The 288,358-nt window shown below is 42.4% G+C and overlaps 10 protein-coding genes and 5 long non-coding RNA genes across 19 annotated transcripts; 7 read left to right on the top strand and 8 right to left on the bottom strand.

Annotated features, from left to right (window-relative positions):
• Positions 1-35,542: 35,542 nt before the first annotated feature.
• ccnd2a (cyclin D2, a) lies at positions 35,543-64,464 on the top strand. 2 transcript variants are annotated; one of them, XM_022189936.2, is made up of 5 exons: positions 35,543-36,002; positions 37,378-37,593; positions 44,195-44,354; positions 54,855-55,003; positions 62,442-64,464. In XM_022189936.2, exons 1-5 carry the CDS (start codon positions 35,808-35,810, stop codon positions 62,613-62,615), a joined length of 894 nt encoding a protein of 297 aa, XP_022045628.1. In that variant the 5' UTR covers positions 35,543-35,807; the 3' UTR covers positions 62,616-64,464. The 2 variants fall into 2 exon arrangements, with proteins under 2 accessions (XP_022045628.1, XP_022045629.1); XM_022189937.2 differs by lacking the exon at positions 35,543-36,002 and adding an exon at positions 36,212-36,936.
• Positions 64,465-68,200: 3,736 nt separating this feature from the next.
• Positions 68,201-97,479, top strand: tigara (TP53 induced glycolysis regulatory phosphatase a). Its single transcript, XM_051952376.1, is given in 6 exon segments — positions 68,201-68,428; positions 69,660-69,697; positions 69,782-69,903; positions 70,092-70,172; positions 70,242-70,352; positions 92,272-97,479. Coding segments are annotated over 6 exon segments (810 nt in total). The 5' UTR covers positions 68,201-68,357; the 3' UTR covers positions 92,659-97,479.
• Positions 97,480-97,650: 171 nt separating this feature from the next.
• On the bottom strand, positions 97,651-98,906 carry LOC110948417 (fibroblast growth factor 23-like). Its single transcript, XM_022189933.2, has 3 exons — positions 98,732-98,906; positions 98,269-98,372; positions 97,651-98,198 (listed from the first exon to the last, which is right to left on the bottom strand). Exons 1-3 carry the CDS (start codon positions 98,793-98,795, stop codon positions 97,797-97,799), a joined length of 570 nt encoding a protein of 189 aa, XP_022045625.2. The 5' UTR covers positions 98,796-98,906; the 3' UTR covers positions 97,651-97,796.
• Positions 98,901-104,059, top strand: LOC127535189 (uncharacterized). 2 transcript variants are annotated; one of them, XR_007943855.1, is made up of 2 exons: positions 98,901-99,321; positions 103,717-104,059. It is a non-coding gene; the product is annotated as an uncharacterized LOC127535189 (long non-coding RNA). The 2 variants fall into 2 exon arrangements; XR_007943856.1 differs by having other exon boundaries at positions 102,809-104,059.
• Positions 104,060-111,974: 7,915 nt separating this feature from the next.
• On the bottom strand, positions 111,975-120,822 carry LOC110948416 (fibroblast growth factor 6). Its single transcript, XM_022189932.2, has 3 exons — positions 119,481-120,822; positions 118,945-119,048; positions 111,975-115,281 (listed from the first exon to the last, which is right to left on the bottom strand). The coding sequence occupies exons 1-3, from the start codon at positions 119,824-119,826 to the stop codon at positions 115,105-115,107; spliced, it is 627 nt and encodes a 208-aa protein (XP_022045624.1). The 5' UTR covers positions 119,827-120,822; the 3' UTR covers positions 111,975-115,104.
• A 3,477-nt stretch (positions 120,823-124,299) lies between these two features.
• slc45a3 (solute carrier family 45 member 3) lies at positions 124,300-156,051 on the bottom strand. Its single transcript, XM_022189930.2, has 6 exons — positions 155,968-156,051; positions 133,688-134,028; positions 130,133-130,323; positions 129,154-129,811; positions 125,796-126,061; positions 124,300-125,711 (listed from the first exon to the last, which is right to left on the bottom strand). Exons 2-6 carry the CDS (start codon positions 133,833-133,835, stop codon positions 125,286-125,288), a joined length of 1,689 nt encoding a protein of 562 aa, XP_022045622.1. The 5' UTR covers positions 133,836-134,028; positions 155,968-156,051; the 3' UTR covers positions 124,300-125,285.
• A 4,298-nt stretch (positions 156,052-160,349) lies between these two features.
• c8h12orf4 (chromosome 8 C12orf4 homolog) lies at positions 160,350-188,255 on the bottom strand. The gene is given in 15 exon segments (XM_051951478.1): positions 160,350-160,895; positions 162,017-162,105; positions 162,365-162,420; positions 166,573-166,574; positions 171,496-171,698; positions 171,917-171,985; positions 172,920-173,048; positions 173,353-173,550; positions 173,634-173,740; positions 177,614-177,738; positions 177,944-178,043; positions 178,481-178,662; positions 180,472-180,617; positions 187,509-187,697; positions 188,119-188,255. Coding segments are annotated over 14 exon segments (1,680 nt in total). The 5' UTR covers positions 187,690-187,697; positions 188,119-188,255; the 3' UTR covers positions 160,350-160,802.
• Positions 173,737-177,923, top strand: LOC110948413 (uncharacterized). Its single transcript, XR_002595534.2, has 2 exons — positions 173,737-175,081; positions 177,646-177,923. It is a non-coding gene; the product is annotated as an uncharacterized LOC110948413 (long non-coding RNA).
• A 938-nt stretch (positions 188,256-189,193) lies between the features above and the next one.
• e2f4 (E2F transcription factor 4) lies at positions 189,194-196,969 on the top strand. Its single transcript, XM_022189927.2, is given in 12 exon segments — positions 189,194-189,626; positions 191,205-191,314; positions 192,191-192,352; positions 193,361-193,404; positions 193,476-193,540; positions 193,620-193,719; positions 193,722-193,807; positions 194,069-194,150; positions 194,254-194,412; positions 194,994-195,041; positions 195,270-195,314; positions 195,413-196,969. Coding segments are annotated over 12 exon segments (1,182 nt in total). The 5' UTR covers positions 189,194-189,461; the 3' UTR covers positions 195,529-196,969.
• A 3,469-nt stretch (positions 196,970-200,438) lies between these two features.
• Positions 200,439-235,980, top strand: elmo3 (engulfment and cell motility 3). Of its 2 annotated transcripts, XM_051952228.1 has the most exons (21): positions 200,439-200,648; positions 209,803-209,907; positions 214,327-214,367; positions 214,456-214,528; positions 218,803-218,853; positions 219,026-219,195; positions 220,391-220,490; positions 220,581-220,732; positions 221,827-221,905; positions 222,679-222,729; positions 222,853-222,975; positions 223,661-223,783; positions 223,867-223,971; positions 224,628-224,736; positions 224,839-224,975; positions 231,267-231,430; positions 232,571-232,683; positions 232,757-232,861; positions 233,093-233,172; positions 233,240-233,320; positions 234,689-235,980. In XM_051952228.1, the coding sequence occupies exons 2-21, from the start codon at positions 209,830-209,832 to the stop codon at positions 234,899-234,901; spliced, it is 2,148 nt and encodes a 715-aa protein (XP_051808188.1). In that variant the 5' UTR covers positions 200,439-200,648; positions 209,803-209,829; the 3' UTR covers positions 234,902-235,980. The 2 variants fall into 2 exon arrangements, with proteins under 2 accessions (XP_051808188.1, XP_051808189.1); XM_051952229.1 differs by lacking the exons at positions 200,439-200,648; positions 209,803-209,907; positions 214,327-214,367; ... (10 more) ...; positions 224,628-224,736; positions 224,839-224,975 and adding an exon at positions 227,543-228,013 and having other exon boundaries at positions 234,689-235,976.
• Positions 229,076-231,311, bottom strand: LOC127535147 (uncharacterized). The gene is made up of 4 exons (XR_007943791.1): positions 231,237-231,311; positions 230,958-231,191; positions 230,566-230,637; positions 229,076-229,953 (listed from the first exon to the last, which is right to left on the bottom strand). It is a non-coding gene; the product is annotated as an uncharacterized LOC127535147 (long non-coding RNA).
• Positions 235,981-236,002: 22 nt separating the features above from the next.
• fbxl9 (F-box and leucine rich repeat protein) lies at positions 236,003-243,938 on the bottom strand. Of its 2 annotated transcripts, none has more exons than XM_051952230.1 (11): positions 243,513-243,938; positions 243,221-243,322; positions 243,003-243,134; positions 242,064-242,243; positions 241,131-241,436; positions 240,785-241,001; positions 238,440-238,591; positions 238,138-238,353; positions 237,804-238,016; positions 237,411-237,628; positions 236,003-237,339 (listed from the first exon to the last, which is right to left on the bottom strand). In XM_051952230.1, exons 1-11 carry the CDS (start codon positions 243,585-243,587, stop codon positions 237,171-237,173), a joined length of 1,980 nt encoding a protein of 659 aa, XP_051808190.1. In that variant the 5' UTR covers positions 243,588-243,938; the 3' UTR covers positions 236,003-237,170. The 2 variants fall into 2 exon arrangements, with proteins under 2 accessions (XP_051808190.1, XP_022064687.1); XM_022208995.2 differs by having other exon boundaries at positions 243,003-243,137; positions 243,513-243,937.
• A 2,863-nt stretch (positions 243,939-246,801) lies between these two features.
• On the bottom strand, positions 246,802-282,376 carry LOC110961396 (cyclic nucleotide-gated cation channel beta-1-like). The gene is made up of 40 exons (XM_051952055.1): positions 282,283-282,376; positions 280,551-280,632; positions 280,443-280,464; positions 280,253-280,298; positions 280,061-280,166; positions 279,665-279,684; positions 279,481-279,589; positions 278,858-278,882; positions 276,598-276,691; positions 276,339-276,445; positions 276,181-276,244; positions 275,560-275,635; positions 275,410-275,434; positions 272,529-272,545; positions 269,972-270,156; positions 269,354-269,503; positions 268,431-268,478; positions 265,518-265,585; positions 265,194-265,430; positions 263,918-264,300; positions 263,568-263,868; positions 262,637-262,802; positions 262,403-262,417; positions 261,539-261,574; positions 261,104-261,208; positions 260,844-260,998; positions 258,380-258,595; positions 257,709-257,917; positions 256,551-256,601; positions 256,354-256,440; positions 256,036-256,100; positions 255,732-255,854; positions 255,318-255,459; positions 255,007-255,166; positions 254,832-254,929; positions 254,563-254,646; positions 254,301-254,419; positions 248,622-248,768; positions 248,202-248,400; positions 246,802-248,120 (listed from the first exon to the last, which is right to left on the bottom strand). Exons 2-40 carry the CDS (start codon positions 280,629-280,631, stop codon positions 247,890-247,892), a joined length of 4,572 nt encoding a protein of 1,523 aa, XP_051808015.1. The 5' UTR covers position 280,632; positions 282,283-282,376; the 3' UTR covers positions 246,802-247,889.
• LOC127535180 (uncharacterized) lies at positions 249,539-252,594 on the top strand. Its single transcript, XR_007943842.1, has 3 exons — positions 249,539-249,679; positions 251,346-251,549; positions 251,994-252,594. It is a non-coding gene; the product is annotated as an uncharacterized LOC127535180 (long non-coding RNA).
• LOC110961398 (uncharacterized) lies at positions 264,067-266,891 on the bottom strand. The gene is made up of 4 exons (XR_007943841.1): positions 266,604-266,891; positions 265,216-265,585; positions 264,843-264,873; positions 264,067-264,300 (listed from the first exon to the last, which is right to left on the bottom strand). It is a non-coding gene; the product is annotated as an uncharacterized LOC110961398 (long non-coding RNA).
• Positions 282,377-288,358: the final 5,982 nt, after the last annotated feature.

The raw sequence follows: 288,358 nt of genomic DNA, 5'->3' as shown, positions 1-288,358 counted from the left end.
GGCCAGCTGTTTACAGTGTTTGCTATCATCTCTCTATCTGAACACAGCGCATGCATCTGTGCACGTGTCCGTCTGATCCCAATCATTCATAAATTCAGCCAGAGAGATTTGCATCCGCCATCCGCCCTGCAGCGTCTCTTATCTGCCTCCCCCGGCCATTAGGATGGAATGAGATGTCACCGAACACGAAAACACGTCCACATGTGGTGACAGCTGTTTGTCTCAGCGTGTCTTACTTCTGCAGCATAATTTAGGTTTGTTTATACTCGTCTTGTTTCATTTTTCATGTTAGTTGTCTCTCAGGACGCTACTAAAGTCTTGTCTTTTGCCTCTCGCTTCAGTTTTTCTGTTTCTTAGCTCAGTTCTTCCTCCTCTTACTACAGGATCTCCAGTTTCTCACTGTTTCTCCCTGTCCTTCGACCAGAACAGGAAAAAAAAGCAGTGAAGTTTCCCCTCAGTCATTTAGCCCAGATTCAGCAGCAGGCAGCAGGCAGTGGAGGCTGTAACTTAACAGAATGTAAATAGAGCAGTGTTTTTCACATTACTTCACCACTTATTTTTAGTAGCTGAACAAGAGCAGGCAGGGTGTGCCTTTTCAAGCCCTGACTGTGAGTCTTATCAGCTGAATACACAGAAAAAAACAGGCAGAAAATATAAATCAAACAAAACAATAATGACTCAATACAGGAAGTGATGTGTTGATTTATGGTTTAGGTTTTAACTGTCGCTGGCACACACTACTGCTGCAGCTTTTTTAAACGTAGGGAAAGAATGTTGTCTGTTTTTCTCTTTCTGCCTGATGTTCTGCTCACAGTTTTCACCTTAGCCTGAATGTGGTGTTTTATAAATTATATGATGTTTGCTGCTGTATTTATGCGTCTTAAACGATCAGCAGCAGACACCAGACTTCCGTCATTTGGATTTTCCCACCTGTGGGACCTTTAAAGGTAGATTACTCTCATTTTTGTGTACACAGTAGAAGATGTTCATCATTATGGAGATCAGATCCAGCGTGAGCCGCAGATCAGTGGTGCTTTGCTTAAAGGCTCCTCGGCAGCATTCTTTGATTGCTGCTCCACATCCAGCTCCTACCTTCCAGGGATCCTACCCAGGAACACCAGGAACACCAGGCTGTGATAGCGGCTTTAAGCAGCCTTCCTCCCTCCACCCTTCACTCACACCAGGAAATGTCTTTTTCCAACTCTTTCTCCAAAGCACTTCATTCCTCTCTGCTCTCCAGCGGCGACGCCAAAGCAGAAGAGATCAGCTGCTGGAGAATGTTCTCACTTCTGCTGCATTGGCCTCTTTCACACTTTTCCTTCTGCAAAAAATCACTTCTACTGAAAGATATCAGCACTGGAGAATCTGTCTGGAAGGTCTCCCACTCAGAAACCTGCTGCTGGCGTTCTCAGGTAGACGGGTTTACTGTTTTGTGTGTGTGTGTGTGTGTGTGTGTGTGTGTGTGTTATTGAAGCCTCCATGTTCAGAGCAGAACATGATGACTCAGTTAAATTTCCACTGAGGTAAGCTGTCACTCTCAGAAGCACTGACTCTTACACACACACACACACACACACACACACACACACACACACACACACACACACACACACACACACACACACACAGAGCTAGAATATGTGCTGAATGTCTTGAATTGAGCCGTCAGTAGCTACACCGGGACCCTCTCCTCCTGTTGATGATGTCGTGCGTCGCCATGGAGACCCTCGGCCTGTCTCCGTCCAAACAGTCCTTCTATGTGAGAGGCTCCAGTGGAGTGGATCAGCTCCAGCTAAGACACCCTTTCACACTTCCTCCCTCCGTTCTTGTCTAAACCCTCCCTCCGGTGCGACCGCAGCCCGTCCTTCCTTCCTTCCTTCCTCCTGAACAGCGTGGGGCAGTCAGGACGGCCGGATGTGTCCCTGATCAGACGGACGGATGGACGGACAGGGACCAGACCGCAGTCAGAAGGATGCTGCTGCTGGTGTGGACCTTGGGCTCTGCTTTGTTTTTTTCTTCCCATCCGGCGCTCTGAGGAGAATGACATCATTCCTGTTTTGCTCGGACAGCAGGAAGATGAAGACGACGGAGGGACGGCGTGAAGGAGGACGGCCAACAGGAGGACGTGTTGATCAGAGAAAGCAGAGCTGCAGTCATGGCTGGAGGCGGGTTTCAGACCTCCATTTACCACACAGGAGCTTTTTGTTTTCAGAAACTTAACATAATTTACCCTCCTTTCTCTCTCTTTCTAATAAAACAATCAAATGTAAAAAGGTGAATCAGGACTGGAGCTGGATTTGCCTAACAACAGATCTTTTATACATCAGTCAGACTGAAGCTCAGGGTTGGCAGGTGCAGCCGCTGCACAAAGAAACCAGACGGATCGCTACGATTCCTACAGACTCACAGCTCCTCTACGTACTTCATCTCCTTCATCACAGAAAGGAAAAGAGAAAGAGGCCGAATGAAGGAAAGAAGTGACAGTAATAGTAATCTCTCTGTGTGTTGGAGGAGCAGTGAGTGGCAGCTGCTGCTGAACGCTGCTCATAGAAGTCAACCTCCATCCATCCAGCCATTCAACTGCCAGCTCTGGTGATCAATCCTGAGCCTTGTGCTGTCGCTGGGCCTCTGCTCACAGCAGCTGGCTGCAGGAAGACAAGCGCTGTTCCACAGTCTGTCCAGAGCTCAGCTGCAGCCAGCTGTCCTCCAGCAGCTATTCAGAGCTGCTGCTGCTGCTGCTGCTGCTGCTGCTGCTGCTGCTGCTGCTGCTGAGGCTCTTTTACTGCCGTTCTTTTTCACTTCTTCCTTCCTTCACTTTTCAACTGTTCTCACATCCGCCCCTTCAGCCTCTCAGCAGGCCTCATATGTCTGTCTGGCCTCGCTTTCCGTCTTTCCTTTTCTTTCTTCCCAAGTCAAATTGTCCATCTGTCTCTGCATTTACTGACTTTCTAGTCCACTATTTCCTTCTTGCTTTCTCTGTCCGGCCTTTCTCCTCCTGTCCTCCATGCTGGGTCCTTAGATTAACTTTCCTTGCCTTTCTTTCTGTTACCTCCATGCATGTCCCTTCTGTCTCTGTTTTGTGGTCCCCATTCCTCTTTTCCTTCTTTGTTAGTTGCCATGTCTCAGTTTCTCCACTCCTTTCTCTGCAGTCCTGTCCCCTTTTTCTGCCACTCGCTCTTATTTCCGCACAATTTCCATCTCATTCTTTGTCACTCCGCTGCAATCTAAACTATGCCCCTTTTTTTTCCAAATGTCACAATACTGTATCTTTTCTTCACTTTTCTTTAGACTAACTTCTTTTTCTGTCTCCTTTCTGCTGTATTTTTTTCACAGGTGTCTGTAAGGCGGGGATTTACATTTTCTCAGGACAGGCAGCCCGTGGAGAGAGGCCTGCTGGCAGATCAAAGGCTGCGGCTGTAAAACGATCTGAAAGAGTCCGGCATTAGCATCCATCAGGGTACCTTGAAAGCTCCCTGATCAGCCGAGAGGGAAGCCGAGGGCCCCCCAAAGTGAAAGCCCAGTCTGGAGAGGGGTGATGGAGGGGTGGAGGGGGCTAGAATGAGGGTGGAAAGGGAGAGAGAAGGAAAGGAAAGGAAAGGAAAGGGAAAGGGACGGAAATTCCCACAAGATTTCTCTATTCGTCCCCGTCTCGTCCTTTTGACGTTCCTCTACCTTTAAACTTCTTCTTTTTAACTTTGAGACTGAGAACATCTCCATCTGTGGACCATCTCCTCAACCAGAGCTTTACCACCCACCCTGGTGACTACAGGGTCACAGGATGGAGAGGGAGTTAGTGGTAGGAGGGAGCTCATTCTGGACCGGCTCGTAGTGTTTCTGAACAACAGAATAGTGTGTGGAGGCTCCGTGTTCTGTGTAACACGTATGATCAGCAGTCTGGAAACGGATCAGTACCCAACATGTGTGATGGGATAAACATTAGACGTGCAATCCTTTCATCATTTTCAGTAATGAACAGTTCGTCTCCACTCATCACATAAATATTAGTTATAAAATCTGCCTCCTCCAGAAACTGATAGGAGGAAGATTTATGAAGACGCAGCATGATCTGAAACTAGTTTACAGAGTAGTCTGTCTGCTGAGAGACAGACAGGTTACAGACAGACAGGTTACAGACAGACAGATCTTGACCGTCCGTCCTCTGAGGATGAGTTCCTGCTCTGTTTAGGGAACAGGAAGTGATCTCACTGGTTAAAAATCCAACCTATGTCTCTCTCCACTCGTGACTGAATGCAGGCTGGTCTTTGTGCAGAGCGCCGCCCTTTCCTCTGCTCTGACTTTCTCTCTATGTCTTTCTGTCCGTCTGTCTGTTTTCTGTTGACGACTTAAACACGTTTACGGTCAGTAAGTTGTATTTAACCCTAAAAACATGAACAGTTAAGGCCACAGTCCTGCTTTAGCTCCACTCAGGCTCCATCTGTAGTGTTTTCAGAAGCCCAGAGGAAGGTGGAGATAGAGACGTCCAGAGTCCAGCACACTGGGCCTCAAAACCACCTTCAAGAAACCTGTGGGTGACGTCACCTCCATATGAATAGATCTGTCCATGGCAGAAACTACATTGGAAGAGGAAAATAAGGGGTAATATGTACCAAGTATTAGTCTGAGACGGTGGACTCCCAGCAGCAGTTCTCTGTTTGTCTCTCATGGGGGGGTTCTGTTTCTGTTCTTCTGCGGTCAAACTAAACAAGCCGCTATCATCTCCCGCCAACTTTACCAACAGACTGTGCATCTGTGGCTGTTTTTGAGCTTCTTCTCTGTTGTTTCCCAACATGTTGCTCCGGTTTTCCTCTTCGTGAACGTATAGTCCACATATGTGCAGAACAAACTCTGTTTTTATGCTTTTCATAGAGGATCATAATGACACCAACAACTGAGCATATGGGCTTTTTCTGCATCTGTTGATAGACCCGGATCTGCTGTGAGCTCCATGATCAAACTCTACAGACAAACAGACACCAACATGCTGGTTTTCTCTTATATCTCTGTCTGGACCAGCCATGTGTGTGACTGTATGCACACATACAGTAACTACGCTGGTGTTTTTTCAGTTCTATGTTAAATCTATTTTTATTACAAAACTTCCATTCCATCCTTGCCAGAGCTCCACATCTCCTCCAGCTGGTCCTGAAACCCTCCCTCGGTCCTCTATGATAGTTAGTGGGGGCAGCTGTCTGCATGGAGCTCCTCATAACCCAAAATAAAGGGACAGAACCAGAAAGATCAGCCTCACATGCTTCATTATACTTCATGCCAAGTAAACCTGTTGGACTGAACTGGCAGGAAGTTTTTTTTTTTTTTTTTAAATTCTAAACCTCTCAAACCACCATTCAAACCATTAAGACCTTCCTAGTATTCTACAGTTTCTCTTTCATCTTCTCTACTTCCTCATTGCTGCTTCTTGCAGTTGCAACACATCGTCACACCTAAAGAATGTCTAAAAAAGCCCCTAAAGAACGCCTGAAGAACACAATAGATGGTTGACTGCCAGATATGTGTGTGTGTGTGTGTGTGTGTGTGTGTGTGTGTGTGTGTGTGTGTGTGTGTATATATATATTTATATATATATATATTTGTTTGTTTGTTTGTTTGGTAGGGACAGTGCACACTAATGAACGTCTATTTAGACATCAGTATTTTTATGGTATATGACTGCGGTCCACATTGCAGGTTACATTTAATCAGGTTGTAATTGTACCTGATATGCTGAAAATGCAAATTCATAATCAGCCGTTTTAAAAAAAACAACAACAACTCATTTAAAAACTTTTTTAAGCTTCACCTCTGACATGGCGCCTCCATTTCAGTCAGCGTTGTTTCAAACTCACAAAGAAACACAGAACAGTTAAAAACAGAACATGCTGGGCTGCTGCCTGTCATTCTGGTCGCGTAATTCCAGCAAACTGGGATAAATCCTCCCAGCAGCATGGACGATGATGGAAGCTGCAGAGATCCAGACCAGAACCAATCAGGCGTTACTCTCAGGACTTTCCCCCAGAGAGCGTGTTTGTCATGTCGGACCATTCCCTCCAGACTTAGCTGACTTATTATTCAGCTTTGTTAGTGTGCTTTGTGATGTCGGTGATGGTTTTGTTAGTTTTATTACCAAAGTTACCCAGTTTAGGAAAAGATGTTAGTTTGAGTTAAATAAAGCCTCTCATGTCTGCAGAAAGCTTCCCTCCAGGATAACCAATCCTGCCCAGTCTAAAAGGAGCGACAGCGACAACAGAGCTGCCTTCCTGAAAGGTTTCTAAGCTTTATAACACATTTTACACACACTTAGTCACACATCAGTCCTTTTAGCTCCCTGAAACCATCAGGTAATATTATAGTTCTGCTGGGAATATTTAGACGTCATGGTGAGGAGTTGTAGTGGGGAGAACTAAGATCCCATACCAGCAGACCTTCACAACACCTGGAGTTACATCTGCACACTACTGGAGTCAAATGTTCTTATTTCAGTGAAGATAGTATTAAATGAATGATAAATCCAGTGTAGACCTTGTTAATGTGGTAAATGACTATTGTAGCTGTAAACAGCTGATTTTTAATGGAATATCTCCATAGGGGTACAGAGGAACATCTCCTGTGTTCTAATGCTACATTGTGTTAGCTAATGGTGCTGAAAGGCTCATTGATGATTAGAAAACCCTTGTAGTTATGTTAGCACATGGATAAAAGTGGGAGTTTTCATGAGAACATGGAATTATCTGAATGACCCCAAACTTTTAAACAGTGGAGTATGTTTGGTCGTCTCAGTGGTCTGTATCATCACGAACAACATCCACTACAAGCCAGTCTGTCGTCAGTTTGTGTTATTAAGATGCCTTCCAGTTATATCCCCATTTAAACAGTTATCCTATGACCAGGAGGTGCTCTATGCTGTACAGACTGTACAATCCTTTGGGGTACATTTGTGTAGAAACAGAGTTTGGTACCAGTGAAAGATTTAATATCGGAATGTATTGATAATATTGTATATTAGTGTATTTATAAGTAGTAGCAGTGATCTAATTTATAATGTTGTATACTGATGTGTTTATATGTAATTGTAGATATCTTGCTGATAGTGAATTTCTGTCTTCAGCAGACAGTTTAGGTTGAGAAAAAGAGCTAAAATGCCGATAATTCAGGTTGTGCATATGTTCTTACCATAGTAACCACTACAGATGGAGGATTCTCTGACTCTCACAGAGGTGATAACTTGTGTTTTAGTCCAGATTTTTATACTGCGTCACTGGCAAACACACAATAATTGCCTCTTTTCTTTCTAATCGCCACACACTGGTCAGCCAAACTACAAACTACAGAATAAAAGGTTCCTTCAGACTGCTGTCCACAAAGTCACTTTTTCACCTCCATCCTTTCAAATCAAACAGACTGATTAGCGACACTTTAGCGTTTTATTACAGTAAGCAGGAGGTGAATAGACCGCTGGTGTCTGCAGGCTCAAAGAAAAGCTAAAACACGGTGAGGTGTGAGATTAGGTGACATGAAGGACAGTAACGGATTAGGAAATAAAGAAGCCGTCTTTGTCCCTTAGGAGGCTGCTGAAAGATGACACTCACACATTTATTAGCTGCGTTTGCATCACCTGGGGATAAACCAGCGCTTCTAACCAGCATGCAAAAACTCCAGGGGTCAAACTGTCAGCAGTTTTCTGAGTACGTATGAGGAGGTTCAGTCCAGAACCGGACCGACCAGACGGAAGCTGATGGAAACACATGGATGTCTGGAGACATCCCTCTGGTTCCAACATACATGTTAGCATCTGCATTAGCATCCTTATTAGCCTCACTGAGAGTGAAATTACTGGTGCGATGTTTTTCACATTTCAAAGTTTTTCTTGTTGAACAAATGATTGAATTCACTTTAATTCTCTCTTCCTGCTGTATTTGCTGTCATTAGATAATAACAGTCATCATGGAATACAGACACCAGAACATCTAACCTTAAATCATGATGGTCTCCTTCATGCAGTTAAAAGTCAACATCTCAGACTCTGAGCGCCTCCAGCCGTTGTCATAACGGGTGTGCTTGGTTTGTAGCGGTGGTTTGCCAAAGGAACATCCACATTAACAGCAGCAGCAGCCAAGGCTTCCCGGCAGAACGCTGAATAATAATCAGATGTCTATAATTCATCTGTCAGGGTTTTAAATACTAAACTTCATAATACTAATCAGCAAAGATGGTTAAATATCTGTCGGATTTGTCCAGAGCTGAGTTTAAATAGCTTTAATTCCATCTAACATCTGGTTTCAGACACATTTTGAGATATTCTACATGAATAAGTAGTATAAGGCTGTAAATATGTTGGAAAAGGTTGGTTTGAACCAAATCATGCTGCGTATCTAAACATAGCCACTTAGCATAAACTTAGCTTCTACCCAGCGGCTAACGATGTTCTGTTCAACCTGAACACATGGTGGTAAAACAAATAGAAGCTAAACTGCAGTACTCCCACAGGATAAAAATCCTCCTACAGCGGGTTTCACTCTGGATCCTTTCTGACTGAAAATAGATTTCTTTCGACATGTCGGTTTAGTTGAATAGGAGAGTCTCACTCCCAGCAGCTAACCTTAGCATGCAGCTAACTCCAACATGGGGAATGAAAATGCTTTTGTTTCTATTTGAAAAGGACAAAAACATATCTGCACCTTTAGTTTGTGTCTGAGTAACAGAGAAGATTAGTACCAGTAATGTCTGTAACGAAACGACTACAAATCTTCACAGGGTTGATTTTAAAGACTTTAATGCAGTTTTTGACCATAAAACTAAAATTCTGTCCACTTCCTGTTCATGAATAGTGATGTTATGTAACGCTGTTTTGCTGCCATAACTAGTGGCTTGAAAAGGAAGCGTTGTGTTCAGGAGCTTCTGGGGTGAACCGTGTTTGATGTTTTTGCTCGTACATGCCTGTGTGACGTCCAGCTGAGCTCTCTGGGACGTTCTGGTGTCGGTGTTGACCACACAGCGTGCCCTCATCGCTGCACATTCAGCCCAGGAATGTCTCACAATCGGCCTTATCAGGGTTTTGTCTGTTTTGTCTGAGGGGCGTCTGAAGAGGGCTTGGCGTTACGACTGACAGGCTTTTTTTCTGCACATCCCCCTCTCATCCTGCATCACTCCCTGCCTCCATCCTGAGCGTTTTTCCCTTTTTTCCTTATTTGTCCACATATTTCTGACCTGCATCTTATTTTTCTTCCAGTTTTCCTGCAGCGCCTGTCAGCATTCAGGTTTGGGTTGACCGTGGTTCTGTTTGATGCTCGGTGCTGCAGGGTCTGGTTCCTTGTTACCTCGTTCCCAGGCCGACCTCCTGCAGCACCCCTGACCCGTAAAAACCAACTGATTTATCCCCGATTGTTAGGAGGCCTCTGGAGCTGCGTCTCAATTGGCTCCATATGAAACAGTGCCGAGAGGTCATCTATAACAATCATTTTCAGTGGCTCATTATTCCCCGGCCAAACAACCCAAAGACCCAATTTCCTACCACACTGTTCATACAAGTGACAGATGGCCCAAACCTGGAAAAGCGTTGCTCTAATGGGTAGCTGTTCTGCTGCTCTGCAGTCCACGGAGTCGTTCCTTCTCTCTCTAACAACTTCTTCCACCTTCTCTATCCTGTTCATTTTTTCCAAGGTGAAGAATGTGAAGGAGGAGAACGCCGTGTGTTTAACAGCTCTAGGCCATATTCCACCCAGTTCAGCTTTCCTTCTCTTCGTACCACAAAGCCGATCCAGAGCACAAATATTTGCTGTTAGTTTGTCTCCCTAAAGGCTCCGTCTACCTGAACATGGGCAGCATTTAAAGTCCCAGGGACAGACAGAGACCAGGACAAGGTCTCCTTTCATGCGGCAGACCTGCCACTCTCTGGTATTCGGGGTCATCCAGTCACTTGAGCAGGTCTAGCCCCTCCAGCCGCCTCTGAGGGCTTTTCTTGCCGGGGAAGTGGCTGTGTGATAAATGTGCGGCTTGGAACAACAGCTGAGACGAAGACTTGGCTCGGCCTTCCGCTGCCTGTTTCAGACACAAGTGTGGTTTCCTCATATCTTGGCTCTTTGTCATGAATGACCTCTTTCATTTTCTCCCCACCTCCAATAATAACCTAACTCCTCTACTCAGCATTTAGAAGAGAAACTTCTCTTTTTTTCTCTCTATTTGTTTCCACTCCTGTGTTTCTGGCAGAGTTAACGCTGGGTCATTTAGTGCTGGATTCACTGGACTGTGTAGCCGGTGGGTGGCCACACTGATGTTTTAAAAGATGCTTTAAACATTTGTCGTCTTGCCAGTGAGGTTTTTCATTCACTAAAAACATTCTTACTCCCACGTGTTGTACGTGTGGGCTGGGATCCAGAACATCTCAGAACTGTATCATGACGCTGCTACTGAACTGTCGCCTCCTGCATCAGATCGCTGTGCAGATTCCACTTCTATTTTTGTGGAATAAATCACCCTCCAAAGTCCAGGGCACTCACTTGAAGCCCTTCAGATTTACCTTCTGTAGTTCATTCATGGTGTGCCACCGATTCATCTTATAAAAATAGGGGCCTAACCCCCATCTCCCTCAGCCATCTTTCATCCTGGGTTTGTGGCCCTCCCATATGTGCCTCTAATCTCTCCCTTGTGTCTCTGAAATGTCAGTGCGGAGGAGAACATGTACTTGCTCGCTATGGATTTCCCATGGAATGCGCCATTTTGGGCTGAGCCTGCGTACGTTGACTGTTTTGATAGGCGGTGATTATGGAGTATTTATTTTCCTACTGGGTGTGGGAACCCAACCTGTCGGTGCACTACCATTGTGAGGTGGGTTTCTTCAGAAGTCGTGACTCATACGTGTTGATGCACACAAACACGTTGTGAAAATTAGATTAGATAGGATTAGATCATATCTGTAATTAACACGGAGGTGTTTTGTTGACGGTGGAACATGAAAAGAACGAAGCTGAGCGTGAGGAAGCAGAACACCTGCAGCTGAACAGCAGACAGACCAACGTCGACACAAAGCACAAAATGTGTGTTTGTCTTCAGATGCAACCTTTTTGTGCAGGTTATTTGCATGCACCATATGCGTGCCTGTGTGCTGGTGCATGTGTGCTGGTGCATGTGTGCTGGTGCATGTGTGCTGGTGCATGTGTGCTGGTGCATGTGTGGCAGTCCGGTGTCTTTCCTCTTTGTTTGTGTTTGAGAGCTGCAGAGGTTAAGGCCTGACTCTGCCTCATGGTGGAGGTCTGGAACTCAGTGGAGGGTCAAAGACAACCAGAGAGAGTGAATGATGGAGGGAGGGAAGAAGGGAGGCCCTGCAGGACAATCCCCCTGATGCTGGGTCATTCACAGACACAGGAAATGCTTGACCTCACACCCTGAGAAATGTCCACAGCGGCCCACTTGTGTTAAAGGTGTAATTGGGCATAATTAGAAGCTGGCAGAGGAGAGAGAAATGTAGACGCATGCCTTCCCTCCTCATGCTGCCTCCGTCTGCAGCCTGCGACACGCCGGAGTCGAGTTTTCTGCAGATTTACAGCAAACACGTCTCTAAACAAGCAGGGAAACACTTCACAACAAAGAGGATCCTTTCAGCGCCGCTGCTCATTTTCAGACTGTTTCCTCTGTGTTCTGTCAGGATCTGAACATAAAATAAAGTCCAGACCGTCAGAGCAGGTAGCAGCTTTCTGACCCCAGTTCCTCCTTTGTCCTTCATCCTGCAGTGTCTCCACAGGATTCTCAGCCTCCTCAGTCTTATTTCTTCTTGTTTTAATCACGTTTCCTGTTGATGCTCAGTGGAACATGGATGTAAAACACAGACATGAACTCCAGCTGCTTCCTCTCACAGCCGTGGCAGGAATGCACTTTCGTTTGGGTCCTTCATTCATAAGAAATAAACCATGGGCCCTCATGCTGGGTTTCAGAGAGAGTAAGGGCTGTCAGCCGCTGGTGTGATGGTGGGGGTGGGTTGGAGGGGGGATATGGCTCAGGAGGGGATGTAATGCATGGAGCATGGAGAGGACCTTTGTGCAGAAACATCAGATTTGTTCTGAGGAAAGAAGACGAGCAGCTAGAAATGGAAGAGAAGCTGAAGCTAGAAGCTGGGAGGAGGACTGGATGGAGGGAAGGATGGAGGGAGTGGGTGTAGGAGAGCAGGGTTAGAGAAGTCAGTGATCAGTCAGGAGGTCTGGAACTCTGACCTCCGACCCCCCAGCCGAGCGGATGCCACCATGGTGAGAATGTGAGAGGTGAGGTATGTGGAGCCGTCCCCCCCTGATGAATGGGATGTCAGCATTGACACAAATTGGCCTATAATAATGACACAAGGCCAATAAGCTCACAGACAGAGAGGAGATTACAGAGAGGAAGAGGAGAGGCACAGAGGAGGAGAAGAGATGAAGAAAGTCCTTCAGGAGGTCTGTGTCGGTTCTCATTCATCCAGGTCATGGTATCCAAAGTTGTTTAAATCAGTCCAGTGGATTGATTTAAACAACTTTGGTCCTTCAGGAGCTTCACCTTCTCCAGCAGGACGGCAGAGAGATTTCTGACCGACGGTATCTGTGCTGTTTTCTCTCCTTGTCCTAACCCTAACCCTAACCCTTCTGACTCTCATCTAGGCTGATAGAGTCTCTCTGTCTCAGGTTCTTCTGTTTTCTTCTCCAACACTAATCCACCAACCTGAAGTGTTTACATCCCTCAGTATATGTCCTGCTAAAAATAGACTCCAGGCTGAATGAGAAGAAAACTGTGGCACCCCTTTTTATAGCTTCGGCATGACACGGCATGTTGATGCGTGCCTCTTTTTTCTTTTTAACCCCCCCGCCATTCTCCTTCCTGCTAAACAAGGCATCCCTCTGTCTGTGAGGAAACACATGTGTTAGATTAGGCATGTTGGAGGCGAGGGTCACACTCCTGTCAGTAATTGAAATGTGATTATGTATGAGCTAACATGATTACAGGGTGAGGGGCTGAAAGGTGAACGCCAGCCTGCTCCCTGATTCCACAGTAGACATTCCTGAGCTAATGGAACATGAAGGAAGCCGATGGGAAGTGACCACAGGTTGCGTTGGACTTTATTCCTCACAGTTGTTCAAAGTAGAAAACCTGCGATGAGTCGAGTTCCCTCTGTTCCTTTGGTTCCCTGGAACAGATTTCTGACCAACAATGATCTGGAACTGAGTCACTGAAGCAGTTTAGACTGAAACTGGTTGTTTATCTGTGGTTTGAACCTGTGTGTGGTTCACCTGGTGAGTCATGCAGTAATTATCATACGAGAGCTTCAATCAGGGATTACCACTTCCTTTAGTTCTAGATCCACGATAACATCTACAGGAGAAGTACCTCCTCATGTCTGTTTCTCCGTCTGAAAATGAAAAAAACATTCTGATGTGACACCACGATGGTTCTGGTTTGGTTTGGTCTAAACACAAAAACAACGTGAAGTAGGAGAGAATCGAGGTTTGGGTTTGAAGGAAAACTGCTGAGAAAAAGCTGGGAGAGGACCAGGATTTACAGGAATCTTCTCTGGCTGGGTTTACAGTAAATATCAAGAAATTAGAAGCAAATCTCACAGTTTATTGTTTTTGAAGACGATGGAAATGAGGCTCGTTTATTAGCTGCTTTGGAGCGATTAAACTGCTGCATAGTGTTGTCAGAAGGTGGCGCTAGAGGCTACATTACACAAATAAACAGAGTAGAAGAAGAAGGAAAGCAGACGGTCTTTTTTTTATACCTCCAGCTAAAAAAAACGAATGAAAAGAAACCATAAAACCTGCTGATGTAGTGGAGAAAAATGATGGCACTGCTTTAAATCAGGTGGAGTTCTTCTTTAATGCTGACCGCGTTTCATGGCAGCAAAAGAACATTCAAAGTTATTCCTAAAACGTGTTCCCATCCACAGTAAACCACGTCAAGCAGCATCTAAAGGCGTTTTACAAAACTGGGAAGATATTTATCTCATTTTGCTGTTTAAATTTGTAGTGCAGTAGTTCTTCAAATGTCACGTAAAATACAAGATAGAAATAAAATATATGATAGAAATAAAATAGAAGATAGAAATAAAATATATGATAGAAATAAAATATATGATAGAAATAAAATACAAGATAGAAATAAAATATATGATAGAAATAAAATATATGATAGAAATAAAATACAAGATAGAAATAAAATATATGATAGAAATAAGAAATTTGATAGAAATAAAATACAAGATAGAATAAAATATATGATAGAAACAAAATACAAGATAGAATAAAATATATGATAGAAATAAAATAGAAGATAGAAATAAAATATATGATAGAAATGAAATACAAGATAGAAATAAAATATATGATAGAAATAAAATAAAAGATAAAAATAAAATATATGATAGAAATGAAATACAAGATAGAAATAAAATATATGATAGAAATAAAATAAAAGATAAAAATAAAATATATGATAGAAATAAGAAATTTGATAGAAATCAAATACACAATAGAAAAAAATGAACGATACAAATAAAATATATGATAGAAATAAGAAATTTGACAGAAATAAAATACAAGATAGAATAAAATATATGATAGAAATAAAATACAAGAAAGAAATAAAATACATGATAGAAATAAAATAGAAGATAGAAATATAATATATGATAGAAATAAAATACATGATAGAAATAAAAGACACAATAACAATAAAATATTTGATAGAAATAAAATACAAGATAAAAATATTACATGATAGAAATAAAATACATGATAGAAACAAAATATATGATAGAAATAAAATATATGATAGAAATAAAATATGATAGAAATAAAATACATGATAGAAACAAAATATATGATAGAAATAAAATATATGATAGAAATAAAATATGATAGAAATAAAATACATGATAGAAATAAAATATGATAGAAATAAATTACATGATAGAAATAAATTACATGATAGAAATAAAATATGATAGAAACAAAATACATGATAGAAACTCAACTACTGACTGACTGAAGCCACAAGTGAGGAACTGTGTCATTTAATCAATAAACATCCAGAAAATATCTCACATTATTTACAAGTTCACAGGATTTCTGTCAAATTTAAAGAAGCCTCAGCATCAAAATAAATGATTTATACGTGGAAGAATCTCTAAAATGGATCTATTCATCTTTATAGTGGCAGATTGTGGCTCTGATTACTGATTATAATGATGTGAGTCAGAATTTGTTTTCAATCAGTGTGTTTTTATGTTATTTAAGCCAGAAGTCTCAAACCAATATCTGGAGCCCATCTACATTTACCAATTAAAATGACAAAAACTCCAACACAGAACTGTGTGGAAATGCTTTTGTTTCTGTTTTACATCCACCGCCAGTCAGAAGTCTGGACACACCTTCTCATTCAGTGCTCTTTGTTTATCTGTATTATTTCATGCACAGTAGATTAATACTGAAGGTTCACACATTTTTGTTGACAGCATAGTTCCATATTTATTCTGTTATCGTTCTGATGTCTTCAGTATTAATCTACAGTCTATAAAATAATAAAATAAAAACCACTGAATGAGAATGTTTAAATAAAAGAAGCTTGTCAGTATTAATCCCTCAGTGTTGATTGGCTCCTCTTTGTGATGTGCAGCCAATCAGAACGTGCTGGGGGCGGGACATGGCTAAAGACTGGATCAGAGCCAAAGTAGCATATTTTTATTTTTATTTTACTTTTGAATCAGTTAAATATAATAATGACACTGATGATTTAAAAAGTTGTGAATATCAGATCTGATCATCTTTAGTGAACATCCTTCAGTCTGTAACAGTCGTTAACCATGAACACATGATGGATTTTACACAATGAAAGCTGAACAGCGAGTCAGAGTGAAACTACAATGATAGATATTTTCCTACTAGACCTTCCATTGATAGTCACCCCTCTCCTCACTGTCTGCAGGGCAACAGTTTTGTCCTCTTTGTTGCCATGGAGACGTTATTTTGATGGTGAGTCACCATGTTCGGTATCTACCTGCACGCGTGTGTTCAATGACTTCATACTCGGAGTAAAGGAAAGTTGTTCTGGAGATACAGAAAATACATCATAAAAGGTAGAAATCAGCAAAAAACACGAGAAATGTTCAAGTTTCATCAATACGAGAACCTTTACAGGATGGGTGAAATACACCTTGGTTCAACAGTTTCAGACAATTCCATGTTCTCCATGAAAACTCCCACTTTGATCCATGTGCTAACATAACTACAAGGGTTTTCTAATCATCAATGAGCCTTTCAGCACCATTAGCTAACACAATGTAGCATTAGAACACAGGAGTGATGGTTGCTGGAAATGTTCCTCTGTACCCCTATGGAGATATTCCATTAAAAATCAGCTGTTTACAGTTAGAACAGTCATTTAGCACATTAACTATGTCTACACTGGATTTATCATTTATTTACTGTTATCTTCTTTTGAAAAAATGCTTTATTTTCAACAATAAGGACATTTCTGACTGACCCCAGATTCTTAAACCGTAGTTTATATGAAATGTGTTTTTGTAGGAAAACATAAAGAAATAGTTTACAAGACAAAAAAAATCATATTAGGATTTTAATAAAGCACATTAAATCAACAGGCACTGATTCAAAGGGCTTCTAACAGACAAAAATGTTTAATATTTTTGATGCTGTGACTTTTTTTCTATCGTCTCTTTAAAAAGCCCTTTTTGTTTCATAGTGCTGTTATTGCACAGCCTCGAATAAAACTTTTGAATATTATTGTGAAGGCCCAAACATTTATTCAACAAATTATATACATGTAGAGAATATACAAGAATAAAAATGTACAAAACATCTTCTACCATCTTCAGTAATGTAAACTGAAGCAGTCAGTGGACCTGTGAGATCCTGGTGAAGGTCAGCGTGAAGATCAGGAGATGATTAGAGTCTGACTAGAGGACAGTCTGACTAGAGGACAGTCTGACTAGAGGACAGTCTGACTAGAGGACAGTCTGACTAGAGGACAGTCTGACTAGAGGACAGTCTGACTAGAGGACAGTCTGACTAGAAGACAGTCTGACTAGAAGACAGTCTAACTAGAGGACAGTCTAACTAGAGGACAGTCTGACTAGAGGACAGTCTGACTAGAGGACAGTCTGACTAGAAGACAGTCTAACTAGAGGACAGTCTGACTAGAGGACAGTCTAACTAGAGGACAGTCTGACTAGAAGACAGTCTAACTAGAGGACAGTCTGACTAGAAGACAGTCTAACTAGAGGACAGTCTGACTAGAGGACAGTCTAACTAGAGGACAGTCTGACTAGAAGACAGTCTGACTAGAGGACAGTCTGACTAGAGGACAGTCTAACTAGAGGACAGTCTGACTAGAGGACAGTCTGACTAGAGGACAGTCTAACTAGAGGACAGTCTGACTAGAGGACAGTCTGACTAGAGGACAGTCTGACTAGAAGACAGTCTAACTAGAGGACAGTCTGACTAGAGGACAGTCTGACTAGAGGACAGTCTAACTAGAGGACAGTCTGACTAGAAGACAGTCTGACTAGAGGACAGTCTGACTAGAGGACAGTCTAACTAGAGGACAGTCTGACTAGAAGACAGTCTGACTAGAAGACACAGTTCAGTTTTTGGAGGCGAATGATGTCAGTCTGACTTCAGCTGAACAAAAGAAGCTTCGACTCACCAAACCTGTAGAATTAATATTTAAATCTAAACCTGTAGAATGAAGGTTTCCTGAACAAATGCTGTGTTCATTCTCAGACCTGTTCCAGTGGGTGTTCAGGTGTAAAGTCTCAGTGAAGTGGTGATAAAGCTGAACTATTCCCAGGTATTTCTGAGTAAAAGGTTGTTTCTCTGCTCATACAGCCTGATTATACCGGTATAAACCTGCACCTGACTGCCTGAATGCCTCCTGGCTGCTCTACATGTGGCTCAGATGCAGCTCTGCTCATATCCGGCAGTCAGCGGAAGTTCTGCTGCAGGTTTCCCTAAATGGGTCTAAACATTAGTTCCATCTGCAGAAGACAGAGAGCATCTGCAGATGTTCTGATAAGAACAAAGTCATCAGATTAGACTTACAGCAAGCAGGTGTAACCAACAAACCAGGAACCAAACCTGGAACCAAACCTGGAACCAAACCAGGAACCAAACCTGGAACCAAACCAGGAACCAAACCAGGAACCAAACCTGGAACCAAACCTGGAACCAAACCAGGAACCAAACCTGGAACCAAACCAGGAACCAAACCAGGAACCAAACCAGGAACCAAACCTGGAACCAAACCAGGAACCAAACCTGGAACCAAACCAGGAACCAAACCTGGAACCAAACCTGGAACCAAACCATGAACCAAACCAGGAACCAAACCTGGAACCAAACCAGGAACCAAACCAGGAACCAAACCTGGAACCAAACCTGGAACCAAACCAGGAACCAAACCTGGAACCAAACCAGGAACCAAACCTGGAACCAAACCAGGAACCAAACCTGGAACCAAACCAGGAACCAAACCAGGAACCAAACCTGGAACCAAACCAGGAACCAAACCTGGAACCAAACCTGGAACCAAACCAGGAACCAAACCTGGAACCAAACCTGGAACCAAACCAGGAACCAAACCTGGAACCAAACCAGGAACCAAACCTGGAACCAAACCAGGAACCAAACCAGGAACCAAACCTGGAACCAAACCTGGAACCAAACCTGGAACCAAACCAGGAACCAAACCTGGAACCAAACCTGGAACCAAACCAGGAACCAAACCTGGAACCAAACCAGGAACCAAACCTGGAACCAAACCTGGAACCAAACCAGGAACCAAACCAGGAACCAAACCTGGAACCAAACCTGGAACCAAACCAGGAACCAAACCTGGAACCAAACCAGGAACCAAACCTGGAACCAAACCAGGAACCAAACCAGGAACCAAACCTGGAACCAAACCAGGAACCAAACCTGGAACCAAACCAGGAACCAAACCTGGAACCAAACCTGGAACCAAACCTGGAACCAAACCATGAACCAAACCAGGAACCAAACCTGGAACCAAACCAGGAACCAAACCAGGAACCAAACCTGGAACCAAACCTGGAACCAAACCAGGAACCAAACCAGGAACCAAACCTGGAACCAAACCTGGAACCAAACCAGGAACCAAACCTGGAACCAAACCTGGAACCAAACCAGGAACCAAACCTGGAACCAAACCAGGAACCAAACCTGGAACCAAACCTGGAACCAAACCTGGAACCAAACCAGGAACCAAACCTGGAACCAAACCAGGAACCAAACCAGGAACCAAACCTGGAACCAAACCTGGAACCAAACCAGGAACCAAACCTGGAACCAAACCAGGAACCAAACCAGGAACCAAACCAGGAACCAAACCTGGAACCAAACCAGGAACCAAACCAGGAACCAAACCAGGAACCAAACCTGGAACCAAACCTGGAACCAAAGTACTAGGACTAGGACTCCTCCAGCTGTTAGAACTAGGACTAGAACTAGGACCAGGACTAGGACTCGTCCAGCTGTTTGATGACTCTCAGGTTTCTCCAGAAGATGTTGAAGGACAGCGTGTCAGTAGAAGTGGAATCCCCTCCATAATAAACAGTAAAAATCTCCAACAGATCAGACCGTCTGCTTCAATCATCCTGAAATACTTTAAAACATTTTCCTGCATGTCGTACCGATGATTCAGAACTAAATTAAACATGAATCACTTTCATCTTCCATCTACTTTAAGTTTTTCTATCTACTTAATGTTTCGTATCTGCTTTATATTTTTCTATCTACTTCAAATCTATTTTATATTTTCTATCAGGTTTGTGACTCTACACTAACATTCTGAGTTCTACTTTCTGTGTTCAAACTTTTCTACCAGTGGAAATTTCCTCTCTGAATTGTCAGGAAACCAAAGTTAGTTTCAGTTTTGTTTTTACCGTTAAATAAAACATTAAATTCTTTTTGTCAGTTAGTGTTGAGGTTACGATAGATTACAATGATGTAAGGTTATTAAATCATAGATAATTTCAGAATGTTTGGTGTCTGCTGCTCACAGGGACACTTTATTATCTTCAGATCTGAAATTAAACACAAATTAAAACTGCTCCAGATTCATCTGTGATAAAATAATAACAATCATAACTGCTATTATTATTGTGGTTATTGTTGTTCTAACAGTTATTGTATTTGCTGTTGTTTTTCTTATTAATACTGTTTTATAAACACTATCAGAATATTTGATTCCTGTTAAATTCCTCTTTTAATTAATGTTGAGTTTGTAAACAAATCATTTACTTTTTCAGTGAGAGAGGAGGAAAATAAACCGCTGGAATCTGTTATTTCTGAAAATGTTAAATTATTGTTCATTTGTTGTGTTAATTTTTCAATTTTCATACAATTAAAATGAGCTTTTTTCAAAATAATTTCAGTTCAGTTTGTGTCTCCTTTAAAGCAGACGTGCAGTCAATAATGTGAAGACTTAATCAGAATAAGAATAATAATAGTAATAATAATAGTAATCATAATAAACTGTATTTCTGCCGTTACAAGCTGCTTTTTAAAAGATTAAATAGCAACAATAAAACTGTAAACCACACATGAAAACATGTTTTATTAAAGGGACAGCATTTTTACAGTCTTTTAAATGGAGATTCTAATGATTCAGATTAAAACAGTAAAAGCTGCTCTTACTGTTTTTAGAAGCCTGAGATGTGGACCTTTAGCAGCTGATCTTCTGCTCTGACAGGAACATTCAGAGGTTCATAATTCTGGGATGGAGAGGAAATAGAAATAAAAGTGATGAGGCGGTGTGGTGCGGCCGTGTAGGACTTTAGAGCATCTGATGTAAAAACGTTATTTCTGGATGGAATGATTCAGGCTGGAGATGAGTCGTCTGGCTGCGTTTATGGAGAGTTTTAGTTTGACTTCACTAATATTTCTAAGCAGCTTTAATGTGTTAACTGAATTTACTGTAACTAGTTTTTAGTCATTTCATGTTTTTACCTCACAGGGATTCTTTCAGACTGAACATTGTTTCATTTGTTTCCCTTTTAGTTCCTGGATTATCTAAAAATGAAATTTAAAATTAGTTTTAATTAAAAAATAAATTCACAAATAATCATTGGAAATATTCAATGAGTTTTACATTAAAAAATGAACATCAAACTAACTTAGAAACACCACACTTCCTGTTTGTTTGTTTGTTTGTTTGTTTGTTTGTTTTAGCATTCATTCATGTTTGCATTCCCTGTTAGACGTTAGTGTGGTGTAGATTCATCTTTTGATTGTCATCTTAGTGATCAGAAATGATGAACACACGTCATAAAAAAGATGATTCAGATTCTCAGATGTTTGTTTGTTTTCTTTGTCTTTTTTCTCAGATGTTTGTTTTCTTTGTCTTTTTTCTCAGATGTTTGTTTTCTTTGTCTTTTTTTCTCAGATGTTTGTTTTCTTTGTCTTTTTTTCTCAGATGTTTGTTTTCTTTGTCTTTTTTCTCAGATGTTTGTTTTCTTTGTCTTTTTTTCTCAGATATTTGTTTTCTTTGTCTTTTTTTCTCAGATGTTTGTTTTCTTTGTCTTTTTTTCTCAGATGTTTGTTTTCTTTGTCTTTTTTTCTCAGATGTTTGTTTTCTTTGTCTTTTTTCTCAGATGTTTGTTTTCTTTGTCTTTTTTCTCAGATGTTTGTTTTCTTTGTCTTTTTTCTCAGATGTTTGTTTTCTTTGTCTTTTTTTCTCAGATATTTGTTTTCTTTGTCTTTTTTTCTCAGATGTTTGTTTTCTTTGTCTTTTTTTCTCAGATGTTTGTTTTCTTTGTCTTTTTTCTCAGATGTTTGTTTTCTTTGTCTTTTTCTCAGATGTTTGTTTTCTTTGTCTTTTTTCTCAGATGTTTGTTTTCTTTGTCTTTTTTCTCAGATGTTTGTTTTCTTTGTCTTTTTCTCAGATGTTTGTTTTCTTTGTCTTTTTTCTCAGATGTTTGTTTTCTTTGTCTTTTTTTCTCAGATATTTGTTTTCTTTGTCTTTTTTCTCAGATGTTTGTTTTCTTTGTCTTTTTTTCTCAGATGTTTGTTTTCTTTGTCTTTTTTCTCAGATGTTTGTTTCTTTGTCTTTTTTCTCAGATGTTTGTTTTCTTTGTCTTTTTTCTCAGATGTTTGTTTCTTTGTCTTTTTTCTCAGATGTTTGTTTTCTTTGTCTTTTTTCTCAGATGTTTGTTTTCTTTGTCTTTTTTTCTCAGATATTTGTTTCTTTGTCTTTTTTCTCAGATGTTTGTTTTCTTTGTCTTTTTTCTCAGATGTTTGTTTTCTTTGTCTTTTTTCTCAGATGTTTGTTTTCTTTGTCTTTTTTCTCAGATGTTTGTTTTCTTTGTCTTTTTTCTCAGATGTTTGTTTTCTTTGTCTTTTTTTCTCGGATGTTTGTTTTCTTTGTCTTTTTTTCTCAGATGTTTGTTTTCTTTGTCTTTTTTTCTCAGATGTTTGTTTTCTTTGTCTTTTTTTCTCAGATGTTTGTTTTCTTTGTCTTTTTTCTCAGATGTTTGTTTTCTTTGTCTTTTTTCTCAGATGTTTGTTTTCTTTGTCTTTTTTTCTCAGATGTTTGTTTCTTTGTCTTTTTTCTCAGATGTTTGTTTCCTTTGTCTTTTTTTCTCGGATGTTTGTTTCTTTGTCTTTTTTCTCAGATGTTTGTTTCCTTTGTCTTTTTTCTCAGATGTTTGTTTTCCTTTGTCTTTTTTTCTCAGATGTTTGTTTTCTTTGTCTTTTTTTCTCAGATGTTTTTGTTTTTTCTCATTTGTCTTTTTTTTCTCAGATGTTTGTTTTCTTTGTCTTTTTTCTCAGATGTTTGTTTTCTTTGTCTTTTTTTCTCGATGTTTGTTTTCTTTGTCTTTTTTTCTCGGATGTTTGTTTTCTTTGTCTTTTTTCTCGGATGTTTGTTTTCTTTGTCTTTTTTTCTCGGATGTTGTTTTCTTTGTCTTTTTTTCTCAGATGTTTGTTTTCTTTGTCTTTTTTCTCAGATGTTTGTTTTCTTTGTCTTTTTTTCTCAGATGTTTGTTTTCTTTGTCTTTTTTCTCAGATGTTTGTTTTCTTTGTCTTTTTTTCTCAGATGTTTGTTTTCTTTGTCTTTTTTTCTCAGATGTGTGTTTTCTTTGTCTTTTTTTCTCAGATGTGTGTTTGGTTCAATTCAATTCAATTCAATTTTATTTATATAGCGTCAATTACAGTCAAATCGTCTCAAGACGCTTTACAGAACCCATATGCCTGACCCCCAGAGCAGCCCAAAGGCGACAGTGGCAAGAAAACACCCTTTTAAAAGGGAAGAAACCTCGAGCAGAACCCGGCTCTATATAGGGGGACCCATCTGCCTGCTGGCCGGGCGGGTTGAGAGGGACAGAGGAGGGCAAGGGGGAGGGATGGGAGAAGAGGGAGGGATGGGAAAGCAAGGAAAACACAACACACATTTGGATACATGCATGACAGGATATGTGACACAGACAAAGTATAAGCTAACACTGAAAACTGACTCATAGTTTACTCTGATGATGTACGGCTCTGACATTAAACATACTCCATATATAGCTAGCAGTAAAATTCAAACAGTATGTAAGTTAGCATAACAGTATAGTGAAGGCAATGCAGAGTTGACTGGTGGAAAAAGGGGAGCTGGAAGCAGAGGGCTGGAGGAAGGTCAGCAGCAGCATCCCACAGTGGACATGATGGAGACTGGACCAGCTGGTGGAACATCAACCACAGATCTGAAGCATCCAGCTCTGGGACCAGGGACACTCGGAGAAATAGCACAGGGGGAAACAGAGTGAATGTACTGCAATAACGGTATACATATTAAATGTAAAGGTAGACAGAGAAGGGCTCAGTGCGTCAAGAGAAGTCCCCCAGCAGCCTATAGGCCTATAGCAGCATGACTAGAGGCAGAACGAAGGGACGTCCAAGAGGGAGTCAGCTGTACAATGAAGACACAAGCCGAACCCCTGTGGGTCACCCAGTCAGCCGCAACTATAAGATTTGTCAAAAAGGAACGTTTTAAGCCTGGTCTTAAAATAGAGAGGGTGTCTGCCTCCAGAACCCAAACTGGGAGCAGGTTCCACAGGAGAGGAGCTGATAACTGAAGGCTCTGCCTCCCATTCTACTTTTAGAAATTCTAGGAACAACAAGTAAGCCTGCAGCTTGAGAGCGAAGAGTTCTACTAGGATAATAAGGTACTATCAGATCTTTAAGATATGATGGAGATTGGTTATTAAGAGCTTTATATGTCAGAAGAAGGATTTTAAATTCTATTCTGGATTTAACAGGAAGCCAGTGAAGAGAAGCAAGTATAGGGGAAATATGATCTCTTTTGCTAACTCCTGTCAGTACTCTCGCAGCAGCGTTTTGGATCAACTGTAGATGTTTGAGAGAGCTATTTGGACAACCCGATAATAAGGAATTGCAATAGTCAAGCCTGGAAGTAACAAAAGCATGAACTAGTTTTTCTGCATCACTCTGAGACAGAATGTTCCTGATTTTTACAATATTACGCAGGTGAAAAAAGGAAGTCCTACAGACTTGCTTTATGTGTGAGTTAAAGGACATGTCCTGGTCAAAAATAACTCCAAGATTCCTCACAGTAGTACTGGAGGCCAATGTGATGCCATCCAGAGTAACTATTTGCTTTGAAAGCGAGTTTCTAAGATGTTTGGGCCCAAATACAATGACTTCAGTTTTGTCTGAATTTAGCAGTAGGAAGTTAGGAAGTTAGGAAGGTTCACAGCCTTCATCCTGTTTCCTGCCACAAAGAAGGAAAGAAAACAGAAAATACTGAACATTTAAATTAAAATAGTTGATTCATTTGAAACCTGATCAATTAACTCATTATTTGTTGCTTTTTTGTCTTAAGTTCTGGAAAAGTTGTTTGTTCCAGAATGTGATCCGTCATATTTTCCAGTTAAGTTTGTTAAAAGCTGTTAGATGTTCCATAGATGCTTTCAGTTTGCTGAATGTACTTATCATTTCATTATGATAATAAACTAGATTTTAATGCACAAAAGTGTCAAACTTTAGATATTAACCCACAACAGTGTCAAAAACCTGGATATTAATGCATAAAAAAATAAAAATCTGGATAATAGCAGAGAGAACTGTAAAGAAAAAAACAAAACAACATGAGTTTGAACACACAAATGTGTAAAAAACTCTGGACATTAATGTAGAACAATGTTAAAAATCAAGATCTTAATTCACAAAAGTGTTAAAACTGTAGTTGTTAACACACTGAAGTAGAAAACCTCCAGAATGAGACGTTTGTTTCAGTCTTTGTCGGATTTCTTTGTTGTTTTGTGTATTTGTTTTGAACATCTGTCTGCTGCCTCAGAATGGGACTTCTACTTTATTAAATTCTGACTAATACATTCATGTTGATAAGTTCTGTAACTTAAAGTATTTCATAAACGGTGAACTGGTCTGGACGTTCCTGCAGGTTTTAATCATGTTTAATCTCTACTGATGGTGTCAAATGGAGATGAATGCTTTCTGAACAGATCAAATAAGGAGCTAATAGTGATGCTCTTTTGTTAAATTCACAGGTTTTGGAGATGAACATTTTTCTCCTGATACCCAGTGATCCATAAATCTCAGTTTTACACCAAAATGCATTTAAAAAAAGGATTTCTGCTGCATAATTAACATTTGATGAAAGACATTAAAGCAGCCAATGATTCAGATCAGCAGTTTATTCAGAGACTTCATCAGGTCAACAAGCATCCAGTCCATCCCATAAACGCTCTGCAGGATGTCTTCATCACAGAGATGCTCATGTTTGATAGCAGAACATTTTTATTTAGTGAAATGAAGCTGGTCAGATTAAAGGACGTTAATATTTAGTCTCAGCTTCATTCAGTTCTTCTCTCAGAATTAATGCAGATCTGCCTTCTCTGTGCTGTCGTCTTTCCTTCTGTATTTTGAGGACATCTCCAGCCTTCAGCTGCTCCTGGTCTTCCACCCTCCAGTTGTCCAGCAGCATCATAGATGTACTTTATGTATAGATTCTCTGGCTGGAGACTGGAGATTACTGCCAGCGGGCCTCCTTCCTGCTCCCATTTATCTTTCTTTCACCTCCTGCTCGCCGGCCCACCCTCCCTCTGGAAGCTCTCAGCTGTTCCTCTCCCACTGACTGCTGCTCTGTTATGGGTTCATTGGGCTGGTATGCGGCAGGAATCTTTGGATCAAGGTAATTTCACACTGTTCAGCTTTTTCCCAGGCCGTTAAGCTTCCCTTTACCTTTGTGCCACTGAGAGAGCAGATAGGGAGCGACACATGTAGCCGTTAAACTCACTCTGACGCCACCGGAGAAGAGACTTGAAAGATAAATTACAGCCCAACACCTCAGTTTCCCAAAAGGATCAGATTATGGAGGCTGATCCCAGAGAGGAGGAGGAGGACATTCATGGTTGGTGCTGTAATGAAGCCCAGTGGTGGACCTCCTCCTCCTCCTCCTCCTCCTGCTGCTCCTCATCATCATCATCATCACTGATCACTGAGAGACCAGAATCTTTCTGCTGTTTGGGTTCCTGCTCTATTTAACGCGCATCATTTATCTTCTGCGTTCGTCCGGTTCATCATGAAGCTCTTTGTTTTCCGTGTTATTATTAGAGACGGCTGAGATAGTTGAACACCTGATGCAGGTGCAGCTGGAGAGAAGCCTCCTTGCTGCTGCAATCTGGGTTTCATCTCTGTTTGAACCGTCTGTTAGCGTCTGTTAGCATCTGTTAGCATCTGCAGATAGAGAAACAGGCCAACAGTAAGCAGCCTCAGATCCGTTCAGGTGTTTGGTTTATTTTTATACGGGGTTATTTCTGGTAACAGTGGTGAGCTACTTCATGTCTGCTTTCCTTTCTGTTTGTGTGAATCACAGATTAAACCTCTTTTTGGGTTTTTCTGCTCAAACCTCCAGCAGTGGAATCCCATTTCACTGTACATGGCGATAATTACAGTTTTTTTTAAGCTAAACATGATCAGATTAGTGTGTTTTCTAGTTATTCAGCTCTGTTGTTAGGCTGAGGTGTGTCTGACCTCTAGTCCAGCCTGTTTTAGTCTGATCTGATCCCAGCTGAAAGTCTTCAGGATGTTGATCCTCTCCAGGAACCAACAGACACAATTTCTGAGAGTTTTTTCCTGCAGAGAGTCCTTGCATTCTGTATGTATCAAGGACTGGCGGATTAACAACGCCTTTGTTCTGGGTGTTCCTAGAGGAGGAGGAGGAGGAGCAGGGATGCCGTATCAGCAAGCAGCTGTTGAATGAGTGACAAAGTCAAGGGCTGCTGATACGAACATGGGAAAATCCTGGAGGAGCTGGAATGAAGAGACGGCAGCGGCAGCAGCTGAGAGGCAGAAAAAAAAACGTGTGAGAAACAGAAAAGAAAGCAGTTTATCCGCTGGTAGGGGAGGAAATATTGACATTATTTAGCAGCCGCTGCTCCAGAACCAGACTCCTTCTGAGGTTTGATGAACGTATGGAGGGCTGATGGAGGAGTTAAAGGAAGGTCAGGCAGGAGAAGAGAGGAGGAAGGAACGGGGTGCAGAGTGGAAGGAAGGCAAAGGAAAACCAGACGGACTGAGTGTGGTGTTAACTGAAGGTTTGGCTGAAGCTGGCAGACGTTCTGGTTCCAGAGTCAGAGTTAAGGTTAAAGTTAGGTTTTAGGACTCTGTCTGGATGGACTGAGACGTAGCAGGAAGGCTGCTGTTCTGTTGCTAGTGATGCTTTCATGTTGCATTTTCAGCTTGAAGAGTTGAACGCTATCTCTGAAATGTGTTGACGTCTGACAGCAGAAAGCAACAAAGCCTCAGAAGTATTTTCCCACAGATGGCTGCACCTGCAGAGGAGAGCAGAACGAACCAGTAGAGGGTTGGTTTGACTCGCTGTGTGTCGACGTCTGATCAGAGAACTTCCTCAGACCAGACAGGAGGGAACAGAAGACTTTTCTTATTAGTACTGGATTGGATTTGGCTGTGATCTCTGTGATGCCGAGCGGCAGCACAGAGAGAATATGATGTGAAGCAGAGAAACGTTAATGAGTGGAGAAAACGTGGCCCAGCTCAAAGCATTAGAGTTAAAAAAAAACTGGAAGACTTTTGGTTCAGACTCTGTCTGACGTGTCCTCATCATGGTGTTGGGCCCCTAAACAGGAACAAAAACACAGCCGGCCCCACCTGAACACAAACACACCAAGTAACTGATGTTATTCCATCTATGAGTGGGATCGTTACTGGAGAACTCGTCTAACAAACAGATACGACTGGCTGGAAACATTCTAGGGAAAAAACAATCTGTGCATGAACACGTGCACGGTCTCAGAACACGATGGTCCATCCAACCTTCTGATCCATGAAGTGTTTGAGTCTTGCCTGCATGTTTGATGGATGGATGGATGGATGGATGGATGGATGGATGGATGGATGGATGAATGGATGGATGGATGGATGGATGGATGAATGGATGGATGGATGGATGGATGGATGGATGAATGGATGGAGGATGGATGATGGATGGATGGATGAATGGACGATGGATGGATGGATGGATGGATGATGGATGGATGAATGGATGGAGGATGGATGATGGATGGATGAATGGATGGATGGATGGATGGATGATGGATGGATGGATGAATGGATGGAGGATGGATGATGGATGGATGGATGAATGGACGATGGATGGATGGATGGATGGATGATGGATGGATGAATGGATGGAGGATGGATGATGGATGGATGGATGGATGAATGGATGGATGGACGATGGATGGATGGATGGATGGACGGATGGATGGATGGATGGATGGATGGATGGATGATGGACGGATGATGGATGGATGGATGGATGGACGGATGGATGGACGGATGGATGGATGGATGGATGGATGGATGGATGGATGGATGGATTGATGATGAATGGATGGATGGATGGATGGATTGATGGTGAATGGATGGATGGACGGATGGATGGACGGATGGATGGATGGATGGATGGACGGATGGACGGATGGATTGATGATGGATGGACGGATGGATGGATGGATGGATGGATGGATGGATGATGGACGGATGATGGATGGATGGATGGACGGATGGATGGACGGATGGATGGATGGATGGATGGATGGATGGATTGATGATGAATGGATGGATGGATGGATGGATTGATGGTGAATGGATGGATGGACGGATGGATGGACGGATGGATGATGGATGGATGGATGAATGGACGATGGATGGATGGATGGATGGATGATGGATGGATGAATGGATGGAGGATGGATGATGGATGGATGGATGGATGAATGGATGGATGGACGATGGATGGATGGATGGATGGACGGATGGATGGATGGATGGATGGATGGATGATGGACGGATGATGGATGGATGGATGGATGGACGGATGGATGGACGGATGGATGGATGGATGGATGGATGGATGGATGGATTGATGATGAATGGATGGATGGATGGATGGATTGATGGTGAATGGATGGATGGACGGATGGATGGACGGATGGATGGATGGATGGATGGACGGATGGATTGATGATGGATGGACGGATGGATGGATGGATGGATGGATGATGGACGGATGATGGATGGATGGATGGACGGATGGATGGACGGATGGATGGATGGATGGATGGATGGATGGATGGATGGATTGATGATGAATGGATGGATGGATGGATGGATTGATGGTGAATGGATGGATGGACGGATGGATGGACGGATGGATGGATGGATGGATGGACGGATGGATGGACGGATGGATGGATGGATGGACGGATGGACGGATGGATTGATGATGGATGGATGGATGGATGGACGGATGGATAGATAGCTTTCTGTTCTTAGACATTACCATTTTATTACCAGAATAAAAGCAGCTGGATGCTCATTGGTGAATTTCTGACCAATAGGAGCTGCTGCTTTGTTTCCAACCATCTGGAATCATTTATCTCAGAGAGAATACATTTAACTCTGTCTACACTCATCTTTATGTCATGATCCTAACTGAATACACCGAGCAGAAACATGGAGCTGCACAGAAATCTACAGTCACTGATCTGAGCGTTCATTAGAGCACTCTGCTGGTTCTAGTGTTGTAAATGAGGATGCTCTGTTAGCTGAATTAGTAGGAATGAAGAGATAAATGCTACTATTCTGTATTAGAGCTACACCTCCAACCATCAGGTGAATTCTCTTTAAAAGGTGAAGTAGATGTTTCCTTTTCTCTGCATCCTGAAGATGTCAGAGTAAAAGTTATCTTCCAGCTGATGACACTGGAGCTCAGCTCAGAGAATCCAGGAGGAGATGTTTGAGTTTCTGAGGGAGTCTGAGGGGAAAGAGTTCAGGAGAAACATCTCAGAGCTGCATTATTGTATCATGGAGGAGGAGAATCGGAGGAGAATCACAGCAGAATCCCACAGACGATTAAAGGAAAACTCTCAGAAGGATCCAATCAGGGCAGGAGCTACAAATCCCTCCAAGGTGCTTTCATCTCATCAGCTGTTGATCTGTTTTCAGCTTTCTTATGACCTGAATGTTCTCCTGGACGTTGTCCTGGACGTTCTGTCTCTCGGTTCTTTTCTGTGTCAGTCTGGAACAGAAGAAGCTGTTTCTATCAGGGTTGATGAAACATTAAATGAGCTTCTCTGTGCTGCAGCTAAACACTGATTTTAATCATCCAAATATGGTAAACAAAAACGTTTTTTTTCCTGCAGTTTTTCGGTGTGTTGTTCTTCCTACTGGATGCTGGTTTATTGAGAATTAAAAGTTTATAAATGAGTAAAATGATTCAGTGTTTAATGACTCAGATGCTTCATGGATGGATGGAAATGTTCATAAAATGTGTAACGGTCTGATGTCAGGCTGCTGGGCTGGACCGTGGTTTATTCAGAGATAAATGGTTTATAAATAGACAGATACTCTATTAATTAATGAAATGTATAAAATGACTTAGTTTTTAATGACTCTTTGTGTCTCTGATGGGCGCTGGGTTTTCCAGTGAAGTTTTGCATGAAGTCTGGTGTTTTTTTAATCATGGATGAGTGACTTTTCTCTGACTTGTTGTTGTTTTTTTGAACACATCTGCAGCTATTCAAGCACAGAAAACTACAGCAGAAAAATGGGGAAATGATCAACAAATGATCAGAAGGTTCATTTATGATTCATCGCGAGGCTGAAAACACATTTAAAAAAACTGTTCTCTTGTTTGTTTATTCAGATTTTATTCCATGTCTTTTGCTTTTATTTTTAAGTTCAATGTTTAAATCCTGACTGAAGCGTGCTGCTTAGGGTTTGGGGCTGTTTGAGAGGATTTCTCTGCATTCTGATCTTTGGTTTTTTGGTTTTAAATCACCTGAGAGGTTCATTCAGTCGATGAATCAGACGGAGGCTGTCGCTGCTCTTCTGTTGCTTTGCTGTGTTTTTAGTTGTATTTCTGCTGGGTTTCTGTGTTAAAGCAGATTTTTGGAGTTAAAATTCCTGAATTATTCCACTAAATCAGTTTCTCCTCCTCTGATATCTGCCTCACATCTCATCTGGTTTAATTTCACCAGGAACATATTTCAAACGTTCATAGAATCCAAATTAAACAGAAATCAAACACATTTATCAGACAGAAAATTAGGAAAGGCTCTCCTGTGAATTGTAGGAATGAAATGTTTCATTTTATTTCTGTTTTTTTCCTGCAAATAATTAAAGCTCTGAGGTGATTTCAGTGAATCAGTCAGTTTTCAGTGATTTAACAATAATCTATTTTATTTAAAGTGTTAATACGTTGATCAAAAATCTTCCAAAAATCATTCTTAGCATCACCTGTGATAAAAACGAGGAAAATATAAATAAATTAAACACAGATTCATAAAGAATGAATCCATTTGTCCGGCTGAACGGACACAGGTGGAGTTTCATGTAAAGGTTGTTTAAATATTAAATTTCTGAATTATTTCTGCTTCTCTGAATGTTTCAGAGGAAGCGGGTGAACCGGAGGTAGATCAGGACGCTTTGTCAGATTGTGCCAATAATCTTTTTAATCTTATTTAATTTCACTGGACATTTGTGTGAGAAGCAGTGAATCCTGTCTGATTCTGGAGAAGATCTGCTGATTTTTGAGCGTTTCTTTCCTCACAGCTGAACAGATGTCATCACTTTTACCTGGATTATCTACAGTTTTAACATCCAGCCATTAAAAATAGTTTGGTTGATTTTAGTTTCACTTTTTTAACAGGAAAGTCCAGAGAGATTTACAGGATTTCTGCTGTTTTATTCCACAGAAAAGAACATTAAAATTGTAGCATACAAATCTATTATTTGTGAATTAATTTTAGTCATGAAAATGACATGAAATTATTGCTGATGCTTTTAAAATGAACTTCATCCGCTCCTTTTAGACATTTAAACAGATTAAAAAGCAGAGCTGCTGAATTCATCTCAGGGTTTTTTTTTTCTTCAGACCTGAGATCTTCTCATTTCTAAACTCTTTCTGATAAATTCCCCTCCGACTCTTTCTTCTGTCTTGTGGGAAGTTCTTGTCAGATTGTGATGCTGCTGTGAGTAAAGCAGCAGATGCAGGCTGGTTTGCTGTTGGTGTCTGATTTAAACTGGGAAAGGTGCTGATGACTCACTGGTCGCTGTAAAAAGTGACCAGCTTCACTCTGTTTTAGTCCTGGTTTTAAGTCGGAGTTTTTCTAAAACAAAACTGAAAAAATGTGACAGTAAAGGTTTGTAATTTTGATTGTTTCGGATGCTTTTTATTCGGGACTTTTCGAGAATAATCAGTCATTTAAATCAGGCAGAATGAATCCAGTGTTTGCGCTGCTTCCTACAAATGAGTTTCATCTGATGAGCTGCGGACAGCTGGACTGGTTCCGCGTTTTTTGGGTGTTTTTAAATTATTTTTAGTCACAAAGATCAGATTTAAAAACTTGAACCAGAACAAAGTGAAGCGTCCCGACAGATATTTCTTGCAGTGTGCAGCGCAGAATTTACACCAAAATGTTTCAAACTTGATTTTTTTTATCGACTGTTCTCCTCTGAACGTGACTTTGGCTGGATGGAATTAAAACTTAGTGGCCTTTTTAAAACGCAGAGTCTTGTTCAGATGTGATAATTGAATGCTTCCGGGGACGACACGCTTCTGATCCGAGCTGCAGTTGGCGTCACTGTTCCGCTGCAGAAAAAAAGAAAAAGCTGCTGACGGTTGGGTTAAAACAGAAGTGCGTCTTTTTATTTTAATAAAATATTTAAAGAGCTCAGAATCAGCTGGAAGTCATTCAGAGACCTTAGATGCGTTGCTTAGTTATATTATGAACTTTATTTTAACATTTTACTTGCTTTAACCACCTTCAAACCAGTGAATCTGCTGTTTCTAGCTGTCACTACTGGACATATTTTTCACTTTTTACGCGTCAGATTTTAGATCAGATTTAGTTCATGAGGACATTTTGCAGCACGTGTTTCTGACAAGATGCTATAGATCTAACTTCTGGTGTTATTTAAAAATGTAAAGGACTTATTTCCTTGTAATAATGTAGAAATGGCCGTTATTTGCTCCAGACCTGATGAAATGCTAGAAGGGTGACTTTGGAACGCGTAATTACGCATCATGGAGAGCTTGGAGCAGCTGATGCTGCTGGAGGTCTGGAGGAAGTGGAGAACCTGTCTCTGCACTGCAGCTTCATGTTCAAACTGTCTGGGTTCTTTTTTAAAGCTGCTGAAGTGTCTGATCAGAAATAAAACACTGCAGCTTTCTCTTGGTTCCTTTAAAATCCGTTTACTCTCAAAGTACAGATTTGACGTCAATAAAGGATTTACACACGTTTTACTGCATTAATGGGCTGAAAACTGTCACTTTAACATTTAATTTAATCCATTACAGTCTTTATAAATCCATATTATTCGATGGACAGCATCTACTATTAAAGATACAATTATTTCGATGTTTTTCTTACTGTATTCTAAGTTTTATTTTTTTAGTTAATAATCGGTTTGTTCATGTCTCTGGGCTGATCTCATTCTGGATTGTTTCAGGATACAGACACTTGTTGGTTTGTAGTTATTTTTCAAATGTTTTAAACTGAGATGTTTTCCTGTACATGAAGTGTGTCCCTGCAGAGGATTCCTCCAGCTCCAGTCCTCTCAGATGGAGTTTATTCAGGTTTAGGTTTAAGTCTGAGGCTGATAGATGACCGCAGAGAGGGGAAGGTATAGAAGAAGTCTGCCCAGTAACAATCTCACAGCCTCGGCGGAGCGCTGAGGAGCTATTGGCTATGCAAATAGACACACAGGGAGGAGGAAACAACTTAGACTGGAAAAAAAAACTTTAAAGAGACATTTCCCCCACTTTTCTCACAAGCATCTCTATAGGCTCCGAACTGCGGATGGAAATTAACAGCTCTAAAGCTTTACAGTCCCAGTGTTCCCCTGATGCTGATGTCTCGTTTCTTTCAAGGCTGAGGCTTTGAAGTTGACTAAGAATGGGAGGGGATTAACATATTTACCCATGCAGATTCCCTTTGTGACTGTATGTGAGGCTAAATCATTTGGCAGTCATTTTTTTAATTATCTCCTCACAGACTGAAACTCTCCACCTGCTTGTTTTCCATGTAAATGATAACAGAAGTCTAACAAATACAGAAAAAGTCGTGGTTTATGGCAGGAATTAGTGGATATTCTTTGAGCACAGCGTCTCATCTTTGTGTTATCTTCAACAAGAAGAAAAAAAAGTCATTGCTGCTTCACATTTCCTAGAAAGCTATCTCACTAACCGCACGGCGTTTGTGGCTGCTATGAAAAAAGAAAAGACTTGGTAAGACCATGTGTGTCCGTGCGTGTGCACGACGCCGTGGGTGGGTGGGTGGGTCTATCGTAAGCGCGTGCCCGTGCGCGTACATAGACCTCTGTATGTTAACATGCAGTGTTTGGTGGCTGCGTGCCCGCATGCATCATGTCGTGCACACTGAGGTTCACGGAGTCCATCAGAGCTGCTGAAAGAGAAATCAATAGGAAGCAGTGGATTATTTTCTGTCTGATCTGAACTGATATGATGATTAGTGAAGTAATATCCTGGTTATCTTACCAATATGGTGATTATTAAACAGTATGCTGACTATTTTCACACTTGAAGCACTTTAAGTGACTTGTTTGAGGCTTTTTAAAGCTGAAAATGTGCATAAAAATCCTGCTGGAGTGAATAAAATGATGATTATTTCTTTTCCATCGTGTTAAATGACAACTTTCTGTCAGCAAATCACCAACATGAAGACATTTAACCATAAAGGTGCCTCAGCTATAGCCTCACATTTTAATATAGTCCCATAACAATATATAAAGTCTAATTTCAGCTAAAAACATCATTTAATGCCTAAAGTTCGTCCACATGGAGCTCAGGTTCGTCTTGTTCTACTCCTACATTCTGCAGAAGCCTTGCAGACCTGGATCTGTGAGAAGTTTACTGAAAGTTGTTGCTCAGCAGGACAGCAGAAAGGGAGAGGAGTGGTGCGTGTTGCGTCTGGTCTATACAGAGGTAATGAAGTGAATTGCGTCAGTAGCGCATGCAGGGCAGGCTTGAAGTGCGGCTGATCTGGCGGATGAAAGTAGAGGCGCACTGTGGGGAGAGAGGAAAAAGTTCTCAACAAGGAGAGGCAGGACTACTCTTCACGGAGCCCCTGCAGTCTCACTTTTTTATGCCTCCAATACACTTTCCCTGCCATCTCTTTGCTAAATTTTCGCTCTGTGGCGCTTCGGAGGGAGAAAATCCGACTTTTTGACTCGAGCCAAAGCGCCAGCACCATGGAGCTGCTCTGCCTCGAAATGGACACCATCATACGAGCTCGTCCCGATCCGAACCTCCTGTGCGATGACAGAGTCCTGCAGAGCTTGTTGACTATAGAGGAGAGGTTTCTACCACAATATTCCTATTTCAAAGGCGTGCAGAAAGACATCCAGCCGTTTATGAGGAGGATGGTGGCCACTTGGATGTTGGAGGTACCGAAACACCGAATGCTGACAAGTCTCATTATTTCCGTGCTCGACTCGTTTCTTTAAAAACCCTAATGGTTTTGTTTGATTCCTGCTTTTTCGCAGCTGTATTTGCACATTTTTAAGCAGCAGAAGCGTCGCGCGGCTCTTATTTCAGCTGTTTGATGCTCACTTTAAGAAAATGTGTCGTTTTTCTGCGATTTTTCTCCATTTTTTAAAGTCCGGGTCGTGAAGACTTTGCGAAACTACAAGCTGCGACAGTGCGACACCGGAGAATTTCTCTCATCCGCCTCACATGGTGTCTCTTCAGGCAGCCTGTTGATTCTTTAATGTTATTAGGGCCTATTTTAGATAGCCTGAATATTTCCATGCACACGTATGCACTCCCCGATGCAAGGCTGCCCTGCGCTGCTCCTATCGCCATGTTGGTTTTTTACAGGAGCGCTTGCGCTTTTAAGAGGATTTACAGCGCCATAAAGGCAATAACAGCAGCTAAAAGCCATCGGATATGACAGAAGAGAGTCTTGGGTGTCCACTGAATATAGAAATGATCAGAAAAAGCACTGCAAACATTTTTGGTATCTATTTTAAATGTCGGAAGGGGCGAGGGCCTTATCTGTACTTCGGGCTTCCCCCCGCCGCTCCGTCTCGCTCTGGAATTATGTTCAAATTCAGACTCTCTCTTTAATATTTCTGCTCAGCACCCACTGTAAACAATCCCAAAGCTTTCCCCTTTATTTTCGTGTAATTATTGTGAGAATTCCAGCCTCTGGGGATTTTTAATTAATTTTTGAAATATATATATCGGCTCGGCGGTGACGCACGCCACAGCAGCCGCTCGCTACTCGCCTTTAATTTTGACATTTTATTCCCATTAATTCCACATGGATTTGGACAAGAATTGTCGGGTATGATGTGGAAGACCTTCCCGAACATTATGGTGCGAAGAAAACGTCTCTGTGTAATTTATTTGTATTTTTAATTATTTTATGAAAATATGACGAATGAAGAAAAGCGTATTTCCGTGTGTTGCGCTGTCGGGGTGTTTTTTTGGCTCGGCTGATTGTGACTTGAATTCATTTCTTAGTGAATGAACTGCATGAATGTGACTCTATTGACAGTTTGTGTCTAAGACGCATTTCATTCTTTTGTTAGAAATAATTTGGAATTAATGTTTGGTGTCGCAACATGTTGGGCTGGGCTCACATTCCTGGCCGGGAACCAACTCTGAGTGTCACTGGATTTATATGTGCTCTTTATGTGATTAGTCTTTTCTTTCGTTATCTCATAAAAGTTTTCTATACATCTGAAGTGCTGGGAGAATAAATCAGGCTGCTTACTGATTCCAAACGCTTCTGCTTTGTCTGCTCTCTTTATGCAGGTTTGTGAGGAGCAGAAGTGCGAGGAAGAAGTTTTTCCTTTGGCCATGAACTACTTAGACAGATTTCTAGCAGTGGTACCCACCAAAAAGTGTAACCTGCAGCTGCTGGGAGCAGTGTGCATGTTTCTTGCATCCAAATTGAAAGAGACTCGTCCATTAACTGCAGAGAAGCTCTGCATCTACACAGATAACTCCATCAGACCACAGGAGCTGCTGGTAAGAACTGGTTCTACACAATTCACACAACTCACTGCCACCTCTCTGAATTCATCATCATCATCTGGGTTCAGATATCTTTATTTGTTTCTGCATCATGTGTTCTTTAAGATGTCTGCAAGCCATGTTGGTTCATTTCAGTTTCTCTGAGGTTTTAATTCACCTTAAATCTGCTCATTAAAACCTCTCAGCTCAAATTAGAACTTTCTGATCTGATTCCTCCTGAATCCATCCTCCGGTCTCCACTCTGTCATCAGAGGTGGATGAGGAGTGAAGCTCCACAGTGGCTTGTTCCACAGGTTCTCTACTGTACAGACCCTCCAGGCTTACAGTATCCAGCCGGTGGTCTCCATCGCCATCTAGTGGCAGATATTCTCACACAGAGCAACGAGGTCAGCTTGAACCCCAGCCAAACTTCTGACTCGGTTCCTGTCAGCTAGAGAGAGGGAGAGACGCAGAGAAATTCAAGTTTGCCTTTTACAGTTTAGCTTTGGTCCAAAAATAACTGTGGATGCACACATTTCTGATCTGATGTCATCCTGTCCCGGATGGACGGAGCGTGTCCTCTGTAACGTCCAGGTTCTAGGTGAAGGCGATGATGCTCTGAGTCTAAAGATGTGTCCTCTGTCTTTGATGAGGCTCCTCTGGCATCTAGGACCTTCTCCCTCCACCAAGAAACCAGTTAATGAAGAGAGATTCACAACAGGTCTGTGGTTCTGCAGAAATGTTCCTCAGTAAACAGCTGATCCAACAAGCTGTGAAAGAACTGCATCTTCTGACTGGATTCTGATGGTTCCTGACTGCTGGTTTGACCCACTCAGCTGATCGCTGCACTTTGTTCAGGTTCCTGATGAGCTGCTGTAGCTTTTACTGGTTTCTGGTTATTTTCTGGAATCTGTGAGAATATTCTTCATCATAAACGCAGGTTTTGTGGTGCTGTTCAAAGTTTAGTTCTGCGGTGACATCAGACTTCATGCAAAAAAAAACTCTAGGGTTCTCTGGTTCTGGTCCTCCTTCATGTTCATGAAGCTGGTCCGTTCTCTGGTTCTGGTTCTCCTTCATGTTCATGAAGATGGTCCGTTCTCTGGTTCTGGTCCTCCTTCATGTTCTCATGAAGCCGGTCCGTTCTCTGGTTCTGGTCCTCCTTCATGTTCATGAAGATGGTCCGTTCTCTGGTTCTGGTCCTCCTTCATGTTCTCATGAAGCCGGTCCGTTCTCGGGTTCTGGTCCTCCTTCATGTTCATGAAGATGGTCCGTTCTCTGGTTCTGGTCCTCCTTCATGTTCTCATGAAGATGGTCCATTCTCTGGTTCTGGTTCTCCTTCATGTTCATGAAGCCGGTCCGTTCTCGGGTTCTGGTCCTCCTTCATGTTCATGAAGATGGTCCGTTCTCTGGTTCTGGTCCTCCTTCATGTTCTCATGAAGCCGGTCCGTTCTCGGGTTCTGGTCCTCCTTCATGTTCATGAAGCCGGTCCGTTCTCTGGTTCTGGTTCTCCTTCATGTTCTCATGAAGCCGGTCCGTTCTCTGGTTCTGGTCCTCCTTCATGTTCTCATGAAGCCAGTCCATTCTCTGGTTCTGGTTCTCCTTCATGTTCATGAAGATGGTCCGTTCTCTGGTTCTGGTCCTCCTTCATGTTCTCATGAAGCCGGTCCGTTCTCTGGTTCTGGTCCTCCTTCATGTTCATGAAGCCGGTCCGTTCTCTGGTTCTGGTCCTCCTTCATGTTCTCATGAAGCCGGTCCGTTCTCTGGTTCTGGTCCTCCTTCATGTTCTCATGAAGCCGGTCCGTTCTCTGGTTCTGGTCCTCCTTCATGTTCTCATGAAGATGGTCCGTTCTCGGGTTCTGGTCCTCCTTCATGTTCATGAAGATGGTCCGTTCTCTGGTTCTGGTCCTCCTTCATGTTCTCATGAAGCCGGTCCGTTCTCTGGTTCTGGTCCTCCTTCATGTTCATGAAGCCGGTCCGTTCTCTGGTTCTGGTCCTCCTTCATGTTCTCATGAAGCCGGTCCGTTCTCTGGTTCTGGTCCTCCTTCATGTTCATGAAGCCGGTCCGTTCTCTGGTTCTGGTCCTCCTTCATGTTCTCATGAAGCCGGTCCGTTCTCTGGTTCTGGTCCTCCTTCATGTTCTCATGAAGCCGGTCCGTTCTCTTGTTCTGGTCCTCCTTCATGTTCTCATGAAGCCGGTCCGTTCTCTGGTTCTGGTCCTCCTTCATGTTCATGAAGATGGTCCGTTCTCGGGTTCTGGTCCTCCTTCATGTTCTCATGAAGCCGGTCCGTTCTCTGGTTCTGGTCCTCCTTCATGTTCATGAAGATGGTCCGTTCTCGGGTTCTGGTCCTCCTTCATGTTCTCATGAAGCCGGTCCGTTCTCTGGTTCTGGTCCTCCTTCATGTTCATGAAGATGGTCCGTTCTCGGGTTCTGGTCCTCCTTCATGTTCTCATGAAGCCGGTCCGTTCTCTGGTTCTGGTCCTCCTTCATGTTCATGAAGATGGTCCGTTCTCGGGTTCTGGTCCTCCTTCATGTTCATGAAGCCGGTCCGTTCTCTGGTTCTGGTCCTCCTTCATGTTCATGAAGCCGGTCCGTTCTCTGGTTCTGGTTCTCCTTCATGTTCATGAAGCCGGTCCGTTCTCTGGTTCTGGTCCTCCTTCATGTTCTCATGAAGCCGGTCCGTTCTCTGGTTCTGGTCCTCCTTCATGTTCATGAAGATGGTCCGTTCTCGGGTTCTGGTCCTCCTTCATGTTCATGAAGCCGGTCCGTTCTCTGGTTCTGGTCCTCCTTCATGTTCATGAAGCCGGTCCGTTCTCTGGTTCTGGTTCTCCTTCATGTTCATGAAGCCGGTCCGTTCTCTGGTTCTGGTCCTCCTTCATGTTCTCATGAAGCCGGTCCGTTCTCTGGTTCTGGTCCTCCTTCATGTTCATGAAGATGGTCCGTTCTCGGGTTCTGGTCCTCCTTCATGTTCTCATGAAGCCGGTCCGTTCTCTGGTTCTGGTCCTCCTTCATGTTCTCATGAAGCCGGTCCGTTCTCTGGTTCTGGTCCTCCTTCATGTTCATGAAGCCGGTCCGTTCTCTGGTTCTGGTTCTCCTTCATGTTCTCATGAAGATGGTCCGTTCTCTGGTTCTGGTCCTCCTTCATGTTCTCATGAAGCCGGTCCGTTCTCTGGTTCTGGTCCTCCTTCATGTTCATGAAGCCGGTCCGTTCTCTGGTTCTGGTTCTCCTTCATGTTCTCATGAAGATGGTCCGTTCTCTGGTTCTGGTCCTCCTTCATGTTCATGAAGCCGGTCCGTTCTCTGGTTCTGGTTCTCCTTCATGTTCATGAAGCCGGTCCGTTCTCTGGTTCTGGTCCTCCTTCATGTTCTCATGAAGCCGGTCCGTTCTCTGGTTCTGGTCCTCCTTCATGTTCATGAAGCCGGTCCGTTCTCGGGTTCTGGTCCTCCTTCATGTTCTCATGAAGCCGGTCCGTTCTCTGGTTCTGGTCCTCCTTCATGTTCATGAAGCCGGTCCGTTCTCGGGTTCTGGTCCTCCTTCATGTTCTCATGAAGCCGGTCCGTTCTCTGGTTCTGGTCCTCCTTCATGTTCATGAAGATGGTCCGTTCTCTGGTTCTGGTTCTCCTTCATGTTCATGAAGCCGGTCCGTTCTCTGGTTCTGGTCCTCCTTCATGTTCATGAAGCCGGTCCGTTCTCGGGTTCTGGTCCTCCTTCATGTTCTCATGAAGCCGGTCCGTTCTCTGGTTCTGGTCCTCCTTCATGTTCATGAAGATGGTCCGTTCTCTGGTTCTGGTCCTCCTTCATGTTCTCATGAAGCCGGTCCGTTCTCGGGTTCTGGTCCTCCTTCATGTTCTCATGAAGCCGGTCCGTTCTCTGGTTCTGGTCCTCCTTCATGTTCATGAAGATGGTCCGTTCTCTGGTTCTGGTCCTCCTTCATGTTCTCATGAAGCCGGTCCGTTCTCTGGTTCTGGTCCTCCTTCATGTTCATGAAGCCGGTCCGTTCTCTGGTTCTGGTCCTCCTTCATGTTCTCATGAAGCCGGTCCGTTCTCTGGTTCTGGTCCTCCTTCATGTTCATGAAGCCGGTCCGTTCTCGGGTTCTGGTCCTCCTTCATGTTCTCATGAAGCCGGTCCGTTCTCTGGTTCTGGTCCTCCTTCATGTTCATGAAGCCGGTCCGTTCTCTGGTTCTGGTCCTCCTTCATGTTCTCTGAGCCTCCCTGTGTTTCTGTATAAGGCAGTATTTTGGCTGACATGCAGATACAGGAAACAGAGATCAGCTGCTCGGGGCATGTGATCGTTTTTTTCTTTTTTTTTCGTCCTCATCTTTGGTAAGAATTTCTTGTAAAGAGAACCACAATGTTACAATGAAGGTGTGACCAGAGGAAGGCAGCAGCAGAAGGAAGTGGTGCTGCCACTCAGTCAGCAGCCTGTTGCAAGGCTTCTCACACTTCTGCTTCAGTGTTCGCTGCTGGCATTGATGGAAGAGAAAAAGAGGCAGGAGGCAGCCGATCATCAGCAGGCTGACCCAGAAGACACCTTTAACCTCTGAACGTTCTCTAGCTTCCTCCCATTGGAGGAACTTTTATTTTATAAAACTCCGTTATCTCCCAGATATCAGACCTCATTAGGATCTGGAGAAGGTCAAAGTGATCAGACAACTGGGCATGGACCTGTCTGTCTGTCTGTCTGTCTGTCTGTCTGTCTGTCTGTCTGTCTGTCTGTCTGTCCTCCCGTCATGAGGCTCTCAGTGCGGAACCAAACCACAAAACTTTTTCCCAAATTACTCACCAAGTCTTCCGTTAATGACGCCTCCTCTAGGAAGTGAAAGCAACAAAACTCCCTCAGAAGAGAGGAGGCCACACCTAATAGACCACCTAATAGACGGCTTGCAGTGTTTACTAACACAAGGTATGCGCGCGCAGACCCGGTGCAGGAAGTGAAAAGTTCATCCGTGTTTCATATATACAACAATGGCACAGCCGAAAGTTATTGTTAAGAAATCGTACCTTGAAGAGCTGTCACCTGCCGATCGCACCTGTTACTTAAACAAGTTGACACTTAGTGCAGGTACGCAACTACCGGACCCGTACTCATTTCCGCAACAAGAGTGGTTACGGGATATGAGGCGATGGCCTAATATTCAGGCCGGACATCTATTTATATTTAATCTACTCGCCAAGCGTTTACACGAAAGAGAATTTAAAGGCATACAAATTCCTTGATGCTGCTAATTTGGTGCTTTGTGGTCACGTACAAGAACTCACACACCATCCAGCATCAGAAACGTGGTGTGAGTGTACACATTACCTGTCAGTGTTGTTCTTAGCTTTGGTGCTGTTGGGACTGTCACGCCTGTGAGGAAATACCGAAGGCACGAAATCAGGACTGTCTGAATCATCAGATGCACGACCTGTTAAAACAGTATTTATTATAATTATTAAAGTCCTGTAAATCAAAATAACAAGGCTAAGTCAACAAACATATTCATTGTGGTAATGACAAAACACCCTATTATCGCTCACATGCACGATAATGATATAAAGGATTTTACAAATATAAATCAAAACTGAATGACCGTTTACATGAAATGAAATGTGCACTGCAAAGCCGTGCATTCTTTATTTGTGCCTGCGACCAGTTATCCCGGTTGATCGCACGTAGCCACAACTGCCTTCGATTTTGTTGAAATGGATGAGCCCCTCCAGGTATTGAATAAAACTTTAAATGAGGGTTGTCTTTACTTCGATTCTGACAGGGGACAGCACAGCAAGAAGGCATATTCAGCGTAATATGTGTATATAATGTGTATAAATATCCCGAGTTGGCGAGCTAAACCAGCTTTGTTTTGCACCGGGTCTGCGCGTGCAGCTGCCTAATTAAGCATGCATACATCATGTGAAATCCATCTATACCCCACCTAATACCCCACCTCTACCTCGCCCCGCATCGCTCAGACATGCGTGTTGTCACATTTCTCCACAGACATTTCTCCACATGTAGTGACTTTAAGTCAACAGGTGAATCAGTTGTTGGGTAAAAATATAAATAATAAACCCTGTCTAATGTGTGGTGTTGTTCATGTGAAGCAGAACGTGTGATAATACACAGTTTAGCTTCGACTGAGAAATGAAACAGTGTTTTATTGCTGCTGCTCTGCAGACGTCGGCTTCCTCTCCGTTCCTCAGTAGAACCTCTGGTGGGCCTCTTTAGGAAAATCCCCAGATGCCAGACAGACAGACGGGAGGCAGACAGCGCTGTGAGGTCACCTGCTGCTGGAGTTCCTCTGTCGCAGGCCATTCGAGCTCAGAATAACGGAATAATAATCATAGAAAACCTGCATACAACCAGCAGAGAATATAATAATAATGATAATGATAATAATAATAATATATAACCTGCGTACAGCTAGCACAGACGAACATACTACTACTAATAACAACCCATACCCTCCATATGGTGCAGGACCAGTTCTTTATTCATGCACTCAGGCTGGATTCTAACTGGTTTAGTGTTGGAGCTCTTTGTAAAATGCTGCTTTATCTAAAAGTGTGGCTGTGTTTATGTGCTCTGGTTCATTGTTAATCATCTTCTCTCCTGCCTTCTCGCTCGTTCCTCTCCAGGAATGGGAACTGGTGGTGTTGGGGAAGTTGAAGTGGAACTTGGCAGCAGTAACGCCAAACGACTTCATCGAGCACATCGTGAGGAGGCTGCCGCTGCCCGAGGATAAGCTGGCTCTTATACGGAAACATGTCCAGACCTTCATCGCCCTCTGCGCCACAGGTAGGACCCCAGCAGAGCTCCATCCCTGCCAGATGTTTGTTCAGTAAACGGTGATGCTGAACCTAGAGATGACCACTCAGTATCGTCTTTGTTCATCCTCCTCCTTTATTTTTTGTTGTGACGCTGGTTATGGAGGAGCTGCCGAGTCAAACCAAGCGGTGATGGCTGACATCAACACACTTTCTCGTGTTGCAAAATATCTTCATGGGCAATCTTCTCTCTGCGCCTGCTTTAAAGTCCTTCTTCTCTCTGTAATGTGCCGCGGGCCGGTCATGGCTAGCCGTAGCTTTAGCCAGATTCGTTCCCCCGGATGTGAAATGTGAAATATTCCCATTTTAGAAAAAGCACGTGTGAAGGAAGACGTTTCAGCGTCAGACTCTAAAGTCTGACATCCATCATCTGTCTTCTCCCTGGGCTGCTGTGTTGTCATGTTTTGAGGCTTCCAGAGCATCCAGTAACACCTCAAAGCTTCGCTGATTCCCTGTTTGAGCCGTGGACGGGTGGAGGCCGTTCTCTGAAGATCAAACATGCAGCGAGTCCTGGGAGGATCCTTTAAATGATATGAAGCGACCATGAAGGTGGAGAAGATGCAGTAGGGACCAGGGGAGTGTTTTATGTCATCGTGTTTTCATATCTCTTTCCCCCGCTGCCTTCCTTCCCTCTTTCTCTCACCCCTAACTTCTCACGCCTCCCCCGCCCTGCAGCTGGAGATCATGATCACTTTCTCATGTTGGGATTCTCTGTAGGGCAAATTTCTGCTGTTTGCGTCAGAAAAAGTGTTCACCTTAAGGATTTATCTTCAGATTTAATGAGGAAAAATCCATAAATTTCTGTCACTCTTTCTGGGTCACCGCAGCCAGCAGCAGCTTCGCCTTCTTCAGGCCACAAACAGGAATGCTAACTATGCTAGCTATGCTAACTACACCCCCCATGGGAACCAGTGTGCTGACGTCACTCAGAGGGTGTGTTTGGGAAGAGACAGGTATTTACAGCTGATTGTGCAATGGATATGGTGAGAAATGTTTGAAGGAATATGTGTCTTTTCTCCCTTTGTCTCCGTTTTATCACATCTTTTCCTCTCAGCGGATTAAAGTGTGCAGAACGACGGCATTCAGTGATCGGATCTATTCCCAAAGCAACGTTGTGAAAGACTCAGCATGCACTTTGTCCTTAATTGCTTCAATGAGGCGAAGGAAATAAATTTACGATCTCCTGGAGTGATCCTCCTGACGTTGTGTTTTAGGAGACGTTGTGGAGATCGCTCTGGATCAGCAACAGGCCGTTTATCTGCAGATGCTCTCCGCAGATCTGCATCCAAGCAGAGGGCAGAAAAACGGGAGGAGGAGAGTGAGTCAACAGCTTGGTGCATCTGAAGATCTCTGGGAATTTGAAACCCCACTAGTGGAAGATTCCCAGCCGTAAATCTTCGGGGTTATCTGGTGAGAATCCTCGTTGAGACGTCCTCCGAGCAGCACAGTGGAGAAGGTAAAGCGGCAGAAGGAGGAGATCTCTCAGGAGGATTTACATTTGAAGACAGTCGACAGCAGGTCACCTGTGGCCTTCCCATTCAGCCCACCACCCACCACTACTCCCTATACGCTGCAAAGAAAGCATGAAAACCACGGCTCTCTGTTTTCAGGGAACAAGAGCGAGACGAGGACGAGTGGAGAATAAGGCCTCTCATTCCTAATGGCTCCTCTCTTTTGATGAAACAGTTCCGTTCGGGCCACTCGGTGGGATTTTGTCAGGTGGCGCAGGCTGGCTCCGTATTAATTAATAACATTGGCTGGTCCATTCAGGACTATGCAAATGGCTAGGGGGCTCAGCTAGAGGCTGGAGAAAGGAGACAAAAGGCCTGGCCCTTACATTTCATATGCAGAGCCATGTGAGGGTCAGCGCTGCAGGGCCACTTGATAGGAAACATCAGCGTTTCCCTCAGGCAGGCCGCCGGATAATAGCCCAGAAACAAGCTCATTAGGGGAGATTATGAACCTCCATTCCTGCACACAGACACCGAGCACTCCGAGCTTCCTCTTCTATTCTTATTCAATTGAGGTAAAATGGGAGAATGGACGGGGGCATGGGGCAGACAGATGCACCCCAACCTGTCTGCTGTGGTCATTGAGCTCCGTCTTCTGGCCATACTGGCAGGGATTATGGTGTGTTTTTCTCTCTAATGGTATGCATGGAATGGTGACAATGGTCATAGAAGCTGATCAAAAGGAAGCCTGGATCGGGGCCAACAGTGCAGTCCAAGGAGAGAGGCCATTGTCTTGAGGGACACAATGAAGATTTTGCAACAAGTTTTGGATCTAAATAAGGAGGGATTTATGTAGCGGAGCACTCCTTGGTTTATCTCTGATCACTCCTCTCTGGTATGTGGAGCGTCTTTGAACTATGTGAGAAGGAACTTGATGATTAACTGGTTAGTTTCTCTAATGATTCACCAGCTAACAAACTCAAGACGCCACTTTCTCTCCGGGATGTTGGATTAGTTTTATATACGCCTGGGCTTTAGATTTACAGAAAGTATTTACAAATGCAGTGTACAGATCATATAAACCCTGCATTTTAACATTTTGCACATTGGACTAAACATAAACTATCCGGTGCAGTCCAGTGTTTAGTTTGTACTGCAGATCCTAACCCAGCAGAAGCTTGGATGGGATCACATTCACTCCATCCACTCTATTTAACTTTTATTTCAAAACAATTAAAATATGCACAAAGCTGTCCTACCTATCCCCAAGCTGTGTGCCAAAGATTCTGGAGGATCACATGGACTTTTTCTTTTTTTTGCAGCCAGTCTAATATGGTAGTGTGATTCATAAATCCTCGTGTGTTTTGGCTCTCTGTGGTCCGCAGGCAGGAATGCTCCTCAGCTTCCTCTCCAAGCGGCTGCTGCTGGAGAATCCCCTCCAGGCTCAGAGCAGCATTCTAGAGATGATGATTCATGTCAGATGTGGTCAATAAAAAGCTCTTTACTGGTGTTTGTTTACATAAAAGCCCCTTCATGTTCGATGAGTCAGAACCGCCGACAAATTAGCCGCCTCCTCCGACAAATTATCATTTTTCTGCTCGCTCCACCGATGAGAGGAATCGCGTCCGGTCCGGCGGCATCGTCAACACATGAAGGAAAAACTTCCTGATGGCTGGTGCCCAGAAATATGACACACACGGGTGAATCATGGAGAGGCATGTCCTGAGTCCCCCCTTCACCTCACTGGTGTAATCGGCTCCACACTATAAATACTGTGGCCGAGCTGAGTCACCAGGAAGGACATCTTTACAGTCATCCACCAGAAAGGGTTAGAAATCTGAATCTTTTTGTGCTTACATGTTCACCCTGGAGGTCATGGTAACCACAAAGACTAATATTTGTGATTTGAAGTAAACGTTACCATGCGTGGCTTTGACCTGGACGTTTAGACAGGACACCAAGGTCTCTGAGGCTTTGTCCTCCTCAGTGAAGACAACTCTTTTTCTGGTCTGTACCATTTAAATTCTTTTAATCTTTATTTATTCAGGTAGTGGGATTTTCAGAATGATAGACTGTTACCTGTCCAGGTGTCTCCCAGTCAGCTGGGACAGACTCCAGTCCCCATGACCCTAATGAGGACTAAACAGTGTAGAGGATGGATGGATGGATGATGGATGGAGGATGGATGGAGGATGGATGGATGATGGATGGAGGATGGATGGAGGATGGATGAATGATGGATGGAGGATGGATGGAGGATGGATGAATGATGGATGGATGATGGATGGAGGATGGATGGATGATGGATGGATGATGGATGGATGATGGATGGAGGATGGATGGATGATGGATGGAGGATGGATGGATGATGGATGGATGATGGATGGAGGATGGATGGAGGATGGATGGAGGATGGATGAATGATGGATGGAGGATGGATGGAGGATGGATGAATGATGGATGGAGGATGGATGGATGATGGATGGATGATGGATGGATGATGGATGGAGGATGGATGGAGGATGGATGAATGATGGATGGATGATGGATGGAGGATGGATGGATGATGGATGGAGGATGGATGGATGATGGATGAATGATGTCATTTTTCTGTGTGAACAGGACAGAAAGCCTTTAGTTTCACCTTTAGCAGTCTGTATTTCTGTTTATTTCTCTACAGACATCTGGTCCTCCAACAGCTGCTTTCATGAATGCATTCCAGCTTTGGGTTCCGATGCAGAGAAAACTCACCTCTTCCTTGATCTTCTGTAGAAATGTGCTCAGTGTGCTTCTCGACGCTGACGTTAGCCGAGCCTCAAGGCTGCAGCTGTGACGGTGGAGATGATGTTGAGAGAAGGGCTGTCACAGGACGCTGCAATTAGGCAGGAATTCTGTTTTCTGGCCAGTTTAAGCGCATGACTCAGAGTGACAGTGCAGAACAAGTGGTGGTGAATGGATGTGGAGGAGTTGCGTCTTCATCGATTATTCTGTCCATGGTAGAGCTTCAGTAGGAAGCTGCTGTTAGCTTGAGTTGAGGACCTCCTCTGAGGTGGACCATGTGGACCATGTTTGGACTTCCAGGCTGAGCTGCATTAGTGGTGAAACATTCTGTCATTCCAGTCCCCAAATGTTTGTTTTTAGCGTTAATCAGTCAGCGGGCTCCGGGTCCTTTAATAACACGGTCAATAAGCGCTACACATCTGGAACACAACCCTGATCTGGAAGAGCTGGCTTTTTCCTTTCTTAGTTTGGCTGTTGTTCAACTTTCCAGCTTTAATTAATTTACAGTTTTAACCTGCACACTGTGCATTGCAGCCACCCAGAAGGAGCCGCCATGCAGGGCAGCAGACCAGAGGCTGGAGCTTCATGGGGCCACAAGGAGGAGAAAGGGCCATTGAAGGGGTGAGAGGCTGGGCCAGCAGTGAGCTTTCCATCGCAGGCGTCCCCACTCAGCTACATACACTGTTTATCCTCAGCATGAATATCAATGAGGCCTCCTGAAATGCAGCCATTCTTCCCCTGCAGCAGCACCAGGCCGGACTGTCCGGCTGCACGCGCTCGTCCTTGTTCTGCTACAGACCTGTCTTGTCTTGAGAGCTAAAAATCAGATTGCTGCCCACCGCCCTCCACTCAGCGCTACAGACCTGCGTCTGTCCGTGTCTTCGTCTTACAGCTGGCAGCGATCGGAGCATTGTTCCTCCTGTCTCTGAGGTGTCTTGCCCGTCAGAATGCGCTCGCTGCACACTTACAGTAAATCCCTGTACGCCTTTGTCCTCTCCCTCAGCAGAGCTGGGCTCTTACAGCAGTGATGTAATGCTGAGGGGCTTTGTGGCTCTTGCCTCTTGGCTCGAGGCATCCGTTAATAAATCGACCCTTGGCGGAGGCCCAGCAGCGAACACAGGGGTGTATAATAAGTTCATTTATTTGTCAACACTGAGCCCACAAGATGAGAAAGCGCCTGGCTGTGCATGTTAAGAAGGCAGCAAGGGGCTGCCTGTGCAGCTATCAAAGGACCTACCTCTTTGATTCCACAGAAAAAAGAGAGAGAAGGAAGAAAAATTTCCTTCAGAGCCGTCGCACACAGTTTGCTTTACAACTGAATATGGCGATATGTTAATGTGAGCCTGTTTCTACGCCCCCGATGCCCACTCCTCCAGCCCAGAGGTGGCCGGGAACAGAGGGAAGAGGGTGGGTGGGACGGGGGTCACTGGAGGCCGACTCTTTTCTTCTTCCAGAACCTCACCAGGGTCTGGACAGACTGCAGAGGGATGAGCTGCAGAGATGTCCCCCTCCTGTCTCCATGCCTCCACCTTCCCTTCCTTTCTACCACGCCGTCCATCCCTCCCTCTTCATCTTCCTCCTCCTCCACCCCCGTCCCTTCCGTCTCTGTGTCCAGCCGGTCTTTGTCTGGCCGTCAGTCTGAATGCTATCAGCAGAGAGGGACGGATGTTGTGTCTCAATTGGGTGAAATGAGGTGATGACTCTGGACGATAGAGTCACACTCTTCTGCCGTCCCTCTCACTGCCGACCACGCTATGAACATGCTAACAGACAGGAGGACCACCACGCTAATAACATGCTAACAGACAGGAGGACCACCACGCTAATAACATGCCAACAGACAGGACGACCACCACGCTATGAACATGCTAACAGACAGGAGGACCACCACGCTATTAACATGCTAACAGACAGGAGGACCACCACGCTATTAACATGCTAACAGACAGGAGGACCGCCACGCTATTAACATGCTAACAGACAGGAGGACCACCACGCTATGAACATGCTAACAGACAGGAGGACCGCCACGCTATTAACATGCTAACAGACAGGACAACCACCATGCTAATAACATGCTAACAGACAGGACAACCACCACGCTATTAACATGCTAACAGACAGGAGGACCACCACGCTATGAACATGCTAACAGACAGGACGACCACCATGCTAATAACATGCTAACAGACAGGACAACCACCACGCTATTAACATGCTAACAGACAGGAGGACCACCACGCTATGAACATGCTAACAGACAGGAGGACCACCACGCTATTAACATGCTAACAGACAGGACGACCACCACGCTATGAACATGCTAACAGACAGGAGGACCACCACGCTATTAACATGCTAACAGACAGGACGACCACCACGCTAATAACATGCCAACAGACAGGATGACCACCACGCTAATAACATGCCAACAGACAGGATGACCACCACGCTAATAACATGCTAACAGACAGGAGGACCACCACGCTATTAACATGCTAACAGACAGGAGGACCACCACGCTATTAACATGCTAACAGACAGGAGGACCACCACGCTATGAACATGCTAACAGACAGGAGGACCACCACGCTAATAACATGCTAACAGACAGGAGGACCACCACGCTAATAACATGCTAACAGACAGGAGGACCACCACGCTATTAACATGCTAACAGACAGGAGGACCGCCACGCTATTAACATGCTAACAGACAGGAATACCACCACTCTATGAACATGCTAACAGACAGGAGGACCACCACGCTATGAACATGTTAACAGACAGGACGACCACCACGCTAATAACATGCTAACAGACAGGAGGACCACCACGCTAATAACATGCCAACAGACAGGACGACCACCACGCTATTAACATGCTAACAGACAGGAGGACCGCCACGCTATTAACATGCTAACAGACAGGAGGACCACCACGCTAATAACATGCTAACAGACAGGACGACCACCACGCTAATAACATGCTAACAGACAGGACGACCACCACGCTAATAACATGCTAACAGACAGGAGGACCGCCACGCTATTAACATGCTAACAGACAGGAACACCACGACTCTATGAACATGCTAACAGACAGGAGGACCGCCACGCTATTAACATGCTAACAGACAGGAATACCACCACTCTATGAACATGCTAACAGACAGGACGACCACCACGCTAATAACATGCTAACAGACAGGAGGACCACCACGCTAATAACATGCCAACAGACAGGACGACCACCACGCTAATAACATGCCAACAGACAGGATGACCACCACGCTAATAACATGCTAACAGACAGGAGGACCACCACGCTATTAACATGCTAACAGACAGGAGGACCACCACGCTATGAACATGCTAACAGACAGGACGACCACCACGCTAATAACATGCTAACAGACAGGAGGACCACCACGCTATTAACATGCTAACAGACAGGATGACCACCACGCTAATAACATGCTAACAGACAGGAGGACCACCACGCTAATAACATGCTAACAGACAGGACGACCACCACGCTAATAACATGCTAACAGACAGGAGGACCACCACGCTATTAACATGCTAACAGACAGGAGGACCGCCACGCTATTAACATGCTAACAGACAGGAGGACCGCCACGCTATTAACATGCTAACAGACAGGAGGACCACCACGCTAATAACATGCTAACAGACAGGAGGACCACCACGCTATGAACATGCTAACAGACAGGAGGACCGCCACGCTATTAACATGCTAACAGACAGGACAACCACCATGCTAATAACATGCTAACAGACAGGACAACCACCACGCTATTAACATGCTAACAGACAGGAGGACCACCACGCTATGAACATGCTAACAGACAGGACGACCACCACGCTAATAACATGCTAACAGACAGGACGACCACCACGCTAATAACATGCTAACAGACAGGAGGACCGCCACGCTATTAACATGCTAACAGACAGGAATACCACGACTCTATGAACATGCTAACAGACAGGAGGACCGCCACGCTATTAACATGCTAACAGACAGGAATACCACCACTCTATGAACATGCTAACAGACAGGAGGACCACCACGCTATTAACATGCTAACAGACAGGACGACCACCATGCTAATAACATGCTAACAGACAGGAGGACCACCACGCTATTAACATGCTAACAGACAGGAGGACCACCACGCTATTAACATGCTAACAGACAGGACGACCACCACGCTAATAACATGCTAACAGACAGGAGGACCACCACGCTAATAACATGCTAACAGACAGGACGACCACCACGCTAATAACCTGCTAACAGACAGGAGGACCACCACGCTATGAACATGCTAACAGACAGGAGGACCACCACGCTATTAACATGCTAACAGACAGGACGACCACCACGCTATTAACATGCTAACAGACAGGACGACCACCACGCTATTAACATGCTAACAGACAGGAGGACCACCACGCTATTAACATGCTAACAGACAGGAGGACCACCACGCTAATAACATGCTAACAGACAGGACGACCACCACGCTATTAACATGCTAACAGACAGGACGACCACCACGCTATTAACATGCTAACAGACAGGAGGACCACCACGCTATGAACATGCTAACAGACAGGAGGACCACCACGCTATGAACATGCGAACAGACAGGAGGACCACCACGCTAATAACATGCTAACAGACAGGACGACCACCACGCTAATAACATGCTAACAGACAGGAGGACCACCACGCTATGAACATGCTAACAGACAGGAGGACCACCACGCTAATAACATGCTAACAGACAGGACGACCACCACGCTATTAACATGCTAACAGACAGGACGACCACCACGCTATTAACATGCTAACAGACAGGACGACCACCACGCTATTAACATGCTAACAGACAGGAGGACCACCACGCTATGAACATGCTAACAGACAGGAGGACCACCACGCTAATAACATGCTAACAGACAGGACGACCACCACGCTATTAACATGCTAACAGACAGGACGACCACCACGCTATTAACATGCTAACAGACAGGAGGACCACCACGCTAATAACATGCTAACAGACAGGACGACCACCACGCTATTAACATGCTAACAGACAGGACGACCACCACGCTATTAACATGCTAACAGACAGGACGACCACCACGCTATGAACATGCTAACAGACAGGAGGACCACCACGCTATGAACATGCTAACAGACAGGAGGACCACCACGCTAATAACATGCTAACAGACAGGACGACCACCACGCTATTAACATGCTAACAGACAGGACGACCACCACGCTATTAACATGCTAACAGACAGGAGGACCACCACGCTATGAACATGCTAACAGACAGGACGACCACCACGCTATTAACATGCTAACAGACAGGACGACCACCACGCTATTAACATGCTAACAGACAGGACGACCACCACGCTATTAACATGCTAACAGACAGGAGGACCACCAGTACTAACCGCTGCCTGGTGTCGCTACAGACGGAGCATGTGCGCCATTCAGCAGCCATGTGGTTTCCAGAAAGGTAGAGGTTGAGCAAGACATAAAGAGAGAATAGAGAAAAGTAGTGTGTGTGTGTGTGTGTGTGTGTGAGTGTGCGTGTGTGTGGCTCCTGGCCCGTTCACAAGCTGTCTCATTTGCATTATGAATGACAGTGAGGGAGCTAACAAGGTTATTGGTCTTTGAGTTGTCGTCTGTGACCACACGTGGAAAAAGGACCTACAGCAGTGCGCGTTGGCAGAGGCACTGAGCCTCTTTATTCCTCCTTTTCCAAGCGCTATGGGGCTTTTTTCAGCGAGCACACGATTTACTCTGGAGATGGAAGAAAAGGGGCCGGGCCGGGCTGGGGAAGGGGGACCGGGCTGGGGAGGCTCTTTGCTTTTCAGCTCCTTTACTAGCCCAGTGAACCCTCATTATCCCGGCCTCTGGTCAATAGCAGCACCGCGTTCAGATCCAGGGCAGTGGAAGGAGTATTTATTGGCTGATGCTAGATTAGCAGATCAGATTGTCTGTGGGAGGGATGTGTCGGACCCTTTCTGTGGGCGGATGAATTGCAGGCACCAGGTGAATAAAGGTGGTTAATTATTTTCCCACTGAACCCAGGAACGCAGCTCCTTCCTCAACACAAAAATAAGTACTTGGATTTTTAAGCCCAGAAACCACATTTAACTCACTGAGTGTTTCCTCTTTCCACAGACTTCAGATTCGCCATGTACCCTCCCTCCATGATCGCCACAGGAAGTGTGGGGGCGGCGATCTGCGGCCTGCAGCTGGATTCATCCGACCAATCACAGTGGGGCGACAACCTGACCGACCTGCTGGCCAAAATCACAAACACAGAAGTGGTGAGTTTGTTTAACATCTGAAACGCAGCAATACATTCTAGAAATTCAGCTCCAGTGTGGTTTTAGAGTTTAGAGCTGCGTGTGGAAAGTTTCAGGGGATGTTTGTGAGTAATATTTGAATTAGTGATTAATGTCGGTCCCTGCAGACTCCAGCTAGCTGCTTCTATCTGAGCTATAGTCACTCTGATTCAAACTGAACCAGCTTCTTCTCACGCTCCAACCTTTCATCTTATCAGTTTATTTCAGTGAAACGCTCCACAGAGTCATCGTGGTACCAGTAAAACAGCCAGTGTTAGTGAGCAGGTCAACTGGTTTCTGTCCGAGGTTGAGAAACGCCTCGTGTTTGAGAACTACAGAATAAATGTTGAAATGTCACGCTTCTCTGGGATTCAACTTCCCACTAACTCATTTTTTGGAGCAAATATTTGACATCTAGACAAAAATGTAAGAAATGAGGATGAAGCAAAGACTAAAATGTCTTCATTCACCCTCGGGCTCTGTTCATTTCTGCTCACTGGACTTCATTTTCACTCAATTAGAAAGTTTTACACCTCAATGGAAAAAGTTCCACTGGGTCCAGAAGTAAAGAACTCAGAGATGTCTGAGCAGCATCACAGAGTCACCATGCCATAAGTTTTATATATATATATTAAAACAAAAATAAATTCATTACAGGCTTTGTAATTAATTAATCACAATAATCACATTTTTTGTCAAGCAGCAATTTTTGACACAAGTAATTATTTTCAATTCAAATAAATTTTGGTTGACAGTTGAGTCAATGAATAGACATATATGTGTTAATAAGTTAAAATTATTAGAACATATAGAAAAAAATGATTTGGATGATTTAAAGCCTGGATTTAGTGTTTTTTCCACTGTATGATTCCAACAAAAGCATAAGTAGTTAAAGGACCTTCAGAAAGTAGAAAATCCACAGATTCATTCTGTTTTCATTGTTTCTGGGTCTGATAATTGGTGTCAGTTTGATGATTCTGTTTTTAGGAATATAAGTTTTTATTAATAAGCAAATATTTTTCATAAACTAAAAGTTTCTAATTAAGTTATTAAAAGAAAGACATTTTTTGGTTTCAGTTCTTATTGTTATTATTTGTGGTTTAAGTTATTACAAAAATGTTTGTTTCATTTAAATTCATCTGCATTTTTCTTTTTTTTTCCTTTGTCTGCATTTATTCTCATTGTTTAACTCCATGGAAGGGGTGTCAACATTTATGAGATTAATGCATATTTTAGGCTTGCAGCTAAATATTTTTTCATCTGTCTGCTACATTCACATGTTACTGCAAACTCAAAATGACATTATAGCAATTATATTCACATTTTACTACTTTTTTTTGTAAACTAAAGCACTTGGTGCAAGTGGTGCAACTAAAGCAAGTGGTCTATTATGGGATGGCTACACCATTAGCCATTAGCAGGACTGTGGTAGCTAACATTAGCTCTGGTTCTAACAGCAACATGTTTTACATTGAGGTGATCAGAAAACTCTCTGTTGAACAATTTGCAAACAACCAGGCTTTTATCCGAGCTGCCATCAGGAAGATTTTAAAGAAAACTTTCCTCCCAATGAGCTCAATGAGTCTCATTTTCCTTCTCTATTCACCAAACCTCCTGACGGCACTCCTGTGGCTCTTCTTCACTGCAGACCATAGACCGTATGCTGCAGACAGACTTTAGGTTCATTAGCGCCACCTACTGGGCTGGAGTGTTCACCAGTGTTACCAGTGTACCACAAATTAGGGAACTATATGCGCTCATTTTTTTATCACGTTTTTTCTGTAAACAATTCATGGCTGCAGAGTTTACTGTTTTTTTGCAGCATCCTGTCAGAGAAAATGTTTTTTAAGCTGCGATTTGTCCAAATGTTCCAATGGAGCAGAGAGGAGTAGTTCAAGGACCACTGGAAAACTGAAACTTAGATGATTGTTTTTGCTTGTTTTTGCCGTTTCTGGATTTTTTAAGGGTTTAAAATGAAGAGTCTGCAGGTTTTAAAGCCTGTTCCTCTGTTTTGACTGGACTGTAGGTTAGCATGTGGCGGGTTTCTTCCCCTCCGTCCGTCCCGTCGGGCTGGTTAAGGCCTTTCGTACACAGAACCCTGTAAATGGAGCCAGGCTGAGAGCTTTTGCAGGAGGGCTGGTGTGAGGCGGTCCAGTGAATGCTGCAGCAGAGTCCAAACAGCGCAGGAACCCACCGATGCCTGGCTTTCATCAGGCAGAGGGCTCAGTGTAGAACTGTAGAAGGAAAGGAGAGCCAGATAAAGGAAGATGACTTATTTTCTACTCGTGTGAATTCTACCTCCAGACTGTCCAGAGTTTAGGTCCGAAGACACTACAACATGATGAAGAAGGCTGCTGGTTGGTATTTGCAGACCTAGTATAAACACTGGAGTTAATGTGTGCACGGAGCAGATCAGCATGGATGTTAAATTCTGTCCCAAAAGGAGGAGGAGGAAAGCTGTTGAAGTGTGAAAGGACTCTGAGGGGTGTCCTGCCTCTCCATGGCCCAGAATGCATTGCTGCTGGAGGGCAGGGCTCCCTCTGGTGTGAGCGCTGGGAAGTCAGTCAGCAGCCGAGGAAAAACAAATATCTGGCCTCAGCAGCACAGGCCTCAGTGTGTTCAGGCTGCAAGCTCTCAGACTGGAGGAATCAAGTCTCTGTGATCAGATCCTGACATTCCTGGATCCAGACAAGCTGCAGGAAAACAGGACGCAAAGCAGAGGGCATCCCTCCTAACTCAACATATAGGGAGGCCTGAGTGTAAATAACAGGGAGCCAAACTAAACTTGAAACACGCTGTCTCTTCATTTAGAAAGTTTATTAAGAACTTACATCATGCTCCACTAGAGATACCATCTAAAACCACAGTCTGGGGCAGATCTCCAGACTTAGAGGCTTCAGAGCTGCTTCACTCTGTCACTGGTTGAGCTTTTAGACTTTCATATGCACCAAAAAAAGAGAAATGGTTATTGAATGAGTCATTTGAACACCTTAAACAGTTTATCTGTGACTGAACCCTGAAGCTCCTCATCAGATGGAGATCTGAGGCTAAACGTTCTGTTGGGTTCTGGACAGGATGGAGAACCAGCGTCTGGAGGCCAAACAGAAAATATGAAGCAAAGCAAGTTTCTCCAACCTCTGCAGCTGTTGTTGCCAAAAGCATCACAGCCAACGCCACCCCGCTGCCACCCCGCTGCCACCCCGCTGCCACACCGCTGGCACCCCGCTGCCACCCCGCTGCCACCCCGCTGCCACACCGCTGGCACCCCGCTGCCACCCCGCTGCCACCCCGCTGCCACCCCGCTGCCACACCGCTGCCACCCCGCTGCCACACCGCTGGCACCCCGCTGCCACCCCGCTGGCACCCCGCTGCCACCCCGCTGCCACACCGCTACCACCCCGCTGGCACCCCGCTGCCACACCGCTGGCACCCCGCTGCCACCCCGCTGGCACCCCGCTGCCACCCCGTGCCACACCGCTGCCACCCGCTGCCACCCCGCTGCCACCCCGCTGCCACCCCGCTGCCACCCCGCTGCCACCCGCTGCCACCCCGCTGGCACCCCGCTGCCACCCCGCTGCCACACCGCTGCCACCCCGCTGCCACCCCGCTGCCACCCCGCTGGCACCCCGCTGCCACCCCGCTGCCACCCCGCTGCCACCCCGCTGCCACCCCGCTGCCACCCCGCTGCCACCCCGCTGCCACACCGCTGCCACCCGCTGCCACCCCGCTGCCACCCCGCTGCCACCCCGCTGCCACCCCGCTGCCACCCCGCTGCCACCCCGCTGCCACCCCGCTGGCATCTGTGGTGTCCAGAAGCTGTGGTTCTCCAGTGCAACCTGATCTAGTCACCATCCTGGAGGAATCCTCACAGTCACCTGGTGGCCAGCAGGAGCAGAGAGCTGCTCTGAGTCAGAAAATAGAAATATGTTGAGTTTGAAGTAGACAGTTTAGCTGTGGTTTGATCATAAAGCTGCAGACTGAAGAGTAAAACTTCACTTTATTCCTGACTGATTAAAAGGAGGTCAGAGAAGTTTAAGGTTTTAGAGGTTTTATAGACACTTCTTCTCTCATTCATCTCTATAAGGTTCACACACTACCAGACACCGGAAACACATTCTCCCATTCCTCACTGGGTTCCTCTTTTTCTCACTGTGGTCTGTTTTAAACAACAGAGATGCTTTTATAAGACACACTCTCTCTATGAACGCAGGCTCTGGCTTCACCGCTGCTGCTGTTTTAACGTGTCAGCTGGAGAAAGAGAAAGGTCACATTTTCTGTTGTAACTTGTGGACACTGGAGTTATGTGGTGATTGTGATTTCCAGTGTCAGCCCCCAGATATTTAGTTTCAGATTCCCTGAGATCCGTAGAGTTTGCTTCAGCTGTCTGACCACCGATCCTCCAGAGGAGCGAACGCCGTCTGGTGTGGTGCAGTCAGCAGTTAGAACACATTCCACGGCTTCACACATCTCTTCCTTTTGGTTTTGTCTGTCTGCACGACTTCCCCCTGCCTCCAGCGTCACACAGGATGACGTGCATGCATTGATGTGTCTGAATGACAGACTGCTGCAGTGTGATGCATGTCTGAGGTGTGCAGATGGAGGATCTGAGGAGGTCATGTGTTTTCTGGTTTGAGGCTCCACAATAAGAAGCTTCAGTCCCGTTTATTCAGCGCTGTCGGCCCTCCGCTGTCCGAGTACGTTGAGCTGCTATGAAAGCAGCGTTGGTGTTTCCAGTAGTCACACACTGAAGTCATTAAAGGTTCTCAGATGAAGGCCGTGGGGCTTGGCATGGGATCCGAGGAGAAGGTCTTTTAGAAGGAAGCCGTGCATTCTTGCGGTCGGACACAAGCAGTTCCTCTACAAGATCTGTGCTTTACTTAATTTTCTCTCAGGAATTGGGATTTTATGGCCAATGGGGCACATGTTGGTGGGAAGATTTTGTGTATGCACGAGTGTGCACGCCCTTCTGTTAGTGGCCACCCTCTGGAGAAGATGAAGGGACCGACGCTGTTCGGGTTTCCTCCACATCAGACCAGGGCTGAGGAAAATGTTCTCAGAAAGGCAGGAAGCCCGGATCAGTCCGTCCATCAGGGTTTGTGGAGGAGGAAGAACTGGAGAAAATTATTGGTAGTTTCAGTCAGAGTTAAAGAGCTGTCACGGGAGGATTTGCCGAATATACATTCAGATATGGACAGAAAGGCTGATCAGTGGAGTTTAACAGATTTAATAAGCTTCTTCTCCTCCTTAGTTAATGTTGTCCACATGTGCAGCATCCAGACTGATCTCCGTCCTGACAGTTGGTTAAACATGCGTGTCTTCCTCTGACGGCGTGTCTCACCCCGTAGCGTCACGCTGCCTGACCTCCGACACGCTGACCTTCTGAGCTCAGTTCTGGTTCCATGGAGGCTCCAGCTGTGGCCCGTCAGGTTTAAATTAGCTGTAAATTTCCAAATGAATGTTTCACCATCAAGTCCTGATTCACAGACGCCTGCAGCTTTAAGGCTGGGGCGTGTGTGTGTGTGTGTGTGTGTGTGTGTGTGTGTGTGTGTGTGTGTGTGTGTGTGTCTCGGCTGCTGCTGCATTCTCGTATTTCTCCAGCAGAGGGCGCTGTTGGTGTCCTCCTCCTGCAGATCTTTAACCCTCCTGTCGTCCTGCAGTTTTAAAGTTTGAGAAAGTGGTAAAAATTTAATTTCAAAGTGAAAACCTCCACATTTTCAACATTCTTGAGAAATTTTTGAATTTTTTTTGGTGGAAAAATAGAAATGCAAAAACAACGTTTCTTCAAGAACATTCACAGAAAATCAACGAAATTCCAGCAAATTTTTCTGGTTTTTGGTTGATTTTTTCTGAATGCTCTTAAAGACAATATTAGAAGTTTTACTGTTATATGTAATCATTTTAGGATTTTTTAAAAAAGATTTTATTCATTTTTTGAAAATATTTAGATTTTTTTTCCAAATTTTTATTTCTTGCCAAATTTGGGGATTTTTTTCGCTGAATTTTTGGATTTTTTTCACACGAGGGAACAATATTTTTTGGTTCCTGTAAATGAAGACACCGGGAGGGTTAAAGATAGCTCCTCACCTTTAGAACAGTCTGATCTTCCTCTGAGGAGGTGGAGCCCTGCAGCCTCTCACACTGGATCTGGTTAAAGGTGTAATTAACAGCTTTCCCTGCATTTCCAGCTGTTGTCACGGTGACTTCTGTTTGAGTTTCTGTGTGTTTGGGAACGGTGAAAGGTGGGTGGTGGCGGCGTGCACGCTCAGCTACATGTGCACGCCCTTGCGTGTGCACGGCTATAGAGTGGTATTCATTCGGTATTAGTCCTGATGTAACGCTGTAGTCTGGACTCCTTCCTGGCAGCAGATAATTTAAACCGTCCCTTTAAATACATTTTACAGAATTCTGCTGTATAATCTGGTTTCCTCACTGAGAAACAGACTGAGGATAGAACGATTATCAGTCTGACTGACTATCGTGGATGATGTTTTCATTTTTCTGATTTTTGTTTTTGTTTTTTGGCTGATTTTCGATAAATTAATGCTCTGCTTCAGCTCTGATGCAGCTGCTCTCTGTCTGAATCTCTGAGGTCTCTGAAGCAGGAAATGAGCTGCTCTCTCAGTTGCTAATGCTATGCTAACAGCTAGCGACTCAGCTAGAAGACAGATTAACCTGAAATTATCCTGAAACAGAGTCTAGAAAACATGTTAAAGTGATTAATAAAGCTTTAAGATCTGGAGCTTAGTGGGTAATAAAAGTGACAGTTAAAGATGAAGGAAACAGAAGAACAGTAGGAGACAAACTGATGAAACTCAGTGAACAGAGGAGATCGTCCTGATTTAATCACTTCTATTTCTATTTTATAACATTCACTCAGAGTGAATCCTTTTAGTTGAGAAGGCCAGTTATAAATGGCAGGTTTCCTGCTATCACATGCTGCTAAAATATTAGATTTAATGCATATTTGTTCTCAGTAAAACCCCTAGAAGCTGCTAGCCTCGTAGCCTTACTAAACGCTGGGGTGAGAATATTCATGTTACCGATTTAAAGTTTTTTGTTGCCAAAAACCTCTAAATGTTTAACATTAACACAAAAAAGAAATCCTAAAAGTTGCTCTCTTGTTCCATAATTAAATCAAATGCCTTTATCGTCATTGGACAAATGTAGAACAAAATTTTGAGTGCATCTCTTTAATGGGATAAAACGTAGAAATAAAAACATATACTATGCAAAATACATATAATATATGTATGAAAATAAATAGATAACATGCAAATAAATAAAATATTTGCAGCAGAAAGATGAGTCCTCTCCTTGCTTTGGCTCCATCAGCAGATTAAAAAGGGCAATCGATATATAATAACAAATAGTGATATAATATAATAAATATAATAACTTCTCCTTCGTTTGTGCTCTCCAGGACGTCCTGAAGGAGTGTCAGGAGCAGATCGAGCGTGTCCTGGTGAGCAGCCTCCGTGAAGGCCGGCAGCAGCAGCAGCAGCAGCAGCAGACCCAGAGGGGAAGCAGCGGGAAAGGCCTGGACGAGCTGGACCAGTCCTCCACCCCCACAGACGTCCGCGATGTCAACTTGTGAACCAGCAGAGGGCGCAGTGCACAGGATTTACAACAAAACAAAACGACAAAAAAACACGATGAAAAAACCTCAATTTCAATTAAAAGCAGAAAAAAGAACAAAAGAACAAAAAATGTTAAAACACAAGCCCTTTAAACCATAAAAGAACAATGCTTGCTAGTTTTTGTAGATTTTTTTTCTGTTCTTCGAGTCAAAAAGAAAAAACACCTGCACACAAATAGATTTTCTATGATGTTGTAGAGTAAAGCGATGAAGCTCTGTGGTGCCTTGGATGTACAGAAGGGAAGCCAGTCACATTCTGCCTTTGATTGTATAGTCTGATCTCTAAGTTCTATTCAGCCGCAGACGGAGAACGAGGCTGTTCTGGTAGAAGTCGTTCAGAAAAACTGCATACATGGGATCACAGAGAGGCTTAAGTTTCCTTTCTCTGTTTTATACGAGTATTATCAACCTTACCAGAGAGGAACCGGAGCTCCCCCACCAGCAGAAGGTCCAGAAAGCCGTGAGAACGTGATGTTTCCAGGGAAGAGCTGGGTGAAAGAATGATTGGTAGTAATTATTATTATTAATATGTCATTAGACAGATTTAGTGTCTGAGTAGAGATCAATAAGCTCCTTTTGTCAGGCTGCTTGTGTGTCTGTGAGTGTAGACGTGTTGGTTGTGTGTCTGTTGTGTAGACGTGTTGGTTGTGTGTCTGAGTGTAGACGTGTTGGTTGTGTGTCTGAGTGTAGACGTGTTTGGTTGTGTGTCTGTGAGTGTAGACGTGTTGGTTGTGTGTCTGAGTGTAGACGTGTTGGTTGTGTGTCTGTTTGTGTAGACGTGTTGGTTGTGTGTCTGTTTGTGTAGACGTGTTGGTTGTGTGTGCTGTTGTGTAGACGTGTTGGTTGTGTGTCTGTGAGTGTAGACGTGTTGGTTGTGTGTCTGTTTTTGTAGACATGTTGGTTGTGTGTCTGTTTGTGTAGACGTGTTGGTTGTGTGTCTGTTTAGACGTGTTGGTTGTGTGTCTGAGTGTAGACGTGTTGGTTGTGTGTCTGAGTGTAGACGTGTTGGTTGTGTGTCTGAGTGTAGACGTGTTGGTTGTGTGTCTGTGTAGACGTGTTGGTTGTGTGTCTGAGTGTAGACGTGTTGGTTGTGTGTCTGTTTGTGTAGACGTGTTGGTTGTATCTGAGTGTAGACGTGTTGGTTGTGTGTTAGAGACACGGATGTTGTACAGTCAGCTATATTAGTGTGTGCGTTCAGCGACATGGCAGCACTTGATTAAAATCATAGATTTTTTTGTTTAGTTGGTGGATCAAAGCGAGGCTCCAGAAGTCGTTCGTCCATGTCCGTCCATCCGTGTCCGTCCATCCGTGTCCGTCCATCCGTGTCCGTCCATCCGTGTCCGTCCATCCGTGTCCGTCCATCCGTGTCCGTTCGATCATCGTTGGCCAGCGAGACGTGACTCATGATCCCACGGAGAATATTTGGCTTGCAGGAACTTCTCATGTCGAGCCCTTGTCTTTCCAAGAGCATTTTTCCTGACGTCATTGAGTGTTTATTGCTGCCATTCGATATGAATATTTCAGATTGACGGTGTTCCAATGTGGTGTGTCCTTAGTGGTGAACGGCTGCTTTAAGTCCGGTCAGAGGAGGTATTGTCTTCTTTCAGGTGAAATGAGAGGACAGTGTCTTGAAGAAACTCCTCTGAGTTACTGAGCAGGGATGAGGTGGGAAAGACTTAGAGAGGACCAGGAATGATAGACTGATGGTGTTGCAGAAGATGCTGCTGTTAGGAGATGAGGATGATGAACAGAAAAACACCCAAGAAGCCTCACAGTAGAACTTGGATGTCTGCATATTTGGGTGAAATCTCCATGAATATCTCAGAACGGAGGTCTACAGAGATGGCTAAGTGAGCTTAAAATGTTCTGACACGAGGAACTCAGACTGTACGCTGCCAGATCATGTGATACTGAACTTTTTGGGGGGTTAGAAGATGAGAATATACTGTCAATGCATCTGGAGTCCCACATAGGGTTGTCTTCAGCTCCCCTATATGATTTCAATGGCAAAGCACTTGAGAAGACGCTCCCCAGGAGATAAAAATGAAATGCGTCGGGTTGGTGATTGAGTGAATGGATGTTTTGTTTCTTTTCCTCATTAGCCTTTTCTTTGGTTTACTTTGTAGGGCTGGTTTCCCAATCACACACAAACCCTTCGTCAGCAAGAGTCAAATTTAAAAAAGGCTTTCCGCATCTTCCGATGAAAGGACATTCCGATCAAAAGAGAAAACATTCCTTTTCAAGCAAAGTGCAAGTTGATTGGGAGATTTAAAAGAATTAGAAAAAAAGGAGAATCCCTACACCGAGTTCTGATCCATGGGGTCCATTTGATTTTCTTTGAAATATTTGTTTTTACTTGAATTTTTCTTGTATTTATCTGCATCCCAGAGAGCCCACAGGGCAGCAGGGACAGAAGGTGGTCGGAACATCCAGTATTTGCACATGTTGGAGGTTGTTCAGACGGAACCGCCTGAACCGACGGTTGGTCCGTGTCCTACGGTGCTGATTGTGATCGTCTGTCTGAACACACCTGTCCCCTGTCAGCTTTGCTGCTTCAAATCATTGGAAGGGGATGATCAGCCGGCAGACGGCAGCACAAACACACGGATGATTTATTTGTTTTAACGGGACAGCGGTGTCTCTACTTAATGTTTGATTTTATTTTTAGTTTGTGACTTTGCTGAGTGTGTGTTTATCGGTCTGAAGAGAAAATGTGGGGATCGGATGTTTTTCAGTCAAACTGAGCAGTTTAATGACGTATTTGCCAAAACATCCCCGTCTGAATATTTGGTCTGACCCCTTCACTTCTTCTTTTCCTGCCTCTGATGTAAGCTCTTCCCAAACTTAATGGTTGTGATTTTCTTTTCCTGCAATGTATTGTTGCATGTGTTCTGTATTGAGACCACCTGTCAATTTGTGTTGATATATTTTATGGGGTGACCAGACCCGCAAAAGGGTTTTTCTAAGATTTAGAGATACTGTATTCCAAAGTGAAGAGAGGACGAGGAGGAGGAGGTGTGAAGACATCAACAAAAAAGTGTCAATATTTTATTGTTGTCTTTTTGCGCTGCTAAAAGCTATGAATTTGTTTCATTTATACAAAAAAATAACATTACCTAGTTGTGATGTGTCACTTGAGTGTGCTGCTATTTTATAAACATTTGTATTATAATATAATTATTTTACTGCTTAAGAGATAAATTCAGAAAACGAAGTAGATGGTGATAGAAGAACATGAAATGAGTATTCGACTGGAAATGTTCTTTGTACAGTTTGACAGATTGCTTAGATAGCATGTCTCCTTTCCCCTTTATTTTTATCTATTTTGCTCTCCTTCTTCAGTCACATTCTGCATCAGTGGTATTCCTATACCTCAGGATTACTGGACAAATAAATCACACATTCATCAGCTATACCTCTGCAGTTAGGGAGCCTGAAGGAGGAACGCAGCATGAGGAGGATTCCCGCTGCTTTAGAGGAGAAACAACAGGAATTATGCAAGGCTTCCACTTGGACTCTATCGGAGGGGGGCTCATTCTGTTTTCTTTAGTTTTTAGCGCAGATAGCATTCCTGTCCGTGTTGGTGCTACATCTTCTGTGCGACTGAGGGAAAACCAGCATTCCTATGATGGCCAAAGTTTTTTGCTTTATTCAACCACAATCACTCTGAATGTCTAAAATATGGATTCTGTTTGTGAAAAAAAGACGTGTTTTGGTCTGAAATAATCATGTGAGCGCCATTGGAAGCCACAAAACACTGTGTTGGGCTCCACCTGACGTAAATATTCCCGTATCTGGAAGTTTGAATGGTGCAGATTTCCTCCCCTCCACTAGAACTCATCATGTACCTCAAACGTCTGTTGCACAACCTCTGTTCAATAAACTTCTGCTTTAAAGGGTGTGACACCACATCAGCTCACCGTTTCCACGTCTGTGTTCCTTCCAGCTCCGACCGTCTCCCATCAGGAGCTTAGTTTGGGATTCTGAGCAGCAGCAAAGCGAAGCCACTAAACCACTGAAAGCATCAAAACAAGAAAAAAAAAAGGTTATAAAACCGTTTCCTGCAGATGTGTATGAACCAGAAAGATCAGTCAGTCATATTCAGGGAGAAAAACGATGCAAAAATGGACCTTTTTCAACTTTAAGAAGATATTTTTACTCCAGAACTGACATATGAGCCCAGAGTTTACACGTGCAGCCTTTTTAATAAAATGAGACTGAAGAAGGTCAGGAGTTAACTTTAGATCACATGTGGTGAATTCAGGTGGAATGAACACATATCATTTACCCAAGAAAAAACACAAACTAATTATAAGTAATAATTACAGACAGTAAGCCTGTGCATTAAATGGTCTAATATTTAAATCAAATCCAGAGTGAGCCGAGAGGAAACTGTCTCACATTTTGCTGCTTCTATGATTCAGACGTTATTTTCTGTGTGAGACAGAATCAAGATCTTTGCTATTCAGTTTTGTGAATATTTATTATATTTTAATGTGTGCAGCAGAGACATTTTGAGCAGAACATGTAGCTGTGCACACATTTTTCTATTTTACTCTTCTACCTAAACAAGATGTTCTGGTCCTCTGATGGTGTTTTATGTGCATTTCTTATCATAATAATCAGTAAATACAGAATCATATTCATTGTGTAGCCTCTCGTGTACACTATAAGACCTTACTTTTGAGTTTCCCTTTAAATAAATGAATACATTTCAAACATTAATCTGTGCAGAGAAGTTACAAACTTGTGCATTGGAATGCAGGAAATAATAATAATTGTTTATAATAATAATAATAATAATAATTATTATTATTATTATCATTGTTTATAACAATAATAATAATAATAATAATAGACAAAATGTTATTTTTTAGCGTCTACTTAACAGACAGGACCTAAATGAACAGAAGGACCAAACGTGGTAAAAGATTTTACAAATAAATTAGTACAACTCCAGATAAATACATAAAATGTCACATCCTAATAAGGGAAAGAAAAATAGAGGGTAAAACTATAAACACAAGAAAAGTAAAATAACAATAATAAAAAAATAAGGAAATCAAATACTTTGATGAATAAATAATAAATAGTAAAAGACATTAAAATGAGCAATGAACTTAGACATAAAGAAATAATAAGAGAAATTAGATAATTAAATGTTTGAAGCTTAAAAAAACAATAATAAACTAAAATAATAGTAACAGTAAATAAGTAAAACAAATACTTAGATGAGTACATAAATGAAGAGTAAAAGAATAAAATGAACAATGAAATAAAGTTTAAAAAAATAATTAGACAATAAAAATAATAGAAAAGGAAACAGAAAAAAACAATTCAATAATAATAATAATAATAATAATAATAATAATAATAATAATAATAATAATAATAATAGTAATGCAATAATAATCCAGGGGGTGGTGCCATTCTTAATGTGTCCCCATAGACTGTATGATAAAGATTTAGTTATTTACTTATTTATTTTATTCAATCGTTCATTCATTCGTTCATTCATTCAAAGAGCGCTGCGTTCACTGACCACACAGAACGTCGTTTTTTCTGGACTTGTAAACAAGCTTCGACTTTTACGCAGCTTTTTTTTAAAAGAAACCAAGGCGTAAATAAACGGCTTCCTCGTCCTGCTCTCTTCTTTTCTTTTTTTAGAAGTGGCCTTTCGGCTTCGGTTACCGACCACCCATGCGTGTGTTCGCCGGTTTTAACGTGCAGAGCATGAGGGCGCTAACATTTGGGCTAACTTTGGTCCGACAGTAAGTGCACTTCATGGTCATATATTTAATGTTTTATTCAGTTTAGCAGCTGTCTGTTGTCACTCCCGTTTATGAAGAGCTACAGTATATGGACATAACTATTCATTTCGATACATAAAACCTCGCTAAGTCAGATTTGTGCCAACTGACAGCTAAATGTTTGGAAAAAGCTCTTTTTTCTGCTTGTATGTAATGTAGCCTGTATGCTAGTCAACAGGAGCCACAGACATTATGTTCCTGGAGTTTAATTTTAACCTAACCTGACTTACAGGAACACCAGAACACACTGAACACGTTTTAAAGCTTAAAAACTAAAAGCAAACAAGAACAGTTTGGAATAAAACAGCAGCTAATAGCTAAAAAACGTTCAGTTTAAGGTAAGTTCACTGTGTGCAGTGCTATCGAATGGCCACTAGGGGGCGGAGTTAAACCATTAAACATGTTTAGATCACCGACTGTATATTCCGTGATCTAAACATGTTTAATAATTTAGACTGTATGATCTATTATCTAAACATGTTTAATAGACTGTACAGTCCATGATCTAAGCATGTTTAATAGACTGTACAGTCCATGATCTAAGCATGTTTAATAGACTGTACAGTCCATGATCTAAGCATGTTTAATAGACTGTACAGTCCATGATCTAAGCATGTTTAATAGACTGTACAGTCCATGATCTATGTTTGATTTTAAGGTTCATTGTGGCCTCTTTTCCAACTATAGCTCTATTTATTTTAAGTTTATTAATATATAAGGTCAGAAATTTACTCATGTATGTTTTATGGTGACCAAAAAACAAACAAACTTGAGACTGATAAATAAATTAGAACGTCTTCTCTTGCTTCTGTGTCTGTTATGGTCAAAGACAGCAAAAACAAAACAAAATTCATTCAAGTAAGAACTAAGAGAATATAAATTCACAAGTTTAAAAGTAGTGAACATGTTGACCTGCTGGCAGAAATGCTTTTCCACCATTGATTTGGTTTTTAAACACCAGATTGTGTTTTTCTGCCTTTAATTTGCTGTCTGTGTGCAGAACTTTGTATCTTTGGTTTTATATAAATAAAATCGTTAAGTTAAATCAACTATTATCTTCCCTGAGGAGAGCAGTGAACAATAGTATTACATAAACATGAAATCTAATGAATTTAGACTGAATTAGCTTCTTTAAATGTTCATGATCTTATTTAGTGTATTTTGTTGCTGATAAAGCTTTTATTTCCTGCAGTGGGGAAACGCCGTACAACAAAGAAGGACTGCTACAAGGTAAAGTAGGATTCAGAAGAAATAAGAGTTTACTTTTAGTATTACTGCATTTATTCTTTGCATTTTCTGTTTTGTTTCCTCCAGGTCAGGCTATAGACTCAGCTCTGTCTGAAGCCGGGCAGCAGCAGGCCGAAGCTGCAGGACGATACCTGAAGGATGTCAGGTTTAGCCACGTGTTTGTCAGTGATATGCTGCGAGCCGTGCAGGTAAGATGGAAATAATCTGTGAAAATGAAATCAAAGCCAGGCAGGAAATATTTATTTTTTGCACTAAACTGTTCCATCTGTACTCTAGAAGACACACAATCTATTTGTTAGAATACTCATATTGTCTGTTGTCTGTTTCTGACCCTTTTTCTCTCTATGGAGGAATAAGATTCAGTTTTTTCTTCCAGACTGCAGAATCGATCCTGAAACACAACAGCAGCTGTTTGGGTCTTCAGATGGTTCGAGATCCTTTACTGAGAGAAAAGTGAGTTCTAATCTCCCAGTAAACGGTTTAGAGCGAGGACGTTGAATCCATCCAGTGATCGGTTGTTTTCCAGAGCTTTGGGATCGCTGAGGGGAAGAAGGTGAAGGAGCTGAGGGAGATGGCCGAGGCAGCCGGTCAGACGTTTCCTGGCTTCACGCCTCCAAATGGAGAAACTCAGGAGCAGGTAGAGATCTGGTTCTCTGTTTATTTGGTATTCATGAGGCTTTTATGCGTTCCTGTCTGGTTCCATTCATGTTTGTCTCCCTGTCTTCTGTAAAGTTCAGAAAACGTTGTCATTATCCCAGAAACAATGGATTGAGATCAGAAACGAGCTCAACAAGGACTGTTCCACAAATAGATTTGTTCATTTTAGCGTGGATGATTATTTACTCATTTTAATGAATCAATTAGCAATAATGAATGAATTAATGCTAATAATCCTAGAAGACACGTTTGAAGAAGCAGAAACTGAAATATGGTTTTTTTAAGTATGAAACATTTTTGTGTGTGTGTGTTTGTTTCTGTCTTATTGATGAGTAATTAATAGTCGGTAGAAACACAGCACCTGATATTCTTCAGATGTAGTAGCATCGCTTGCTAGTCCCTGTCCCTGTCCGTCCCCTCTCGTCCTGTCCTCCCTTTGTTTCCCCTCACGTCACCACTGAGGTGTAGCACTGCCCTCCCTGGCTCTTAACAGGGATTTGCAATAAAGAAAGTCAGCTTAGCTTTCAGGGAGGGCTGCTGATGGTCACACACATGCACTAAATAATAAGATATTTGGCTGCAAGACTAAAATATGCATTAATCTCATAAAGTGTTGACACCCCTTCTGTGGAGTTTAACAATGAGAATAAATGCAGAAATACAAAAAAAATAAATAAATTGTGAAACATGTTTCCTAAATGCAGAAACTAATTGTGGTTTTATCCATTTATTCTGGATAAAGAACTACCAGATAGTTATACCAGCTGTCTTAGTTTATGGTGTTTATCTTGTTGCATTAAATAAGCAAAAACTCATGATATCACATAGGTTTATGGAGGATTCTGAAGGAGGACGGTTAGAAAGAGAAAAACTAGAAACTAGGAGGACTGGGTGAAGATGAGGATTTCTTTTTAGGGCGTAGGTAGAAATAAAGAGGCACATGAGTGAAACAGATTGTTAGGATTATACCAGAAATACCTACTAAATTAATTTATCAAGTGAAAATAGGAGTCATTTGGGTTATTAGGCCTGGTTTTAACAGACTGTGGGTCTGTTTGTGAGCATCATTTGAACATTTAGAACTCTTAATAGTACTAGAAATCGAAATGCTGAGTTTATTATGAATTCATTGATCCAAGTGTTGAAGATCCAGGATTTGACCAGGTGAAAACACTGAGTTTTGCATCAAGTCAAGTTGTCCTTTTGGATTAAATCTGGCTCCAGTTCTTACATCTTAAAGCGTTTTGACTGTTGTGAGCTCCTAAAAGTTAGATTTTTAACTGATCCTCATGTAGACATCTGGTGTTTCCTGGTAATGAGAGAGGAGCTGTTTTTAATTCAGAGCTGCCATGTACCGACAGGTGATGACTAAAGTTAAAACATTCTGTGGTGATTCTGGTGAGCTGTGGGGCATTTTTCTGCCCTGGTCTGGGGTCAGTTGTCCCCATAGAGCTGCTCTAAAGAGACTCTCCTCTGAAGTTTAATCTAATAATTTACTACAAGACCTGCCTCATTTACTGACTGATTAAGCCTTCATCACCAGAAGGCGTTATCTGTCAATGGAAGAGATGGAACATTACAAAAACTGATCCCAGAGCCTTCCAAGTGGGAATGATCTGATCTCTGTTACCTTAACAATGTTATGTAGCCAATCATCTGCAGGTTTACTTATTTACCAGTTACTAATATGTGTTCTTGTGGATCTATCCATCCATCCATTCTCTATCCACCACTTTATCCTCACTAGGGTCATGGGGGGTGCTGGAGTCTATCCCAGCTGACTCGGGTGAAGGCAGGGGACACCCTGGACAGGTCACCAGTCTGTCACAGGGCCACATATACAGACACACAATCACACTCACATTCACACCTACGGACAATTTAGAGTAACCAGTTAACCTCAGCATGTTTTTGGACTGTGGGAGGAAGCCGGAGTACCCGGAGAAAACCCACGCATGCACAGGGAGAACATGCAAACTCCATGCAGAAAGATCCCAGGCTGGGATTTGAACCGGGGATCTTCTTGCTGCAAGGCCAAAGTGCTAACCACTGTGGATCTATTGATCTTTATTTACTGACCTATATTTAACCTGTATTTACTATTTACTGACCTGTGCATGCTGGCTGCCATCCTCCCTCTAACTAACCAATAACTGGAAGTCACTAGTTTATTAACTACTAACTGAAGTTTACCAGCTACTGATCTGTAGTCAGTAAATCTGTTTTTCTGTCTTTTATTTATTTATTCCTGTTGCCTTAGGGCGGAGTCAGAAGAGGTGATTATCTGAGAGTCTTGGACCTATAAACATAGCTTTTTAAGAATCCTTTATTGATCATAGAGGGGAAGATTCTATTATTATCTGATCTTATTCTAAATAAGATCTTATTCTAAATAAGAAGCCAGAAGAAGGAAAAAGCAGGAAACAGAGCATGAAGGACCCCAACAGGCTGAGTATGGTGAAGCATGGATGCCTACTGTAGTAGATGTAAAACTGTAACTGAATCTCCTGAAGATCTTTTCCAATCCAGTCTATAGCTCAGATCATCATCAAACCATCTGGTCTTCAATATCCTCAGATCTTTCTGTATGTTCACATCTTAAATCTCCCTCAGGATTAATAAAGTATCTATCTCTCTATCTACCTCTCTATCGTTTGTCGTCTGATAGGCCGATGGTCTCCTGGTGTAATGTTCCCTTACTGCCAGTAGGTGGCAGTAAGTTCCTGGTGTCATCAGTCAGTGGAAGGATGTCTGTTACGTTGAGGCCTCCTTCCATCCACAGGTTGTATTTCGTCTGTATCTGCCAGGCTGGGTGTGAATTGAGATCAAAGTACTCTCTACTGTCAAACAACTGCAGAGCGTTCGTCATCGCCGATTAAAAAGTCACCACATAGCTCTGGTTATTTGTGTTATAGGATGTTCTATTTTAGAGACAGCTCCTCAGTCCTGGCTTGGATGTTAACTAGGTCCGGCCTGGTCCGTGAGCAGCACATGACCGTGATGATGCAGAAAAGCAAAAATAGATTTCCCCAATCATGGCCTGCAGCCGGCCTCCACCCGGCTTTGAACAGCCCCAAGTGTCATGGTGACGAGTGCTCTTCATGGCAGAGGCAGTAAATGTGTTTAACTTTTATTTTTCACTGTTCAGACATGACAAGATTTCCATTAAGATGTATAAACAAACACACTAGAAGAAGCAGGGAGCTAACAGGTGTTTTCTCTAGAAACTAACTAGAAGTAGCTTTGAGCTAACAGGTGTTTTCTCTAGAAACTAACTAGAAGTAGCGTTGAGCTAACAGGTGTTTTCTCTATAAACTAGAAGAATCGTTGAACTAACGTATTTTCTCTATAAACTAGACGAAGCGTTGAGCTAACAGGTGTTTTCTCTATAAACTAGAAGAAGCGTTGAGCTAGCACGTCTTTTCTCTATAAACTAGAAGTAGCGTTGAGCTAGCACGTCTTTTCTCTATAAATTAGAAGTAGCGTTGAGCTAACAGGTGTTTTCTCTATAAACTAGAAGTAGCGTTGAGCTAACAGGTGTTTTCTCTATAAACTAGAAGTAGCGTTGAGCTAACACGTCTTTTCTCTGTAAACTAGAAGTAGCGTTGAGCTAACAGGTGTTTTCTCTATAAACTAGAAGTAGCGTTGAGCTAACACGTCTTTTCTCTATAAACTAGAAGAAGCGTTGAGCTAGCACGTCTTTTCTCTATAAACTAGAAGAAGCATTGAGCTAGCACGTCTTTTCTCTATAAACTAGAAGAAGCGTTGAGCTAACACGTCTTTTCTCTAGAAACTAACTAGAAGTAGCGTTGAGCTAACACGTCTTTTCTCTATAAACTAGAAGAAGCGTTGAGCTAGCACGTCTTTTCTCTATAAATTAGAAGTAGCGTTGAGCTAACACGTCTTTTCTCTATAAATTAGAAGTAGCGTTGAGCTAACACGTCTTTTCTCTAGAAACTAACTAGAAGTAGCGTTGAGCTAACACGTCTTTTCTCTATAAATTAGACGTAGCGTTGAGCTAACATGTCTTTTCTCTAGAAACTAACGAGAAGTAGTGTTGAGCCAACACGTCTTTTCTCTATAAACTAGAAGAAGCGTTGAGCTAACACGTCTTTTCTCTATAAACTAGAAGAAGCGTTGAGCTAGCACGTCTTTTCTCTATAAATTAGAAGTAGCGTTGAGCTAACACGTCTTTTCTCTATAAATTAGAAGTAGCGTTGAGCTAACACGTCTTTTCTCTATAAACTAGAAGAAGCATTGAGCTAGCACGTCTTTTCTCTATAAACTAGAAGAAGCGTTGAGCTAACACGTCTTTTCTCTAGAAACTAACTAGAAGTAGCGTTGAGCTAACACGTCTTTTCTCTATAAACTAGAAGAAGCGTTGAGCTAGCACGTCTTTTCTCTATAAATTAGAAGTAGCGTTGAGCTAACACGTCTTTTCTCTATAAATTAGAAGTAGCGTTGAGCTAACACGTCTTTTCTCTAGAAACTAACTAGAAGTAGTGTTGAGCTAACACGTCTTTTCTCTATAAATTAGACGTAGCGTTGAGCTAACATGTCTTTTCTCTAGAAACTAACGAGAAGTAGTGTTGAGCCAACACGTCTTTTCTCTATAAACTAGAAGAAGCGTTGAGCTAACACGTCTTTTCTCTATAAACTAGAAGAAGCGTTGAGCTAGCACGTCTTTTCTCTATAAATTAGAAGTAGCGTTGAGCTAACACGTCTTTTCTCTATAAATTAGAAGTAGCGTTGAGCTAACACGTCTTTTCTCTATAAATTAGAAGTAGCGTTGAGCTAACACGTCTTTTCTCTAGAAACTAACTAGAAGTAGCGTTGAGCTAACACGTCTTTTCTCTATAAATTAGAAGTAGCGTTGAGCTAACATGTCTTTTCTCTAGAAACTAACGAGAAGTAGTGTTGAGCCAACACGTCTTTTCTCTATAAACTAGAAGAAGCGTTGAGCTAACACGTCTTTTCTCTATAAATTAGAAGTCGCGTTGAGCTAACATGTCTTTTCTCTAGAAACTAACTAGAAGTAGTGTTGAGCCAACACGTCTTTTCTCTATAAATTAGAAGTAGCGTTGAGCTAACACGTCTTTTCTCTATAAACTAGAAGAAGCGTTGAGCTAGCACGTCTTTTCTCTATAAATTAGAAGTAGCGTTGAGCTAACACGTCTTTTCTCTAGAAACTAACTAGAAGTAGCGTTGAGCTAACACGTCTTTTCCCTATAAACTAGAAGAAGCGTTGAGCTAGCACGTCTTTTCTCTATAAATTAGAAGTAGCGTTGAGCTAACACGTCTTTTCTCTATAAATTAGAAGTAGCATTGAGCTAACACGTCTTTTCTCTATAAATTAGAAGTAGCGTTGAGCTAACACGTCTTTTCTCTAGAAACTAACTAGAAGTAGCGTTGAGCTAACACGTCTTTTCTCTATAAACTAGAAGTAGCGTTGAGCTAACATGTCTTTTCTCTATAAACTAACTAGAAGTAGCGTTGAGCTAACACGTCTTTTCTCTATAAACTAGAAGAAGCGTTGAGCTAACACGTCTTTTCTCTAGAAACTAACTAGAAGTAGCGTTGAGCTAACACGTCTTTTCTCTATAAATTAGAAGTAGCGTTGAGCTAACACGTCTTTTCTCTATAAACTAGAAGAAGCGTTGAGCTAACACGTCTTTTCTCTATAAATTGGTTTGTGCTGGATACTGACGGGGGTCTGGGGCCTTCCCCAGAAAATTTTGAAAATTATTGATCCTATTTCCTGCATTCTGGTGTAATTTAAGAGTATTTTGCCTGTTAAAATCTTATTATACAGAAACATTAAGGGATAATATAAAAAACATTGAGCTTAAAAAAAAGCTGAAAAGAAAAACAGAGCAAGAGCAGGCAGTATTGAAAATGGTTCTTCATGTAAAATATGAATGAAAGTTCTGTGGCTGGATGAGCACAATACATTTCAGTATTTTCCATAAATATCTGCAGAATTGAAATAACTCCAGCAACCACTTTGTAACATTTGTCTTAGAGGGTTTTAATGCACTCAACAGCTTCAAGTTGACCACATCAGCAACTAAACAATAAAAAGTGCTGAAGCAAAAACAAAACATGACTTCATAACTTAAATGATCCATTCACTGAACAGAATTACAATCAGACACTAAACTCTCTATTAAACGTCAAAACAATCCATGTGACTCTAAAAACTCAACAGCTTTACAAACTCTAAGATTAAACTCTCCACAAGGATCCAAAAGAAGTTGGACTTCTACATGAGAGCTTTAGTTATTCTTCATCTACTTCCTGAAAAGTTTGGTCAGTAAAAAAGACAAAAGCTATGATTTTCAGCTGAACTAAAGACAGACTTTGTGATTTTTCTGCTCGCATGTTGTGTTATTCTAAACTTACTCTTTCAACCCCCTGGAAACCAGTGTTTGTCCTGTTTTTGTTCCTCGGTGACCCTAAACAGCCGATTGTAATGTTTTTGAGCAACACACCATACTCTGACGTTTTTACAGTGAAGGTTCTACTATGGAACCAGTTTGACATGTTCAGGTGTTCTTTGTGTGAAAACTCAGAGATTTCAGGGATTAGAAGGTGGTTTTCTACTTTCTCTGTTAACTTTCTGCTTCAACTTTAAACTAAATTTCCTTCACTAAGCCAGCCCTCTGGACTTCCAGTAAGCTGTGTTCCTATTGGCTGTCCAGGTGGCTGCTTGGTGTAATCAGGAACACCTGAGCAGCTCAGTGTCTTCCTGCTTTATGTCTGCAGTCAAACATTTCCTCTGCTTCTCTTCACTGAACCGGGTTTGGCTCCGTTGCTTTAGTTTGTTCTTTAGGTGTTGGCTTGCAGCTTCCAGCAGTAAAATCCTCTTTAATGTGTTTCTTGGTGTGTTTTAGGGCTTTGTACTGGATAGTTGTCTTGGTAAATGTGGTTCTTTAGCCACACTTAGCACATGGTGCTAATGTGTGCAGTGATTAGTGGATTTGGTGCAGCTGAGTTGTGTCTTTATCTTGGCTGTAGTGAGTCTTTAGAGGTTTTTGGTTGTTTGTGAACCAATGTTGGTTGTCCAGAAGGTAAGAGTTCCTGTCCTGATTCTCTGTTTAAAGAGCTTCTCTGGTAGGCTGCAGGAGACTTTAGCGGTTGGGTTGTGCTAGTTTGGTTTTTGTACGGTTTCATTTGGACGACTATCTTGAGGCCCCTCCATGTGGTTTAGTGAGGTTTTCTGGAACAGTTCTACAAAGCAACCTGCAGCAGAAGAGACTTTGAGAGTTTTTAGGAAGTTCTGGAGAGCAGACTTTAGAGCAGGACAAACATTTGTCAGCAGTTTGAGCAGGAGAAGGTGAGCTTCAGAGTAGAAATGAGAAGGAAACCTTGTTGACCGTGTGGTGAGGTCCTGTACCAAGAGTTTGAGCAGGTTGTGAAGAGTCTGTAGTTCTTTGGTCTGAAAGCACCAGAAGAGTCGACTCATTAAAGGAGAAAACAGGAGATATTGTTGGTTCTTCTGTCGCTCTGCAGTTTCCAGTTTCCTTAGACTGAATATCAAGTTTCTATTTTAAATGATTTACTGTGAGCCCAAGAAGACTTCAATAAACTCCCTCCATCCCCTGAACACAACACATTTTATCACCATGTTAAATCTTTTTTTTTAAATGTTTTTGAGTTTTAATCATAGTTTTTTCTCTTTGCTTGTGTAGTTTTATGTATGAAAGGTTCTAAACAAATAAAGTTGAGTTGATAAACTGATAAACTGACTAACTCATGATTGTGACAACAGAAGTATTTCTGTTGTGATTTTAAGGGTTTGTTTAATTTTTAAGGTTGGGGTAAAAATCTTGACAGAAAAAAGATTAAAGAAATAAACTACAGTAAAAAGCAATTAAATGAAAAAACATTGAATAGAATTAAACTTTAAAAAAGAAAATTAAACATTAAATACAATTAAATTATATTAAACAGAGAATCTTAAATTAGATAATTAAACAGAAGATACAAAACATGTAATTATGAAATTAAACAAAAACTGTAAACATTAAAGATGAAATATTTTACATAAACATTTAAAAAAAATACAAAACATTTAATTAGATTATTAAACCTTTAAAAAGGAAACATTTAATTAAAAAATGAAATGTTTAAATATAAAATTAAATCTTAAAGACAAAACTTTATATAGGAATTGAACAGAAAATACAATGTAGCATTTAAAAATAAAATTAAACACTAATAAAATGTGGTAAAACATTTAAAAAGAAAAACGGTAAAAATGTAAAAATTAAACATTGGGAAAGAAAAGGAAATTTTTCAAACAAGCCGATAAAACATTTGAAAAAACAATTAAACATTAAAAAGACAAAATTAAAAATCAAATCAGACATTAGAAAAGAATAAAAGGTCAGAAAAGAGCAAAACTAAACATTTAAGAAGAATCAAACTAAAGACAAAACATTTGAAAAGACACCAGTTAGACTTGAGAAGATCAAATTAAACAGAAGAGACGATGAAACGATGAAAAAGAGCAAAAACAGATAAAGGTCTTAAAGCGTTTTCTAGTCTGAAATGAAAACATCAAGTTGTTTCTTCAAACATTTCCTCTTTCTGTGTTCTTGGTTTGACTGTGGACAGATTTACTAAGAGCTCATGTCAGAAAACTGCTTTCCAGATAAAGTCTACTAGTAGTTGAAGGCATCGATCAAACTAATGTTACCTTCTGATCTCCACAAACTTTACTGTTCAGTGAAGAGAATCAAAGTTTGTTCAGGATTTCTGAAGAACCCACAGGTGAAGGTCTGAGAAGAACTCAGATGGATGGTCTAAATGTGAAATCAAGACTCATGGTCACAAGTTTTAAGGCTTCTGTTCACCACAAAGTTCAAACTAACACAGAAGTACTGAGAAACTTTTAAAGCTTCAGTCCTCAGACTGTCTGAAGGTTCAAACTAACAGAGAACTACTCGGGAACTTCTTGAATTTAAGTCCTCAGACAGTTGAAAGGTTCAAACTAACAGAAAACTGCTCAGTAACTTAGAAGATATCAGTCCTTGGACTGTCTGAAGGTTCAAACTAACAGAACTACTCAGGAACTTCTTAAATTTCAGTCCTGACTGTCTAAAGGTTCAAACTAACACAGAACCTACTCAGGAACTTAGAAAATTTCATCCCTCAGACTGTGTGAAAGCTCAGGTCCTGAGAACTCGGGAGGTGTGGAGGCATCAGAAAGTCTTGGAACTGAGGGTTCAACCCTCCAGCACAAAGGCTGAAGTCCAACCTCCTGAGAAAAACGGGTCGAGTCAAGCCTCAAGTTAAAAAAAAACAAACTCAAAAACAACAAAAAAATAGATAGGAAAAAAGAAGAATTAGTATCTGAGCAAGTAGCTCAGTGGGATAAGAAGAGAGACTACCAAGTGGAAGGTAGCAGGATTGAGTCCCACCACTGGCATTATCCTTTCTTTGTCTGAGTTTTTCAAAAAGTTTAAGAAGGGTCTAGTCTTGAACCAGTGACCTGCAGCTCCACAGGCATATCCTTAACTCACTGAGCTACAGATCACGTCAAAAATATAAATTCGTCGTCCCTTTGTCATCGTAGTTTCGAAGTGACCACGTGGGTGGAGTCAAGGTGGAGTCAGGGTGGATAGTAGGAGGGGAGGTGGGTGGCGGCCTCCCCCCTCTACCCCCCACTGCCCCCCTCTACTCCCCCACTGCCCACCATACCTTCCCCCGCCCAACGAGTTTTTCAAAAATCTGAGTCTCGACAGGTTTTCTTGAGTTTCTGGAGTTTCCACCAGTTCGGAGGCAGAACAAGTATCATGAAGAGGTGTTGAAGTCGGCGAGAATGGAGTGACTTTTTACAGCGACTAGAAGGAAGACGACTAGAAGAGCAGGGGCCTCATTTATAAAGCTTGAAAGTGGCGTACGCTGTGTACGTTGTGATTTATAAAAACAAACTTGGCGTGAGAATGTGCGCACCGGTGCACCAACTTTGATGCTTGCTTAAACACATTTTGGAGACAGAGGGAACGGCAGTGCTGGAGGGTGAAGTGGTGAATTGAAACCAGATTGATCTCAAACCTTTATTGTCATCACATGTTAGACTTGTAGAGCAGGATAATCATAAACCCTCATTGTTGTAGATGTTCATATAGTGCGTCATTCAGCCTACGACTGTATTTGTAGAACTATGTTCATATATCAAACTTCCATCTTCAAATGATATAGAGCGGTGAGTGGCACTGATTGATTACTAATTTGGAAAAGGCCTGTGACAATCAGTCCAATCGCTGATCAAGCGGATAAATAGCGGGTGACAGCCGTGCGTAATGTGGCACAATGGATGAGCTGGCATTGCTGGAAGATCACGTTAAGAATGGAGAGAGATTTTAGGGATCACGGGGATTTGCCCATGACGATGACAAGGCAAATTTATTTATAGAGCACAATTCATACACAAGGCAATTCACAGTGCTTTACAGTTTCATAAAATCACAATAGATAAAAGATAAATAGAGAAATAAAAACATTATTAATCACATTAAAAGCAAAGAGTGCAGATAAAATACTTTTAGTTGTAATATGCACAGTTAAACAGAACTGTTTTCAGCCCGGATTTAAACATTGCTACATCAGAGGCCTTTCTCAGATCTTCAGGAAGACTGTTCCAGACTCCAGCCGCATGAAACTGAAAGGAAGCCTCACCGTGTTTAGTCCTGACTCTGGGCTCCTCAAGGAGACCTCGTCCTGAACTTCTCAGAGTTCGAGATGGTTCATATGGAACTAACAAATCAGAGATATACTTTGGAGCTAGACCATGAAGAGACTTGTACACTAGCAGAGCTGTTTTAAAGTCTATTCTCTGAGCTACAGGGATCCAGTGCAGAGACCTGAGTACTGGAGTAATATGGTCATATTTCCTGGTTCTAGTCAGGATTCGAGCTGCAGCATTTTGGATGGATTGTAGCTGTCCTAAACCTTGTTTGGAGAGTCCAGTGAACAGACCGTTACAGTAATCTAACCTACTGGAAACAAATGCATGGATCAGCCTCTCTAAGTCTGGTTTAGATATTATTCCTCTGATTTTTGCAATGTTTTTCAGATGGAAAAAGGCTGTAGATGTTATTGACTTAATGTGGCTGGTGAACTTCAGGTCCGAGTCCATAATTACTCCCAGATTTCTAACTTGATTTTTTGGTTGTAGAGAGAGAGACTCTAGATAACTGATAACACGTTCTCTTTGCTGTTTTGGGCCAAAAACAATGATCTCAGTTTTATCTGAATTTAACTGGAGAAAGTTGTTTTGCATCCAAACACTGATCTGTTCGATACAGCGACAAAGTAAATCTACAGGTTCATGTTCTCCTGCAGTGAGTGACACATAGATCTGAGTGTCGTCTGCATAATTGTGGTAGGACACATTATTCATGGGTATTAGCTGACCGAGAGGAAGCATGTACAGATTAAACAAAAGCGGTCCCAGGATCGACCCCTGGGGAACTCCACATGTGACAGGCATTTGGTCTGAGACAAAGTTACCAATTTCAACAGAGAAACTTCTGTCCTCAAAGTAGGACCTGAACCAGTTTAGGGCAGTACCAGAGATTCCCACCCAGCTCTCTAACCTCTGTAATAAGATCCCATGATCCACTGTGTCAAAGGCAGCACTCAGGTCCAAAAGAACTAAGACTGTGGCTTTGCCAGCATCTGTGCTTAGACGGATGTCATTTGTTACTTTAATTAGAGCAGTCTCTGTGCTGTGAAGGGGCCTAAAGCCTGACTGGAAAATATCAAAAATATTGTTAACTGATAGAAAGGTAGTGAGCTGCTGGTATATAACTTTTTCTAGGACTTTTCCTAAGAATGGTATATTTGATATTGGCCGGTAGTTGTTTAATACTGTGACATCAAGACTGTTGTTCTTTAGAAGAGGTTTGATGACAGCCATTTTCAAAGCCTTTGGAAAAGCTCCAGTCTGAAGAGAGATGTTAACTAAATGAGTGAGTTCTGGCAGTAAACTACTCAGTACAGACTTCAGGAATTTTGTGGGCATTTCATCAAGGGAGCAAGTACATGAACTCAGGCCTGAAATCACCTCTTGGACTGTTCTGTCAGTGACAGGTGTGAAATGTGTTAGCTCTGTGAGTCCATGTGGCTTCAGCATTGTCTTTTGTGTTTTTAAAGTGATAGCACTTTTAATGCCTTGGATTTTATCATTAAAAAATTTTGCAAACTCATTACACTTTGAAATTGAGTTTAGTTCTGATAGTAATGAAGTTGGAGGGTTTGTTAGTCTGTTTACTGTGGCAAACAAGACTCGTGAGTTGTTACTACAGTTTGTGATGATTTCAGAAAAATATCTCTCCCTTGCTCCACGCAAAGTCTGATTAAAGAGACGTAACATTCCTCTGTAAATGTCAAAATCATTTTTGAGGTTTGACTTTCGCCATTTTCTTTCTGCTCTTCGACACTCCTTCTTTTGAGCCCTAACAGAAACTTAATTTCTCCATGGCGCTTTTTGTCTATTTTTAACCTCTCTGACCTTAACAGGAGCAATGATGTTAAGCACATTTAGAACATTAGACTTATAAATGCTCAGTAAGTCATCAGCATTAGACGATGACACATTTTCAAATCTTATCATCTCTACAAACTGTTCACTAGTTTGATCATTAATGAGTCTTCTTTTAACAGCAGCTGGCTCAGCCGCAGGTTTCGGTGCAACAGACAGGTCAAAGAAAACACAGTAGTGGTCAGATAAACCAACATCAACAACATTCACATTTAAAATTGTTACTCCCTTTGCAATAATTACATCAAGTATGTGACCAAATGAGTGAGTACTTTGCGTGACAAACTGACTCAGTCCAAATGTTCCAAGGACAGCATGAAGCTCATTACTGTGTTTGTCATTTGCTACGTCAACATGAACATTCACATCGCCTGTGATAACCAAACAGTCGAACTCAGCACATACAACCAAAAGCAGTTCAGTAAAATCATCAATAAAAGGAGTTTTTGGTGGTTTGTAAATAGTAATGTAAAGAACAGAAGACTGTTCCAGCTCCATTTTAAAAGCAACATATTCAAATGATGGAAAAAACCCAAATTTCAATCTGCGGGTGAGTAAATTATTCTTAAAGATTGCACAAACCCCTCCCCCGTCCCGATTTCGTCGTATTTCAGACTCAAATGAAAAATTAGGGGGAGTGGCCTCAATCAGAATAGCATTTCCTGTGTTTTCGTTTAGCCAGGTCTCAGTTAAAAACATAAAATCAAGTTTGTTAGTGGAGATAAAATCATTAATTTAAAACGATTTGTTTTTCAAAGATCTAACATTCAGTACTGCGTGTTTGACACTGGCTGGAGTTTTACTCAACACTATGTTTTTACATTGAATGGAGATTAAATTTCTTTTGTCAGACAGTCTGACTGTCTGTCTATTATTTAATCTGCGTGACTTAACTGTAGGTATAGATTTTGAAACAAACTCTTCCTCCCTGGACCCCCAGTTAACATTACATTGACATTGAGTGGTAGCAACGTAGAGGCCATTTATGTCCTAAACAGCAGCAGTGAAGCTGCTGAGGGAGCCTTTTACTGGTGATGTGAACTGAGGAGGAGCAGGGTGACTGGCTAATAAGCCGATTCAGATTCCCTAGAGCAGTGCTCTTGGATCTATGTGCTGAACTGGGCCGTCTTAGACCGACCCACCTGCCGAAACCATGCCATCCCGGTACAGACACAGGAGCTGACGACTCGGGGGTTTCTGGCGACACCGGCTCCTTCCAGCGGGAATTGGCCGACAGGTCTGTGTTTTATATGAAGAATATATGAGGTTACATTTGTTGTCTAAATCCTATCTGGGTCTGATATACAGTTAAATGATGTCCTTTAGGTCTGGATATCACAACCATCCCTCAGTGCAATAATGCCAGCTGTTTTGGATGACATTATAAACATGACCAGTCAGTACATCAGGTTTCCTTACACTGTGGGTAGTGTCTACAGATACGGACCCGTACCCGTAGCCTGTGGGCTACGGATACGGCACTTTCCATTTGCTAGACAGATACGGACCCGTACGCGAGTCTCGCGAGTCAAGAAGCTGCTAACCACTGCAAACTGCTGAAAGGTAAGCAAAGGTTAAGGTTAGGGTTAGGGTCAGGTTTAGGGTCTGTACCTGTAGTACCGATGCTACGGGTCCGTACCTCTAGCGTCTACCGGCAGTCACGTTACCAGATCTCGCGTATCTGATTGGCAAATGGCAAGTGCCGTATCCGTAGTCCACAGGCTACGAGTACGAGTCCGTACCTCTAGCAACAACCTACACTGTGGGTGAACAGCCCAACATTAAACCACAATTTGCAGCGATGTCCGGTTTCCCAAATGTAATCGGCGTAACTGACTGCACTCATGTTGCTGTAAGGGCTCACATGTCCGCTCACGCTTGTGTGTGTGTGTACACGTGTGCGCGCACGCCGATATTAAAATATATAATTTTCACCATTTTGTACCACTTATTGAGCATGTGAATCATTTTTAGCCCATTTTTACGTTACGGTGTTGAAAGGTTTCATCTAATTATTTTATAATAATAATAATAATAATAATACTTTATTTATTTTAGGCCCAATATTACGACAGACGTCGTCTCAAAGGACCAATTTTGCATCATAAGAAGTCATGCTGTTAAAAAGAGCGTCTTCATTTTTTTTTTTTCTCTATGAAGTTTCATCGCGGGTCCCACTTCCCTTCGTTCTCTTTTCATTTTTAACACTCCTACACGATTGAGAACAACAACACATGGCCCCGCTATACGGTCGTAATTACCTCATGGCGCGCGTCACTGTCATCAGAGGTGGTTTTTCTTCTGCTTCTTTATTTTATGGCTGAAATAACTCTAGATTTTGGCCGTAGTTTGTTGTAGAAAGTAAAACACGAGACGCGCCACTGCAAACTAGTGTTTGTGTGTGTGGTGACTGTGGGGTGGGGGGCAGTGTGACTGTTTACAAGACGGAGGGAGGGGGGGTAGACACAGTGGAGTGCTGCAGTGAGTGCTGTAAGGACAGCATGTGGAGCGGCCTTTATGCAGGAAAACTAAAGTTTGCGTGTAAAAAAGTAACAATTATTTTAATTTAACTTGACCTTCTGGGGGGGCGGGGCGCCCCCCTAATATAATGGTAGGGGAAACACTGTCCAGTGGTTGGTGGATGTGTAGAGAGATAGAGAGGGACCTTTGAACTGTTCAGAAAGGAAAACAGGAACCCATTGGTAGTTTTAGTTTAGGGTGCTACTGTGGTGTGTTTTTGGGTTTTAAGAGGTGAACAGGAAGAGTTTTTTTTCGTACTGATGATTTTTTACTTTGTTCCTGGTTGGAATGCCCATCAATGTCAACATGAAATTCACTTTTAGTTCTATTTATTTTTATTTTACTAACACCCATTTGCTTTTAACCCCCTCACATGTTGTGTTGTTGTAAACTTACTCTTTCAAATAAATACTCGTCTAACCCTCTGGAAACCAGCGTTTTGGCTGTTTGTGTTGCTCCTCACCTACTTCAAACAGCCGGGACAGAACAACGTTTTGTGGACCAAAAGGCTGAACTATGATGGTTTTTGGACGACCTGCTATACTATGGACGTTTTCTGGACCAAAGGCATTTATTGAACAACACGCTATATTATAGGCTTTTGTTAATTGACATATTACTATGATGGTTTTTTTAGCAACATATTAAATGGTTGTACTTATATTGTGCTTTTATCCAAAGCACTTTACAAGATATGTCACAGTCACCCATTCACACACTGATGGTGGAAGCTGCCATGCAAGGCGCTAACCACAACCCACCAGGAGCAGTTAGTTGTTAGGTGTCTTACTCAGGGACACCGCGGCATGAGCTCGACGGGCCGAGGATCGAACCGGCAACCTTCCAGTTACAAGACGGCCACTCTACCCACTGAGCCACACCATCCCCTGAATTATAAGAATTTGAACAGCTTTAAAAATTACTATGCTTTTACTTTTGCAATGAACGATTATTCTTTGGCATTTTTTAGACCACATATTATACTCTGATGTTTTCTTGAATAACATACTATTTTGACAATATACTGCACTATGACATTTTTTGAACCACATATCATACATGACAATTTTAGGCAACATCCTATCATTTTGCGCTTTTTGAAACACATAATAATCTGTGGTTTATGGTCTATCATTGGTGTCTATGGAGTGCACAGGGACTGTCTGCAAATTGCAAAACCACTGCATCAGTGAAGAGAGACACAAATATTCCATAACTTCACTCTGATCCACTGTAGCTGTAGTGTCACCAAAATCACTGCAGCCTTCAACTGGCTCCTGTTGACACCAATGATATTCCTGCAACTTGAAAGACAGCTATTTTAGATAAAATTGGGGTTGTAGCACATTATCTACCTCTCAACAATGGGAAAGGGGCATCGTTTATGTTTTGACAACCTATATCTAATGAGTTAATGATGCCAAAAGTTTGAATCTGTGAATATCTTTCCAACTTTATTGAACTGTGGCCCTGAGGAGCCGTGGTGGGCGTCCTTTATTTTCATTTCTGAAAGGTGGCAACCCTATCTCCAACAGCTATTTATACTACTGCTGCTGCTTGTACTTTTAGTATTACTGCTACTGCTTTTACAGCTATACTACAGCTGCTATTAATCGTCTGGTATTTGGTTGTCAAGCTGTTAGCTTGCGTTCGTGTTTTGTTAGTGGCTAACTAGTTAGCTCTCATAGACTGGAAGCTCTCAACATGACTTAATAAGGAATAAAGACTCATTCCAAGTTTCGTAGTCTCGGTTGTACGCCGTAGTGTGTAATTGTATGCAGCACAGTGAGACGGCATACTTGTTTCCGTTTTCACACCATCTACATCCACTGAATGCACTGAAACTTTGCCCCCACTCGCTTAGCCTCACCATAGCACGCAACTCAAAGGATCATGTCCTATCTACTGATTCATGTCTTTGCACACTAGTCTGGTCTGATGCAGTCCCATGATGACGTTTCACGAGTACGTGAGAACCAGGTACGGACAGTTACGTACTGAGAAACAGCCATAGTCTTAAATCCAAACGAAATACAATTAAAAGATCAAACTAACGTCATTGGTGCATTCAGGTGCAGGCGGACAACGAAGTTGCGTTCAGGAGCGTCGGAAATCGGAGTATCAGTAATGTAAATTTCCAACGAAAATTTTGGAAATTAATATAAAATTTTTCAGATCATTTTGGGGGGGGGGGGGGACGGACGACTGCTCCCCATGCCCCCACAGAAGATCCGACACTGCCCGGTCAGCACTACACACAGGCTTTTAAACACAGGCGGTCACTCAGAGCCTGACAGCTGTCAGACAGAAAATACGGACCGGATGTTCACAAACCTGGTGCTCTCTGGAGTAAAAACGCAAACTGGATTTCTCCAAAGATTACATATCCCCATAACAGCAAATTGGAACTTTTTTTTTTCCGCCGGTGATAGTTGGAGTGTGGCGTGAGAGCGTGTGAAGGGACTGAGTTGTGTGTGTCTAAGGTCCAAAGCTTGAGAGCTGTTAGTGTTGAGGTAACAGTTTTTTTGTCTCGAAGAAGCGTTGAGCTAACAGGTGTTTTCTCTATAAACTAGAAAAAGCGTTGAGCTAACAGGTGTTTTGTCTATAAACTAACTAGAAGAAGCGTTGAGCTAACAGGTGTTTTCTCTATAAACTAGAAAAAGCGTTGAGCTAACAGGTGTTTTGTCTATAAACTAACCAGAAGGAGCGTTGAGCTAACAGGTGTTTTCTCTATAAACTAGAAAACGCGTTGAGCTAACAGGTGTTTTGTCTATAAACTAACCAGAAGGAGCGTTGAGCTAACAGGTGTTTTCTCTATAAACTAGAAAAAGCGTTGAGCTAACAGGTGTTTTGTCTATAAACTAACTAGAAGGAGCGTTGAGCTAACAGGTGTTTTCTCTATAAACTAGAAAAAGCGTTGAGCTAACAGGTGTTTTGTCTATAAACTAACTAGAAGGAGCGTTGAGCTAACAGGTGTTTTCTCTATAAACTAGAAAAAGCGTTGAGCTAACAGGTGTTTTGTCTATAAACTAACTAGAAGGAGCGTTGAGCTAACAGGTGTTTTCTCTATAAACTAGAAAAAGCGTTGAGCTAACAGGTGTTTTGTCTATAAACTAACTAGAAGGAGCGTTGAGCTAACAGGTGTTTTCTCTATAAACTAGAAAAAGCGTTGAGCTAACAGGTGTTTTGTCTATAAACTAACTAGAAGGAGCGTTGAGCTAACAGGTGTTTTCTCTATAAACTAGAAAAAGCGTTGAGCTAACAGGTGTTTTGTCTATAAACTAACTAGAAGAAGTGTTGAGCTAACAGGTGTTTTGTCTATAAACTAACTAGAAGAAGTGTTGAGCTAACAGGTGTTTTGTCTATAAACTAACTAGAAGAAGCGTTGAGCTAACAGGTGTTTTGTCTATAAACTAGAAAAAGCGTTGAGCTAACAGGTGTTTTGTCTATAAACTAACTAGAAGAAGTGTTGAGCTAACAGGTGTTTTGTCTATAAACTAACTAGAAGAAGCGTTGAGCTAACAGGTGTTTTGTCTATAAACTAACTAGAAGAAGATGAAACTGATCAGTTAGCTAGACTGCAAGATTGTCTTAAGGACATTAAAACCTGGATGACTTTTAACTTCCTACTGCTAAATTCAGACAAAACTGAAGTCATTGTATTTGGCCCCAAACATCTTAGAAACTCGCTTTCAAAGCAAATAGTTACTCTGGATGGCATCACATTGGCCTCCAGTACTACTGTGAGGAATCTTGGAGTTATTTTTGACCAGGACATGTCCTTTAACTCACACATAAAGCAAGTCTGTAGGACTTCCTTTTTTCACCTGCGTAATATTGTAAAAATCAGGAACATTCTGTCTCAGAGTGATGCAGAAAAATTAGTTCATGCTTTTGTTACTTCCAGGCTTGACTATTGCAATTCCTTATTATCGGGTTGTCCAAATAGTTCTCTCAAACATCTACAGTTGATCCAAAACGCTGCTGCGAGAGTACTGACAGGAGTTAGCAAAAGAGATCATATTTCCCCTATACTTGCTTCTCTTCACTGGCTTCCTGTTAAATCCAGAATAGAATTTAAAATCCTTCTTCTGACATATAAAGCTCTTAATAACCAATCTCCATCATATCTTAAAGATCTGATAGTACCTTATTATCCTAGTAGAACTCTTCGCTCTCAAGCTGCAGGCTTACTTGTTGTTCCTAGAATTTCTAAAAGTAGAATGGGAGGCAGAGCCTTCAGTTATCAGGCGCCTCTCCTGTGGAACCTGCTCCCAGTTTGGGTTCGGGAGGCAGACACCCTCTCTATTTTTAAGACCAGGCTTAAAACGTTCCTTTTTGACAAATCTTATAGTTGGGGCTGACTGGGTGACCCACAGGGGTTCGGCTTGTGTCTTCATTTGCACAGCTGACTCCTTCTTGGACGTCCCTTCGTTCTGCCTCTCGTCATGCTGCTATAGGCCTATAGGCTGCTGGGGGACTTTTCTTGACGCACTGAGCCCTTCTCTATCTACCTTTACATTTAATATGTGTACCGTTATTGCAGTACATTCACTCTGTTTCCCCCTGTGCTATTTCTCCGAGTGTCCCTGGTCCCAGAGCTGGATGCTTCAGATCTGCGGTTGATGTTCCACCAGCTGGTCCAGTCTCCATCATGTCCACTGTGGGATGCTGTTGCTGACCTTCCTCCAGCCCTCTGCTTCCAACTCCCTTTTTCCACCAGTCAACTCTGCATTGCCTTCACTATACTGTTATGCTAACTTACATACTGTTTGAATTTTACTGCTAGCTATATATGGAGTATGTTTAATGTCAGAGCCGTACATCATCAGAGTAAATTATGAGTCAGTTTTCAATGTTAGCTTATACTTTGTCTGTGTCACATATCCTGTCATACATGTATCCAAATGTGTGTTGTGTTTTCCTTGCTTTCCCACCCCTCCCTCTTCTCCCATCCCTCCCCCTTGCCCTCTTCTGTCCTTCTCAACCCGCCCGGCCAGCAGGCAGATGGGTCCCCCCTATATAGAGCCGGGTTCTGCTCGAGGTTTCTTCCCTGTTAAAAGGGTGTTTTTCCTTGCCACTGTCGCCTTTGGGCTTGCTCTGGGGGTCAGGCATTTGGGTTCTGTAAAGCGTCTTGAGACGAGTTGACTGTAATTGACGCTATATAAATAAAATTGAATTGAATTGAAAATTGAAAAGTGTTGAGCTAACAGGTGTTTTGTCTATAAACTAACTAGAAGAAGCGTTGAGCTAACAGGTGTTTTCTCTATAAACTAACTAGAAGAAGCGTTGAGCTAACAGGTGTTTTGTCTATAAACTAGAAAAAGCGTTGAGCTAACAGGTGTTTTGTCTATAAACTAACTAGAAGAAGTGTTGAGCTAACAGGTGTTTTGTCTATAAACTAACTAGAAGAAGCGTTGAGCTAACAGGTGTTTTGTCTATAAACTAACTAGAAGAAGTGTTGAGCTAACAGGTGTTTTCTCTATAAACTAACTAGAAGAAGCGTTGAGCTAACAGGTGTTTTCTCTATAAACTAGAAAAAGCGTTGAGCTAACAGGTGTTTTGTCTATAAACTAACTAGAAGAAGCGTTGAGCTAACAGGTGTTTTCTCTATAAACTAGAAAAAGCGTTGAGCTAACAGGTGTTTTGTCTATAAACTAACTAGAAGGAGCGTTGAGCTAACAGGTGTTTTCTCTATAAACTAGAAAAAGCGTTGAGCTAACAGGTGTTTTGTCTATAAACTAACTAGAAGAAGTGTTGAGCTAACAGGTGTTTTGTCTATAAACTAACTAGAAGAAGCGTTGAGCTAACAGGTGTTTTGTCTATAAACTAGAAAAAGCGTTGAGCTAACAGGTGTTTTGTCTATAAACTAACTAGAAGAAGTGTTGAGCTAACAGGTGTTTTGTCTATAAACTAACTAGAAGAAGCGTTGAGCTAACAGGTGTTTTGTCTATAAACTAACTAGAAGAAGTGTTGAGCTAACGGGTGTTTTGTCTATAAACTAACTAGAAGAAGCGTTGAGCTAACAGGTGTTTTGTCTATAAACTAGAAAAAGCGTTGAGCTAACAGGTGTTTTGTCTATAAACTAACTAGAAGAAGCGTTGAGCTAACAGGTGTTTTGTCTATAAACTAACTAGAAGAAGTGTTGAGCTAACAGGTGTTTTGTCTATAAACTAACTAGAAGAAGTGTTGAGCTAACGGGTGTTTTGTCTATAAACTAACTAGAAGAAGCGTTGAGCTAACAGGTGTTTTGTCTATAAACTAACTAGAAGAAGTGTTGAGCTAACAGGTGTTTTGTCTATAAACTAACTAGAAGAAGTGTTGAGCTAACGGGTGTTTTGTCTATAAACTAACTAGAAGAAGCGTTGACCTAACAGGTGTTTTGTCTATAAACTAGAAAAAGCGTTGAGCTAACAGGTGTTTTGTCTATAAACTAACTAGAAGAAGCGTTGAGCTAACAGGTGTTTTGTCTATAAACTAACTAGAAGAAGCGTTGAGCTAACAGGTGTTTTGTCTATAAACTAACTAGAAGAAGTGTTGAGCTAACGGGTGTTTTGTCTATAAACTAACTAGAAGAAGCGTTGAGCTAACAGGTGTTTTGTCTATAAACTAGAAAAAGCGTTGAGCTAACAGGTGTTTTGTCTATAAACTAACTAGAAGAAGCGTTGAGCTAACAGGTGTTTTGTCTATAAACTAACTAGAAGAAGTGTTGAGCTAACAGGTGTTTTGTCTATAAACTAACTAGAAGAAGCGTTGAGCTAACAGGTGTTTTCTCTATAAACTAACTAGAAGAAGTATTGAGATAACAGATGTTTTCTGGGCTCAGGTGAAGCAACGGGTCCAAGAGTTTCTGGAGAAGATGCTCCAGCAGGTTGGTTCTAAACGCCGCAGTGACGGAGGACAGGACGGAGGGCAGGATGGACCTCCGGAGACGTGTCCTGTGGAGGGGAAGCCGGACGACGGGCTGAAGGCCGTCTCGGTCCACGCTCTGGTCGTCACCCACGGAGCTCTGATGTGCGTCGCTGTTCGCTACTTTGTGGAGGAGCTGCACTGCTGCGTCCCTCAGGGCTGCGATAAGGCCTTCATGTTCTCTCTAAGTCCAAACACTGGTCTGTGTCGGTTTATTCTGACAGTAAAAGAAGAACAGGAGAGGTTTGTTCTATCAGGGATCCGCTGTGTGTTCGTTCACAGAGCCGATCATGTTAAACACTAACAGCAGAGGAACAACACAAAGAGCTGTTTAAATTATTATTGTTATCAAATGTGGAGCTGATTCAACTTCTACACAACTGATGCAACATTAGAAGACTTAAACTGAGGGATGAAGTGTTAGTGAATTCATTTAAAGAGGTTAAAAGCATCTTTAATATGTGATGCTCGTTCCCTTGTTTCCTTCATTTACCCTCAGCTGGAACGTCATCCTCACATCGTTAGCTCTTGGCTGATCATTACTGTAAACGTGGGCGGATAATGAGTCCCTGTTTCTATATTTAGCCTCTGGTTCATAGATTTTACCCAGGAACGCAGAGCAGGACGGCAGCAGAGTTTACTTTTTGGAAATCAGTGACTTTTTATTGTTGTGAATTAACACTAGAGTCAACAAGGACCAACCAAGGCTGGGTGTGTTCTGGTTTCACTCCATTCTCTGTAGGAAAAAACATTATTTATAAGAGATAAACTCTATTTCTCAAATGCCATAATCTATAGAATGTAGAGTGTGGGGAAAAAACATGTTACAGATTGAAGCTGATGGTGAGTCTTTAACTGGAATATTATTAATGCTGCTGTTAAATATAAAAGGTTCATTCTGTTCAGACCTTCTCTGATAAAACTCCTTAAAAACACTGCAGTGGTTCTCATCTGTTCATCTCTGCATGTTCTATAAATGAGAGTTTAAACACACCAATCTGTTAGATCAGAGTCTTTGGTAAGGATTCGGTATTATATTAAAATATTCAGTATTCCATTTTTTCTCACTGCTTTGGTACATTTCCTGAATCATCCTCGACATTTGCTAAACTAGAAGTGCATTTCTCAGAACAATTCGTACAAATAGTAAAACACCATAGATTACCTGTAAAATCCAGTCTCTGCCTCTAAGTCCTTAGTTTGTCTCTCAGAAATAAATCTGTGTCAGTGAACATGTTAGGTCCATCAGAATGACCAGTCATGTTGTCACTGTATGGATCAGAGGGTCAGATTGCTGAGTCATGTGGCATGGCTCAGTGGGTAGAGTGGCCGTCTTGTAACTGGAGGGTTGCCGGTTTGATCCTCGCCCGCCGTGCTCACGTCGAGGTCTCCCTGAGGAAGATACCTAACCCCTAATTGCTCCTGATGGGTCATGGTTAGCGCCTTGCATGGCAGCTTCTGCCATCAGTGTGTGAATGTGATGTATCTTGTAAAGCGCTTTGGGTACCTTGCAAGTATAGTAAAGTGCTATATAAATACGGACCATTTACCATGTTGTCACTGTGTGGATCAGACGTCAGATTGCCGAGTCATGTTGTCACTGTGTGGATCAGACGTCAGATTGCTGAGTCATGTTGTCACTGTGTAGATCAGACGTCAGATTGCTGAGTCATGTTGTCACTGTGTGGATCAGATGGTCAGATTGCTGAGTCATGTTGTCACTGTGTGGATCAGATGGTCAGATTGCCGAGTCACGTTGTCACTGTGTGGATCAGACGTCAGATTGCTGAGTCACGTTGTCACTGTGGATCAGAGGGTCAGATTGATGAGTCATGTTGTCACTGTGTGGATCAGACATCAGATTGCTGAGTCACGTTGTCACTGTGGATCAGAGGGTCAGATTGATGAGTCACGTTGTCACTGTGTGGATCAGACATCAGATTGCTGAGTCACGTTGTCACTGTGGATCAGAGGGTCAGATTGATGAGTCATGTTGTCACTGTGTGGATCAGATGGTCAGATTGCCGAGTCACGTTGTCACTGTGTGGATCAGACGTCAGATTGCTGAGTCACGTTGTCACTGTGGATCAGAGGGTCAGATTGATGAGTCATGTTGTCACTGTGTGGATCAGACATCAGATTGCTGAGTCACGTTGTCACTGTGGATCAGAGGGTCAGATTGATGAGTCACGTTGTCACTGTGTGGATCAGACATCAGATTGCTGAGTCACGTTGTCACTGTGGATCAGAGGGTCAGATTGATGAGTCACGTTGTCACTGTGTGGATCAGACATCAGATTGCTGAGTCACGTTGTCACTGTGGATCAGAGGGTCAGATTGATGAGTCATGTTGTCACTGTGTGGATCAGACGTCAGATTGCTGAGTCACGTTGTCACTGTGTGGATCAGACGTCAGATTGCTGAGTCACGTTGTCACTGTGGATCAGAGGGTCAGATTGATGAGTCATGTTGTCACTGTGTGGATCAGACATCAGATTGCTGAGTCATGTTGTCACTGTGTGGATCAGAGGGTCAGATCGCTGAGTCATGTTGTCACTGTGGCTCAGATGTGAGATTGCTGAGTCATGTTGTCACTGTGGATCACATGGTCAGATTGCTGAGTCATGTTGTCATTATAGCAGTGTTCTCTGGAGGGATGTTCTGATTAAAACTTTGGCTAAAATTCTGATGACAGTTATTGTAAACCGTAAGTTTGTAAGTTCCACCTTAGTGCATGTTGGAGATTGATTGTAAGAGACTGGACCAGATTCATGTTTAACACTTTTACTGTTTGCATTGTAATTTGTTGACAGACCACATCATTGTGATACAGAAAGGAAAACAGCGCTACACAACACAAAGAAATAAACAAAAAACAAAGTAGAAATGTGAACATAGAACATTCTCCTCGGGGAAAACTGTACATGCAGGAATATGGGAATTACAGTTCAGTCTTCTTACACCTTCTCATGGTCCGTCTGTTGGACGTAAACTCTCATCTACATCATGAATATCTTCTCTTGTGTCTGTGAGTGATTTCAGAAAACCTGAAACCTTCACACATTTCCCTTTGTAGAGAAGTTAAGATTCACCTGGGAGCAGTTTACCAATTCAGGACAGATTTAGAACAAAGTCTAATGGAAATGTACAGAAACATCCTGACATATTCTGACAACCTGTTCAGCCATTCTGCAGGTAAAGACTGATGTGATGAACTGATGCTAAATGTTGTGGGGGGGAGACTATTCAACAGAGACCCGTTAGAAAACATTTAGATCAGCAGGACAGAAGCAGCTGATAATGGAGGAAACAGCAGAGAATTATACGGAATCATTTCATGGACGAACCAAAACATTTACAACTGGTTCAGAGAAATGAGAAACTGATTTTGATGTGAACCAGCGACACGACGATGTGAAGATTGAAGAAGTAGTTTGGAGAATTTCAATTCTGATCTGAGAAATGAACAAAAGTGACAGAAAAACTGTATTCAGTATTATATTTTAAAATATATAAAAGAATATATATATATATATATATAAGTATTCAGTATTAGAGTATTAAGTGTTATATTAAAGTATTCAATATTAAAGTATTCAACATTATATTTAAATCTTTAATATATATTAAAGTATTAAGGAGGGGCTGCACAGTGGAGTAGTAGTTAGCACTTTGGCCTTGCAGCAAGAAGATCCCCGGTTCAAATCCCGGCCTGGGATCTTTCTGCATGGAGTTTACATGTTCTCCCTGTGCATGCGTGGGTTTTCTCCGGGTACTCCGGCTTCCTCCCACAGTCCAAAAACATGCTGAGGTTAATTGGTTACTCTAAATTGTCCGTAGGTGTGAATGTGAGTGTGATTGTGTGTCTGTATATGTGGCCCTGTGACAGACTGGTGACCTGTCCAGGGTGTCCCCTGCCTTCACCTGAGTCAGCTGGGATAGACTCCAGCACCCCCCATGACCCTAGTGAGGATAAAGTGGTGTATAGAGGATGGATGGATGGATGGATGGAAGTATTAAGTATGATAATAGAATATTAGGTATTATATTGTAGTAGTATTGTAGAAGTTTTAGGACCTTATCTGAGCAGGTCTGATGTTTGCTGCTTATATAACCAGTCGGCCGTGTGCAGAACAAACTCTTTTTGACCTTTTTGGGAACATGACAGATCTGCGGTTTTTTTTTTAGTTGTTCTTGTAGTTTTTGCCCAGTTCTGATAAATGTGGTTGGAAGCATTAGTAAATCTGAAATACTTCATGAATCATTACAAACTGAGTGGAAAATATTCAGACCTGTATTTGTTATTTCCAGAGTTGCAGTGATTTGTCAGGATGACGTTAGTTGGTGTTGGTTGCAGCCGGACTGAAAGTTGGGACTGATTTGGTTTTACCTTTGGTTCAGACTAATTTCTGCTGCTTTACTGTCTGCTCATAGAGATACTCCTGATAAAGAATGAAAAGAAGAAAGATCCTTTCTGCATTATTGCTTCTTTTTATCCACTCTCTTAGAATAAAAACAAACACACCAGATCATAGTCACCATTTATTTTATCAGAAATGACACAGCATGAAATATATAAATAATATTACAGTATTCCAGGAATTTAACACATTTCAATAAATAAATACCTTTCATTGCTGTGACTACTGGTGTCCAGCACCCAACATATTTAGATCATGTTTGTATGAATTCTAGCAGATAACGGATGATTTTTTGTCAGCTGTATGCACCAGTCAGCTTCTGTTCAGCTTCTCAACCCGTTTATGTGCAAATATTCAGGATTACTGACAGATTACACATTTTTACAGATGCAAAACAAACATTGCCACATCTGGATTAAAATTTAACTGACAGAAGAGGTTAAAGGACAGCAGGACGCCGGACCGAACCTGTCAGATGTTGCCAAACCTTCCCTTCATCTGCTGTTCAAACAGAAGCCCTGCAGCTGCTGTGATGTAACCCCAAACTTAAATACGTAACCCAAACAGAACCAGGAACCATATCTAACCCAAACAGAACCAGAAACCATACCTAACCCTGCAGAACCAAGAACCCTAATCCGATAGAACCAGGGACCATACCAAACCCGAACAGAACCAGGAACCATATCTAACCCAAACAGAACCAAGAACCATACCTAACCCTAACCCTAAATACTCAACCCTAACAGAACCACGGACCATACCAAACCCTAACAGAACCAGGAACCATACCAAACCTTAACCTTTCCGTCTTCATGAGGACAGAACCAGGTCGAACAGCTCCAGAGAAGCTTCAGAGGTTTTTGATTCAAAGATTTTATATTTTTCTGTAAATATTGAAAGCTTTCAGCTCATAAGATAAATCCCTCCAGTGTCAGTCTGACTCTTCACCAGTGGTTCTGTGGTGTCCGGTAGAACCAGAAGAAGCCCCTCTTTTCTTCTCCCGTCCCATTCTAGCCTCTCAGTCCTGGTCTGCCCGGTCTGCGATGTTGGTTTTGATGGGACTGACGGCTCCTTTGGACTGTAGAACCCTCAGAGGGTCGTCGCAGGAGGTGATGGTCTCTTTGGACACGGCTCCGGCCCGGTCCTGGTCAGGCTGGCTGTGATCGGATTCATTTGGATCTTTAGCAGAATGTGAAGGATGTGATTCTGATCTCAGCGGGTCTGAGGGGTTCACCTCGTCACTCCTCCTCTGCCTCCTCTTCATCAGAGCCCAGGAGGGTTCTGGAGGCTCCCAGTGAGACGTTCTCTGCTGGGTTCCCTCTAGTCGGAGCAGCCCGTTCCCGATGGTGGAGAAAAACACGTCGTGGTGGTTTTCCAGATCTAACCGCTGGAAGAGACAGCCCTCTCTGTCCTTCTGCCTCTGTTCAGGACAAACACAGCATGTTTACTCTGTTTTCTGGTTCAGGACTCATTCATCTAAAGCTACTCACCGAGTGGAACCTTCCTCCTCTGGAGTCCATGCAGAGGAATCGTCTTCTCCTCAGATCAAATATCCACACCAAGTTGCTCCTGTCTCTCCTCACTGGGAAAATCACTGCAAGGAAATAGATTTAAACATGGAATGAGTGGTTCCACATGCAGAACATGTCATTCAGTCCCACTGGCTGGCAGAAGTTCAGTCGGTTTTTATGGACGACTTATAAAAATCTGCTTTAGATGCCTAAATTAAAACACAAATTGACTTATTTGCTTTTTCCAGGACTGTTTAAAATGTGTCTTCTGCTATGAATTCATTTTGTGGAACATTTTTGGAGATTTTTCAACATTTTAACACATTTATATGAAGCATGACAGTTTTAAGTTATTGTTTCAGTTTATGCTTCTAAACATGATTATTTTCTGGTCTTAGTGAAATATTTAGTATTGAAACAAACTAGATCAGTTCAGGCGTACCTAGGAAGTCTCTGTGAATGACATGTCTCCTGGATCTCTTCAGCTCCAGATGGAAGCGTCCCATTCCTCCAGATTTATCTGCATGTGTTCCTGAGCTCCATCTGTCCCCCTGCTGCTGCTGCAGATGTTCTGGATCCTGGAACTTTGGTCTACAATCCACCGGTACAGACACGAGTACAACGATCAGGACGAGAGAGAAGGAAGCCGGTTGCATGATCAGTGGGGATGAAGCACTGTCCTGTTCTGGATGGAGTGTGGGTCGCTACTGGAGGAGGAGAAAGTCCAGCAGCTCTATTTAAACAGAGGGTCAATAAACCGGCTAACTCATTTACCAAAATGTTTTCTGTGGTTAAGAGCTGGAATTCATGATGACTTTAACACCATGCAGGAGGAGAGCTAGGTCAGAAAGCACACTAAAATATTGAGTCGTAGATGCAGGCAGAATTTGTTCTGTGTTCAGATAAACATAAGAAACCTGATCCAGATGTTCCAGCTGTTAGACCAGAGGCTGGAGGAGAGGAGGAGGATCAGGAAACAAGATGATGGAAACGGTAATTCAGCTTCAACGTCTTCAGGTATAAAGCAGTGAGGTAAGAGGAATGTGTTTTTGACTCATATCTTTGTTTTTATCTCACTGAAGTTTGTGGAAGTCAGAGTTGTAAATGTTTTCCAGAGTTTGTTGTGGTCAGAATGAGTAGACTAGAGGCTCCTACGGAGTTAAAGAATAGTTGAACTTTTTCACCTCTGATTAAAAATCACAAAGAATCTGTGATTTGTAGCTTTCCAGCTCAGATGTCCAGTCATGATCACTTGGAAAGACCATGGATGGAAGCCGTGAGCTTCCAATGACTCCTAGAACTCTGAATCTTCTATGATGGAATCTAAAAAAACAATCAACGTTTTGGTTCTTTCTTAGATTTATTATAAATCTTCTGGTTAAAAACACGCACAGAACCTTGAACTATCGGTCTGGGTGACGGAGGAAACTACATTCATCAGATGAACTTTTCATGAGTGACTGAGCAGGACTCATTTAACAGTCAGTTACTGATCTTAAATACCCGGTAGACCAATAATTAATCTATGAAAGAACTAGAATTCATGACAGTCTTTCATTGATGCTATCTTAGAGGATATCAGAGTATTGATCCAAACGGTCTGTATCTGTGTAAGTTAACTTTCTGTTCATGGATGTAAATAATTGATAATTAAGAGTTCTGTAGTGTCCCAGAGTGCTGAATGACATCCAGGGAGAATGATTCATATCCTGCTTATTAATTAACAGTTCAAATCATCTTTCACTCTTTAATTATTCTGAGGAACTTTGGCCTCATTCAAAGAGAAAAAAAAATGAGCTCTGGATTTCCTTTAATATTTTAGCTTTAGAAATAATTCTTTAAGTTCCCAAAATGTTGGTATTTTATGCACGTTAAATGTTCCATTTACTGTTATTAGATATTTACAGCAGCAACATAGCTATGAAGTATAGACTCTTACATGAATATTACTCCAGACTAAACAGTATTTCACCAGTAATGCTAGAAAAGTTCCATATTACAGATCCATCATTGAATCTGTCCTGAAAAGAATAATTTAGTCAAACAAATTAGATGAATATTTATATGAATTAAATATTGTATTATTACTCTGCCAAGGAATGATGGAGTTATGTGACGATCGGCGTCTGTCTGTCTGTCTGTCTGTCTGTCTGTCTGTCTGTCTGTCTGTCTGTATAACTGTCTGTCTGTATAACTGTCTGTCTGTCTGTCTGTCTGTCTGTCTGTCTGCCTATATAACTGTCTGTCTGTCTGTCTGTCTGTCTGTCTGTCTGCCTGCCTGTATAACTGTCTGTCTGTCTGTCTGTCTGTCTGTCTGTCTGTCTGCCTGTATAACTGTCTGTCTGTCTGTCTGTCTGTCTGTCTGTCTGTCTGCCTGTATAACTGTCTGTCTGTCTGTCTGTATAACTGTCTGTCTGTATAACTGTCTGTCTGTCTGTCTGTCTGTCTGTCTGTCTGCCTGTATAACTGTCTGTCTGTCTGTCTGTCTGTCTGTCTGTCTGTCTGCCTGTATAACTGTCTGTCTGTCTGTCTGTCTGTCTGTCTGTCTGTCTGTCTGTCTGTCTGCCTGTATAACTGTCTGTCTGTCTGTCTGTATAACTGTCTGTCTGTCTGTCTGTCTGTCTGTCTGTCTGCCTGTATAACTGTCTGTCTGTCTGTCTGTCTGTATAACTGTCTGTCTGTCTGTCTGTCTGTCTGTCTGTCTGTCTGCCTGTATAACTGTCTGTCTGTCTGTCTGTCTGTCTGTCTGTCTGTCTGCCTGTCTGTCTGTCTGTCTGTCTGTATAACTGTCTGTCTGTCTGTCTGTCTGTCTGTCTGTCTGACTGTCTGTCTGTCTGTCTGACTGTCTGTCTGTCTGTCTGTCTGTATAACTGTCTGTCTGTCTGTCTGTCTGTCTGTCTGTCTGTCTGTCTGTCTGTCTGTGTGAAACATTACTCAAAAACAGACAAATGGATTTGGATGAAATTTTCAGGGAAGGGCAGAAATGACACAAGGACCAAGTGATTATATTTTCACAGTGATGCGGCTTATGTTCTGGATCCACAGCTTTAAGGATTTGCCATTGATTGATTGATTAATCATTTATTTCAAGCCAGCTTCTGACATCACCAAAATCAGACTATTTACATAAGTGATTTGAAAAGGGGATGGATGAAGCAAAGCTTATAAATTCCAACCCCCCACTCACCACCAGACCCCCATACAGGACCACACTCTCCCGCCACACACAACATATAGACGAGACAAAAGACAGACCCATTACACTTCAAACCCACACCACTCCCCCCTTTGAACACTAAACATCACAATTAGGTAGATACACAATACATCCACACAGATCTTTGAGCATCTACTTATGCTAATACATACCAACAACATACAATGTTATACAAGCACATTTTGGGGAAAAAAAAGAGAGAGAACAGAAAAAGGAATAAATATATTCTAGTTACCAAAGCATTTTCTGGCTGTGGTAATCATGGATCACCCAAACCCAGGCCTAATTGTGAGTGTGCCTCTTATGAATGTAATATGTGTATGTCAAGTGTAGGTGTATCGGCCATAGCCATGCATTCTTAAGTACCTGTGCCTAGCAATGGAGGCATCAGTCTTCCATCCCCTCCTGGTAATTACTCAACACTTGTCTTTTAAATAGTTTTTTGAACTGGACAATATTTTTGCACATTTTTATTTCTTCTGGAAGACTGTTCCATAGCAACACCTCTTTCACTGAAATGCACAAGGATTTTAGGGTTGTCCTTACTTTCGGCTGATATAATTGATCCGTTCCCCTCAGTTTATATTTATGATGAGCATCTCTATCTTGAAATGGAGCCTGGATATTACCAGGAAGGGATTTTTGTGATGCCTTGAACATAATCTGTGCAATTTTCAAATCGACCAAGTCATATAATTTGAGATTAGATGAGTTGAGAAAGAGTGGATTGGTGTGATGATCGTATTGCCAGATATAGCTGCTGGCACAGCGTCACTGTAACCATGACAACAAGTGACCACTGTGTCAGTTACCTGCTGACCATCACACGATTGCATCCTACGACACAATGACTGTGATTTATCAGTTGGAAATCATACAAGGAACAAATGATTAAACTGTAGGGTGTTGTAGTATAGTATACCGTGGTGTTTTTGGACATAATTCATGATGATCTTTTTTTTTAAAGAAAACTGCTCTATAGTGTTTTTCAGGGCCTACTTTAAATTATTTCATCATATGGCATGTTTTTACGACATGTTGAAAAAATTGCCTTTTTTTGGACAAAATTCATGATGATTTTTTTTTCAAAGAAAACTGCTCTATAGTGTAAAAAATATGGGGAAAAAAACATCATAGTTTAGTACAGTCCCGGGGTGGCTAACTGGGAGGACCGGGACCATTCCCGGTGGGCCGGTCTGATGTTTGGGCTGTGAGGTCTGGTGTTCAGTCGTGGCTCTGGGTTGATCATTCTGCTGCTGCCGCTGTAATCCGCTGTTTCTTCTTGTTGTTTTTTTTCTGCAGATGCACCGTGACGTAACACGTCCGTGCACACGCTCAGAGGTGTTTGAAAGATGGAAAACAGGAAGAGCAAGGATGGTGAGGAGAAGGAAAGAATTAAAAAGAGGAAAGCTCTGGAAACAGACGCAGCCGAATGTGCAGAAATTGGAAACTTTTTCACTAAAGCTCGCGGTTTGAAACGACAAATGAGGACGAGGAAACGGATACGGACTTTGTTGAACTTTGCAAACCACCGTTCCAGTTAATTATCAAATCAATTCATTGTGTGCCATTGTGGCGTAAAACAGAACGTTATATAATTTAAATAATAGTACGATGCGACCACATAACTGGGAAACTTTGTCTTGAAGAGTCAGAACAAAGATCCAGAACCAAGCAGCAGCCAAGAGCCACAAGTCCAGAGTGGGAGGTAGGATTGTTCATGGAGTGAATATTATTAGAATGAATCTAATGAAGAGTCTGGTGTAGAGCTGCTCTATATGAGAAGATGATTCAGCTCTACATTCATGAAACGGACCTGACGGCTTTGTAAAAAGGGGAGATTTGTGCTGAGAGTTTTGACCATTTTAAAATTGTGATTTAGTGTCAGAGGCAGAGCCAGTAGTGATGAGAGGATTATTGCTGTAGTATGAAGGAACAGGTGAGCTGTTGGAACAGAGCGAACAAACAAACATTAGTTCCAATACTTTCTACGCCCAAACCATAGCAGTGACCCATTTAATTTTTATCATTAAAAGACAATAAATACACAAAGACCACAACTGAAAGGGAACAGGATGAGATAAAAACATTGACTTTCATTACTGATGTCCAGTTTTAATAAAGTTCATGCTACTTTTATAAAATGATGAAAGTGATTAAATTGTATTTGTGTGATCTGTGTTTGATTTCTGTCTTTTCTCCTCATCCAGATGTTCAGAGGAGCTGATGCCACATCTGGTCCAGCCGATGGAAGGTCTTGAAGTTCTCTGACTGAAGATGGTCCTCTGACTGGATTTAAGGTTCAGATGCTCAGGAACAAACTCCACCAATGAGCCAACAGGGAAGCTTTAGGTGTTTTAAATGTTGCTATAAAGCAAGAAGACTAAACTACATTAGTTGGACTTCTACATGAGAGCTTTAGTTATTCTTCATCTACTTCCTGAGAAGTTTGTTCAGTAAAAAAGACAAAAGCTATGACTTTCAGCTGAACTAAAGACAGACTTTGTGATTTTTCTGCTCACATGTTGTGTTGTTCTAAACTTACTCTTTCAACCCCCTGAAACCAGTGTTTGTCCTGTTTTTGCTCCTCGGCGACCCTAGACAGCCGGTTGTAATGTTTTTTGAGCAACACACCATACTCTGATGTTTTTACAGTGAAGGTTCTACTATGGAACCAGTTTGACATGTTCAGGTGTTCTTTGTGTGAAAACTCAGAGATTTCAATTCAATTCAATTTTATTTCTATAGCATCAATTACAGTCAACTCGTCTCAAGACGCTTTACAGAACCCATGTGCCTGACCCCCAGAGCAGCCCAAAGGCGACAGTGGCAAGAAAACACCCTTTTAACAGGGAAGAAACCTCGAGCAGAACCCGGCTCTATATAGGGGGGACCCATCTGCCTGCTGGCCGGGGGGGTTGAGAAGGACAGATCCTTCTCAATTTCAGGGATCAGAAGGTGGTTTTCAGCTTTCTTTGCAGTCTGGTTGAATGGGCACAATTTATTACTGGACCGTGGACCAGTAAACAGTAATTTTTTACTGGACCGAATATTTTATGCACAAATGTACCAAAAGTTGATGTATAATTTAATTTTAATAATTGTTATACAAATTTACTACTTTATTAATTATGTTTGCTGGTATGTATGAAACCAAGATCAAGATTCTAGCTCAAGAAAGCCCCAAAACAGCCCATGCATAGGTTTAAAGAGTAGAAGATAGAAACAAGTCAAATTTTTTCCTATATGTTGTTATTACACCTCCGGAGGCACGAACATCAGGTTAACAGGGTCCCAGATACAACACGACACCATGGGCGAAGAGAAATGACCGTTTTTATATAGAATAAACCATACAAAATTAACTATTGGATAAAGAAAAGCACTCATTTGAGGTCAAAACATAAATCGTGTACTAACCATGCTAGAAGTATAAATCACAGAGCAATGTGGCTGGGTCAAGCAGAGCGACCGTGTAGAAGTGAAATGAGGTGTGGTTTATTTATTTTCTGTTTATATCATGTGTTTTTATCGCGTGATATCGCTGTTCACACGAGAGCCTCCTGAGGAGCAGCCCTCGCCGCTGCGCTCGCTGTGTGCTTTGACTTTCGGAGCAAGACGGCGGCGCTTCGTTCCGTTGCGCGGCGTGATCGCGTTATGTGGAACTTCAGGGTTACAGGAAAAAATTACACCGGACATGAGACCAGTAATGTAGTAAGTTTTACCGGACTTTTGGTACACAAATCGGATTTGACCGATGGTCCGACGTCATTGGCGCACACTGTCTTTGTGAACTTTCTGCTTCAACTTTAAACTAAATGTCCTTCACTAAGCCAGCCCTCTGGACTTCCAGTAAGCTGTGTTCCTATTGGCTGTCCAGGTGGCTGCTTGGTGTAATCAGGAACACCTGAGCAGCTCAGTGTCTTCCTGCTTTATGTCTGCAGTCAAACATTTCCTCTGCTTCTCTTCGCTGAACCTGGTTTGGCTCCGTTGCTTTAGTTTGTTCTTTATGCGTTGGCTTGCAGCTTCCAGCAGTAAAATCCTCTTTAATGTGTTTCTTGGTGTGTTTCAGGGCTTTGTACTGGATAGTTGTCTTGGTAAATGTGGTTCTTTAGCCACACTTAGCACATGGTGCTAATGTGTGCAGTGATTAGTGGATTTGGTGCAGCTGAGTTGTGTCTTTATCTTGGCTGTAGTGAGTCTTTAGAGGTTTTTGGTTGTTTGTGAACCAACGTTGGTTGTCCAGAAGGTAAGAGTTCCTGTCCTGATTCTCTGTTTAAAGAGCTTCTCTGGTAGGCTGCAGGAGACTTTAGCGTTTGGGTTGTGCTAGTTTGGTTTTTGTACGGTTTCATTTGGACGGCTATCTTGAGGCCCCTCCATGTGGTTTAGTGAGGTTTTCTGGAACAGTTCTACAAAGCAACCTGCAGCAGAAGAGATTTTGAGAGTTTTTAGGAAGTTCTGGAGACCAGACTTTAGAGCAGCACAAACATTTGTCAGCAGTTTGAGCAGGAGAAGGTGAGCTTCAGAGTAGAAATGAGAAGGAAACCTTGTTGACCGTGTGGTGAGGTCCTGTACCAAGAGTTTGAGCAGGTTGTGAAGAGTCTGTAGTTCTTTGGTCTGAAAGCACCAGAAGAGTCGACTCATTAAAGGAGAAAACAGGAGATGTTGTTGGTTCTTCTGTCGCTCTGCAGTTTGCTTTTTTTTTCAGATTCAGAATATTTTATTGTCATTGTCACAGAACAACGAAATTGCATTCGGAGCATCCATATAGCAGAGTTGATAAGGTGCAAAAAAACCTCACAGTTATAAATATCAAAAAATAGCCCAGTACAAAAGCCCCACAAAAATAACAAATACCATAAATAACCCAGTGCAACAAAAACATAACCGTTAGGGGGGAAAAGGGTCATGGAGAAGGGGTACCTTCTCCCTGAGGGCAGCAGGTGGAAAAGATGGTGAGTGGGATGGTGCTGGTCCCTCATGATGTTGCGCACCCTCGTCAAGCAGCGGGTGGAGTAGATGGTGCTGATCTCAGGGAGAGTAGTTCCAATAATTCTCCCAGCAGTATTCACCACCCGCTGGAGAGCCTGTTGGTCAGCCTTAGTGCAGCTGGAGAACCACACTAGGAACCCATATGTCAGTACACTGTTGATGGCACAGTTGTAAAAGTTCACCATCAGAGGTCTGGGGATGCAAGTACTCCTCAGCTTCCTCAGGTAATAGAGGCGTTGCTGTGCCTTGCCCACCACTGTGGCAACGTGGTCACTCCAGCACAGGTCCTCAGTCAATGTTACTCCCAGGAATTTAAAACTTCTCACCCTTTCCACCACATTGTTGCCTATAAAGAGCGGTTGGTGGTTGATGTGTATTTTCCTACGGAAATCTACCACAATCTCCTTGGTCTTTTTGGTGTTTAGGACCAGGTTATTGTTTAGGCACCATGACTCCAGATGTTGCACCTCTCTCCTGTAGTTAGTCTCATCGTCGTTGGAGATAAGTCCGAGCACTGTGGTGTCCTCGGCAAACTTGACGATGAGATTGGTCGCTGAGGAGGCAGAGCAGTCATGGGTGTATATGGTGTAGCACAGAGGGATCAGGACACACCCTTGAGGGACCCTGGTGTTAATGACAAGGGTGGAGGAGGTGTTTTTGCCCATTCTAACCCTCTGTGTGCGGTTTGTTAGAAAGTCCACAGTCCAATTGCACATGGTGGTATGGAGTCCCAGTTGAAGGAGTTTGGACCGGAGTTTGTACGGCCGGATGGTGTTGAAGGCCGAACTGTACACAAAGAGGAGCCGTGCATAGGTGTTTTTATGCTCGAGGTGCTCCAGAAATGTGTGCAGCACCGTGGCAATGGTATCCTCTGTTGACCGGTTCTCTTTGTATGCAAATTGGTGTGGGTCCAGTGATGGCGGCAAAGAAACAGACTTAGACTGAATATCAAGTTTCTATTTTAAATGATTTACCGTGTGAGCCCAAGAAGACTTCAACAAACTCCCTCCATCCCCTGAACACAACACATTTTATTAACATGTTAAATATTTTTTTAATGTTTTTGAGTTTTAATCATAGTTTTTTCTCTTTGCTTGTGTAGTTTTGTCATCTGTGTGAAAGGTGCTAAACAAATAAAGTTGCATTGATAAACTGAATAACAGACTAACTCATGATTGTGACAACAGAAGTATTTTTATTGTGATTTAAGGGTTTGTTTCATTTTTAAAGTTGGGGAAAAAAGATTAAAGAAATAAACTACATAAAAACAGCAATTAAATCAAAGGATTGCTCGATATAGCTGCTGGCACAGCGTCACTGTAACCATGACAACAAGTGACCACTGTGTCAGTTACCTGCTGACCATCACATGATTGCATCCTACGACACAATGACTGTGATTTATCAGTTGGAAATCATACAAGGAACAAATGATTAAACTGTAGGGTGTTGTAGTATAGTATACCGTGGTGTTTTTGGACATAATTCATGATGATTTTTTTTTAAAAAGAAAACTGCTCTATAGTGTTTTTCAGGGCCTACTTTACATTATTTCATCATATGACATGTTTTTAACGACATGTTGAAAAAATGGCATTTTTTTCGTCATACTATTCTATGGCGTTTTTTTGGACAAAATTCATGATGATTTTTTTTTTTTCAAACAAAACTGCTCTATAGTGTTTTTCAGGGCCTACTTTACATTATTTCATCATATGGCATGTTTTTACGACATGTTGAAAAAATAACATTTTTTTAGACATACTATGGCGTTTTTTTTCTCTGCTGCTTCCTCCCATCAACTGTACATGTTCATATACAGTCTATGCCTCCTCCTCCGGTCAATCATTTCAGGCCGGACTGTTTATCAAGTCGCCCCCGCCCCCTGGCGGGTGTTTTTCTTGCCACTGTCTCCTTTGGGCTTGCTCTGGGGGTCAGGCATATGGGTTCTGTAAAGCGTCTTGAGACAATTTGACTGTAATTGACGCTATATAAATAAAATTGAATTGAATTGAATTGGCTTCACAAAATTTTACCGCTCTATAAAAAATTCAATATTGATTTATTTTAAAGACCCACCGAGGAAGATTTTTATGCTCGTAACAAAGTCTCATATTAATGTGGATGAATCTTCCTTATTTACACTTATTAATGCCCCCATTTTCGATTCATGAATCATTTTGGTTTTGTAAATATTTGTATTTTATTAATTTTTTGTCGACTCGTCTAGAATTTCCTGTGAGAGACGGAGCGATTTACAGCAAATACGGTGCGTGTGCGCTGACGGGGCGTAGCAGAGCGGAGCTAGCTGTTTTTAGCAGTAGCAGAGCGGAGAGTTGGTTGAGAAGACGGCACACATGGAGCGCAAAAGGAAGCGAACGGAGCAAAAAGGTTGTCAGATCGACAACGAAGCAAAAGAAAAGTTCATCTTGGACAGGCATTTCAGAGGTGGAGAGAATTCTGGGAGCAAAAAGGAATCAAAACAGATGCCGAGCTGGCTGTGCTTCTCCTAGACAGATACGTAACTTTAGCTCTTTGTAAGTTTGATACAATTCTTTTGTCTTTTGTGTGTGTTGCTTGCGATGTGTGGTTAGTTGACTATGGGATTCGTGTGACTGGTTTAGTTGACTAACTTTGTGGCAAAAACACTGTGTGGGTACGATGGTTTGCAACAGTGCGCGCCGAGGCTCACGGGAGACTGAGGCTCCACTAAAATCTTCCTCGGTGGGTCTTTAAGATCGGCCACCTGATCTCTCATTTTGACCATGAAAAAATTATATACAGTTCATGCACCGTACTCTGGCTCCACACATGCTGATGACCACTTCTGGTCTCAAAAAATGAAAAAATTGACCTTTTTTCATTTCTGTCTCTTACTGATTTTATTTTCTTGTTATCGTAAATATAAAATGAAAATCAAAGCATTTTTAAAATTTCATTATAAAGTTATGTTATACTGTGAATAACAAACTTGCAGACAACAGGTCAATATTTATTCGTGAAGATTAGATATCTGTGAACACCAATTCTTATATCCCTTTTTAATCCCACAAGGGGAAATTCTGATTTTTCGCATATCCCCCATCTGGGGGGGGTCAGAGCGTAAGGTCAGCCTCAGTACAGCACCCCTGGAGCAATTAGGGGTTAGGTGTCTTGCTCAGGGACACCTCGACATGAGCACGACGGGCCGGAGGATCAAACCGCAACCCTCCGGTTGTGAGACGGTGTTGGTGCAGACCCCCGACCAGGACCGGAGCCGGTGGGTCTGCGTCGTTCCACACACTGCTGGCGGCGGCCCGGACACTTGGACATTTATTGTTCGTGGCTAAGGGGTTTCGGGGACGTGTAAACCCCTTGGCTGGGGGCGATGTAGCGGCCGTGGGGGCCGCTGTGACTGTGTTCTGGGTAGGGGGGCCGCTAGGCATCATGGGGGGAATTATGTGTTCTTTGGGGATTGTTTTACGGGGTTGTTTGTTTGTTCCAGACGTTCTTTAATTACTGGTTGCATTTGGTTAGTTCAGTTCTGCGTTGTGAGTTCGTTTGTGTGTTTGTTGTTTTCATGTGTACCGTAGCTCAGGGGGGTTACGGGAGGAGTGACCTTGGCCTGGTACGTTGTGAGTTCTGGAGTGCTTATTGTGGAAGAGATAATAAATCCTGGTGTGCTAACTGTAAGATCCTTCGTCATTCCTGCCTTAAGTCGCCGCTCAGTGCTACAGTATGTTTTAGTATGTGGTCCAAAATATGACAAAAACATCATAGGTTAGTAGGTCGTCCAACAAAGTGGAGCAAGGTGTCCAGATAGCTCAACTGGTTAAGAAGGTGATTCATAAACAGAAGTGTGTCAGAGACGCAGGTTTGATTCCAGCTCATGAGCTTTACTGCATGGGTTTCCTGTTTTCCTCTCTATCCTTGGCGGAGGTCTGAACTCTGAGTGCTTTTCTAGTTAGAAAGTGCAACACCTTTTATTTTATTTTTTAAATGTAATAGTTTTGTTTCTTCTTTCATTTCATTTTTAAGGTTTGGATATCCGTGAACACTTATTTGAACAGAATATAGATTCTGATATTGCTGCAAAGAATAATGTTGGAGACGTGCACTCATGTTGGAATAAATCCTCATTGTGAAGCAACTTGCACTGAATTGGAAATATTTTAGAAAAACTCAGTGAATTTCAAGACAGGGCTAGAATTACATGATTTTAATAGTAATAGGTGGTGATCCAAAGTGGACCAGTCTGAGACATGAAAGTCCAGAGCTGAAAACGAGTCCCACTCCGGCCCTGGTTTAGTATGACATCCAAAATGTGTAAAAAAATAAAATAAAATAAAATAAAATGTCATAGTTTCATATGTCGTCCAAAATATGTAAAAAAAAAAACCAAAAAAAGAGTCATAGTTTCATATACTACATAACGATAATGTTTTCGTGAATTGAGCAGCCTTGGTGGATCACTGCACTGTCTGAATTCTTTTCTAGTTGGTTGTTTAACAGATCATTCTTTCTTTTTCACAATGTACCAAACTATTGGTTTTGTCATCCCTAATGTTGCTTTGTCTATTTGGTTTATTTAGAATTTCCAGTCTAATGGTGGTTTTCGTCACTGATAGTGAAGCTCTTTGGACTTCATATGGAAAGTTGACCTCACCAGATTCCAGACTTGAAATGAACTCTAGACCTTTAATCTGCTCCTTGTAAATGAAATAGAGGGAATAACTCACACCTGGACATGGATCAGCTGAGCAGCCAACTGTCCAATGACTGTTGGTCCTTTAAAAGAGGGAGGGTTCATCTAAAAGGTGATCACTCCATGTTCACCTGATTGGATGCAAAAAATCAGATTAAAGCTGAAATTCTGGGTTTCATTTCACGTCCTTTGTGGTGAACAGAGCTATAATGTACAAATATTTATGGACCTGACTCTGTGTGTGTGTGTGTGTGTGTGTGTGTGTGTGTGTGTGTGTGTGTGTGTGTGTGTGTGTGTGTTGTGCTGTCCACCTACTTAAACTTGACAGACTTTATTATGTAAGACGTCCTTAGACTAGTTTTGATGAATAACAAATTAATTAAAACCAATAGTATAATTCGTGCCAAATGATAGTTATTTCATAAAGCATTGCAATATTATGCACTCTTGATCTAATTTAAACCTTATTTATAGATATATTGACGGTATACATCTCTACACTACATTTCAGGATGCTCTTCTAAAAGAGATTCTAAATCTCTAAGAGAATTTTCTTGGTTAAATAAAGTCCATTTAAATAAGTAAAGTATTCAAATTCTGATTAATATGGTACTTTATTTCACCAGTCACAATGTTGCCTTTCTGCCTCTTCACCAGACGAGGGCGCCACACACTGACCCAGCAGGACTATTCTGTTGGTTTATTTTTCGTCTTCAGTCCAGTTCCTGTTATAAATCCTTTCATTGAGAGTAACTGAAGAATTAGAGCATTAAAGGATTCATAAACAACAGATTTTACAAAACGTCTTTTATTATCGTCTCAGGAATACAGTTGACTGCTGTGCACAGCACATACGTACAAAAATAAAAGGAAAACCATTTGTAATATAGTATTTTACTTACTCATCATCATATTTTTCAGAAACAAATGATTGGAGAAGTCTGTTGTTTCAAACTAATTTACAATCATTTCAATAATCGGAACTAAGGCAGAAGGTGAGGTATATGTTCAAAAGAGGAAGCACTCTCCCCTCAGTGCAGGAATAGAAAACTGAGAAAGAAACACAGAGGCTGCCGACACAACTCTGATCCCAGATCTGCTGACAGACCTCCGGTTCCCTGTGAACACATTTAAAACCAGCTGAACAGGTAGAAGAATGGCAGAATCTAGAGTCTGGATCCTGAATCAGAGGAAGACGTCCTCGTCCATCCAGAACTCTACATGCATAATGAGGAATCAGGAAGTACAGGGCTCGTGTTTTCTCACCGTTAACGGCTTTCTGCTGCATCCTACAACCAGCATCATGCAGAGATGTTTCCTTCTGACACCAAGCTGAGTTGCTTCCGGTGAAAAATATCAACTTCATTCTCATCAGACTTCCAGTCCAACGAGCTGCTGTGACTGAAACATCCCATAATAACCCAGTAAAATCACACAACACCATCATCAGAACAAGTCCTTTCTGTTCTCTGCATGTCAGCAGGATGGGGTGTAGGGAAACATCTAGTCATGTTCAGAAGATTGCACTCCATACAAAACATCTGCACCTTTTTTAGCACGTTTTCATGAAACATCTCTCCAGCCGGCTCCCACCAGATCAGCCCAGAAAAAGCTACAACCGATCGTGTTTTCATTTCCGATCAGAGATATGATAAAAAGGCTGATCAGTCTAATGAGTGAGGAGATGCTGAAGGCAAAGACAGTTCTTCAGAAACATCCTGGGATCATCACAGTATTCAGTCCAGCAGGAAACTCCAACATTCCTGGAAGCATTTGATTCAGTTTTATTTTATTTTAGAGGTCTTTTTGCTACATAACTACCAGAAACCAGTCAGTGTTTCTCCTCCTCTAAGCCTCCAGGTTTCATCAAACCGTCCCTCTGGTCTTTGTCCTCAAACCGTTTGTCCTGACTCACGGTAAATCCATCTGATACCATCTCCACCATCGCTTTGGCAGAAACAGAACCTGACAGGAGCGCTTTCACACGTGCACAAACACACACATGCACACACACTCACTCACTCATTCATTCATTCATTCTAGACAGGAGCCAAACCGTCGTTCAGACATTCTGCGTTACAGTAATGAGAGAAGGTCAAATATGAATAAAACACGTCTAGAAGAGCGTCTGCTACCGTTTTCACCATATTTTCTCCAGATGACCTCGTACTGGGGTGTTGCTACTTGCAGGATTTTGCAGGTAAAGTAGTTAAATAATTTAGTTACTGCTCAGTTGCACCTCATTCCCACTACTAGAAGACTTTTTTTTTTCTTTTTTTTTTAACCTAGGATGCCTTCATTTCACGTCATTAGACCTCATCTGGTCATTCGGTCTACAGGAGCCTCAACGGACCAGAAAAAACAAAAAGTCTCCATGAGAAACACAGAACGTCCTCTCAGGATCCTCAGAGCACCGGTCTGAACAGCTTTACCTGCTCAGGTAATTCTCCACATCGTCACCACACAAACAGTCAGCGCCACATGGATGTCCATCTCTGCTAGTTTCCCTTTGAGCTTCCTCCTTTTCCACATTGGAGATAAATACAGTATCTGAGAGGAGCAGTCGCTGGATTCAAGTATGGAACGCTGCAGATGAAGACTCCAAGAACACTGCTAAACACCCCTGTGGTTCGCTGTTGACTCCTCTGAAATATGCACAAATAGCTTCAAAGTGTGACTGAAATAAGCTTCATCCACTTCATCTAAACATCAGCGTAGCCTTCAGAAGTTTTCACAAACCTCAAATCACCAAATATTTCAAACTAACACAGCAGATGTCGTACTTCCAGTTCATCGACTCATCAGAAACAGATTCACTCTTTAGTTTCACTCAGAACCACGTTAATTTCAGAGTCAGATATCTTGAGACCAGCATGAAAGTCGAGCAGCTTCTCATGTCTGCTCTAAACGACACATTTAGAAGAAAATAATAAATGAGTAAAATCCAGAGAACACTTTAAAGTGGGGAAATCTAACATACAAGAAGACGTTTAGCTCTTCATAGTGTCAGGTCTCTGAGATTCTTCTACAGAAAATAAATAAATCAGTTCATCAGTTCCACATTCATCCTTAAATACCGACACACACTCTCACACTCCGTCTGACCTGATGATCGGCTACAGAACTGAGAAATCAAACCTGGGATTGTCAGAGCTCCTGTGGATGTGATGGAGACTCTAAATCTGGCTTTCCACATTAACCAGAGGCTCCACTGGGTCCTGTGCAGCACAGAGTCTCAATTACTTAATTGATCTAATTCTGGAAAGAAAATAAAGTGGAGAAAGCTCTGGCACTCTAGGAATTGTGCTGAAGTCCTCCGGGTGGAGTCTGAGGGATGACGACCGGCGGATCGTTCCTATTTCTGAGCATGCAGGGGGAGGGGGAGGAGGAGGAGGAGGAGGAGGAGGAATTCAAGGCACCGCCACCTCATGACAAAGCAGAAAAACAGCCGCCGCCATGTCTGAAGAGCTCCAGTCGCACTGCCAGTCGAACGCAGCGACGGGGAAATGTCGACAACACATTAACACATTTTCAGTCCATAGACACTCTTCTGTGTAGAAACTTCATGCACTCATTCCTCATCTTCTGGGTTGTCAGGATGTGGTGCTTTGAGGTAAGAATCCATCTCCACTGACGGGGCAAAGCACCCCGAAAAACTGAGATGACGCCTCTCCATCCGTCACGTCACAAAAACATGGTGAAAATCATAAAAGCAGCAAAGAATGGCATTTCCATAGTTTCTAATAAAAAGTCAGCTACCCAAATATACATATAAAGTTTGAATAAATACTATCAGATATAACGGTATTTCTTTCTTCTACAGTCCGTGTTTGTCTGCTTGTGTTCTGTACGTATACGGTATCTGTTACCTGGGAAGTACTCCACATGTGCAAATCAGTTTAGTTATTGCCAGTTACTCTCATCATATTCGGGGTAGGAAGTGCGTTACGGTCATGGCGGTGGTGGCCTTATTGCCCCTCTTCACCCGGCCGTGCTTGCTGAGAGCGATGAAGGATCCTCTGTAGACCAGAGACTCGTAGGCGTTGTAGTTGTTCGGCAGCAAACTCTCCTTAAACTTGCACTCGTCATGGAAGACTGTCTGGAAGAAAAAGAAGATGGTGGTTTGAAGCTGTAAAGACAACATTAAAAAGCTTTTTAAAAGAAAGATGGTGAGCAATGCACACAAATATGAACATAAATGAAGATTAGACGTAGTAATGGGAGCATTTACTGAACATTTAGACGATGTAGAAAAGCACAAAGTTCTCCTAAACTCCAGGAGAATCAATGAAAACAGATATTAAAGCCTCCGTCAGGTCATTGATTAACCCTAAAAACTCATTTCCATGGATCACAGTTCCATATTTAGGAGGGTTTTTTGTTTTTTATACATCTAACTCTACACTTTTCTTTCCTCTAGAATGTGCAGAGCTACAAAGTCCTCTGTCTCCACCTGCCTCTGCAGCTAGAGCACTCCAGCTCACCTCCAACCAGTGTCCAGGTTTAAGATGGGTTTCTAGTATTGGTTGGATTCAGACGCGTTCAAACTGCAAACAGATCCAACCTGAGTTGACTGCAGGTTCATGGTGGGAACGTTCAGCTCGTTAACTCTATTAACGGCTAATTTCACTCATCATGATGGCACTAATGATTATTCTCCTGTCTATTAATGTCAGCGACCTTCTTTATAAATCAGTTAGCTGTTTGGTCTAAAAACTCTCAGAAAACAGTGAAATATGTCGTCAGTGTTTCCCTCAAATGTCGTGTTTTACCCACAACCCAAAGATCTTTAGTTTACTGTCAGATAAACAAAGATAATTAATTTACCAGTCACGTCTGTTAACCACAGCTTTCCTATTAATAAATTTTGCAACGAAGCAATGAAGACACTAAACAAGAAATTAGACCAGAATTCTGTAAAGCTGGATCTCAAGGACTTGTTTGTGGAGGACTTCAACCAACTTCAACAAATATAGAGCAACTTTAATTCATCTACACTACTGTTCAAAAGTTTGGGTCGCTTAAAAATGTCCTTGTTGTTCAAAGAAAATAATTTTTTTCAATGAAGATCACATCAAATGAGTGATAAATCCAGTGTAGACATAGTTAATGTGGTAAATGACTATTGTAGCTGTAAACAGCTGGTTTTTAATGGAATATCTCCATAGGGGTACAGAAACAAATAAATATTCAAACTTAAGAAGCTGGAGTCTGTTTCAACAAAAAGAATGAAATTAAGAATCATTTGTCCAAATAGTTTATGTCTAGTGTTGGCCGGTGTATAAAAACACGCCTTCAGGACGTGTTTATAAGGAACAGAACTTTAGTTGAACTTCACCCATAAGAACACTTCCTCTGTTGTATATATATTTATCTATATGCAATAACACTAATCTTAAAGGAATAGTCAGACATTTATTAAAATGTTTTCTTGTCTGGACGCTAATGATGAAGCTAACAGGACACATTAACAGAAAGACTGTAAACACAACTAGCCTGGCTGTGGTTCAACACAATCAATAATTAATATAAGATTTATTATTTAATTCAGACGAACCACAACTTTTCCAACCACAAAGTCAGCTTTTAGACAGACTTTTCCAAACAGCAGCTGGTCTAGTTTTAGTTGGTTCCAGTCTTTATGAAGCTCCAGCTGCACATTTAGGGACAGAAACCCAAAGTTTCAACCTCTAACTTTACAGTTTCCAGACTACAGGCAGTTTCACATTTTAGGAAAAGTTTGCAGAAAATATTCAACCCATACAGTGGAGCATTCCTAATTAAGTAAATGATTCCTGGTGCAATAAAACTCCATGATCCTTCTATAGAAGAATAAACTCTACGTTAAAAAAACAATACAGCTGCTCTGCTGAAGCCTGAACAGTGAACAGCTTTCTCTCCATCCAGACCATGAGGTCTAATTCAGTCTGTTATCAGATCATCAGGCTGCTCTCAAGCCAACGCTTCATCACTCAGGACCAGATAAGAGCCTCGCATTCTGAAACAACCAGCAGCATTTAGACACTAACTTCTGTCCTCACAACATTTATCTTTAGTCATTTACAAACACATTTTATCAGCATGCCACCGTCTGACAGCCTAATGATATAATCTGTTAACCAATCACCAGCCAGAAGTCTTTTATTAGGTTTCTTTGAAACTGTGAAGATAAATGATAAACTGGCAGCAGAGAAACAAAATGAAGACCCAATCTACACCAGCTCAGACCTGACCTTCTGAAGCAAATAAACTCTTCATATACATACACATATATACATGTACAATGATCTGCACAGGACAGATTAGGACAAGACAACAATAAGCCTACATATAAATAATTCCATAATGAAAATCTTGTGAATCTTTATCTCTGATCTAAACCAAGCATAAAACATCCAGTTTGTCCTAAAAACATCCAGTTTCATATTTCCAGGGATTAAACAGAACAGAAGACAGGGTTAGATGGAGGCAATTGATTCGCTGTGGCGACCCCTGAAGAGAAAAGCCAAAAGGAAAAGAAGAAGAAGAAACAGAACATTAATGATCCAACTGATACAGCATTTAGAGGTAGAACCACACGGTCAATAAAAGCACAGTTTCCATTATTACTGAAACAAATGCTGGAAAACTCATTTAAGCACTAAAAATTAACAAAACAAATCTCTAGAGAGCTGATGAATGTTTACTGGAGACCTTCAGTCCTATGTAGATGTTCTACTCTGTAAAACTTCTATCAAGATGGTATCAGGTGGAGGTAGATCCTTTCTCCTCCACCTCCTCTGAAGCTGCCCTCAGAATGAGCACTTTACTGTTTGAAATGGATCCATCTATCGATCCATCATCCATCCATCCATCCATCCCTCTATCCATCCATCATCCATCCATCCATCATCCATCCATCCCTCTATCCATCCCTCTGTCATCCAACCATCCATCTATCCATCCATCCCTTTATCATCCATCCATCTATCCATTCATCCATCCATCCATCCATCCCTCTATCCATCCATCATCCATCCATCCATCTATCCATTCATCCATCCATCCATCCATCCCTCTATCCATCCATCATCCATCCATCCATTCATCCATTAATCCATCCATCCCTCTATCCATCCATCATCCATCCATCCATCCATCCCTCTATCCATTCATCCATTAATCCATCCATCCATCCATCCATCCATCCATCATTCATCCATCCCTCTATCCATCCCTCTATCATCCAACCATCCATCCATCCCTTTATCATCCATCATCCATCCATCCATCCCTCTATCCATCCATCCATCCATCCATCCATCCATCCCTCTATCCATGCATCCATCCCTATATCCATCCCTCTATCCATCCAGCCATCCATCATCTATCCATCATCCATCCATCCATCCCTCTATCCATGCATCCATCCATCCCTCTATCCATCCATCCATCCATTCATCCATCCCTATATCCATCCATCCATCCCTCTAGCCATGCATCCATCCATCCATCCATCCATCCATTCATCCCTCTATCCATACAGGTCTGGCGCTCTGCCTTTAAATAGAGCAGTAGAATATTACGCATGAAATGTATGTATGTATGTATGTATGTATATATGTGTGTGTGTGTGTGTGTGTGTGTGTGTGTGTGTGTGTGTGTGTGTGTGTGTGTGTGTGTGTGTGTGTGTGTGTGTGTGTGTGTGTGTGTGTGTCTCCTATTGTAAAACACAGCAGGGCAGCTTAAAGATCAATAACTGAGGATGAAGCAGAAGACCTACCGTTCCGTACAACCTTCCACGGCTGTTCATTGCGACAAACATGTGACTCCTGATCCCGAACAGACTCACCACTCCTCTGTCCACCGTGGAGATCTCTATGAGACCTGGACAAAGGAAGGGTTTATTAGAGAGGATCCTCCTGCTCTTCTGTGGGTGGAACCTGCAGGTTTACTGCGCAGCATGCCGAGCCTTTGTTCTGCATCTTTCACTCCATCTTACATCTTTTGCATCCCCCCCACCCCCACCCTCCACCGGTAATTAAGCGCATTGTGAGACCGTTAATGTGCAGTTAACTGCTTTGACGTGCGGCTGTGGCTCTGCGGACCGCCCTCACTGCTCTGCGTAAAAATAAGTTGGTCTAAAAGCGTCCATACATTCATGACATGGTTGAGCTGTGGGGAGGAGGAGGAGGGGAGGAAGAGGGCTGCTCAGTGCTGATGGATCTGTTTTTAATAGATTAGTCAGTGGGATGAGCTATGATCATGCACATTAATAGAGGATCAGATCTACTGCATTACGGTGGAGGTTTCACTCACTGTACTGGTTTTCATTGTGAGCACCGTTTATCCTGCCGTCGGGGAGGACCTGGAGGTGAAACCCGATGCCCACGTTGCAGTAGAGCCTCCGCACTCTCTTGATGCCCAGCAGATAGTCACTCTCCCAGTTCAGCTCCGGTTTCTCCCCGGAGATCCCCAGCACGGAGCGGGAGAACAGGGTCTCCCAGCGCCTCTCCAGTAGGGTTGCGTTTGTCCTGCCGCTCGGTACCGGGTACGCGGACACTATCCCCAGCAGAAAGCCCAGGAGAACCACGACGGGCAGCGTCCAGAGCGGCGTGCCGGCCTCGCAGGACATACTGACGAGGAGCCTTTGCGCAACGGCCATCCGGTTTACCTTCGGGCCACGTGGTCCAAATTAATGAGCCTAAAAATACCGCTCTTCTTGTTTTGCTTCCTTCGGCATGCTGGCTCGGGGTTATTCTGGGAGCACGGAGCGGAGCTCTGGGCATGAAGCAGCCCCGGTGCAGAGGAGGACAGACGGGAGAGTGCGTGGCAGAGCTGGAGGTGCTGGTGCTGGTGATGGAGATGCTGGTGCTGGTGATTACCATGTTTTGCAGCTCCTCCGCGCCCCTCTCTCTCACACACACGCACACGCTCTGTTCTCTCTCTCTTTTCCCCCTCTCTGTCTCTCCTCGGGATGAATCCTCTGGTTTCACCAAAAACCTTCTTTCCACCTGGATGACATCATGCTGCTCCCCACTGAGCTGAGGACTGGAGCAGGAAGGAGCTTACTGGTGGCGGCCTGAGAGCTCCGAGCACCGGGCTGCTCCCAAATTGGGTCGGTGGTCATGTGTCTGTCAGGCCGCTTCCTTATTTAGAAGGAAGGTGTAAAAACAGGCCGGCTGTCACCGGAGAGCAATGACAGCTCTAGTGGTCCCTCTGCTGCTGCTGGGCCCTTCAACACCTTCTACCAGCAGATCTAAGCTTTATCCAGGACCCCTCAAACCTCACGGTCAGCTGGAGCCGGCAGGGCGTCCTCAGCCGGGGTCCAGACCTCCAGACCTTCAGACCTCCAGTCTTGTCCTTGAGCCAGACACTGATCCCCAATCAGCTGGTCCAGGACTCTAATCATGCCATATTTCTACGTGCACTCCGTGCGTGTTCCAGGACGCATTCGTGAGAACTGTGAGAAGAAGTGGAGGCCCGTCACGAATGTCTCACATAGCCAACATGCCTTTCTCTCCTCTCCATGGAGCTGGATGCCAGCAGCAGCTCTCTGCAGTTCCCCACATCTCCAAAGGATGGCGCCATTTCCAAGTCCACGTGGAGCCTTCAGGCTGTAGAACAAACTGCAGGTTTCTGGACACTAAGGAGCATTTATTCAGGGGACATCAGTTATCCAATAAAATGACACCAAGTTTAAGATGCAGCGGAGACTGAAAGCTTCAATGAGTCAAAGACAACATCATTAACAATGCAGTTCTTTTATTTTGTATAAAATCTATTTGGTAACTGCATATTTATACACAATGTGATGTAGATGAAAATGAAACGCAGCTTGTTGTGGCTGAATGACAGAAATCACACCAGTAACAGCTGGAGGCCGGAACGTAGCCAACCTTTGGCACTTTAAACAGGACATTTGGTTTAGGAGTGAAAAGGACTCATTCATTCAGCTAAAGATGTCTGGAGAGTTAATGTGTTTAAATATGACAGAAACCAGTGGTTATATAAGACTCAGATAAAACGACAGGACATGAGAAAGAAACGAAGCGGTGGATCTGAGTTGTGTAACTTTGAGTGAAACATCGACAGCAGATAAATGCTGGGACGCTGCAAAGCTACAGGATCAAATAAATTAGAGCTGAGGATGCTTCTATACCATATCTATACAAATAATTTATGTTTTTCACAGAAACAGCCTTCACCATGCACCTAGAAACGATGCTGCAGATTCCAATAGTTCCATACATGCTATCTGGAATAAAAGCTTCATAAATAAATACATATGTACAAAAACAGGCTTCAAAATGTACAGGCACTTTTTTCTTGTAAAACAACCTCTTTCTGACACTTAGCTAATATCTGCTGAGCGTTCTGACAGATCCTCTGCTGGCAGCACCTTCCTCAGGTCTTTCTACCTGCTCAGCCTCACTTATTACCTCCAGGATCAAATGAATTCACCTGCTGGCTGAGACACAAGCAGCACTTTAGAGAAGATCACATCTTCTGGTTCATTTAAAAAGCCGCAGAGCTTCAGAACGAATGAGCAGCAATAAAAAAACTCCACACATCTTTCATTTCTCAGCTAAATGCTTCCACTGACTGCGTGATGTTCAGGAATGAACATACAGATTTGATGAGACTTCACATCTATTCGTTCATCACCAGCATCACCTAAAGCCTGTCTGGATGTCTGATTGTCATCTTTAAATGCAGTAAAACACGAAGGATCAGGCAACAGGAAAATAAAAAGAGTGCATAAAAGCTAAAGTTGAGAGGAGTTTGTGAAGGTGACCAGTGTCTCCTGATCATCCAGAGTTTTCCAGCTTCTTAATCAGTCAGTGGAAAACTGGAAAACCTCAGCAGGCCACAGCGATCAAACAGTAAATCTGTATTCAAAATATTTTATAAAATCTATAAAACCTGTTCATAAACCAACAGATGGAGGCAGAATCAGAGAACAGGGAAATATTCCAGCTCCGTTCAGTGGACGTAGTGAATGAAATAACACGGGGGGGGGGGGGGGGGGGGTTAGAGCTGGAAATAGTTGACAGAGATCCTAAAGTGGTTCAGAGAGTCAGTCCATCCATCCATCCATCCATCCATCCATCGAGGATGGCTTTAGACTAATGAGAGTCAAACTATGGAGAATCTGGGATATATCGTTCAGGCATTTTGGAGTTTGACCCATTGTAAGGGGCTAAATATTAAAATATTCTGATCATTTCTCACAAATCCCTCTAATGCAGGTTCTCAAGTTAGTTAAAAGTGGAGTCTGTGATTCTGCAGAAAGATTTCGGTGGAAAACAAATTCCAATCCTGTTACAGTAGAACATTCTGATGGATTCATGGAGAGAATTACCTCCTACCCATCAAATAACTGCCCCATGGAAATGACACGGACAGTGTGACTTCACTTCTAAGGGAGCAGTTTGTATTACTTGAGCATCCCTTATATATATATATACACACGTGGACAAAATTGTTGGTACTCCTCAGTTAAAGAAGGAAAAACCCACAATTCTCACTGAAATCACTTGAAACTCACAAAAGTAACAATAAATAAAAATTTATTGAAAATTAAATAATCAAAATCAGCCATCACTTTTGAATTGTTGATTAACATAATTATTTAAAAAAACAAACTAATGAAATAGGGCTGGACAAAAATGATGGTACCCATAACTTAATATTTTGTTGCACAACCTTTTGAGGCAATCACTGCAATTAAACGATTTCTGTATTTGTCAATGAGCGTTCTGCAGCTGTCAACAGGTATTCTGGCCCACTCCTCATGAGCAAACAGCTCCAGTTGTCTCAGGTTTGATGGGTGTCTTCTCCAAATGGCATGTTTCAGCTCCTTCCACATATGTTCAATGGGATTCAGATCTGGGCGCATAGAAGGCCACTTTAGAATAGTCCAACGCTTTTCTCTCAGCCATTCTTGGGTGTTTTTGGCTGTGTGTTTTGGATGGTTGTCCTGTTGGAAGACCCATGACCTGCGACTGAGACCAAGCTTTCTGACACTAGGCAGCACATTTCTCTCCAGAATGCCTTGATAGTCTTCAGATTTCATGGTACCTTGCACACTTTCAAGACACCCTGTGCCAGATGCAGCAAAGCAGCCCCAAAACATTACTGAGCCTCCTCCATGTTTCACCGTAGGGACAGTGTTCTTTTCTTCGTATGCTTGGTTTTTGAGTCTATGAACATAGAGTTGATGTGCCTTACCAAAAAGCTCCAGTTTGGTCTCATCTGTCCAAAGGACATTCTCCCAGAAGCTTTGTGGCTTGTCAACATGCATTTTTGCAAATTCCACTCTGGCTTTTTTATGAGTTTTTTTCAGCAGTGGTGTCCTCCTTGGTCGTCTCCCATGAAGTCCACTTTGGCTCAAACAACGACGAATGGTGCGATCTGACACTGATGTACCTTGGCCTTGGAGTTCACCTTTAATTTCTTTGGAGGTTGCTCTGGGCTCTTTGGATACAATTCCAACGATCCGTCTCTTCAATTTGTCATCAATTTTCCTCTTGCGGCCACGTCCAGGGAGGTTGGCTACTGTCCCGTGGGTCTTGAACTTCTGAATAATATGAGCCACTGTTGTCACAGGAACTTCAAGCTGTTTAGAGATGGTCTTATAGCCTTTACCTTTAAGATGTTTGTCTATCATTTTTTTTCGGATGTCCTGGGACAATTCTCTCCTTCGCTTTCTGTTGTCCATGTTCAGTGTGGTACACACCTTTTCACCAAACAGCAGGGTGACTACTTGTCTCCCTTTAAATAGGCAGACTGACTGATTATGAGTTTGGAAACACCTGTGATGTCAATTAAATGACACACCTGAGTTAATCATGTCACTCTGGTCAAATAGTTTTCAATCTTTTATAGAGGTACCATCATTTTTGTCCAGGCCTGTTTCATTAGTTTGTTTTTTTTAAATAATTATGTTAATCAACAATTCAAAAGTAATGGCTGTTTTTGATTATTTAATTTTCAATAAATTTTTATTTATTGTTACTTTTGGGAGTTTCAAGTGATTTCAGTGAGAATTGTGGGTTTTTCCTTCTTTAACTGAGGGGTACCAACAATTTTGTCCACGTGTGTATATATATATATATATAAATAAATGACTGCATTGTTTTAATTTGTTCAGAAAATAGAACCATAGAGGGGACTGGTGGGATGCTCTGTCCTCCAGGATAGAAAGAAATATATATATACGGTGTGTGTGTATCTGTCTGTATATATATATATATATATACATACATACACACTATACTATCAACACCTTCAGCAAAATGTCCATTTATATGTGGGTGGGTGTGTAATAACCAATGTTGCAAGTCTTCATTTGTGTGCGCGTCCGGATGTCCTTAACACAACACACCCAAAATGCATGCAGAAAACCTCGATAAAGGAATAAATTGAATGGATGGAGATATATATATATATATAGACACACACACAGTATATATATTTCTTTCTGTCCTGGAGGACAGAGCATCCCACCAGTCCCCTCTATGGTTCTATTTTCTGAACAAATTAAAACAATGCAGTCATTTATCCGTTCTGTACTTCTCCCAGTCTGACTGAGGATTTTTAAAAACCAGACGATGAACGTCAAGGCTTTAATTAAAACTGAAATAAAATAAGATGCTGACCAGAGGATGAAGCATCACAAACCAACGGAGCTGAAATGTTTGTTCTGAGTCCCAAACAGCTTTAAAAACTCTGGATAGTTCAGCATAAGATTAATAAAAAAACAGAAAGGTTAGTCACTGCTGAGTTCTACAGTAAATCTTCCTGAGGAGAAACATGGACTGAAACGTCACACTAGAAAGGTTTAGTCATCTGTAGGAGCGTACCTGAGCACTCAGGTGTTGTGGACTCTTCAGGCGGCTGCTGTTACATGGAAACCGCGTGTTACTGGCAGATAACACGCCTGTAGTGGCTTTATGTCTGTTAGTCACGTTCACAGAATGTGCCACAGCGACAGAAAGGCTTTGAGAAAAGCAAACCAATGGGACCGGCACAAGGCATTCTGGGAACAGTAGTGCATCGCTGAGTTCCACCCTGGAACCTGAATGAATGATTGATTCCATCACTGTCGTCTTCTGCATCTCAGCTTCTGAGCTCCTTCTGGTCAAAGACAATCTGGCCGGCCAGGTAGATGGCGACGGCTCCAAAGATGGCAGAGCAGGCGATGTAGGCTGTGACGGACTGAGTGAACTGAACGATCATGCCCATGAAGAGGGTAGGGAAGACCTGAGACAGGAGGAAGGTACTGTCTAAGATGGCGAAGTCCAGACCAACACCACGTTTCTCGTAGCCCAGCTCGGCCTCGTCTGGCTCAGAGGAGCTGTGAGACGAACCGTTCTGGTTCTGAGGGCTGGGATTGAACTCATAGTCCTGGCTGAAGAAGGCATGCTGGTAGGGGTTGAGGTTCAGTCCTCCCTCCTCTTCTACTGCAGTCAGATACACAGAGTCTCGCTTGGCTGTTACACCATTTTTATAGATGCTTTTGGTTATCCTTTTTGGCATGTAGACCTGAAATGAGACAAAAAGAAGCCAGCTAATCAGTAATGCAGATTCCGTTCACATGCTGTCATTGTAAGTCCTTCCTGTTCTCACCTCCTTCTCCTTGTGGTAGTGGCAGGTCAGAGTGTAAGGCAGCGTCTGGAGCGTTGCGTACGCATAGCCGGTCAGAGCTGCCATCACAGTGACCAGGACCACGCTTTTGGACAGGCAGATGACCAAAGCCGAGGCCGTGAAGCTCACCATGCTGCTCAGGTAGACCCACCGGGACCCAAATTGACGAACCAGACGGCTCATGACCAGAGAGAAGACGGTTGAGGTAGCACACTGCAGGAACAGACCCAGACTGCCCATACGGATTCCTGGAAGAAAAACTAAATCAGTATTCTAACCACAGCAGCCAGTCAACAATGACTGCAGTCCAGTAGTCTGTTTGTTAGGAATGTTCCTGAAGGAAATGACCTGAGAGTGTGACAGCAATGGGATGAACTCCAGCTGCTCAGTAAAGGTGCTTCATTTAGTGTCAGACACACGGGTTCATCCTTTAGGAGATGAAGCAGTTAATACCTTAGCCCTTTTAAATCAATGAATCAACACTGATCCATAATTCCTTCCAGCAGAAACACTCAAAGCAAAGCAGCATCCAGGACAGAACTATGCTAACTACTAAAACTAGTGGAGGTTTCTTCCTGCAATAGTTTCCCTCCCATCACTCTGTGACCTCCTGTTGTTTTCTGTTGAGGTCAAACAAAAGTACCAGATAAAGGGAATTCACCCAGTGCCTGCTGTTGTTGTAAGTTTACAAACTGTCAAACACGTTGAAGTGACTCCATTCATGTCCTTCTATGGCCACGTCCAGGAAAATGTGCACAGAATGCTGGACCAGAACTGAACCTGAAAAACCTTCTGTTGGTCCAGAAACAGGCAGGAACAGATCTGGTTCAGCAAGAACTAGCATGGACTATCAGCGGCAGCATTAACTTCAGATTAATCCGCTCCATGTTTACGTCCAGTTCCAGTCGGACCACCTCAGCATCCAGACAACAAAGCTCTGGATGAAGTCTCTCCTACTGACCACACTGGAATTTAACATTTTTACAACAGAGGAGAAGTCCAGATTCCTTCACAAAATGAGATTCATTCTGGAGCTTGGACGGACGGACGGACGGAGGGAGGGACGGACGGAGGGACGGAGGGACGGACGGACGGAGGGACGGACGGACGGACGGAGGGACGGACGGAGGGACGGACGGACGGACGGACGGACGGACGGAGGGACGGAGGGACGGACGGACGGACGGACGGACGGAGGGACGGAGGGACGGACGGACGGACGGACGGAGGGACGGACGGACGGACGGACGGACGGACGGAGGGACGGAGGGACGGACGGACGGACGGAGGGACGGACGGACGGACGGACGGAGGGACGGACGGACGGACGGACGGAGGGACGGACGGAGGGACGGAGGGACAGACAAGTCAGTCAGTGGAAGATTGTAATCGCGATGCATCCTGTTCCAGCAGCTCATAAAGTTCCTGATATCGTAGCTCACAGTAAACGCTTGTTGAACAATTTAAAAATATTAATTAATGTTTGGTTAGTCTGTCCTTTTGAACTGTTTCTATAATAGATGGAAATTCGATTAAACTGATTGAATCTCTTAACTGTGGTCAGAAATGGCAGCAAAAACATCCATCCATCGAGGGATTTTCTATCTCATGGGACTAAAATATTCTCTTTAAGATAAAGTTCCAAACTAATCCCTATATATGTTGTAGTCCTTAAGTATTTTTTAAATGTAGCACTAATGTGTGAATGCTGAAGTGATTCCATCTTTATTCCATCTTCTATCGTGGTGATCTCCACTATGTTAACACGTGGGTCAGGAGTTCAGCAGCTGAGACAAACGTACGAGGACCACATTACTCCTGGAAAGAAAAGCTGCTCGGCCCACTTTACAAACACTACAGCAGCTAATGAGGACTGAAATTCAAGCCCGGAGAGATGTGGGACTGAGCCAGAACGCTGCTGAATCTGTGCACAGGACAGCTGCTGCTGTCTGGGAGAATTACTGTTCCTCTGGTACGAGCTCTACAGATAAACGCTTCACACTGTAAACCTCCCAGCAGGAAACATGATCACAGAAACAACAGCAGTTAAAAGCAGGTAGAACATCCCTGCAGCTACAACCAAAGCAGAGAAACATCCGAGTGACCCAAGAACATCCCTGTGTTTCACATTCAACACACCAAACTCAAAAACTGTGGTCTTTGTTTTGATTCCTGGCATTAACTCTTAGTGAGTGTGAATTTCCTCCTGGTCCAGCAGAGACAGAGCAAAGAAAACAGAGGAGAAAGGAGGTGGACAGAGAGAAAAGAAAAGAAGATAGGTGAATGGACAAAAAATGTCAAATTAAAGAAAAATGGATTAGAAGCCTGATGAAAGGACAAAAGGTGGAGGAAGGAGGAAGGGAAGCTGAAGCATAAAGTGAAGGTAAAACAGGTCATGAAAACGACACGAGAACGATGGAGATAGGATGGAAGAAGTCTGACTGAACAATAAACCAAAAGGAAGATCAACACTTCACTCAGTCATGGCTCACTATGCTCAGAAATGTGAAACTTCTCAAAAAGAAAAGATGTTTGCCTCACATGTTCACTTCATTCTTTGTCATTCTGTGTCTGGTAAAAAACGCCTCAGAAAGACGTCTTCCCAGCGTAGTCGAACAGAAACTGATTAGTTCAGGTTTCTGTGCCTTCAGATCAGCTACAGGTTTGCTTTATTCTTAAAGCTAAGCATTTGCATAGTTAAGGAAAAAAGCCATGAAAGTGTCTCCAGGATTAGTGACAGTCATTTACAGAGCAGGAACAGGAAAGGATAGAAGCTGAGGATTTGTTGACAGTTACTGAAAAGCAGCAGTGGAAAATGAAGCTTGAAATGCAGAAATGAAATGTTCACAATGTCATGGGAATGTTAAAGACTCATCATTTAGTCCTTCAGCTCTACTAGAAACCAGGGCTAACCCGAATAGTGGTTTCTGGCCTCCGAATATTCGGGCCCTATTAAAGACGAATATCCGAAAATTCGCTCCGCCCCGTAACGTGCGATGGTGGGGAATATTCGGATACCATAATTAATATCCGGATACCGCCGTAGCGAACGAATATTCGGAAATTCGGGATATTCGGGTCCAGCCCTACTAGAAACACAACGAATGCAGCAGAAACAGGTTCTGTCCCTCTAGTCCAGCTCTAAGAACATCTAGTCCAGGTCTGTGGAGGGTTTGGGTTAAGATCTAAGATCATCATGTCCTCCATCTGACCAGTCTACATAAAGCTGAAGAACTCTAACCCTGCTTGGTGACTCCATGTTGTAAAATTAAGGAGATATATGAATGAGCAGCTCCCATTAAGCGTGGAACTAACCTGTAGAATGACTGAACAGACTGACCTTCATCATATCTCTGCCTGGACAGACTTCCTGGTGGAGCGCTGGGAACGCCCTCGTACAGACCTTCCCCCACGAAGTCTGTGTAGAAGAGCATGAAGGACATGATGGCCATCCAGCTGCAGAGCTGAGCCACGCACAGCTGCCTCATCACCTGTGGGACGTGGCAGTAGCTCCTGTAGATGGTCGGGGTCATGGACCAGCATGTCCTCAGGAGGCACAGCAGGGGTCCAGACTTCAGCAGCCTCATCTTACACCTGAGCAGGTAGCAGCAGGAGCGCGGAACACCGCACCGGCCGGCCTCCAGCGGCCCGGAGCCTGACTCCAGTAAAGATCCGGATCCTGCCGAGCTGTTGCTGGAGCACGAGGGTTCCTCCGACACCTTCATGGTGATCAGCACGCTGGAGATGAAGATGAGGATGAGGAGGGAGAAGAGGCACTCGGCCTGGCCTCCCAGGTAAACGGAGAGCAGACCGCGACTCCAGTCCAGAGCAGGCAGCAGATAACCGACGCAGCCTCCCAGACTGACCATGAAGGAGAACATTGCGAAGGCTTGGTCCTCCTCGTCCCGGTACAGGTCTGACAGAAGAGCCTCCAACGGAGTGAAGCACACCTGTCCACAGAAGTCCAGGAGCCCCACACCCAGGATCAGGAAGCCCACCTGGAACACATCAGGAAGTTAGAGTTAATTTATTCACCTCTCAGCTCAAAGACGCAGCCAGCGACCTCCAGCTGGGTCCTCCTGGTTCTCCTGCTGCACTCAGTAGGTAGAAGGTATTTCTGGGCCTTTTTCAGCCGTTCTTACAGACAAAAGAGGAGAGAGAGAGGAAACATGGAGAAGAGAGTGGGAAAGGATCGGCTGGATCATAATGCTGCTGCTTTAGGGACTATAGCTCCTGTTGATGGGTCTCCAGCTCCACCTGTAGAACTGCCTGGAACCCTCCAGGTAGAACTAAAAAACAACAAACAGCCAGCATCCTACCTGCAAGGTACGGCCACCCCAGGCAAAGAACTCTGCCAGGACGTCAGCGTTGGGGATGATGAGAAGAGCCAGGAGGACTCCCAGAGACAGCAGCCAGATGAAAGGCCGCCTCCGGCCATAACTGCTGTTGCAGTGGTCACTTGCCGAGCCAATCAGAGGGATGAACAAGAGGCCGAGCACTGGGCCGATACCTGCAGGAACAGCAGGAACACTCAGAGGAACACAGCAGGTACCAAACAGCACTAACAATGTATAAAGCAAAACATAGATGTTCTTTGCCAAACACTGCATTCCAAAACCCTGACTGCATTTCTACTCATGTTTACCCACCAGATATTCACTGCAGCCTGTTTAAAGTCTCTATTTTAGCTTTCTACAGCTATCTCTGGTGTTTCCAGCCTGTCTTCAGCTTGTCCTTGTCCTGACCTACCAAGCAGAGACTGCATGTGTCCCTGTGCCATCATCAGACTGATGATTGCTACAGATGGCCTGCTGCCTGAAGGTAGCAGCTCATCCTCCACACGTGGCTGGTCTGGTTAATTAGAGCATGCAGGGCGTTCACATGCAGACACATGCAGTATCTGAAATCACCCCATCCTGGGGCAAGCTTTTACATTGAAAGTTCCCTGTGGAGTTTTTATTCTAGTCAGGGAGGATGCTGTTTACATTCAGGGCTTTTCATCTAAAGGCTTTTTGTCAGTTCAGGCTGTCCTCATACACACGCTGACAGACCATAATATGCAGACAATAAAAGGATATGCTCATCAAACAAACTTACACAGCAATAGAGCATAACAAGAATTCAAAATCCACTCTGTTCTTTGTCTAGTTTATAAAGAACTGAATCTCAGAACGGCAGCCTGAAGGTTCCAAAGGAAAACTGGAGCTAAGAATCCAGGAGACAGACAAGCAGACAGCAGGATGGGATGGATCAGCTAACTGCAGCCAGACATTCATCTCCCGCTGCAGCTGTCGAGGTCCATCAGAACAATCTTCAGCATCTACAGCTGGAAGAATTACCGTCTGTCCTCTCAGTAGCTGCTCAGCCCTCAATGTCGCACACAAACCCTAACACTAACCGAACAACACCTAACACTAACGCTATCAGTAACAATGTCTAACACTAACCTAACAACACCTAACAGGAACCCCAACGCTAAACCTAATCCTAATGCTCACACTAATGCTAACCTAACAACACCTAACACTAACCGTAATGTTAACACTAATGCTAACCTAACAACACTAATACTAACCCTAACGCTAACACTAACCTAACAACACCTACACCTAACCATATGATGCTAGCTGCTATGAAAATGATGCCAGCTGTTCTGAATATGATTCTAGCTGCACTGAATATGATGGTAGCTGCTCTGAATATGATGCTAGCTGCTCTGAATATGATGCTAGCTGCTCTGAAAATGATGGTAGTCGTTTCTTAGCTCTGAATATGATACTAGCTGCTCAAAAAACGATGCTAGCTGTTTCTTAGCTCTGAATATGATGCTAGCTGCTCTCAAAATGATGCTAGCTGCTCTGAATATGATGCTAGCTGCTCTGAATATGATGCTAGCTGCTCTCAAAATGATGCTAGCTGCTCTGAATATGATGCTAGCTGCTCTGAATATGATGCTAGCTGCTCTCAAAATGATGCTAGCTGCTCTGAATATGATGCTAGCTATTCTCAAAATGATGCTAGCTGCTGTCCAGCTCTAGTTTATAGACACGCTAGCTAACCTTAACCCACAGAAAACACATGATCCTACCTACTACAAACCATGTCATATTAAACAATGTGCTTTCTGACTCAATACAAACTAACAGCATATTTTAACCTTCCAGCGCTGAACAGCAGAACGTCTTCTCTGGGAGGGAAATTAGAGAAAACAACAACTGGAGAATAAAGCAGCCAACAAACGGCTGTTAGATGAAGTAGAAAGCAGCCATCTGAGATCCTGACATGACTACTTCGGGAAATTAGCTCGAAGCCTCACCAGACACAATATCTATCTTCATTCAAATAACTCTCTGCCACTCCATTATAATGCAGGGAGATGAGAATTAGGTTGAGCCATTTTCAGATTGGCTCACAGTTTTGAAAGAACTCTACATCGAAATCATTTTTCTTCACATCACCAGCAGCTGTTGGAGAAACTGAAGAGTTAAAGTGTAAATTGTTAAATGTTTAGGCTTGAAAAGAAACTTCTGCACAGAGTCTTCTTCTTTCTACCATCTGTAGTCACAAGACGATGAAAGAGAAGCCTTCAGACAGGACCATGGAAATGGACTCAGGATAAAGCTGCTATTCAAATCACCTAGAAGTAAATTCAGTTAAAGTGTATAGATTTACATACACCATCTGGGTGATATCTGGCACTAATCCAGAGCACCAAGACAACTTAGGATTTAAATAGAAACACGTCTGTGTTTCCGTTTGCATTGTAGAGGCTTCCACATAGTCTTGGTAAATTCTTACTATAGTTAGATTGAAAAGTCTGAGGCAAGTGAGCCAAAAATACCCCAGCAGAGGCCAAAGTGAATTATATGTTAGCAAGACATAATGCTGCCTATCGTCCAGAACATCCGCTGCTGCACGAGGCAGAATATCTGTACAGAGCTAAACACCCTCATGGATCCTCACATAATCCAGACATAGAACAGAGTGCAGAAATGTTAAAAAAAAAGTTCCGTACTTTGTATCACTACAGTTTACACGGTTTGATTTGAGTGAGATTTTGTGTTTTCCACTTGTTGCTCCTTATAACCAAGACAACAGAGGGAAACTATGTGCTAGCAGGCAGAAGGATTCATTCAGTGAAGTCCTGGTTTTTCACTGTCTGATCTGATCTGTAGTACAAGAACATGAAGAAGCAACACTCCAGAGAGGACCTCTTCCTCAGGCAATTTTCACTACTGCTGCCTTTCAAATAGCACCTGACTACCACGCCAACAAATAAACAGGTGACTCGGCCACTAATTTCTGTGAAGCCCTCAATTATGTCTTTATGACCTGAATTGGGAAGAAGACGAGAGCCCTGAGGCTCCATCCTACCCCCCATCGCCTTTGAAAGTGGCTTCCACTGGACCCAGTTACATATCAATTCACTAAAACACACTCCTGGGAGACCACATCTGGTTCTGATATGCAAAACTTCTCAAGTAGTTAAAGCTGTTATCAGTGCCATTTTACTTCCGTTTCATGTACACACAGCAAAGACAGCTTTCAGGCTGCTGAAGATAAAATGTTAGGTCTGTTTAGGCCACAGACAGACAGACAGACAGACAGACAGACAGACTTTGAAGCTATGAAAATCCATTCCCTGAAACATACATGAGAAAAACAGTCACGTATGTGGTCATTAAGTGGGCATACATTCGATAGCTGAATCCCAGCTTTCCTGCAGAGTGCATGTGCCAATGTGCGTGCATGTAAATGAGTCCAGTCCCACCTCTGCCTTTTATGTTTAATGAATGCCTTGTCAGAAAATGGCAGAATGTGCACCCAGAAGCCCGGTAAATGGAGCCCTCCTCCAGGCTCCGTCCAGCGCTTACCTAGCACCATGGTCATGTAGCGCTCCTCCACTCCGGCCTCCAGCAGCAGCGGGGGAACGTATGTGATCCCAGCTGCCACACAGATCTCCAGGCCACAGGTCAGGGAGTTCAGCAGGACGAGACGCCACTGAGACCTCCATCCAGGCATATTTACGGGGGCCGGCTCGCCTTTCCTCCCCTCTGGGACGGCCCTACTGGGAGGGCTGGGCGCTGGAGGGGGAGTGTTGGGAGGCAGATGGTGCCCCAGTGGGACTGGAGGCCTGTCGGGGATGGACAGCAGCAAAGACACGTGGATGTCTCAGACGACCTGGAGGATTCATCCTCTTGTCAGCATTCTGGAACTGAAGAGGAGGAAATAAGTTTAGAAACGTTCAAATGTGACCCACAGCTTTCTGCAGGGCGTTACAGGACATCATTAGGACTGTCAGGACATGCGAGTCAGGGCTCTGGCATGCCGTGTTCTACAGGTCATCTCCAGGTTACGACACCTGGATGCTTAGGGAACGTCAGCAGTGACAGCTTTCTCACAACAAAATCTAATCCATGCAGATTCCACAGATTTTCCAGGAACGTGGAAACGGCTCCAACAGTTTAACAGAGTAATAGAGATGTTTTCGCTGCTCTTCAGCGACAGCTTCAGGAACAACAGCAGACCGACCAGGAGATGAGTCAGCAGGAGAAACGGAGATGTTTACCACGAGAGCTCTTTAACCCGGTGCCGTTTTACTTACTTCATTCAGGGATTTAAAGAAAGAATCAAAGTTTTAGTCTCCCTTCTTTCTCCTTTCACTTCTCCTTGGTAACACCAGTATTAGTGGGTGGATCTAAAATCCTCCCTTCCCTCGGCTGACCTGTCATTATCTGCATTATTAAGCTCTGATTGCAGCTTTAGTCACACTGGTGAGTCCTCCTTCCAGGATCTTTCTGCAGATTACCACTACTGTTGAGCTCTGGCACCTGAGAAGATGTTCACTGGAGAAAAAGTAGAAAACTGGAGGCTAAATGAAGTCACTGGAAGGGAAAGTGTTATACAGTAGAATTTGTTAGAGTTCAGTCATCTACAGTGCTGTCAGGATGGTCCATTTAAGGTTGAGCTGCATCGACACGTGACTCCAAGACAAACAAAGGTGAACCACAACAGCTGTCTCCTTATTTTCTGCACACTGGCAGAGAAGTCAACCACGCCTTAAGGGGATCATTTTTCCAGTGACAATACTGGACATTCTCCATGACAAGCCGTGCTGCAAAGATACCAAGTATTCATCCCATCCCTATCCACTCCTAATCTACTCTACCCTACTGGGCTGATTATATTTTGATCCATTAGAAAAAAGAAAAGTCCAGATAAAAGAAGATAAAGTGTCTTTTTACCTACAATAAATTTCATTACAAACACAAAATGTTGGTGAATAAAGATCTAAATGTTTCCAATGCATGGAACTTTAAGTAAAAGGACGGTGTGGAGGAGTTCTCTCTTCTTTTACCTATGGACATCTCCTCCTACACACCTGTCCACCAGAAACTGGAGGTGTGGATTAGCCTTTACTGTCAGAAACCAAAAGTACAAAATGAGCCAAGGAAGGCAGTCCTGAATGGCTTTAATTTTGAATTTTACACAAACTGGAAGATCGACTTGAGGAGAATTATGGGAGGCAACAAGCCCTCATGAAATATATGACTGCACTGCTTATAAGCTCAGAGAGTAAAATAAAACTAACATAAAATAAAACCAAGACAGCCATTATCGTCATCATCCACCAATGAGGCGTGTGTTCTTTTAAAGCAGAGGGGAAGAGCAAGAACGGTCAGAACAGCCGCAAACACAAAAACAACAAGGTGCTATATTTGCATTTGGTGTGAAATTTCTCTGCCAATGCTGCCCATCTGTTCTCTCCCAGCAAACAAAATGGAAGTCATCATCTCCAACAAGACTCGGTTTATCACAGAAATGTGCTCAGCTGTGTGTTCAGTCAGTATTTCAACGACATGTGCATTGTTCAATTAAAAAAAAAAAACTCTTCTGTTGGGAAATGTGTGAAAAAAGCAGATAAAGCTGCTAAACAGAAGACATGCCATCTTCTAAAGGAAGCAGAGGCTCGGGGCGCTGCAACTCGGCGTCCATCTAAAAGAAACTTTTGAAATGTAAAGGCTGAAATGGTGCATTCTGGTGAACTCTGACACCTAGAATTCTTTAAACATGAAGGTTTAAAAAAATGTCTGTATGGGACCTTCTAGGCACCCCCCAAAACAGCACAAAGTCATGTTAATGTGATGAAACCAAATATTTATACTGGATTCAAATTTGAATGAGCCACATGAAGTCATCACTGTGTGTGCTTTCTGATCGACCATGGGAGTGAGCCTCTTCTGTTGAGGAACCTGTGGGGCAATGCCACTGGGTTGTTGCACGTACACACTACTGATCCCGTATGTTTGGTCCTGTTGTCGCGTCTCTTCCCTCCGCCAGGTGAAAAAATTGCTGGGCATTTGGTGGTTAGAGCGCTTTTCGTACAATTTCCTGGCATGATTTTTCGTTTTCACGTGGTCTATCAGCGCTTGGCATCCTCTGTCGCTGTATTTTGTCTCATCGTTGCACACCATGCACCTCGCTTTCCCAGCAACATCTAACTTTCGATAATGCTCTCCAATCGTTGTTTCCAACTCGTGCTTTTGGTGCGTAAGATTCATGGATTTCGCCAACCACTCCCAATTCCACTTGACGCGACACCCATCGTCCACTTCCCTTGCTCTATTCTCCTCTTTCCTGTCAGTAATTGTAGCCATATTCCTCTTTCTCCCTGTCCTCCTTCTTCGCACGACCACACAAACTGCCTTCCACTCTCGTAAAATGGTAGTTCTCGCGTTACCGAATTTGAACACGATGTACGTGAAAGTAAACATTGCAAGCCAGCGCACTGCTGACAATACGTGCGATCCAACCCTATACCCCTTACATCCCATATTTTTTTTCTCATCGAATTTGGGCGATTCACGTTGGGTCTCAACATTGATACCTCGATACGCGAATTTTCGCGGATCCGCGACCAAATAACATGCCTGCTTGGTCCTGAAAACTTCATTTAAATCCCTGAGTCCGTTTTGAGTGATGTGGGTAACAAGGAAATGATTCACACACGCTGATCGTCACATAACTCCGCCGTGGCTCTCAGCAGCGAGACCGAGACGCCCCATCTGCCTCAGTTGTCCGACCATGGAGCGCGTTCCCCGGGGTCGCGTCCCGCTCATGCGGTGGTCGACCCTCCGGACGACACGGACATTTCTCTCCACTCTTTGGTGGAATAATTAATCTAATTTACCTTCATTCTTTCAGTGCTCCATCGGATCTGGATGCAACAGTTTCCATCATGGCGATTTGTCTGGTCTGTTGTCCGCTCATTTCAGCCGTTCTAATATGTTTCGTGATTTTTTTTTTTTTTTTAAAGTGTGTATCAATCGATTTTTTTTTTGTATTCCACCACAATATTGCACGGTTGTAAAACAGTTTAGCTCCGCTTTGGTGAAGAACATCAGTGAATTAATTATTTATCATGGTCTTCAGCAGTAATTTTTGTTGGTAAATGAGAGACATTAGTATCGCACACAGACATAATAAAGAGTAGACGCCGCTCGGGGTGCTGTGCAGCGAGAAATACGGCCGCCATCTTGGTCCGGTCATCCGCTCCACTCAGCGCTGTTTGACAGCGCATTTAATCCATCTTAACTCTGAATATTAAACTGATTTTCACATGTTTTTTATTTTTATTTTTTTGCTGCAAACGTCATACATGTAGCTATGATACAGGACAAATGGAGTATTTTAATATTCATAGCGGGAATAATAGATAATAATAATAGGTAATAGAATATTCTGATATGAAGCTCCACTGTAGACAGGTATTTTGCAAACACTGTAAACACACACACACTAATATATGTTAGAGAAGCAGATAATGGCAGTAAAGTCAATTGTTCTGGGCATTTTGACTTTTTAATTTATGTTCTGATCTGCTGTATAATAATCAATGACTTTTTGTTTTCAGAGCTATCAGTCACTCAGCCAGTCTATGATCCCGTAGTTAAGCTCACACATAGTCATTAAATTAGGTTAATTCATATTTTCCCAAAACCAAACATATAGAAAGATGCACAACATCTATGCTAAACATGCAGTTATGTTACAGCAGACTACAGAGGTTTACTAAGAGACCAGACACACATACTACTGGTGAAAGTGCAGTTTGCATGAAAATTGTGTACTTAAAACTCACATTTTGATGAAATGTACTTAAATACACAAATCACCTGACAAAACCAAGTGGTAGAAAAATGTTAAATTACACAAATAAAATGCACCAGAGGCCACCAAATAGCACTAAAAAAAAAATCGAAATTTTCTTGGGGGGGCATGCCCCCAAACCCCCTAGATTTTGCACGCCTTAGGCGCGCTTCATCGCGCTGTGCGCGCCACCATTACACAAAAGTGGTGCAGGCTACTTTATTTCTAGTGCAGGCTACTAATACTTCTTGGGAACACTCTGCCCTACTACCTCCTACTACCCCCTACTACCTCCTACTACCTCCTACTACCCCATATAACCCCCTACCACCCCCTATAACCTCCTACTACCCACAGACTCTCTGACCCTGTCCTCTGCATTTCGTCCTCGTCCTCCTCCACCTGAGGTCAGCTCCATGTCTGACCTGCATTCTCTGAGAACCTTTTGGACGTATCTGCCTACGGCTGGTGATGCCGCTGTGGTTCTGACTGTCAGTGTGAAGCTTTCTGCTGCAGCTGATTCTCTGTCAGACTTCCTCACTGAAAACAAAAGGTCCCCGGTGGCGAGAATAAACAAATCTGATTTGTCTGCCCGAGCAGCCGTGGCTGTCTGAATGCAAAGTCAGATTCCAGCGTCTCGGAAATGGAATGGCTGCTTAAGTCTTGACCTGATTAGCATTGGTGAGTCAGTGGGAGGATTGAAAGACGGTGAGTAAATCAAATGAAACAAAAAGTGCAGAGTGGCATTTAGTTGTCCATTTATACACCTCCAAGTCAAACATAAACCTAAAACCCAGTTGTTCATTACAGAGATGGTTTTCTATGACCAACGCAGCGCCATCTAAAAGCAGCTTTAAGCTCTTCAGTTTGGGGACAGAAGAGAGAAAGGCACATAAAACTACAACCCACACAGTTCTTCCACCACTTACTGAATGACACCTCTGACTCCACAATGTATTCCAGTCATGCCCTTCTCCTCCCTGCAGCCTTGGAGACACAAACGTACGCTCACACTGTTCGACAAACAGCTCTGCTCACCTTACCACTCTAAACACTCCGATCTGAGCTGGGCTGGAGGTAAATCTGTCAGCTCTAACAGAGCTCCATTACAAACCCTATTCAACAAACCTCCTATCTTTCAAAAAAAAAAAAAAAAAAAAACCCTAATGACTCTGAGTGGTATTCTTATAATACAAAACCAGCTTTGTGTGCATTGTGCCAGGGAGCGTAATGTGATATAGGGAGGTATCAACTCCTCTTCAAGGCTTTTATTGCTGCAGGGTTCAAATGGGAGGAAAGTGTTGGGGGGTCTCCGAGCAGACACCAGGGTTTGGACGAGAAGAGAGGAAGGAATTGCTGAGAGATGACATCAGAGCTCCAAACCCAGCGGCTGCAGGACCCTCAGCAGGAGGTTCTGGATGTCTGAATAGCTCTTTCAGTTCCTGTACATTAACAGACCGACCGTCTGAAGGACAGCAGGACCGGCCTTCATGCCGGTTGCTCGCCTGGTTTACTTCCTGAGAAACTTTCCGCCGTGGCTCGACTTCTCTATTCTCTGAGTGACGAGAACAAGTGAAGATGGAGCCCTGAATGAGCAGTGGACTGCTGGCAACGCTGATATGAGATCACTACCTCAGCAGTTTGTAACACTGCCAACCGGGCCTTGTCTTTGGAAAAGGGATGTTACTGTCATGATTAGAGGCATGGAGATGTGCTCTGATCATTGGTGGGATCCCTACAGTCATAGATGTCACTTTAAATGTACCTGATGTCAACAATAAAACCACCAGACTTGTACATAAACTCCTACTGTTTTACATGACACCAGATGACTAGAATTCTTTTATGAACCCAGAAAAATGCCCGTCTTTAACGCCCGATTCCCTTTGATTCCAAAACATGTCATTTTCTTGTTCTTTAAAAGCCAGTTCAACTGCTTTCATTTCTTAAAATCAGTTTTCTTTAACTCCTGGTTCATCAACACAAACAGCTCTACTGCCGAAACCACAGGTTTAACTTTTTAATGGCTTCAGAGACTGCAACAAAACTGAGATTTAACACATTCTGACAGAAAGTGAGGCAAATGTTTCCTTGGATCCTTTGGATAAATTTGCAAAGACCCATTTGTGTGTATTCACCCCAAACACACAATTCACCAACTGTTCATTAGCTGTTTGTAAAGTAGAAATAGATTAATCAACCATGTGTACACGTTTCTGTTCAGCTCCAACTCAGAGCTCATCAGAAATCTGGCTGTTTTTCTGCTGCTCTCATTCTCCTCTCATCTTCACACATTCATGAAGAACCCTCAGAAAGCCCAGAGGTTTGTGCAAATCTAAGTCGAAACCATTTCATTAAATGGAAAAGTCTGAGTTATCACTGCTCCCAGCAAACTCACATCTAAATGCGTCTTTGGAATTGTGCAAATGTCTGAAAACAGTTGCGTTTGAAATTATTTCATCAATAAATGAGGCAATGCCTTTCAAAATTTACAATGTAGATACTTTAGTCTATATACTGCAACACCCAGACAACATTTCAGCCTGTTTGCACTGAGTAGTCAACAAAACGTCAGTCTATGAGAGGAGTCTTAGATGAACGACTGTAACTCCACAGGAAGTGAAAGCTGTCAACCTCAACCAGCCATGGACAAACATTGTCCTTCACACGGTTGGTCCCTGTAGTGGCTGGACAGCAGCCGAAGTGAATATGTCAAGGAGGAAGTGTGGCATCATTTCAGAGCATCAAGGACAACCCCAAGAAGGTCACACAAGCTCAAGGTTTGCACCAGAAAAGTTGAGGCCTGGCAGTTGGCTCCACGATGGTCCACCAGACCTCTAACACAACAGCCATCTGTGTATTTAGATGTGGTAGCTTTAATGTAGGATCCGACAGTGTCCATAAGAACTTGTGGAGGACATGCTGCTAACCCTAACCCTGGTTGTGCTTTGTGACCCGAGGTGTACTGTAGGATTAAGATTATTAATAAGAGTTCAATCTCCTTCTACACGTTCAGAATCATTACAATGCTGTTTTTGATCGTATTGCTGGAGCTAGCTAGCCTAGCCGCGCTAGACAACACACGGCAACGAATTTAATTCTCTGCCAGGGTGGGTCTAGTTACCCTCCATAAGGCTCGAGGTTGGATTCTCCTAAAACTGGCCGGACCAATCACCATGAAGTGTAGAGTCAGAAGGCGGGCGTAACTAAGTGACGACAGAGGCGCGACGATTCTGACAGAAACAACCGGAAACAACTAGCCTATCCGTGCTAGACAACCCACGGCAACGAATTTAATTCTCTGCCAGGGTCGACAACAAAAACAACAACAGTCGTTGAGCTCCATTAGCACCGACTCTGAATAATCTTTCTGTTAACATGTCTGTAATATACTTGAGCTTCACCCATTGACTGTATAAATAAGGCTTCACCGAACTCCCTCATCCTCTGATTTCCGGCGTTCTAGGAGCCTATTCGTTGCGCTGATTGGTTGTATACCTGCCCAATTTGCTGCAGAGTGATTTGAAAGACAACCTTTTAGCCCGCCTCCCTCCCTGTCGAGCGTGTCTAGACCCTTGCGTTTTCAGAGCTGGGTCTAGCGCGGCAAGGCTAGGAGCTAGCTTCATAACAGACAGACTCACCAAAAAAAGGATTAGTAACCAGATTAACATTAAAGGTTAGTATTTACTCTAAAGACATGTTCTACAATACGATAAACAAAAACTTTCTAGTATTAACATCTATAGAAACTAAATGTGAACCCAAAGTTAATATACAGTATTTACACATTTCTAGGCACCACGATTTAAAGTGACTCAGGTAGTAGAATAGACCACCTGTAGTAAACTACATCAGGTACATACACTGGATCAGTCCTAGTGTGATCCAGACTGAGACCCCTGGAACCCTGATGAGTTCTGCAGTCTGATGATGAAAAGAAGACAGAAACCTTGAGATGAACTCAGTCCTCTGCTGATCACAGTCCTGTTGTGCAGGATCAGAGCTGGATGGTACAGCTGAATAACCTACCACCAGAAAGAGTATTAAATCTGGCAGCTCTCAGTTGTCTATGTTATTTTAGAAATTGGTCTTACAAGTTTCTATTCTTTTAGTATTTTACACTGTTTTATTCTGATTGTAAGAGGTTTATACTGTCTTAATATTTTTTTGGTGACTAACTTTTAACATGCATAATTAGAGATAGACCGATACGGGTTTTTCAGGACCGATACCGATACTTAGTAGTTAGAGGAGGCCGATAACCGATATTTGGAGCCAATATTCATTTGCAGTAAAAGTGTAAAAATTGGTGTAAAAAAATTGAATAATGCAAAAACTGAACTTCATTGCAATGCCTAAAGCATGTTTATTGAATCACACAAATAGAAAATAATAGCTCCAGAAGTGCCTGAATTTCCTAGACTCAGAAACATCTCTTACAAAGTTGAATAAAAGGTTAAATAAATAGCTCTCTGAAATTTTTCCACAGAAAATACAGTAAAATTTAAATATAACTACAATGACTTGTCTTTGTTTTAAGTTCAAACAACAAAAATACAGGGAGTTCTCAGGCTCAGCAGCACGTCTTGTAAAGTTAAATAAAAACTTAAATAACAGCTCCCTGAATTATTTTCACAGTAAATAAAGTAAAATTTCAATACAACTGAAATGACTTACCTTTTTTTTAAAAACTTCAAACAAAAACAAAAAGTGCAGGAGTTCTCAGGCTCAGCATTATTTCTAGTAAATGCAAATAAAAACTTAAATAATAGCTCCCTGAATTTTTTCAATTCAATTCAATTTTATTTCTATAGCGTCAATTACAGTCAAATCGTCTCAAGACGCTTTACAGAACCCATATGCCTGACCCCCAGAGCAGCCCAAAGGAGACAGTGGCAGGAAAACACCCTTTTAACAGGGAAGAAACCTCGAGCAGAACCCGGCTCTGAGTCAAATGCTCCTAAATGCTAACGAGAATAAGACTGAGGGTTGTTGATGTCTTCTCTCGCTTTCACGTTCCAGCAATTCTTCCTCCTCTCTCCTTGTCATGTAAACCATTTTATCCATCTCGCCTTTCTCGTCTAACCTGTGAAGCCGCATTGCGTTTTATTTTAAGGATCAGCTTTGACAACAAACACTCACACAAACATGCTCATTGCACAATCACAAGCACACGTGAACTTTTTAAGGTTAGCTGAGGTCACGTGGGACCACACTTTTACACAAAACAAACATCTTCTATTCTGTCCACGCTAACTGCATTTATTTTTTCACAATAAATAAAATAAAATTTCAATATAACTGAAATAATTTAACTTTGTTTTAACTTCAAACAAAAACAAAAAGTACAGGAGTTCTCAGGCTCAGCAGTATCTCTAGTAAATGCAAATAAAAAGTTAAATAATAGCTCCCTGAATTTTTTCACAATAAAGTAAAAGTTCAATATAACTGAAATAATTTAACTTTGTTTTAAGGAGTGATGGAGACGTAAAATTGTGAACAAATGTGCAAATGTGAAAGGCAGAGAAGATGAGAAAGTAAAGAGAACTTCATCACGGTTTCTTTGACTTCAAACAAAAACAAAAAGTGCAGGAGTTCTCAGGCTCAGCAGTATCTCTAGTAAATGTAAATAAAAACTTGCTTCCAGAGGTTTTATAAAGTAATATCATTTCTGAATTTTACTCTCTCATCTTCCCGTTCATTTTCAGATCATCGGACCAGAAAGCTCATAGCAACGTTAGTAGTCGTGAGTTGTAGAGTTTTTCACGTGACTTTAACTACATACTGTTCTCCACATTACATACCGTGATTTCCAGACTATTGAGCGCACCTGAATATAAGGATCCCAATATTCGGATCTCAAAATAAATACGTGCAGTAGCTCTGTTTACTTCTTTGACCGACAGATCGATTGCCTTTAACTTAAAAGCTAAATCATATGCATTCCTTCGTGTGTTTTCCATGATGAGGGTGTGTGCATGAAGCGCAAAATGACTGATCTGAAGAATTTAGTGTGAGTGCGTTTGATTTAATTCAAACAGTTTCATTGGTCCACTGTGACCGGTTCAGTAATTTCATTCTGACGAGGATAAACGTATTGACGGCATGAAGCTGGCCCGTAGAAATCTATACATTAGCCACATCGTTGTATAAGCTGTAGGGTTGGAAGCGTGAGAAAAAGTAACGGCTTACTGTCCGGAAAGTACGGTGTATTTTCCCCATTGCTAATACATAGTCTGCAGAGCGCTTAGAGCCAGATCGACGAACTAATTTTATGGTAAAAGCTAAGCAGCCTCCACCTTAGCGCTCCCTAAAACAAGTGAACTGAGTTTTTTATGCACTCTCTCTTAATCACACACACATGCTTTTCTATCATGGACTGTTTCCATCTCGATATTATCAGCAGTCTTCAGCTTCAGTCAATTCCAGCCATTTTCAGTACAAAAAAATCGCTAATATTCTATTTATAAATAAAAATATGACGAGAAATACAGGGAATATTGGACGGGCATCGCGAGGTGCATTTCCTTGAAAACAACCGATTCGTGGATTTTATACGACTTCAGGACATGTTTTGGACAAAATAGTTTACTGGCTTGTGTCATCTGATGTAAAAGGTTGGATTATGGCCGTTTTTGTGGAATATTTTCATCTGTGTGTAATAATGAACCCGGAAATGTGAGTCGCGCTGTGTGCGTTGAAGCCGTGTATAGAGAACGGATGGATGGATATTTGTTGTTTGTCGGACAAATGTGTTTTTCTCACCCGCTGTGGTAATCACATCTGAAAGTGGTTTATACCGGCGGATTCATGAGAATCTAAGCTTTCCATCGGTGTATAGTGTTTGTATAATCGGGTTTGCAGTTTCAGACATTTAGCAAATTGCTTATGCAGATCTCAAAGTGTACCGCGGGCGGGACACTGAAGCGCAACTGAAGCGCAACGGGTTAAATAATTCACAGACATGTTGGGACGTAATACGAGTTAGCAGAGCTGCCGCTAAGGTTTACTCTGCTCTTACGCTATTCTGCTGCTCACTGTAACGTTAGTAGTAGTTGTGAGATGCAGAGTACTGGGATGTTTATTACAATTTCAGAAGACCTTTCTGCATTTACCTTTGACACGTGTTTTCTGTCCGGAGCTTCTCACACAAGAAAACTTTTCCTCTCACTCTCCAGTGTGTGTGAGGACAGCTTCTTCTTCGGAGGCTCTGCCTCTGCTGCTTAACCAATCAGAGGATGGGGTGAATAGTGCAGGAGACAGCAGGCAGGAGAGAGAGAGGCGCGGCTGCATCTGAGCCGAAATCACCCAGTTTTAAATTGATTTCTTCATATCGGCCGGTCGGATTAAAAAAAGGCCGATGCCGATATACGTCAAATTTCCAAATATCGGCGCCGATAATCGGTCGATCTCTATGCATAACACTCAGGTTGCTTTTAACCATGATGTTCAGATAAATCTGATTTGATTTGAAAATCCAGGGCATCTACAGGTCCCAGCCAAACCCTAACTCTAACCCTAACAGAGGGTAAAACAGTTTCATTGTCAGAATATAATATAATATAATATGTATGTTGAGCCAGGAATGAGCACGCTTTAGGTATGTTGAACCAAGTTTTTTCTTATGTGCATGTTTCATGGCAGTAAACCATCAAAGCTTCTATGTGATCATTGCCTCACTGCTCTGATGAAGTGTCTATCTGAAGGCTCATTACTGGCAGCAGTTCTGTAGCCACACTTCTTCACCAAATAACTTCTACTTCATTCTTCCTTCTCTTCTAGCCCCTCCTTCCTCTAGAGCTCCTACCAGGTGTTCCTCATCGCTCCATGCCTGTCATCCAGAGGATCATCACTCAGACCTCAGCCCTGTTTTTCCTTCAGGTACTGACAACTCGATAATAACATGGAACTTCTTGAACCCTCATCAATAAAAACTTTAGTGTTTGATTTGTGTTCTGCCTCAGTTGAAAGGCGACCCTGACCGAGCCGACCCTACCCCCCAGCCCATAATCTTTAGCCCACACCGGTTTCTGTGACCCCTGACCCTGCCTTTCACCGCAAATCATGTGACCAAGCCAACATTTCAAAGACAGGAGAACCGTTGGCTGATACATGGATAAATGGATAGAGAGATGAGAATTTCAAATCTTACACTAGAGCAGGAAGGACGACCTTGTCTTATTTCTGGAGGGTCTAATGACGGTCTCTACAGTGCCAAATGTGAAGTGCTCCAGCACATAATTAGGATGATGACTCGGAATAAGTCATTTAAGTTTAAAAGATCAAAAGAATGAAAGAACCTAATAGTAAATGACTCCTGAGAGTATCTCCAAGATTTATTTAAGGGATTTCTGGTTCTAATCTAGTATCATATTACCAATCCTTCCCAGTCATTCATTCAGTTTATTCCTTCACAGTGCTGGAACACCCCAAAGTTCTTCTGACAGCATCTCTACATCAACCCCAGCCTGGAAGAGCATCAATGCTGATCTAAGAGACAGAGGCATTTATCAGGTGAACATGTGAGGAATGTGTAGGGTTGTCCTGGTGTGGATTAGAGTCAAAATCAGCTAAGGGGTAATAATGTGTAACAAATCATCCAGAGATTCAATTTTTTTTACTGACTAATCAAAGGACATTTTATTACACTTTGATGATTGCCTTAACAATAGAAACATATGAAAAGTCAAAAAGTAACATACATAAGTGTAATTTGGAAACTTCCATCCATCCATTCTCTACACACCGCTTTATCCTCACTAGGGTCATGGGGGGTGCTGGAGTCTATCCCAGCTGACTCAGGTGAAGGCAGGGGACACCCTGGACAGGTCACCAGTCTGTCACAGGGCTACATATACAGACACACAATCACACTCACATTCACACCTACGGACAATTTAGAGTAACCAATTAACCTCAGCATGTTTTTGGACTGTGGGAGGAAGCCGGAGTACCCGGAGAAAACCCACGCATGCACAGGGAGAACATGCAAACTCCATGCAGAAAGATCCCAGGCCGGGATTTGAACCGGGGATCTTCTTGCTGCTAGTCGACAACTCTAACCACTACTCCACTGTGCAGCCCAATTTGGAAACTTGATTGGCCATTTGTCAAAAACGTGCCTAGTTTACTATCTTTTCATTTGTTTCTATTGTTAAGGCAATCATCAAAGTGTAATAAAATGTCCTTTGATTAATCAATAAAAGAATTTGAATCTGTAGATGATTTGTTACACATTATTACCCCTTAGCTGATTTTGACTCATTAGTGCACAAGGATGAACCGAGAGAAGCCTCTGTCCAAACAAGAGAATGAAGCCTCAGGGAAGAACTGTTATCATGCCGGCCCATGAAAAAAAAAAACACAATGGAGAGCAGCAGAGTTCAGCCGAGCAGCCTCCATGACCAACGGGCCGATAATCCTAACCCTCAGTGCTCCCAGGAGCCCCCAAGAGCCCCGAGGAGCCCCGAGGAGCCCCAAGGAGCCCCCAAGAGCACAGAGGAGCCCCAAGGAGCCCCAAAGAGCCCCGAGGAGCCCCAAGGAGCCCCCAAGAGCACAGAGGAGCCCCAAGGAGCCCCCAAGAGCACAGAGGAGCCCCAAGGAGCCCCAAAGAGCCTCAGAGAGCCCCGAGGAGCCCCAAAGAGCACAGAGGAGCCCCAAGGAGCCCCAAAGAGCCTCAGAGAGCCCCGAGGAGCCCCAAGGAACCCCAAAGAGCCCCAAAGAGCACCGAGGAGCCCCAAGGAGCACCGAGGAGCCCCAAGGAGCCTCAGAGAGCCTTGATGAGTTCTGAGGAGCGATGATTAATGCCACTGTGTGTGACACACACACACACACAGTTGAAGTAATTTCTCATAACATCCTGCCAAACTCAGGAAGAGTTCTGCTGCTGTAATCATATATACTGTCGCCGTTCCTTCAGAAAACATAACAGCAGCGTTATAAAAACACAGTTACCCAACAGGAAGGCACTATCTCTGTGTGCCTAAACCATAAATGCCGGCTAGAGAGGCAGAGGGCGACTCTAGACCTTCTGACGGGAAAAAGAAATGTCAATCATTAGCTTTCCAACAAAAAGAAATGTTTAATCAAGATAAATCTTTCCTTCCTTCGTTTTAATCACGCCCTGTAAACACTGGATGGACTCATTAAAGTCATCAACATCATTTACTGTCAACAAAGATGGAACAGCAGCTCCATTAGCCCTGTGTGTGTGTGTGTGTGTGTGTGTGTGTGTGTGTGTGTGTGTGTGTGTCATCAAAGGCCTCCCTGCTTATTGACTGGAACCATGAGCTGATCTTTCAGAGCGTCTCACATATCAAAGCTCTCCTCCAGCAGCATCCTTCAGCCGCTACATGAAAGAACGCTGGTGTCCTATCATACACCGTCTTCCCATTCACAGACAAACTTCAAAGAGGACAAATCCAGCTGGAAAACCTCTCAGCTCATTCAGAATTCTGGCACTAAATGCCTCACTAGATTCACCTTTTCCACATTTTGTAATTTTACTCATTCTGGGGCTGCTGCGACTGGCAGAGAGACTCAGAGAGAGAGGGTGAACATCTGTAGCAAACATCTGGCCAAGTCCTGATCACCATGGAGAACATCTGAGGACCAGAAGGTCTGAGGACCAAACTTATCTGCAGGGATGTTCCACTGACTCTAAACCACAGCAGCACTGCTCATTAATGGGGAATTACAGTAAAGTGATGGTCTGCCAGCCGTTTGACACTTCTTCATGAGAGGTGGATTATTATTTTATTTTTTATTTCTTACAGCTTTATTTTATTATTATTTATTGTTTGTTACAGTTTTGTTTTATTTTATTATTATTTATTGTTTCTTAGAGCTCTATTTTATTTTTATTATTTCTTAGAGCTTTATTTTATTACCTCCGCCAGGAGGTTATGTAATCACCGGAGTTTGTTTGTCTGTCTGTCCGTGTGTGTGTGTGTGTGTGTGTGTGTGTGTGTGTGTGTGTGTGTGTGTGTGTGTGTGTGTGTGTGTGTGTGTGTGTGTGTGTGTCTGTTAACAGCATAACTCAAAAAGTCATGGACGGATTTTCACCAAATCTTTACAGGACGTCCCGAAGAGCACAAGTAAGAATTGATTAGATTTTGGAGGTGATCCGGATCACCGTCTGGATCCAGGATTTTTTTAGAAGGTTGAAGGACAATTGAGAGATAGCCTGGCGGCCATCTCTCAATTGTGAAAATCCGTCCATGACTTTTTGAGTTATGCTGTTAACACACACACACACACACACACACACACACACACACACACACACACACACACACACACACACACACACACACACACACACACACACACACACACACACACACACACACACACACACACACACACACACACAGGAGGTATGCGCTCTCCGAGTGCTTTTCTAGTTATATACATATTACCACTGCAGAAGAGCTCCGATCTGTCCACAAAATTTGCTACCCAACAGGAAGTTAGATCAAACATAGAGCTGCTTTTTCAGTGTGGAAACTTTTCACTGTAACCTAAAGCTTCCCATAACTGGACCCATAGGTGGCGCTGTTCTATTCTGCTACTGACAGGGAGGAATGTGCTGGGATCAGCGGTCCTGTGGTGAAGTTCACTTTAGGAGGCTTTGTTGTGTTTTTGGTCTGCCACAGGTTCTTATCAGGAGGATAATTTAACAGTTCTTCAGACTTCAGCTCTAAATAAAAAGATCCAGCTGCTGGTTCTGTGATGACCGTCTACCTGAGAACACCTGGAACAGCTGGAGAAAGAAAATTATCACCTGGACTAACCCAAACCGCTGCCGCTTAGCAAACAACACAACCTCAGAGGAGGTTGAACAGCTTCTTATTTCTGTTTGGTTTAGTGACTTCCTTTGCCTGCTATATTAGACAAACCATATTTTTTATCTGACAGTGGCTAATTTACTCTTCAGGTCTCTGTCCAACAGCCACTCCTCACTGCTTTTTGCCATTAAAATATATTTTAAAGTTGTCAACAGAAGGTAAAGGGTTGGTTCCTGCTATGTTTGTTGTAAATGAGATGATTGGTTACTTGATGAATCAGGATCAATCTCAGTTCATCATAATCTGTTTCTGTCAACATCTGGATCAAACCTGTGAGACTGATGTCATTCCTTAGTGAAACCAGGACAGTGGCATGTTAAAGACTAGGACAGAGTGATGAATATCTGAAGGACACAAATATTCAGTGTCCAGACATGAAAAACAAAAATGAGCTGGACTGGAGGAAACTGAGAGAAACGTGATGCTCCTGGTGAGTTCTAACGTCAGTCTGAGGAAAAAACTGAACTGAAAACACAAAAACTATTCAGAAGTAGGGCTGCAACTAACGAAGCCTCGAGTAACGTCTCAGCACGATACGTCATCAAAAGCGGAAGTGAGCGCGCAATGCAACAGAAATCGCTGTCCGATCGGAACGTGGAACACGGACGGACATCGACGCTGCATCGTGCATGTATTATGTATCCACGATGCAGCGCGGACGTCCGCGTTCTATCGTAAGCACAGATGTCAGCGTTTATTATACAGCTGTATCTAAAGGCAGACGTCCGCGCTGCAGCGTGCATACATAATATATGTACGATGCAGCGTCGATGTCCGTCCGTGTTCCACGCTCCGGTCGGACTGCGATTTCTGTTGCATTGCGTGCTCACTTGACATATCGTGCTGAGACGATTACTGGAGGCATCGTTAGTCGAAGCCCTATTCAGAAGTGAAATTGTTGTGACTAAAACGAGAGCTAAACCTCTCTGGGTTCTGCCTGAAAACACCTTCAGAGTTCAAAACCAAAATGACAAAGTACCGGACAGCATTCTTACACGACTAACTGCTTCTAATCATATATTGTCTGAGTGCACGGGAAGAATGACGCTTTTATAACTCAGTGTTTCCCAGTGACAGAGAAAAAGAACAGCAGCAGCCAGAAATGAAAGCCACTTCTACGCTTCCATCATTTACTAAATGCTTCTGTTTTGTAAAAGACGTTGGCGTATTCCACTCATTGTGTGAGAGAGCATTCAGGCCTGAATGACAAAAACATAGAGCAGTAAATAAGGATTAAAGAGAAAAGCAGTCGGCCAGCGAGCCACAAGAGAACTGGAGCGCTGCCAGTTTACCCACACGGCTCGGAACGGCGCCACGATGCCACGCTGCAATCCCACGATGCCACGCTGTAATCCCACGATGCCACGCTGTAATCCCACGATGCCACGCTGTGACGCCACGATGCCACACTGTGACGCCACGATGCCACACTGTGACCCCACGATGCCACACTGTGACGCCACGATGCCACACTGTGACCCCACGATGCCACGCTGTGACGCCACGATGCCACACTGTGACGCCACAATTCCACGCCACGATGCCACACTGTGACCCCACGATGCCACACTGTGACCCCACGATGCCACGCTGTGACCCCACGATGCCACACTGTGACCCCACGATGCCACGCTGTGACGCCACGATGCCACACTGTGACGCCACAATTCCACGCCACGATGCCACACTGTGACCCCACGATGCCACGCTGTGACCCACGATGCCACGCTGTGACGCCACGATGCCACGCTGTGACGCCACAATTCCACACCACGATGCCACACTGTGACCCCACGATGCCACACTGTGACCCCACGATGCCACACTGTGACCCCACGATGCCACACTGTGACCCCACGATGCCACACTGTGACCCCACGATGCCACGCTGTGACGCCACGATGCCACGCTGTGACGCCACAATTCCACACCACGATGCCACGCTGTGACCCCACGATGCCATGTTGTGACCCCACGATGCCACACTGTGACCCCACGATGCCACGCTGTGACGCCACAATTCCACACTACGATGCCACACTGTGACCCCACGATGCCACACTGTGACCCCACGATGCCACACTGTGACCCCACGATGCCACACTGTGACCCCACGATGCCACACTGTGACCCCACGATGCCACGCTGTGACCCCACGATGCCACGCTGTGACGCCACAATTCCACACTCGATGCCACACTGTGACCCCACGATGCCACACTGTGACCCCACGATGCCACACTGTGACCCCACGATGCCACACTGTGACCCCACGATGCCACGCTGTGACGCCACAATTCCACACTACGATGCCACACTGTGACCCCACGATGCCACACTGTGACCCCACGATGCCACACTGTGACCCCACGATGCCACACTGTGACCCCACGATGCCACGCTGTGACGCCACGATGCCACGCTGTGACGCCACAATTTCACACCACGATGCCACGCTGTGACCCCACGATGCCACGCTGTGACCCACGATGCCACGTTGTGACCCCACGATGCCACGCTGTGACCCCACGATGCCACGCTGTGACCCCACGATGCCATGTTGTGACCCCACGATGCCACGCTGTGACGCCACAATTCCACGCCACGATGCCACACTGTGACCCCACGATGCCACACTGTGACCCCACGATGCCACACTGTGACCCCACGTTGCCACGCTGTGACCCCACGATGCCACGCTGTGACGCCACAATTCCACACCACGATGCCACACTGTGACCCCACGATGCCATGTTGTGACCCCACGATGCCACGCTGCAATCCCACGATGCCACGCTGTGACCCCACGATGCCACACTGTAATCCCACGATGCCATGTTGTGACCCCACGATGCCACACTGTGACCCCACGATGCCACGCTGTGACGCCACAATTCCACACCACGATGCCACACTGTAATCCCACGATGCCATGTTGTGACCCCACGATGCCATGTTGTGACCCCACGATGCCATGTTGTGACCCCACGATGCCATGTTGTGACCCCACGATGCCACGCTGCAATCCCACGATGCCACACTGTGACCCCACGATGCCACGTCACGATGCCACGCCGTGACGCCACAGTTTTCCAGCTCTACAGAGAGCTGGAAAACTCTAGAGCTCCTCTGATCCAGAAAACCAGCCGGTCGGTGGATGTTCAGTCTGCTGTCCTTCTGGTACAGACTTCTGGTGGTCTGAATAAAGTGTATTCCAGCATTTCCCTTCTTATAGCAGTTGCTGTGCAGCTTCTGATTGGTGGTTGTTGACCTCCAGTGAATGAAATAAAATAACACTTTTACAGCTTCTCCCCCCCCCTCCTGTTCCAACAAATGAGCCCAGTGTTTGTACAATGATTAGCTCTAAAGGCACACATTCATTTCAGCAGTAACTGTATGTCTAAGTGCTTTGAATAGTCGCTCTAACATAACTACAAAATAAGTCACAGAGATGAGACAAATGAACTCGTGCTTAATCAGAGTTCATGCAGAGACAAAAGGAACAGAAGCATCTAGGATTCTGTCACCATAAAGGCAGCAGCTCGAATGACCAGAAACCTTGAGGCAACATCCAACTGAAGAGAAGACCAGGTTTCATCTAACTTCCTGCAGACAGAATCAAAGAGGGCATATTCCTCTATGAAAACTGATCTGGAGCTGCAGCTCTGGCAATAACTACTTTAGAAAACAGTTTAGGACATAAAAACTCCAGAAGCTGACTAACCTGAACAAACTAGGACAGAAAACTGAAAGCCTGAAAACAAACTTGTCTGAGCGTCTTCTTCCCTCCGATAGATAAAAACTCACGGATCACATACCTGTGATTGTTCACAGCTACGCCTCATACGAGGAGCGACGGCAGAACACAATGATCTGAAGAGGACAGAGCTTAGAAAGAGCACAAAAACCATCAAAAAAACCCTCACACCCTCCACATAATCCAGCACCGGGCTTCAAAAGCATCTGCAGGAGCCGAGCAGTTTCACTGAGCAGCCAGGTCCACGTGGAGATAAACAGCCTACGACTGATTAAAGCTGCAAAGCCGTCAGTCTGCCCAAGCAGCCGGCTGTGATTATCCTGGGGGTATATCAGACTGTCAGAGAACAGTCGGCCAGTCGCCACAGCGCTGGGAGATGAGGCTTTCTATCGCTGTAGAGACCAGAACAACCTCCTGGATCAGAACAAAGCTGCTCTGAGGTCAGTCTGATCGTCCATGACACCCATCATCAAACTCCTGGAGGACGTTAACATTCCCAACTGCAGGAATCTACCACCGTCCCCACGGACCCAGCAGAAGATTCGACTTCTTAAAAGGGAAAGGAGCAGTTTGGAGTTTCTTTAAGAAGAGCTGCCATCCCAGCAGGGCTCAGGAGAAGAGTCCATGTTCCAGACTAGAGTACATAACACTGAAGAGGCCCATGGAGACTGGAAAGAGGTCTTTGTCCAGCAGCAGAGTCACGGTCACGGTGACAATAAAAGTCCTTCTGTTATGGGTTAGAGCTGTTTCACCTTTTGATCCTCTTAATGTGCTTTTGAGCCTGGAGGGTTCTAGTATGAGCCAAAAAGATCCACAAACATAAAGCGAACAGAAACTTTGAGAAGTTTAGAAAATGTAGTTTTTACATTCCTGATGCTGCATTCTCCCAGTAAATGGAATAAAACTGGACGTACGTGAGGAAAAAGTCAAGAAAATTACATTCATGCTGAAATTTCACAACATGAGGAAACACAGTGAGAAAAGCAGCACAGTGAGATCCCTTTAGAGAATTAAATTTGGTATTTTAACTCCAAACAATTGGTGCTAGGATGTTTTTTTGTCGTATTGTGTGAATAATAAATAAGAGCTATGACAGTGACACAACATTAGTAGAAACTCATTAAACTGCTACTAACAGCTGCAGGACCTAAAACTAACTCTGGTTTTTAATCTTGTGCAAAAATCATCTGTTCCTGGGCACACGTATAGCTCATTGGGTTAAGCGGGCGACCCATGTACAGGGGCTGGTCCTGACGCAGCGGCCCGGGTTTGATTCCTGCCCGTGGCCCTTTGCTGCATGTCTTCCCCCTACTCTGCTCTCCCATTTTCCTCTCTGTCTTCACTGTAACTATCAAATAAAGCCGAAAATGACAAAAACAAAATATTTTTTTTAAAACATCGTCTGTTCTCACCTGACTGAGAGTTCAGGTTAACTACCAAACAGAAAAGTTAAACCCACAACTACCAACATGCAGAAATGTGAGCCGAGATTTAGGAAAAGACCAATTTAGTGTCGCATCATAAGATAGAGACACTTTCTAACGTTTAGTGACTCTGAAACTTAGAAATACACCAGACGTTGTTAGAATTTAAAGCCTCACAACATTTGCATTTTATATTTTAACAGAGTAACTATTCAAAGCACCTGATTACATATTTTACTGTTTCATTTCATGTAAATTAGATAGCAGCTCTCACAGTGACACGAGACTGGTACAAACGGATGAACTTACATCAGAAACCATCGACACTGGAGGGGTATAAGATGACATGTTTGGTTCTTGTGCAAAATCCTCTATTTCATCTGGAGCCTCACTTCCAACCTGACTGACAATCCAAGTTAGCATCAAATGCAGAACAGTTAAAACCACAACTATTAAAATGTCCAGAAGTGTGAGTCTAGATCTCAGAAACTGATTTAGTGCAGAAGTTTAAGACTAAGATGGGACCTGGACTACCTGCTGCTGGGTTAGGACCTGGACTACCTGCTGCTGGGTTAGGACCTGGACTACCTGCTGCTGGGTTAGGACCTGGACTACCTGCTGCTGGGCTGGGTTAGGACTACCCGCTAACCGTTCACCCTCCAGTCGCGGGGCTCCGTCACCGCCGCTCTGCTTCCTTCAGCTCCGCGTCGCCGGGGCTAAAATCTCGGTCCCCGGCGCGGTGAGAAGCAGCAGCAGACACAAAAGCACCAAAACGGAGAAAAACTGCGGTTTCGTCGCTGCCAACCGTTGCTTCGGCAGCCACACAATGAATAAGTTTCAACTCTTCGACCGTTAAGTTCTAAAGTAGCTCAAACCGTAAGCTTTACCGGCCAATAAGAACCAAAATACGCTTAACGACACATCTCGATGCATATTAAATCCAGTTAAGGAACTCTCCGGGTGTAAAACTTCACCTTAAGTTCTGTGGAGCTCCGGGAAATCCATGCAGCTCCGTGCTCGCAGCTCCGTGCTCGCTCCCGACGCTCCTCTGTTGCTCAATTCAGAGAAAAGCAGCAGCTGGAGGAAAGCTAGAAAATGGAGGCGGCAGCTTCCGGCTTCAGTTTTCACAATAAAAGACCGTTTGCTCTGTTGGTAAGTATCTAACGAATAGTTTCTGTTAAAACAAAAACCCACACAAAATGAATTATTATTGTATTAAATTTACCCAGAATTAAACGCGTCAATGGCGGTAATTTTTCCTGTAATGTTTCATCAGTGACGCACATGCTTTTATTTTTGAAGCACAACACGTGGCATGTTTTAACAGATGGAGGAAAACAACGTTTCACTTCCGTTGAGCTCTTTTCATTTTTGTGATATTGTTGCTTTTTTTCCTTCTACCTTCAAAAAAAATTAAAAGCATCTTGGATCACAGTTTCTCTTTTGACATAAACTATCTTATTATGATTTTATTTTTTTTACCATTATCAATATTATAGCACATTTAAATTACTAAAATATTCATTTCAATCCAGTTCAAATGAATGTTATTTATATGTTATCTTACTGCAGTTTACAGTGTGAGGAGAAGACCTGAACAGTGGAAAGAAACCAAAAACTCTCATTATTTACAGATACTGATATTTAATTAGGTATTTTCTCTGTGATTGTGCAGAAAATCTACTATAATACGGTACAGCGAGTTATAAAATATGGAGGTTTATTTCTTTCCTTAATCAAGAGCCCGGTCTTTGAACTTTTGTCATTTTTATTAAGCTTTTTGCATTTCCTTCTTGTGATTTTCAGATAACCCCTGCTGTGTATGGGGTGGGGGGTGGGGGGGGGGTGGGGGTATTAGAGAGGAGGGCAGGTTTCAAGGGTAAACATTATTAATGCTCTCAGAATGAAAGATCACTCTGTATTCTTCCTCTGCAACAATATCTGAATTGAACAGTACTCTACAGAAGGAGTTAGACCTGGTAGTGAAGTGGATGAAAATGAATAAATTAGTGTTAAATACATCCAAAACTAAAAGCATCATATTTAATAGTGGGTGTGTTCAGCCAAGCACCAATGCACTTCATCTTTCACTTGAGGGCGCAGTAGTTGAGCAGGTCTCTAAGGTTAAACTGTTGGGTATCAGACTGGACCAGTCACTGTCCTGGTCAGATCAGATCAATCATACAGTTTAGCATGATGGGCAGAGGTATTGCTATGGCTAAGATTCAGGGGTTTCTGTCACAGCTACATGACTCGCCAAGTGACATCAAGAGATCTGGATGTCCCTGGGTTCAGGACAAACTGCAGGAAAAGAACTAGACGAGCCCCCACTAGAGGGCAGAACCACACCCATGCATGATACTCTGTTATCAATTTTGATCATCCTAAGTATATCCCTTCCTACTTGATCTGCTGACCTCTAACTCCACAAGTGAGCAGGGGACCTTAGACTGATCTTCAGTGCCAAGTTTGATTATCCTGACTTCAGCACTTGCAGAGATATCTGACCGGACATACCCACAAACATACTTACCCAGCCAGATACCGAAGCAAATGCAGTAGCCCCACTGACATGCGTCAGGCGTGGTTAACTATTGCCTATAGAGGAGCAAAGGCCTGGAACTCACTTCCTTTGCACATCAGAGACATTAATAACAAATTACTGTATAAAAGGAAGATTATGCAACTCCTTTTCCAGCAATAATTGTTAGATGTTGTGTTTTATAGCATACTCTGTTAGATTTGTTTTATTTTATTTTATATTTTGTTTTTAATAGGATATTATTGTAATGTATTATGTATGTTTTAATATTTAGAAAATTTTAATTTTATGTGTGGACCCCAGGAAGAATAGAAACCACTTGTGGGAGCTAATGGGGATCATAATAAACAATAAACAATCACACTGGAACATAAAAAGGAAAATAACTCCATCTAAGTATAGCTTTATTGATCCTTTACCTGTTTTACCTGCATCAGGCTTAATATTTAAAGCTGGTTAATCCATAAAGCCACGTTGGAAGAGATTATTCCAGTTCTAGTCATTGTATAAACATGAATTCGTAAATGCATATTCCACTTCATGTTTCAAAAAGCTTTTTATCTCCATCACATCTGAAATCAGGCTTTAACTGATATAACTGCACATTTAGGTTTTCAGTATTTCCAGCTACACTCACATTCAGTCCTGTTTATTATCAGCGTGATTAATTAAATCTGTCTTTAATTCACGGGAAAAACTAAACTGTGGTCCAGTCAGCTCCTCAGACTTCCCAGGAAAGTTAAACCAGACGAGGAAATCGATTCACTGAATAACTCTGTCCTGTAAAACTGCACAGAAACTTTCACTTCTTCCCAAGGGAGGGAAGTTTCCCTTTATGACTTTCTATTTCTACATTGAGACAAATGAAGAGGCCTTTCTCCTTGTTATACTGGAGGTGCAGCTCTGAGCAGAAGGTCTGGAGATATTACAGGTTTAGATCCGTATTCATCCTCAGCACCATCAGGAAGATGTCTGATTGGAATAAACTTCATTGTTCAGCATGTTAACATCCCTCAGATAGCAGTCATACAGCATGACGTTCAGAGCTCTGATCTAGAACATCATAAACAGATGCTGGAAGTTCTTCATCTTTGGAGAAACCTTCCTGTTGAAAACCAGTGGGTAAATGAACTGAAGAGAACGTGTTCTGTTTCAGAAGAACTCACCAATACTGAGTTTTGATTTTTTTTCTGTTAATTTCAGGATATTTTTCATTCTTAAACATTTTCAGAGTTTCTTATGTAGTATATTTCTTTACTAATTAGTTGTTGGCCTATAGATATCAGGTAGATATCAGGTAGATATCAGATAGATATCAGATATATATCAGGTAGATATCAGGTAGATATCAGATAGATATCAGGTAGATATCAGGTAGATATCAGATAGATTATCTATCTGATATCTACCTGATATCTATCCCTCTATCTAACCCTCTATCATAGATATCAGGTAGATATCAGACTAACACTGATTCTTTGTAGTTTCAGTTAAAGGTAATGATGAATGTCCCTTTAAGACTATCTCTTCCTGTACGTAACTGTTGTCTTGTCAGGAAACAACTCTACATCTCCAGTTTATCGTAGAACTTATTTCCTGCATAAATATCGTTCTGATCCTGTTCATCGCTGCCACAAGAGAGAGAGATGGACTCTCTGCTCAGAAAACCAACACTGGAGCCACTGAGACCAATCCAGGGAATGCCAAACACTCAGCAGTACATATTCCTGCATTTCTGTGGGTTCTCAGGCTAGTACTGACAGAAAAGTTTCTCCATGAAGCCACTATGACAGATCATAATGGTCTGAGGGCAGCCGGCCATCCTGTTTATTACTAAACTTTTATTACTGTCGACTCTTTAATCTGCTTAACAGGCTGTGGGGAAAATTTGTGATTGAAACGGCTCCAGTTGATGTGCAGGAATGCAATTCCAATGAATGACATGGATTTATAACTTCAGAGAGATTAAGTGTGTGTGTGTAACCCATCAACAGGAAATAAAACCAATCAGACACAAGTTAGAAGACCCTCATCCAGTGTGTAGAACTCTGAGCTGCTGATGCCTTTCATGAAGATCAGACTTCTTCATGACATGCTGAGAGTTTTATTCACACATAAACAAGTAAACATACAGTAAAGGTTCAGAAACCACATTTGGTCGCCTCAGCGGTTCACCAGCTTAGCTCTGCTTCAGTCTCTGTTCAGGTTTGAGATGAATTTCAGTTTGCAGCAGAATCTCATTAAAATCTCTTTTAGTATTTCAGTGTCTCCCTGTTTACAGCTCTGTGTTTAGAACAGCGCCACCTGCTGCTGTAAAGGTAAAGGTTAGGGACCGTACACACACACGTCTGGTTCTTATATCCCCGTGGGGACTTACCATTGACTCCCATTCATATCTAACCCCTAACCCTAACCAACACCAAAACAATGCCTAACCCTAAAGAAACTTTTTTGCACTTTTGCTTTTTTCAGTAACAACAACATGGCCAAGAAAACACTGTTTCCACTCATGGGGACCTTATTTTGGTCCCCACCGAGACAGCGTGGAGTCAGGTCAAAGTCCCCACCGGTATAGATAAACACGTACACACACACACACACACACACACACACACACACACACACACACACACACACACACACACACACACACACACACACACCACACACACACACCACACACACACACACACACAAACACACACACACACACACACACACACACACCAGGGCTGAACAGTTGTCTTTCAGGAGCAACAAGCAGATAAATATGATGGGATGTTCAAACATCACACCTTATCAATGGCTGATGCATTTTTTACAAAAACGTTCTTTTATTAAATCCATCTGCAGTTGTGTTGAGAAAAAACATCATTTAAAGTCTTCAGTTGAACAATGTTTGTCAGGTTGGTTCCAGTAAATAAACTCAATCTGTTTCCATATTTTCTCCAACTCAACACTAGAAGCTCCATTAGCTCAAACCTGAGCACAGCTACAGATTTAAAACTGGAATATTTCAGTCCTGGCAGCTGATAAAGACTAGAAATGATGGATCCAGTCGTCTTTCAGTGAGAAGTATTTAGACTTTGGACCAATAAGGAGGCTGAGCTGCTGCATACAAACCTCTCAGGAAAACCCTTTCAGAGCTGTAATGCCTCCGTTCTTAAAAGGAAAAAAAAACTGTTTACTATTTCACAAAAAATTCAGTAATGTCAAGTATGTGGCATGTTGATCCCTTCAGAGATGCATGGTGGTGCTGGTCCACCATCAGTGCTTAGAGGTGAGAGTCAGGGTGGAGGACACACGAAAGATCTGAGGCAGCATGTTGCTCAGCTGGTAGAACATCTCCTCTGAGATACTCTGGGTAGAAGGACACAGCCAGGTTAGTGAGCACCAAGAGACACAGTCTGGGACACATTTAACCAAATAAACCGTTCTGATGGAAGCATCCATTCTCTATCCACCGCTTTATCCTCTCTAGGGTCATGGGGGGTGCTGGAGTCTATCCCAGCTGACTCTGGTGAAGGCAGGGGACACCCTGGACAGGTCACCAGTCTGTCACAGGGCTACATATACAGACACACAATCACACTCACATTCACACCTACGGACAATTTAGAGTAATCAATTAACCTCAGCATGTTTTGGACTGTGGGAGGAAGCCGGAGTACCCGGAGAAAACCCACGCATGCACAGGGAGAACATGCAAACTCCATGCAGAAAGATCCCAGGCTGGGATTTGAACCGGGGATCTTCTTGCTGCAAGGTGAAAGTGCTAACCACTATACCACTGTGCAGCCCTCTGATGGAAGCAGACCAAGCTAAACCATATCTGGAGAAGTGCTACCAGTGGTGTTCTCTGGTCCAACAGTTGAGGAGAAGCTGAGATATTCTGAGCTGCAGCAGCTGCTTCATGTCACAGCAGAATGTTAAATAATCTGCTATATTTAGACTGAGGCTATTCTGATGGGTGTCTGAGCATGTAGCTGACAGGAAGCCGTACAGTCACGGTCTTCTGATGTTCTATCATCTTGTCCTTTCAGCAGGAGATCATGCTGGAGGTCTGCTGCTTTCCTGACAAACCACAACCAGCTAAAGGTACACAACATCCAGCTCAGCCAAAATAAATCACATTCATTCAAAGACCTGAGAACATGACAGCAGAATATTTCTGCTCTGTTTAAAGGAACATCTTTACATTCTAAAAGGCTTCAACATCACAGCTGGTTTCCAGAAAGTGGAAATGAGGGAAGCTAACGCTAATCCTGCAGCTTGTCACACATTAATGGTGGAGTTTCTGAGCTTTCTTTATCACAGCAGGTAACACACACCTACAGCTCTATAATCTCTGATTCATGGCAGAGCTTTTCCAGCAGTCGTCCCTCCTCTGAAGGTGTTCATGGCCAGGTGTGTAACCGTGAGGCCTTCAACATACATCTCACTGAAATAAAGTCTTACTGGGAGGAAATCACTCAGAACACAGACGGGACGTTCTGCACTCACCTTCGGCACCAGAACTGAACTGTGCGTGAAATACCACCATCCCAGGAGGCCATCTCCATCATAAAGCCTGAAACAGATAAAAAAAAAAACAGAGAAATAAACACATAAATACCTTCTCTACTTCCTGTGTACCTTCGTTTTTCCTATCAAGTTTCAACTATTTCCAGAATCAGACCAACTTTCTGACGGCCTCCACTACTGGAAGATAAAAGAGACTAAAATATAGTTAAAATTCAGTCAGAAACAGCAGGTTTACTGTGCTAATGTGTGCTGAGGAAACTAAATAAATATTAAAAGTATTATATGTTCTAAAACTGTTCTGGTACCTTTGACACATTTGAAGACCAGCTCAGCTCTCTTCAAGCACCATGGGATGGTTCATCTCCTGGAGAAGATGAGAAATACATGAGAACACAGTCTGAGTCTTTAGTTTGTCATGTCTGAACTGATATTTGTGGCCAAAGATATTTACACATGGAAGAAATCTAACAGTCCATGTTCTCAGAAAGAATAAAATAACAACAATAATGATTTAATAACAAGGACAGTCTGAACAGACAAATGTAACACAACTAACAACTACTGACTACTAGAAACACATATTATATGTGTATATAATATATATATATAGTATAATATTATATATATATAATATATATATACATATATATGTACACGATGGACATGAGTAGCTTCTGTCAGTCTGTGTAAACACTGATTCTGTATAAGTGCAGACAAGCCAACGGACTCCTCTATCATTACTATTATTGTCATTATTATTACTATTAAATAGAATGAGAGAAGCCATGGACACAATTTGCAATTAAAGAAAATAGACTTGATTAAAAGACCTGGTTATCTGCTGTCAGACCAGGAAACAGGATGGATGCTGTTACTATCATTCTGTGTTTATTCTGTTTATTCATTCTAAGTACAAGAGTTTGACTAACTCTCTACAGAACCAGTTAGGTGTTCTTTTTAATCTCTGTAATCCCCTTCATTCTTTTTCTTCCACCTGAAGATATTGACATTATTTCTTCAGTTAGTTTATGGAGCTAAACAGCTTCCTGGGGTGATATCACTTGGATATTATGTTTGTGATCAGCAAATTTACATTAGTCTTCTTTGTTTTAATTTGTAAAAAAAATAGAGAATAAGTTAATGAACAATAAAAGAAAGAAAAGGAGAACGGAGCTATGAGTGCTGAATCACATTAATTCATTCCTGCTGTCTGTCAACACATTGATCACACGAGACAAAAAAAATACACAAAAATAAATCAACTGGAAGATTCTGGAGACCAGAAAAAGTCTAGAACTTTTGTAAGACAGCCAGGAGGAAACTCCATCCATCCAAAATCCATCCATCATCCATCCATCCATAATCCATCCACCATCCATCCATCCACCATCCATCATCCATCCATCATCCTTCCATCCATCCATCATCCTTCCATCCATCCATCCATCATTCATCCATCCATCGATCATTCTTCCATCCATCCATCATTCATCCATCCATCCACCAGCCATCATCCATCCATCATCCATAATCCATCAACCATCCATCCATCCATCATCTATCATCCATCCATCCATCCATCCATCCATCCATCATTCTTCCATCTATCCATCAATCCATCAATCGTCCATGCATCATTCTTCCATTCATCCATCATTCTTCCATCTATCCATCATTCATCAATCCATCATCCATCCATCATTCTTCCATCCATCCATCCATCCATATATCATCCATCCATCATCCCCCATCCATCCATCCATCCAACATTCTTCCATCTCTCCATCATTCTTCCATCATCCATCCATCATTCTTCCATTCATCATCCATTCCAACCATCCATCCATTCCATCCATCCATCATCCATCCATCATTGATCCATCCATTCATCTATTCATCATCCACCGTTTATCCTCATTAGGGTCATGGGGGGTGGAGTCTATCCCAGCTGACTGAGGGTGAAAGCAGAGGACAGGAGAGGCAGAGGTAACAGTCTATCACAGGGCCTACACATAGAGACACACAATCACACTCACATTCACACCTACAGACAGTTTAGAATCACCAGTTAACCTCAGCATGTTTTTGGACTGTGGGAGGAAGCTGGAGAACCTGGAGAAAAGCCACACATGTACAGGAGAACATGGAGACTCCATGCAGGAAGATCCCAGGAAGGCCGGGACACGAACCGGGGATTTCTAGCTGCAAGGTGACAGTACTAACCACTGCCTCACTGTGCAGCCCTGGGAGGAAACTCAACAGTCTAAATGTAGAACTGATGGAATTTAATCAAAAGCAAAGACATCATTCAGCCACAACCTTGGAACATCTGACTGGTGAAGAACGTCGATCTTTTCATTGGGATCTTCTGGTGGGACACCGTGGTCCTCCATGTGGACGTACTTTGGACACATACCACCCAATGACTAACCTCTCATGGTTCGCAATGCCTCAAACACCACTAAAACCTCTCTAACAGCTCCAGGAACAAATTAAGGAGCCCAAGGTTTTGACCCATTCTCCAAACTGCCCAGATGCTCAAGCTAAAGCAGAACCCTACTCCCAGAGGTCTAGTGGGTCAGAACGGTTCTGGTGGGGTCAGTGGAGGACCTAAACAGTACAAGGCTGATGGGTGTGTATTCCTGCCTTCTCCTTCAGTCTGGACTGTATCTGACTGCAGTAACTCACCTAACCACAGCATCTGAAACATGCACGGCCTTTCACCCCACTGAAAGGCTTCACCCTAACCCATTTGTCTTGTCTTTAGCACAACAAGTACAATATCCTTCAAAAAATAGACTGTAGGCTCACATATCGTTCTTGTCATCTTTGCAATACACTTTCAATTGCAGAAATTTCAAGTGGAACAATTTTAATACACAAATAAATACATTATGGATCTCTTATTGAAAAACAAAAAGAGAAACAGCTATAAGGTAGCCCTGAGCCATTTAAAAAGTATGCACTTTCAGTCATACTAAAATGTCCCCTAGGCCTAACCCATCTAACCCTAAACTCTCACTCTAGTAACCCTAACCAGGTATCTACCCCTGCACAAAACCCTAACCCTGCCTAAGCCCACCTATCCACAGCGTCTGAAACAAGCACAGCCTTTCACCAACTGGAACTGAGCTGCACCAAGTAGGTAATCCCAACCCTAACCTTAGCCTGGTAAACCTAACCCTGGTAACAATAACCCACCAGGTAGGTAACCCAACCCATGTCAACTAGCTGCAACACAGGACTGGAGGGAGGTTCATGTTCAGCCCCACGGCGTCTACCGCTAACCGTTTAAACTCCAGATAAACTACCCAGACTGGAACACCGGATCTCTGAAACATCCTCCAGCGCTGAATGTGGGCGTCGCTGCTGGAGCAGTGAAGCAGGAATGAAGGGCATTGGCAGTTAAAGTTAGTCAAACTGTAGAAGAGTCTTTGTCTGTAACCTTTCCTCTCCACACCCTTTTAAAAACAAATTATATTGTCCAAACAATTCTTCTGTGCTTTTTTCCCCTCAGATGTTCTGAAAGAAAGGAACGTCTAAAAAATACCAGAGCAGCCCTGTTGTGTTATGACTGTGGTCTGCAGCTCATGTAGACAAACTACAGCCGTTTAAACACTGGAACAGGCTGTCTCCTCTGAAAAGATGCTGACAGATGGAAAGTTTGGAACCAGAAGCTATCAATTAAAGATCCTCTGGTTCACGAGGCTTCAGAAGACTTTGTTCTGTAAACAAAACGGTCCTGATTAGACAGAAGAACGGCAGAGGGCATGTCGTGGCATGAAGCTCTCCAGACAGGCTGGGAAAGAATCTACTCCTCGGTTCATTCTGTTTAACTGACTTTTAGTTATTTTATTCATTTAAACAACAGAAAACAGGCAGCAACTGTGGTTGAAACAAAGAAAGTCCTGTTTCTATTCATTTTCAGTGGATCAGTACAGACATATTTTCCCATGTCCAGATTTAAAGGAATTAAAAGTTTGTTTTGACCAAGATTCGAATAAATTCTGCTTCATCCGACTCCATCAGTCACTGAAGGCCTCCTCAGCGTGCAGCTCTACATAAAATCTGCTGCTGACCTGAATATGTTCCGTTTATACTGAAGATTCTGAGTCTGATGGAGCAGAAACAAGTAGAGGCAGAATGAAAAGGGGAGCGGTTTCCCTGATCAAACAAACCCATACGGAAAACAGGTTTTAACACACGAGAACAAGACTATAGAGCACTAAGAACAATACCACTAGAGGGTTCAAGAGCTGCTGAAGAGCAAATCAATCAATCAACCAATCAATCCACTAACCATCTATAGCTGAGCCTGATTATTAAGTAGAGAACACAAAACTGTGAAACAGGGAAGAATATTTACCTAAAGAATGATATCAGAGTCGCTGTATTTCTATTTCTTTAACCTTTTATTACCTGACAGGAAACTTCAGATATAAAACAGGAAAAGGACGTCAATTAGAATCATTCCTGAGTTTATGGCGACCACAGTCCTGTTAATTAAAACCACTCCTGTTAAGTGATTAAAACCATTAATGTGGTAATAGTGTGTTAATGTTCATTTATTTGCATCACTGATGATCCATTCTCTACTGAACTCTATTTATGGTTCCTGCAACCCTTTCCTAATCTCTTCAAGTGTTTGACAGCCAAACAGCTGCTCTGTCAACTCAAACATTTACGCTGTTATGTCCTGTACTCGGGATTAACTATTTACAACTATTTACATGGTTTCTGTTCTGGACAAAGTGGTCCAGTTAGATCATGTAGTTTAGAGAGATAGAAGAGTTGGAGCTAACTGACTGTTCTAAACAACGTCTGAACAAACATCTGAGAATCGCTGAACTTTATTTACACACGTGGACAAAATTGTTGGTACCCCTCAGTTAAAGAAGGAAAAACCCACAATTCTCACTGAAATCACTTGAAACTCACAAAAGTAACAATAAATAAAAATTTATTGAAAATTAAATAATCAAAATCAGCCATCACTTTTGAATTGTTGATTAACATAATTATTTAAAAAAACAAACTAATGAAACAGGCCTGGACAAAAATGATGGTACCTCTATAAAAGATTGAAAACTATTTGACCAGAGTGACATGATTAACTCAGGTGTGTCATTTAATTGACATCACAGGTGTTTCCAAACTCATAATCAGTCAGTCTGCCTATTTAAAGGGAGACAAGTAGTCACCCTGCTGTTTGGTGAAAAGGTGTGTACCACACTGAACATGGACAACAGAAAGCGAAGGAGAGAATTGTCCCAGGACATCCGAAAAAAAAATGATAGACAAACATCTTAACCCTTTAAGCTTCAGTGTACCGCCGGCGGTACACTTACAAATTTGCATAGGAATTTCAAGAATGTCCGACGGGTGCAAACGCGATTATACAAACACTATACACCGATGGAAAGCTTAGATTCTCATGAATCCGCCGGTATAAACCACTTTCAGATGCGATTACCACAGCGGGTGAGAAAAACACATTTGTCCGACAAAAACAAATATTCATCCATCCGTTCTCTATACACGGCTTCAACGCACACAGCGCGACTCACATTTCCGGGTTTATTATTACACACAAAAAAAGATTCCACAAAAAACGGCCATAATCCAACCTTTACATCCAGAATGACACAAGCCAGTAAACTATTTTGTCCAAAACATGTCCTGAAGTCGGTATAAAATCCCCGAATCGGTCGTTTTCAAGGAAATGCACCTCCCGATGCACGTCCAATATTCCCCGTATTTTTCGTAATTTTTTTTATTTAAAAATAGAATATTAGCGATTTTTTGTACTGAAAACTGCTGGAAATGACTGAAGCTTAAAGGGTTAAAGGTAAAGGCTATAAGAGCATCTCTAAACAGCTTGAAGTTCCTGTGACAACAGTGGCTCATATTATTCAGAAGTTCAAGACCCACGGGACAGTAGCCAACCTCCCTGGACGTGGCCGCAAGAGGAAAATTGATGACAAATTGAAGAGACGGATCGTTGGAATTGTATCCAAAGAGCCCAGAGCAACCTCCAAAGAAATTAAAGGTGAACTCCAAGGCCAAGGTACATCAGTGTCAGATCGCACCATTCGTCGTTGTTTGAGCCAAAGTGGACTTCATGGGAGACGACCAAGGAGGACACCACTGCTGAAAAAAACTCATAAAAAAGCCAGACTGGAATTTGCAAAAATGCATGTTGACAAGCCACAAAGCTTCTGGGAGAATGTCCTTTGGACAGATGAGACCAAACTGGAGCTTTTTGGTAAGGCACATCAACTCTATGTTCATAGACTCAAAAACCAAGCATACGAAGAAAAGAACACTGTCCCTACGGTGAAACATGGAGGAGGCTCAGTAATGTTTTGGGGCTGCTTTGCTGCATCTGGCACAGGGTGTCTTGAAAGTGTGCAAGGTACGATGAAATCTGAAGACTATCAAGGCATTCTGGAGAGAAATGTGCTGCCTAGTGTCAGAAAGCTTGGTCTCAGTCGCAGGTCATGGGTCTTCCAACAGGACAACCATCCAAAACACACAGCCAAAAACACCCAAGAATGGCTGAGAGAAAAGCGTTGGACTATTCTAAAGTGGCCTTCTATGAGCCCAGATCTGAATCCCATTGAACATATGTGGAAGGAGCTGAAACATGCCATTTGGAGAAGACACCCATCAAACCTGAGACAACTGGAGCTGTTTGCTCATGAGGAGTGGGCCAAAATACCTGTTGACAGCTGCAGAACGCTCATTGACAAATACAGAAATCGTTTAATTGCAGTGATTGCCTCAAAAGGTTGTGCAACAAAATATTAAGTTATGGGTACCATCATTTTTGTCCAGCCCTATTTCATTAGTTTGTTTTTTTAAATAATTATGTTAATCAACAATTCAAAAGTGATGGCTGATTTTGATTATTTAATTTTCAATAAATTTTTATTTATTGTTACTTTTGTGAGTTTCAAGTGATTTCAGTGAGAATTGTGGGTTTTTCCTTCTTTAACTGAGGGGTACCAACAATTTTGTCCACGTGTGTATTCCCTGGAGATATCAGATTGGTAGTGTCTACAGATACGGACCCGTACCCGTAGCCTGTGGCCTACGGATACGGCACTTTCCCTTATCATAAATATTAATGAGACGTACATGAATATTAATGAGCCGTCTTGGTAATCCGAGTGATGAAGGCGCTTCCGTGATTCGAGGTGAATCTGCGTGCCGAGCCTGTCATGTCAGTCATCTGCTGTTCTCTTTTCTATCATGCATAATGTCTTATAAATATCATTATCTGACTTTTTCACGGACAGCGATTTGGGGGTTGAAATCAGCACTACTATTAAAAATAGCAAAACTTTTTATTCACGTGACCCTGTTCTAATAAAGCACAAACAGCAAACAAAACAAATGGCGGGACTAACAGCCAGCAAACTACAAGTATTTTTTTACCTTCAAAAGTAGCGACAGACTATTACATATTAACAACCTAAACAAAACCCTGACGTATTTTCTACGTCTGTCAACACAGACACTGTCACAGTCACTTTAATGTTAGCGGACTCTGTTGAATGGCTAAGTTACATCACCACAAACAAATCTCACAATATCACAGTAAATCGAGTTTGTGGTTTTTTTTAATTCATGCCGAATTAAAGAGCTGCTCCTCACCATTCACGAGTGTTTGTTTCATATTCGACATCCTTAACTTTATCTTGTAAATTAGCGTCCGAAATTAAATGGGAACATTTGCAATGGAGTTCGTCAGCCGCTTCCACCACTGAACGCGGTAAACTAATTAATAGGAACTGGACTTCAAACAATTTAGACACGGCGTCTAAAAGCGTAAAAACTGCAATGTCTAAAGTGTGAGAGGAGACGGTGTATTTTTGGTTAAATTATGTTATACAATGTTAATGTTACAATGTTAATTATATTATACAATGTTTGCCGTCAAAGTCATTCATATAAACTGCCTGTAATGTGCAGCAAATAGTAGTTAACCGGCGGCAGCTCTTCAGTGACCTTAACGGGTCCGTACCTCTAGTACAGATGCTACAGGTACGGGTCCGTACCTGTAGCATCAACCTATCAGATTAGTACATTACTCTAGGGCTGCAATTAACGATTATTTTAATAATCGATTAATCGGCCGATTATTTTTTCGATTAATCGATGAATCGGATAAAAAAACTTTTAATTTCCGCCTCTTTATTCAGAAATAGAAGATTTGGAATGACAGAACAAATAAGATCATTATAGTGAAGCCTTCATCTTCAACCATCAGAGGCCTCATGTCAGTGACGGTCATGCTGAGGATGCTCTCAGTCAGTCAGCTGCTTGCTGTGGTGGACATGATGTCTTTTTCATCATAAAGCCTGTTAATGTGATTCATCCTGCCTCACTCCAACACAGACCAGTGTCTTCACTCTGATGTTGTCAGAAAATTAAAACTTGAGGCTTAATCTTTAAATTATAACCACATAGTGTGAAAGTTACGTTCATTTGTAATGCATATTCAAACCCTGCTTTAGCTGATTAAAGTGAAATAAAACCTCTCACAGTCACACACGCCATCTCTGTCATTAATCAGTTAATAAGCTAACCCTAGCATCAGACAAGCTACCAGAGAGACTGATGTTATGTTTCCTCACTTTAAAACGGAACAAATGTAGGATAATGTAGTGACTTAAGGTGCGTGTCCACTAGATGCGACACATCGCATGTGGCCGGTTGGTGCGTTTCCAGCTGTGATCCGCTGTGTTTACCTGCAGCTCATTTTTATAAAGTAGACTCTTCTGCTGTCCTTAAACATCTAAACTAGCCGTCGGTGAACTAAAACCAGGACAGGTTCAGCTGCTGCACAGATTATTTCTCGCCTCAAATACTTTAGAAATACTTTTCCCTGAAGTGTTTTCAAAATAATAGAGAAAGTTTGTGGCCGAGCCGTTGTGTTTATCAGACTCTTCTACCGGACCGTCAAGCTGAAAGCGCGGTCACGTGACCACGTAGTGTCCCGCTCGTGACCGTCTGTCATCAGTGTGATTTTCAGATGCGTGCATTCGCATGTAGTGGACACGCAGCATGTCTTTGTTTTGTGAAGCGTGAAATGCTCCCACACTTTTAAGGACTTCGGTCAAACTGTTTTCTCCGTGCTGGTCATGTTTCATTTGTTGAATTTACTTCCCTTTGAAAATACCTGCTCTGCTCTGCCTCCACCTCGCTCTGTTCAACTCGCTCTGCAGGTGAAGTCGACGGCTCCACTACATGACGGGTGAGCATGAATCGTGCGACACAACCAATCGATAATGCAATTCGTTGCCAACGCTTTTAATAATCCATTATTATCGATTTTATCGATTCGTTATTGCAGCCCTACATTACTCTAAATCCCAGTCAGATACAGAAAGAGTCCCTTTATTTAGAAGATAGATAGAGTAGCTCCTACCTCCGACATGTCGTGGACCAGCAGCAGAGGGATGGTTACCGTGGTGATGTCATGAGTGCAGCAGACCTTCAGGATGTTCCTCAGACCCATGATAGCCGGGTCTCTGGCCGTGATGTTCCCCGAGCGGGCGTTATCGTCCACACACAGGTGGAAGACAACGTGGACCTCTGACAGGTTGGAGTGGCGTGAGATGTAGAACTCACCTGGAAGGAGAAACAGCAGAAGAATTTAAAATCAGAGAGGAAGAAACATGACAGAAAGCACGCTATAAAAGCCACCTTAAATAATGTGTGATGCATCAATCAGTGGGATTCTAGGAATGAACGTCCTAAAAGCTAATGCACACCTACAGACACCTGTAAACAGGTGAGTAGGAGGAAAGATCAACAGTAGAAAAGCAGCATGAGGGAATAACCATTACCTGGTAAGATATTAGAAGGATTTCTCTCAACGTTTTTACTCTTATCATCACCTCCATTCCTTGGAATCTCTGCAAGAAAACAAATATGTAAAATTTAAATAAAACGTATGCAGGCATGTAAAAATATTAATTAAAATATCATGTAGGGCTGGTCCATGGTTGTTGTTGTTATCATCATTGTCATTATTATCAGTCCAGTAGCTCTGCTCCATAAACCACTGCTGCAGACGGTTTATTATGTTTAATGTTCCTCTCATACCTTTACAGTCAGCTTTAGGTCACGGTTTGAATTAAACTGTCATGTTTCTGGTATGAAAATAAGTTCTAAAGATGCTTTTTTTCTTTTCCTGAACATCAGCTCAGATCAGTTAGAGGTAAATCTGGAACTGAGCAGATTTTATACATAAACAACTCAAACTTACACCTTGTAAATCTGTCTGACTAAGATCATGGATATCAAAACTAGTTAAGTATTTTATAATAAAAAAAACAGCTGTAAGATGTCTGGAAGAATCACTTCTGTAAATTTCTCAGTGTCCAGGCCGGTCCTCCTCTGCTAAAGGTCTAACCAGGCCGGTCCTCCTCTGCTGAAGGTCTAACCAGGCCGGTCCTCCTCTGCTGAAGGTCTAACCAGGCCGGTCCTCCTCTGCTGAAGGTCTAACCAGGCCGGTCCTCCTCTGCTGAAGGTCTAACCAGGCCGGTCCTCCTCTGCTGAAGGTCTAACCAGGCCGGTCCTCCTCTGCTGAAGGTCTAACCAGGCCGGTCCTCCTCTGCTGAAGGTCTAACCAGGCCGGTCCTCCTCTGCTAAAGGTCTAACCAGGCCGGTCCTCCTCTGCTAAAGGTCTAACCAGGCCGGTCCTCCTCTGCTAAAGGTCTAACCAGGCCGGTCCTCCTCTGCTAAAGGTCTAACCAGGCCGGTCCTCCTCTGCTAAAGGTCTAACCAGGCCGGTCCTCCTCTGCTAAAGGTCTAACCAGGCCGGTCCTCCTCTGCTAAAGGTCTAACCAGGCTGGTCCTTCTGCTTGCTGTTCCTCTGGGCTCTGGCGTACAGCACCACCTGCTGAACCTCCTCCAGCTGCTCCTCCAGGCACTGGAAGTGAAAGTCTGTGCACTCCTTCGCCACCGTAGAAAAGTCTGGGGGTCAGAAACAGAAGAGGCCAGCAATGAAAGATGAGTAAAAGCTGATCTTACACCTCCCATCTCTGCATCTGATATATATATATAAATAATTCATGAAGGTGACTGGAGGGGCTGGACATTCATAGTTTTATTCTCCCAGGAAAAGTGAGAGACAACAAGAGTGAATCATCAGCAGAACTGAATTATAAACATTCCATTTATTGTTCTAAAATATACCGAAGCAGAATCTATAAACACAGCATGAAGCTGCCAGGATGGACCACCACCATCCCAGTAAAACCAGATGTTCCACCCTGACCTCTCTTGATGCCGCTGTAGGAGTTGACCCTGTTGTCCACCAGCAGCACCAGACCACAGAGGGACGAGGAGTAAAGAGATAGAGCTGTCTGTAGCCGTCGTAGCTTAGCTCCACTGCTGCCGTGTCTCCGGTGTTTACAGAAGTCCAGAACGTCTGCTCGGACCAGCCGCAGGTTGTGCATCGTCTTCAGCTGTGCTCCTGCTCCAATAAATAATAATAATAGTTTAATAATAACAGTGGTTTGATCACCAGATGTCCTGCATAAAGGGCAGCAGAAGTACCCAGGTGGATGGTGAAGCTCTCCTCCAGCTGAGGTTGCTCCTCAAACATTCTGGACCCAGAATCTGCAGCTTCTGACAGCTGGCTGGGCTGAACTTTAATCTCCTCACTGGAACCAAGAATAAATAAAGACATTTATCAGATGCAGGACAACCATGTCTAGCTGACAGTAATATTATTATTCTGGTGGAGTACAACACTTTACCCAACAACAGAGAACTCACAGAACCTGAATAATAATAATAATGATGATATCCTTTACTCCTATAGAGCTTTTCTAAACCACAGTTCTAAAAGTGCTTTACAGACAATATAAGAAGTAAACAACATTATTCACAGGGAATGTAAAAAAAAAAGAAGCATGAAGCATATATAAAATATAATAAATAAATACATGCAGACATACACAGAAATACACATAAATATACATAAACATACAAGTCATCCACTGTTAAATTAATTACAGTTTGTACAGATGATTTCAAAGCTTTTTAAACTGAGGAACTGACGGCTGGTTGGATGTTCAGCTGGAGTTCATTTAAGAGTTTCATTTCAAGACAATGCAACAAAAAAAAATTTACACTTTAATAATAAAATATTCTTTAAAGGACAAACTCTCTTATTAAACTGGATAAATGGGAAACAGTTCTGCAGTGATTCTGAGTTCATGATTTATCAAAACTCAAACAAGACAATGAAAAAGCTTCTTAATGACACGACACACGCGTCTATTAATTTTAATTAATCCACCTCCTAAGATGAAGAAACACTTCCAGATGAATCTATACTCCAGCCTGAATTCTGTTTGTCCCTTTAACTAAACAGCTGATACAGAAGGTTTTAAGTTCCACCCACAAAACATAATGAGATTCATCATTTATTAAACTAAAGCAGCATCAGCACGCTGTGGTTTCTGATTCTGATGGAATAATAAATGAAGATGAATGTGACAAATGAACTGAACCAGCAGTCTGCTTTAGTTAACCTCTATTAGATTCCACCATCAGACCAGGATGGGTTCCTCTGCAGTCACTTCACTTTCTATGTAAACGTAGCTTCAGAGTTTCTACCTGGTGTATCGGAGCTGTTCATATTTACTTAGAAAAGGGTCAGTTTGTCCTCCATGAAACGTCCGGCTGAAGGAGAGACGGTATTTATGTTCTAGTCATAATGAAGGTTCTGCTGCTCGGCTCCTTGGATCTCAGTTTGTGTTCTTTCCTGGTCTGTTCTGTCTTTTAATCAACCTGTTTTAGCAGTGTGCAAACATGCACTGATTTAAGCATCAGCTGATTCTAGTTCTGAATCTCTGCAGAAATAAACTCACACTGGACGGAAGCCTCAGCACTGAGGCCGCTGACATCTTCTGGTCCAAGATGATCTACAGTTTACATCACTGCAGGGACACGACTCAGCACCTGGGTTCATGTTCCTCAGAGTTCTGAATGTTTAGGTAACAAACCTACATGTAACATACGTGTGCACATACTAACACTTTAACTTTAGGTAACAGACCTACATGTAACATACGTGTGCACATACTAACACTTTATCTTTAGGTAACAGACCTACATGTAACATACGTGTGCACATACTAACACTTTATCTTTAGGTAACATACCTACATGTAACATACATGTGCACATACTAACACTTTATTTTTAACTAACAGACCTACATGTAACATACATGTGCACATACTAACACTTTATCTTTAGGTAACAGACCTACATGTAACATACGTGTGCACATACTAACACTTTATCTTTAGGTAACATACCTACATGTAACATACATGTGCACAGACTAACACGTTATTTTTAACTAACAGACCTACATGTAACATACGTGTGCACATACTAACACTTTAACTTTAGGTAACAGACCTACATGTAACATACATGTGCACATAGTAACACGTTATTTTTAACTAACAGACCTACATGTAACATACATGTGCACATACTAACACTTTAACTTTAGGTAACAGACCTACATGTAACATACATGTGCACATACTAACACTTTAACTTTAGGTAACAGACCTACATGTAACATACATGTGCACATAGTAACACGTTATTTTTAACTAACAGACCTACATGTAACATACATGTGCACATACTAACACGTTATTTTTAACTAACAGACCTACATGTAACATACATGTGCACATACTAACACTTTAACTTTTGGTAACAGACCTACATGTAACATACGTGTGCACATACTAACACTTTATCTTTAGGTAACATACCTACATGTAACATACATGTGCACAGACTAACACGTTATTTTTAACTAACAGACCTACATGTAACATACATGTGCACATACTAACACTTTAACTTTAGGTAACAGACCTACATGTAACATACATGTGCACATAGTAACACTTTAACTTTAGGTAACAGACCTACATGTAACATACATGTGCACATAGTAACACGTTATTTTTAACTAACAGACCTACATGTAACATACATGTGCACATACTAACACGTTATTTTTAACTAACAGACCTACATGTAACATACATGTGCACATACTAACACTTTAACTTTTGGTAACAGACCTACATGTAACATACGTGTGCACATACTAACCCTTTATTTTTAACTAACAGACCTACATGTAACATACGTGTGCACATACTAACACTTTAACTTTAGGTAACAGACCTACATGTAACATACATGTGCACATACTAACACGTTATTTTAACTAACAGACCTACATGTAACATACGTGTGCACATACTAACACTTTATCTTTAGGTAACAGACCTACATGTAACATACGTGTGCACATACTAACACTTTATCTTTAGGTAACATACCTACATGTAACATACATGTGCACATACTAACACTTTAACTTTAGGTAACAGACCTACATGTAACATACGTGTGCACATACTAACACTTTATCTTTAGGTAACATACCTACATGTAACATACATGTGCACATACTAACACTTTAACTTTAGGTAACAGACCTACATGTAACATACATGTGCACATACTAACACTTTAACTTTAGGTAACATACCTACATGTAACATACATGTGCACATAGTAACACGTTATTTTTAACTAACAGACCTACATGTAACATACATGTGCACATACTAACACTTTAACTTTTGGTAACAGACCTACATGTAACATACGTGTGCACATACTAACCCTTTATTTTTAACTAACAGACCTACATGTAACATACATGTGCACATACTAACCCTTTATCTTTAGGTAACAGACCTACATGTAACATACATGTGCACATACTAACACTTTATCTGTAACCCTTTAAGCTTCAGTGTACCGCCGGCGGTACACCTACTAATTTGCATAGGAATTTCAGGAATGTCCGACGGGTGCAAACGCGATTATACAAACACTATACACCGATGGAAAGCTTAGATTCTCATGAATCCGCCGGTATAAACCACTTTCAGATGTGATTACCACAGCGGGTGAGAAAAACACATTTGTCCGACAAAAACAAATATTCATCCATCCGTTCTCTATACACGGCTTCAAAGCACACAGCGCGACTCACATTTCCGGGTTTATTATTACACACAAAAAAAATATTCCACAAAAAACGGCCATAATCCAACCTTTTACATCCAGATGACACAAGCCAGTAAACTATTTTGTCCAAGACATGTCCTGAAGTCGGTATAAAATCCCCGAATCGGTCGTTTTCAAGGAAATGCACCTCCCGATGCGCGTCCAATATTCCCCGTATTTTTCGTAATTTTTTTTATTTAAAAATAGAATATTAGCGATTTTTTGTACTGAAAACTGCTGGAATTGACTGAAGCTTAAAGGGTTAACTAACAGACCTGCATGTAACATACATGTGCACATACTAACCCTTTATCTTTAGGTAACAGACCTACATGTAACATACGTGTGCACATACCAGCACTAGCACATGGTCTAACCCTGACTCTTGAACATTCAGATGAACCCACTTGATTTTGCTGCTGTTGGTGGATTTCTGCAGGTCCTGGTGCAGTTTGATGACCCACTCCTGATACTCCTGCTTCTGGATGCCAGTCACCTGCTTCAGCTCGCTGGCCCACTTGTTCTCCAGGACCTGTTGGAGGAGATACTGAGGACCTTTAATACGACAGAGAACAGTTTTTCATCGGCAGGCTAGGACGGTCTGGAAACTTTAGGTGGAAAAATGACCGACTGAATGTTAGAAGGAGAAGTATCTTTAGCTCTGCACTGGGATCAGGGAACACCTGCTTTCTGATAAATAATGTTTTTGAAACTCCAGACTCTCCGGCTTCTTTTACCTGCTGAGCATCAAAGTGTTGAGAGGCGACTGCATTCACATCCTGGTCACTCAGAGTATTCCCCAGCTCATGCATCACTTTGTCCATTTCTGCTGCTTGCCTTCCAGACAGAAAAGTGTTGGTTGATTTTTTAGACAGATGGGAAAATACATTTGAATATTTAAACATGAGAGAAATGAGATGCTCTGATATCTCCAACCGCAGCAGGAAACTAAGCTCTACTAGATATTAAGATCATCTAAACAATGACTGATTTACCAAAACAAAGTTTTGTGTAGTTTTAGTAAAAACTGGAACAGCGATATTTCACTACCATGACTAAAACGTACAGATCTTCAGAGGAATTAAAGATCTGGACAAACATTCATTCTCAGAAGTTTCCTCATCAGTTGTAAAAATCCTAAACTGGAGGTGTTTGTGCATCATTACAGTTTAATATTAATAATTCTATTCTATTCTATTCTATTACTGGCAACAGTTGAAGTACAAATTTAGCAATAAACAAATCCAAGTTCTGGAAATAATCCCTCCACCAACCTCTCCTGTAGCTTCTTAATCTCCATATCTCTCTCACTAATGAGCTCTGAGATGCTAACGAAGTAGTTGTGCTCCAGGTTGAGGAGAGTATCTGAGGCAGGTGAGTGGATGAGCTCATGGTAAACATCAGCAAAGTCCTCGTCCCAGCTGGGCTCTTCAGGCCGAGCGTGCTCCAACGTAGTCTGAAACAAAACACTGATTTTAAATCCAAGATGAAAACACACAACCGTGTAGTAAATGACTGATTCTACAGCTGCTTTAAAGAATCAAACCTGTGGATGAAAAGCACCAGCCGTTATTAAGTGAGGATCTGATGTGTAAGAAAGTGTAGAAAACACATTTCTGGGGGAGACTAAAAGCAGTCATAACACAGTTTCAGTGTTATGTTCTAAACTCCAGGGCAGCTGACGTCCTCCTTAATAAGAGAATCAACGGACAGAATTCAGAACCTGAAAGTCGTTTATTTTTACGAGCTCAACAAACACGCCGTCTCGTCTCTGGAAAGCTTCCATGAGTATTTCTGTATGACTGCAGTAAAATGGTAGCTGGCAGTCTGTTCTAGATGTCCCAGAGCAGTATTTTTATAAATACCTGAACAGAGTTTAGATTTCTGAACTTTAATGTTTAAAATCAAATCATCTGATTCAACCTCCTTTAAAGAGGAACCAGGAGAGAAATGTTCCCGTGAACAGACCATATAGATTTCATTAGAAAGCCACAGAGTTTGGTTTTGTTTGGTACAGATCTATAACTTGAAAGTGATGACTCCATTTGCTGCCACATATTGGATCTCTGGTAGAAACGCATCAAAGTGGAACCAAGGAAATGAGTGAGGGACATTAAACGCAGCATGCAGCTCAAGGAATGCGATTTTTTTCTCAGGAACTCATGAATAATCAATTTGCAGATGCACTGCTTCAGTTTAAGTGACTTTAATGATCCGTGGCGGTCCCAAAGTTAGTGGGAGCGTTCGAGAACACTTCCAAACCCTCTGCTGTGACACTACAGAACCGGCAATAGTGGATATACGATCAGCAGCCAGCGTCTCAAATTAACCTCTTCCAACACCTGCCAAGTATAAAATGTGCTGTCCATATTATTAATAGATATTTTCCACAGAATTATCCTCTAATGCAATTTTAGGAATCTGGACATGGAATCAAGAAACGCTTTGTCATTGTAATAAGATAGTCAGAAATAACCTGAATACCACCGACATGAAGGAAACACCATGAGTTATCTGATTACACAGCAACGATCTGCTGAGAAAACTCATGTAGATGTTGGATATTTACCGTCTACCTAAACATCTACAGCCTTCACCAGCGGGGCAGCACACCGAAACAGTTAATACTGTTTAGAAAGGGCTCGAGGAACACAACATAGAGCCCAAAGCTACTGATCCAGCTGATTCAGCTGATCCAGCTGATCCAGCGTCTACAGAATCAACAACAAGCCTGGTTTACATCCAGACTCCACAGGACATCCCAGGTCCATGTCTGGACAGGTGAGAACAGTTTTTTCGGTAGTAGCAGACAGGTGGTTTTAATGCTGAGGTGTATAATATAATAATAATAATAATTTCAGCTGTCAGCTCACATCAGAGCCGGTCAAACAATCTGACTGTATCTAGATCATCTCTAACTTCTCTATCTGACATTACTCTCCACAACAGAGATATTTTAATATGAAAAGTATAAATACTGTAGTCTGCAATATCCACAGATGGACATCAAGTCATAAACACAACGAGGACATACAAAAGAACTACAGGCCTCATGGACACCTTCTCATTTATGAGTGTAAACATTATGAATAAATTAAAATAAATGAACCCCAAAACATCTGGAAGAGCCCCCCATGATAATTTATAGTGATATATGTGTTATATCTAAAACAAAGACTGACATTAGTTTATAATGATAAATGTGTTATATCTATAAATAATAAAGACTGATATTAGTTTCTAACATACTGAAATGTGTTTTCACCTCCACATAAGACCTGGTCCAGGCGTTGGTGAGCTGGTTCACATCTACATCTCCTGCTGTGAGTCTCTGCAGGGCCAGCTCTGCCTCTCTGTCATAATCCTGGATGGTTTCCTTCTCGATGAAGCTGGACAGCGAAGCTTTCAGCTCTATGGGAGGAAAAACAGCAAGACTTCATCATTAGAACCAGGAGGTTGATCTCTGGGTAAACTGAGCAGCACAGTGGATTAAATACACTGGATCTACTGGATCTAGAATAGGGCAACACGGATCTATAATAGGGCTACATAGATCTAAAATAGGGCTACACGGATCTGGAAGAGGGGTACACCAATCTAGAATAATAATATAATAATGCATTTTATTTATATAGCGCTTTTTAAAAAACTCAAAAGACATTTTACAGAGGTAGTTAAACATAATCAGAAACACAGAATACAGGATAAAACAGAAACGGTAAGGAAATACGATACAAAAAAATATGGAAATAAGATATAAAACAATAAAGAAGTTGTGATAATACTAAAATTAAAAAGTTGAGGTAAAAGCAAGTCTGAACAGATGGGTTTTGAGGGTGGACTTGAAGCTGGTGATGTTGGGGCAAGCACGGACAGAGATGGGGAGTGAGTTCCATAGGGTGGGGGCGGCAACAGAGAAGGCCTGGTCCCCCCGGGTTCGATGCTTGGTTGTGGAGGGGCATGAAAGGAGGTGGGTTTCAGCTGAGCGGAGGGAACAACTGGGGATATAGGAGACGAGGAGATCGGAGAGATAGGACGGGGCCAGATTATGAAGAGACTTGAAGGTGAGGAGGAGGATCTTGTACTGGATGCGGTAGGTGACAGGGAGCCAGTGGAGTTGATGGAGAACAGGGGTGATGTGATCGAAAGGGCAGGTGCGGGTGAGGAGACGGGCAGCAGAGTTCTGAATACGTTGAAGTTTGCTGAGGGTGGTTCAAGGAAGTCCGTGGAGAAGGCTATTGCAGTAGTCGAGTCTGGTGGTAATAAAAGCATGAATCAGGGTTTCAGCAGCAGAGGTGGTGAGGAAGGGACGGAGCCATGCAATGTTTTTGAGCTGGAGGAAGGCGGAACGGACAAACTGTGAGATATGGTGGTCGCAGGAGAGGTTTGGGTCAAGATGGACACCAAGGTTACAGACGAGGGATGAGGGGGAGATGTGGGAGTGGTCAATGGAGATAGAGATGCTGGTGGTGGAGCTGGTGAGGGATTTAGGGCCAATAATAATGAGATCAGATTTGGCACTGTTGAGTTTTAGAAAATTTTGGTCAAACCAGGATTTTACTTCATGGAGGCAGGAGGTGACAGTGGCCAGAGTGGAGGGGGTGATGGAGAAGGTGGAGATGTATATCTGGATGTCATCAGCGTAGCAGTGATATTGAAGTCCATGATGTCTAATGATGTTGCCCAAGGGGAGAAGGTAGAGGGAGAAGAGGAGGGGACCAAGCACCGAACCCTGGGGAACACCATAGAGGAGTGGGGCGGTAGAGGAGGAGCAATGATTGATGTGGATGAATTGATGACGTTCTGAAAGGTAGGATTTGATCCAGAATAGTGCCATTCCAGTGATATTGAGATCTGAGGACAAGCGGGTAAGGAGGATGGAGTGATTTATGGTGTCGAAAGCTGCTGACAGGTCGAAGAGGATGAGGATTGTGAGTTGGCCAGAGTCAGAGGAGAGCAGAAGGTCATTTGTGATTTTAATAGGGCAGTCTCAGTGCTGTGTTTTTTGTGGAAGCCGGACTGAAACGGTTCGAACAGGTTGTTGGTTTGGAGAAAAGCTGTGAGTTGGGAGGCGACGGTACGTTCAAGGATTTTGGAGAGGAATGGCAGGTGAGAGATGGGGCGGAAGTTGTTGGGAGTGTTGGGATCCATGCCAGGTTTCTTCAAAATGGGTGTGATAGCAGCTAGTTTGAGGGAGGTTGGGACAGAACCAGAATTGAAGGAGGAGTTGATAATAGTTGAGATGAGGGGGGAGATAGAGGGGAGACAATATTTGATGAGGTTAGATGGAACGGGATCCAGGATACTGGATGGGGACTTCATTGTTTTGAGGAGGTTGTGGATGTCACCAGGAGAGACAGGGGAGAAACAACGGAGGGCCGGGGTTAGTGAGTTGGGGACGGTGGGGGGAAGTGAAATGGGGGCAGAGGATGGTGGGAGAGAACTATAGATAGAACTGATCTTATTTTGGAAGTGGGCGAGGAAGGAGTTACATTTATTTGTGGTAAAAGACGAGGAGGTGTAGTCGGGGGGTTTAAGCAGGCGGTTTACGGTTGAGAAAAGTGATCTTGGATTTCCAGAGCAGTTGTGGATGATGCGGGAGTAATAGGAAGTCCGGGCGGCATTCAGGGCGTCTCTGTAGAGGTGTGTATGGTCGATGAGGGCGTGGAGATGGACGGTGAGGCCAGTTTTTTTATGAAGACGTTCGAGCTGGCCTTTTTTCCTCTTCATGGCACGGAGATCAGGGGTATACCGGAGGGAGGGGCGTTTAAAGGAAACAGTTCTGGTATGGACGGGTGCAATTGTGTCGAGGCAGGTGGAGAGGGTGGTGTTGTAGTAATCGACAAGGTCAGCAGTGTTGGCAGAGATGCAGGGGGGGGATGGTAAGGGAGTCCACCAGGTAGGATGCAAAAAGTGCAGGAGAGATGGTGTTGAGTTTGCGGAAGGAAATTGACCTTGTCCATATTGGAGTGGGATGGGGGATGTGGATGTCCATGGAAATAGCGAGGTGATCAGAGATATGTAAGTTGTGGCTGGAGATGTTGGTGATGTTTATATTTGTAGAGCAGACAGGGTTGAGAGTGTGGTCGTGCTTATGTGTAGGGAAGTTAATGTGCTGGGCGAAGTTGAAGTGGTGCAGTATGTCCAGAAACTCTTGAGCAGTACGGGAGGTGGGGTCATCAAGGTGGAGGTTGAGGATGGAGGTTGAGTTAATGTTAAATTGCAGAAGTAGATCTGTAAAATCCTGGAGGAATGAGGGATTGGGTTTGGGAGGGCGATAAAGGACTGAGATGATGAGTGTAGGTGGATCTGGGATTTTCATGGCAATGTATTCAAAGGAAGGGGAGAGGGGGAGGGAGATGGTGGTGCTCTGGATGTGCTCTTTGAAGATAAGAGCAATGCCACCCCCCCGCCCTTCCGTACGGGGTTGGTCCAGATACTTATATCCAGATGGGGTGGCTTGGTTGAGGGAGAAGAAGTCCGAGGGTCGGTGCCAGGTCTCAGGCAGGCCAATGAGGTCCAGTCTATTATCAGTGATGAATTCTGAGAGGAGGAGGCTTTTGTTGTTAAGGGAGTGGGTGTTAAATGAGGCCACTTTGAGAGGATGGTGTTTGGAAGGTGATGTAGATACCCGGGGAACAAGGCTGAGGTTGGTGGGGTTGCACTTTCTGAGAATGGGAGGACGAGGGGGTCTGTTGCAGATGATGGTGGAGATGGGAAAGTTAGTTATAGTTTCATGGGACAGGGAGTGGTGGGTAGCTCTGCAACGTGTGAAGGTGGGGCATAGAACCGAGGTCGGACGGACGGGGGCGCTATGGCTGACAGGTGGTATGGGGGGGCGTGAAGAAGACGAGGAGGATGTAAACAATAGTCAGCTGGAGGTGTGGACACAGTACTGGAAATGGGATGTGAGGAGAGATTTGCCAGACCTGTTCAGATGGACACCATCACTGTTAAAATACTCAGGTCTTTTCCAGAATATGTTAAAATTGTCAATAAAATGAATGTTGCTGCCACCGCAGAATGATTTAGCCCAGGTGTTTAAACTCAGGAGGCAGCTAAACTGCTCGTCATGGGGGAGGACAGTCGGCAGGGGTCCGCTAATAAAAACGGCCGTCCCAGTGTGTTTAACAGCTAACAGAAGGTTTTGAATGTCCTTTTTGGTCTGCTCCGACTGACGGCACGCTGTGTCATTGTAGCCAACATGAATGATGATACGGTAGATAGAAGGCGGAAGTGAAGAGAGAAGGGACGGCATTTTCTTGGCAATGTTGGACACTGTGGCGCCGGGAAAACAATAAGTTGTGGCGTTAAAAAAGCGGATGCCGTTGATAATGGACTCTCCAATAATGGCGGTGGTCGGGGAAAACAGCGGAGGGGGAGATGGACGCGACGGTGGGCTGTGAAGGTAAAGAGAGGGGTTTGTAGCTGGAGCTGAGCTGGTGGGAGCGTGGCGGGTCGCTGCGTGTTGTCCCGGTCCGGTTCCAACTTGTGGCGAAGTATTCGAGGCTAGACACAGCGCTGAGATGGTCTCCAATTCTCGCCGTCCACTGCCAAAGCCGCCGGTAAACCCCAAAGATCGACAACGGCGGACTGCCTCTCTCAGGAGTCTGAGCCGCGGACGAGGAGCGGTGGAGGCCAGCCGGTGGTCTCATCGGAGAGTCTCCGGGCTCCGTGAAGCTGCTGCGGGTGCGGGATGGACCCACCACCGCACAGCCACCCCTGGGAGCTGCCGCACGCTGGCGGGGGGGATGTTTTCACATCCGCATCCAGTGATGACCAGGAGACGGCAAGCCCCGCCGTGGAGGCTGGCGGATGCGCTGCGATTTCAACGGTAGAAAGTTCAGTTACTAACGGGTCCAGTGCCTCTGGCAGACTCACTGTGGGGGACCAGACGACTGGCAGGGTAGCGAAAGAGGAGGCCGCCCCATCAACAGTCAGCGTCGGGGTCAGGATATCCGTTGCTTCGGTGTCAACGGGGATCTTGTCTGGACTAGCAGCCAGATGTTCGGTGGGCTGCTGCAGGGCCTCGAAGCGTTTGGAGAGAGTGATGCAGACCGGGGTGGCATGGCGGCCGAGGTTTTTCACCCTGCCCCGCATCACAAACTCAGACCAGGACGGATCGGTGTGTAGTGTGGAGCAGAACGCAGGGCGAGAGCTGACCGGGTCCCAAAGTAGCGTTTCTTGGAGGGAGCTGATCTGTCGGCTCCGGTTGGAGGCAACGTCCATAAAGGAGGTGAGTAGTGAAGATTTGGCTTTGAGTTCGACGGATAAGTTACGGATGTCTTCCTTGAGGCGAGCTATTGTTTTATAAGCCTGGGCGAGTTCTGAGCCTTCTTTGGTTCTTGATGCGGAGATAGGTGTAGCTACAGGTGTAGCAGCCGCAGCCATGTTGGATGATATGACAGACGTCTGCTGTTGTCCACAATGCAGCAGGTTGAGAGCTACTGCTCTGTCTGTCCGTCCGTCCATCTTGATCTTCAGTGTCTCCAGGTAGCCTGTCTGAATTCAGGCATGATCAGTTCCCGTGATAGAATATAGGGCTACATAGATTTAGAATAGGGCTACACGGATCTAGAATAGGGCTACATGGACCTGGAAAAGGGCTACACAGATCTAGAATATAGGTCTAGATAGATCTAGAATAGGGCTACAAGGATCTAGAATATATGTCTACATAGATCTAGAATATAGAGCTAAACAGATCTAGAATAGGGCTACACGGATCTAGAATATAGGGCTACATAGGCTAGAATAGGGCTAAACGGATCTAGAATAGGGCTACACGGATCTAGAACATAGGTCTACATAGATCTAGAATAGGGCTACACAGATCTAGAATATACGTCTACATAGATCTAGAATAGCGCTACACGGCTCAAGAATATAGGGCTACATAGATCTAGAATAGGGCTACACGGATCTAGAATAGGGCGACACGAATCTGGAATAGGCCTACACGGATCTAGAATATAGGGCTACATGGGCTAGAATAGGGCTAAACGGATCTAGAATAGGGCTACACAGATCTAGAATACAGGTCTACATAGATCTAGAATAGGGCTACACGGATCTAGAATATACGTCTACATAGATCTAGAATAGGGCTACACGGCTCTAGAATATAGGGCTACATAGATCTAGAATAGGGCTACACGGATCTAGAATAGGGCGACACGAATCTGGAATAGGCCTACACGGATCTAGAATATAGGGCTACATGGGCTAGAATAGGGCTAAACGGATCTAGAATAGGGCTACACAGATCTAGAATATAGGTCTACATAGATCTAGAATATAGGGCTACACGGATCTAGAATATAGGTCTACTTAGATCTAGAATAGGGCTACACGGATCTAGAATATAGGTCTACATAGATCTAGAATATAGGGCTACACGGGTCTAGAATAGGGCTACATGGATCTAGAATAGGGCTACACAGATCTAGAATATAGGGCTACATAGACCTAGAACAGGGCTACATGGATCTAGAATACAGGGCTACATAATCTGGAATAGGGCTCAATGGGAAAATGGATTAAAAATAAATCACAATTGGCAAACTGTAAACTGCAAACTCTGGAATTTAAGATATTGAATGTGTTTCTAATAAATAGTTAAATTAATTAACTGTAATGCAGTTTTATGGGCAGTTTATGTTAATGTGTGCTACATGATCCAGGCATGCATGCTGCAATTCAGGTGACACAAGCCCAGTTTAATTATTTAATAGCTACACCTCTGTGTGATTCAGGGTGTAAATTCTAGTGTCAAGGGTTTGATTGATATATATATATATATATATATATATATATACATATACCTCCTGTCAAAAGTTTTCAGAGGGGTTCTAATTTATTTGAATGAGAAAGTGTCTCAAAACTTTCGACAGGGGGTGTGTTTATATATATATATATATATATATATATATATATATATATATATATATATATATATATTCATCCTTGGGTCACATTGTTTTTTTTAAGCCTCCATCACAAGTTTGGAATCGATTAAACAGTGTAACTTTTAAAAAATGTATAACAAATGCAATATTTGTCACAAAAATCCCAATTTAATTATTTTTCAACTAATCTTTCAGCTCTAATTTGGACTACAGCTACATTATTTCAGTCAAAACACACCCCCTGCAATATTTATTATATATATCTAGGTCACAGACAAGTCCTTTTAATATATAATACAATACAACACAATATAATATAATATCACTGTTAATACCAGAACCCGGAATATTTCTATTGCATCAGTTTATGCTGTAATGTGATGAAGAACTTCACCATCTTCTATGTAGCAGGGGATTCTGTGCAGCAGCATCAGGCGTCCATGAAGGTCTCTGATGTTCTCCTGAACAGGAACCTGAAGAGGAACTCTGAGGACACAAGAGTGTTTACCTGCCCTGAACTCAAACACAAACTCCTTCTCAGCAGCACTGGGGGCTTTGCCTTTGTTCTTCTTCATAGTCACAGCTGAGAAACAGAAACCACAGACTGTAAGTCTCTGGGTAGAAATAATGCTAAATAACCAGTTAACCTGCAACACTATAAACAGTATTTACGGTGTAGAAATAATGCTAAATAAAACCTTCCAACAACACAAACAGTAATTACAAACAGCAACAAAGACCAACACGTCTTAATAAGTAATTAAAGTCTATTATATTTAGTGCAGTAATTGTGCTTTATTTAGCAGCTGACTGTAATTTAATCATTTTATTGTCAGCTTCGGTTTTTATAGTAAATGTTGAATTAGCTCTACGTTAGCAGCTAGGCTAGGCTAACCTAAAATCTATATTTTTAAGACACACTTTGCCCTGGACGCGTTTAGCTGACTACAGCATCCCGTCTTTATTCTGGATTCCATAAAAGCGTCATTAAGAGGCAGATTTACCTGAGAATGAATGAAAGCAGGAACGTTATTTCCTGTTAGCAGAGCTAGCGGAGTGTTTGGTCAGCTGACGGCTATGAATGCAGCTCTGTGTCCGCAGGAGCACTTTCACCACGGAGGCTCAGCACTTTATCCCAATATCTTCTATTGTGCGTAAAACTGCTATAAAATACGTTATAATACTTTAATGAGTGCCACATTCCAACTAATCATTTATTTGATATTTTTAATTTTACGTACAAATCAAAATTAAAAAGTCATGAATCTGCCGACCATATAGAGCTTATATTTACCAAAGCGGTTTTTTTCTATGCCATTAGCGCCCCTTGCTGGAGTGAACCGTTACTACTGGATGGTTTATGAATATTGACCGTAAATAAATAAAAATGCATTTATTATCGACTGTAAATTTTAAAAAAAAATACATTTAATATAGACTGTAAATAACTAAAATACATTTATTATAGACTTTAAATAAAAAATAAATACATTTATTTTTACTATAAATAATAAAAATGCATTTATTAGAGACTGTAAATAAATAAAATACATTTATTATAGACTGTAAATAAATAATAAATATTACTATTATTGTTGTTTTTGTCGTCGTCGTTATTGCTTCATAGCTTCTATCATGATGGTCCAGGATAGTGAATGGATAATAATCACCACATACCTGATTAAAAATATTCTCATGACTCATGAATCCAGTCAGGACCTGAAGCAAGCGAAGATAAAACTTAGTGTTTTAAAAAAAGAAAGTATTCTGATGTTCGATGCCCGCTTGCGCACGCGCGAGGTGCACGTTAACGCGCATGGTTTTTGCGCGTGCGTGTGTTTTCTTCAAGTTTGAGTCAGTAAGGGATCGTGTACAAATAGTACTTCTGTATGTAAACCAGATAAAGCCATATTGAAGGCTTTAAGTTAAAAATAATGTCTGAGTATTACTATATGAGAATCTTTAATTAATAAAAAAAACTAATAGGTGGACTAGAGAGTAATTATTTGCCTCCATAAGTACTTCTCTGTTTCGTTAAACGCTTTTATGTGGGCTGAGTATTTGTGGATGCTCCCTCCTCCGTTAACCGTCCCGTCATACCTCGCGTGGCCAACGGCTCTCCGCTCATTGAATCCCCGAACTCAGCCTTCAGCTCGGTTTGGTGGATATTTGGAGACAACCAGGCCGTTCAGCTCGATTTGGTGGAATAATCTGGAGGAAACCAGGCCGCAGCACCGACCCGGCCTTCTGTTTATCTCACTACGGCGGCGGGGCGTGCTCACCTGAGGATCGCTGGCTCGGATCTGGTCGGGGAGGCAGGGGGGAAGTCCAGAGCTGGTCCTGGGTGATGATGGAGCTGGAGGCGGCCAGTAACAGGGGCGATCTGGGAGCTGTGGGGGACTCTCTGCAGCCGCAGACCCCCAGCAGACACGAGAAGAGCCTGGGACTGCTCACTACCAAGTTTGTAACTTTACTGCAGGAGGCGAAGGACGGAGTTCTGGACCTGAAGGCGGTGAGCTTTGTTGTTAGCTAGCACATGTCAGTTAGCCCGCTGTTGGTGGGTTAGTGCCGCAAGCCTCTTAGCCTAGCCTGTAACCTAGCCTAGCTGTCTGACATGTCAGTTAGCATGCTATCGTGGGTTACTGCCGCTAGCCTGTTAGCCTTGCCTGTTAGCCTAGCCTGTAAGCCTAGCCTGTTAGCCTAGCTGTGTGAATGGAGATACCTCTAGCTCTCTGACAGACTAATTTGAATGGAGATATCACTTTACTTTTTACTTTAAATACACCAGGACCACATCTAAACTCCTCCTAAATTCTGTGTCACTTAGTTTTCCCATTTTTTGGAGCAGTGGGGAGCCGAAAAACGGCTCAGGTTGAACTCTGAGAACAACTTTTCAGACTCTGCCCCCTGCAGATCCACAGTTGAGAAAGTGGGTCAGCTTTTGTCGTTCCTTCCGAGCTTACTGCTAAATGTTCACACATGAACAGTCCTTTCTGATTGATAACGCCTCTGTCACTTAACGGCATGCATTCACTCCGTTTACAATTGTTACTTAGAAAGCATTTATTCCCGGCGATGGTGTTTAGAAATACATTAAACAAGATTATTTGCATTCACTACAATCATTAAATAAGATGATCTGCATTTACTATCCATTATTAGCTATTCAGATACTACATTAGAAACACATTAAATAAGATGATCGGCATTCATTATCCATGTTTTTAACTCTTTAGATATTACATTACCTCTCTAAAACTGTAATCCTACTTGTTGTCAGCTGGTGCCAGAGTCTCTTAAATAACTTGAAAAAAATGTTTGTTTCTGGTAATTACTTCTAATTTGAGGAAGATGCTGAGATCTAATTGATCTTTTCACACCTTTTAGTCGGTGTCAGTAATGTTTAATGAGCGCTGACTCAGCTATGACCTTAAACACCATAAAATAAAAGTCCAGAGTTATCAGTTTGTAGTTTACAACGAACTGATCCAGCCGTCGGTGTGTGTTTTGTGTCCTCTGGTGAACAGATGGTCGTGTGATCATCCATTACTTCATGTAATGCAGCCATTTCTGTCTGTAACTGACCTCAGATTGGCTTCTTCACACTCATGGTTGCACTTTACTGATTATTCTCAGTTCAACCTCCTTATGAAAACACCTTCCACTGTTATTAATGAATGCTGTGTAAATAATGAAGCTAATTTACTCTGTCTACTTTAATACCTGCATCCTACACAAGACTGAATATAGGACAACTTATTTTGGAGACCGACGTAAATCTAGATGTTAATCAGTTAGATGTTTCAGATACCAGGCTTTTTTGATGACGATGTTGTATGAAGTGGCAGAAAACATTAAAAGTCTGGTTTATCAGCCACCATCCAGCAGTCCCAGGGCACCATAGGTGACAGAGCCTGAACTATCAGCATGTGGATATCTGTAGCTTGTTGGACACTGAGATGATTAAACAGCTGGTAAACCTTTAGAGTTTCTGGTTGCAGCCGTGTCTCTCTCTCTCTCTCTCTCTCTCTCTCTCTCTCTCTGTCTCTCTGTGTGTTTTAGCTACAGATTGTGTTTTTCATTGGTTCAGGCGGCAGACACTTTGGCAGTGCGGCAGAAACGACGGATCTACGACATCACTAATGTGCTGGAAGGAATCGGACTGATTGAAAAGAAGTCCAAGAACAGCATCCAGTGGAAGTAAGACTTTCCTGTTCCTCAGAGTTACACCAGGGCTGTCTGAAATGATTCTCTTTATAAAGGCTGATATAATCTTCATTCTAATGTTGATCCAGAGAGTGTTTCAGTCTGCATGCAGAGATAATGTTGTTCATATTTTGGAGTTTAGTTCTGACCTGACAAAGCCTTAATCACAAACCAGTGATTGTGTTAACTGTGTGTAGTTCATGAGGGGTTGAACTGTCTGAAACCACACAGTTGAATATGTTTTCTCCCCTAATCGATTGTTATTAATTATAGATCCAGAGACTGAAGAGCTGATTGATCTGTAGATTTTACTCTGTACATGTCTGCCTGTATGACTCTCATACCAGAGTCTAAATAGCAGAGAAATGACTTGAACAGAAAGTTGGAAGTCATATGAAACAGATTAGAATCTGGTTTTGCTAGTTTAGGCTGTGGAAGTCCTGTCCACTCTGGGTTTAGAACCAGTCCTCTACCCCCCCCACAACAGCCTGTCTGCTGCAGCTGTTCCTCTACAACGTCCTGGAAAATCACATCAGAGGGCCTTGCTCATTCAGTTTGTATTTATTAGTCAGGAAGAAGAACTGTGGATGAGTTCATCTGCTGTGCTCTAAAGGATCTTCAGATTTACAGTGAAACCATCTCAGCTGTAAGTAGTCAGCTGAACCATGGTTAATGAGAGCTCTCTGTGTGTATATTTATGAAAAGACGGGCACTATTTCTGTGACAGGTGTAATTCAGCTTATTGCTGTCTGAAAAAATGTTTCCTTCAGTGCAGCTGTATCTGTAGAAGAATGAGGATCAATCTGCATATCTGTAATAAAGCAGAGCGTTCATGAATGTTTAAAGCCCTCTCCTTTTCCTGTGGTTCAGGGGTGTTGGTCCGGGCTGCAACACCAGGGAGATTGCCGATAAGCTGATAGATCTGAAGGCCGAGCTGGATGACCTGGCCCTCCGAGAGCATGAGCTGGACCAGCAGAGAGTCTGGGTCCAGCAGAGCATCAAGAACGTCACAGACGACTCCAACAACAGTCCATATCCTTCACTGGACAAACCTTTTATCAGGCCTACATTTATTCTGATGCATCGGATTTGTTCCCGCTCAAAACAATCATTTTCTCAGCCTTGACCAGACTAGTGCCTACTGTTGATGTTCAAAACTTCATGTCTAGTAGGACGTTCTTTCTTTATTTCCTGTTAATTCAGTAGAGCTCACCCGTATGACTAGCCTAGTTCTATAACGTCCACCTGTTCATGGAAAATATTTAGTGGATTTGCAGGCTCATGAACGTTTCTGACAGCAGCACCAGTGCTGTGATTTCATTCATCTTTAGATTCTTTCCTGCATGAGACGGGCTGCTGGTTTTATCATTGCCTGAAAAACAGCCAGACGACCTTTAGAGACATGACTTACTGAGACGTAACGCTAACCCTTACCAGTTCAGGTTCAGGTCATTTAAAGGGTCTCCAGTTTTACTCATAAAGGTCTCAGAGTTCTGCTTATCTTCAGACTGTTCATTAGCATCCTCTGGTTCAGGAAGGAGCTTTATGGCGCCTGTATAGCTCAATGGGTTAAGCGGGTGAACCACGTATAAGGGCTGGTCTCCTACGCAGCCGCCCAGGTTTGATTCCTACTCGTGGCCCTTTGCTGCATGTCTTCCCCCACTCTTCTCCCCCATTTCCTGTCACTCTCTCACTTAGCCTGTCAAATAAGGCCCAAAAAATAACTTTAAAAAGAAGGAGATTTATAATTCTGATGATTTCATCAGACGTAGTGGAAGGACTGGAATAAGCACCAGTGAGATGTTTAACAGACTGGGAGGGTGTACTGGGAGGACTGGACTAAGAACCAGCATTTTTAAAGCTTCACTCTTTAGAATCACATCTTGTGCTGTGACTCTTTCTCCTCACCCGGTGTGTTCTCATGTCTTGGTGGCAGATCTGATAAAACTAGAGTCAGCTGTTATTTGAGGTTTCTCCTCAGTGAAGTCCTGGAGATGAAATGCTCTCACAGCTTCACTAATGGAGCCTTAACATTCAAACTATGGCGTATGTAAAACATGAAGACCTCTGTGGAGCTTTTAAAGGTGAGAGTTGCTCAGTGTTCATGGAGAATTCTCTGTTTTCCATCCTCCTCACCTCTGTCCTGTTCCTGTAGGCGACACCCTCCTGGCCATCCGTGCTCCAATAGGAACCCAGCTGGAGGTGCCCATCCCAGAGGCTGTAAGTCTCTGGAACTGTCCTTCTCATGTCCATCTCCTGTCTTCAGGTCTTCATGTCAGACTGATGTGTCTTTATGCAGGTTCTGAATGGACAGAGGAAGTACCAGATCCGTCTCAAGAGTTCATCTGGTCCCATTGAGGTTTTATTGGTCAATAAGGACCCCTCCAGTGCCTCTCCTGTGGTTTGCCCGTCCCTCCTCCAGATGATGTCCTCCAGAACCTCCCAGCACCGACAGCTACCTCCCAGCCGCCCCCTGCTGCCTCGCAGGTGACATGACATCAGTGTTACAAGATTATTCCATCATTGTTCCATCAGCGTTCTATCAGCGTTCTGTGTCTCTTCAGTAATCTGTTGTATTTCCAGTAAAACAGAGAGTTATCTCATCCTGGTGATTAAAGCCAGACCTGGACTGGAGCAGTTTCTTCATCAGAGCACTCCATTTTTTGTTTATATTTACACTCTGGGGGAAACTGTAACTCTTGCTTTCTGTCTTTCATCTTTCTGAACATGATGATTTTCACCCCCCAGGTCTCCAAAGCAGCTCCATCCACTCCCACTAAAGCATCTCTGTCCACAGCGTCGGCTCCTGCAGCCAATCAGACGATGCCGGGTAAGAAGGGACAAAGTCCTGCTGAGAGATCGTAAAATCCTGACAATTATTACCTTGTTCCTGGGAGGGCACGCCGTTTGAAACATTTCTGGTTTTATTTCAGAGGTGACGAGCACCACGCCTCTCACTCCGACAGCAGAACCTCCTGCAGCCGTCAGCCAGCAGCTCCAGTCCTCCGCCTCTCTGGATGGATCTGCATCTTCTGCTGCATCTTCTGCTGCCTCTGCAGTGTTTGAACCAATAAAGTCAGACCCATCTGAACGTGAGGCTTAAACTCTTCAATCTCTGTGAAATAAATGTTTAGGTTTTTGCTGTTGTAAAACCTCGGCAGCGCAATTTAATGCTTCATGTGTTTAATGTTAGAATTCATTTTCTACAGATGGAGGCTGATTATTATCATTAACCTGCTTCCATCAGTAGATGGGGGCGCCTGTAGATCAGGGGGTAGAGCGGGTCGTCCAACGTTCAAAGGGTCGGCGGTTCGATTTGCTGTCCTCGTCATGTGCTGTTGTGTCCTTGGCAAGACACTTAACCCGCCTTCCCTCCAGTGCTGCTCTCACACTGGTTTATGAATGTTGGTGGTGGTCAGAGGGGCCGTAGGCGTGGATTAACAGCCACGCTTCCATCAGTCAGCTGTGGCTACAAATGTAGTTTACCACCACCAGAGGGAGAATGTGTGAGTGAATGAATAATGATGGATTCATTGTGAAGCGCTTTGAGTGCCTTGAAAAGCGCTATATACCGTAAATCTAATCCTTTATTATTATTATATTAGATGACTTCACACACAAAGAACAAACTGTCACATTCATTCTGTGTTTGACTGGAATATCTCCTCTGTAGTGCTGGACTTTCCCAAAGAGCTGTCAGAAATGTTTGATCCAACAAAAGGTGAGCTGCTCATGATCCATTAGAAACTATCGTTAGTTCAGTAAACGGCATGCAACCACAGAGACCAAACCTGAAACAACAGCTAGAAAACGGTGTCGTTCTGAAATCAGGAGGATTTTTGTGAGAGCCTTTATACTCATGTACATGTCTGTATATATAAAAACACTTGTCACCAGCGCCATGCAGACTTTTTCAAATGTTCTCTTCTATGTGTTGTTGGTCTGACAGAGATCATGAGTGGAGATCTGTTGGAGGACTTGATGTCATCAGAAGGTGAGTTTGATTTTACAGTAGAACAGGTTGAGATGATAAAGTTCCAGTAGAACATGATAGATCCATGCTGGCTTTACCTGGCCTTCTCTCTGTTCCAGTGTTCTCTCCTCTCCTCCGTCTGTCTCCTCCACCCAGTGACCATGACTACATCTACAACCTGGATGAGACAGAAGGTCTGTGTGACCTGTTTGACGTTCCCATCCTGAACCTCTGACCCTGAGGATGTTGGATTCAGTCATCCAGATGTTCTGAGTTTCTCTGACTGACAGTGGAGAGGAGCCTGATGACGTTTGAAGGACAGCTCTGGTAGATGAACCTGAGCTCCGTCAGACAGCAGCTCCTCGTCCAGAACAAAACATTTTACTTTTCCAAGGAAAGAGAGTTGGAATTCTATTTTTGGATTCTTGTGTATTGTAAAGCGTTTTATTTGTGTTTCAGCTTTTTCCGTGTGCTCGTGAGTGAAGCACACTTTATGTAAGCGTGTCTTTTTATGGAACTGTCTCCAGGAGTGAAGAACAAGAGAAATCTTCTTCCTATCAGGTCAAGTCCCAGCCCAACCAGCTGGTTAAATATGCACTGTCCTCATGTACATAGAGATTTATATTTTGTATAACCAGCTCGGATTTATTAACGACGTTTGTATGGCAGGCAGAGCAGTAGTTTAATCACACCACACGTATGAACCGCTTTGTTCTGGATAATCAGACTTTAATTAAACCTTCCAGTGTTGGAGTTTCACTGAACCAGTCTGAGACAATGTTCAGACTGAAGTCACTAAGTTTAGAATCAAATCACTTCAGAAGGTGCTGGTTAAAATATGAACCATTTCCTGTAAACTCTACATTATCATCAGACTGCTTCAGATCTTCCAAACTGACAGGTTTCATCTTATAAAGTGTTTTTTTGGCTCTGGTGTCCGTAGGAGGAGTTAGCTCTCCATCTTCCACAGTAAGATGTTCAGTTCTATCTTCTGAATCCCTGTTGGTTTGGATGATTTCTCATGTATTTTTACTGATGCAGTGGATTTCCTCATCGTCATTAAATGTGCTCCTGTTTTGTATATTTGGCACAGATCCCTATTCAGTCATTTTTATTGTTTTTTTGGAGTAAATGAAAGTATTTCCTGTCACTCTAAATTAGTTTTTTCAGCTCCAATTATGGTCTCTGTGCAGCAGACAGATGAGCATTGGGCTGTTGAATGCAACCATCCATTATTCATTTTCTTCAGTAAAACCTCTTTCTGGGTGTAATAATGTCCTGTTTTTGCCTGGATGACATGTCTGTATGTACTGTGTATATCCCTCTACTGCTTGTATAGAATAGCATTTATTTTTTGTACCAGCTAGAATATTATTCCAGGATCGTTGCTACTAATTTGGGGCGACACGTCAAAATTAAAGGAGTTTTTGTTCACTAAAAACATCCCGTCTGATTTGACGGACCGTCGCTGCTCATCCTCATCCAGCCGGGCGACGGGTTGGGATGGAGGCTGGATGTCTTTGGTCTGGGATGGAGGCTGGATGTCTTTGGTCTGGGATGGAGGCTGGATGTCTTTGGTCTGGGATGTCCTCTCAGACTGGTTTTCTAACAGGCTGAAGTTTGCTAAGCTGTAATTGCTTCAAAAGAAACAGAATAAACTTTTGGTATTAAATAAACTTGTCTAGAGTTATTTTTGGGTCTTCTAGAGTTTTATAATTTACTGCTGTTTAGTGTCGCTTCTGAAAGAATTCCGTTGTGTTTTCACATCTGATTATTTAACTCTGTGTGTAAATCTCAAAAGAACTTTTACACGTGGATTAGGATTCCTCAATATCTGTCATTAGCTACTCCTATTTTATAGCATTATTTATGGCGTATAATGTTATCTATAAGGTATGTCTACTATAATAAAACATTATTTATGGTGTATAATGTTATCTATAAGGTATATCTACTATAATAAAACATTATTTATGGTGTATAATGTTATCTATAAGGTATATCTACTATAATAAAACATTTATGGTGTATAATGTTATCTATAAGGTATGTCTACTATAATAAAACATTATTTATGGTGTATAATGTTATCTATAAGGTATATCTACTATAATAAAACATTTATGGTGTATAATGTTATCTATAAGGTATGTCTACTATAATAAAACATTATTTATGGTGTATAATGTTATCTATAAGGTATGTCTACGGTACTATAATAAAACATTTATGGTGTATAATGTTATCTATAAGGTATATCTACTATAATAAAACATTATTTATGGTGTATAATGTTATCTATAAGGTATATCTACTATAATAAAACATTATTTATGGTGTATAATGTTATCTATAAGGTATATCTACTATAATAAAACATTATTTATGGTGTATAATGTTATCTATAAGGTATGTCTACGGTACTATAATAAAACATTTATGGTGTATAATGTTATCTATAAGGTATATCTACTATAATAAAACATTATTTATGGTGTATAATGTTATCTATAAGGTATATCTACTATAATAAAACATTATTTATGGTGTATAATGTTATCTATAAGGTATATCTACTATAATAAAACATTATTTATGGTGTATAATGTTATCTATAAGGTATATCTACTATAATAAAACATTATTTATGGTGTATAATGTTATCTATAAGGTATATCTACTATAATAAAACATTATTTATGGTGTATAATGTTATCTATAAGGTATGTCTACCTTAAAGTTGTAAAGATTTCTTGAGATTATGATGAATTTAGAATTAATTTAATAAAGTTAATCTCCATAATTCATCATGCTGTGGGGTCTCAGCTCTAACATGTCTAATAGTCACATAAAGTTGTATTTTCTATCATATTTGTAGAATTTTAATCCCTAATATGTAAATTAACAACATCCAATGGAAATGTGCTTCACTTTGTGCCGAGAATACGAGTATTGCTGTCTTTTGGATTTAAAAGAAATAAGATGAGTAAATTTAAACTTTATATGAAGTGTAGATGACTGGATGAGATGATGATAGAAAAAATTGAGTGAAATGAAAGAACTTATGAAGGAGACATAAGAATAAAACAATCAGACATTACAGGGCGTTAACACCAACATTTACACGTGTTTGGTCTGTACTTGCTGTCCTATTTATTTATTCATCTATTTAACTGGAAAACTGTCTTGTTTATGTGCTAAATAAATAATAGAGAAATGGTTTATTGCTACAGCAGACTCTACATATACATCATGCTGTCTCCAGCTGCTTTATCTCTTCCTCCTCATGTTTCCAGTCTAACCTCTCTAAAAATAAAAGTCTTTAAATAACCTAAATTATATCTAAAAAAATAGAGCATGTCTGTACAGTGGAGATATAAAATGTGGTGGTAAAAATGGCACTAAAGCACAAGAAGATGACTTCTTTTTGCTCCTGTTTCATACCAAAAATTATTATTTAATCCTGAATATAGGCATGGTGTTGGAGGAATGAGGAACAGCAGGGGGCAGCTGGAGCCACCTGGAACTCAGTAGAAGTTTGAATTTGTTTATATACTGCTTCTTACAAATGCACAAGAAAACACACACTCATTTTTTATTTTAAAGTAAAACCACCGTATCACCCAGAGGGAGGAAAAACATGGAGGTTTGATTTCTAGAAATTCTTCTCTGTTGGCTCCATGGAGACTTTCTGAACTGGAATAAGCCATCAGGAATCATTTTCCTGTCTGCAGACGCATTATTCTGAAATGATCTGACCCTAACACTGGAACAATCTAATTGTAATAACTTACCAGTTTCTTTCCACACAGTAAATAATGATATTACATTAAACTATGCAGTAGGAAGGCTTAAATCACAGCCAGCTGGAATGATTAATAGATGCGATATTATTATAGCTCTACTTCTCACCTCATCTCTTTGTTGCTGCATTTCTTTCTTCTGTGTTTCTGTGCAGCTGAAACGTAAAACTCTGGTTTTCTGTTAATATTCTAAATCACCTGATCTTATTTTAACACCTCGGCTGAGAAGTTCTTCTGTTAAATCCAATCAGACTGAAAATGATCTCCAGCATGTTACATCTAAAAACTCTTCATTTTTCTTTTCATTCTCTAAAACTTTACACAAGTACAATTTGGAGGTCTTTGTGTATCGGAACTTTACTGCATTCCTCTCCTTGTCTACAGAAATATTTAACTGAACTCACCTTTTATTTTGGTAAGTGGAACTGAATTTCCTGTGTGCACAATAATGGTATAAAATGTTTTAGAATAGGAGTAATAGATAGTAATAAATGCTGTACTTTAGTATAATTTGGAGGCATTTGTGCACCAGAACGTTGCTTTGTCTTTGTTTCCCCGTCGTTAATCATCTTATTGATAGAACTGCATATAAATGCTGCTCACACACTGACTTTTAATCATCTTTAACATCTGACTTTAGCTAAATTTTGCTGCTAATTCTTACAGAAAACAGCAGAAGTGAGTTCGCACCAGTTCAATATCACAGATGTGAACTCACCGGTCAATAACTGCATTATTTGAAGTTGAAAAGGCACAGGAGAATTTCTAAAGAGGGAATAAGAGAAAACTATGGCCTGGGCAAGAATGTTGCCTGATTTAAATCCAAAAGAAAACCTTTGGTGTATTTTTAAAAGTAAAGAAAAGCACAACATCCCAACCCCTGTCTTATAGAGGAGTGGAAAAAAAAGTCTCTGAAATGAAGCAGAAATTTGGTGTTTTTCATCCCGAGGACTGAAGGTCTGAGTAACGACAGCTTTACTGACTTTTGTTCTATTAAGTTAGAACTTTGGGACCAATATCTGTTATATAATAAATGTCAGCGGTTTTACATAAGAGCAAATAACCTACTGTTAAATTTAGAAGTGATGCAGTTCCTTTAAGGTCATCCAATGCTGAATCAGTCAGGTGACATTTCTGTGATGTTGTTTATGGGATGTTAAATCTTTACTCAGGTAGCACTGGTCCATTTTTACTCAATGATCTCAATACTGTCGGTTTCTTTCTAGTGGAGTCTTTTTGTAGTTTTATTTTTACATTAAAGCTCCAACTGTACCCACACTGTAAAAGGAGATTTTATTATGAAAACTTTCACCGGAAACTATTCTAAATCCGGAAGCTTGACATCGACCCAGCGACTCCAGCCAACCCGGAACTTTTAGCTCCACTAAGCCCTCCTGAAAAGTTGCTGTGAGGAGTTTTGTCCTGACTTTCTGAGCCGTTCAGATGTTCCTCTAGGAGAAGGTTTCTCCTAGTTCCTGCTGAAGGACTGAGGCGTTCAGCAGCAGATGTTTGTTCCTGCAGGACAGCAGCCAGACTCGTCTTTTCATACCAGGTAGGAGAAAAAAAAAGAAGCTGTGCAGCTGACTCAGTTTCTCTCTGACTCAAAGCTTTGGCGTCAGTTTGAACAAGTTCAGGTGGAGTTTTAGTTTTATTTCTCCTGAACGTTAAAAATGAGCTTAATCTAGTTTATGGAGCAGCATTCAGCGAGGGCTTTATAGAATTATTATTAATAGTAGTAGTATTACTATTATCATTGTTATTAGTAGTGGTATTACTATTATTATTGTTATTATTATTAGTGTATAACCACCAGCTCATCAGGGAACATTTATGATGTTCTGAATGTTCTATTTTTAAAAACCACAATCCATTAAACCACAACAGAGGTTTCATCTGTGTGTGTGTTACTCTGTCAGGTCAGGAATTTCAGGCAGCTGAGACCCCCCCCCCCCCAAACCCCAGTCCAGGGTTTGGGTTCTACTGAAGGACTGGCCTGCTCATGGTTTGAACACAAACTGTTCTCAGAACAGCAGACTACAGCTGCTGCTAAACCTGGAGGACTATCAGGATTACTTTTAGGTGGACTTTGAGGAGGACTTTCAGATTTTTAAAGACCCGCTGCTCTCCTTTAGACAGATTTCTGTTTTCCATTAAAGGGAAACTGTTTACAGATAAATATTAAGATCAGGTCCACTATATTTGTCCAACTCTGGGTTTTTATTGTCTGAACTTCCCATATTAGCGCCTGTTTAGCGTGGTGCTAACGTGTAGAGAAACAGAACAGCCGTCTGGTCAAACCTACCAGGACTAGACATTCTTTCATTTACTGGCAACCTGATTATAAATTACAGGAAAGTACTTAAATGTCTTTAAAAGGCTGCCAGTGGCTGGATTTCTCTATCAGACAGTCCAGAATCCACTAATACTGAGTTTACTATTGGAGCCTACTTAATAGATTATTAGTTTGAGCTCTGGGATGTGGGAAAGTAGCTATAAATGTCTTTAAAAAGTCTCCAAATGGCCTGATTTCCCTTTCAGACAGTACAAAAACCGATAACACTGAATTTACTCTCATATCTGCATTTATGAATCCAGTTAACTTAAAATGATTTAGATCAATCAGCTAATCTTGTCAGGGCCCCGGGGAGGGGGTTCTGAACCCACGGTGCAGGCACCACAGACGACAGGTCAGACAAACTAAGACTGAAACAAAGGCTTTGTTTCACAGAACCAAAACAAACCAAACTCCATACAGAAAATAGCAAATTTAACCCAAACCAAGCAGAACTCCAGAATAGCCAAGAACTATAACTAAAACTGGTCACAACACCCGCAGAAAACCTAAACTTAAAACAAACGGCTCAACTCGTGATTCATCAAGTCCAAATGGGGGGGAAGGCAGACCAGAACCAAGACTGACCTGTGCAGAGTGGTGAACAGGGAGCCAGCAGAGACGGAGCGGGAAGCTCCGGAATAATTCCGGGCTCTCTTTCTGGGGGGTTATAGGGCTCCGACAGCCGGGCAGGACAACGTAGTCAGGGGGAATCCGGAGCTGGGGCGGAGTGGCTGCTTAAGAGCCAACAGGGGCAATGATCCTGCAGGGAGGTGAAGGGTGAGCCCAGCTTTATCCACCGCTGATTATTGATCAGGCCCAGCTGTGCTCCCTCCACAGCTGGAGTCAATCAGCCCCAATCACAGGCACAGCACAGAGGAGGCGAAACCGAGAGACAGGAGAGACAAGATGAGGAGAAAAGGAGGGACAGGGAGGAGAAGAGGGGAAAAAAGAAGGTAGACAGGGAGCCAGGGTGGAACCACGACAAATCTGTTATTTGACAAATTCTTAATGCTCATTAATCAAATAATCATTACATATTATTGAAAACTTGGATGTTCTTTAGTTAGATACCAACCTGATGATGTGAAGTGGAAGCGCTGTGTTGACAGAAGTGTCTTAAAACTTCTGTTTACCAGCAGACCGAAGGAGTGATATTCAGATTCAGAGACAGAGGGAGTGATATTCAGAGACAGAGGGAGTGATATTCAGAGACAGAGGGAGTGATTATTCAGAGACAGAGGGAGTGATATTCAGAGACAGAGGGAGTGATATTCAGAGACAGAAGGAGTGATATTCAGAGACAGAGGGAGTGATATTCAGAGACAGAAGGAGTGATATTCAGAGACAGAAGGAGTGATATTCAGAGACAGAGGGAGTGATTCAGAGACAGAAGGAGTGATTATTCAGAGACAGAGGGAGTGATATTCAGAGACAGAAGGAGTGATATTCAGAGACAGAAGGAGTGATATTCAGAGACAGAGGGAGTGATTCAGAGACAGAAGGAGTGATATTCAGAGACAGAGGGAGTGATATTCAGAGACAGAAGGAGTGATTATTCAGAGACAGAAGGAGTGATATTCAGAGACAGAGGGAGTGATATTCAGAGACAGAAGGAGTGATTATTCAGAGACAGAAGGAGTGATATTCTGAGACAGAAGGAGTGATATTCAGAGACAGAAAGTGATATTCTGAGACAGAGGGAGTGATATTCAGAGACAGAAGGAGTGATATTCAGAGACAGAAGGAGTGATTATTCAGAGACAGAAGGAGTGATATTCAGAGACCGAAGGAGTGATATTCAGAGACAGAGGGAGTGATATTCAGAGACAGAAGGAGTGATATTCAGAGACAGAGGGAGTGATATTCAGAGACAGAAGGAGTGATTATTCAGAGACAGAAGGAGTGATATTCAGAGACAGAGGGAGTGATATTCAGAGACAGAAGGAGTGATATTCAGAGACAGAAGGAGTGATTATTCAGAGACAGAAGGAGTGATATTCAGAGACAGAGGGAGTGATAGTCAGAGACAGAAGGAGTGATTATTCAGAGACAGAAGGAGTGATATTCAGAGACAGAGGGAGTGATAGTCAGAGACAGAAGGAGTGATTATTCAGAGACAGAAGGAGTGATATTCAGAGACAGAGGGAGTGATAGTCAGAGACAGAGGGAGTGATATTCAGAGACAGAAGGAGTGATATTCAGAGACAGAAGGAGTGATATTCAGAGACAGAGGGAGTGATATTCAGAGACAGAAGGAGTGATATTCAGAGACAGAGGGAGTGATATTCAGAGACAGAAGGAGTGATATTCAGAGACAGAAGGAGTGATATTCAGAGACAGAAGGAGTGATATTCAGAGACAGAGGGAGTGATATTCAGAGAAGAAGGAGTGATATTCAGAGACAGAAGGAGTGATATTCTGAGACAGAAGGAGTGATATTCAGAGACAGAAGGTGTGATATTCAGAGACAGAAGGAGTGATATTCAGAGACAGAAGGAGTGATATTCAGAGACAGAGGGAGTGATAGTCAGAGACAGAGGGAGTGATATTCAGAGACAGAAGGAGTGATATTCAGAGACAGAGGGAGTGATATTCAGAGACAGAAGGAGTGATATTCAGAGACAGAGGGAGTGATATTCAGAGACAGAAGGAGTGATTATTCAGAGACAGAAGGAGTGATATTCAGAGACAGAGGGAGTGATATTCAGAGACAGAAGGAGTGATATTCAGAGACAGAAGGAGTGATTATTCAGAGACAGAAGGAGTGATATTCAGAGACAGAGGGAGTGATAGTCAGAGACAGAAGGAGTGATTATTCAGAGACAGAAGGAGTGATATTCAGAGACAGAGGGAGTGATAGTCAGAGACAGAAGGAGTGATTATTCAGAGACAGAAGGAGTGATATTCAGAGACAGAGGGAGTGATAGTCAGAGACAGAGGGAGTGATATTCAGAGACAGAAGGAGTGATATTCAGAGACAGAAGGAGTGATATTCAGAGACAGAGGGAGTGATATTCAGAGACAGAAGGAGTGATATTCAGAGACAGAGGGAGTGATATTCAGAGACAGAAGGAGTGATATTCAGAGACAGAAGGAGTGATATTCAGAGACAGAAGGAGTGATATTCAGAGACAGAGGGAGTGATATTCAGAGAAGAAGGAGTGATATTCAGAGACAGAAGGAGTGATATTCTGAGACAGAAGGAGTGATATTCAGAGACAGAAGGTGTGATATTCAGAGACAGAAGGAGTGATATTCAGAGACAGAAGGAGTGATATTCAGAGACAGAGGGAGTGATAGTCAGAGACAGAGGGAGTGATATTCAGAGACAGAAGGAGTGATATTCAGAGACAGAAGGAGTGATATTCAGAGACAGAAGGAGTGATATTCAGAGACAGAGGGAGTGATATTCAGAGAAGAAGGAGTGATATTCAGAGACAGAAGGAGTGATATTCAGAGACAGAAGGAGTGATATTCAGAGACAGAAGGTGTGATATTCAGAGACAGAAGGAGTGATATTCAGAGACAGAAGGAGTGATATTCAGAGACAGAGGGAGTGATAGTCAGAGACAGAGGGAGTGATATTCAGAGACAGAAGGAGTGATATTCAGAGACAGAAGGAGTGATATTCAGAGACAGAGGGAGTGATTCAGAGACAGAAGGAGTGATATTCAGAGACAGAGGGAGTGATATTCAGAGACAGAAGGAGTGATTATTCAGAGACAGAAGGAGTGATATTCAGAGACAGAGGGAGTGATATTCAGAGACAGAAGGAGTGATTATTCAGAGACAGAAGGAGTGATATTCTGAGACAGAAGGAGTGATATTCAGAGACAGAAAGTGATATTCTGAGACAGAGGGAGTGATATTCAGAGACAGAAGGAGTGATATTCAGAGACAGAAGGAGTGATTATTCAGAGACAGAAGGAGTGATATTCAGAGACAGAAGGAGTGATATTCAGAGACCGAAGGAGTGATATTCAGAGACAGAGGGAGTGATATTCAGAGACAGAAGGAGTGATATTCAGAGACAGAGGGAGTGATATTCAGAGACAGAAGGAGTGATTATTCAGAGACAGAAGGAGTGATATTCAGAGACAGAGGGAGTGATATTCAGAGACAGAAGGAGTGATATTCAGAGACAGAAGGAGTGATTATTCAGAGACAGAAGGAGTGATATTCAGAGACAGAGGGAGTGATAGTCAGAGACAGAAGGAGTGATTATTCAGAGACAGAAGGAGTGATATTCAGAGACAGAGGGAGTGATAGTCAGAGACAGAAGGAGTGATTATTCAGAGACAGAAGGAGTGATATTCAGAGACAGAGGGAGTGATAGTCAGAGACAGAGGGAGTGATATTCAGAGACAGAAGGAGTGATATTCAGAGACAGAAGGAGTGATATTCAGAGACAGAGGGAGTGATATTCAGAGACAGAAGGAGTGATATTCAGAGACAGAGGGAGTGATATTCAGAGACAGAAGGAGTGATATTCAGAGACAGAAGGAGTGATATTCAGAGACAGAAGGAGTGATATTCAGAGACAGAGGGAGTGATAGTCAGAGACAGAGGGAGTGATATTCAGAGACAGAAGGAGTGATATTCAGAGACAGAAGGAGTGATATTCAGAGACAGAAGGAGTGATATTCAGAGACAGAGGGAGTGATATTCAGAGAAGAAGGAGTGATATTCAGAGACAGAAGGAGTGATATTCAGAGACAGAAGGTGTGATATTCAGAGACAGAAGGAGTGATATTCAGAGACAGAAGGAGTGATATTCAGAGACAGAGGGAGTGATAGTCAGAGACAGAGGGAGTGATATTCAGAGACAGAAGGAGTGATATTCAGAGACAGGTACAGACAGGTTCAGACACTGACTGATTCTCACATTCTGGTGGTTAACCTCTCTGGAGGTTCAGATAAAAACCGCCCCTCTTTCTTCTGCTGAACTCAGAAAAGGAAGCGGCTCACTTTTTTTTGTTACTGAGCAGCAATGAGGAGAACTCAAGGTTACTCTGAGTGGTTGAAAGTCCAAAAGTAGAAGCTTTCATTTTCCACCAGCATCTGTCTGTCTCATGGAGATGGTAAATTCCTTGAGGTTAGGATGTTGTGGACTTATTTGCATTTCTAGCAGCAGGTTGTATCACAGACTTCATTACATGTATTATTGTACGAAACTGATTGAGTCATTGAGCGTTCGGCGTTTTCTCAGGTTTAGCTCTTTAGCAGTTGAGGAAACGAGCAGCTTTATCCTTCGTCTTGCAGAATGCCATGTTTCCCAAAGCCCAGAGCATGTACAGACATGTCAGACTAATGCTGCTTCATCATGAGGAAACCCAGAACACTGGAAGCCTACTCCACTTAAATGAATGTTTAACGCACCGCTAATCTACTGTTGTTAACTGAACTAAAAGTCTACTTTAGTTTGTTGTTCTAGTCCCCAAACATTAGTGGTAAATTTCTGTTGTGTAATCTAATTCCCTCCTCTGGATGAGAGCACCTTTAGAAAGTCTGTCATCTGTGGAAAAGCTCACCTAGACCTACCTTCAGAGTTCAGAAGGTCTGTATAAACTTGATATTGTGATAAGATGTTATCTAGGATTTCTGTCATGGCACCATCATATCATAGTTCTCTGATCTTGAAGACAATTTTCTGCTATTGATAGAAGCTGACTGAAATGAAATCAAAAACTTACATGTGTGAATGTGCTTATTGTGGTTCCTCAGAGTTTTATATTTAGGCTGCCACCTTAGAACAGGAAGGTTCTGTGTGTGTTTTCTCAAGGTTTACTCCGACAATCCAAAGACAAGGATGGTAGTTTAATAACTTATTCTAGATCAGCCCTCCCTGTGAGCCTTCACGGTTATTGGTCTCCGTGTGCTACCAATCAGCTACAACATTAAAACCACTGCCTAACATTGTGTTGGTCCCACTTATGTGGACAAAAATGCTCTGAACCACTGGGTCAGGACCAGAGGACTATTCATGGTGTCCTATGGGGGTCCTCCAAAGGAAGTCTCCCTGGAAGCATTAGAATCAGATGTCCAGACCACCTCCACTGGCAGCTGATGATTGATAAGGATGCACCAAAATGCAGTTTCAAAGTCACACTATTGATTAAAAATGTTCATTTAAGCTCTCTTATAATTTCTCTGAATCACCAAACAAACAGCACTCAAAGTGCAGGAAAACACAACTAGACTCTACAGTTACGGCTAACAGCTCTGTGATGCTGTACTGAACATTTCATAATGTACATGAGCAGGTTAAACGTTTATCACTTTGGAAAGCGTTTAGCATTATTGCTAATTTGTCATGACTCAAAGCAATGGACAAGCTGGACAAAGAGTTCACCTGATGATGCTGTTATATGGCAGGACTGGACTAAATCTCTGTTTAAGGCTAAAGCTTTGTACTTGGTGACCCTATAAGATTTACAAGTAAGCCCAATTACCAGTTTGAATTAAGTTTTAATATTTGTTCTGTTCTTGCTCCAGTTATGCAGCTGAAAGAATGAAAGCAATTTAAATCAAGTTGTAAGATTAGGCTCCATCTAAGCATCACATTTAATGAAATACACAACTGTCAGATCTACTAATAATAACTACTAATATTAAGGTTGTGACATTGATAAATCTAATAACTTACATGATGCACATAATTGGCTTTTTTTGTCAGCTCTGTTCTCTGGTTTCGGCTGCAGCTGCTCTGTTCCTTCACGTTTATCATATTTGTTCATAACTATAGTTTGTTCTTCTTGTGAGAAATCTGCAGCTCTAGACAGGACCTTGTCTGGTATTCTGGTACACTGTTTTGTTTTGTTTTTTTTACCTGTGAATGACCCACAGCTAGAGTTGGAGAAGGTGTCTTCATGCAGCTGTTTAGTCGTTAAGTTTAGTGAAGCCAGATATTAAAAACATATTCTGGGTTTGATGAACTTGCTTTGTTGTACAAAAGAACGTTTCTACCAAGTTTTATCCATTCAGTATTTGTTGAAACAGTTTTACAAACTTGGCTAAAGTCAGTGGGATAAATCTGCCGTGAACCATGAACGTCTGCATTTTACTCCAAAGTGGTAAACCAGCGTTACATCTGTGTAGCTGCTAGAGTAGATGAAAACCATTTATTTCACTGTTAATACATACCTGTAAGGAAATGGTTTGACAAAACAAAACACAATCTCCTTTCATTGGTTGTGGTCCAACCAAAGCAATAATGTTCAGTTTCATCGTTCCACAGCTCAGACAGCTTAAAACCCGCAGGCAGTCTGTGTTGTTTCAAACCAATGACATGCCTTCACCCCAACCTTTCCTTCCAATGAGCTGACTCATAAGCTGCCCTCAAATAAACCTACATTCCTACAAATCTCTGGAAGATTAAGGCGTTTTGCGAGGGGGAAGTTGACCTTCAGCACCGGCACCAATATCTCAGAATGATTTCAGCACCTCAGGCTTTTCTTTTACATCTGATTTGTGTATATGATCCTGAAACAAAAGTGGTAGCTTGCATCTACTTGCTGATGGCAATTATCAGTCCTCCCTGCTGTTCACAGGCATAATCTGCATTTTCATTCTTGCTTTGAAGGCATTCTTTACCAGGAAAGATGCTGCCTCGAGGCAACCGAGGTGAGGAGACAGTCGTAGAACTTGGTGGCTGTTGTGATAGTAAACATGCCATAAAATGAAGGAGCTTTACTTTTCCAGACTGGAACTGATGGTATCCTAGAAATCAAGCAGAACCGTTATTAATCAGGCTGAAGACAAACAGGCACCAAGCTCGACCTTTTTTCTCTCATGGCGCGCTCGCTCATGTACAGAAAGAACTCAGATTCATCGTATTGTTTCCATGTCCTGAGAGAGAGACGGACGAAGAAGGGGGAAGGGCTGGAAGCACAACAACAGCTTCTTCTGTATCCTCTGGGAACGCTGTCTGGAGGCTGGGGAGGAAGTGTGGACAAGCAACTTAGCTGTACAGACAGTTTTTATTCTTATTAGTAAATGTAGAAGAGGAACCAAGTGCTCAGTAGATTAATAGTGAAAATGAGGATTGATGGCCACGAGTCATTCTGAGATCACCTTACAGAGAGTCGGTTAGCTTTTGGTTTATGTTGAATCCATAATTATTTTGACACTGTCGGCAGGCTGAAATCTGAACAGAACTACCATTTAAGGGTTAGGGTGAGTAGGGTCAGGGTGAGATTTAGGGTTAGGGTTCCTACCCAACCTTGGAGCACCGTCAGATGCAAACTCAAACCACATTCATTAAAAGTCTCTGAAACATGACACAGATTCTGCTGGGAGTTTTTCTTTCTGATCCCTCTTCTAGTCAATATGCTGTTTGAGTTTCATTCCTTTCATTTATTTTCCTCAACAGCTACAGGTGGAGTCCAGAGGTGCCAACATGCCTCAGCAGAAGGACATCGTGAAGATCGCCATCCAGATGCCTGGGGCCTACCCCCAGCTCATACAACTGGATCAGGTAAAGTACGATTATGTGCACACACACACAATTCCAAGTATCCTACAAATAAATTTGTAAATTGTAAATTGCAGATGATTTGGGTCATATTTTACTCTGATTGGCAGTAATTACGGAGCCTGTGTTACGCTCATTTACAGGATCGTAATTTTAGTTTTTTGGGTCCGCTAGAATAGGTTTACATGCTTTGGAGTACAAACACATTTTCTTCATAATGTACATTGCTGTTGCATCTTTTCTCACTGAAAGGGGCCATTTTAGTTCCTGTTAAATTAAGTCCCTTCCACCTAAAACCCCGATCTGCTCTGATTGGTCATCTAGCCAGCACTAGTATGAACCCTTTGGATTCTGTGGTGTAGACGTCTGTCGGGGCGTTTTTACATTTGAGGAATTGTACTGCTTCCCAACATTAGACACTTGGTAAGTGAACTACTCTGCAGTAGAAGATAGATGATAGACAGCAGGAATCAACAAACGATTTGCCTCCCTGAGGTCTCACAAACATCAGCTGCACTTACCTGGATGATGCTACTTCTGGATTTCAAACTGGACCAACATAGAAGGGTTAGTTCAGGAGAAGAGGATTTGTAGGAGAGAATAACTTCAAGTTAACCTGTTACATGCACAATAAGGCACCAAAAAACACAATATACGCTGTATAAAAATAATATGATCAAAGCGTCTTTGGTAAATACGGAGTCTCTGATGAGAGGTCCTCTTTGCTTGCTGCTCTTTGCCTGCTGCTCCGTTTTCTAGACTTGGTAGAGACAACCTGAACCTGAACCTTCTAGAGCTGCTGAGAGTTTAGCTGACACCAGAGCATGGATGTGAGATCAGGAGGTTTTGTGGTTCAGAACTGGAGCTGGGAAGACAAAAACATGCACACACCCGTACACAACAAGTTTAATGTGTCCGGTTTGTTGAAGGTCACCAGTGTGTTCCTACATACCTTCTGGTGTACGTCTGGAAGAATCACACAGGAAGTGTTTTATGATCTCATGGATGCATTTCTGTTGTTCTTTAAAATATCTGTTTGCTGAACATGTGGACTGCTGCTCAGACTGCCAACAACCACAACTAAAGTTTCCTCTGACCACAGAACTTCTTATCTGAGTTAGTATTTATTACTTTATTATAAATAGAGCTTAAGCGTGGCTTCATAGAGGTGGATTACAGTCCTTCTTTCTACATAGTATCACTGGCTGCAGGCTGAATGTATATTTCCTTGATAATACACCATTTTTGGGCACATAAATTCACACACAGTTGCTTCTACATGCAAAACTGTCTTCACTATGAAACATTTAGAAATCTCTTCATTCAATGTATGTTAGATAATTTAGTGGAAAAACCCAAGAAGTGACTAAATTCATCCTAGTACTTGTTGAGCTAGCAGGTTCTTTGCTTCACTCTGAGTTTCTGTAATTGCATAACCAAGAAGAAAATCAACACTAATGTTAGTTTTCAAATGCTGTGACAATAGTTCCCCTAGAAACTGAAGGATGAGGATCATATCGGTGCTGCAAAGCTTTTCAGTGATTATGTGGTTTGTTTCTTCATCACTTCCCCATTTCTAGTGTGGTTCGATACAGATTTAAAAATAGCTGAACAATGACCAGTTTAGTGCCACTGATGGGATGTGACTGCTACTTTGACTATTCAACTATTAAATATTTTATTTTCATCCCGTCATTACATTTTGACAGACACCTCCACTCCCAGTGTTAAATACAAAATGAATGTAAGTATAAATAAGTATAATTAAATGGTGTTTGTCAGATTTTTAGAAATCTTACATGAGTTTCAAGTCACCTCTGTAACTCCTAATGATTGTGTATTTATTAAAAAAAACAATCATACATTTTGGTTCTTTCTAATTCTAATATTTGGTTCAATGTTCTTTCACCATTTTCTCCTCATTTAGATGTTTTGGTAGCAAAATGAAAGATCTGAAAGCTTCTGATTGCTTATTTGAGCCCTCCTCTTGATAGCAGTAGTTAAACTTGTTTCTTCAGCACAGCCCTCGGGTTCTTGATGGGATTTAAGTTGACACCAGTCCCAAACCTTCATTCTAGCCTGATTTTTTCTGTACTATTTAATGTGTTTTTAGCGTCTAGTTGGAAAACCCAATCATCTGGCTGATGGTTTTTCTGAAGATGTAGTGGTACTCCTCCTTCTTCATTATTCCATTTACTTTGTGTAAAACATCAGTCCACTGGGATCCAAACAGCCCCACAGCATAATGCTGCCACCGCCATGCTTGGTGGTAGGTTTGGTGTTCTTGGGATTAAAGAACTCGTCTTCACTGGTCCAAACATGCTGCTGGTCATTGTTAGCCTAGCTTAGCTAGACTGTATTCCCGTTATAAGGGATATACGGGAATACGGTCTAGCCCTCCTCCATTGACACATTTTGACAGGTTTTCAAGCTCCGAGCAGATCAGACCGAACCAATCAGAGCACCAGAGGTGGGAGTTAACGATGCGTCATCTTCAGGGCCGAGATTACCCATCTAACACCTGTGCACCTCCCGCATACAAACGAAATGGCGACCGCAACAGAGCGAGGTTTCTCTCGTGCGCTTTCCTCTGTTTTGCACGGGCTGAATTTGTCCTTAAAACTGGTCGCCATAACTGTTTGGACTACTTCTTCTTCTTCTTCTTTTAATTCCGGCAGGCTGTACGATAGAATGCGTAATGCTGCCCTCCACTGTTGAAAGGGAGAGCTTAGATTTTCCTCAGGACCCCTGTACAGTGAAGGAAGCTGTTAAAACTACAAAAAAACATGGCGGAAAGGCAGTTGTTAGGTCGCTTAGTGATTGCGTCACACATGCGTTACGCTGATTGGCTCTCTCCAATTCAAGCTGTGATCGGTAGTCCCGCCTCTGGGCTGGATTTGGTTCAATGGAGCAGTTCCAGACTGACTTTATGTGTATTTGTAATACACAATATAAAGGCTGTCTGGTCCCCAGGCAAGGTCATTGTGGCCAAATGGCTCAAACAGTCCAATAGTGAACTTTTTTCATGTTAGAATTCTTTATTGTTGCTTCTTTGATAATGGGATATTTTCTAGTTGCACGTTTAGTGCTTAATGTTCCTTTACTCAGTAAATGATGGAGTCGCCTCCTTTCAGCCAATCACTTCCTCCAACCTCTTATTTATTGAACTTTATGAGGCTGCACATGGAGAAGAAACCAGTCAATCAAAACAGACACAGAATTTAAAAAGAAAAATGATTTAAGGTGTTTTTTTTCTGTTCTGTAGCTCTGGGCTGTTAACAGGACAGCGGCGGATATTTCCTGTTTCAATTTTAACCTTTTAACATTTTCCCTGAAAATGTTCTGCTCACAAGTTTAAATCTGACTTTCATCAAAGAACCATGTATTCTGTGATGCAAACATTAGTTTCTGAGGGCAACAGTATGCTGTTATACTAAAACTATTCCTACTGTTATAAATTATGAGAAATGAAGTGTTTACAGTGAAATATAAACGATCTCCAATAAAACTCTATTCTTATAGAAATAATCAATAAGATACCATTTTAGAATAATGATTTATTTTATTTTATAGTAATGATTTATTTTCAGGATGTCCAGTATGATTTATTTAATATTGAATATTCCAAATTCACTCACTGGTCGTGTTTCTTCAGTTTTTACTAAATGTGATTGTGGGGACGTTTTTCCATGTGATTCCCAGAACCTCTGTGGAAGTCATACTTCCTTCTGCACCAAACTCCATGAATTTCAGTCTGAACTGTAGCAGGAGGTGGGAGAGTTTATCACTTACTGCCGGTCACTGGAAGGTTTGAACAGCGTGAGAAAGATTTAAACCAACGTCGTCCACACTGGTAATTTCAGCAACAGCCGATATCACACGCTTTTATCAAATTCTAGCATCTTAACCAACTAATTCATATTTTTAAGGTTTTGTGTTCTAATTATCGTACCAGAATCACCGCAATGTTGAGCCCATTTTCCAGTCAGAGTAGTTCTATTTTAGATCACAACCCAATTAAACACTTCCCAAACATTTGGAGCAGTCTGATTGGCTGCCCTCTCTGCTGCCACTAATAACAGACCATCCTCTGGGTCTACCGCAGAACCTGAACACGTTTTGACTGGTGAACCGCACTGCTGACCACTAATGGCAGGATAGCTGAGAGGCAGACATGGAAGTAGTCTGGCTTTTATTTGCTGACATTGTTCAGAAACGTTGAGAGCTCTAGGATTTCCTCTCCTCGGTAAACAAGCTTTGCAGCCAGCGTGCATAGCTGTGGTGCAGAGATCCCACACCAGCATATCATTACTGGAGTCCAGCTCTCTGGAAGAGAAACTCTCTGGTAGTAAATGACCCACATTCATGCAGCAGGTGTGTGTTTTTAAGAAGTATGAGGGTTTTCTGTTTTTCTGTCTGCAGAAAAAGCCTCTGTCTGCTGTGATAAAGGAGGTGTGTGATGGGTGAGTTGATCAGGTTGAACTTCCTCACTGTGGCTAATGTTTGACATCAGTATGACTCTGCTGTAACCGGATGCTTTCATCTGTTTAGGTGGAATCTGCCGGGACCGGAGAACTACGCTCTGCAGTATACAGATGGAGTGCAGATGTACATCACTGAATCGGTCAGTCTCTACACTAATAAATATTTATCTGGGAAATGTCTGAGCACATCTGGAAAACATTGAGCAACAGGGCCTGAGTCAGTCCTGTCAGGAGGAGATGGGTGTAAATTTCTGTTTGAGCAATGAATCAGTGAGTCACGACTTTGTCAGCAGCTTCTCCTGCGTTTGAGCTGGAAAAGACTTGAGATGGAGCTCAGGTCATCGGTGCTGTTAAACAGGAGACAAAAGGACAGAAAGAAGCAGCTGGAGTTTCACTCAGCCTCTTTCTGACAGCGATCTGCTCGAAATGTTGCTGCTGGAGATTCTGCTTGAACAGACGGGACTTTAGAAGTCATTTACTGGACGACACCTGAGGGAGGGATACCGTAGGAATGTAGTGGAGAAATACTGTAGGAACACTGTAGGAACACTGTAGGAACGCTGTGGGAACACTGTAGGAATGCTGTAGGAACACTGTAGGAACGCTGTAGGAACACTGTAGGAATGCTGTAGGACTACTCTAGGAACGCTGTAGGAACACTGTAGGAACGCTGTAGGAATGCTGTGGGAACACTGTAGGAATGCTGTAGGAACACTGTAGGAACGCTGTAGGAACGCTGTGGGAACACTGTAGGAATGCTGTAGGACTACTCTAGGAACGCTGTAGGAACACTGTAGGAATGCTGTAGGACTACTCTAGGAACACTGTAGGAACACTGTAGGAATGCTGTGGGAACACTGTAGGAATGCTGTAGGAACACTGTAGGAACGCTGTAGGAATGCTGTGGGAACACTGTAGGAATGCTGTAGGAACACTGTAGGAACACTATAGGAATGCTGTGGGAATGCTGTAGGACTACTCTAGGAACGCTGTAGGAACACTGTAGGAATGCTGTAGGACTACTCTAGGAATGCTGTAGGAACACTGTAGGGACGCTGTAGGAATGCTGTGGGAACACTGTAGGAATGCTGTGGGAACACTGTAGGAACACTGTAGGAATGCTGTAGGAACACTGTAGGAACACTGTAGGAATGCTGTAGGAACGCTGTGGGAACGCTGTAGGAACACTGTAGGAATGCTGTAGGAACGCTGTAGAAACACTGTAGGAATGCTGTAGGAACGCTGTAGGAATGCTGTGGGAACACTGTAGGAACGCTGTAGGAACACTGTAGGAACGCTGTGGGAACACTGTAGGAATGCTGTAGGAACACTGTAGGAACGCTGTGGGAACACTGTAGGAATGCTGTAGGACTACTCTAGGAACGCTGTAGGAACACTGTAGGAATGCTGTAGGACTACTCTAGGAATGCTGTAGGAACACTGTAGGAATGCTGTGGGAACACTGTAGGAACACTGTAGGAATGCTGTGGGAACACTCTAGGAATGCTGTAGGAACACTGTAGGAATGCTGTAGGAATGCTGTGGGAACACTGTAGGAATGCTGTAGGAACACTGTAGGAATGCTGTGGGAATGCTGTAGGACTACTCTAGGAACGCTGTAGGAACACTGTAGGAATGCTGTAGGACTACTCTAGGAATGCTGTAGGAACGCTGTAGGAATGCTGTGGGAACACTGTAGGAATGCTGTGGGAACACTGTAGGAACACTGTAGGAATGCTGTAGGAACACTGTAGGAACACTGTAGGAACGCTGTAGGAACGCTGTGGGAACGTTGTAGGAACACTGTAGGAATGCTGTAGGAATGCTGTAGGAATGCTGTAGGAATGCTGTGGGAACACTGTAGGAACACTGTAGGAACACTGTAGGAATGCTGTAAGAACACTGTAGGAACGCTGTACAAACACTGTAGGAATGCTGTAGGAACGCTGTGGGAACGCTGTAGGAACACTGTAGGAACGCTGTAGGAACACTGTAGGAATGCTGTAGGAATGCTGTGGGAACACTGTAGGAATGCTGTAGGAACACTGTAGGAATGCTGTGGGAACACTGTAGGAACACTGTAGGAATGCTGTAGGAACACTGTAGGAATGCTGTAGGAACACTGTAGGAATGCTGTAGGAACGCTGTGGGAACGCTGTAGGAACACTGTAGGAACGCTGTAGGAACGCTGTAGGAACACTATAGGAACGCTGTGGGAACACTGTAGGAATGCTGTAGGAACACTGTAGGAATGCTGTAGGACTACTCTAGGAACGCTGTAGGAACACTGTAGGAACACTGTAGAAACACTGTGAGAACACTGTAGGAACGCTGTACAAACGCTGTGGGAACACTGTAGGAATGCTGTAGGAACACTGTAGGAATGCTGTGGGAACACTGTAGGAAGGCTGTGGAAACACTGTAGGAACACTGTAGGAATGCTGTAGGAATGCTGTGGGAATGCTGTGGGAACGCTGTAGGAATGCTGTAGGAATGCTGTAGGAACACTGTAGGAATGCTGTAGGACTACTCTAGGAACGCTGTAGGAACACTGTAGGAATGCTGTAGGACTACTCTAGGAACACTGTAGGAACACTGTAGGAACGCTGTGGGAACACTGTACGAACACTGTAGGAACGCTGTAGGAATGCTGTAGGACTACTCTGGGAACGCTGTAGGAATGCTGTAGGAACACTGTAGGAATGCTGTGGGAATGCTGTAGGAACGCTGTAGGAATGCTGTAGGACTACTCTAGGAACACTGTAGGAACGCTGTAGGAACACTGTAGGAATACTCTAGGAACACTGTAGGAATACTGTAGGAATGCTGTAGGAACACTGTAGGAATGCTGTAGGAACGCTGTAGGAACGCTGTAGGAATGCTGTAGGACTACTCTAGGAACGCTGTAGGAACACTGTAGGAACGCTGTAGGAACACTGTAGGAATGCTGTAGGAATACTCTAGGAATGCTGTAGAAACACTGTAGGAATACTCTAGGAACACTGTAGGAATGCTGTAGGAATACTCTAGGAATGCTGTAGAAACACTGTAGGAATACTCTAGGAACACTGTAGGAATGCTGTAGGAATGCTGTTGCTACAACAGTGTGAGGCTTCTAGTTTCAGCTCTGAGTTTTTTCCAGACTTTGGAGTTTGTAGTTAAACAGATGTTTCAGTTTAAGAGCAGCTTCTTAATGAATCTCTGGAACTTTTAATACATTATTTCTCTAACAGCAGAGTTTACACATATCCATGATTATATCCTCATAAAGGGATCAGAATATCACAATAAACTCAGAAGTCTGTGACAGTTTGTGTTGAATACATGATATTGTGTGTTCACAAAGTTTAAATTAGATGTTTTGTTTTGTAGATGTTTAGTTTTATTCTAAATGTATTTATGCTTCAGAACTGATCACATTAGTCGAACTTCTACTTTCTTTCTTAGAAACCAGTTTGAATTCTATGGATTATGGGATGTATTTACTGCAGGATCAGCTTTCATTGATTTGCACCAATTTTCTCAATTTCCCTTCAAGTCTGCACTGAAGTTAGCATAAAATTGCTGAATAAATGTTAACAGAAGAAAAGAAGGGTTTAGTTTTAGGGTTAAATTTAGACTTAAAAGAGTCACAACTTCAGTGCAAAAGCTAAAAAAAAAAAAAATCACAGTTTGCATTATTCACTTCAGCTCTTTTGAGAGTTTGGAGACAAAAATCCCAGCAGATCTCAGCTGAGTCCAGATCTCGAGAAGCACCACAGGAATGTCCAGAAAGAACCAGCCGAGTAAAGAAACCAGAGTACAGACACCTGAAAATTACAGTAAAAACCTGTTCTGACGAGGGACTCTATATAATAATCATCTTTGTTTTGTTGTACCAGTCAAACTATCATCGTTTTTCTACAGATTTGATCTTCAAAACTTTCAGCCTGTAGTGTATTCTGAAAAGTGCTATTTAAATCGAATGTATTATTATTATTACTATTATAATTAGTAGTGGTAGTATCAGTTTCTATTTGCTCATATATATATATAAAAAGCATTTTTGCACCTATTTGTGTATTTGTTTTGTGCACTATCAGAGACAATGCAACACTTCTTGGTTCGTTCAACTGCTTTTTTATTAATTAAAAGCTTAACTAATTAAAGAAGCTTTAAACCTTATAGTCATTATATGTTTTCTGTGTTGAAATGTCTGTTAAATAATCCCCATAAATGAGCTGAGAATAAATGCATTGTTTAGGGGAATACAGAGTATTTTTTACAGGTTTATGTGTGTTTGTGTACAGATATAATTAATTATTAATAATATATCTCACCTGTGGTTAGCTTCTCTGCATCCCTGTGTTTTTTACCTGCTATGAAATGACGGGTTCCAGAGAGTTTAATGTGTTTTCCGTCCTGTTTGTGGTAGAATCGTCTGGACATTAAGAACGGCTGCATCCTGCGTCTGACCAAAGCACCGGTGAGTCTGAAACCTCTCGCCTCCTTCTGCTCTCAGTAAACCTTTTATTCTGCCTGGAGCAGAAAGTAGAAATACATGTGTTCTGTTAAAGAGCAGCGATATCAAACCTCTAATAAAGGAGAAGTCATTTCCAGTGTGAACGTTTGTCTCTGTGTGTCTCTGATGGACTCAGGGTCGCTGTGCTGAGGATCTGTATAAAGGAATCCAGAGCTCTGACGCCGGCGTTCGCTGCGACTCGCTGAAGGAACTGGCTGGCGTTTCTACAGACATGACCTTCGCTCAGGAGTTTATCAGCCGAAACGGACACCTCCTGTTGGTCAAAATAGTGGAGGACTCTACTGAGTTAGTACTCTGTGATGAATAGATGTTAATGAGGAGGTCCCAGTAGCAGCATCCAGTACCATCTGAAGCTGAAAATAACACAAAGGAGTGGACCTCAGTGGTGCCCAGAAGTTTAAATGCACGTGCACAAGCTGTGTATATAACATTAATAATAAACTTATTAGTAGTATTAGTCATATTAGCTTTGAGTTTCCAGTCATTAGTGTAACTCTTAATGAGTGCATCACAAAAAACAATCATGCATTTTAGTTCTAAGTCTGCTTTTGGTTTTTAATTATGTCCTTTTGCCATTTTCTCCTCATTTAGGAGTTTTGGTGTAGATCTGAAAGCTTTTGGTTGCTTATTTGAACCCTCTTCTTGATAGAAATAGTCGTTAGACTTGTTTTTCAGAAAGCCCATAGGTTCTTGATGGGATTTAAGGGACCAAAACAGCCCCAGAGCATAATGCTGCCACCGCCATGCTTAGCAGTAGGTTTGGTGTTCCTGGGGTTAATGGACTCACCTTCACTTCCCCAAACATGCTGCTGGTCATTGCAGCCAAACAGCTCAGTTTCAGTTTTATCTGAACACAGAACTTTCCTCCAGAAGCTTTTCTATGTCTGATCAGAAACAGACTTCTATCAAACCTTCAGGTTCCAGAGGAAGAGCTTTCTTCTTTCATTCAGCCTCTCAGCTCATGTCGACGTCTTTATGTTAGCTCTTTCATGACAAATCTATGAAAGGACCAATGTGTAAGATTGTTTTTTGTGACAAATGAAATGAGTCGTAGGAGTCATTGGAAAGTAAAGACTGCCATGATGTCTTTACAGATCCATGACTCTACTTAGGGAGAGGGTTAGGTAAAGGTGTGGGGAGATGAAGAATATATTTATAAATCAATAAAAGAATGTGGGGTTAGGGTTATGGGAAGGCTTAGGGTTAGGTAAAAATGTGGGTTAAAGTTCAGGTCCGGGAAATGAGGCATATTTAGCTGAAAGAAACGTTTCCACTATCTGAGTTCCTTGTTTTTACTCCAAACTACTTGGTGATTAATTTCCATGATCATAGCAGCGCTGGTAGCTGTGACTTAATGGAAACCATTCCTGTGAATATTTACAATTTAAACACATAAACTAACATTCTGTCCAACTGAATGATATTTGTTACTGAGTCTGTGTGTATCTCTGTGAATGTTTGTTGATCTCTTGTCATTCAGGAGTAATGTGATCATGACCCACACCCTGAAGGCTTTTATGGAGCTCATGTATCATGGGATAGTTTCATGGGAGAACCTCTCTACTGTCTTCATCAAGAAGGTTCTGGATCTGCTGCTGTTTGTTGTATTTTCTGTTTTCTGCTGCGTTCTGTCTGTCCTACTATTAATCTCCTTGTTTCTCTGTTTTCAGATCGCCAGCTTTGTCAACGCCAAGCCGACTGATGCGTCGATACAGATGGTGTCCCTGGACATCCTGGAGAACATGGTGCTGAGCAGTCAGAGCCTCTTCCTGCAGGTTAAACATGAGATCACCATGGAGAGGCTCATCGCTCACCTCCAGGTGTAAGGAACCCATTAGAGTTCAAACGAGCTCGCTTCTTTAAAATATGAACATTTCTGACTGTGGGTTCATTTTTACTAAGGTCCTGCAGCTCTACGGAAACAACCACGACGAGTAGTAGTAATAATAATAATAATTATTATTATTATTAGAAAATCAAGCATGTCTTTAGTTCATTTCACCAAAGTTAGAATGGCATAAACCGTGGAGAAACAGGAAAATTGAATTTCATTTAATTCTGTGTTTTCCAGCAATAAAAACTGAATTCTACGTGTACTACATATTATGTGGGGCTAAAATATTTGGCTACTTGTATTTTTAATTTGTTTCCGTACTTCCATCTGTATGTTCAGTGGTCTGTACACAGCCTGCAGTTCAGCCGAGTATTTCCAGAGGTTTTGTCTCCGACTGTCGCCACAGCGGCTTCTTGGTTGCAAATTTATTTTGACATTTTTAGTGGAATCTTGACCGGTGTTTTTATAAATCAGACATGGATCAAAATGATCAATTCTGACATTTTTAAGCTTCAGATCAAGCTGAAAGCCACAAATGATGAATTCTGTTGGAAAGCTGAAAATCTGACTACTCTAGTTTTTAGATTCTGACTTTGATCAATTTCAACATTTTTTTAGACAATAAGCCTTTTAAAGCAGCCGTTCAGAGGTTTAATGTCTGCAGCAGGTTTTATTTTTTGAGTTTTTGACATAATTTAAGAAGTCAAACTTTCACTAAGAAGAGGAGCAGCCTGGATATCTCTATTTTGTATTTTTCTGGGACACTCTCTGCACCAGACATGATTACATTTGTTATATTTCTTTACTGTTGTTCCTGAGCAAACCGAGCAAATCGAGCCCCTTCATATTGGAAATTAAAGCCAGATGTAAAATATGCAGTCAGCAGTAAAGTGAAAGCAGCTCAGTGCTGTGATGAGGTTTCAGGGTGTGAGGTTTGAAGCTTCGTCTCCATAAGAGGAAGTATTTAAATATGTAAACTGTCTGACATTTATCACAGATCAACGTTATGTCGTGAGCTGGGAACTGAAAGCTGTGTGTATTTCTAAACACATTTTTAATGGTGTTTGTCTCTAACTACTCAGGACCAATCAGCAGATCCAGACCAAAGCCATGGCTCTCCTGATGGCCCTCCTACAAACAGCTGGAGACTCAGATAAGCAGGTGCTGCCTCTATTGTATTTAGATATCTATCTCTACTTCATACTCATGGACTTTCTCTTGTCATAACTTATTATAAACAGTATTCTGATAGTTGCAGGGTCTTCCTGAATGTCTGTTGCTTCCAGACTGCAGACTTTATCTCAGTTTTCCTGAAATTTTCTGTGTTTTTCTGAGTTAGTTAAATCTTTAATTCTTTGCTGTGGTGTGTTACGTCCTTATATCCTCAGCAGGGTTTAGGGTAGGGTTAGTAGGGATAGTAGGGTTAGGATAAGGTAGGTAGATTTAGGGGCTAGAAGGGTTGTACATGAAACTTTTTGGGTGAATGGGTTAGGGATAGTAGGGTTTAGGGTAGGGTCAGTAGGGGTAGGTTTAGTAGGGTTTAGGGTGGGTAGGGTTAGGGGGTTGTACACGTAGCTTTGGGTGAATGATGCTAATTTGCCCTGCAGGTCTTTTATTGTACGTTTGAATCCTGCAGGATTTGTTTTTCTGTCATTATGGTGATTTCAGCTTTTCCAGACAGTCGAGGCTTTTTGCCCTCCGTTCTGTTTCTGCTCGTCTCTCATTCTACACAAACACTTCCTTCATTCAGACTTCCTCACTTTACAGTAGGCCAACAAACACACCCTTCTTATCAGCAGACTGCTCAGAGATGCATTTACCAGCAAGATTTCACAGCTCAAAGTCCCACCAGCTGTCTGTTCCTGACGCTATAGCGCCACTCCATGTCAGAAACACGTCTCTGCAGCCCACTAACTCTCTTCTGTTGTTTCCAGGACATGTTTGCGTTCCTGAATAAGAAAAATCTCCGTCAGTACATTTATAAGGTAAATGATCTTCTTCTGCCCCTTCAGGTTTCATAGAAAGTTCAGAGTCTTTGGAGGGTTAAAGTTAGAGTTAGAGTTAGGTAACTCTAACCCAACCCTTGTGATCTTCTGTTTGTGTTGCAGAACATCATCCACAGCTCTGGTTCAGTCCAAGATGAGATGGCCCACCACCTCTACGTCCTGCAGTCGGTCACCCTAAACCACCAGGAGCTGCGCATGAGGACACCTCTGGACTGCTACAGCCAGGTGAGTTATTACAGCCAGGTGAGCTCTGAAACAGCAGAACATCCCTCTGGTGACCTTTTAAAACAATGTTCTGTAGTTAGATCATTTTTTCAACTCAGCTGTGACAGAAATCAATAATCTGGAGATGACCAGGACTGATCTGCTTCTCTTATATACTCAGTATTACCGGCCCTACTTCACACCTCTTTCCATTTTTATAATAATCTATTTTATTGTAAATACCAACTACTTTTGCCCCTTTTTTGTAAATACCAGTATTTTATTTCTATTTCTTCAACCAATATAATCCATGTTAATTGTATGTTCGTTTGTACAGTTTTTTTCTTATCTATCTTGAATGTAACACGTGTGAGATACTGGATGAATATAATGTAGGTCTGTCTGTCTGTCTGTCTGTCTGTCTGTCTGTCTGTCTGTCTGTCTGTCTGTCTGTCTGTCTGTCCGTCTGTCCATTCCATTCCATTTCATTTCGAAACTCATTATTGAACCTAAAATTGTTTTTGGCTAAAACTGAACACAGATCTTCTTTAACCCATAATTCTTCTTCTCAGTGGAAGTTCTTAGAAACACAAGAAGAAGACTAAAGAAAAGCAATCAGCAGCCCTGAGGGAACGTGGATCATTTAAACATGTATTGTTGTATTGATGAGTTGTTGTAACGTGTTTTATTAACTGCCTGTTTGCAGGAACAGAGAGACATCCTCCACGGTTTACGTCAGGCAGCGTTTGAGACAGAAAGTGAGAACAGCCTGAGCAATGAGAGGCGACGTTCTCTCTGCGCCAAAGAGTTCAAGAAACTGGGTTTCTCAGTAAGTGTTTGCGGAATGCTTTTCTTCTTCTCTGTTCTGTGAATGACTGATTGAATGAATGATTGAATATGTGTTTGCTCCAGAACAACAGTAATCCTGGTCAGGACCTGGTCCGAACGCCTCCTGGTCTGTTAGCGTTGGACACCATGTTTTATTTTGCTACCCGTTATCCAGACGCCTACAGCAGGGTGAGCACCATGACGTTTATTCATCTGAAGAGTTCAACATTAAAAACTGAACTTTTCTAGTCTTCATATGAAATGCAGCCTTTTCTTCTGCTGATGTTTTATTCCTGTCTCTGACCACATTTCTACCAGTGGTTAAATCGTGTGTGATTCTATATCGTGGGGGTTTATTTACTGTATTTTTATGTCTTATTTAATTTTTCTTTTACTGTAAAGCACTTTGTGATTTTTTTGTCTGTTAAAGGTGCTATATAAATAAACTTTACTTACTTAAATCGTGCTACGGTTAGGGTTAATAACCCTACCATGTCAGGGATTAGATGGGAACGTTACAAACGTAAACCAACTGTTCGTCTAAATTTTCAGAGATAACTGCAACGCTTACCTCTTTATGCTGTCCTGCTAAGAACACAAAGACAAGCCAGATTTATCCGTCGACACCAACAGCTCTTCCTGTTTGTCAAAAGAGCCAGAATACAACAATTCAAACAATTTTAAAGAATTAAAATCCAAAGACAGCAGCTGGACCATCAGTCTGCTTCTCTAATCTGAACCTGTAGCTGCTGCTTCAAACAATTATGTTCAGTGTTCTCAGTAATTATTGATTATTTTTTATTATTTAATTCTGATTAGAGCTAAGTTTCTCTTCTAATTCTCAGTTTGTCCTGGAGAACAGCAGCAGAGAAGACAAACATGAATGTCCTTTTGCCCGGAGCAGCATCCAGCTGACGCTCATCCTCTGTGAAATCCTTCGAATCGGAGAACCACGTATGTTCTTCTCCAGCCTGCTTCTCCCTGATTTCTCTGGAGCTTCTGAAGCTCACCGTCTGTCCTGTTTTCTCTCCCTTTCTGTTATCTACCGTCCATCAGCCTCGGAGACGGGATCCGACTACCACCCCATCTTCTTTAGTCAGGACCGTCTGATGGAGGAGCTTTTCTGTATCTGTATTCAGCTGCTCAACAAGACCTGGAAGGAGATGAGAGCCACTCAGGAGGACTTTGATAAGGTAATATTACAGAGCTATGGTGCCACGCACGAGGATTTTAGTGGACTTTTCCTTTATGTTTTTGTTTTAAATTCAGTGCAGACATGAGCTCTAACAGAATCCTGATATCTGCTTTAATCACTCAGATCAGTCCAGGAAGCTCTTTGGAACACAAGCTGCTTCTCCTGAAGATAATAAATAAAACTTCAGGTCAACAAAGTAAAAGTAGTCAGAAAATATGTCTTTGAGGTGCAGTCTTACATGGTTTAGTTGATTGATTGTTTGGGTGAATAAATGTGAGCTAAAAGAAGGTTTTCCAGGATGTTTGTACTCTCCAGTCCGCTACTCGGACCAGTAACTGTTAAAGTCCTGCTCCAGCTGGAGGGTTAGTACTTACAGGGTTCAGGCTCCATGGCTTTTTCTGAGTGTAAAATTATGACATTAAGTGTTTCAGATCCAAGCTAACTGTGACCAGAAGTTCTCTGTTTTCTAAACCCTGATTCCAGCCTCCTGTGGAGCAGTTAGACCAAACCATGGATCAGTGTTCATGAACCATAAAGTCCTCTAGAAACTGGTTTTATCCTCCCTCTGGTTCCCTTCTTCAGCACATGATGGACTCAGCAGGGGTCATCCTGACTGTGAATCTGATGAACATTATCTTACATCAGACATAATTGAAAGTGAGCAGTGAAACATGATGTTATGGTCCAACCTCTAGGGAGTGGCTGGATGTAACAAAATAACCAGAATGTTGTTCGTTTAGGTGAAGGGATTTCTTGCTTAGTGGCAAAGGAACATAAAAGTGACAACAATGAACACAAGACTGGTGAGTGATGCTAAATCAAAGAACAGAATATAACGAAACGAAGGCTAACAGCGTTTCCCAAACTCATCTAAACCCAAAACAAAACAACTGAACTCCCTAGCCAAACATAAGTACAGCAGCAACACCCACCACCAGAAACAAAAACTAATACAAAGAGTACAAAAACAAACTCCACAAAACTGGTGCCTCACACTCACACACACTGACCGAAGACTCAAACCCAAATGGCTTCTTCACTCAGCACACCGTGTCTGTAACACTCACCATGAGTGTCTACAGATCTGCGGTACCCACCAACCCGACCACAGTGATGTTACGCTCGAGCCAGTTTGCTCGACACAGTGCCGAGCTTTTGAAGCGAAAGTGTTCCGAGACGGTGTTTCGATCCCTGCTTCAGCACGCCCACAATCACGTGACTATCGAGAACGAGGCCTCGTTACGTCACATCGCGTGTCGCGCTGTTTCGAGTGAACTTTGAAGGGGTCGGACATTTCAATCTGTCCAGGTGTTAAAAGGCAAAGGGGTCTGATTCACTCCTCAAATTGTGGGTTTTTGAGAGGAGGAGATCATGCTAGTGCATTTGCCATTTGTCGTTTTGAGAGAAGTTAGGGAGAGTATTTAGTTAGAATTTAGTTTAGATATATCTAGTTGCATTTCATACATTAAATAACACACAGATACACACGCATAGATTCACACATATACAACACACATTCATTCATAGAAACACACTACACATATATGCACACAAACATACATATATAACGTTTTAAAACATTTATTGCAAGTACAAAGCAGTGAGACAAGCAGTCCTGAGGCTTTTTCAGTTTTTTCCACTTGGATGCAGTTCTGACACAGGACCAGCAGATGTCACTCTTCTGGTTGTGTCAAATACTTCGAAGCAACGTGACATTCTTGAAGCAGATGTGTCAAAGTGGTTCATTGCTTCATGAAGCTTCGATTTCACCATCACTACCCAACCACACGTACCTACAGACCAAAACTCATCAAAATACAAACAAATGATCACACACTGAGAGGCACCAGGGCGGACTGGTCACAAATGCTGACTAACAGCATGGTCGCAGGTATATAGCCTGCAGGTGTGGCGCTGGCTGCGTCTGGTTGGTCAGAGATGGAGGGGAGCTGGAGGACGGCCCAATCAGGAAGGTCGGAGGGCGGGGAGAACTGGATTGCAGTGCAGGTCATCAGCTCTGGTGTCATCAGCTGAAATGTCTGGCAGCTGGGGCTCCAGAGTCTCTGGAACAACCACAGCTGAACCCACACATGTAATTTTCCCCCCCACGGAGGCCCAACAGGACATCACCCCAGAAACCAGACAGCACACTAATACTGCTGACCATAACACATGAAAACATGAAACCAACTCCCACCGAGCAGCAGAAAGGCTGTTCTTCTGGTGTATTTGTGTGGTTTGTATTGTTGTGGGCTAATTCTGATGCTAACCATCCCTGAGCTGCCCCCACAGACTCACAGTGACCTTATGAGTCCTTTTAATAGTTGAAGCCTTCAGCAGAGCTTCGTCTGGGACAAATATTGAGAATCCAACCAGACCGTTTATCCTCCTTTTAACAGCTGTCCTTCGTCCACAAAGTTCTCTCAGATAGTCATAAAACTCGGCGACCTCTTGACCTCCCAGGAGCAGGCCTGAGCGCTGGCCGGCGGACCGGCCTTTTGTTCTGGCTCTGGACCCCCTACCCAGGGTGCTTTGGGGCGGGACAAAGAGGCATTAGGTGGACAAAGAGAAGCGTGGTGAGCGGCAGAAACAAAGGGAGAAGGAAAGGAGGAAAACAAAGCAGCCAAAGCATCAGCAGTAATTCCACAACAACAGAGGGAACGTACAACCCTCTGGGAACAATACGACGGTCAGACCGGAGGAAGCAGAGAGGTGGAAATAAAGGAGAGGTTGTGTTGGGATGCAGGTTTAGGTTAAAGTGTCGGTGGTGCTGATCCATCCTGCAGACTCATATTCAGCCTGATGCAGGGTTTTAGGGAACAGCTGCTGTCGGCCACTCTGATTGGCCGGTGGAGCTGAATGACAGAGGGGCAGGACATGAAGGGCATGAGGGGTATCAGGGAGTCTGTTTACTAAACACCCAAAGGCCTGAACCTCTGCTGCCATGTAGGAGACTCCCTCACCGCTCATCCCCGCTGTAGACTGGAGCTTAGGATATCTGTGAAAATAGTTGGCTCTGAAGGAGGAAAAATGGAGGTAAGATTGTTTTCTGCATCATTTGAAGCTCTTTCTAACTGCTTGGTTACTACAGGAATCCGTATTAAAGCGTCCAGATGGAAAACAGAATGAGAACCGGAGAGCTAGGATGAGCTAACAGGCTGCAGAGGCTCTGAGACTCGTATCATCTGGAAGTTTCTAAAAGTTATTTTGGCTTTGGAGGTCTGGAGCTGGAATCAGAGTGAAACTGTAGTCGTTTTAATGTTTCTCTGGTTGTTCACACAATATAGAATAACTGGATGTCTGCTTTTCCAGACACACAAACTCTTCTGTTGTGGACAAAATAGAAAATAATCGCTGTTCAGCTTTCAAGGAAGATCCAACAAGGAGTTCCACTTTTCCACAGATCATTATTTACATAAAAGCTGTGAAGCTTCACTGGTTCAGATTCCACTTTAGTCGCTGATTGTTCTGTCAGATGAGGAGGAATGATGAAGGTCAGCAGAGTGTCGGGGAACCAGGAGGACACAGATAGTTCTGTCTGGAACCATATAGATTTTTCTATAGATTTTCTAGGATAATGCAGCCATAGATTGACAAACTACCCTGAGCTGTGGTTCTGTGGGTCGCCCCCTGTCCCTGAGTGTGAGCTTCACCATAACAAATCATGCAGAAAACACACACAAAAACACACCCAGAGTGAACTGCAGCGTCAGGCTGGATGTGGAAAGGAAGCTGCAGAGAGCTGAGTTTGTAAAAGCAAACTAAGAGTAATGGAGGTTTTTAGATTGTCGACGGTGCGGAAAGTAATCTTTGAACAAAATTTTAATAATTTAATAAAATTTAAAGTTTAATAGAAACGGGCAGCAGAATAAATGAACGAGTTAAAGTAATAAATGAAGAGTAGAGGAGAGTAAATGAAGCCCTGATTAAACAGAAAGTCGTGTTAATCAGTGTGGGTTTGTGGGATGAACAGAACATGGTTAAAGACCAAAGTGATGGATGGGTTCCTTCAGTAACCCAAATAAAGCAGTTTTCCTGCATTCAGCTGAACGTCTTCAGACTGGAGCAGAAAAAGAAGGAATGATGAATAATGAGTAAATGTTGTTTTATTTTAAACCACCTCTCAGTCTTTAATCAGAGAAGGTTCATTAGAAACATTAAATGGTGACTTTTAATGAAACGTGTATAAATGTGGTGAAAAGTAATAAATGAATTGGCTGCTTGTAGCAGTGATGTTAGGAAGTGAGAAAAGTGGATCCAAACTCAGAAAGTCTAGTTTTTGGATGAAGCTTTCTCCAGAATAAGAGCAGAAGGATTGTTGGCTTTGGATACAGACTGATTCTAAAAAAATAAAAATAAAAACATCTTTTCTCTGCTGCATGTGTCTCTGTCTACCTGTCTCTGTCTAACTGTCTCTGTCTACCTGTCTCTGTCTACCTGTCTCTGTCTACCTGTCTCTGTCTTACCTGTCTCTGTCTACCTGTCTCTGTCTACCTGTCTCTGTCTACCTGTCTCTGTCTACCTGTCTCTGTCTTACCTGTCTCTGTCTAACTGTCTCTGTCTACCTGTCTCTGTCTAACTGTCTCTGTCTGCCTGTCTCTGTCTGCCTGTCTCTGTCTAACTGTCTCTGTCTAACTGTCTCTGTCTACCTGTCTCTGTCTAACTGTCTCTGTCTGCCTGTCTCTGTCTACCTGTCTCTGTCTAACTGTCTCTGTCTACCTGTCTCTGTCTAACTGTCTCTGTCTGCCTGTCTCTGTCTTACCTGTCTCTGTCTAACTGTCTCTGTCTTACCTGTCTCTGTCTAACTGTCTCTGTCTAACTGTCTCTGTCTACCTGTCTCTGTCTAACCTGTCTCTGTCTAACTGTCTCTGTCTTACCTGTCTCTGTCTAACTGTCTCTGTCTACCTGTCTCTGTCTAACTGTCTCTGTCTTACCTGTCTCTGTCTGCCTGTCTCTGTCTGCCTGTCTCTGTCTAACTGTCTCTGTCTAACTGTCTCTGTCTAACTGTCTCTGTCTAACTGTCTCTGTCTTACCTGTCTCTGTCTAACTGTCTCTGTCTACCTGTCTCTGTCTAACTGTCTCTGTCTAACTGTCTCTGTCTTACCTGTCTCTGTCTAACTGTCTCTGTCTTACCTGTCTCTGTCTAACTGTCTCTGTCTTACCTGTCTCTGTCTAACTGTCTCTGTCTAACCTGTCTCTGTCTAACTGTCTCTGTCTTACCTGTCTCTGTCTAACCTGTCTCTGTCTCTGTCTAACTGTCTCTGTCTTACCTGTCTCTGTCTAACCTGTCTCTGTCTGCCTGTCTCTGTCTAACTGTCTCTGTCTTACCTGTCTCTGTCTAACTGTCTCTGTCTAACCTGTCTCTGTCTAACCTGTCTCTGTCTAACTGTCTCTGTCTAACTGTCTCTGTCTTACCTGTCTCTGTCTAACCTGTCTCTGTCTGCCTGTCTCTGTCTACCTGTCTCTGTCTAACCTGTCTCTGTCTGCCTGTCTCTGTCTACCTGTCTCTGTCTAACCTGTCTCTGTCTAACTGTCTCTGTCTAACTGTCTCTGTCTTACCTGTCTCTGTCTAACCTGTCTCTGTCTACCTGTCTCTGTCTAACTGTCTCTGTCTGCCTGTCTCTGTCTAACCTGTCTCTGTCTTACCTGTCTCTGTCTACCTGTCTCTGTCTACCTGTCTCTGTCTGCCTGTCTCTGTCTAACTGTCTCTGTCTTACCTGTCTCTGTCTACCTGTCTCTGTCTAACCTGTCTCTGTCTAACCTGTCTCTGTCTAACCTGTCTCTGTCTAACCTGTCTCTGTCTGCCTGTCTCTGTCTTACCTGTCTCTGTCTACCTGTCTCTGTCTAACTGTCTCTGTCTTACCTGTCTCTGTCTAACTTGTCTCTGTCTTACCTGTCTCTGTCTGCCTGTCTCTGTCTTACCTGTCTCTGTCTACCTGTCTCTGTCTAACTGTCTCTGTCTTACCTGTCTCTGTCTAACTTGTCTCTGTCTTACCTGTCTCTGTCTAACCTGTCTCTGTCTAACCTGTCTCTGTCTAACCTGTCTCTGTCTACCTGTCTCTGTCTACCTGTCTCTGTCTACCTGTCTCTGTCTAACTGTCTCTGTCTTACCTGTCTCTGTCTACCTGTCTCTGTCTAACCTGTCTCTGTCTAACCTGTCTCTGTCTAACCTGTCTCTGTCTTACCTGTCTCTGTCTGCCTGTCTCTGTCTTACCTGTCTCTGTCTTACCTGTCTCTGTCTAACTTGTCTCTGTCTTACCTGTCTCTGTCTGCCTGTCTCTGTCTACAGGTGATGCAGGTGGTCAGGGAGCAGATCACCAGAACCCTGTCCAGTAAACCCACCTCCCTGGAGCTCTTCAAGAACAAAGTCAACGCTCTGAACTACAGTGAGATCCTCAAACTACGGCAGACAGAGCGGCTGCACCAGGAGGAGACTCTGGCTCCCCCTGTACTGTGAGTATTATGGGATGGTCACTATGAACCCTCCTACAGGATGAATCTTTGACTGCATAGAAGAAAACTGCCATCATTCAGTTAATGATGTAAAGTTTGGGTTCCAGAGGAGTTCAGCGAGGAAATAATTTTAACTCAAACTATTCCAGAGTTTCTGTGTCTCTCCCAGCATTATTCAGACACTTTAACAACAAACCAAACATTCCTGCTCATTTACCACCATCATCTTCATCAGACGGAACCCTGAACATAAACATGGACCTCTGATGAAGCTCCAGTAGATAATTCAACAACAGCCTCCTTAGCTGGAAGAATCACTTTTATTTCTATATTTTCTCTTTCCTTACAGTCCTACAGCTGTGGATAACTATTCACACAGCTGGGACTTCATCACAATAAAGTCCTTTAACTGTTTAGCTGATGTCTGTCTGCTTTTGCTGCTTCCAGCCACTTTTCCCTCATTTACACAGGGACAGATATTAATATATAATAGCAATAATAATATAAAATGCAAACATTTTATGATATATTATGGTAGTGATAATATATTTAATTATATATTGTGGTACTGATAGTATATTATATTTTATTATATATTGTGGCAGTGATATTATATATTATGATCCCATCAAACACTGATCTATTAAAGGTAAAAGCTACATCTTTATCTCATGGTTGAAAACGTTTTATATTAGATCAAGTTCATATGTCATAATCCATACAGAAGAGGAATGTTTTAGAAATGTGAAATGAGTCATACAGCTACCAGATGATGCTCGGATGAATGTTTTTCACATCTGCTCTGAGATGTTTCAGGGTTTTTTTCTCAACAGTTTTCCTGTAGAAGCTGAAGAAATTTCTGTTCTGGTGGATTATTTTGAAAACGTACCTGTTGAGTTCGTAACTAAACCTGATTAGCTGCTCAGATATTTTCCACCCGTATGTAACCAACAGACAGTTTATCTCTAAACACTCAGAGAAACAGAGTGTGCTTTATGCAGCTTCATTGTCTGTGACCTTTAGTTAAGATAAAACTCCTATAGAAATGCTGAACTATTGCAATAGTTGAGGGATTTCTTGTCTTGATTGTGAATTTGTGAGCCACGTCTGCTAACCAGAGTTCCCTTTCTTTTCCTTCAGGGAGCTCAAAGAGCGCCTGAAGCCGGAGCTGCTGGAGTTGATCCGCCAGCAGAGACTCAACAGACTGTGTCAGGGAACCATGTTCAGAAAGATCAGCAGCCGACGGCGACAGGGTGAGCAGCCGATTAGTTCTACACTCCTAGAAGACAGCAGCTTCCTGAAGATAACTCCTGCTTTTGTTCACAGATAAACTGTGGTACTGTCGCCTGTCTCCCAACCACAAAATGCTTCACTATGGCGACGTGGAGGAAGATACCGACAATCCACCGATAGAAACACTGCAGGAGAAGAGTGAGTGGCAGAAAACGTCCAGCTTTTCACCCCAAAAACAGAAATCTATGCACAGATAAAAACAAGCACAGGATGTCCGTAATAACCCGATAATAACGCCACACATATATAACCCTATATTAACCATATATATATATATATATACATATATGATGATCCAAACTAAAACAAACTACAAATAATCTATAAACTACTAATGTAGGTAAATATGAAACTCTCGTTCTGTTTCAGTTCCAGTAGCAGATATCAAAGCCCTGCTGACGGGGAAAGACTGTCCTCACATGAAGGAGAACAAAGGCAAACAGAACAAGGTCAGCTGCTTTCCTTTTCTTTCTCTGTCGGAACAAACTGGAAGTCTGACGGAGTTTTCTGCTGTAGGAGGTGCTGGATCTGGCGTTTAGCATCACGTATGACGTAGAGGAGTACAGCCTCAACTTCATCGCTCCGTCTAGAACTGACGTGAGTCTTTATTACGCTTCCTGTTTTTCTAAATATTTTCTAAAGCGTTGCTGACTGGGTTGTTCATCCAATAAAGGGATGGCATTCTACTGCTGTCTGATGCTGCAGGTATCAAACAAACTTAGAGCCAGTAGAAAACACACTTCAGCTCCTCTGAACATCTTTTGGGGGGGGGAAAACTCAGATTACATGGATTATCAGTGAGTATCATTATTCTATAAGTGTCTGTTTTCATTATTTTGAGGTTTTATTGAATTTACTTCATTTTGATTGATAGATAGTCGGCCGTAGAAATAGCATGAGTTGTCCAATATGGCAAAAAGAGGTTCCTATTTACAATAAAGTGGTATTATTTACATTAAAAAATAGAGTATTATAAGAGTACAGGATGCAATGAATAGCATATTTTGAGGCAGAATGTTGTCTAGTAGATTCAGAATCAGAGAGCAAACTGTGATTTTTGGCACTGAAACGAATATTAATGCTGAAATGCGGAAAGTCCTCTTCTTTTCTTCTGTCCATTCAGTTCAATTCAATTCAATTCAATTTTATTTATATAGCCTCAATTACAGTCAAATCGTCTCAAGACGCTTTACAGAACCCATATGCCTGACCCCCAGAGCAGCCCAAAGGAGACAGTGGCAAGAAAACACCCTTTTAAAAGGGAAGAAACCTCGAGCAGAACCCGGCTCTATATAGGGGGGACCCATCTGCCTGCTGGCCGGGCGGGTTGAGAGGGACAGAGGAGGGCAAGGGGGAGGGATGGGAGAAGAGGGAGGGGTGGGAAAGCAAGGAAAACACAACACACATTTGGATACATGTATGACAGGATATGTGACACAGACAAAGTATAAGCTAACATTGAAAACTGACTCATAGTTTACTCTGATGATGTACGGCTCTGACATTAAACATACTCCATATATAGCTAGCAGTAAAATTCAAACAGTATGTAAGTTAGCATAACAGTATAGTGAAGGCGATGCAGAGTTGACTGGTGGAAAAGGGGAGCTGGAAGCAGAGGGCTGGAGGAAGGTCAGCAGCAGCATCCCACAGTGGACATGGTGGAGACTGGACCAGCTGGTGGAACATCAACCGCAGATCTGAAGCATCCAGCTCTGGGACCAGGGACACTCGGAGAAATAGCACAGGGGGAAACAGAGTGAATGTACTGCAATAACGGTATACATATTAAATGTAAAGGTAGATAGAGAAGGGCTCAGTGCATCAAGAGAAGTCCCCTTTTCACCTGTGTGAAAGTTTCACACAAACGTTTCTGATTATGAGAACAGAGTGGTAAAGGGCTTTACTTTCTGTGGTTGTCCATTCCAGTTGGATTATAAACCAGACTCTGCTTCCATCTGTCAGTTCTGCCTGTGGACAGATGGACTGAGCGTCCTCCTGGGTCGGGACATGAGCAGCGAGACGATGCGCAGCGAGCTGGAGATCCTCCTGTCCATGGAGATCAAACTCCGCCTCCTGGACCTGGAGAACGTTCCCATCCCAGACAGCGCTCCCAGCGTTCCCAAACCTCCCAGCAACTACAACTTCTGCTACGACTTCAGCCAGACGGAGCAGTAGAGCGTGGATGTGTAAATACGTGTGTGTGTGTGTGTGTGTGTGTGTGTGTGTGTGTGTGTGTGTGTGTGTGTGTGTGTGTGTGTGTGTGTGTGTGTGTGTGTGTGTGTGTGTGTGTGTGTGTGTGTGTGTGTACTTGTTTCTGCTATATCGGTGGGGACTTTGACCTGACTATTGCTGTCTCGGTGGGTACCAAAAATGAGGTTCCATGAGGGGAAACAGTGTTTTCTTGGTCATGTTGTTGTTACTGAAAAAAGTAAAAGTGCAAAAAAGTTTCTTTAGGGTTAGCCATTGTTTTGGTGTTGGTTAAGGTTAATGTTAGGGTCAGAGTTAGGGGTTAGGTATGAATGGGAATCAATGGTAAGTCCCCACGGGAATAGCAGAACCAGACGTGTGTGTGTGTGTGTGGTGAGATCCCTGCATGTCTTTTCTGTAACGCTGACATCAGATGTTTCTTCTGGTTTTTCTACATCCAAGTGAAACTTAAAATCCAGGAGTGGTTGTAGCAGCTGCATCTGTTCATGTTCAGCTGAATGGAAACTCCAGAAGAAGTGGTACTTTCCTTCTACAACCACTCCAGTACTGGTACTTTAAATGTCTTTAGTAATCATTTTATATTCTCCATTTATCTAATACTATGTAAAACACAGGGATTGTTCCTGTGGATGTTTAAATTCTAACGGGCATTAACTAGAACCCTGCTGGTTCCTTCCAGTAGAGGTGAGGAGTGTTTCTGCTTCATGAACCTAATAAGAACTCATTATTGGATGGATTTTAGCCACTTGCCCACATGCTTTAGGTACCCATCTAATAACTGTATTTTCACCACAATCAACAGATTAATCATTTGAAAATGTGAAAAACAAAATCCTGTAAATGTCTGCAGTACTGTCGGCCGTCTGTGGCGGATTAAATCCTGTCGTGTGTTTTTTAATGGTACTAATGAGCTGAAGGTCCTCATCAACTGACAGACAGAAAATAGTGTTTGGGTGATTTCAGTGATTGTTTTCTGCAGTGCATTCCTGATAAATTCACTCTGAATCATGTGCTTTGAGTGACTTCACACGAATAAACAGATTTATATGAAAAAAAGAAAAACACGTGTTTTATTGATGGCATTTTAGCCAAACTTTGGTTTATTTATAAAAGCCACATATTTAATACCTGATTATTTGTCTTTGCAGTCCATAATTCTCCCTCTGTCATAGTGCATAAGTGTCCTGTCTTTAATCAGACAGGTGTATCATCATTATTATTATTATTAATAAGTGTGCTTGGCCAAGAAAAGGAGGGATGGACCAGAACAGAAGGCTGCAGAATCCAATAATGACAGCAAATGTCCACAGTTTCACTGGGAAAAAATAGGGAGCATCCTTTTCCATTAAATCTAATTCCCTAAAACTGGTACCAATGGAAGTTTTCAAAGAAATAATAAAACGGTGTTGTTAATGCAGCAGACGGAGATTTAAAATAATATCGACGGAGTCCTGAGACCACGGAGGGTTAATTAATTTACTTTAACTTTGGAGAAACTGCCCTATAAACTCTGTTTCACTTCAGATGTACTCTAAATTAGTTGAGCAGCACAGAACTGATTTTTCAGAAAAATGTTTAAAAAAATCCCCAGTAAAGTTTGCTTTTAACAAAATAAGGAATGATTGAGAAAAAAATACAAAGTTTTGTGACCAAAGTAAGCATTAGCATTTCAGCTAAACTCCTTTTAGGGAAATCTGCTCACATGGAGAAAAAAAACTAAATGTTATTTAGATGTCAGAATTTATCCCACAGTTCATCTGTCAACTGAAATCACATTAGTTCAGAATGATTACCTACTCCATAAATACAGATATAGATTAAAGAATTATCTTTTCACTTATGGACAGCTTCGTGCTTTAATATTTCTGTCTAACCTTCATTTCTTGCTGGGACATTCGTAAATTAAAGCACCATGCTGTTATTAGACGTTTTAGTGGAATCTCTCATTGTGTGTTTCTGTTTTCAGGATAAAGCACCTTGAAATTCCTTCCTCAGATCAGATCTAGACCACATTAAAACATCAAGACTTCAAGAAGTTAATATTAGTGGTTCTGTCTCAGTCAGAACCCTAACCCTTACAGAGCGGCTTTAAGTCTAGATTTACTTACAGATGTTTCTCTGTAAACCGACAATTCATAAACATCTCTTTCAGTTCTTGTGCAAAATGCTGAAATGTGCAAAAGTTGGACTCAGAGCAGGCTTTGGTCAGTTTGTGTGAAGGTCTGGTTCAGGACATTCAGAGTGCCGGGAGGAGATCAGCTCCACCGATGAACCTGGACTGGATGTTTTCCAGGAAGGGTAGCTGTGATTGGAGGAGCTCCACTGTTGTCGAAGAGATGTTTTTGCACCTTGAGATGTCGAGTGTCCTCAGACGCTTACAGTGCTCCAGCAGGAGGAACAAGGACCTGCGGGTTTCAGAGATTCATGTTTATTTCCTGTTAAATCTGCAGCTACATGCAGAAGACGTATCACTGACCTATCGCTGATGTTGGGACAGCAGGAGAGGTAGAGATGCTGCAGTCGGTGGAGGTACGGAGCAGCCCGAGCTACTCCTCGGTCGCTGATGCCCGGGCAGTGGCTGAGCGCCAGGCTGGTGAGGCTGCGGCAGTGCAAGGCCACCGATGCCAGGCTGGCGTCGGTGATGTCAGGCAGCATGGACAGAGACAGACGGTGGAGAGCCGGGTAACGAACCACCTGAGGAGAAACAACATTCAAACGTATTTATTTTATTTGCCTTGCTCTGCGTACATGTACGTACAGCACTTTGGGCCAAGCGGTGGTTGGTAAAAGTGCTACATAAATAAAGCTGGATTGGATTGGAAACATTCTGCTTTCTAGACCTGAAACACGCCTCCTCTCGGCCTCCCACCTGAGTGATGCTGCTGTCGGTCAGCTTGCAGCAAGCGGACAGGTCCAGCTCCTGCAGCCGGTTCAGAGCTAAAAGCGAAGCTCCAGACTGCTGCTTGAACTGCTCCAGGTCGTTCTGAGTCACCAGCTTGGGTCGCTCCTCAAAAGGCATACGAGGAGGCTTGAAGAAGCCCATGTTGCCGAAGGTTCGAGTGAACGTGGGACCCTTATCGACCTTTGGAGAAAAGGAAACAATGACAGCTTAGAATGTGCCAGTTTCTGTCCAGTTGTTAAGTTAGCCGATAAACCGAGCACCCGTAACATCAGAACACAGGAAACAAACATCTGGTACTCACTGCGTCCTCATCCAGCTCACATTTGGCCGTCTGCACCATCCCCAGCAGACCCCAATCCGTGACTTCTTTACACCACCCCAGCCGCAGAACTACCAGCTTCTGCAGGTAGGTGGCGACGGCGCGCACCGACAGGTCGGTCACGTTGTCACATGATGTCAGGTCCAACTCACGGAGAGAATCCCCGAGCAGCTGGGTGAGAGAGAAGACTGCAAGATCCTGCAGAGAGAAGAGACAGAAGCTGTTAGTCAGAATAAACAGACTCTGATGCCGTTCCAGGCCTAGAACTGTCTGGAGCTGCTCACCCTAATGTAGCTGCAGCTTCTCACATTCAGGACCTCCAGCTTTGCTCTGCCGGATCCCTTCAGGCCTTTCACGATCTCTGTTCCATTGATGTGCAGACACTCGGACAGATCCAGAGTCCTCAGAGATGGCAGCGACAGCAGCTCAGCGAGGCCTTGGAGAGAGACGGGACCATGGAGCAGATTACAGCCACAGGAACACAGTATTCATGATTTAAACCAGATTAACTGACGGCTTTGGCCACTAGAGGGCAGCAGAACAACCTGCAAACTAGAGTGCCTGTATATCAGAGTGGCGACATGACGGGTCCAAAAAATTTGCTCATGTGATCTATGGAGCCATTTTGTTTCCAATTCATGAACGCCGGGTTTTCCTGTTAACGTTGTTTACAACGCAGAGAGTAATTCTAGATCCTTTTTCGCTTCTTAAATACCTGAAAAATGACGGGCTGTTGTGTCTATGGGTGCACAAATCGGTCAGAGAAGGGATCACACATGTTTATATTTCCCAGGAGTAGTGAAAGAATGAAACTGTGGGAAAATAAAGTCCAGAGAGTGGGATGGAAACCGACTTCATCATGGTTTTTATGCCAGGTTAGTCCCATGTATGTACTTTCATGTTATGATGTATGGGTGAATGACAGAAAAGTTTGATGTGATTTTAGGCAGTTGTGGTTATTTTGACTTTGACCATTTTCATGCATGGAGATGCAGCACAACCCACCTTGAAGGCTCAAAACTAGTCACAGATGAAAATATTCCACAAAAAACGGCCATAATCCAATCTTGGACATCCAGACAAAACAAGCCAGTAAAATATTTTGTCCAAAACATGTCTTGAAATCAGTAAGCAATCCACAATAGTTTTCATGAATGTGCACTACGCGCTGCGCGTCCCATATTGAGTGAATGGAAACAAAATGGCGTCAAATCCCCAGTTGTCGCCACTCTGATATACAGGCACTCTACTGCAAACACAACACTAACATCATAATAATGGAAAACATATTCATTCCATTACTCTAAATTGTCCGTAGGTGTGAATGTGAGTGTGATTGTGTGTCTGTATATGTAGCCCTGTGACAGACTGGTGACCTGTCCAGGGTGTCCCCTGCCTTCACCAGAGTCAGCTGGGATAGACTCCAGCACCCCCCATGACCCTAGTGAGGATAAAGTGGTGGATAGAGGATGGATGGATGGATGGATGGATGGATGGATGGATGGATGGATGGATGGATGGATGGATGGATGGATGGATATATAGAGCCGGGTTCTGCTCGAGGTTTCTTCCCTGTTAAAAGGGTGTTTTCCTGCCACTGTCTCCTTTGGGCTGCTCTGGGGGTCAGGCATTTGGGTTCTGTAAAGCGTCTTGACACGATTTGACTGTAATTGACGCTATATAAATAAAATTGAATTGAATATTCATTCCACTGCTAGTATAAAAAATAAAAAACAATTCATGCACTCAGTCAGAAGCAATTCAAGGTTCCTGCACATTTTCTGTTCCAAAAGTCCAAACTTTTCCAGACTCCAGACCAGAAGTTGAATATCCAGGCGTTTATTATGTAATAAATGTTTGTAAAATCCAACCATTAATGTATGTTTGCTGTTTACTGTGTTGTCCAGATTTAGGGCAGACGTGTTTTTAGTACAGATGTAGAAATTCAAACACACTAAACTTCTCTCCCTGATTTCTAAATACAGCTGAGCTGTACTCCAGTTATATTTGAGAAAACAGAACAGCAAACACTAATATTTCACCACACCCTACTCTTGTCTACACATTAAACTACTAAAATCACATTTCATATCTTTCCACTCAGCGTAGGAACCACTAGATAAGTTCAGGACCGTTTATCTGAAACCACAATCAGAACAAAACACGACCTGGACAGGCAGCTAGCTCAGTACCAAGGTACCTTTAGAACACTGGCAGGTGGCATTTAGAGTTTCCACAGGAATAATTCTGTTATCTTTCAGCTGTTTTTTATTTCTTCGTGTTAAGCTCCAAATATGCATCAATAAAATATGTTCTAAATCTGTTCATTTGGACCCCATGAGCTCCAGCAAAATCCCAGCAGGAGCATTAATAAACACGTTAATTACTATTATTAATAAACACGTTAATTACTATTATTAGCATTATTAAACACATTCATGCTTCCAGCAGGATACAGATTCATTTTATATTATATGATACATTTTACTTGTCTTTCTACCGGCATCCTCATGAGGACAGAAACCTTTCAGCCAACAACAAAGACCACTGCAGCTTCTAGAACTATAAGCACCAGACTTTAATGCATTCATCCAGAGTATGATATAAAACTACTGAATCCCTCTGGTACCTTTCTCAGTGATCCTCCAGTCCCGGGACAGCGACAGGTCCACCAGGTGCTTCAGGCCCTGGGCTATGGCCTCCACAGACCTGCTGCTCAGCTCGGTGCAGCCGCTGATGTCCAGTTTGAGGAGGCCCGGCTGGTGCTTCACCAGAACTTCCACTGAGTAGTCAGTCAGCTCCTTACAGCCCTGCAGATGCAGCTCCTTTAGGACTAAACCTGGAACCTGGAACAAAGAGAACATCATGGATTCAGGATCTGCAGCATCCGAAACCAGAATGAAAGCTTCTAGTTCCTGCATGGAGCGGTAAATCTGGCCTGAATGTTTCTGGTGATAGCGGCTTTTGTTTCTGACCTGTGCAACAGAGCGCAGCGACTCAGGAGTGATGGAGGTTCTGCTGAGGTCCAGAGCTACCAGGGTAGATTTCTGGTCTGTCAACAGTTTCCTCAAGTTCCTCAGCGACAGCAGAGCCGAAGAGTCCTGGACGGCCCCCACCGGGCATCCTCGGTACGGGTCAAACTCAAAGGCAATGTGGCATCCAGCCAGCGAGAGGCGGCGGAGGGACGGGGTGCAGCCAGTGAGCCGGTTAAAGGTGAGGTCAGACAGGTAACGAAGGCCGGACAGATCCAGGTCCTCTAGACCACACAGAGCCGACCGGACCTCATAGGAAAAGCAATAAAATAATAGAATACATCAGTGTCCTTCACTTTAGCGCTTCATGTCCTTTTATCAGGAAAATTATGTTGTCTCAGAAAAACAAAACACAGAAACTGAACACCTCCAGTTCAAACTGATTCTGTCCAATCAGCTTCTGAAGAGTCTTTCTGTCCAACTTTTACATGTTTGTCCTCATCATGACATCCATCACATAGCTTCTACCTGACCAGGTAGCTCCAAGTTAGTTTGGATTTTAGCTCAACTCTAAACAGCTGCACATTTCCAGGGCTGTTCTCATAAAGAATGTGTATAGATGTGTGTATGGAGGAAATCTTTTAAATACATGTTAGCAGATGTGTAATCACAGTATTCAGCTTTATTAAATAATTACAAGAATAAATCAGTTAAAATCTCCTTAATTCAGGCGTCCAAGCTAATAATACTCATAATAAAAGTTTGATCTGTAAACTGAATGTGAAGATGAATTCTGATGACGTGTTTTTCTGTGTTCAGTTTCACAGTGGAAACATTCATCCACTGCACGGACGCCATTTTCCACTCATGAAGTTCTTACAGGTTAAATCAGACCACACGGATGCGTTAACGAGGCTGTTGCATGCTGGGTAATACCTGCTGTCGGTGCTCCTGTCTGGACAGAAAAGCTCCAGACATGAAGAGGCTGTCCAGACCTCGGAGGTCCAACCGGCGGAGGGAGGTGAGACGAGGGAGGAGAGCCAGCAGAGACGCCTCGGTTATACTGCTGCCAGGGAGGGCCAGGCTGTCCACCTTAGAACCCAGAGACAGACCCACCTGGAGGACACAGAGGCAGTTTGTTTATTTGTTTGTTTGTTGAACAGAGGAACCAGAAGACAGGAGAAAGAAACTGGTCAGAGCAGAACCAACACATGAAAAGTGCCGCACTAATAAATAAAATTATATTTTTAAATCTGGAAGTAATGAGCAGTGCTGTTTGATCCACGACGTTCTGACATAAAGAAACACTATCAGCTGATTAGACTTTGGACTGATCTATAAAACAACATTTACAGCCTGACAGGACATGTTGGATGGAAAGTTTAACTCCTGACACACATTCTGAGGACAAGGGTCAATCTGGATCTAAACTTCATCCTTCTGAACATCCTGGACAGACCGAACTCTAAACTATCTGAACAGGAATTAAAACCCCTCGAATAGGTTTAAGTTAAAACAAACACATATGAACTGTCAGGCTTTGGGCTTCACAGATTTCTTTCTTGTCTACGTGTTTCTAAGCTGCATAAAACCCAGGATTTATTTTCTAAAGGATTCATTCCATGAACCCTGGAGGCAGAAGGTCCTCTCTCAGGCGTGTGATCGCTTCTCTGTGTGAAATCACTGAACAAGACCTTCACATGACTGCAGTAATGTTTATGACAGTCACAGCTGTTTGGGAGGACAGAGACAGCTCTGAACACCAGGGACATAGAAAACTAAACTAAAATGACAGAATACCTCCACATGTCTGAGAGCAGAGAAAGCTCTGAACACCAGGGACATGGACAACCCCAGCTACAGAAAACAGAATACCTCCAGAAGAAGCGACCTGGAAATGCTGAAGCCGTCCAGCTGGCTGATGATCAGACTGCAGCGGGACCTTCTGCCCAGACCTCTGACCAGCTCCAGGGACGAGGCCGAAGCCGGGAAGCAGAAGGTGACGTTCTTCTGAGGAAGCAGAAAGAGAAAACATGAGACTCTGGGCCTTTTAACAACTTTTAACTTTTGACATTTAAGCAGAGTGTCTCTACCTGAAACCTCAGATCCTGGCTGGCATCGTACCAGGTCCGGCACACCAGAGACGCCTCCTTTCTGTCTGAGGCGTGAAGAAAACTCAGGATGTAAACGATGATCTACAGCAGGAGACAGAAACAGTATTAGAACACACTGAAGAGACAAATCCACCTGAGAGCCAGTCACAGAATGAAAAACTGATATTAACCAGTATAACCGGTGCTTATTAACCAGTATAACCACTGCTTAATGGGGCCCTACCTGCTGGTCTGTATGAATATGCTAATGAACAGTAATGAGGTAACTCACCTCCAGGGGCAGCTCAGGTGTTTCTATCAGGTCTTCTCCATCGCTGTCTTCCATCTCAGCTTCTTCTGGGTTCATAAAAACCCTCAGACCATCTCAGGTGGATCAGTAAACCAGGAGATGGACCAGGATGTGGACCAGCAGATGAAGCAGTTACCCTGCAGAAGCTAAATGATTCTAGCAACACGTTAAGACCCTAACTTTAGCATTGAAGCTAACACCGACTGGAAGAAGAAGAACCGGTAACTCGTCTCATTCTTATCCGTTAAGTGGTAGGTAAAATTATTAAATTAGCGTCAGTAGGAGGAAATAAAACGCTCCATTGGAGAAAAAGCCGCTACAAGCTACTTTGCTCCACTGTCTCCGAACATCTCCAGCGGCTGTCTGACTTCAGGATCAGCTGACCACAGAAGAAGAAGGGAGGGGCGGAGCATTGTGGGAAATGTGGTCTGACCGCCTCCTCTGACTGCGCATGTCTGCTATAGACTCCATTACACAGTCTATGATGTCTAATATATGTTCTTTATTACACAATCTATAATGTCTATTATTAAACAGTCTATAATGTCTCCTTGCTAAAAGTCCACACATCTATCTCACTTTGACTCATTTCTTTTGTTTCTTTTTTGGCTCCTTGGCCGACATAAACAGAAACTTTTTGTGTCCTCCACCCACATCCTTCAGCTCTGCAGAAAAGGAAAAGTTCTGCATGAAATTAGAAAGACAGCTGGGTTACCATTTAAATGAGATGATATCATTGCAAATGAATGAATATTCACAAGTAAAAGAGATGCACTAAAAATGTTGTAAAAGTAAAGGGAAAAGCAGTTCATAAAATATGAAAGAAGGAGGAAAAGCCGCTGCAGCGTGAGCTCGGGTCGTGATCTGGTGAACTGTTTGCTCCAGTTTGCAGCAGACTCCCCTGTAATGTGAAACTCAGAGAGGGGACGGGGGTTTAACAAAGAAAAAAAACAACTAAAATCGTTCTGAATTGCTGATCTGACCTTAAGTTTTTTTTTTTTTTTAATTTAAAGAAAAATGATCTCTTCAAACAAAAAATATTACTTTCATGTTTCATCTTCTTCTGGTTGAGTCTGTGGAGTTTCCTCATGTCTGCATTCACGAGCAGAAATGCTCCTTATATTGGAGGAAGTGGAGCCATTAAATGTTTGACATCATTGAAGGAAAAATTGCTTTGAAAATGATCAAATTATTTGACAATCAGTTTATGTTAATTATTGTTTTAGCAGTGTTTTAATGCAGCCTGCTGTTGAGTAGCTTTATTTATTATAATATTTACATGAAATAAAGCCACTAGTGTCATCGTTCCCCTACTCACTCAGAACTGTAGAAGTTTTCCATGAAATTAGAAAGAAGTATTTAGGTTTAGAAATAACACACTGGAAATTACTCACAAGTAAAAATGCTTTAAGGAAAATATCACTAAAGTAAATTCACTAAAATGTGCTTAAAATGGTTAAAGAGCTGCAAACGACCGCCTCACATTAGAGGAAGGATTAAAGGTTTAAAGACTCTGTCTTCATTTATAACCAAGTGTCATATCTTCAGTTTTAAAGTAGAACAGGAAAGTTTCATGAAAGCTAATACTCCACTAAAGCACAAGGAAGCTATGAACTGTCCAGGTGGGGCTTAAAAGGACGATAAACACCTTTTACGACAAAAGACGTCTCATAATGCAGCTTTATTCAAATGATATGATGCCACAGACTACCAGAGAAATCTGTTTCTGCCACCCTTTAAAGATGCTCCGTTTCAAGTAAATCCTGCTCTGAGAACAATGCAAAAGAAAGAAAGAAAAAAAGTACTCCATGTAGAAATGCTTCTGTAACGGTTGTATTTATGCATGTTATTTTATATTATAAATATCAGGCTGTTCCATGGTAGCAGGTGGAGGTAATCTGAGAGAAGAGCTTTTTGTTCCCCCATATAAAGCTTTAATCTGACCTCATTGATGAAGTTTATCTGATGCTTTTACTGTGGAACCGTCACTGCTTTCGATTTTAGATTTGTTCTAAAGCTTTTGGTTTATTGTTTTTGCTCTGTCTTTGTTCCTAACCATTGTGTAAATTTTAGCTTTTCATCAGATATGTCCATGTATTAATACTATTTGATTTAAAATAAGGATGACTGATGTTAATAAAATAAATCGAATGAAATATGAAGCTGCAGCTCGTGATTATTTGTGTTATTAATATAGGGAAGTTTTTGATTTGTAAATATCATAAAAACTAATGAGACTTTTTTTAAATTTAACACAACTCTAACCCAGAGCCCAAAGCAGCGCCCTCACAATGCTTGTTTTAGGAATAAATCCAAACTACTGAACTATTTATCAAGAAGAGCAAATCCTCACATCTGAGAACGATTAAATATTTGATATCTTTATTATGTAATAACAACAACAATAATAATAAATAGTGCTTTTCAGGACACTCAAAGACATTTACCAAAGTAGGAAGGAACACAATAAATAAAGTAAAACATGCAGAATGCAGTGGAGAAGGGAGCATACAGAAAAGGGGTTTCTGTGGTGAATTCACTGCTGAAAAGACGTGTCTTTCTGGATTTCTTGAATGTGGAGAGTCAGGAGGATTCTCTGATGCTTTTGAGGATTGACACTTCAACTCTTGTAATTTTCTGTTAATCTAGATTAAAGCTGTCACTGTAATAGTTTCCATTCGTGAATAAAGTGGAGCAGAAATGAAAGTTCCTGAAAAGATAACACTCAAAGTACCTAAAATGAATATTTAAGTAGTGTTTGAATAACTGCTCTTCCATTACTGCAGTATTCTAACTAAGAAAGCACCGGGTGGGCCCATAGAAGTACATAAAGAAAGTAGCCCTGACTGTGTTTAGTTTCTGAAATCAGGAACTAGACTGTATTTAAAACTAAACTACTTCATGGTTTTAAACCTCCACCAACCAATCAAGCTGCAGTTCTCCTTTTATTTATGTCGCTAAATGATGGCCAGAGAAGTGTTTTTGTGAAGTTGATCTCTGACATTTTGGATGTAAATGTCATCACTTTATGATTTTATCCTATGAGACAAGAGTTATGGCCAAAAAGACATGTTTAGTGAAGTTACCTTGGTTGACCTGAAAAACTGATTTGATACCAGCATCGAGGCAGAACGAGGAACATACGTTACCATCCTGCAGCTTCCTGTTGAGCGTTGGGTGTTCTGTGGTTTTTACCTCCTCAGTGCGTCACGCTGTTTGTCAGTTGGTTTTTTCCACCTTGAAACGAGGTCACATAACTGAGGACCAAACATGCTGAAAACAGTCATTTATTTAAAGAAAATTCACAAAAGCCAGCACTACACCAGTGATAAATTCACTCATGTTGTAGCTCCGTTCATACAGAATAAATGGATTCATCCGGCAGTTTGCTTAGCTGGTTTATAGGCCGATCCCCTGAGCCTGCAATAATCAACATATATATATACATACATGGCATTTCTCACATCAGTACTGAGTCATTAACACAACATATTAAACATTTAGCATTTCGAGAAGCCATGTGAAAAACAGGAACATGACCAGCAGTACAGCATGTAAAACAATTTTTAACAGACGCTTTAGATTATGTTAGAGCTGCTATTTTTAAATGAATAACAGTAAAATAAAATAAAATGTGCGATTACCTTGGACTGAGCTGTCCATGTAGATCTGATAGGAGCATAGACGATCGCATTGTTAAAGCTTAACTAGTCCACAGATTTACTGGATTTACTAACCAGCTCTGTAAAAACCATCAGCAGCTGCAGGCTACTCACTCCAACACAACACAGAAATATAAGGCATATTACAAAAACGATCTGTAAACACGTAGTAAACAACAACAGCAAAAACAAAAAGACAAAAGTTCACTTGTGTAGAAATTCATGGTCTGAGCTGAGTATCCTGCACAGTATCAGAGCTCCAGAGAGTTCATTGATGGAAACTCAGTGTAGATGAAAAAAAAAACACCTGCTGAGATAAGTAGAAATGTCCTCCACGTTAAAAGGACTATGATGAGACGAAGATGAGTCCTGTGGGTCGAGGTAAAGAGAGCAAATATAAAAGAATCTGAAGTTATATTTTCCAGTGGTCCAGCTTGAACAATCAAAGGGACATGGACACCAACAAGATCTAAAAGACAGAATATACCAGTTTTACAGATTACAGATACACCTGTACAGTATGTTGTGGGCAATGACATAGCAAAGCTCCACCTGGTTCACAATTCAACACCGTTCCATTTAGTTAATTTCCACTGAGCATATGTATCCAGACAGATCAGCTTGACAATAAGACTTATCTCCATTTACATCTCCTACTATTTCAGGCTAAAGTTTCCTCTTCTCATCCAGAAAACTATCACAGCTTCTTCTCTTTCTTCTTGCCGCCCTCGTTCTCTTCATCCTCGCTGACATCCTCCCTTTCGATGGCGTCACTGTGGCGCGGGGCTGCAGGTGGAGGCTTTGCAGCACTGCGGCAGAGGGAAGCCGAGCGAAATGTCGTGGAGACGGGCGACAGCGAGTCTTCGTCTCTGTCGCGTCCAGAGCTGGAGGCTGGTGATGCAGGAGGAAGGGAGGAGGAGAGGGATGGCTGGAGAAGAAGAGAACATTGAAACTGCTGCATAAAATCCACTTCTGTTTCTTTTCTTTTATATGTTGTCGTGACGTTTACCCGTAATGAGATGCTGGATTTGTTGGTCTTCTCTTTGACTTTAGCCAGAGCTCCTTTCAGTCCTGAAGATCTCTCAGTCATCTCAAGCGCTGCTTTCAGTAGTTTGGGAGTTTCTGGCCTGACAGGAGCCGCTGGGACCTGAGGAGGTTCCTTGGTCTCTCCTTTAGGTTCAGGTTTCTTCCCCTTGTTAAGCATCTTCCTGTTTTTGAGACAACAACAATCAAACTAACAAATACTGCAGTAATTCAATACATGCAGTAAAAACTGTTGGTGTCTGACAACTATAAAATAGTTTAGAAACTCCCACTGCACTACTAGGAGACAAATACAGAGCAGAAAGTACAATGATTGCTATAGTATTCACTGCTGTTGTTTAAAGACAATGAGAATAAGCATTATGTGACTCCATTCGGGTTGAACCTGGCTTTCTTGCGGAGCAGTTTCTTGGACTCGGGGTAGTGCACCAGGATTTCATTCAAGTCCTTTTTATCCAGGATGAATAGATTGGCGAAACCGTGAGCGATCACATTGGCCGTGCGCCTGTTGCCTCCACCGACTGCAAGCAAACTGCCAATAAACAATAATTATGGTTAAAAATTGCATTTTATTCCACATTTCTGACATGCACAGTATCTTTCTGCTGGTGATTGCACATGTAAAAGCTAATTTCTGTCTATCAAAATAACATACTCAAAGTTTTTCTGTCAAATTGTATTGTTTCCACAAAATAGTTATTAATGAAACCCTGCAAGTCTGCATCGGTATTTATAGCGTTTATAATTCTTACTCATATCTCTTCCAGCATCTAAAAAAAGCACCATATGAACATGTGAACAAGGCAGGAAGGCATTATTCCCGTATGCATACATTCATATGATTAATAAATAACTGTGATGGACACTTGTCTGCCTGATTTTACTCTTGAAGGATTTCTAAAACAGAAGGAGCAGAATTGTTTACTGTCGCACTAACTTATGTGTTGGAACTCAAACATAATGCAGGTATATCAACTGTCAGTAAACAGTGGTGTTGCTTAGGGGCTCGACACACGGGAAGCAACAACAGTCGCGCTCCATTCATTTTCTATGGCTGCTGTGCGACGAGACGAACATAGCTTTCCCCACTCCCAACAACGCGACGGTGACATTCGTGCATGTGAAATTTCGCACGCTTCCACGTAGACGGGCACCTGCTGGCTTGCAACGCGATACCAGAAAGTTGAAAAATGTTCAACTTTTGTCGCTGTCGCCTGGAGCTTCAACCAATCAGCGAGGGTTTCACTCACTGACCAATGAGCTTACAGCACGTTACACAGTGCAGTCCGATCCGGTTTTCAACCCGTTTCAACATGGAGAAGCAAATTATTTTAGCAGTGATTGCTTTCCCTATCCTTTATGATCCTTCCCTGAATGACTGTCGGGATATAAATAAAAAAGCTGCTGCATGGCAGTTGGTTGGCGCAAGGGTAAACTTGTCCTGTAAGTTTTCTCTTTCATTTTATGTTCCTTGATGTTAGAATAAGCATTGGCATTTGTAAACTTTGTTGTCTTTATTTTCGTCCGAATATATTGGAATATTTGATTTTACTATTCATTTGTAACATTTTAAGTGATTGACATGAAAAACGTGTAGGACTGGCTTTTGTTAGAACATATAACTTGTAAATAATAAATAAATGCTCCACGCGAAGACAACATCAGTCAGTCAAGAATCCAAGTATTGAAATATAATAGATACTAACCCTAACCCTATTTCACACAGATTTCTTTTAAACTATTGTTCTCAAACTACCAGAACTTAACCAAATTAAACCGTACCTAAACTAGGTCTAAACTCTGTTTAAAGCAGGACTAAACCAAGACTAAAGTAGGTCCAGGATTAGGTAAACATAAAAGTAGGTAAACCAGGATTAAACCAGGTCTGGACCAAAAAGAGCTCAGTGTGGAAATAACTGCATTTAAATCACTATTCAGATACTTTTGCTTTTTCTCCAAATCAAAAGTATAGTAAACGGTAGGCTACAGAACATAATTAAAAGGAATAAAATATATATCCAGACCAGGGTTTATCCATTTACAGTATTTGGTGTTGCCATGGCACCTCTCCAGCTGGTGAGTTAAAGTAATCACAGTATTTTTCTCTGATTGAAGCCGCCTCTCTGCTTGAGTTGTTTGAGCCAGTCTGGGTGATTGGTTCCAAACCAGCATCTCTTATGTTGTCTGTGCCTGGTGACACAGACATGCCTCTCTCTACTTCTCCATTTTGCCGCATATAATTTTGAAGAACACATGTTGCCTTCACAACAGAATCTGCTTTTCTCGGGCAAATACCCAGCACACGGCGATACATTCGCCATTGGGTAGAAAGAACGCCAAAAGTGCTTTCTACAATTCTCCTGGCACGAGACAAACGGTAGTTGTAGACTTTCTGTTTTCTCTGTAGGTGTCTTCCTCGGTATGGCCTCATGATGTGTCTTTGGAGGGGGAAGGCTTCATCTGCCACCAGCACATGTGGCATTGGCCCTAGGTCCTCTGCACCTTGGAGTGAGGTGTCTTCTGGTAGGCTCAGTGTCCCTGCCCTTAGACGTTTCCCAAGGAGAGATTCTGACAGAATGCCTCCATCACTGTTCCTCCCATATCCGTCCACATCAATGACCCTAAACATGTAGTTAGCATCAACTACTGCTCAGAGGACAATAGAATGGGAGCCTTTACAGGTGAAATATTTAGAGCCAGATGACGGAGGAGCTTACAACACAATATGTTTCCCATCTAGAGCTCCAATGCAGTTTGGGAAATTCCATCTTGCTTGAAAACCCTCTGCAATGGATTTCCAGTCATCCATTGTTGGCTCTGGCATATACTCAGGTTGCAGCACATCCCAAATGGCCTGTGATCCACAATTTTTCCAACTGTTGAGTTTTCCACACAGTAGTTGAATCCAATCGTAGCAAAGGAATCTCCAGTTGCTAGAAACCTAAAGGAAATGTATATGAACAAAAAATGTATATTAAATTACTGTACAATTAATTGTGGTAATAAATAAATCAAAAAAATTGTTAAAAAATAACTAGCTTGATGTTATAAGTATATTGTATTTGTATGCAAGTATGTCACTGACTTATATTTACACTTGTTTTCACAGGTGAAGAGGTCAAAAAGCGCTGGAAAAATCTCAGAGATACTTTCATGAGAACCTGGAAGGCACTAAAGAATAAGAAAAGCAGCTCAGCAGCTGCTGATCAGAGGGTCTGCAGATACTACCAGGTTATGTCATTCCTCGAGCCATTTCTAAAGGAGCGTGACACCAGCAACATGACAGCAGATGACCCACAGGCAGAGCCCGGAAGTACTCAGTTACATTTACTTAAGAACATGTACTGGAGTAACCTATGAAGTAGCTTTATCAGCCAGTACTTTTTACTTGTTCTTGAATGTTATAATGAAGTATGTGTACTTATACTGGAGCAACAAAAACTCGTTCCACTGTAAGTAGATCTTAAAGCTTAATTTTAACAATAAAATAGATGTAGTTTGTTTTTTGTACCATATTATTCAGATTTATTTTCTCTTTTTACTTTAATAAAATATTAAGATTATTACATTATTCATGTTTTATTTTTCTCAATTTCTTCACTGCTGAAACATTAAATACACTTTGACCCACAAAACTTGAAGTCCTGCAGGTAGCATTTCTCAAAGTAATGTTTACTTTGTTTCTTCTTGTGTAAAATTATATTACTTTGGCATGAGTAAATATTTTTTGGCTGCTCTACACCGCTGTCTGCAGGAGGAGCCAGAGGTGACCCTGACCCTAATGCCTGTGGATGAAGATGCTTCGGATCTGCTGCTGACTGCAACCAGTGATACCACCAGTGAGTCTAGCAGCATTGATCTAGCAACTCAGCAAACACCAAAGATCAACTCAGAAGACCAACCCAGGGAAACAGAGGAAGCCTGACCAAACCAGCTTTGAGGAGTCGATTCTCAGCAGGGTGGATAGTATTAGAGCACAAATCCAACATAATGCTGAAGATGAAGATGAGCTCTACCTACAAAGCCTTCTGCCCATTCTCAGACGACTTGTTGGAGTCAAAAAATCTCAGGCCAAGATGGAAACGATGAGAGTGCTTCATCAACTCGAGTTTGGCGAAGAGTGATTATTGTGACTAATGTTGTTGTTAAGAGTTTCCAATTCTTTTGTTATAGCTAATTTTGAACAGTTTGCACAGTATGTTTACAGCCCACTGTTTTATAGTGCTGAGTGAAGAGAAAATATTTTATTTGATACATTTATTTTGTTTAAAAAAGACATATGATATGAACGTTCATTTGATTAATAAATGTTGCCTTTTTGGTTCAAATGCAATATGGAAAATAATAATAAAAAATGTTTGCTGTGCATTTTTTTCCTGGAATATTCTGTTATCACAAGTTCAAGCTAAAATATAATTGCTAAGTGTAAATATACATGATTATACATTTACAGTACTCACCGGAGACAGATTGCAAGCCTCTCTTCAGAAGTTATTGGTTCCCTCCTGTTGGTGTGGATCTTCTCAGTTGCTGGTGTCACCATGGTGACAAGTTTGGAAAAAAGTTCTGGGCTAAGGTGAAAGTAGGCCCGGAATTTTTCTGGATCTTTTTTGAGATCTGGCATCAGATGGTGGTATTCTCCATGCTCTTTCCGAGGTTGCAATAAGGCATGGACCCAGGGTCATTTCTTTCTTTTGTAAGCTAATGTCATGAGTAAAATTTCGGCTAAATCGAGCAATATCTTCTGGCTCATCATCTTGATGCTTTTCTGTCATGAAACTCTTTGAAAAGGTAAAAAATCCCTCCAATTTCACAGCCAATCAGAAGTGAGAGAGACAAGCGATCTGTGCTTTTGCACAGCGCGACGTGTGTCGCCGTCGCCTGCCGCTGCCAAGTATCGTGCACCGTGTGTTGACTTTATCGCCTGTTGCGATAACTTTCGCATTCCTGCCTCAATTGTCGCTTCCCGTGTGTCGAGCCCCTTATTCAGAAAATGCACTGTGTAGGAGCAAACTAACTGTTTCGCATGCAGAGTACCAGGAAGTATACGTACGAAATAAAGTCTTCAGTTTGAGCAGAGTACAGTGCTGAAAAAACTGGTAATAACACCTGGTAGATTGCCCTTTAACTGCTTTTCAACTCTAAATCATGGTAAATATTGTACTATAAGTCTCAGATCTCGTCAGACACCGCACCCCCATCCTAACCTTACTAACCTTACTACCCTGACTACCCTTAACCCGAACCATACTAACCCTAACCACACTAACCCTGACCCTAACCCTAGGGAGGGGAAGCTTCCCTTGTCCTAACCCTAACCCTCAACCCAACTAACCCTAACCACTACCCTTACCCATACTAACCCCAATCCTACTAACCCCAATCCTACTAACCCTACTACCCCAACCATACTAAACCAAGCCCTACTAACCCAACTACCACGAATCATACTAACCCCAACCCTACTAACCCTACTACCCTACTAGCTCTAATAATCCTAACCTTACTAACCCTAACTGTACTAACTTGCTAACCCTAACCCTGCATCAGGCTGTCCTCCAATCACTGTGACAATATGATGGTCCCACCACCATGCTTCACAGTGATGCTGTATTTGTGATGATTAGGGTTAAGATTAGATGTTTGGTGTCCACCGTATGTATTCTAACGGCCAGAAAGTTCAATTTCAGTTTCATTTGACCAAGAACCCTCTTCTAGTTGTGAATACTTTTATAGGAACTGTATATCCATTGCATGAACATCAGTGGTGGACGGGTGGCTCCTGTCCCTGCGCTGCAGGACAGAAAGATTCAGAAAATCTTTCCTACCGTCAGCAATTAAACTATTTAATTCAAAAGTAAACAGATGAGACCCCAGACAACTGAATTTCCCTTTGGGGATTAATAAAGTTATTATTATATTGTATTGTATTGTATTGGACCATATGAATGGGCTAGAAGTTTCAAGATCAATAAAGCGATTCTGTTCTACTGTGAAAAGTCTGTTGTTTTGTTTTAAGGCACAGCTTCAGGGACATTTTCGTCGTTCCACCGCAGCTCTTCACCTGATCTCTCCAAACACTGATCCTGCTCTGAGCGTAACAAACACCGTCTTCCCATCCGGGCCTCCAACCACCTGCACTTCCCCCGCCTTTATGATGTACATCTCCCGACCGACCTCGCCCTGTGCAATACAAAAAACAGAGTAAATGAGGGAAGACAGAGAGCAAACCAACAATAACATTGGCAGCAGAAAAGGGTTAGGGTTCGGTTCTGTAAGTAGCAGAAACACTGCTGCATCCAGATGACTCATACAAACAAATGTACCTTTTTGCAGACATAATCTCCTGGCAGGTAAACAACAGAGCGTAGGCTTTTCAGCATGTCAAAAATCATCTGTCTGTCACAACCCTGTCATAAGGGAAAACAAAAAATAAATGTGAAAAGATTGGTTCATCTGTTCATGGTTTTGCTTTTCATGACACACCCGCTAAACATTTTCTGATGAAAACCTTTGTAGGTTTTAGAAAACCAGTGGACAGGTGGTTGTCAAACTTTTAGTTCAGTTCTTTTGAAGTTTTTAAAGGAATTCATACCTGAAATAGAGGGACTTTGCTCACAATGGAGTAATTGACATCTATAGCGATGTCCAGACGCATTTTATCTGGCAGCTGAGTCAGCAGTTCCTGCTCATCTGGATGGCAGGAAAAGTTAAAGCATGACTGAAAGCTCTGATGTCCACGCAAACATGCACATGTAGTTTCTCCTTACCCAGCATGCCTTGTGATTGCCAGGTGTAGTTGTACCAGGTTTTGACTCGGTTCTGGACATCTTTGGGGATGCGATAGGAGGACATGTATTTGATAGTGTTGTCCATACAGGTGCGGTAGTAGGTCTGACCGGCTGTGGCTGCACCAACCACGTCACGCATCTGAAAAATACAAAATGGGCTGTAATAATAATAATAATGAGTGAACATTGTGTAATTAGTGAACACCCAGTTTAGGGAAGAGGAAGTGAACACCCTTTTTAGTGTCCAATATGTGGGAGGAACACACACACACAAGACACTTATGCTCTACCTGTCCAATCATAATAGAGAAGGCAAAAACTCCAACAAAGTAGTTGATGAGTTGGAAGATGATCTCAAACAGGGTGGTGGGATCTGGCAGACCACCAATGGTGATCAGGGTCTTCACCGCAAAGTAGTAACAGCGAATATAACTGCAGAAAGAAGGGAGTGAGCCAGTTTTAAATACAGAAGTTGCACAATAAAACTCAATAAAGAGGTGTCTAGGCTGGAGACATGGTGTCTAGGCCAGCAGGGGGCAAGTTGAGTTTAGTTTACTTGAGTTTACCTGAGTCTCCTCCATTTGTCTTTACTGTGCTGCATTTTTTCTTATAAAATGTCTGTTATATTTGACCGATTTGTGACCTGTCCTAATCTTCAAATAAAAGGGTGAGGGTTATGCTTTGTCTATGTGTGTCCCACAAACCTGTTTCCCTCTCCATTGTACACCCATTTAGTCGATCCCAGGCCTTTGAAGGCAGAGCCCCAGTAGTAGAGACAAGCGTTGCAGTGGAGACAGTAGAGAAGGTAGGTGGTGGTGCGTATTACCCTGAGAGACAGTAAATTAATGATCGAAAACCAGTTATTTGTCCAGCTATGTCTCCTAAGCTTTAGCAGGAAGAGAGGCCACACAGGGAGAAGCTTTTACATCTGTGGTGCTTGGCACCACAGATGTTTATTAGAGATGAAAAACATAAAACCAACATATAGAAACCCTAACACTAGCTGACCTGTAAATGTAGGCTTTGGTCAGGATGGCCTCGAGACGCTCGTTGAACTCAAAGAAAGAGTTGATCTGTGGAAATATGGATAGAAAAGAGAAAAAACGTTTATTTTCAGAATTATGTATCAAGCATTTGAAATTGTGATATTTAAATGACTAAAAGTTGATTCCTTACATTGAAAGTGGCACAGAGCTGTGGAAGTGCACTTTTGTTGATGTTATGGTGCTATACTTTGTGTTGATATGGTTAGGGTTATCATAAATAATAAAACACAGAAAGTTTATTCTCTAAAGGACGTTCATGCTTTGTGCAGTAGAGTCTCACCTTCAGCAGTCTGGGTAAGCGAAGCAGTGGGTTGATGCCGGTTTTAAAATAGAACAGCTCCAGGGGAACAAGGCTGGCAACATCAAACTAAGAAATAAGAACACAAGTCCTATTTTTTCTCTTTTTTTTCTTCACGATTATTCAACACAGGAAGGATGGATACAGTCAAACTTTTACACGGTTCTCTCATTGTTTACCTTGAAGCGTTTGGTTTTCATGTAATTCTTTCTCATCTCTTTTTTGTCACTCTGGAAAGAAAGCAGGACAACTACAGTTATGACCAGTGGTAGGTTAATTCAACAGAAAGTATATAAACGATGGACAAAGGCTGCAGGACTGAACATAAAAGCCAACATAGACATGCAGTCTTTATACAGGCCAGCAGGGGGCGACTCTGTTCACAGGGCTGTTAGAGAATGACCAAACACTTTCCACTTTCCTCATGGCTGTCTATGGGTGGAGAGTTGTTTTTTTTATTTCTATTTCTATTTTTAATTGTATTTATTTATTGTCTTCTTTGTTTTTAATTCTTGTGAAGCACTTAGTGTTGGTCTTACATGAAAAGTGCTATACAAATAAATAAAATCTGAGTTTGAGTTCATTTGGTAAACTATGGTTCTTTTTACAGGAAAATAGACAATAAAGCAAGTTATGTTTTAAACAGGGGCTTCTTTGTGACTGACAGGCTGCTGCGATATCAGCGTCCCCTTCCACCCTAATATCTCAACTGGATCCATGCCTCAATTGTCACGTCTTGCTTTTTACAAGGAGGCCTAATGCCAATCTTAAGGACAGCAGTCCATGACCCAGTAGTTGTACTGTACTCCCTTACTGACTGTCAGTGATTAATTCCTGGTTTTCTAAACATAAGTTTGTTGAACGTCTTCATGTTAGGTAACAGACACCACCGCACGGTAATGTGACTCTTATTACCTCCGTCAGGAGGTTATGTAATCACCGGAGTTTGTTTGTCTGTCCGTCTGTGTGTGTGTGTGTGTGTGTGTGTGTGTGTCTGTTAACAGCATAACTCAAAAAGTCATGGACGGATTTTCACCAAATTTTTACAGGATGTCCGGAAGAGCAAGAGTAAGAATCGATTAGATTTTGGAGGTGATCCGAATCACCGTCTGGATCCAGACGGTGATTTGGATCACCTCCAAAATCAGACAGACAGACAAACAAACAGACACACGGCATGGCGGAGGTATGCGCTCTCCGAGTGTTAGACTAACCCTAACCCTCATGATAAAACAGTGTGTCTTGTCATTTCAGGAGTTGGTGTTTCCAGCCAACAGAGGAATTTATGTGATCCCAGGTTCCCAACATGCAAAGATAAAGTTAAATCCTCTACTCACCACTATGTCTCCTCCATGCACAAACTGCAGGCGTGGCTGAAAAACGGTGATGTCCAGAATGTAAATGAGGTCACACAGATAGTCGGTCAGCAGCCAGTAGTAAATGTTGTCTGGGGTTTGGTAGGGGAAGGCCCAGCGCACAGGGATGAACCACACGTTCCAGTTCCACGCCAGAGACACCAAAAACATCCACAGCACGTACATTAGGTCTGACAAGGAGAAGGCAGACAAAGGGATGAAGGAACTGACTGAGATGTAATCAGGAATCATTGGCAGAACCAGCGACGGTCACGAAGCAAACACAAACTACTGTCATACCACAGGCTGACAGCACATTGAATAAGCAGGATCTAGGCCGCATTATTAAGAAAAAACAGCAGTCACACAGTCACCTAATCCTAACCGTTTCTGAGGTAAATAAGAAAAATGGCAACAACAGACCAAAAACTGACCTCCTTATGAATGTGAAAGGAGAAAAAAGTGGTAAGAAGAAAAACATTGGGACAGAACAGTTCACCTTTACCTAAACTTCAGAAGCATTAAACAACTGATTAAATCAGTTTCTCAAGTCCAGATCTAAACCTTTTTTACATGTCATTGATTTCTGAGTGGTTTGAGTAAAGGAGACAGCACTGTACAGCACAGGTTCAGGTTAGCGGCTGAGTTCTCACTGGTGAAAGGGTCGATGCTGGCAGGGAAGCGGAAGTGCAAACAGCCTCGTATCCAAAGAGGAGTTTTCACCTTACGGCCATGCCTACACCGCTTCTCCTCCTCAGCCCCATTTTCTATTCCTCCTCCGGATGATGGACCTGCTTCCATCTCTTTCTCTTCTCCATCCAGAGGTGGAGCTGCTGGAGCAGGCTGAGGAGCTGGGGCCTGAGGAGGAGCTGAGGGGAGGACAGGAGATGATCCAAGAGAGACTTTAGAGGCACACAGGCAGGCAGGGGCACATTTACCAAAGGATGAGAAGAAGATTTTAGCAGTTTGTGGAGAAGCCAGACAAATATGGTTTACCCTCTCAATGTGCAATTCTAAAGTTCAAAGCTGGCAAAGATTTCTGATTACATATTTGTTAGAGAAGAATTCTTCAGTGCGGACATTTCTTAGCAAGTGAGCCGTTATCTGTTACAGAAACAGCAAAATCTGACTGAATCTAGAACACGCATTTAAAATGTTCATACCTTCCTCTACTAAATCTAAATGCTCTCTAACTACTGCTGACTGCTAGAGCAACAACAGGCCAGAGTTTAGCACATCTGAAAGTGGAAAAACAAAAGCAGTACAGATGCAGAATGATCCAACCTGGAGAATACTTGTGAGAACAGTATCTGATCCAGCAGGACTAATGCAAAATAACGTTTCCTGCATCACCTTCGATCTGCACTGTGGACCTAGAACTGGATTTGCAGCTAGAAGCAGGCGTGAACGAAAATCTTCATATTTTTCATTCTTAACTTTTATTTTAGAAGAATAATATACACTGCTCAAAAAAATTAAAGGAACATTTTTTAATCAAAGTATTGCATCAAATCAGTGAAATTAACAACAGATGCACTAGAGGGGTAACAATGAGACAACCCCCAAAACAGAAATGAATTTATCAGTGAAGGCCGCTGGCATTTTTTTCCTTCCTAATATTGTGTGACTGTTTTTCAATAGTTTTGCATTGGGCTAGTGTCACTGTCACTACTGATAGCATGAGGCGATACCTGGACCCTACAGAGGTTCCACAGACAGTCCAACTCCTCCACGATGGCACATCAATGCGTGCCATTACCAGAAGGTTTGCTGTGTCTCCCAGCACATTCTCAAGAGCATGGAGGAGATTCCAGGAGACAGGCAGTTAGTTTGGGAGAGCTGGACAGGACTGTAGAAGGTCCTCAACCCATCAGCAGGACAGGTATCTGCTCCTTTGTGCAAGGAGGACCAGGATGAGCACTGCAATAGCTCTACAAAATGACCTCCAGCAGACCACTGGGGTGAATGTCTCTGACCAAACAATCAGAAAGAGATGAGAGTGGTCTGAGGGCCCAGCGTCCTCTAGTGCCCGCTGTGCTCGCTGACCGGCACCGTGGAGCTCGGCTGGCATTTGTCATAGAACACAGGAATTGGAAGGTCCGCCACTGGTGCCCTGTGCTTTTCACAGATGAGAGCAGGTTCATCGTGAGCACATGCGAGAGACATGGACAGGTCTGGAGAAGCCGTGGAGAACGTTATGCTGCCTGTAACATTGTTCAGTGTGACCGGTTTGGTGGTGGGTCAGTGATGGTGTGGGGAGGCATATCCATGGAGGGACACACAGACCTCTACAGGCTGGACAATGGCATTCTGACTGCCTTTAGGTATCAGGATGAAATCCTTTGACCCATTGTCAGACCCTACATTGGTGCAGTGGTCCTGGATTCCTTCTGGTGCACGACAATGCCTGGCCTCATGTGGCAAGAAAATTCATGCAGTTCCTGGAGGATGAAGGAATTGATACCATTAGCTGGCCCCCATGCTCACCTGACCTAAATCCAATAGAACACCTTTGGAACATTATGTTTTGTTCCATCCGACACCATCATCTCAGACTGTCCAGGAGCTCAGAGATGCCCTGGTCCAGTTCTGGGAGGAGATACCCCAGGACACCATCCATCGTCTCATTCAGAGCTTGTCCCGACATCGTCAGTCATGCATACAAGCACATGGAGGCCATACAAACTACTGAATACCATTTTGAGTTGCTGCCAAGGAATTTCAGAAAGATGGACCAGCCTGCCACATCAGTTTTTCACTTTGATTTTGGAATGTCTTGAATTTAGCCCTCCTGGGGGGTTGATCATTTTCATTTCCATCAAAAAAAAAAGTGGCATCTTTTCATTCCTAACACATTAACCAGTCCATATCAATGCTAAGGTCCAGTTTGTTTTTTATGTGTATATATAACCATAATATGTGTTTTCAAAGTGTTCCTTTAATTTTTTTGAGCAGTGTATATACGTATATATAGAGAAATTGTGATCCAGACATTTTCATGGAGCAGCTCCTCTTCAGTAAGAACCCTCACCCTAACCTTAGACTGATTCTTTCATCCTGGAATCAAAATGTCATGAAACATGTGCTAGTTTTTAGACAGAAGAGACTTTCACTTACAGGGGATGACGCTGTCTTCATCCGAGCTGTCTGTGTCGATGAGCTTCTCCTTGGCCTTCTCTGTTCTCTCTTTGAACATCCTGACCAGCTCCTGAAGTCTTTCGTTCACCACGGTGCTGGTCTGACTGGCTGAAGACGCTGGTCGCTCCTTCAGACTTTGAAATAAAGCAAGAAATACAATTTAGTGCGGATTTTGATCACTTTGTAAAAATGCAGTATTTCAGACAGGTTTTTTTAAGTGTGCTTTTAAAGTATCTCACACGTCATCTGTGCTGTGCAGGCTGGACTGACTGGGCCAAGCTCTGATGGGGATGTTTCCTTCATCATCATCATCATCATCTTCACTCTGAGAATGAAGCCGCTTACTGTAGACACAGCGACATCAGTGGTTCAAAGTTCTGACAAGGCTGCGTCAGATTACTGTTTCTCAGATGCACTGAGATGCTGCTTCACTGTACGATCATGCTAGTCGTGCATAAATAAAGAAAAATGTTCACTGAGGCCACAAAAATGTTGCTTAGTATGTTGTTGTTGTTGTATGTTGCTAAGCCACTGAAGATTGCAGATGGGTAAAAACTAAAAACGACTTTTGAAAACGAGCAACGACTGGTTAATTGATCTGGAAAAACGGTTTAATGAATGGTGATAAAATAAGTGGATGATGAAATAGATGGACATAATTAATGATCTCTTACATCTTTGTCCAGTTAGTCCTATGATTCCTCCCACTGCTGTGGTGAACGGTTCAGAGCAGGGTGTCAAGTGAGTTTTAAAAGAGAGGGAGGGAGAAGGTTTGTGTTCCAAGAAAACAGATAACAAGGAAGAGAAGATGTCACCTACAGCGCTCTAACAAGGCAGTGAAGATGTCAGTGCACGATTGTGATGCATTTGTTTATTGACGTCAACCATACAGGAGCCAAAAGCACAGAGCCATGCAAAAGTGAACAGAACAACACAACAACACAGAGCAAAACATGAAACACAATCACAGCTCCACAATAATTCAAACTGTGTGTTCTGCATTAACACTGTGCTGTTCTGCTTTTGTGCGCCGTTTTAGTAGTATCTTTGGGAGATGTTGGTGATGAAATTGAATGAAACGTTCTTGCGCACGCATAGTTGCTGCAGGACACATGCACAGGGTTAGGGTTAGGACAAATGCACAGTAGAGTCAATTTCACACAGCAAAACAGTAAGAAGCATTTCATTCCAAAACCCTTAAACACATACAAGACATAATTCTGTTACTGAATTTCATACAATTAATGAGGAAATCTTGTGCAGTTGCAAGTGTATATATTTTGTCACCTCCAAATATTTGATTTAATCTCCTTTTGGATGAAAATGCTTCACTAGTAAACACAGCTAGCACCCTGACAGAGGTATCCAAGTGATGCTACTACTCATTTCTGTGCTTTGAAATGTCATGAATGCATGTAGGCTATGCAGAAATGTACATCTACAGGTTCACTGGAGGAACCAGTCACTGTTGCGAGAATGAGAAGCACACAGGCCCCGGGAGGCAACTGCGACTCAAACAAGTCATGCAGTTTCCTTACTCTTTATCCCCTTTACTGAAGATGCAAGCATGAAGGGAGAGGAAGAAAGTTCAGAAATGTTTTAGTGCACAATTTCAGTACAAAACAAGTCAAAATCAGTCTGGTAATGATGCACTAAAACCCTCACGTTCCACCTGCCTGAGCTGTGGTTCCATATTGGAGACTACATAAGAGTAAATTATACAGTTTCCAATATTAACGACGTCTCTAATTAATAACAGAAACACATCTCACCTCTGGCGGCCTCCGGAAGGAGCCACAGGGACAGTCAGGGTTGTAAGTTTGGGGTCCTGGGAGTTGAGGATCTGCTCCTCCCCTCTTCCTCCTCCTCCTCCTCTCTCATGATCTGAGTCGACGTCCTCAATGTTGACGGCTGGACGAAGGCTGAGGCTGGAGCGCTCTGGAGAGTTTAACGCATGACACACTTGTTGTCATTTTTTGCTCATGCATCACAGAATATTAATGAAAAACTACATTTAGTCCACTTACAATAGAAGCAGAGCAAGGGGTAAAACAGGTCACAGCAGTAAAACAGGTTACCTCACAGGAGAGGTAAGAGGCAGATTTAGCAGTTGGGATCTACAGCAGGTTAATGCAAGAAGATCCAGCTATGAACTAGGACAGGTGCCCTGATAGCTGTAGTTACTCATTCAGTCTGGCTAATCTGGATGATGATACCCTGGCTGGCACACTTGTGTGGGCAGCGTGGTGTCACAGGGTTAGTGTCAGCGATCAGTCTGATGATTGCCTGTTTCATCCACATTTTACCCAAACTACAAGGAAAATGAAGGGTAGACAGTCATAGTATCGGAATCTGGAGTTCTTTGATAAAATTATGGAACATTCTGAAGATCTGCGCTTCTTTCTCTTACCTGACTCTTACAAATGGGTTTCGATAACAGAACTCTTACAAATGGGTTTCGATAACAGAACTTATCTGAGCTGACATGCACATAAACCACACAAAGATCCACGATCACAACACAAAGCAGCCACTGAACTGAACTCAAACATCTTTAATGTTCTGTAAATTTCGTATTTTTGTGGAATATCTTCATTGAATCTGTCAATCCACAATTAGTTTACCAATTATGACTGAGTTCAGGAATGCACTAATGCACTTGCTCTGTATATAGGACAGCGACCTCTCCATATGTGGATTCACCTGCAGGCCTTTTTTGAGATATTTCTGAGTCGTCTTCAATGAAGAAAGCGGGGTTAGAGAGACCAGACAGCTGCCGGGACAGAGAGCTGAGCTGCTTGGATGGAGGGCTGACGATGGGTGGAAGCCGAGGGTAGGACGGCACATTGGGCAGGTCCAGCGTGCTGCTGTTGGGGGAGGACGGAGACGGGGAACGGGATCGCAGCTGAGGATGAGGAGGAGAAGGCAAAGGGGAGTGTCGCACGAGCCGGTTGAGTTCTACGTCTTGATGATTGTGTTTTTGCTGTTGTTGTTGTTGTTGTTTCTTAGGCATCTTGTGGCATAAGACTGTTGAGGCGGTTCCGGACGTTTACAAAGTACTGCTGCGTTCGGACGGGGAACTGGGACAGCTTCTGCGGGATGTTGGCAAAGCTCTCGGAAAAGCTCTGGGACAGGCCGGACAGATTGGGGCCCACCGAACCGTCGGTGTTCTTGGGCAGCAGCTCAGTGACAGTCTGGGCGATGTTTCGGGGAACCTGGGTGAGGCGGATGTGGGAGAGCTCTTGGCGTAACTCCGGGGGCAGGGAGGGTAGGTACTGGGTGACGTCAGACAGTTTGGTGGGTATTTTAGGCATGGAAGGTATAGCGGGAGGAGAGATGCCGTTCTCTTTGAAGAAAGCGTTGAGGTTGCCGAGGCACTCGGAGGTGTGAGGGATGCGCATCAGGCAGCTCTTAAGTGCATCACAGCTGACTGGAGCTACAGAGGAGACAGGATGTTTAGGCAGACAGGACTCTGACAGTCCAACAGCAAGTAGTTGTTTGACTGAATTACTGACAACAAAGTCAGACTTTTACTAGATGGGATGATAGATCGTGATCAAGTCAGTCACCAGATTAGAGTCTCACGCTGACAGACAACTATTCTAATAGACAGAAAAAGGGTTAGGGTTTGTGCACATGTAGATGTTTTCATGTGCAGGAAGTGCATCAAGGCCCAAAACTAAACATTAGTGTTGATGGAACCATCAACACTAATCTGCCTATCTGCCTCACCACAGTAATGCAAGAAGCAGGTGGTAAATTATTCAAAAAGTATAGACAGATCTAGAGACCGGCTAATTTTGAGGTTTTGAATTACAATATTAGAAAAAAAAAACATTAATAAAGCTCTACTTTCCAACACCATTGATATTTTAATACTAATTAAGGCCTCATTTTTAGATTAAATAATTGCCTTTCAGCATATTTTTAAGGACTTGGATGTAAACAAAGCGTGTGTGTGGACTGTTCAACACATACCACCACAGCCATCCCCAGTAGCTTCCTCCTCCTAGAAAAACACAAACAGATAAATCAAACTGATTAGTTAACTTAACAGATATAGTTGATATAGTTGGTTCACACACAATAACTGGTTTGAAGCTGCATAAGACCACACCACAAAAAGACACTACAATTACCGTAGATTAAGGTAAAACGGAAGTTTTGAGGAGTAAACTGAAGGAAAATGGAGAATATAAACGCAACAATTCTGTGTTAGAAAGGTTATTAATATTTCCCACTCGAACTTATTAAATTCAGTTTTAGTCTTTTTTTTAAAAAATAAAGTCAGTTTATAATTTCTGAGTGATGTTCATTCAAATCATGTACATGGACCACTCATGCTCATTACTTTTTCAGCAGGTTTCTCAGAGTTAGCAGTTGGACCGTCTTCTTTTTTCTGCGGCTGCTGGGTCACAGCTTCTGGACCGGCTTCCTGGGTCTTGGTCTCTGGTTCTAGTCCTGGTTCTGGTTCTGGCTCAGAGTTCTTCACCGGTTCAGGACTGGGAGGTGGAGAGGGTGAGGCCGGCTGTGGCTCTGCTGCTGCTGCTTCTTCTTCATGTGGCTCTGGATTTGTTTAAATCACGGATGCGTTAGGGCTAGACTTGTTCTCCTCATTCTGTCCAGGTTCTGTTCTGCTGAATATTTCTCTACCTGCTTCCCGGATGGCAGGTTCTTCAGTTTCCACTTTCTGCTCCTCCTGAACGACGCTGTCTTCCTTTCTGCAGGACAGAACAAGGAAACGAGATGAACAAGACTGATAAACCGCTTGAATGATGGTCAGCTGCAGTAAAACAACAGTCAGGGGTGAACACAAAGTCTGGATCATTCTATGCGTCCAGTCTGACATTGTGTTGATGGGATCAGAACAGATCAGAGTCAGTAGTTGGAAGTTTAGGCTTGTATGAGATACAGTGTAAGTGTAAAACTTTAAATTTTGTCTCATTCAGTGAAAATATGTCTCAGAAATCACAGTTAGATATTTGGATTTGGATTTTTGAGATTTGGATTTCAAACACGCATCACAATTCTTTTTTTAATTTAACGTGCAAATACTATTTGATTATAATTTAAAATCAAACTGTATATATAGCTTCCCTTACAGCAGCTGAAACACGAGAACAGGAAGATCAATATGATCTTCATAATCATGTTCATAAGCATTATGTAATTTTTATGTGCAATATTTAATTTTTCTGGTGAAAGGATTAGGGTTAGGGTTAGGTCTAACCCACAAATTTTTGTGTGGACCATTTCAATTTTAATTCCAATATTTTCTGATCTGGTGTAAAACTACTTTGCTGCTCATTGCCAGTCATCTATGTGATTTAATTCCGGCATATGAATTTCTGCTGGGGTTAATACATTTTATCTTATTGTACAGTATGAGGTACAAATATGAAAACTGAATATGATGCCATTTTAAAGTATGTGTGAGTGTAGATAGACACTACAAAATGGATATTTTGTATTTATTGTATTAGATTTAACTTTTTTTTTTAACACCATGTGCCAGCAGTGGGAAGCACATATTTATTTCACAACATGGAATGAAGCTTCAGTGAAAGATTATTCAGATTATCCTGTTTAACAAGACTGCTCCTAATGGCATATAGAATGTGTTCTTGTTGGTTCGTTGAAACACAAAACACGGATTGATCTGTAAATTCACTGACTGCCAACATAAGGCTAACTAGTAAGCATCAGAACAAATTTAGTTTAAAAATAGGTCAAACTTACTCATTTCAAAGCAGATATTATTCCGTTACCGAAGCATGACGTTCTGTCACCATCAGTATTTTTAGTTTTTATCCTGGAACAAGTCCCAGGAGCTGCACTGGAATATTTGTACTGGAATATTTGTACTGGAATATCTGTACTGGTGGAATAAGCCGTCAGGTGGCTTCAGAAATGGTAGTAAAGCCAAAACACTCCGCAGCTTCATGTCCGTCCATCGTCTGTTTTCACTGCGACGTGAACCAGGTGTGCTCCGTTACCGGGGGAACCGTGGAGAGTGGGGAGGAGGGGAGGGTGGCTGTTGCTAGGGGAAGCTGTGGTTGCTAGGACACAGCGCTGTGATGCTGAGGAAGTGTGGCAGAGATCGCCTAACGAGATCCCGCGGGATTTGGGATCCTGCTGGCAGTGACTGAGCTGGAAGGGCAGGGTTCAGGACAAGTCAGCTTTCAGTTGTACATAATCTGCATCATTTAATCCAAATCTAATCCTCAATCTAGAACTAAAATTAATATTTTATTAATGACCATTTTCTGCTGTTCTTACTTTAAAAGGTTTGCCATGTTTGGCAATCTATGCACAAGTTTTAGGCACACAATAAAACAAACGAGTGAACAAACAAACAGACAAATAAATAAATCCAGTAATGGTGATAATACTAATAATAATAGTTAGAAAGTGATAAAGTAGGGCGCCCAAATAGATCAACTGGTTGAGTGAGCGACCCATGAACAGCAGCCTGGGTTAGATTCAGTCTACGTTAGATTCAGTCTACGGTTAGATTCAGTCTACGTTAGATTCAGTCGACGTTAGATTCAGTCTATGGTTAGATTCAGTCGACGTTAGATTCAGTCTACGTTAGATTCAGTCTATGGTTAGATTCAGTCTACGTTAGATTCAGTCGACGTTAGATTCAGTCTACGTTAGATTCAGTCTATGGTTAGATTCAGTCGACGTTAGATTCAGTCTACGTTAGATTCAGTCTATGGTTAGATTCAGTCTACGTTAGATTCAGTCTATGGTTAGATTCAGTCTACGTTAGATTCAGTCTATGGTTAGATTCAGTCTACGTTAGATTCAGTCTATGGTTAGATTCAGTCTACGGTTAGATTGAGTCTAAAAACCCTAAAAAACTAATAATATAGTAATACAGAATTGTAATAAAGACTAATATAGGTATATCAGAAATTTAAACTAATAATTATTATTTTTCACAATAATAATAATATATCATTTTTATTTAAATGTAAATTTTTTTTTACTATCATTACTCATTATTATTACATAGTACTTCATAATTCTTCATTTTCTTCTTCATCATCATCATTATTATTATCATTATTTTTTTTAGGTCCCCAACCATATTTCCTTTCCTCCATTAGATATAATCTTTTTCTGTAATGTTTTTGGAATGACGGTGACCTAAAGATCTAGGTCTAGTGACCTAGAGGAAACCTAAAGAAATGGTGTTGATGTAAGATGATGAAATATTCTGACTTCTGTGGGTATTTGGAAACAAATGAGAACATCTATGCACACTTTTTCAATGTTTAATTCAGGTGGAGTGTTATCCACTAATTTAAACAAAAACTAGAAGAAACTAGACATCGTTCTTCCTCAGAATGCCTTCAGAATGAAAACACTGATGCACACACACACACACACACACACACACACACACACACACACACACACACACACACACACACACACACACACACACACACACACACACACACACACACACACACACACACACACACTAATGACTAAGTTGGCTGAAGGTCCTACAAAGAAGTTAAAAACCCAAGAAGGTTCCACTTTCTTTCTTACTCTGAGACTTTACAGGACTCCACCTCGCTCTCCTCTTCTTGCAGCAGCCTGGAGAACACACAGCGTCACTGATAACTTATTAAAATTAACAGAGTGTAGCCTTCTGTCTTCAGTCCTATTATTGTTTATAAAATGGTGAAGCTTGGGGTTTCTGAAAACTAAAGTCCTCCCAGATTTACGTATTTAACTAATAAACCCAAACCCTAACCCTTGATGACCATTTTGTTTTCTAACCCTAACTCATTGACCCACTGAAGGGCTTCATTTTTGTGTAACTGTGAGATTTGGGGTGTTTAAGGCGAGTCAAAGAGTGCTGGGTTTCTGAGAATGGGCCATTGATGGCGGTTGTTAACCCTAGCCTGGAGGGGTTCTGATGTTCTGACAAGCATTTTAACCTGCAAACATTTTAACCTGCTTGCTGTTAAATATAACTTCCCTCCTTGTCACGTGTTTTCCAAATCTCCAAAATGAGAAATTTTTACTTCAGCAGTTTACTATTGTTTTCCTCAAACAACATCGTGTTATGATCTTATGGTGTGAATGTCTGCCTCCAAACATTTAATATCACACTTTGTTGTCCATTTTTCTCTAGCAACACATTCTCTTGATGTCAAAGAGGCATTAAGATGAGTAGTGGGTTGGATGGAATCAAAACATGTAAAGTCATCCATCAGCAGCTCCAAAAACTTTCCCTAGCATTATGATATCCTTGATATCCATGATATCCTTTGGGATAGGGTTAGGGTTAGCAGAAACGTGAGAGTCATTGATATCCTTTGGGATATCAAACTGCCTTCCTCTGCCTCACCCCAGGTTCCATGAACTCTGTTTTTGATCAGCAGAGACTAACCCTAGGACTGACATGTGAACTGTAACTTTCTTTGGTTTTCTTCATTAACCACAATTTTATCTCTTTGTCTTACCCGTCTTCAGGCTCCTCCAGCAGCTCCTGACTCCCCAGTGACAGTTTGATGGACTGTCCCTCACTGGTCATCTGTCTGATTGCCATCTCAGCTGTCTGCCTGGCCACCTCCTCAGCCATACGGGCCATCTCCACCCTCTCCTGGAGCAGACTTTGGAGACACAAGAAACGAAAACATGAACATATGACTATATAGATTCAGGGTTAGGGTTATATACCTACTATAGACAGATTTTCGATGCCACCAAAAACCATCTGGCCCGCCATAAAATCGGGTGAATTTAGCTGTGTTTTCAACATTTTTTACCACTTTCTGATGGATGCAAATCTATCAGAAAGTGGTTTCCCTCATTCTTCCAGTTAATAAAGATGAGTATTATTGAGTCTGAGCTTTGGCAGTCTCATATGGTGATGTAGAATATGTAAAGCCTAACCCGTGTTGAGGTTTGCAGTGTCCGTTACAGATGGTTTACGTGGAAAACTTGGGATTACAGGGTGGTAATGGTCCAGTATTTTGACTACTCCTCAGCGAACATCTCATTGAACTGGTGTTCCTAACATGCAGTATTTTAAATGATCATCTTATAAAATAAGGTCTGCAGCTCTCCGCCTTCCTTACCGTTCCTCCATAGTAGCCAAAGCAACATCCTCAGCCTCCTTTTTGATGCTTTCAATAAACGGCGTCCAGCGGCCCGTCTGAGTCTCAGCATCTTCCTGACATGTTTGCATCGCATCCTCTGATGGTTTTGGCTCAGCCTCGACGTTGTTGCACTTCTGAGGCTCCATCGAGTTGGACTGTGTCTGCTGTTGGTGAACAGCAGGTGATGGTGGACTCGAGAATGTAGATGGCGCTGCAGCTTTGGAATTACTCTCACGTTTCTGCTGACCCTCGTTGTCCGACTCCACATCTTCCAGGACCATGTCAGGTTTGAGTTTGGATGAAACTACGAGAAGATGATAAGGATCATTTTGTGTGGAAGAAGTGAGGAGAATGTGGTGGATGCGTGGCGTAGTGTTCTAGCTGTGCTTCCACGTTCTAGTATAAAACAAGTTCACTCTTGTTCAGTGTCACTGTCCTAATATCAACTGCATGGCATTTGCTCTTGCGTAAACTTCAAAACTACACTTAAGATGAACAAGTGTACAGACGTCACAATAGGAACACAATGAAACAAGAGTCAGCAGAGCAAGAGAGATTCAGTCAGTGGTCTGAATCCAGCGGTAGTCACAGATTAAATCATTCTCTCCTGGAATGAAACCAGTGTTGGACAAAGTTGTGGAAAGACGTTCTACCATTATCTGGGTGTTCTATTGGATTCAAGTCAGGAGATACACTCAGCCAGGTCACTTTAGATTCTTCAGAAACGTCAGATTCTGACAGCTTGTTTCAGATCGTCATCATTCCAATCTGTATGCCAAGCTTCCTGAGACTGGGATTCATGTTGTCAGCCGATATTTTGGTTTATCTACAGACATTCATGGTGTCCCCAGTGTGCACTCGCTTGCTCCAACCTCTGAACCTCATCGTCAGGACTCTGACGATGAAGTTCCGATGAAGTAATGCAAGTTCCTTCTCAAACACTGTCGTTATACACACTCTCTGAGGTTTCTGTGAGACCTAACCATGATTTCCACTGATAGCACCTGTACCAAGTCTGAAAACATCTGTGTTTCAGAGCTAGATCGTGAAAATAGTGATTTGTCCATGGAGTCAGACTTCAGGAGGACGGCTACTGTCTGATTAGTGGTTCACAGTTTGACTTAAGTATTTGTGTTCAAGTGTTCATAAGCAGAAACGCTTTATTTGTTGATTTTGAAATAATGCAAGAAGAGAGAGGTGATAAAATTTTGAATTTAAGTAGTGTTGTGTAATTGTGTAGTGTTGCATATTCTATACACCATCCGGCCAACCTATAATCCAACTCTTATTATCTCAATTGTCTAACTGTAGGATGAATAGGCCTTTAGCAGTTTAGTGGTTCAGGTAAGAAGCCCTCTGTCTTGACTGGTGTGCAAACTATTCACAAGCACTCATTTAATGAAGTTCTATTTGCTGAGGATTCAGAGAAGGTGTACCATGTCTCTGTCTGTCAGATGCAGTAGATTATTGATAAAAGCACCACATAAAAGCACCACATAAATCACTTCAGACACTGAATCTTTATTATTCCTGCAGTATATTTACATTACAGCAGTGATGTCTTTGCTACATTCTAGTAAATTCTTCTAACCCTACTACTAAGCATGCCAAACCTTCTGGAACATCATCACAGTTCACCTCTAGGCCACAATTCACAGTTCAAGGCCAAAGAAGCTAATCAAGTGGATCAAATCGGCTTTACACTGCATCTGATACAGCATTTTCCCTGCTGTTCTCCGACCAAAAGCTCACACAGATCACAATAAACAAATAGATTTTAAGATGAGGGATAAATGGTTGATAAGGGGTTAATAAGGGGTTAATCCAGGAAGTGACACTGACTTGAGATGAAAATAAAATTTTGATAGCACTTGTCTCTACAGTAAATCAAGAAAAATAGAGATATACAGTAGATTGCGGTAATTTCATATAATAGAAATCTAAATGATCATAGCTGCCCTTTAATCATTATTTCAATATTTCTAGAAAGACTGTGTGTTTTATGGTGAGCTTTCTGAAAACAACCATGTTAAACTTGTGACCAGTTCACTGTAACTTTTAATCTATTTTTGCTCTATTTTCTGGATATGAAAATGGCAACATGAATATAGTTTAACTTGACTGAGGCCAAACCACAAAAGTAACAAACTTTTGTGCATGAAACCTGCAGCAGCAGGGTTAGGGTTAGCAGCAATTTCAAATACTACATGTTTCTGTGTCAAACAGAAAATGTGCAAAACTCATAATCACAGAGACTGAAGACAGACCAGACTGAAGACTAACCCTACATCTAATTAGGCTTAGCATATTACAGTACACATTTAAAATACATTCATATGAAACTGTACCGAGGACAGTAAGGTGAGTTGAATATATCTCTATATTCTTATATTTTTCAGTTTTTTTTTACAGCTGCCTATAGTTTCTGCACTGAGCTGCACATTTTACAGTACTGTATAGTTGTGCCAACATGGTTTGTGTCTATCTGTGGGAATCAGAGAATCGCCCAGTCGTCTCCTCCTGCTGTTTAAGGGGCTCGCAGCGCCTTCCCCCCTGAAACAGAAGGAGAAGAGGGACTGAGTTAGGCTCCGACCATCGGACCAAAACACCTCTTCAAAAGCTATCGGGGTGAAAAAACAGAGGGCTTCAACAGAGAACACACATGCAATACTATATGAAGAGGGAGAAAAAGCTGTCAAATATAGTTCAACAGTTTCTACATCCAAACCATCGACATGTCTTTTAGATCCTATCCCAACTAGACTCTTCAAGGAGATTTTACCTTTAATTAATTCTTCAATGTTAGATCTGATTAATCTCTCTCTAGTAACAGGCTATGTACCACAGGCTTTTAAGGTTGCTGTCATCAAACCTTTGCTTAAAAAGCCCACTTTAGATCCAGATGTGTTAGCTAACTATAGACCAATATCCAGCCTACCATTTCTCTCTAAAATTCTGGAAAGAACAGTTGCAAATCAATTATGTGAACACTTACAAAGGAATAATTTGTTTGAAATGTTTCAGTCAGGCTTCAGAGTGCATCATAGCACAGAAACAGCTCTAGTGAAAGTTACTAATGACCTTCTCATAGCATCAGATAATGGACTAGTCTCTATACTTGTTTTGTTAGATCTTAGTGCAGCGTTTGACACAATCGACCACAAAATTTTATTACAGCGTCTAGAACATTCAATTGGCATTAAAGGGACAGCACTGGACTGGTTTAAATCCTACTTATCAGATAGGTTCCAGTTTGTGCATGTCAACAATAACTCTTCTGAGCATACGAAAGTTAATCATGGAGTTCCTCAGGGTTCTGTCTTAGGACCGATACTTTTCACATTATACATGCTTCCTTTAGGCAATATTATTAGGAAGCATTGTATTAACTTCCATTGTTATGCAGATGACACACAATTGTATTTATCTATGAAGCCAGATGAAACTGATCAGTTAGCTAGACTGCAAGATTGTCTTATTTATTTATTATTTATTTATTTCATAGGGACAGTACATATTAATGAACACAAGTGTAAATATGCCAGATTATAGCCAAAGGCTAATTTCCATCTGTTGTCCCTGCCAGGTTGATGTAAAACATGAACAGTATTTTCATAAAACATGAAATAAAAAGTTCTCAAGGGAAGCATGTCTTGAGGACATTAAAACCTGGATGACTTTTAACTTCCTACTGCTAAATTCAGACAAAACTGAAGTCATTGTATTTGGGCCCAAACATCTTAGAAACTCGCTTTCAAAGCAAATAGTTACTCTGGATGGCATCACATTGGCCTCCAGTACTACTGTGAGGAATCTTGGAGTTATTTTTGACCAGGACATGTCCTTTAACTCACACATAAAGCAAGTCTGTAGGACTTCCTTTTTTCACCTGCGTAATATTGTAAAAATCAGGAACATTCTGTCTCAGAGTGATGCAGAAAAATTAGTTCATGCTTTTGTTACTTCCAGGCTTGACTATTGCAATTCCTTATTATCGGGTTGTCCAAATAGCTCTCTCAAACATCTACAGTTGATCCAAAACGCTGCTGCGAGAGTACTGACAGGAGTTAGCATATTTCCCCTATACTTGCTTCTCTTCACTGGCTTCCTGTTAAATCCAGAATAGAATTTAAAATCCTTCTTCTGACATATAAAGCTCTTAATAACCAATCTCCATCATATCTTAAAGATCTGATAGTACCATATTATCCTAGTAGAACTCTTCGCTCTCAAACTGCAGGCTTACTTGTTGTTCCTAGAATTTCTAAAAGTAGAATGGGAGGCAGAGCCTTCAGTTATCAGCTCCTCTCCTGTGGAACCTGCTCCCAGTTTGGGTTCTGGAGGCAGATACCCTCTCTGTTTTTAAGACCAGGCTTAAAACGTTCCTTTTTGACAAATCTTATAGTTGGGGCTGACTGGGTGACCCACAGGGGTTCGGCTTGTGTCTTCATTTGCACAGCTGACTCCCTCTTGGACGTCCCTTCGTTCTGCCCCTAGTCATGCTGCTATAGGCCTATAGGCTGCTGGGGGACTTCTCTTGACGCACTGAGCCCTTCTCTATCTACCTTTACATTTAATATGTATACCGTTATTGCAGTACATTCACTCTGTTTCCCCCTGTGTTATTTCTCCGAGTGTCCCTGGTCCCAGAGCTGGATGCTTCAGATCTGTGGTTGATGTTCCACCAGCTGGTCCAGTCTCCATCATGTCCACTGTGGGATGCTGCTGCTGACCTTCCTCCAGCCCTCTGCTTCCAACTCCCTTTTTCCACCAGTCAACTCTGCATCGCCTTCACTATACTGTTATGCTAACTTACATACTGTTTGAATCTTACTGCTAGCTATATATGGAGTATGTTTAATGTCAGAGCCGTACATCATCAGAGTAAACTATGAGTCAGTTTTCAATGTTAGCTTATACTTTGTCTGTGTCACATATCCTGTCATGCATGTATCCAAATGTGTGTTGTGTTTTCCTTGCTTTCCCACCCCTCCCTCTTCTCCCATCCCTCCCCCTTGCCCTCCTCTGTCCTTCTCAACCCCCCCGGCCAGCAGGCAGATGGGTCCCCCCTATATAGAGCCGGGTTCTGCTCGAGGTTTCTTCCCTGTTAAAAGGGTGTTTTCCTGCCACTGTCGCCTTTGGGCTGCTCTGGGGGTCAGGCATATGGATTCTGTAAAGCGTCTTGAGACGATTTGACTGTAATTGACGCTATATAAATAAAACTGAATTGAATTGAATTGAATGAAAATGCATCCCCTAGGGTTGGGGGATGCTTCAATTCCCCCCCAGGGTTAGCATTTTCCCTGCTGTTCTACAAGGACAACATCTGATATTAATCCACTTGACTGAACTGTGAACTGTGGCACTCGAGGAAACAAGGTATTGGCAAGAAAATAAAGTTCATGAATAAAACTCACCTTTCTGTAGGACTTCAGCAGCACCCTAAAACAGAAACAAAAAAAAAGCAAACTGCAGTCTAAGGATCACTCTATGTTTGTGACAAAGAATGACCAAAGAGTCACAAAGAGTTTTAGGGTTAGGGTTATAGGGGAAGAAGCAGAACTCACCTGAGCGTCATCTTTCTGTGGAAGAGCTGGCTGAGGAAGCTTCAAACCCAGACCAGTCACGAACCAGCCGACCACACTGCGCAGAGAAACACTAATGAGCTGGATAGAAGCTGTCTGTACATGTTGATAGACAGAATGTTGATAGACAGCATGTCATATGAAGTCGGTAAATTCTGTCTGTCTAGTGTCACGTGCGTCCTGTGGATAAACACAAATTTAGCCAATTAAAACCCTCATATCTGAACTTCAATGTGCTTCAACTGGTCAAGTTGTGCATCAGATTTTTGGATTATGAGACAGAAACGGAAAACTAGCAGAGATGTAGAACAGGACTTTTCGCAGAAGGTTTAGTTTTGGCCACAGTTATGAGGACTGTGGTGTAAATTGTTAGTTAACTTTGTGATGCCAAAAGTCAATTCAGATTCAGTTTTGTGGTTGTACTATTGGACAAGGACAGTCTGAACTCTAGACAGAAGCATTTTAGTGCCAGACACACTCTAACAAAAGAAAACCTGCCTGCTGCTGCCTTCATTAGGCTAAGAAAAATGTAAATTCATTCCAAAGTATATTAAAATCCCTGTTTTTGCCCATTGAGATCACTCAGGAAAGTGAAACCCTAACCCGGAGGTCCTGCTGTCGGTATCCAGAGAGATTCCACTGAGAGATTCAGGCGGTGGAGACAGAACTGCATAGCATAGAAAGAGAAAAGTCAGTGTAAAGCATTTCAACAAAGACAAAACTTGCCTCTGGTTCAATTGACATTTGCAGACTCAACATACTTTTGTCCAGAGAAGAGCGGGAAGATTTGGAGGACGGTTCAGGCGGCACGGCACCAGGGGGCAGTATCACAGGCTGAGGAATCATCTGCTTTATCCAGTTCACCACACTGCAGCAGCAGAAACAGAAGCATATTAGCATGAACAGTGGGTCCATTAAAGTCCAGCAGTCTCAGTAATTAACTAACCCTTATCTGATAAATGTGAGGATATATGTGAGGATATAAATGTGAGCCGGCCTCCGGAGGTGGTTTAAACTCACTTGGGAGGAAACTGAGGAGACAAATTCTCTACCTCTGACGCCTCGTCTTCTGACAACATCTCCACCACAGGGATGTGTGGAAGAGGATCATAATCTGAATAAACAAAATAACACAATTAGCCATTATCAGTGCAGCATTTATCACAGGTCAGAAGAAGTGAACATGAACATATTGTCAAGATGAAATTTCTCATGCGTATGCAGCAGGTTAAGTAATGTTACCGCGTAATGCATTTGAACACTAGGGCTGGACCCGAATATCCCGATTATCCGAATATTCGTTCATATCTGGCTGCACAGTGGTATAGTGGTTAGCACTGTCGCCTTGCAGCAAGAAGATCCCCAGTTCGAATCCCGGCCTGTACCTGGGATCTTTCTGCATGGAGTTTGCATGTTCTCCCTGTGCATGCGTGGGTTTTCTCCGGGTACTCCGGCTTCCTCCCACAGTCCAAAAACATGCTGAGGTTAATTGGAATTGATAACTCAGCTACTTGCCCGTTCCTAGGTGTGAATGTGCAGCCCGGTCTCACGGGGATTCGTGAACTGTCACGTCAGTTTTTGTTTCGGTTTCGTGCGCACCAACACGATGTCGTCATGTTTTTCGTGCCGCTCACCACGAGCGAAACCCGCTGTGGTAATCACATCTGAAAGTGGTTTATACCGGCGGATTCATGACGATCTAAGCTGTCCATCGGCGTTTGCGGCCGCCGCTGCGGCCGCCAGACATTCTTTAAATTCCTATGTAAATTCGGCGGATTCATGACGATCTAAGCTGTCCATCGGCGTTTGCGGCCGCCGCTGCGGCCGCCGTACATTCTTTACATTCCTATGCAAATTCGGCGGATTCATGATGATCTAAGCTGTCCATCGGCGTTTGCGGCCGCCGGACATTCTTTAAATTCCTATGCAAATTCGGCGGCCGGACATTGTTTAAATTCCTATGCAAATTCGGCGGATTCATGACGATCTAAGCTGTCCATCGGCGTTTGCGGCCGCCACTGTGGCCGCCGCTGCGGCCGCCGGACATTCTTTAAATTCCTATGCAAATTCGGCAGATTCATGACGATCTAAGCTGTCCATCGGTGTTTGCGGCCGCCTTTGCGGCCGCCTTTGCGGCCGCCAGACATCCAGCCGCAGCCACGGCCGCGACGGCGGCCGCAAACGCCGATGGACAGCTTAAATTGTCATGAATCCGCCGGTATAAACCACTTTCAGATGTGATCCGGGTGCAGATGTCCGGCGGCCGCAATGGCGGCCGCGGCGGCGGCGGCAAACGCCGATGGACAGCTTAGATCGTCATGAATCCGCCGAATTTGCATAGGAATTTAAAGAATGTCCGGCGGCCGCAGCGGCGGCCACAGTGGCGGCCGCAAACGCCGATGGACAGCTTAGATCGTCATGAATCCGCCGAATTTGCATAGGAATTTAAACAATGTCCGGCGGCCGCAGCGGCGGCCGCAGCGGCGGCCGCAAACGCCAATGGACAGCTTAGATCGTCATGAATCCGCCGGTATAAACCACTTTCAGATGTGATTACCACAGCGGGTTTCGCTCGTGGTGAGCGGCACGAAAAACATGACGACATCGTGTTGGTGCGCACGAAACCGAAACAAAAACTGACGTGACAGTTTCACGAATCCCCGTGAGATCGTGTTGGAATGTGTGTCTGTATATGTAGCCCTGTGACAGACTGGTGACCTGTCCAGGGTGTCCCCTGCCTTCACCGAGTCAGCTGGGATAGACTCCAGCAAGTGGTGTATATAGAATGGATGGATGGACGGACGGCAGTATCCGGATATTAATTTTGGTATCCGAATATGAATATTTGGCGTTACATAGACATATACTCATATATGTGATAATCCCCTCCTCCCTCGTCTCTTCCCTTCGCCTTCACTTTGACTCATCCCGCCGTGTTCGGCTAATTTCAGCTCCTCCATTCGTGTTTGCTACCACCACCCGAATGGTCGGGTGGCTGCCGACTCTGACGTCACGCTTCACTTTGTTGCATAAACACAAGACAAGATGCTGAAGACCTGCGGTGTTTGGGAATTCTTCAGTTTAACTGAAGACAAAACGAAGGCAAAATTTGGACCCGGGAGACCAGACGAATTGATCCGCATATTTGGGCCGTCTCCGCCACAAGCCCCACCCCCCGTCAGACGTTACAGGGTGGAACGAATATTTGGATATTCGTCTTTAATAGGGCCCAAATATCTGGAGGCCAGAAACCACGTTTAATGATGAAAAAATAGCATACCTGGCATTGTTTCTACATCATACACCTGGGAAAGCAGAGAAAAATGAGAAAATTTGAAACAAATATGCTCAAATATGCTCTAATTCTAGACAGTATTTAGAATTTGTCTCTTTTCAGTTGCAAGTGAAAAACTGAGTGAGATCTTTTCAATAAACCAAACCCTTTGCACTGCTTTTGACTTTCCCCCCAGTTTTTATCTACGCGGCGTCAGGGTTCGGCTTAATAATATTATCCCAACTAGAAATATAAGTTATTTGTAACAGATGTTTTGCATTTTCAGCATCAAGGATGCCAGGTTATGAGCGTTATCCCATGAAGAGCCTGGTTTTAGCAGCAGTGAAGTTAATAATCTGGATAAACCCCCCTATAAGTTCCTTTGTAAGCTTAATCCTGACACATGATTACTCTTATAAGCCAGCAGGATTAAGTTGCTTCCGTCAAGTGTCACAGAACTGACAGGAGGCTCTCCAGGACATGATTTCATTTAACTAGCTTTAACAATAACTAGCCTTGTGCTGGATTCATGACTCATAAAGTGAACTGCTGCTGGAACTTAGTGCTGGAACTTAATTTGATGACACTGTTGTTTGTAGTGACTGATTGACTTGTGTCTTTTTTCTCACCTCTGTGTGCTCGTCGGCGTTGTCGGCGTTATCGGTCTCTTTGTATTTGTCATCAGGCTGAGGCAGAACTTTGGTCAGACCCTGAGCGACCCAACCGATCACTCCAGACCTGCCAGGGAAAAGCCTTGGATTTATCTTACAAAGAAGACATTAGTTATTCAACAGTTATTTTATCATGCATTACCTTTCTCCATCTTCTCCTGGCTGACGATGGAAAGAAAAGGCCGACGAGAGAAAAAAATCAGATTGTGTCTTTCAGTTTTCCTTCCAGATGTTACCTTCTCCAACAAAATCACTTCTAGCATTCATGAGCTGATAATTTGTAACCCGTGTTAAAGCTAATGAATTAAATCTCTCCATTAACATTCATGATTTCAAGATAGGCTGGCATATACTACAACTGAGAAATTTGACATTCAGAGTTAAATTTTCAACAGACACTAGAAAACCTTTAATCTTTCTGCACCAACACAATGCCACTCAGTGTAGAGCTGTCTCAGTTCTTCCACTGGTTCCATCCAGATGGAAGAACTGAGACAGCCTAATCACTTAGACTAAGCTTAGACACGCTTACACTCACCCTGGCTTCAGAGCTGGCCCTGTCGAGTCGAGGGGAGCCAGAAGGCTGCGGCAGAGCACTGACCAAGCCATTAGAGAGCCAGCCTAATACTCCAGTTTGGCCCTGACTGTAAAGAAGGTGACGTAGATGTCAGTACTACGTCCGGCTGATTAATACGCTCTTACTGATGCATGAGAAGAAGAAATGGTTCACCTGTCATCTGAACCCTCCTCTATGTTTGTCAGTGGAGGACTCTTCACTGTGGGATGCAATAAAAACAGTCAGTCAGTCGTTAGGTTGGGTGATCGATCGTCACACAGGGTTAGTGTGACCCTAACCCAGCATGTTGTCATCAACTAAACAATGTTCATGCAAATCTGAAGTGATTGCAAATAATCTTTACCATCTCTGTTTTTTTTAGGCTTCTGCAAAATAAGAGACAAGAGCGACAATAAATACACAGAATTTCACTGTAAAGATGCAGGCTGAGTGTGTTTTTGTGTTGTCGTACAGCAGCAGAGGTGTTGGCAACGTCGTCTGTACCACCAGCTTCAGGAGGCTGAGGAACCACTTTCACCACCCAGTTAAACATCCTGTTGGACAAACACACAAAAAGTCCTTCATCAAATGAAAATGCTGCTGATGATAAATGACCTGCTCTGATGATAAATGACCTGCTCTGATGATTGTCCTTCATCAGACCTCATCAGCCAGCTCCGGTTTTAACAGTTTGGGTTCACCCTGAATTTATTCTCTCTGTGGTTTTTCTAATGCAAATCAGATCAACGTTCCGATCAGAATACAGAATCACAATCCAGTACAGAATAACTGATTTGTTTTCTTTACCTGATTGTCTACAGGAGTTAGAGTTGTCAGATGTCAGTTGCAAATCTTGACACTTTTTTTTAACCAAATTTCTCACACATTTAGGCACATTTACAATCATCAATCAACCATTTAACTTCATGACAAACCTCTAACCCTCTGACTTTTTGCTAAACAAAGTCAGAAGTTGGAGGACATTAAAAGGTTTGACCTCAACAGGCCTCAGTCCTGCATACGCTGCTTTACCAAAAGGCTCCACAGGTGGCAGAGGCTTCAGTCAATTAAATTGGTTAGACACACAGAAATCAGTCAAATGTACAAAAGCAGGGAGAAAATGGAACAGGCCCAGGACACTGATTCTAAATAGAGAGGGAGAGGTAAAACAAACAAACAGGAGGGCCTCTTGTCTGACTAAATCTTAAATGTGCGTATTAACCGCCGTTATCAGCCACTGAACCCTCCACTGAAGCTGCAGGACGACCACCGCAGACGAGTCAGGGGCAAACGGGACAGTGGTCACTTACGCCACATTTAAACTTACATTCACTTTTGTTGTTGTTGCAACAAAAATGTAAGAATCATTTCTGCTTGCATCATATGCAAACGTCAAACTAACAGATGTCACCCAAAGTCCAAATAGGCAGTAAATAAGACCTACTTGCAGCAGATTGTATTCTGGTCAGAGGAGGAATATTAATACTGACTAGAAACCATCAATTGTCTGGTAGAGCCAAAAACTATTTCTAGGAGACAGAAAAACTGCTACAATGAGGGAATGAATTTAGAAACAAATACTGTCAAAGAGACAGTATTTGACAAAACAAAAACCCTAAATATGCTTTAGTTTTGTCTGTTCTCAAGTAGAAGGAGACACATAGTTTTTAAGCAGAGTTATCACTGCTGTTATCACTGCTGTCACACGTTTTTTTCATTGCCGGAGTCGTCACATCATGTCAATTAGTTTTATCCACATATGACACCACTTATTTGTGATCTCGTATTGTGATTTCTGACACTGTTCCAGTCAGCAAAGATCACAGAAGCCTCTTCCTGATTAAATAGTGCTGCTCTGCTGCCACACACAAACAACGTTCTCCTCTTGACATGTGTGTGTGTGTGTGTGTGTGTGTTAACCCTCATATATGATCATTTTCAGTCATCAAATATGTGAGCAATCCAAACGTGTTCAGACTTTTTGGGATTTCTTTTCAAACTAAACTTAGTCTAACCCTATAACTCAAATCATTCTGAACACTTTCAGTGTGCTGCTGTTACATCAGGAAAACTTGTCCTTCTCTGCCTGCCTCACTGAGCGACTGTCTTTACACTCGACAGGCCTCAGTGCTAACCCTGATAATTGGCCTCTCAAAAAGAAGTTAGTATAAAGTTGTCTTAAAGTAATTAATTGTTTTTCTTACCTGGGTGCCTACTACAGGTGGTTCTGCATGCTGTAGAGATCCAGAGTGCGGCACAGCTAGTACAGATCTGCTGGGATCTGCCTGGAGGAGGGTTAATCCTGTTAGCCTCCTGAAGGTCGAGGCACAATCCTGGACCGTGACCAATCGCAGATGGCATGCAGGCAAACGTTTCCTCATGATCTCATCCTTGTAACTTATAAACTGTTGTTGTCACTGAAGCTGGCAGGAAGCTGAAGATTCCCACCAGCAGCAGGGGTTTGTGACAGAAAGTGACCAGACCAGACTCCATTATTTACTCTATCAGTAAATAATGCAGTGCTGCTGCTGCTGCTATTTTCAGCCAAACTTTACCACATGAGCCCAGATCCTGTACCCAGAGCCCGGATTAAAACAAAACTAATGAAATCTAATGTAAGATCTTCAAAATCATTTGTTTTGGGGGTTAGATTACATTTAGGGGTTAGGTTACATTTTAATTCCCGGCCACACCAAGAGGACAGTTTATCGCTCAGAATTGTCTGCCGTTTTTCTTGTCACAAATCAATCATCATCTTGTTTGAAGATTACTAAATTCTGAGAAAGGAGCAATAGAATAAATACATAAAGACAAATGATCCTTTCCAGTTTGAGAATAACAGACGAAACACAAGAAAAGCAGGAGTTCTTACACAGCAAAAAAAAAAAAAAAACACGAACAAGAGAAACATGGCAGAAGCTCTCATTGGTTTAGAAGCAGGGCAGTGTCAGTGTCTGTCTGTGTCGGCTCGTCATCATAAAGACAACACAGACAGACAAACTCACACCTAATCACATTTATATCAATTAACCAACAACACATGTCGCACAGGGAGAACACGCAAACTCTGCTGCATCTTTTCACCCAATGAAATCATGGACTGAATCTTTAAAAGATGCCACTTTCCATCCAGACAGATGCAAACTGAACAACTGAACATAACAGCAGAGTTCTTCTACATTGCGTCACATTAACCGCAGTAGTTACATATAAACTACCAAGTCCCACAGAAAATTAACAAAACTAGTGCAGCCATTCTGAAAGAAACACCGCTGCTCATCCAAAAGACTTCAACACTGCTCTTCATCAGGCTCCCAGTAAAATAACTGATCAGTTTGAAAAGGCTCCTCCGATGGACAGTTGTCAAGAAGAACACACACTAACAGAGATTCTTTCATGTTTTAGTGGGATAAATGAGAAAGTGAAGTTTGTCAGTAGATCTTACAAGTGAATACATTCTGATAAACTTGACCCTATTATACTATACGTACTACATACTATAGATACTGTAGATACTATACTATACTGTGTGTTTGGCTAAATCCTAACCCTAAGACAGGGATAAAAGGTTGATCATTTTCTCTGGTGGCATGCTTCAGCAGCAGAATCGTACACATAATAAACATATACAACATTTATTCCCATCCAGTATTTGACTGGTAGTGTGCATCAGTAAACAGTTTTAGGAAAGGACGAAACCTCTCCAACATAAAAAAAACATTTGGCCTTTTTATTTTTGTATACCTTGATAAACATCATTTCATGACTAGATTTATGAGCCTTTAGGAGAGAGGCCTAAGAACTTAACTCCAACTTGACCTCTTGCATCAGAAAATGTTGATGTTTCTGCATCATAAGCGCTTGTCCTTCACTGAGAGCATGGTTAACAGTGCACAACTAAATGTAACCCTCTCTAATAAAATACGGCTCTTGCCTTGCTCCAAAGGGATCTACATTGTTGGAATAGCACTTTTTGGATTATGATGCCCAATTTTTCTCACGTGCACTTCAAGACAGAGTAGCTGCTACCTTGGCAGTGGCTAATGATGATCCCAAAAAATAAAAAAAGATCTTCCTGCAGCGCATTTTTACAGTAAAAGATGGTTGGAGCTGAGAAAAAGAGAGAGTCTGTCAAAGAGCCAGAAAGTAATAAGCAAGGATTCAGGACGGGCCTCATCCAGCTGGAAAACAGGACACACTTGTTGTTGTTGTGGGTTGTAATGATTAGACTGACTAGACTAGACTTCTAATAATATATTTTATTCAAGGTCACTTTACAGGAGAAAAAAATACAACAGAACAACAGATAAAAAGGGTTAGTGTACAGTTAACGTACACTGAAGACAGCATCATCCCCTGTAAGTGAAAGCTGCTGTGGAGGAAACATTAGTGGAGGTCCAAAACAAAGATGGTGGACGATCACAGAGAGAGCTGGAAGAACATCCAGCAGGTCTGCCCGGAGGACAGATCACAGCACATTTACTGAGGCCTGCTGCTGTATTTGAGAATAAGAACCATTTATGGAGCTGATGAGACAGGAGGCAGATCTCATTATGAGCTCAGCAGGCAGGGATAAGCTGAGAGAACAGAACGGTGACAGAGCCACAGTCAGACTACACACAGACTGCGGCAGTGCTATGCTGGCCTCAATCCTACCTCCTGAACATCTGGATGAGACCCGTGACGACGAAGACGGGAACAATTTGGGTGAAAAGAAGGCAAAGGAAGTGAATAAACTGACCATTAGCTAATTAGCCACTAACTACAGCTGCACTAAAAGGCAGCTGCTCGCATGTCCTAATCAGATTCTTATAAAAGGTGTCATTTTTAAGTTGTGCCAACAGACGAGAATGAGCAGAGGTGAGGAAGAGACGTGGGCGCTGAGGTAAAGCTGTGTGTGTGTGTGTGTGTGTGGTGGATGATCTGTGATGGAAGCTAATCCTGATTAGCTCTGACATAAAGACGTGCACCAGAGCAGACAAAAGGCCGTCACGCATCAGACCTTATGTACAGACATCCTACAAACACAAACACACTTTAACACATACGTGGTCACGTGCACAGTGGAGGAAGTAGTGCTCACTTGGATCCTTCACTGAAACTAAAAGCATTGACTTCGTAATGAGAAAAACTCCATTACAAGTAAATGTAATGTGTTAAAAATACACTACTGACTATTACTGCAGCTACTTTCCATTACTTTAGCTTCTTTCTTAATCGTCACATTTTACATGCAGTTAAATCAAGTATATTTCCTCCTGAAGCACATTAAGTAGCATTACCTGTATGACACAGAATTTAATTTGGCTTTAATAACTATCAAAAGTTGGTGCTTAAATGATTGAATTTAGGGTTAGGTTTTTGCATCAGTACTTCTGTCGGAAGTTGTGAACATTTAGATTTCAACTTTTTTGAGGCAACAATTCCCTCTTGTGACCAAAAGTAGAATCAACCACCTGAACCTGAACTTTACAGAGCAGTTTAACCCCTTCAGGGTGATGTCATTACTTCTAAAGGTCTTGTCTTGTATCCTGCAAGAGTTAGCCTTACATGTCATATATTTTGTCTTTTTTTTATAGCAGATTGCTAAAATATTTACAGATTAATGTATTAGCCTTTATATCAAACATGAAATAAAATTGTATCATGAAATTGTGATTAATGTATCTCGCCATAAAATGCTGGCAGTAGACATTTCTTTTCATAAAGAAGACTGTGTGCAATCAGGCAACATTAGATCTATTACGGGCTAATCTGTGCCAAATGGAAACAAATGTGATTATTTTACTGAACAGAGTGTTCATATTTAGTGCAGCGTGCAGAGCAGTGAACCAGAAGTGAGAGTGGGAAAAAGGGTGTAGAAACTGGCAAAGGTATTACTTTGCAGGATTTTGACTTTTTTTCATAACATTACTATTTCAAAATGTACAGACTTATAAAAACAGCAGTCACTGAGCCAAAGTGGTTTTCATGCAGAGGAATGAAATTGGTGTGGAGAATTTACCCATCAATTTAAACAAGTTTCAATATAAGTTGATGAAGATACTGTAGTGTCCTCGCTTCGTGTCTCGGCCTTCCTGAGATCTTTCTGCATGGAGTTTGCACATGCACCCTCTGCATGCACGTGTGAGAAAAATGAATAAATTTGAAGGGACTGAACAGGAAACGGTATGACTTTTGACTTCTTTCAAAGCTGTTTCACTGTAATCGTGTTTTCATGAATCATTTTAAATACAGACATGCGAAATGAAAGAAAATACTCATTAAATCAATACTGAGTGTGTAATGTTGAATGAACTGATCCATCATCTAGTGTTTTTTCTGAATAAGAATTCACAATAATATAAATTCCAACTGTGTTCATTCAGTCACACATTTAAAATGGAAATCAACACATTTTTAATCAATGAAACCTTTAATTCATGATCTGAGAAAACCATCCTTTAATCTCTTTGACTAAAATGAGCAACATTTTTTTTTAAAATATAGCTACAAAGTAAAGGTTTCACACTAAAGATGAACCATTGATGAACATTTAATGACATTAACTCAATTATTATGAGGAAACAGAAATCCATTTCTGATATTTCTATCAAATATGTTTCTGTCTATAAAATATACTGGACATGAATAAAAATGTCTGCACAGTGAAATCTATGAAGTCCATCTGCATCTATACATTTACAGTTTTTCAGCAAACCCTACGATCTGTATTCTAGTGGTTGCCATGGAAACCAACATGCTTTGAGTTGCAGAAAACGTATGAAAGTGTTTCCATATTTGTTCCTAATCAGAGTTCTGCTGCTAACAGACAGAAGATAAATCCGTCTGTTGGTTTTCATCACAGAGAAAACTCAGGAACATTCATTTTGTTGTCGGTCTTTCCTGAAAACTGAAGAGATTTCCTTCATAGACAGACAGTTTCAGACCTAAATGTTGAGCTTCATGTTTAAATTAATGCATTTTTAGGTTTCAGAGCTCCGATGTGCAGCTGTCATCAGGTAGAAATAAGAGTCACAGAGAGAAAAATAAAGATATGAACTCCCAGCATCAACGTTTTTTTAACAGCGTTTCATTTTCAGATGCCGACTTGTTTTTATTGAAAATGAATTTTATTTTCCTCACAGCTCTTCATCATAACAACTGAAGCTGAAGCAGGCCGCACGTGATTGGTCCGTCTATGCAGAAGACGAGGAGTCACATCTTTGTTAACACAGAAAAATGATAAATATTGTCCAAAATCCAAATCAAACTGACCATAATTCAGGGTCAAAAAGCAATAAAATGGGAAAACTTCATATTATTTGGGACAATTTGAGACTGACAGGAAAATAAATGTTTGTTTGATGCAAACAAAGAAGACTTTTTATTGTGCTTAATTTTCTGTGATGGAAAGAAAACTAATGAATTCTTTCTGTTTTTAACGTTTCTGGCTGATAATCTGAGTCCTTCTGGTGATAATTCTGGACGTTATAAGTGCATGTGTGTGAAATTAAGGCTTTTTATCACGTCTTTTAATACATTTCTATTTGATATTTCCCACTTTTCTGTGTTTCCTTTAGAAATGGACAAATGTAAGATCTATACATCCATCCATCCATCCTCTATCCACCGCTTTATCCTCACTAGGGTCATGGGGGGTGCTGGAGTCTATCCCAGCTGACTCTGGTGAAGGTAGGGGACACCCTGGACAGGTCACCAGTCTGTCACAGGGCTACATATACAGACACACAATCACACTCACATTCACACCTACGGACAATTTAGAGTAACCAATTAACCTCAGCATGTTTTTGGACTGTGGGAGGAAGCCGGAGTACCCGGAGAAAACCCACGCATGCACAGGGAGAACATGCAGACTCCATGCAGAAAGATCCCAGGGATTTGAACCGGGGATCTTCTTGCTGCAAGGCCAAAGTGCTAACCACTACTACACTGTGCAGCGTAAGATTTACGTTTAAAATAATTAATAATAAATAATTTTTCTGAGCTCCGATGTGAAAATGTGTTTTGTTTTTCACTTATTTTTTAAATAAATCTACTGTGTGTTTTCCATTTTTTCATCAATAAAAATTATTGAATTAATAAACAATAATTGCATGTTTTTGCATTTATTTATGTTCCTGTCAGTGTTTGGAGTATTTGTGAAATGTTTTAGTAAATATTGGACTGAAACATAGAATTTTATTTTCTATTTTCATTTTGATTCTAAACGGCACAAAATCTGAAAGATAATAAAATGTCAGAGTTTTTTGTGTGTTTTTGTCTTTGTTCAGCCAT

The sequence above is a fragment of the Acanthochromis polyacanthus genome, chromosome 8, assembly GCF_021347895.1.
Source record: "Acanthochromis polyacanthus isolate Apoly-LR-REF ecotype Palm Island chromosome 8, KAUST_Apoly_ChrSc, whole genome shotgun sequence".
Classification (NCBI taxonomy): Eukaryota; Metazoa; Chordata; class Actinopteri; family Pomacentridae; genus Acanthochromis; species Acanthochromis polyacanthus.
The sequence above is the reverse complement of the archived record's forward strand: the minus strand, read 5'-3'. Positions and strand labels throughout refer to the sequence as shown.

Excerpts from the sequence above, each read along its gene's own strand:
- ccnd2a (XM_022189936.2), top strand. The coding sequence starts at position 35,808 with ATGGAGCTGCTCTGCCTCGAAATGGACACCATCATACGAGCTCGTCCC. Across the intron at positions 37,594-44,194 it reads TCAGACCACAGGAGCTGCTG|GAATGGGAACTGGTGGTGTT; the intron begins GTAAGAACTGGT and ends GTTCCTCTCCAG. Across the intron at positions 44,355-54,854 it reads CATCGCCCTCTGCGCCACAG|ACTTCAGATTCGCCATGTAC; the intron begins GTAGGACCCCAG and ends CTCTTTCCACAG.
- LOC110948417 (XM_022189933.2), bottom strand. The coding sequence starts at position 98,795 with ATGGGACGCTTCCATCTGGAGCTGAAGAGATCCAGGAGACATGTCATT. Across the intron at positions 98,373-98,731 it reads CATTCACAGAGACTTCCTAG|TGATTTTCCCAGTGAGGAGA; the intron begins GTACGCCTGAAC and ends ATTTCCTTGCAG. Across the intron at positions 98,199-98,268 it reads GAGGAGGAAGGTTCCACTCG|AGGCAGAAGGACAGAGAGGG; the intron begins GTGAGTAGCTTT and ends TGTCCTGAACAG.
- LOC110948416 (XM_022189932.2), bottom strand. The coding sequence starts at position 119,826 with ATGGCCGTTGCGCAAAGGCTCCTCGTCAGTATGTCCTGCGAGGCCGGC. Across the intron at positions 119,049-119,480 it reads TCACAATGAAAACCAGTACA|GTCTCATAGAGATCTCCACG; the intron begins GTGAGTGAAACC and ends TCCTTTGTCCAG. Across the intron at positions 115,282-118,944 it reads GTGGAAGGTTGTACGGAACG|ACAGTCTTCCATGACGAGTG; the intron begins GTAGGTCTTCTG and ends TTTTTCTTCCAG.
- slc45a3 (XM_022189930.2), bottom strand. The coding sequence starts at position 133,835 with ATGCCTGGATGGAGGTCTCAGTGGCGTCTCGTCCTGCTGAACTCCCTG. Across the intron at positions 130,324-133,687 it reads CTACATGACCATGGTGCTAG|GTATCGGCCCAGTGCTCGGC; the intron begins GTAAGCGCTGGA and ends CTGTTCCTGCAG. Across the intron at positions 129,812-130,132 it reads GGGGTGGCCGTACCTTGCAG|GTGGGCTTCCTGATCCTGGG; the intron begins GTAGGATGCTGG and ends GATGTGTTCCAG.
- elmo3 (XM_051952228.1), top strand. The coding sequence starts at position 209,830 with ATGCCTCAGCAGAAGGACATCGTGAAGATCGCCATCCAGATGCCTGGG. Across the intron at positions 214,368-214,455 it reads ATAAAGGAGGTGTGTGATGG|GTGGAATCTGCCGGGACCGG; the intron begins GTGAGTTGATCA and ends TCATCTGTTTAG. Across the intron at positions 218,854-219,025 it reads TGCGTCTGACCAAAGCACCG|GGTCGCTGTGCTGAGGATCT; the intron begins GTGAGTCTGAAA and ends TGATGGACTCAG.
- fbxl9 (XM_022208995.2), bottom strand. The coding sequence starts at position 243,587 with ATGAACCCAGAAGAAGCTGAGATGGAAGACAGCGATGGAGAAGACCTG. Across the intron at positions 243,138-243,220 it reads GCCAGGATCTGAGGTTTCAG|AAGAACGTCACCTTCTGCTT; the intron begins GTAGAGACACTC and ends CTGCTTCCTCAG. Across the intron at positions 237,629-237,803 it reads CCGACAGCAGCATCACTCAG|GTGGTTCGTTACCCGGCTCT; the intron begins GTGGGAGGCCGA and ends GTTTCTCCTCAG.
- LOC110961396 (XM_051952055.1), bottom strand. The coding sequence starts at position 280,631 with ATGTTTAACTGGGTGGTGAAAGTGGTTCCTCAGCCTCCTGAAGCTGGT. Across the intron at positions 263,869-263,917 it reads TCCGAACGCAGCAGTACTTT|AAACAACAACAACAACAACA; the intron begins GTAAACGTCCGG and ends AAGATGCCTAAG. Across the intron at positions 257,918-258,379 it reads CAGCATCGACCCTTTCACCA|ACCTAATGTACGTGCTGTGG; the intron begins GTGAGAACTCAG and ends TCTCCTTGTCAG.